Raw genomic sequence first — 245,242 nt, 5'->3', positions numbered from 1 at the left:
TATTATTATTTCAACATATAATCAATATAAAATGTTATTAATGAGATATTTTACATTCCTTTTTATATATCAAGTCATCAAAATCTGGGGTCTATTTTACACTTACGGCACATCTCAACCTGGACTAGCCACATGTCCAGTGCTCAGTAGCCGCGGAGAGCTCACAGCTACCGCAGCAGATAGTGCAGAGCTAGGCCACGGTAAGGGGAGGCTTGGGGCTAGCATCTCCGTGGATCCCACACAGGGGAGAGGAGTGGGTATCTAATGAGCACTTACTGTGTGCAGGTCTGGGTTTGCTTCTTCTGGAACCTCTCCAACCACAGAGAGCCCAACACCTCCAGGGGCAGCTCCTTGCTAGTCTGAAGGGCACTGTCCCTTAGAGAGGGCAAGCCCTGGGCTTGAGATGCAGCTCTGCCATTTTCACACTGTATGGCTTTGGGCAAGTCACTTAAGTCTTCTGAGTCTCAGTTTCCTCGTCTGTAAAAGGGGGGGATAAAAGAGCCAGTCTCATGAGGCTGGCTGAGGATTAAAGGGGAAGTCCATGGGGAGTACTTTGTCCTCGGTGGGATACGTATTACTTTCCACACATGACTTGATTATTATCATTAGGCTGGCATCTCCTTCCTCCATGTGACACCCACCTTTCAGTCCTTGGTGGACCCTCTGCAGCCTCTCAGATATTTGAAGACAGGGGCCAGGCCCCCGTGTATCCTTGTCTGTGTCCCCAGCCCCCTCCACACCAGAGTGCCTTTGCTCGTTTGCCCTCCTTTCCTGCCGAGCGTGTCTGGGTGCCCACTGCGGCTGCATACTGGAGCTAGGCCCCGGGCATCCCAAGGCAAGTGGCCCGATCCCTTCCTGGTGACTCCCTTTGCAGAGTGTGTCTCCTCACTTGGGCCAAGACCGTAGTGCTCACCACACCTCACAAGACCCAGGATGACCTGGGCCTGTCCCTGTCCCCTCTCTGCCCTCATACCCTGGCTCCAGCCACACTGGCCTCCTTGCTGCTCCTCACATGCTCCAGGACCATCTTATCTAGAATTGCAGCCCCGTCCCTCTGAAGCCCCTTACCCTTCTCTATCATTCTTAACACTCACTGTCATCTGCCATGTTGTAGGTTTATTTCTCAATTTTCTGTTTCCCTCGCTACCATTCAAACTCCCTGAGAACAAGGGCTACATCTGTCTCATTTTTCTAGCACAGGTGCTGGTGCAGAGCGAGTGTTCAAGAAAGAGTTACAGGATGAACGCACAAGTGTGACTTTTGACTTGTTTGTGCTGGTCTAACCCGGCAAGCTGACTGAGAGGCCCGTGAGGGAGGGGCTGAGTCGGGTTTGCTCATCACTGTGCTACTACTGCAGGGCTGGCACACAGTAGGCCCTCAGCAGCTTCCGACTGCGTGAAGCTGGCCGCTCCACGTCCTGGAACGGGTTATTACTTCTGTGTCACCCAGACCCGCAGGCATCGTTTGCTGAGGGCCCAGAATGCAGCAGGCCACATGCCAAGTACTTAACGTGTTTTTTCATTCAATCCTTGCAACACTGAAAGGTAGATATTTGAATCCCCATTTTTCAGGAAACTGAGGCCCAGAGAGCTACACAAGGTCTGACAGCTGACAAGTGGCAAATCCAGTATCTAGATCAGATCTTCTTGATTCCAAATTGTAAATACCACTTACTACATTGTCACATGCTGGTCACTGAGCTGAACACTTAATTTTTCTGCTTGAAGCCTCACTGTGACCCAGTGAGATTGCACCACTAACATCCCCATTTTACAGGAGAAGCCTGAGACTCAGAGCAGTGTAGAGGTGACACTGTTGGTGGCCACCAGGCAGCCTGTGTGTAAGGCTGGAGCCCTTAACCACAACGAGGAGGTCCCTTTACCTCCATGAGTGTCATTTGGGGCCAAGATCTCACCTGGTTGGAGGGGGGAGAGTCAGGCTGGCCAACTCCTTCTGATGTTAGGATTCAGTTCCTCCCATCTGGTGGCCCAGGAGCCAGGCAGCTGAGCCCTAATCTGTCTCCTCTTCCTCTAATCCCTGAGTCATGTCTGGCAACCATCCTCTCTGCACCACAACGTCCCCATCTGTGAAATGGGAGGGCATGCTTGATCGTTGCTAAGCAGACTTTCCAGCTCAGTGCTCTAAGGCAAAAGAAGGAGATGAAATACTGACTTGACCAAAGTACCCAAGGTTTCCCAACACAGGTCCTCAGAGACCCAGGCTAAGTCTCACCAATGCAAAGGCCCTTTAAAACCAGGGCTGGGGCATTAAACCAAAAGAATGACATTCTAGTGGTGAAATTTCAGGCAAGGGTGGGGTAGGGACAAGCCTTTACCCACTTGACCCAGGCTGCTGGGCCTGGGTGGGGACAGAACTATCTTCTGAGGGGTCCCTGCTGGAGTTGGGGACATCAAGTGTCCCAGGTCCCTTGTATTAATGATCTACTGGCAGAATCTGGACAGGCGTACCAGGTAATTATACTTAAATAGCTGGAACCTGCTCCAGTCTTTCATGGAACTGGCCAAGGCCTGTAAATCAAGACACAGCAGTTCAAAGAGGGGATAAATTCCCCTCTAATCTGGGAACATCTCCAGGTATGATCCCAAATACAGCCAGCATCAGGGGTTTTCTGAACCTCTCCATCCCGTGGGGGACAGCAGCCTTCCAGGAGCAGAAGTGGGCATGGAGACGGCAGCAGGCTGAGTGGAGCCCCTGCCCCTGGAGCTGCAGCCCTCCCAGCCCCCACGAGAGACCAGGCTGAGAACCCTCAGATAGTTTTGGAGGGAAGAGAGTCTCCAGCTGTGTGCTCATTTTCATTTTTCTGTCCCTTCCTCCCTCCAACCATCCATCCATCCAATACTGATCATCCATCATCCGATATCTGCTCTTTGCTGGTGTAGTATAGTGATGAGAGCTCACCCACTGGGTTCAAATCCTCAGTCTGTGCGGCCTTGGGCAAGTCTCTTCCCTCTAAGCCTCAGTTTCCACGTCTGAGAGATGTGCACCTCCCCTTGCCCCAGAGCTGTTGCAAAAAGCAGATGAGAGAGAATCTAAGTACCCATTTAACAAACAGGCACAGTGTCTATGACTTTAAGTATATTGTCTCATTTAAACTGCCCCGAGTTAGGGGCTATGATTACACCCATTTTACTGAGGGACAATCCGAGACTAAGGAGGTAAAGAAACTTGGCTGGAGGTGCACACTGGTCTGCTCTTGCTTACCTCCACCCACATGCATGCACTTTTCCTCCCACACTCCCACGCAGCCCTTTCCCCCAAACCCTACCCACTCAACACCTGCACACCGTGAGCTGCATGTGGCCTCATTTGAAGCCGGACACACACAGGCTTGAATCTGGTCTCACCCATCCCAGCTGCATAATCCTGAGGAAGATGCTCACGTTTCTGAGCCCCCGTTTCCTCATCACTAAAGTGGAGCTATGATATCTATCTTAGCACTTCATGAAAATGAAATGGGTGTGTGTGAGAAACACGTAGTCAGCACCTGGCACATAGTAGAGGTTCAATAAATGATTTGAGCTTTGCTCTATTGATTTGTTTGTCCTTGCTCTCTCTCTAGGACAATCTATAGCTGTCAGGGACTCTGGACATCATCTTATTGCACTATCTCATTGTACAGGTGAGGAAACTGAGGCCCAGGGAACGGCAGGGACTTCTGAGGCCACGCATCCCATGGACAGGCAGAGACAGGCCTGGATCCTGGGGCTCCACTCCCCTCTACTACAGCCCTCCATCCTGTGCTCCCACTGGCCTGTAGCAGACAAAGGAACTGGAAGCCTATGCACTGGCCAGGAAAGAGGCTAGAAGGCCAAAGGTCCAGTGTGTGTCCTGTGACCCCCAGTTTAGTCTTGGCCTCGGTTGGCATCTCCTGCATCCACCATCCAATTGCTGTACCGCTGGTCCTTGATGTGCTGGTCCTTGATGTACTGAAAGCAGGAACCAGCTGAGCAGTTTTTACGGGTCACTGTTCCTTCCTCCTGTGCTGTCCCCTTCAACTGGGCGGGGTGTGTGAGGCTCCACTGCCCCCATCCCCACCCCCACCCCAGTGAGGCCGAACAGGTCTAGCTGGTCACTCAAGAGGCAGCTGGTGTACGGCCCCGCGTGTCTGCTATGGTCTGGGTTTGGACCCCAGCTCTGCCTTTTCCGGGCTGTGTGACCTTGGGCCCTTTCCCTCTCTGAGCCTCTTTCTCTTCATCTGTAAAATGGGAATAGTACCAGTGCTTCCTGCAGAAGGTTGCTGTGCAAGTTAAACTTACATAGCGCCTGGCTCAGTAAATGGGAGCAGTGGTCACCCACAGCCATTTGCCACATGCCTCCCTAACCCCCTCTGCTAGCCAAGGCTGATCCAGGCCTGACTTCCTGTGTCACTGGTCTGACTCAGTGGACCATCTCCAGGTGGGCTGAGGCGTGAGGGCAGCCAAGAGTCAGGGTGGGCCTCCCGGCCCCCAGGAGGCTTCCAGCTCCAGACAACAGCAGGGATGAGGCCACCAGCCAGGACACGTGGCCTCTAGCAGCACTGCCAGGAGCACACGGCCCAGGACAAGGGAAGGGTGGTCTGTTCTGCTCTGTCTGCCCAGCCCCGGTCTCCCCACCCAGGACTCTTCTGCCCCTTCTGAGGGACATTGCCTCGCTGACAGGGAAGGGTGACAGGAGGGGAGGGGCCTGCAGACCAGCACATTCACCTGGGTGAGCTGGTCAGCCCTGCCCCATGCTCTACCCTGTCTACTGCACCTCTGCTCCTGAGCACACCCCAAGCCGCATTCCCGACCTTCGCCCCCCCCCAGTCAGGCCCTGCTCTGGGCCTCCCCATTTCAGGAGGGGCACCCCGATCTAATCCGTCCCCAAGCCCTGCCCACTGGTCCCCGAACTTCTCTCCCCTCCCCCCGCGTCTCCCCTGCCCGTTCCGCCCACGGCGGGCACCTCTGCCCCCTCTGCCCACGCCGGCACAGCCCGCACTCAGCTGTCGCACAGAGCCAGAGGGCCGCCCTCCTCAGCGCAAAGCTCGCCATCCGCCCCTGCTTAAGACTGCACGGCTCGCTCCCACTGCTTAGAATAAAATCCACACAGCTTCCCGGACACACCTGGGCTTCCTGCACCTCCCGTCAGCTCCCCCTCACTCTCCCTTCCAGCCAGTTGGCCTTCTGGCAGGTTCTAGAATGTACCATGCTCCCTCCCACCGCAGTGCCTTCCGCCTGGAACCCCCTCACACCAGAGCTTGGCTCCTGCTGCTTCTTGGAGGGGCCGTCTCTCCCTCCCACAGGTATCCCGGCCCCTCACCCCTCTCCTTTGTCTCCCCCTCCACAAAATCGGGCTGTGAGCACCGCAGGGGGTCGGCCTGGCGTACTCCGGGAGCCTATAGCTCACAGCCAGGCCTGGGTAAATCTTGCCGGAGTTAATGAGGGAGGGAAGTAATGGATGAAAGAATGCAGACTTGTGACTTCACCCTGGGGGGTAGATGATGTTGAGCTTGATGGGGCCTCATCCCTGCATGTCAGCCCTAGGGAAGTCCCGCCCCCAGAGTGACACTGGTTCACTGTGTCACTCTGGTGTTTTGCATCTCTCTCTGGGCCTCGGTTTCCCCAGGAGAATGAGGGAGTTGGTAGGATGACTGCTAAGCTTCCTCCTCACGATGCAGGTCTATGTTCTGGAGTGTGGAGGAGGGAGGCAAGTGGCTGGAGTTAGATCAGGTCCACGCAAGGACAATGCGCCCATGATCAGAGGTGTCCTGGCTCCTCGAGAGGAAGTGAGCTCACCATTGCTGGAGGTATGTAAGTGGGGTGCTGTAGAGAGGACTCCTGAGGTCGGGCCACGTGACCAGGTACACAGCCTGGAACTCAGAAGGTCACAGGCTCTGGAGATCCATCTCAGCTCTGTCCTTACCAGCTGTGTGACCTTGGTAAGTGGTTCAGCTCTCTGAATCTCCATTGCCTAATCTGGAAAATGGAGTTAATGGCGTCAACCTTGCAAGGTTTGGAGAAAACGCGGCACAGATATTTGATAAGCATCAGCGTCCACCCCAGCCCCACCTGCACATCCAGGATGAAAGCTCTGGCCATACACAGTGCAGAGAGGCTGCTTCGTCCTGAATCCAGCAGGGGCCTGGCCCCCAATGACAGGGTCCCCTGGAGGGCTCCACCTGAGACCTCGTGCTGGAGGGCATGACCCTGGATCCTAGGAGAGAGGCAGCCCTAGCCGGCCCTCGCCATGCTGGGCCCCCTGCAGGGACAACAGCCTGTGAATTCTCCTCCTTCTCTCCGGTCTCCTCAACGCAGGGAGCCCCCTCCTTTCCACGCCTCCCAATCACGGCAAACTGCCTCATCAATCATGTTCTCTCTAATTAACTTCTAATTTACCTCTTTAGTCAAATCTGTTTACAATCAGAGACAAGAAAACATGCAGCAGCCCAAGGTATGGACAAAGGCACCAGCTCTGGGGACCATGGAGAATCAATCAGCCTCTGACCAGGGTGGGAGCCTGGGGGCTCATCTCCCCCCCTGAGCAAGGGCCGAGGGCACTGAAGGGCAGGTGCGGTTCCACTTGGCCTAGAGCCCTTCCCCCTAGCAGCCCACCCCCCAGAAGCCTTTGCGTCTCAGCCACCCAGCTGTAATCGTCCAGCCCCCTGTCCACTCCAGCCCCAGTGTTTTCCCCTGCTACCTGGTTGTTCTACCTCTCAGGTGGGCATCCTGCCCCTTACTGGCTGTGTGGCCTCAGAAAATGGTGGCCCACTCTGAGCGTGTTTCCCTGTCTGCCAAGTGAGGGGTAAAATAACATTGACCACCTTGCAGGGGCCAGGGACACAGGGCGAATCCCCACCAGCAGCCCAGCCCAGTCCAGCCCTGGTCTGGCCTGGACACTGTACCCAGTGCGGACGCAGCACGGGGCCTGTCTGTTTTTCATTTTTGTATTTTAGATGTTTTAAGTTTTTTGAAATTTCCAACTAATTTTAAACTTATAAAAAGCCTCAGCTACAGTATGTGATCCATCCTCACTCCAAATATTTTAGTGCGTTTTTTTGTGTGTGTGACCGGTAAGGGGATCGTAACCCGTGCCTTGGTGTCGCCCACACCGTGCTCAGCCAGTGAGTGCACCGACCATCCCTATACAGGATCCGAACCCGCGGCCTCAGCGCTACCAGCACTGCACTCTCCTGAGTGAGCCACGGGGTCGGCCCTAGTGGATATTTTCTAAAACAGAGACTTATCCTGACCTAGCCAGATACAACCACCAGAATTAGGAAGTTCATCTCGAAACATCACTACTGCCTAATCTCAGCAAGGGCCTGAGATTTTTTAATCCCACCACACCACTTTCTGGCTGTGTGACCTTGACCAAGCCATATAGCCCCCCAGGCCCAGTTTTTGAGTCTGTCAAGGGGGTGGTCGAGGTAATAATCCCATCTTGCAAGACCACTGTGAGAAAGCAGCGAACAGGCGTGTGGGAAGCAACATGCCGTGGGGGGGACTATCACTACCTTATTTTAGAGGCAGAAATGGAGGCTTGGGGTCACTTGTCCTGGGTCACACACAGGAAGGCTGGAACCGGGCCCCCAGGGTCATGGTTGGGTCCCCTCTCCACTCAGAAATGGGGACCTGAGGCTCAAGAGCCCGGGGACCTTCTTCTTCGGTCCCTTGGCCTATGCCGAGGGAGAGACAAGCGGCGAAACGTGAAAGGCACAGAGGAGGGGGAGGGATCGTGACTATTAACCACACACCAATTTTACCAACAATGAGCAACGAGCCATGTCACCCTGGAGGAGGCTGCTCGTGGACGGGGTGGAGGGAGGACACCTCGACACTGGGGACAGTGCCAGTGGTCGGATCCTCCAAGGGGCCTGTGCCGTGTCAAGGACAAGGACCCCTGCAGAGGGAACAAGGGGACGCCCGCTCGGCCCGGCCCTAGGCCTGTCTTCTCACAGGACCCTCCTGCTCCTTTTTCCATTCGCCTGCTCACTAGCTTGTAGGTCCATTCTTTGATTCATTCCATTTGCACTCATTCTTCCCTCTTTCTGGAACATTCCAGCTCCTCACACGGCTGCTCCTGATCACCATTCAGGTCTCAGCTCAAACACCACCTCCTCAGAGAGGCCTTCCAGAACCATCTAATCTCAAGTAGGGACCTCTCCCCCATGCACACTCTAATTTGCTCTTTACCTCGTTACCTTGTTTATTTTCTTCCTGTCATTTGTTTCTGTCAGAAGTTACATCATTGTGCTCTCCTTCCAGTGGGTTGGTCAGTTTGTTCAGTGTCTGCCTCCCCCCTGCACAAATTCCTTGAAAGCAGGGGTCTTTGCTTTGTCCTCTCCTATCTCCCCAGAGCTGGCACTGTACCTGGCAGGTTCAGTCACATCTGCCCTGGTGCCGGGCCATGTGGAATCAGACAGGGACTCTGTCCTCGCCTGCTCCCAATCCTACCCGTGATGTTTCCTGGTGGGCAGGGACAGCAAAGTCCAGCTTCCTGCCCACGACACTACTGAGTGGGTCAAGACCTCGTGGGGACAGACATCGAGGCTGGCTGGCCAGAGACAGGCAGCCCCCACGGGAGGCACCCCAGACACAGCCCTGTCTGTGGGGTCAGGCAGATGAGGGCTCCAGCCCAGCTCTGCCCAATCTCACTGGGCCCTGACTGTCCTGCTGTCAACCCGAAATGATACCTGCTTTCTATGGGGTTCCTGGGATGGCTCCAAGAGGATGCCCTGTGCCAGCCAGATGCCCGCAGCCACTTCTTATCTCCCCATTTGTCTCTGGGAGCCCTGGCTGGTCGCTGCGGGGTGGAGGGGAGTTCGTGTGTGAGCCCCTGCCCAGGGAGCAGGGGTGTTACTTAACAACCGGGAGACATGTCTTGTCCAGAGGCCTCGGGAAATGACAGCTGTGGCGTCGGGGAGGGCGCCTTTGCTGCCTCGCTGCACTGTTTGCTCATATTTCTCTTTCCCTGCCTGTGTCTCTCGTTCCAGACTGTGTAATTAGGTGTCCGGGGCGCCTCCGATTCTGTTCCGATAGAATTTGCCTTGTTTAATCGGTAACAGGATGGCTGCCTCTGACAGCTGGTTTTTCCTGGGGAAAAAAAAAAGGCAGTTAGGGATGAAATGAGTTAGGAGCGGCTGGGAATCCATTTTTCTTGGTTGAATCTACCTTTGCTGCAGACTGGCGGGTGACCTGGGGCCTGTCACTTCCCCTCCTGGGGCCTCAGTTTGCCCATCTGTAAAACCAGGGGTGTTGGACTTCGTGGTCTCTGAGCTGTGACTTCGAGCACAGGGGTGGGCCGAGCCCTGCTGCGTGCGCAGTGCCATGACGGGGTGTGGGCCGAGCTCAGGGAAAATCACTCACTCCCATGCCGGAGGAGAAGTGGCATTCAAATCCATGGTGGCATTTTGCTCATTGTGTTCTTAATTGTAATTGCCATTTAATTAGATTAACGATAATTAATAATACTAATAATGTACTGTCCTTTGTCTGGGATGATGACATTGCAGACTCGCTGCCCTGAGTGGAGCTGGGCTGCGCTGAGCCCCCCCATCTCCCCCACTCCCTCCCTTTGTCCCTCCCCATGTTGTCTCCTTGATCACATGTGCTTGCCACACTGGGCTGTGAACTCCTCTTGTCATGGCAGTGTCCCCCATTAGACTATGAACCCACCAGAGAGCTATGGACCGACCAATCACTCCTGTACCCCCCAAAACAGTGAAGGACTATGCCAGAGAGGGGACTAGAATATGCTGGACAGAAGGAAGGGTCAGTGGACTGATGAATAGATGGCTGGCTGGACGGGTGGATGGCGGGAGAGATGAGTGACTGAATTAATGGCTTTAGTCTCTGGCCAGGGGAGGTGCCCAAGCAAACTGACCATCTAAAGTCCATCCTCTGCTTTTAGCCCCCTGGCCGCCTCCCATTCCCCTGGTCATTCACACGCACATCTGGCTTTCCTTGAATGCGTGAAGCACATTCCTGCCCGAGGGCCTCTGCGTTCACTATTTCCTCTGCCTGGAATCCCAACTTGCCCTGGCAGCTGCTCCATTCATCAATCCAGTCTCAACTCTGACCATCCAGACCAGAGCAGCCCCCTTCCAGTCACTCTCTTTCATCTCAAGCTGCCTTGCTGGACTATCCGCTTGCTTGTCTGCTCTCTGTCTCCTTGTCTTTGGGAGGCAGCGGGGCTGGGAGCATGTGTGCCTTGTTTGCTGCTGTACCCCCCAGGCCAGCACAGGGCCCGGCACATAGCAAGTGCTCAGAAAATATTTGCTGAAGACGTGCTGGAATAGCACCGACTGGGTGGCATGCCCTGTGCTGGGCACTGCAGGGCAGAAATGGAGGAAGTACAGGGCCGACAGGGGAGAAGCAGGCTCAGGGAAGCTGGCTGGGGCCTGGGGAAGGCAGAGACAGGGGAGCAAGGGGAACTGGGGGCTTGCAGCAGGTGTGGGTGTTCAGGACCTCCGCCCACCATGCTCTGGCTGATGGTTGTTTGTGTCTGCATCTGTCCTCCCAAGAGGACAGGACTTATGCTCCTGCTTCCAGAGAGGGCAGCGTCCGGCCCCCAGCTAGTCTTGCACAGTGAGCAGACTCATCCAGAGGCAAATGGAAGTAGGGCAGGTCAGAGAGAAGGAACAGAGGCGGGGCGAGCCCCGCGTGCCGGGCTCAGGAGAGGGAGCATCAGTAGGGGCTGGACAGTTGCTCAGGTCCACGGCACCTTGGCTCAAGTCCCTGACCCCTTAAAGAGCACTTGTACACAGGTACACTGCTCACTCTGCTCCTGAAGGATCTTGGCTTGGGTGGTGGTGCCCTTGTGGGCCTGTTCAGTCGTTCTGGTATAAATAAAGATGAATTGCCTCACAGTCTAGTGGGGGAAGGTGAACAAGAAAATACAATAAGACATCGGTCATGATGATGTGATCATTGATCAGCACTCCACAGTTGGTCCAGCGCCTTGTGTGCATCATCTTGTTGCAGGTGTAGACGGTGAGTAGATTGTGTAGCTCCATCCCCCTATTATAGATGAGGAAGCTGAGGCTCAGGGAGGTGAAGGGACTTGCCCAGGATCACACAGCTGGGGAGTTGCAGGGCTGGGATTTGAACCCAGGCAGCCGGGCTCTAGCATCCACATCCTGTGTTCACTACCTGTGCAGGTCCACAGGCCAGCCTGGTGAAGTTTGGTTTGTGCATCTTTTAGCCTTTTTTTTTTTTTTTTTTGGCAGCTGGCTGGTACTGGGATCTGAACCCTTGCCCTTGGTGTTATAACACCGTGCTCTAACCAACTGAGCTAACAGGCCAATCCCAGTTTGTGCATCTTTTCATCTTCTCCAGTGACTGGGAGACCTTTGCTTGCAGCTGCTAAAAGCAGGAGTCCGTCCTCAGGCCTTGTTCCCGATAGGGCTGGAGTGAGGTGGGAAGGGAAGACAGCTGGCCCAGGCCATGTCTTGTCATGGCCATTTAATGAGCTTAATTGATAACCATGGGCCCAGGCAGGTTGCCAGCTGGGCCTGTCCATTTGGCCAGGCTTCCTGGCCTTCCACCCACTGGCTGGGGAGGAGGGCAGCAGGGCCAAGGCAGGGGTGTGAGGATCCCAAATTCTCTGAGGGCTGGCAGCCACGGCCAGCATCAGGGGCACAGCTGTGCGACCTTGGGCAAATTCCTTGATTTCTCTGTGCTTCCTTTTTTTATTTGTAAAATGGAAGTGAGCAGGCAACCTTGAAGGTGCCACAAGGATGCAATGAAGTGCTGGGGACAGTGGCCCTCAGTTCAGAGACTGCCTGGCACATAGTAGGTACTCAGCGAATTTTCCATCTCAGTCCTTCAGTGATTCACACTTTGATGATTTATAGGCTCAAGAAAACATAATCCCAGCCCCAGCATGCTTTAAAAAAAAACAAACAGAAAAAGGCTGCTGCAGTAGAGACCTGAATGCTCATCTGGCTCTGCCAGTAACTGGCAGGGTGGCCTGGATCCTAGTTCTCTCTGGGCCTCAGAGTTCTCATCTGCAAAATGGGCTGGTCATGTCAAGACTTGAGGAAATGGTGCATGTCATGTGCTTAATACAGAACTGGGCATTTAGTTGGAGCTGAAGAATGTAGCTGTCACTATGGTAGTTTTTGAGGGCTGGATCTGCTAACCCTGTGCAATCTTAGGACAGTCACCAACTCTCTTGAGGCCTCTGTTTTCTCATTTGTAGAACTGAAAATCCCCGAGGCCTGATTTCCCCCAGCTCTGCTGTTCCAGGAGTCCCTCAGTGTTGAACACTGCTTCCCCTGAAACTCATCTCATCTGCCTCCAGTGGGGCAGGAACTGCCACATCCCTTCTCCAGCTGGGGAGAGGGAGGCCCCTGCTTTTTAGTGACAAGCCACACCTCCCTGCTCATGGCTGCCCTGTGCCTCCTCAAGTGTGGGGTGGGGCAGGGTAGGTCCAGACTCTCCTGCCCCAGGAAGGCCTGGGGAGAAGGGCCTGGGTCCAGACTCTCCGGGGAGTGGGGCAGACTCGGCTCAGAGTGGAGGCAGGGCTGAGGGTGGGCGGGCAGATTTATTGCAGCCATTCTTCTCCCCTGCAGCGCCTGCTTCTAATGAAATTTTACGGCAGGTGGAAATGATATGACTCCGCCAGCCCTAAAAGCACTTCTATTTATTCATTAAAGATATTTATATACTGAGCAGCTCTCTCGGCGGGTCCCACCCGACTCCTGCCAGCCCAGTGAGGTTGCTCCCAGCCCTCAATGACAGGGGAAGGCTCCCTAGGGCAGAGCCTATTCCTGCACAGTGACCAGTTGGCTCTGCCTCAACATACCCCAAATCCCCTGGTCTCTAAGCCACTACCCCTTCCTGGTCCAAAGCACCAGTATTTCCTGCTGGACCAGAGCACATCAGTCTCTTCTTAGATCTCCCTGCTTCCCAGCTGGTCTCCATGGTGTGTCCTCCATAAAGCAAAGGCATCTTTTCAAAATCAAATCACATCCCTTCCAAGCTCAAAACCCCTCTGTGGCCCTCAAGGCCTCATACAATCTGCCCCTCACCCACCTCTCTGGCCTTATTTCCCACTGGCCTTGGCTTCATTGTTGGGTCCAGCCACAATGGCCTCTTCTGCCTATTTTTTGGAAAACGACAGTGCTCCATCCCTCTGTCTCTGCCTCTAGACCTTTGCACCTGTGCCTCTGTTCCCCAACTCTTTAGCTGCCCACTCTTCGACATCATTCAGAGCTTAGTTCAAGCTCAGAGGCACCTCATCAAAGAGGACCTCCCAGACCACTCAACCTAAAGCCAGTCAGTCCCCCCATTACTTAGTCCCATCACTGCATACCTCATACACTCCTTATAACACTCAGTAATCATTCTATGCATTTGTTTACGTTTGTTGTCTTTTGGTCTGTCCCTCAAGGATGTGAGCTCCTCGAGGACAGGAATGATGTCTGTTTTGTTCCCCACACAGCTCATGGTGGATCAGTAAACGATGGAGGGATGGATGGCAGATGATCAACTGGATGCCATGAGCTGGCCGTAGCTGGCCCCTCAGAGACCCCTTCTTTCAGTCCTCAACTGAAGGAGAACCGAGGTTCAGAGAGTGTAAGGGACATGCTCGTGCTTCACAGAGACTGTCCTGGGCCAGGCTAGGCTGAGGGTACAGATCCCCCGCCCCTCTGCTCCTGGGGGTTTCCTGGATGGGGCTGGCTTGCCGAGGCCCCAAGAGCCGTAGCCAGGCTGGCGCCTTTCTCAGCGGTGGCCAGGCCCCCAGCCCTGGCTTCTGTAGAATCCGTCCCTGGTGGCTTTTCCCAGCTGCTTCCAGGGCCTTAGAGCAAAGCCTCCTCCCAGGGGTGTGGACAGACCAGGGCCTCACAGCAGCCTTCCTGCCGACTGGGCTTGGAGGCCTTTCTCCTTGCTCAGCTGTTGTCAGCATAGCTGGGGCCTGGGCACTTCCTGAACCATCCTGGGAGGGTGCATCTTGCCATGGGGGATCTGTTTCCTCCTCATTCGGGGACTGAAAGAGCTTGGGAGAAGGTGGGACAAGGACTTGCCCAGAACAAGCCCTGTGACTCTGGACAAACACGACCCCCAAGTTCTTGTAAAGCCCACAAAGCCCGTGGTCAGCGTCTGCCACAGCCAGGAGCTCGTTTAACCCCTGCTGTGCCGCCCTCAGGGTGGCTGGGCATCCACTGAGGTGACTGACAGCGCCACATCCCAGAAGGCCCTGCACTTTATCGTGCCCCCACTCCTTCAGCTTGCAGTCCCCTCTGCCTCGAGTGACTTTCTACCCCTTGTTTTCGAGGCTCATGGCCATGATAAGGCTCCAATGAATGTCACTCAAGATAGTTAGGTTACCGGGTCATGTCTCCCCGATCCCTCCTACCAGGTGAGGGGCCTTCCTGTCCCCCAGTCTTTTTTTTTTTTTTTTTTTGTCTTTTTCGTGACCGGCACTCAGCCAGTGAGTGCACCGGCCATTCCTATATAGGATCCGAACCCATGGCGGGAGCGTCGCCGCGCTCCCAGTGCCGCACTCTCCCGAGTGCGCCACGGGCTCGGCCCTGTCCCCCAGTCTTTGCCCACCTCTCTTGACGCCCATTATTGCTCTGTTGTGAGACCCTATTTAACTATGTAGCAAGTTCAAACTGGATTTCAGTGCAAGGTGGAGTGCAATGCCCCCCAGTACCCAGCATGGGTCTGGCACAGAGTAGGTGATCCACAAATGTCTCCTGGGAGACACATGGAAGGAGGCAGCGAAGTGACATGGAATAGGAGCACAGACAGAGGGAGGGTCTGGGTGAGAAAGAATGCGACTCAGTGCACAGGCAGTGGTGGGGAGCACGGGGGAGGCAGGCAACGGTCCTACCTGCAATCCTGCTTGACAGTGGTTCTCCTCACGGCTGCAGATGGAGAGCCTGACCTTCCAGATGTTTCTCAGACTTCCCCCTTTCCCATGGTAGAGCAGCCAGGGCCACATCCATGTGAGTGCCCATCCCCAGCCAGGAAACCTGGCCCCAGGACCCCCATGCAGGGGACCACCACGTCCAGCCTCCCAGACATGGCAGGGAGAGGCAGAAGGGGCAGGGCCCTGCAGAGCCACAAGGGCTGCAGTCACAAGGCCGGTCTGCACGACTCCGCTGAAGCCGTCTGTTCCCAGTGTGTTCTGTGCCACCTTCTCCACCCTCACCCAAGCCCCTTCTACCAGTTGGGAGACAGCACGGGTCCAAAACTAGGAGCGGGGGTTTGCTTAGGTCCCACTTCCAGTTCTGACCCTGTGTAAACCGCTGGCCCTCCCTCCCCACCTGGTTTCCTCATCTGTGAAATGGGGTCGATGAGACATCTACACTTCAGGAATGAGGGTTAAATGCACTAATTTGAGTGAAGTACTTAGCTCACAGAGAGAGCTCAGTGTTAGCTAATATGGCACACTCTATAAGTTCGTTCTCCTAAAACATGAAATGACCTCATCCCTAAGAGAAATGCAGATTAAAATGACCAACAGGATACACTGTTCACCTGTCGAGGCAGAGAGACAGGTCGGCTCACACTGAGCCACTGAGGGTGTGTGGGAAGGGGTAGGACACCGTAGTGGTGTGTGTCACAGTGAAAAAGGCACACTCTCTTTGACTTCGCAATCCTACTTGGGGACCTAAACTCACACGTGTGTGAAATGACGTTCTGTGCAAGGATGTTCACTGCACCATTGTAATAGCCAAAGATCAGAAACAACCCAAATGTCCATTAACATGATTTACTAAATTATGGGACGCTTTGCAATAGAGCTGAGCTAGTAAGGGAGTGGGGCAGCTGTGTGTGTGTTTGGTCGAGGTGGAGTGAAAAGCAACATGCAGAACGGAGAACATGATACGCCACCATATGTGTAATGAGTATTTTTATTCACTTAAAAACACGTAAGACTATCTCTGAAAGGATACTTCTGCTAATTAGCAGCACTTGCTTCTGGGGAGGGGTGCTGGGTGGCCAGGAGACACATCTAGCAGGGAGATTTGCACATCCTACACCCTTGTATACCTTCTGAAGTTTATACCAATGGCACGTGTTACCTAATGAAGGAAAAGGTGACTGGAGGAACGCTTGCCATTTTTCCAGCACAGATAATGAAGGCCCACCGCTGCGCTACCAACCACTTCCCATGTGCACCAAAGAACAAGACAGATTGAAAAATGTGGATCTGCTTTTACCTCTACTGTTGGGTAAGAAAATCTAATCAAGAAGTCTTGCCTTTAGGAAAGTGAGTCTCATCTCCCTGTTGACACGAAATTGACGCTCTCGGTAATGGCAGAAGATGCCACCTGGGCACTGGTGCGACTGTGGAGTGACTGAAGGCTGCCTTCAAGCTTCCCTGACAATGTGTTTCCCCCCAGATAAAGAAGGAACGCAGCCTGCATGCAAATCTCTCTAAATCAGGCACGGCCCATCTTGCCACCACTGAATTCAGGCGCGCCGGCCACCACAAACGGAGCAGCAAGCTGCGGAGGAAGAGGAAAATGAAACCCTCATTTCCCTCGTGAAGAAATTCTGGTAACATTGCTGAAAGGCTATTTTATTGCCATGTCTGGGTAGGAAGAGGAGTACTGCTCCTCTGGGGTGCTATGGTCTGGTACCACTCAGCTGTGGGCACAAGGACCGACGAAAAGGGGCTTTGTTTGAAGGGGAGAGGCTGTGGACCCCAAGAGGGAGCAGACACAGACGTCCAGTTCAGACCCACGGGGCAAGGGTGGCCTTTACTGGGAGCCCAAGACGGCCTCGCAGAGGGGTGGGGCTGCTGGGTGAGGCAGAGTTTCTCAGTTAGCCGGGAGCAGACTCAGGAGCTGGGACCACACCCCGAGAGCCTAGGGTTAGTAAGGTTAATGTACTTGAGTTCTTCTTAGCCTCCTCTAGCGGGTTGGTAAATTAGAGAGCAGAGGTTAGTTACTGCTTTCTCCTTATCCTGTCTTCTTGGTCCCTCAGCCCCTAGAACTGTACACGCCTTCTGAATCCTAAGGGATTACATACCTCATGTTTCCTGCCAGCCTCCTGCCACAAAACCGATGGAAAAGGGGACCACTTTCTCACTTGTAAAATGAAGGGGTAAGTTCAAACTTGTTTTACGCAGAGGGACATTCTGGCCGCACAGAATCTCAGGAGGCGCTGCAATATAGGAAGCACAGCTAAGTGGAGCGTCTGTTTGAAGGTGGGGAGAGGCCTGAAGCTTCCCCTCCCTCTCTTCCTATGTTGGCTTCTGATGTGCTTGTCAGGAAGCCTGGGCTTCGGTAGAACACAGTGGAAAACTGCTGGACAGAACTCTGAAAAGATGAGCAGGTGGCAGTGGCTGCCTCCGGGGACAGGGAGGCCTAGGGGATGGGGGATGGGCAGGGAGACTTCTCACTGGATATCTTTGTTACATTTCAAATTTCTGTACCATGTGTAAGCATTACTTGGTTAAAAACGAATAAAGTGTAAAAAGAACAAAGTTGAAAGACTAACCATCTCTAAAGTACCAGCCTTAGCTCAAAAAGCCTGTGATTCCATAGGTTACATCTGGACATGCCCTATTCTTTGTGAATTCATTAAAACACATATCAATAGAGGAACAGATCGAAATGTAATGTCCGTCAGTGATCCGTGATTGTCTTCTAGATATAGGCAGCTCGGTGGAAGGGGACAGTGAGACTGTGGAGTCAGACCGTGCTTTGAATGTAGGTTCTGCTGCTTATTGGCCAGAGAACCCTGCACAGTTACTTAGCCTGAGACTTCAGTCTCAGCTTCCATAAACTGGGGATAACAGAGCCAGCAGGGCTGCAGAGCAGGCTACAAAGGATGGATGTAAAGTAAGAAGCCATAGCAGGCTATCATGCATGGTAGCCGGTACAGTCACAGAAAATGAAGTAAAAAGTAACTAAATCCAAATGTGATGTTCAGCAATCTGACTCTGTAACGCCCTGTCAAGCATTCTTGTCCCCCTCTGCTGGGACGCTCATCTCAGTGTAACGAGGGGCACACTGTCTTCCCACCAGGTTGCACTGAACACCAGGAGGGCAGGGCCAGTTCCAGTCACTGTCTCATCACCAGCCCAACGCCAGGCACAAAGCAGGTGCCATGTTACTGAGAGACCTCTCGGGTGGCTGCCTAGGGTGGCAAATGGGTTTCCCTTGGCATGTCGACTCTGGCCAGATGGTAGTGGCTGCCTGGATTGGAGCCTGGTCCCTCGGGGTTCAGCGAGCAGCACCCTTTGCCCGGGCATAGCACATGGGTGTGAGGCATCCCTTGCAGTCTATTTGCTGACCTTGAGCTAAATGCTTCATTTTAATGAAATGCTGCTTTTCCAAATTTGGTGGCTCTTCCTCCTCCTCACCCATAAGGACTCTATTCTTTGAGGGCAGATTTAAGACATGCTAAAGAGCTGCTGACTTTGTAGAGAAGACCAGCTTTCCCATAACCTGAGTAAAGTGGGTGAAATCACAATTTTGAAGTCACAAATGTGCGGAGGAAGGACAAAAGGAAGCGCCATTCACAGTGCATCTACTGTGAATGCATCACTGTGCTGCGTGTGTGATAAGCACCAAATGGGCATTATTAGCTCCACTTCACAGATGAAGTGAGGTTGAGAAATAAAAGTCACTTGTCCAAAATGCCACAGCTGTACACGATGCAGGGGGATTTGGACCCCAGGCCTGTCTACTCTGAAATGGTAGCTCTCCTCTGCTGTGTGGTCATCTGGGAGCTTAAAACCACACAGCGCCAGAGCCGCACCAAGATTCTGCTGTCATTGTCCTGGGGCGGGGCCCAACACTGGTATATCTGTGATCCTCCATACCCTGCCTTGCGCCGGGTAAATCTGATGTGTGTCCGGAGCTCAGAATGCTGCTCCGAGGACTGCGTTCTGTAACAAGCCTCCGGGGAGCTAAGCAGGTGGCCATATGCCTCCTATGTGTCAGGAAGCCCCAGGGCGGACCAGAGCCCATGCCGTCCCCTCTCCCCAGTTAGACGGGCAGCCTCATAGCAGCAATAGCAGAGAAGCCACAGTGGTGATGCTAGCACTGCTATGCTCTCTGAGCCTCAGTTTCCCCACGGGCAGAGTGAGGTCAACCACCGACCCTCCTCAGATGTGCCTGAGACAGCTGCTATGAGCGCAGGGTAAAGAATAGCACGTGAAGCTTGGCTACAAAGAACACCAGTCCGGGAATACCAAAACTAGCTTTAATTTGTCCAAAAGTCACACAGAGCTATCTAAAAACTGTTTCTGGGAGGGATGCCGAGGGAGGACCCCTGATGCCCAGGGCCAACGGGCCTCTAGAAGTTCTCCAGCAAGCCCAGGATGCGCTTTTGCTCATTCTCCCGGAACTCCAGGCTCCGGCCATCCCCGATGTTCTCTGCGTACTCTAGAGAGACAAAGACAGGATTAGGCGTGAATCTGAGGATTGGGGTGCACCGGGGCTGGGTCACTTCACACCTCTCCTGGAACCCCAGCTCCCATCGAGGCGCATGCTGCTCCAGTGCCTCCAACAGCCCTCACGGTGGCAGCTGGGACCAAACTCCTTGGTCTTGCCTTTGAGGCCCTCCGTGGAAAGGGCCCAACTTATCTGTCCATGCCCATATTCCCCTCCTAGCCTCATCCTCTCTCACGCCCTCATTTATTTACTCCACACATATGGAGTGGATGCTGGTATGGTTTGAATGTTTGAGCCCCCTCCAAAATTCATGTTGAAACTTAACCCTCACTGCAGCAGCATTAAGTGCGGGGGCCTGTAGGAGGTGATTAGGCTCCACCCCCATGGATGTTATTAGACCCATAGAAAAGGGCTTGAGAGAACTAGGTAGGCCCATTAGCCCTTCTGCCTTCTGCCTTCTGCTAGGTGAGGATGTAGCAAAAAGGCCTTCACCAGACACCAAATGCTGGCACCTTGACCTTGGAATTTCCAGACTCCAGAACTGTAAGAAATACATTTCTGTTCTTTACAAATTACCCAGTCTCAGGTATTTTGTTATAGCAATACTAGTGGACTAAGACAGATGTCTACTGGGCAGGCATTGTTCTGGGCTAGTGGTTCTGAGTGTGGACCCCGATTAAAAGCATCAGCATGATGTGGGAACTTACTAGAAATGCAAATCCTTGGGCCCACCCCAGACCCACTTACAAGGAAACTGTGGGTGAGGTCCAGAGGTCTGAGTCTTACCAAGTCCTCAGGATGATGCAGATGCACGCTCAAGCCTGAGAACCACTGAGGCAATGGAAACAGAGCAAAGATCAAAATGGATGAAAATCTCTGCTCGTGTGGAGCCTACTTGCTAGTGAGGGTAACAAACCAAGAGTAAACAAAATATGCAGGTGGCTATCAGAAGGCCTCAAAGAGAAGGGGATATTTGTGTAAAGGCCAGAGGGACATGCGTGTGGAAACACCTGGAAGCAAGTTGTAGCAGGACAGCTGGTGCAGGGGCTCCAAGAAGGGAGCTTGCTTTGTCCATGGGGGGGGGTTGGCAAGGAGGTCAATGTGGCTGGAACGCAGAGCCATAGGAGGGGACAGGACCCAGATCATATGGGGCCTGTGGGACACTGAAAGGACTTTGGCCTTTTGTCTGAGATGGGAGTCTAGAAGAGGATTCTAAGCAGAGGAGCAGCATAATCACTCCAGCTGCTGTGTGGGAGATGCCAGGAGGGGGCAAGGGCAGAAGCAAGGAGATGGGACATGAGGGTGGGTTGGGCCAAGTAGGTAATGGTGGAGGTGAGAAGCTTCAGATTCTCAATGTATTCTGAGGGTGGATCCAACAGGATTCACTGATAGACTGGAAACAGGGTGTGAGGGAAAGAGATGTAGGTACTGAAATCACCAAGAAGTAGGACAGGAGTAATGGAGAAGGTGACAGTGAGCCCAGAATTCCTCCAAGGACCGAGGGGCACAGGTGCCTGCACAACCACAAGGAGGATCTGTGGGTGGCTCTGTCCACTGACATGAGGTTCAAGCAGCTGGGTGGTGTTTTCAGAGAGAAAGGAGGGAGAGAAAATAGTCTAGAGTTGCCCACGAGGAGCATGGAAGACCCCTCCCCTGTCTTCAGTGGTAGGAAGAGTGTGGGAGAAAGCCACCACTTGAGAGAAGCCACCTCAGGGAGGGCCAGGTTTCAAGTCAGAGAATGAAGATAGAGGAAACAGTCACAAGGGGATGAGGCTGATGACAGAAGACTGTCAGAGGACACAATCAAACAGAATTAAGGAGGCTAATTATATGTTCCAGTTTACCCTGTTGTCCCAGCACAATAATTATTAATACTCCATTTCATTCTCAAAAGTGTCCTGGTCCTCCCAAATAATGTGGTCACCTGAGTTTTAGTAGATGGGGAGGGATAAGCTGGTGGTCCTGAGCTTCGTGTGATGACTCCCATGAGCAGGTATAAAGAACATGGTGGCAGGGAAGGGGGAAGGATAGGTGACCCAACTCCTGACTGCCCTGTGACTGTTCCCTGTGTGCACCCACAGACAGGAGATGGCACAACATTGTGGGCTGTGTTTGAATCCTGCATCTGACTTGCAATCCTCAGTGACCTTGGGTGGTCTTCTCCTCTGAAAATGAATGTAAATACCAAGCAAATAACAGACGCTCGAGACATTAGTTCCTTTCCTCCCTGAGCCTCCTTTGCTCAGGCCAGCAATGTCACTAGGAGAAATCCCACACATCCTTCAAGGTCTGTCTCAAGAGACATCTCCATGAAACCTTGCCTGGTCCTCTCACCCTCCTCTCCTCAGGCCACTCGTCTCCACCACACGTAGGCCTGGCTTCTAGACCATCCCTTCCTAGAGTGAGAACGTCATGAAGGCAGGAGCTTGGGCCTTCCTCTCAGCTGAATAACAGCAGAGCCTGGCTGAGAGTCAACCCACAGTATGGCATGGTGAACAGCTCTCAGAGATGTTGACGAGGATGGCTGCTTGTATTTCTACCTGCTGGTCTCTTACTGGGGCCCAGCTTGAGAAAGTTGAGAGAACTCTCTGGTAGGACGCTTTTGCATGATAAAACATCTGCTAATCCAAATCAGACAAGGACTGGGGAGACAGAAGAAAGTGTGAACCTCTCACTCCCACATTAAGAAAATAATTTGGTTCCTGCCACTTTATTTTTCCTCCTCCTTCTTTATTACTTTGGACATGTGTTGGAAAATGGGATTTGGGATTCAGACATGTGCCAGCTGTGTCTCCCCCCAGAAATCATCCTCTTCTGTTAGGCCCAACCATCACCTCCAACAGCAAATGACTGTGATGTCTTCTATTAAGGCCCCTTAAAGAGAGGGCTGGGGTGATGGGGAGTAGGAACTGAGTTGCGGGAGAAGGCTCTGGGGCTGCATGCTGCATGTAAGTGGTATTCTCTTACTCACACATGAATGATATAGGTGCTGCCCCAGGAGAGAGAGAAATGACCATTATAGCATTTAATATCCCCGGCGGCATGGTCTGCAAGCTTGAGTCTTAATGGATTGAACTAACACTTCGCTCTCCTAATGTCTTCTCAGACTCAGGAGGGAGGGAAGTGGGAAAACAGTCTGGTCCTTTAGGGCAGTGATTTTCCAACAGTAAAGGCAGCTTCCCTAGAAGGTCCTAATCCCCTGTTAGGGATGCACAAGGCAGAGGGAACCAAAGTCGGTATCAACCCCCCGCTGAATCACCTCTGCCAAGGCCTTGGAACGATGCATGCCCCTACTGTATGCAGAACACCACCCATGGATGAGTCTTCTCTGCCACTCGGACTGTGGTGAGGAGCAAAGTCAGATCACCTGTTCCCTGGGAAAGGGACGTCAGACTCCTACACAGGCAGGACAGATTAGGGTAATGTGGAAGAGGGGTGGTCTCACACACACAGTGGAATGGAAATGAACATAGTGAGCACTGATGACGTGTCAGGCATGTTGTCTCATTTAATCTTTGCAGCAATCTTACAAGGTAAAGAACATCAGCCCTGTTTACGGATGAGGAAACTGAGGCTATCAGAGAACTGAAGCAACTTGCCCAAGCCTAGGATGGTGGAGGAGCTGAAACTCAAACCCCAGAACATGTGTGAATAATAAAAAATGGCACTAAAAAGCCACTGGGGGTAGGGCTGGTCCCCAAAATAGCTTCCTCTTACCTCAGCAATAAGCATCCCTGCTTGCCCCCCATCTTTTAGGAAAACACCCCCACTCTATGAGCATTCCAAAGTAGCCCACCTAGGCAGGGCATCTAACCATAAACTCTTCATAAAGGGTAAGCCTCTAGAGGGAATGTGTCCTGGCTACTGAGGTCCCTAAATCAGGGTGGGGTGGGTTGGCTGGGGTCATAGTTTCTTATGCCAAGTCACCAAATATCAGAGCTGGCAGGGTTCTCAGAAATTTAGTGCAACCCTGAGGTAGCAGAAGACTGTCCAGAGTCCCATAGTGAGCCAGCCATGGAGCCAGGCCCAGAAGCAGGTCTGATGGCCCGGACTAGTGCTCTCCCGCTGCCCCTGGGAGACCGTACCAACTGTACACCTCGCCCTTCTCCCTCCACACCTTACCTTTACTCATTCTTTGTTTCTAGAGGAGTTCCTTATTTGGAGCAAATCTTGGTAGTGCCAGCTACCTCTGGTTATGATAGCTGCTGCAGCCGTTTATAAATATTGAACAGATTCCTCCCAGAGGTCTTGGGAAAGAGTTCTCTTTGTGTGTGTGTGTGTGTGTGTGTGTGTGTGTGTGTGTGTGTGTGTGTGTGTGTGTGTGTGTGTGTGTGTGTGTGTGTGTGTGTGTGTGTGTGTGTGTGTGTGTGTGTGTGTGTGTGTGTGTGTGTGTGTGTGTGTGTGTGTGTGTGTGTGTGTGTGTGTGTGTGTGTGTGTGTGTGTGTGTGTGTGTGTGTGTGTGTGTGTGTAAGAGAAGAAAAGAGAGATGCAAGACAAAGAGAGATGCTAGATGAAGGCAGAACTTGGGGGTGGGGGAAGAGGGAGAGAGGGGAGAGGAGAAGTTGAGTGGGAGAACGAGAAAGATGGCATACACATCAACTCCCTTCTCTACTTCCCCAGCATTTTCAAATGCTCTTATAATAAAGGCTTTGATGGAGCTCAAAAACAGGCAGCAGTGCTGAACGCATAAATATTAAAGCAAACTTTAGACAGCAGGTTTACTATTCAGACATGGAGAACAAGCTGTTCTGTTTATGTTAAGAGGCAGAGGGAGGGGCACCGAGGCTGGCAGATGGGGAAGAACTGTATTCCAGGGCAGAGACCCGGACCAGAGCTCACAAGCCTGATTCAGATCTCCAGATCTTAAGCCTTACATGTTCATCCTTTAAAAAATGCAGGAGGAAGAGGAAGGGGAGAAAAGAGGAATGCCAATATTTTCACACTGAAAATCCTTGAAGACATACAAATAAACACAAAATAGAAACTTGGAAAGGAAAATCCTTCGGGTCTAACAGAAATTCCTTAATGAACAATGAACTTGGAAGGTTTAAAGGTTACACTTCTCCAGTAGGAGAACATTTTGCTGGGCTGTGGATATAATTTCATCAGGGATGTCATTCAAATGAAACCCACTTAAAGGAGAAGGAGCTCACCCTTTGCTCATGACGATAACGGCTATGTTTCCACAGTTCTGCCAACATCTTAGCTGGTTGGAAAAGCAACCACCATCCCACCCCTACCCCCCTCAAAGCCCCAAGGAGTCTGGCCTGGGTGCTGGTCCACAGCTTGTCTGCCTGCATCTGAACCCAGGCTGCGGCCAACTCCAGGTGAAAGGATTAGGTCGAGGAAGGAAGGAAGGAAGGAACCTCTATTTATTGAGTACATACTTGGTCCCAGGCACCCGACTGCATTTCAACCTTGGAGCCTTCCTGAGGGAGGCAGTATTTATTTTAGGTTTATTTTTTACAGAGGAGGAAACCAGCACTTAAAATGTTGTCTACTAACTGGCCCAAAGTTACACAGAGATCCAGAAGTTATGCTGGTCTATGCCCCTCTGTTCTTCTACTCATGACTAGGTTAGCTTAGACACTAATTCCAACAATAAAGACAGCTAACATTTATCAGGCACTTATTAGGTGCCCGCCAACAAGTAAGTACTTTGCATACATACATCTAACTCTCACAGGAGCCTTCTGAGGCAGGTTCTCCCCATCTTACAGATGATGCTCAGAGAGGTAGGTAGCTGCCGAAGGTCAGAACCTCAGCGGCCTCATGGCAAACCACGACCTCACCACAGATGGTTCTCAAAGGGTGGCTCTCTCCCTCCCTCCTTTGTGCAACACTATACTATCCAAGGCCACCGGTTTTTCCTGAGTGCTCTCATGGGTGAACTAGGTGTAAGGCTCCAGGGACAGCAATACTAAGGCAAATCTTACATCTTTGCCAAAAACATCCAGAGGTGTCCCGATGATGCCTCTGAGTCCCGTCAAGGCAGCTGGCTATAGGGCTAACACACAGGCCTCTCTCCAGGATCCTTTCTTGCCTCCAAATACCCCAGTGGCCACAGCAGCCATGACCAGAGAGGCAAGTCACACATAGCCCAACATGTCATCAAAAGATAAATCCTATCAGCTTCCGCAGCTTTAAAATCACAGAGGCAAACTTGGGTTACCAACAGCCCCAAATCAATATGGAAATATATGTTTATGAGCTTCTAAGAGGAGATTTTCAGCCATAAAGAACACAAGCAAATCAAAGGGCCATGGGCCAATTTCTGAAAGCATTTTAAGTTTTTGGCTCATTCTTTCACCCACCAGCAAAAGAATTTTGAGTCAGTAATCCTGTAAGCTTTCCTCTGCAAAACAGCCCACTACTGTGCAATAGCCTTGGCTGCTCTTGGCATCTAAGTGGTCTTCTGACAACTTTTACCAGTGGACTAAACTGGTGAAACTGGCCAGGGGACTCCACTGCAATCCTTGGCACAAATATTTATACTAAGAAGTACACCCAGGTTACAGTTCCTATGACACATCCAAGGAGATGACCACTCAATGACATACATCCATGTCTGCCTATGAAATCCTTCTCATGCTTCTAGAAGCCACCTCCTTACTTAGGGTCATCAAAGTCATAGAGACAAAGTAGAATGGTGGTTGCAAAGGAGTGAGAGGAGAGGAGAATGGGAAGTTAGTGCTTAAAGGGTCCAGTGTTTCAATTTTGCAAGATGAAAAGTTCTGTGGATAGATGGTGGTGATTGTTGCAATGTTTAAAATGGTAAATTTTATGTTATGTGTATTTTGCCACAATTGAAAATTAAATAAAAAAGCAACCACTTCTTCCACAGCCTCCCCGGATCTTTGAGCTCCTTTTAATCTCCAGCAGAATTAACTGTGCCTTCTTCATTCCCACTGCATCTCCTGTATCCCAGCACCAACTTTATTTTGCTTTGTGCTATGGTTGGTTATTTCACCTGTGAATGGACATACGCCCCTTGGGGAAAGGGCCTCCAAAGTGCCTCATTCACCTTAGGAGCTCACCTAGCACCCCGTGGTGCCAAGCGGATACTCTATAAATGGGGATGCCCTACATTTCCTTTTTTCTTAAAAACTGAGCCAATCAGCACAGTTGGAGATTTCTTTTCTGCAAGATGGAAGTAGCACTGAGGATAATTCTGAGTTCAGATCCAGTGTCCAATATTACTAGTGACTTGGGTAATGTTACTTAACCTCAGTGAGTCTCAGTTTCCTTACCTACAAAATGGAGATTATCCTGCTGTCTCAGATTGTCGTAAGGACCAAAGATAATATACATTAAAAGCCTGGGACAGAGGAAGTGCTCAGTAAGGACCATTTTATCTACTGTGGTCCTGGGTTTCTGGAACAGCACAAAGAAGCCTGAAGCCCCACCTCAGCACGCACCCCCAATTAGCAGTAACTGACCCCTTCTCTGTGCCAGTCATGGTGCCAGGCCCCAGAAAGGTAAAAGGAAGACTGTTGCTGTCTTTGCAGAGGACCTGGTCTGCTCTTCCCTGCACTATGCTAGTGTCTCAGTCCTCAGGCTCAGAGCTGCCACCAGTTCCAGGGAAGGCTGGACTTTTTTGGGAGCACCAAGTAAGCGGTCTGCAGAAAGAGGGACTTTAATGAGCCATCAGTTATTCCCAGCTCTCCTGGCACCCCCAATAGAAAAAGGAGGGAGGAAGATCTTGAGAAAGGGGATGAAAAATAATGGGAAAAGTCCCCTGCTGGGCTTGCCTCATCAGCGTTTCCCTGAGACCTCAAGGGATACATCAGCTGTCATCCTGCCAGCAAAACTTAGGAAATATGTAGGCTATAAAATCAAAGAAAAAAGCTTGCATCTAATTATGTTGGGGGGGGGGGGGAAGGAAGCAACCCAAACTGAAAAACAAAATTAAAATCAAAGAAGACAGACTAATGAGCTGGTTTTCTTTATGAGGCTTTGTTTTTTCGGGCTTTTTGATTGGGGGAGGGGGGTAGGGGAAGTGAGAGAGATGCAGATGGGTTTTTAAGTGGTAACCCTGAGCAGAGCCCAGCCTCCAGCCCCCACTGTAGCCCCAGCCTTTTCAACCTCCACACTGCCCACCCCCTCACAACCAAGTGGTGGACCCTGAGGGTTCCCACTGTCCCCGCTTTTCAGGGCCTGCTTGCAGAGACAGGCCACACTGCACGGGCTCCAGACCTCATCAACACTGAAGATGGGCTTCCCCTACCGTGGGTGTGAGTCAGAGCAGGGACATGCAGGCGGGAGGGAGCCATTATTATAATCTTCCATCTTTTCTTAAATGGTCAGTGTCATGTTGAGATCTTCAACCTGAGCAATGGCATCTAATTCCATGGCTTTAAATATCACCTCCACACTAATGACTCCAAATTCCCCAAACTAGCATCTCTCCTGAGCTTTAATAAGAATGTCCACTGTCTGCTGGCCAAAGGGGTACAATCACCACCTGTACCCCAAAATTCACTGTGTACCTAACAGAACTTGAAAGTGCTACCCAGCAACATCCCTGCCCCACCCAATGCTCCAGCCTCCTGCATCCCTGTCTGGCCTCTGCTGGCGGGGCTGCAGTCCTTACCAAGGCCACTGCCACTGAGTCCTGTTCTGCCAGTGGGCCTCTGCTGCCTCTGCCCAAGATGTGCCTTTCCCCCAGATGCCCCTCCTCTGGGACACCATCTTCAGTGCTGGGGATGAGGTAATGGGGAGGTAATGCCTCCATTACCGCTCCTTACCACCCCCTTAGCACACTGTTCACAACTCTCACTTAGCAGCACTTAGCACGTTATAATAAGTTTTGAGTATCTGTCCCCACTAGACTATGAATGCCTCAAGGAAAGGGGTCTCGTTTATTCTTCTTGTAGCTCTAATACTGGATACAGAACCTGGTACCCAGTAATGCCAGCTGAGTAGTTACTGGAGCATGCATTTCATTTAGCTCGAATTATGGTGGGTCAGTTTCACATCCATGTCCCCCAAAAGCTGTAAGCCCCATGATGGTAGGGACAGTGCGACACCTTCGTAGCACAGTACCTAGCACTGTGCCTAGCTAGCCCTAGTCTCAGCAAATGTTTGCCAAATTAAATTCATACAAGAGTAGGGTTTAATTCAACGATGTTTAAAATATTTATTGGGTTCTCATATGTGCCAGGCATTGCTCTAGGTGCTGATGAGACATGGTGAACAAGGCAGACGATGTCCCTACGTCATGGGGCTTACATTTCAGTGTATGAGACAGACAAAATGGGTAAACAAACACATAAATAAAAACAATTAGATTGTGATAAGGGCTCAGAAGGAAATAAACAGGGTGTTACGATGGGAGATAACAGATGGAGAGAAGTGGATGGATTCAAGATTGTGTTTGGAGGCAGAATTGGTGGGATTTACCGGTGGACAGGCTACTAAGCCTGATGGTGAGAGGACTGAAGGTGGGCCTCGGGCCTGGAAGGAGGGGGTAAAGGTCGCACAGAGGCAGGGGAAGGAAGCAGCGGGAGAGGAAGAGAGAGGTAGGAGCGGGACAGTGTTTGGGAAGCCGTCAGCCTGCTTGCTCCCAGGCTTGCCTGCCTGGACATCTACTCAGCATCTGCTTGTGCCCAGCTCTTCAATAGGCACTGGGGGCACAGAGCAGGATCTGAGGGACACAGAGGCTGGCTCACAACAACGGGAAATCTTGAACAACCTAGGTGCATGTGGTAGGGTTTGAAAAAGAAAAACATCCACCTACGTCGTGTCAACGCCCGTTAAAACACATTTCTTCTTTCTTGTAAGATTATTGTTTGATTACAGGGATGGAGGTGCAGGAAAAAGCCTAAATGCAAGACAGTAGAGCTGAGAGTAATAAACAGTTCTAATTGAACACGTGGGCGTTAAAAGTAAATGCCATTTAAAGGCTGGAGTTACAAATCACCACAGCTACACCTCAGGGAGGGGGCAGGATGACACCCTGAGCAGTTTTTCATGAGAACCTGACAATGAGGATGAGAAGGGAGCACCCAGGGTGCCACTTCAGAAGGCAAGACACAGGCCACGTCCATCAACGGGCCCCCTTTACTCTCCTCTTTCTCTGAGGAGAAAACAGCAGATCCCAATGCCTTGTATTCTCCATCTGCAAAACGGGCACAACGGATAGGCTATTCCCCCTGCCTGGGAAGGCTGTGCCGAATGCACCGTGACTTCCAGCCCCTATGCCTTCATCACACTGTTCCTTCTTTCTGGAATGTCCTTGTCCCAGCCTCTCAGACCAGCTCAATGCCACTCTCTCACAGGGCTTCCCAGAGGACGTTAGCCATGACTCACTCATATGATGATGATGATAATTATCACCAAAATATTTCCTAATACTCACTAACTAATATTCATTGAGAGCTTAGTAAGGGTCAGACATTTCCCATATATCATCTCATCTGATCGTCTCGCCTATTTCATGAGGTCACAGAGCAACTGGGTATGTTGCTCCAGATAACACAGTAAACAGCAGAGCCGGGACTCAGATCCAGGAGCCTGACCCCAGAGCCCTAACCTCTCTTCACTTTATTATATGTGTTATTCATCTGTATATTTCATCTCCTACCTGTAATGGGAGCAATAAGCAACTTAAAGGCAAACCTTTTGAGTAAACATAGCCCAACTCTTCATCTTAGAAATGGGCAGAACAGGGGCCAGAGATAGACACTGATTTGTCTGTGGTTACCCAGTCCATCTCGACTCTCTCTCAATCTGGCGTTATCAGCCTGTGAACTCCATTATAGGCCTCCACCCGCCGTGAGGGTGGGGCTGTGTCCCAGAGCTCAGTGCAAGGGCTCTGCCTTGTGACTGAGGCTTACTCACCAACTGGAGACCCTTCCAGAACCACACCAGCTGGGTCAGGTCCAGCCAAAGATCTGACAGCGTTTGGGGGACTCCACAGTGTGCATGAGGGAAGGAGGGAAACTCACAAGGACTGAGCATCGCTGTGTGCCAGGCACCAGACTGGACATAGCACCTCCCATAAACTTTGCACAATTTTTCCTAGGCAAATTAACAACTGTGCTCACGCTCACCCAGCTGAGGAGGCAGAGCTAGGACTGAAAGGCAGGCACGCTCTTTTTACTATACCATACTGCCTCCAATTCACTGCTTTCTGTCTTGCACAAATCCAGTTACTTCTTGTCATGTCCTTGTTTTTATTCCCCAAGAAAGCAATTTCTTTCTACTACATGCAGTTTGGAACTGGAGTTTTTTTTGTTTTCAAATACTTCCAAGGCTTAGTGCTTCTTATTTGTTATATGTTTTTTAGATTCTGGAATTGGAGAGTCAGCGACAGAGAATAACTAGGTTAGTCTTCAGTATTCTTATAAAGATGACCTGGACTTGACAACAAGCCTAGGCTTTTCGTGCAGAAAATGCTGTGCACCATACACCAGGGATACTGATTCAGGAAGCAGGCCCCATCTAATCCCCGGAGCCCCAGACACAAGCAGCATCAGCTTACCCTTGATGATGTGCCGAACAATTTTGACGGAGCTTCCTCGCATGTTTAGGATCTGGTGAACCCTCTGGCGAATCTAGTAAGGAAGGGAGAGAATGGGGAGAGAGAGAAAAAGGATCATTTGTCCTGGCAGACACCAGAATACATCAACTTGAAAGTATTCACCTCATGCCCATTCCTGAAAAAAGGCCCACAGAGAGTGAAAGAATTCAAGGAGAGCGTGATCCACCTCTTTCCTTGAGAGACTCTACCTAAGCGGGTGACAAGGAAGGAGGAAGATGGCAAAGAAGGAGGCCCATCCAGGGGAAGCACCTCCTACCTGGGGGACATTTGCATTGCAGATCTCAGCCATGACATAGCAGATGTTCTGGAGGACAAACAGCCCTGCATCCAAGCGCCGGAGGTAGAACTCATCCTCGATGTCATTGTCTATGATCTCTCCACGCCTAACCATGTCCTAGAAATGAATGAACATTTGGGAGTAAAAGCTGGACAGTGAGTGGAGAAGGGAAGAACAGGCTTTTAGTCTGGCCACAATACACAAAAGAACAGCAACTACAGCACAAACAAAAGAAAAGTACCTCATCTTGATTTGTCTAATTCTCCCATTATTCTAAAGTATTATTCTTATGTTCTTCATTCTCAATGGACTACAGAGGCCCCAGGAGTCAAGCTTAAAGCCCATTTTTTCCTATCTGATGAATTAGGACCAAAATAATTTCATCTACGTATTCAACCTAAAACAATAAGCTGAAGGGACAAGAATCTAAGCTACTTATCTGCTTCCACTCATTTTTCACTCTTTGGTTTGGGCCTCCATAAATAACTTCTCCATAAGATACACTTTCCCTTCCAAATCAAGTTAAATATAGGGAAGAAAGGTCCCCTTGCTCCATAACTCTGTCCTGGCGTCCTGGTGAAACTGACGGCACAGACACACAGCCTTTGGCTTACATTTTGTTGGCTGCAAAATGCTGCCACCTTTCCACTGCATTTCACAAGTCCAACATCCCTCTAGGCCAAAGCCCCAATAAGTAACAGTCTCCTTCCTAATCCTTTGTAACCCCAGACCTGTCAGACTTGCCCCCACATCTATTCCTCTCTAGAGGATTCTCTTCTAGTGGAACCTTTTTTTTTTTTTTTTTTGTCTTTTTCGTGACCGGCACTCAGCCAGTGAGTGCACCAGCCATTCCTATATAGGATCCGAACCCGCGGCGGGAGCATCGCTGCGCTCCCAGCGCCGCACTCTCCCAAGTGCGCCACGGGCTCGGCCCTGGACCCTTTCCTTAAAAAAAAAAAAAAAAAACAGCTTTATTGAGACATAATTCACATAACATACAATTCACCCATTTAAAGTGTACAATTTAACATCTTTTAGTATATTCAGAATTGTGCGATCATCATCGCAATCAATTTTAGAATATTTTCATCACTCCCCCCGCCCCCATCTAGTGGATTAATAACACCCTGCCAAGATAGCTCTTTCTCCCCAGTTCAGGGCCCTTACCTGCCTTATCTCCTAGGGATTTTGGGTGTCTCTCAAGCCCATACTATTTTTAAGCTACCTCTGCCACAAAGCCTTTCCTGATTATTTAAGGTTAACAACTGCTCCTTTCCAAAATTCCTGAGAGCACCTTAGACAAGCCACTCCATAGCACGATCTCTCCTTGTGCATGAAATTCACCAACCTAAGTCACTGTCAACTCCCTCCACCTACAGCCTTTATTTCATGAGGGTGGACTGGGGGCTCTGTGAAGGTGGGGCCTGAGTTGTGTCTGTCTTTATACCCCCAGCTCAGTAAACATCCATGCAGCGCATGAGAGAAAAAAGATACCTCTGTGTTGGAATGTGAGCTTTCAGGAGTGAGAAGTGGGTGGGGGACTCGTTCTGTACAACTAGCAGACGGCCTAAGAAGGCAAGTGCTTAATACATGCTTCCGATGACAACAATCCATTTCTTAATTCTATTGATAGTTTTATGGCCCTGGTTCCTTCTGACAACTCAGGCTCCTGTCACTGACAGAAGCCCTTGGGACCCTGTTTTCCACTCTCCCAAACTCAAAGGTCTCACTATTATGGTCATCAATCTCCAACAAGAATCCTTCGGAGGCCATTTAGACGCAGATAATGCACTTCTTTATTTGCCCAGGGGGCCAGCCTGCAGCAACACTAGGCTACTTTTCATCGGCTCCTAAAGGCCTCTGTCTGTAAGGAAAACAGGCTGCAGACTTCCAGGCCCTGTACCACCTGGAGGATCACCACCACTAATTCTTAGCTTCATTTAGTAGCAAATTCCTTGGTAATCTGTTAATAGTATGAACAGTTGCAAGGTAGTCACAGAGCACTGGACTGATGTCCAAGGAGGTTAAAACCAGAAGGCCCTCTTCAGTTTCCCATTTACTCATAATTATAACTTCTGGCTCCAGAACTCCTAAGTGTTCAGCAGCTGGGGCGCAGGAAGGAAAATTACTCCTAACTTTCACTCATACTAAAAGCACTTGGTGCTTATATTTTACCTTTCAATAATGCTGTAGAGTTTAAAATGTTATTACATATACAGTCCTTACTACCAAATTCAAAGAAGGCAGGAAAGGGTTATAAAATCCGATTGTACAAATTAGAAACCAAGACACAGAGGTTAAGTTATTCGTAATTACATAATTACCAGTTAGTAGAATGGACTCCCTTGGGGACAAGAATCCTCTCTATCTCATCTCTGATGAGTAGCATGGTGCAGTGTTCAGAACTGGCCCTCCTGAGGGCCTAGTGGCAAAAACACCATCCTAAGCATAGAGTTAAGGCAGAAAATGGAGGAAAATGGAGGAAAGGGAAAGCCCTGGTCTTAGGCACCCAAGAACTATCTGTCTGGGGAGGCCACAGAGACATAGGAAATGACCAGAAAGTAAAGGGATATAGCACACCCACAAGTTAGAATAATTACAGTAGTAGAGGCTGATCAGGGTTGGCTGAAAAGTTAGGGTGTCCTGGAAAAAGTGACATTTGGGTGAGGCTTCAAGGCTCACAATGGGTGGAGACAGCAGAATGAATGCCTAAAAGGTATGGTTCTTTGGGTTGTCTGAGGTCTTATGCCTTGTGCCGTCCAAACGTACTGCCCACTAGCCGTGCTCCCTTGCCCCTCAGCATGAACAGGCCTGCCCTCCCTGTTCTGGCTGACTGTCTCACCTTTGCTTGTAATGTTGGTGCTGCCTATCACTTACTCGCTGTCATAATATGTTGAAAGTGTAAAATGTGATGTTCCTCACAAAACGTTTCCTCAGATCCCCAAGCAGGTAAGATTTTTCAGTTCTTAAAACTCCCACACCCTGGATTTGTGCCTCTGTATGTCACCTCCCATGGCCTGTCTTGTACTAGTTATTCAGATGTGTGCCTCTCGTCTGTGCAGGTTCCTTGAAAGCAAGTGCTGTGTTTTACTCATGTTTGTACCCTAAAAAAAAGTAGGCTTAGTTGCTTAGTAGGCTCTTGGAAAGCATTTGCCAAGGACTGAAAAAAAAAAAACCACAGAGGTTCAAAGCTGTTTAACGAGCTGTGTGCGCTAAGACTCACGCATATGGGGTGTAAGGGGAAACATCAAGAAATGGTGAGGGACAGTGCCTTGGAGGGTTAGCTGATGTGAGCCTAGAATGCTGGCCAGAGAAGTTGGCTATGATCAGCCACAGACTGTGAGATAGCACTGTGCAGGAAAATGTCATGAACAAGAATATGCAAACAGGCACATGATGGACACATTGGCTTACAATGTTGAGAGGCAGGTAGAGTGCATAGCTAGGAGGCCACAGCACCAGCCTATTACGCAAAGTAGATCAGATGGAGAAGGAAAGGGGAAGGGAAAGGGACAGGGAGAGAGAGAGTTTTGGAGGTTGCGAACATGGGAACCTGGAGTGGAACTCATTCATTCACCCACCCGATTAAGATTTCTTGAACACCTAACTGTGCGAGGTGTGATATGCCAGACCATCAAAGATAAATTAAACAGTACACATAATCAAAGGAGTTTACAGTCTAATGAAGTTAACAAATATGAACAAATTATCTTTTTTTAAATGTAGTAACAGCTATTATAAAGGACATTTCAAACTGCACCGAGTACTGTGGGAACCCAGAAGCAAGACAGACTAAGTCGGTCTGGGGAAGTCAGGAGTGTTCAAAGGAAATGTAACATTTGAGCTGGACTTTGAAGGAGACTGACAGGCTGGAAAGGACATTCCAAGCAGAGGAAATAATAGTATGGATAAAGGCATAGAAAAGTCAACCTCACTAGCTTGGGAGAGAACAGTGGAATATCAGTACCACTAACAGAAACATGAGAAAGAACTAAGGGAACATTTTGTTGTTGTTGTTGCTTATTAAATCACAGCTATCAGCAGATCATATTATTTTTGATTGATTATTACATACTAGGCATTGTGTGAGGCAGTCTGAATAATAACCACTGCTTCCATCACCTACCCACTGAAGAGGAGCAGCTAGTTACTGAGGGCTTATTATGTGTCAGGCATAGTGCTAAGTGCTTCACATATATTAAATCCTTTACTTCTCATAAATATCAAGAGGCGGGAATTCTTACCCCCATTTCAAATGAGGAAACTGGCTCTAGCAGGGCAACCTCCCCAAGGCTAGTGGGTGGCAGAACTGGAATTCAAACCCAAGTCTGTGCCCTTTTCACACTACCATGTTTGTGTAGGTACAGATTTCAGAGCTGTCTGGAGAACAAATGAACATGTTAAATAAGAGTGATAGAAAGGTTCAAGAATGGAGCTTAGTGAAATTAAATTTCTCTGATTAGGTCAGAAGTGTCCCTGGTGATTTCTCCCTTTTCACGCTTTCTCCTGCAATCTGATCTTCTTTTAACTAGGCAGGTACACACTGTACCCTCTGGTTTCTCTATATTATCATCTAGAAACAACAGACACAAGAGAGCAATGCCAAACTCCATTTTTTCCTCTTTCCTCAGAACTTCAAGACTCTGACAATGTTTAATTCGACATTCTACTTTTAGACATACGACCACATGATTTGAAAGTGAAATTTTCAAATGTAGATCTGAGATAGGACTATAGCTCATCTCCAAGAAAGGCATCACCATTGCTGTGTTGAACATGCACAAAGATGAAACAGACACTGGCTTCTGAAGATGAAGTTTCTGTCCTGACAGTTTTAGAAGCACCATAGAAACCAGCATGCAGTGAAGTTGACTGCTGTCAGGACGGCACCTTATCTAGCCTGTTACAACTCTGTGGCATGGAATATTTACTGTTGAGTGGATTCAGGGAAGCTGAGCACAATGTGTACTGAGTGCTTAAAGGGAAATAAAAGAAGCAGGGTGATTATGTATCATTCTGATGGAAAATAAGGACGTGAGAAAGTTTGGGCAAAGTTCTTTTAGGTATATCTTCTCAAGTTTTGGTCTACTTTAGAAAGAAGTAAGATGACATGTCACTTTTATTCTCTATCCCTTTCTGTGTATGGATAGGGTCAACTTATTATAAATGGATTAATGAATTTCTGGCTCCTTTTTTGGGTTTCCAAGACACCAGATAAAAAATTGATCTTGAGATAAGGACTTAATATGGTTCCTTGGATATATGTATGGGATGAAGTAGAACTAGACATCTGAAAGAACTTTTAAGGGTGTCTGAAACTCAAATGGCTGTCAGTACAACACAACTCATTAGGATTCAGTCTTTGGAGAAGTAATATAAAAGTTCTAAGAATTAAAAAAAATTCATCACAAGCTTCTCCCCACCTTATTCCTTTCCTTGTAAAAGGTTCCAAAAGAAATGAAGTCTGATCTACAATACTCTGGTGGTTATGCTCTAGTAATACATGAGGATACTTCAAAAAGTTTTTGAAAAAAATAGAATTAAAATACAAATCTTTCCATGAACTTTTTGAAGAACCTTGTACAAGTGGACTTCCTTCTCTAGTAGTAGGAAGGAACCAAATTATGCCCAACTGACCAGTGAGACATGTTTTAAAAGTGACTACAAAAAGAGCAGAGTGAAGCCAGCTGGCCCATGGGGGGATAAGACCTGCAGCCCAACCTCCTTTGTACATAGATACTGAACTAACGGGTCCAAATATCTCATTCTAACGAAGGTGCTCAATCTCCCCTTGCCTTTAAGTTAGGTATCGGAACTTCTCTGAACTATGACAAACAAGTTCCTCTGCCAAGGTGGGACAGTACTAAGCAAATGTGATCATATCCCAGCTCTAAAACGAACTTATTAGTGTCCTTAGGCAAGTCATTGAACTGTTCTTGGCCTCAGCTTCTATGCTTAGAAATAAGAAGCCTGTACTAGATCAAGGAAGGTAAACAGGGTTCATCCCGAGTACCAACTCTAACACACTGTGGTGGCTGCAGAGTACTCTACGGAAAAGGGGTGCTAGGCTGAGCTGGAGCTCAGTGGGAAAGAGCACTGAAATCAGTTAGCAAGGCCTGCACCGACTGCCTCAATTTTGTCTTCCCTGATCCAGTGCTCATGAAGGCTCCCTTCAGCTCTGATAAACAGGTTATCAAATCTAGGCCTGAAGCACCTTTGTAACCAGATGTAATGGATTCCTGCCTGTATGTGGGTATGCGGATGAATTTAAGATGTTGGCCGAGGGTACTCCCAGACAGTCAGAAGAGCCAGTGTCAGAAATGCTTCAAGCTGGAGACACATACCACCAAATCAACAGGACATGATAGCCAACACTGACAATGAGCTCATTCTCTCATCAATATATTAAACTTCCCTGTGACAAAGACACAACCCCTAAAACGGCTGTTACATTAGATAGGCCATTTCAAAACAGGCTGGGCGTGCAAATCAAGTACTCTTCAAATGAGAATATGATTAATAGGGATTAGAGAGCAATTCCAAGAATCCAGTAACCTAGTTAAGTGTAGAAGTGTATCTCACTTTACAAAATTTCAGAGTGAAAAGCTATATACACGTTGGATTGTATTTGAAATAAGACAGGAGCATTAAGATTTAAAAGAAGTCTTCCACAAATTCATTCATTCAACTCCCACCTTTGAGAGAATGAAGGTGACCGCCTTCTTTGTGAAGCAATGACAACTCAGCATCCACACAGCATGTTTTACCTTTCAGCAGGGCACCTGCATTAACCTCACTTGTTGTACATGCCCAGTGTTGGGTCTGTAGAGCAAATATCACACTCAGATTTCACAGATGCAAAAATTGAGACAGATGTTGAATGACTGTCACTGAGTTTCAGTTGGAGAGTTGAGTGAAAATGATTCCCTAGTCCGAGGCCTTTCCTATTTAGTCTTTTCAGTCTGGCAAGAGAGATGAGCAGCAAAAATGGAATAGTAACGATAGCAAAATTTCCTGAGTCCTTACTGAATGCCAGGCACTGTGCTAAGCACTTTGATGGATTTCTCAGTTTTCCTCAGAAGAACACCAAGAGGTAAGAACTATTATTATTTCCCACTCTTCAAATGGGAAACTGAATCTCTCCTAAGGTCACAAAGCTTGTGATGGAGTAAATGGTAGAGATAGGACAGAAACCACAGAAATCTGGCTCCAAACCTGTGTTCACCTTCACAGCCCAAAGAAGGAAAAAAAATCTTTGTTTGATAGGTCTTTTCCAGTATTAGCATATAAGCAAAGAGATAGGATTTTTTTTCTTTATGCCATATCTGGGGACTAATGCAAACCAACAGCATTAAATGTAATGCTTCTTGGCCTATCTTTTAGGTATATCTTCTCAAGTTTTCTTTTCCCTATAAATTGAAGAAACTTAAAAAAAAAGGAAAAAAAATCTATAGCTAGACCAGCAAATTCTACATGCAATTTGAGAGTTAAAAAAAAAAAAAAAAAAAAAAAAAAAAGAACTCTGATAGGTCTTCTTTTGTACATTCCATAAGACAGGGCTAGAAATAAAAACTTAGATGGTAATTCAGTGAATGGTGCATTAAGTAGAACAGATTGCAATTCACAACAGCATTAGCCTATTTTGGGGCTGCTAAAACAAACAGATCCATCTCCAAAGATACACAAGGGGGTGGTACGTATAGCATCAAGGTGCCATTTCTACAGGGTTGTGTTTGTGTTTTTCCCCTCTCCCAGCCACATCCTCACCTTAAACGTTAATCTGTCTTCAGGAGCACTACCAAATCACCACCTTTCCACATGCCTCTATCTCTCAGCAGTCGAGTCGTAAACCTCCAAATGAGCACGCGGATGCCATTTCTAATCTGCCCCTGACAGGCCACGAGCTGCCCTTCGCTGATAGAAGGAGACAGTCATAAAAGAGGTTGCTATGAAGCCAATATGAATCCCTCTTGCCTTAATAAGAGCGGACATGACTCAGAGCCTACATGTGAAGCCACAGCAGACGACAGAGTTACTGTCTGTAGTCATGGGCAGGAACTGCCCCACCATTCAGAAAATGCCAGTTTCTATTTTTCTTCCAAAGCAAGGGGAGAAACTTAAACCATGGGAGAGAGACGTACACGGAGATGGGAGAGGCACAAACACCAGCAAAACAAAACTTTCCTCTGAAAGCTTCTAAAATAGGGCAGACTGTTAGAGAAGGATCCTAGAGACTGCAAGTCTTTTTCAGCTAGGGTAACCAAGGCTGGAGAATCAATAAAAGGAATTTTTTTAAGAACACATAGCTAACTGAAGGCAACTCTGATAAGAATCCAAGGATCTCAGGCTAGGGCTTTGCCCACAAAGAAGAGATGGACTACATGTTAGGCATGTACCAGGTTTTTACAAACAATCTCATTAATCTTCAAAAGGACCCTATAATAAAGCTATCATGAAAACTCACATGCACACAGGGCAAGGCATTTCCCAAGTGAACAGAGTTTGTTTGTGTCAGAGCTGGGATTTAACCTTGGGCTTGTATGACCCCATGGCTCATGTTCCTTCTGCATTATACCATGATGCCTCCATCATAGGTCTTAATTTCTAAATTTACTTAACACTTCCATCCACCCTCCCTTAAAAAAATCCTGGACTTCTCATTTGCATTTTGGCAACATATAAACCAGGCTTGAAAGAACCAGGCCTTCTGTGATAGCAGATACAATAATATAAGGCCAGAAAACAGTAACATGACTGGGGAAACAGAAAAAGTAAGATCAGCCCCTACTTGTGAAGACTCAGCATTCGTTTAGAAGGAGAGACAGCCAAGTATGCAGGGCAAAAATACTTGTAATAACTTAAGCTACCACTTATGGCATACTTCCTTGTGCCAGGAACCACTCTAAGTGATTTATATATATTAATTTATTTAATCCTCCTCACAACCCTACAAGATAGGTGCTATTATTCTCATCCTTTTAATGGTGAGGAAACTGAAGCAGAGAGTTTAAGTAACTTGCTTATGACCACCCAGGTGGTAGGAGGCAGAGCCAGGATTTGTGTCTATGTAGTCTGGCTCCAGAGTCCCTGATCTTCAGTCTGAGGCTGCAGTGCACAAGGTGCACTTGGGGCACACAGAGGGGCTCCAGGTACTCTCAGGGAAGCCTTTCTGCAGGAACTGATAGTGAGACACTAAGCAGCATGCTTGGGACTTGGTAGACACTCAATACATATTTATTGGCTAATCTGTTTGCCCAAACTCTGAAGGATAGAGAGGAATTAGCCAGCTGCAGGAAAGGGATGTAGAAAAGATGGCACACAGAGGTATCCTGGCTGGAGTAAACAGCAACGGGCAAAGGTGTAGAAGAAGGTGTGAGAAAGTGAGAGTGGCGCAGGATGGCTTTTGCACATCACAAAGGTGAGAGATGTAGCTTGAGTGGCAGGCAGGGGCCAATCTGGGAAAGGTACTGTGAGGTCAGTGAGGAAGAGTAGGCCATATCCTGAAGGTTATGCAGATCCAGTGCTTTCTGTGTTCAGGCAGAGAAGTGGCATATGTCAATTTTCACTTTAGAAAAATCTCTGGTTACCGTGTAGGAAATGAATGGAAGGGCAAAAACCAAGAGAGAGGGAGACTAGTTAGTTAGGAGGGTGCTGCAGTAATGCAAGAGAAAAAGATGATGGCAGCCCGAATGTAAGTATTTATTGGTGGTGAGGAGAGAGAAAAGTGGATAGGTCGCAGAGATGTCACAGGTAAAGTTCACCCAATGGACATGTGGTGGGAGGTGGGTGGAGAGACGAGTGAACTCATGATGCCCAGGTTTTTGACCTGGTCATATGTGAATGGCCCTGGTGTGGGAGGAGAAAGAAGAGATTGTATGGATCAGGGCCACAGCCTGGTTTTGGACTCGCTAAGTTAGAAAAGCCTATAGGTGATGTCCAGGTGGCAGCTGGCTAAATGAGTCTGCAGAGATTTGGGAGGCCCTGGCACAGAGCCCTGATCCCTGATCCCTGATCCCTGTTGAAGCAAGCCTGTGAGGTCAGTAGGAGGACAGCCTATTAGTACCAATGAATGGGGAGGAAAGAGAGGGTCAGAAAAGCAAAAGAGAGAGCTCCAGGCTACACTGCAAGGTCAGTGGCAGAGGTGTGGGACCAGAACTCAGGTCCTCTGACTTCTCCTTCAGAAGCAGAAAGGATGATGGTGATTGGGAAGGGAGTGGGTGGTGAGGCAGGGTAGAATGAAACTGTGAGTGTCTAAGAGAGAGGGAAGCAGGAGAGGGGGAAGAACACCATGACACCCTACCTGCACCACCAGCTTCTACTGGCTGTACCCTATGTTCCGGCAAATTCATGGACTGAGAAAGTTTGGGAATTACTGGTTTAAAGAAGAGCTGAGAAGAACTCTCAGCAGGATTCCTTTTTTTAAAGCTTGCCCCCAAGCTTCCAGCAGTTGGAAGAAGAATCAGTGGTTGCCTCAGGCTTCCACTGTCTACCTCCTCAGCCACTGCTCTAGGATCACATACCCCACACCATCATCCCCACATTTCGCCACTTTCACACAAATCTTTACATGAGTTTCAAATGCTACAGAAACAAAGTCCACTGGAGACATCAAGTCCTATGGATACTGTTTCATTACAAGAAGTCCATCCTTTTCTTTTCAGGATAAAGCTTCAAATAATTTAACTGTGGCAAAATTAGTATGCAATTTGTAAGTCATTACAGTGCAAAGTATGTGGTGAGCACAATTTACTGAATAAACCTGCTGAGATAATTTTCTCAGGAACTAAAAAAGGGAAAACCTCTCTCCAAGGCTCTCCTCCCTCTTTTGAAAACCCTTGCCGATATAATTACATCTTACTTCTGATGGTCGGAAGCAAGGCATGCTCTGCTCTGTACATTTAACCAACAGAAGCTGCAAGGAGCTAACAAGAAGTCAGGACATCTTCCCCAAAACAAGGATCTTAGTATTTTCTGGGCTTCGAGTTGTTTGGGGGAATCAGGTGAAATCTGCTGAGACAAGTGCCCTGGATATTTACAGATCACAAGAACTGCTGCTCACTAGAAGAGTCTTAAGAATTACATGCCCTTTAAAAGTTCAGGTCAAATCTTGTTAACCAGGAACCCCTAGGGTAAGTCCAAGTAGGCTGTGGCTTTGAAATCTCATGGATACTAAATACAACACAAAAGCAGTAGGCTTCTGCCTAAGATGTGGAAGTCTTTGCTACTTAAAAATTATTGCAATAATATGATTTGAACTCAATGTGTATAAAATTATCTATCAGTTAGTGCTAGACTCTTCTAAGTAGGAGTAGGTTTCCTTATTGAATATTGCTGCAGGTATGCCACAGAATCTACATAGTTGTACTTAAATATTTTCAATGATGGGACTAATAATAGAGAAAACAAAACTTAGGGTTAAAAATTAGAGTTAATGAAAGATGTGGAAAGCCCAGGGTGATCCTCTATCTTTTTTAATACCCAGAGACAAATATTAATTTTATCTAATGAACAGTGGTCCTTCATTTACTGAATGTCAGGCACAATATAAGTCTTGAGAATATGAAGACCAAGAGAGATTACAGTCCCAGAGACAGAGAATAAACAAATAAATAAAATAATTACAGGTTATGAAGTAGTGAGCAGTGGGGGGGTTCTTTGCATATGGTGATCACTGAAAACATCTCTGAGGAAGTGACATTTAAGCTGAGACCTGACAGTGGAAGGAGGTGCCAGCACGAGAAGATCCACGGCAGAAGGGAGAAATGAATGTAAAGGCTATAAGGCAGGAGGCCCATGCCCAGTGGCAGGAGAGGGGGCTGGAGAAGTAGGAAAGACTCAGATCATGCAAAATCTTGCAGTACTAGGGGAGGGAGGGAGGGAGGGAGGGAGGGAGAGTGCGAGTGAGCATGTGTGTGTGGTGGGGGGCATATAGTCCTTGTAGAAAAAAGAAAACTAAAGGTTCTCTAACCACTTCCTGTGTGCCAGGCCCTGTACAAGGAGCTTTCATGTATGGTATATTTATCATCAGCACATCTCTACCTATGTAATTTCTCAAAGTACATGAATTGGGACATATACCTTAAAAACAAAACACCACCAAGGAAGAAAATACAAGGGTACTTCAAAAAGTTCATGGAAAGATTCATATTATCTTTTATTTTTCCGCCAATTTTTTGTAGTGCCCTCATACAGCTGGATTAGTTAGGCTATTTGTCCAGTGTCAGAGAACCAGGAAAAGGCCTGGCTCTAAAGCTCAGGCTCTTCCTCTCACACCCTCCACTCCTTGAATGTAACTTACCACCTCCCCCCCCCCCCCCCCCCCCCCGCTTAACTGGGCTTCCCATGGTCCCTCTTTTGCTGTTCTCCCCAGAGATGCAAATGCCCTATCCATCTCTGTTTTTAAGGTTCAGCATGAATGCTGCTTCATCCACAAAACTGTTTGGAGTGACTCGCTGTTATACAACCTCTCCCTGCTCCCTGGATCCTCTAGCCCTGATCAGCAGCACTTCCCTCTCACCCCCAGCTGGTGCCTGGCCGTGCCTTGTACAGAGCAGGCGCCTATAAATATTTGCCAAACTGGATTCTCTCCAGTGAATCTTGGTCAGCTGCAAACCATGGACACTTGCACTGAGCCCAGAGAAGTTTGAAGTTTACAGGGAAGGTAGTGGGACTGAGACACTAAAAATGCCAATACCTGACCCTATTCTCTAAGGTTTTTTTGTTGTACACTTGACAAAGTGTGTGAGATATTTATTCATTACTGATCTGATAGTCAATGTCATTAACATCCCTGAGAAATAAGCATTCAGTTCAAGTCGACAAATATTTACTGAGTGTTCAATTCGTGTAGGACATTCAAATAGAATGGGGGTGAGGGACAAACTCTTTATGACTTGAGAGAAGACTGTGGGGGAGAGGTGAAAAGGAAGTCGTGTTGCTCTAAGTCACTTTACATCTGTGAGGTGGCTTCATCTGCCAGGAGGGAGCCTGAGTGCTGGCAGCCAACACTGCTAACAAATTCATCCCTTGCCCCTACCCACCATGGCTCTCTGAGCAATGCTGACGCTGCTGGGCACTAATGGCCTTGGAATGTTTGCCAGTGCCCAGCAAAACAGCCTTGGCATCAAGGAGACAGATGTTTGTCAGGGAATGGTAGGGGCCCAGGGGCCCAAGGCACACAGCAGCTCTGTGAATGCTGGAGAGAGTGGCTGCAGAGATTACTCTCCGTCAGTGCTAATCAATTTCATATCCTCTTCAATGCTGATAATAGATAATCTTGTGGGAAGCAGGCCAAGTTTCCTAACTGCTACGTGCAAGCCGCTCCCTAATGCCTAGCTGCTTACTTGGTCTCCCTCAAAAAAGCCTAAACTTCACCTCAAACGAGGCATCTGACAGTGCCAACACTCTATTCTGCTAGAGCGACTCCTTCTGGGTCAACTGGCAAGGAGGATGCTCTCAGGGAAAGAACTATGTGGCTTACTTAAAAGTTATGCAAGATTCCGAAGGAAGCTAGGAAAATCTAGTAGAAGCAGAAGATTCTACTTACTGAGCAAGGTACTTTATATGCTTTATGCTTAGTCTCCATAATAATCCTAAAAGGAAGGTGCTATTCCCACTCTACAGATGAGAAAACCACAGCTTAGAAAGATCAACTCAATTGTCCAAGATATCCAAACCAAGAAGTGGCACAGCTGGAACCTAAACCCAGGGCTATGTGACACCCAATTTTGTGCATACCTTACCTTTTACTAGGTTGCCGCTCCTCTATCTAGAAGACAACTCAGTCACTGGTCAGCCTCTCATTGTGCTTTTATCCATTCCATTGCCCCCAAAATGGCAGTTACCAAAGGATGTTCAACTGAAACTGAGGGAAAACATTAAGCTTGAGGGGATCTAAGAGATCACCTTGGCTAGCACAACTTTACAGTTAAGAAACTGAGGCTATATGAGGCACAGTGACAAGCCATGGCTGACAGTGATTTCGAGGTGGTGCTTGCACTAAAATCCTACGTTCCTGGACTCCCAGGTGCTCTTTCTACTACCCCTCAAAATCTCCTCCAGCAGATGCCATCAGGAATTCCATCAGGGCTAGAGTTCTAATCGTCCCATGGCTGTTTTCTTACAAAAGTCTAGGGGAATTTCAATTTGTTTCTAATCATCATTCAGACAGAGAAAAAGAATATATTACTTTGGTACTTTAATAATCACTAAGTGTCCATCATGTACAAGTTACTGTATAGGAAAGAAAAAAATGGAAGAAAAAATGGAAAAAAAAAAAAAAAGTTTAACCAAAGAATAAAACCAAGGGGGTGGGATGTGTGGAATGAAAGAACTGTGTGTGGAACATGCTAGTATCTCAAGTCCAGCCTCAGAATTTAGAGTAGCTGCCTTTTATCTTGCAGTAGTATCACCGGATAAAAGAAGAAAGTCCCAGTCAATAAATTCAATCAATCAATCAAACATCTGAGGACTTACTAGGTTCAGGGATCATAGGGAAATCACAAGAATGAAAAACACAGTTACCCATCTACTGGTATTCATAAATGAAAGTACATTTTGTGGAAGGGGTGGATAAGAAGTGGCGAAGAGCAACAGGACTCAGACACCAGGGTCACTGTCTTCCCCCAAGCTCTAGTCTCTCACCCTGGCCTGAGGATTAGCTGGAGGGAAAGTGCTAGTGTACTTCCCAATGCACACGGCTCTGCTGCACAGCTGGATGGCTCCAACGTAGATTCGGGTGGGGGGATGCAGAGATGAGGAGCAGTATTGAAACCAGTTCTCCTACAAGTGAGGTTCAAAAGCTTTAAGTGTATTTTTAAGGCAAGAAGAATGAAAAGAGAATAGAGTAATACAGTAAATCAAGATCACAAGGATAATGAGGTCTCCTATAGACTTTGCAAAAAGCAAGAAAGGGATCGTTTTATAATGTGACCAAAGACTGAGGAGTGTCTTGTAGAAGACAGAATACAAATCGGACATTAAATATCAGACATGAAACTTACCCTGATTAAGGAGTACAGATGAGAAAGCTATATAGGCCAGAGATGGCAGAAAACAAAATGGAAGCAGGTGAAAGACAGAAAGTAGGATAACACCACAGTAAGCACAGTCCCTCAAGAAGAAAAATCTAGCAGGTTTCACTTCTCTCAGCAACCAGAAGCATAAGAAAACAAGGGTCGTCATTTTGAACCTGCTGTTTGGCTTTGCGCAATGTCTCTGAGCTTCCCTTTCCTAGGTCTCTAGTTTTTCATCTATAAATGCGGGAACTGGATTCAAAGACCTCTTAGTTTCCTTCTTATACCCTTCCTCAGAATGCATCCCACAGATTTACAGAAGTCAGCAAGTGTGTGTACCAGGACACATACTGCCAACATGGTAACAAGTCATAGAAAATCTAGCTGAAGCACATTGCTAAGAGTAGCTCTTGTCAAGGGTATTTGTGATATGCACCCTCACTCCTAGGTCAGACCTGGATCAAAGCTACACATCCCTCCTCCTAAAAGACTGTCACTCCCTCCAGAAGAGCAGTTACAACCACTGGCAGACTGTCATGGGCTCTGCTCGTACAACACATTAGATGGCACATGGCAGTAGATGGCATTTCTGCCCTTACCCATCCTGTGGAGAGATATGAGGCACACAAGGACCCAAATGGAGTGCAAGACAACAGCTGGAAAAGACAGGCAGGGATACGTACATGTTTTTCCCCTTCAATCTTCTTGTCGGCCACCTGCATTGCATCCAGGTATTTAAAATGCAACTCCATTAGTCTGTCAACCTGAAAAAGAGATATCGCGCAGGACTGAGTGAGAAGGAAAGAGAACACCAAGGCAAGAAAACAGTGGCGCTCCTATTCATGTCACTGTCACCTCTTACACTTTCACTCATTACAAAGGGAGACCACTCCACCACGTTGGATATAAGTTTTGTTTAGGGACACATCAGGAATGGATCAACGAAGGGGGTGGAACAAAGCAAACACTTGGGATGGATGGAGTTTGCACACAGGCCCATTCCCAAAAGCAGACTATGCATTCCCAACCCTTCTAGGACTCCCAGGAATTCACATTGTTAAAAAAGCAAATAAATAAATAAAAATTCAAGTCCTTTTTTGCAAAGAGAAGGAGCTTGAAGTTACATACTTGACATTCACTTAGACCTTTACAGAAATTTCTTTTTTCAAACTGAAACCTTTCATGTTCAGATTCTGCCTCAGAGCTGATTTTTTTTTTAAAAAATGCCTGAGTAAAAATCTTTTTAGTTGCTCTTGAGTCAGAAGAGAGTACAAGAAAAACTCCTTCAGCAACTTTAAAAAAGGCCTCGACTTTTACTCGGCAGTAACTTAAAAATCAGTTTTAACCTTAGCAAAGTCATGCTTCAAACACTGGCCTAAGGAACATTCAGTGGGTTTGTAAAAGTTTCACTTTCCCCTAAGACTTCCAAAAGATTGAAGGAACACTGCGAAGCCAGCCCAGACTTCTGACCTATCTTTTTATCAGGTCGGCAACACCATGGCTCTTGGTAACTTTGTATTTATTTACCGAGGAGTTGATATCAATTAATACACATTGCTTCAAAACAGCATCAGACAGTTCAGGAAGACTGTGCCCAAACCCTCTTTAGCTAACAATAATGACTCTAAGCCCTTATATATTTTAGTATAAAAGTATTTTCATGTCCATTATTTCCTTAAAACCTTAAAAAAAAAAAATCTCACAAAGTAGGGAGGGAAGATAGACAGCAACCCCGATCTTAAAGATGAGGACACCGAAGCACAAATGTTAAATATCACCAGGGTGACCTACACAAGGATAAACCACATAGCGCTGCGGGAATATATGCAACAATGAAAGGTACCTGCACTACTACCAGTTCCACAGTAGTCACAATAAATGGTAGCTCTTATTACTGCTAAAATCTTATGATCTAGCATGCTAGATAACAATATAAAATATCCATCCAATCTCATTTACATGATCATTCCCAGCTTTCATAGCCAATCTTACAGGCTCTACCATCTCCTTATCATCATCTTATTTCATCACTACCACCTACTAAGACCTCACCTAATTAGTCTCCCATTGACTCTTCAAGATAGGTATTAATATCTCCACTTTAAAGCCAGGGAAAATGAGGCTCAGAATGGTACACATCTTGAAAGTAGCAAAAACAGGTTCAAATCCAGACATCTGAATCCAAAGCTTATGCTCTCAATCACTTTGCTATGCTGTGCAACCCCCCAACCAAAATCCTATTACAATCCACTATCACTGGGTCTGAAAATTCCCCTGAAGTGCAAGTTGTTGTCACTCTAAGGTGTTACTACCCCCAGGGGAACAGATTTTGAGATGAGAAGCAGAATAACCAGAGAAACCTTGGAGGTTCAAAGCAATGGAGCCCAGATGCTGGAGAAGATATTTTTGGGCAGGAATACTCAACCCAGTATCCCTCAGACTGCAGCAGGTAAAGAGCCCTTCTGTCCCCACCAGTCTTGGTCCCATCCTTACAGTCCAACAAATCACCCACCTTCTCACTGTCATTTTCAGTGAATTTATTCAGAAGCCGGGTTCGCTGCTGCCCTCTCAGGTTCCGCAGGAGGGAAGCCAGGATCGAACAGACATGCTCTGGGTTGGGAAGGAGAAAAGAGAACATGCTGAGATCACAGCAGTAATTATCACCTCTCTTCAAGCCTCGTCTGGTTCTATTGAAGGAGGAATAAGTAGGCCTTCTCTGACTGCTGCTATTGATTAATAAGACAAGAACCTAAATTATGTCATTGGAAAACTGAACTGATCTTCACATGCTGCACAAGAAACATATTCAAAAGGGATGATATCCTCAAGGACAACTTGAGTAAGTGAATCAAAACTAGGTTAGACTTTCTATTCTGCCTGGAATTAATTGATTTTTATTGTCCACAACAGAACCTCAAAGTAATCCTCTACTTATAGAAATAACCTGTGAATGGAATATAAACACCAGTCAGGATATGAGCAAATAATGAATAAGACATGTTCTATCAAATTCTCAAATTATCTTATAACTTTCCCAAGTAAATACCCTGGAATTAAATAAGAAATATGACAGGGTCCCAGTGCTATCAATTACATTCTGGTACAACTAAAACCCCCACCTTCAAGTTTAAAGGTAGCTGCACTACAAGCACTTGAAAACAGTAACAATGGTTTTTGAGTTCACATAATCCAGCAGCTTCTATTATGGAATACTATCCTTCTACCCTTGGAAGAAGAAGGGAATTGAAGGGTATATTATAGGCTTCGGTTGTAAAGACATTCTTTATTTTAAACAGAATTTTTAAAAAATCAAGAATAATGACCTTGAAAAGGAGGTGACAGAAGTCTACTCATGGAGAAATGGCAGAGCAAAGTTTATTTTGAAATAAAATGTTCAGTGTGGACAACAAATATCGTATTGAAAACTGAAGAGTATCTTCATATGCCATTTACTTGAGTTCTCAAAAGTCACTTGACTATTAAGTGAGGCCATAAGTAAGCATTCCTACTTCTCTGATTGTAGCACAGATATAATTTTGTACTTGTGGGGTTTTTTCTTCACTTATATCATAAGCATTCCCCACCTCCTCATTTCCCCAATCTCTTAATGCTAGAGTTACTCGTAAAGTCCTCAGACTTCTATTTTCTATCTATATTCACTTCCCCGGTGATCTTATTTTGTTCCATTGCTTTGAAAACCATTTACATGCTAGCGATGCAGAAACTTGAATCTTTAGGTCAGTCCTGTCCTATGAATGCCGGCTCATGCATTCATCTGTCTACTGCTCTCTCCACTTGGTCGTCTAACAGGTTCTTTAAACTTAATACATCCAAAACCAAGGTTCTGACCTTCCCCGCTAAACCTGTTCCCAGTCTTTTCCATCTAGTCAATGGTAACTAGGTTCTCCAGTTCTCAAGCCAAAAACAGTGATGTCCTTGACACTCTTCTTTCTCACACGTCCCATAGGAAACCTTGTCAGCTTTACTTCCAAATTATAACCAGAATCACATCTTCTTTTACTACGACCACCACTGCTGCTACTCTGGTCCACAGCACCATCATCTGGTGCCTGGAATGTCCAATAGCATACTAGTGAGTCTCTCTGCTTCCACCCTTGCCCCCTTTGACCTAATGTCTATAGAGCAGCCAGAATGTTCTTTAGGTTAAAACCTAAAGTCAGATCTGTTTAAAACCCTCCAATGGCTCCCCAACTCCCTCAGACTAAAAGCTGCTTCTAATGTTAGGCTGCTCTTGCCTCCAGGCCTCTGCACTGCTGTTTCCTCTGCCTGAAGTGCTCCTCACCAGATTATTTGCATGGCTTACTCTTCAAATCTAGTTTTACTCAACTGTCATCTTCTCAACAAGGCTTTCCTTTGACCACCCTCTTTAAACATGTAATGCCCTAAGACTGGCTATTCTCCAATCTCATCTGCTTCATTTTTCTCTTCATCATGTATTACCTTCTAAAATACTGCATAATTTACTTATTTATTTTGCTCACCATCCCATTTCAATTAGAATATAAGTTCCACAAAGGTAGAGATTTTAGTCTGCTTTTGTTCATTGCCATATCCCCAGTTCCAAAACAATGTCTAGCACCTAGTAGGTGTTTTGGAAATACCTGCTAAATGAATGGGAAGAAAGCAAGCTCTCAGTAAGAGTTTTCAGTGGGCATGGGGGGCACCAGACCACTCTTGAATTCTGGTATCTTTCAAATGCCTTCAAAAAGTTTTCCTACTTTTGTATGCAGTGCGTGCCTATCCTAAATTTAGAATAAATATTACCTTTTCATTGCTAATATGTTCCCAAACTGTTCAGGTACAAAATGGTCCTTAAAGAGTTTTTTCATTTGGAAGTAACAGATGATTTTTTTTCCTAAGGAGCCATCAGTTTCAATAAAATATCTCTAATTACTAGATGCAACTTTTAAGGATAAAACAAATAAAGTTTTTCTTAAAATATGCTATGGACAGAGGTATTATATACCTTGTCAAGACCCCAGGCTCACCCCCAATATCTTTCTTTCAACTCCTGTGTAACGCTGAGATCGAGGTGGTGTAATCTCCATCTGCTGTAATCACCTAGGGTAAAGTGGGATCAGGGTAGAAAGTGGAGAATGGAGAGAACAGGCCCTACCCCCACAGGAAGGCAAAAAACATCATGAAGGGACCAAGAGAGCTCAGCTCAGGGTGAGAAAGTAGGATAAGAAAGGGATGCCTTTGGAAGCACACATCAGAGAAAGTCCTCTGACCTCCGAGTATGTCTAGGAGAAGAGTGCTCTGCAGTCTTGGGCCATGCAAGTTGGATACGGCTGTGTCTCGTCAGCTAGTGGACATATGTGGGATAAGGTGCATAATAAATGCACTGAATTCTAACAAGCTCAGTTCTGAAACTTTGAAATTACTTAGCATGACAGCTGGTAACAATCTCCAGGTATATATATGACAATCTGACAACCACAGAGGAAGGGAAAAAAAAGAGCCAAGATTCTCATAGGTTATCTGAGCCAAATCTCTCATTGTGTAGATGGAAAAACCAAGACTCAGAGAAAAGTGACTTGCGCATACATCTAACTAGTGAAAGAGGTAGAACTCAAACTTCAGATTACTCATTCACTCACTCATTCATTCATTCACTGGCAAGTGCTGGGTGCTCAGGGCCCAAAACAAACACCACAGTATCCCTAACCTGCAAGAACTCCTCATCTAGTGGAGGAAACAAAACAATAATTACAGTGCTATGTTTGGCAAGTTCCATTACTGAGCTAGGCATAAGGAACTTGGGGAGCACAGAGGAGGGACATCTGACCTAGAAGTATTCCCACTGGAGATAGCAACAAACTGAAAATATTAAAATACAAACAGAAGAACCACAGCTAACAACTAGGGAACATAGAGAAGATGACAGAACATAGAGAAGACGAGGGAACATTCCAGGAAGAAGGAACAATATATGCAAAGACAAGTTTGGATGGATTGTCATGTACATGTAGGGGAGGGGAGGCCAATCAGGTAGGCAAAGGCTGAATCATGAAGAAAAGCTGGGGAGAGACACATCAGATCTGAGTTTAGACCAATCTCCTTGGCAGCTACATTGCTTTTACAGATCAAGATCAGAAAAATATTTTTCCTGATGAATATTTTGTACTTCCTTATCAAAGTTCCCTCTTTGCCTTGGCTATTAGGAAGCTCAAAAATGAATTTACACTCAACCACAGGAGGCAATGCCTTCTATCCCTTTATTACTGATTCTCTCCATCCCCCACCAATGGATTTTAAGATAAAAGCAATGGGCACACATGGTAAAAAATCAAACTGTACAAAAAGGTATAAAATGTACTCAACAAATATTTATTGAGCACCTATACTAAGTTTTTCCTTTTCCCATCCTCCCACTACCCTATTCCTCTATCCCAAGAAAAACTACAAAGTAACTTATGTACATTTTCTTATGTACATTTATGTATATTATGTATATATATTTCTTAATATATCTTTTCATATCAGCACACAAACTTATTTATCATAATTTTACTAGTATCCCATTCATGGGTATTTTAGGTGGTTTCTAGTTTCTGGTTTTTATATATTTTTATATATTTTCCATCAACAAAGCTAAAAAAGGAAGATAAAAGAGACTACAAACTAAACCTGAAAATATGCCTCATGTGGGCTCACTCTGTCCAAAAGACAAGCACTGTGTAAATGTGGATTTAAAAAAATTAACAGTTCTAGGGCCGGCCCGTGGCTCACTTGAGAGAGTGTGGGGCTGATAACACCAAGGCCAAGGGTTCAGGTCCCTATATAGGGGTGGCCGGTTAGCTCACTTGGGAGAGCGTGGTGCTGACAACACCAAGTCAAGGGTTAAGATCCCCTTACCGGTCATCTTAAAAAAAATAATAATAATAATAAAAAATAACAGCTCTAATGAGGGTAAAACGAAGTAAAAGGCCACATGGAATAAGACATGAATAACAACCCCTCTCCTCCATTTTACTGAATTAGTCTTTCCAGAAGCAATTTCTACCAAAGCCTAAATAAAGAAAAGACTTTGGGTTTCTGGCAGTTCCATAAATACTGAGCCAGAACTTCTCAATAATTTTCCCTTTTAATCTTGCTGATTAAGATAGATGAGAAAGAGTTGCAGGAGAATGTTCTTTATACCTTAACGAGATGGGAGCACTGGGTGGGTGCTGGTGGCACAGAGAAAGGGTATCAGGAGCTGTAATTTTCAAAGAGGAGAATGCAATATATGGAAGAATCATCTTTTTTTGTGCCAGATCATATTAGCATGCATTTCAACAACTCATCCCAGCCTGGAGCAGGAGATACCTTGATCAACTGTAAAGGTAGACTAAGAACAAATGACATTTACCTCTTTGTTTGGGATTTTAAGTAAAGGACAGGTTGTCAATTTCAGGAGACCTGAAGCTGGCTATGTTTCTTCCATCTCTCTATATGGGTGTTGTGGCCTGCCGTGGGTCACTGGTGCCTGCCAGGTAGGAAAACACTTCAGCTACCCCAAGTTTTATACGCACGCACGCACGCAGGCACACACGCACGCACACACACACACACACACGGTTTCATTAGCTACTAATAAATGTAGCTCCCCTGACACACACACACACACACACACACACACACACACACACACACACACACACACACACACACACACACACACACACACACACACACACACACACACACACACACGGTTTCATTAGCTACTAATAAATGTAGCTCCCCTGAGAACAGATTTCAGCCCAAGGTGGTGTCAATTCTTCATGCACCAAGGAGATGGGGAGAACTGCAGGCACACAGAGCAGGGAAGATAACAGGTTTATCTGCTGGCCAGCACTGCTCAGTTGCTCTGTCATTTCGACAATAAAATGGAGGTGAAGGATGGCTATGGAGCTGTCAAAGCAGATGGGGTGGATGTGGTAGCTCCCAGTGCAGAGGACAACGTCTAAGGCAGGGATCAGGAAGAGCAGCGTGCACATGCATACACACACACACGCAGACTCCTCAGAAAGAAGGCCAAGGAAACCTACATTTTCAAATTACCAGGAAGGGAGATAGGCATCTTGGCATCTAGGTGGAGTGTTAGAGAGCCAGTATTGAAATTGTGCCAGTATGAGTCCCTGCCTGCTGTGCGCCCTGCTCAACAGTCAGACAACGGACTGCCTCAGACACTAATTACTGAAACTGCCTGGAGGGGTGGTTCTGGCCCACCCTTCCCAAGTTTCTCCAGAGCTTCTCAAGAGTGATTAGCAATGGGTTAGACCCCTGTGTATAAGCAAGGGGCCTAAAAGTTAGATTTTCCATGGGCAGTTAGAGTTCTATAATTTTCAGAGTTGGAAGGAGAGTTAGAAACCCCTACTCCTGTGGGGTTCTGAATATAGAAACAATAGCCCTGAGAAGGGATGTGACTTGGCCTCAGGTCAAAATCACCTTTGTGGGTCACTAGCGTACACATTTGTAACTTTTTCCCCCCAAATCATGACAGACACTTTTTGAGAATCTGATGAACATTATGTATGCTATCCCTCCCCAAATACATACACAAATGTAACATTTTCCATGGAGTTTCAGAGTGTTCTCATCTCTTAGTGATGGCTCCTTAAGAACCCTAGACCTAGTATACCCAAATCAAAGGTCTTTCCAGGACTGTACAACTGGACTCTGGCAGTCACTGCAACCAGCCTTTTACAGTATGTGCCACTTTTGTAAAGGATGGATGGACTAGCATTTCTCATCCTTACTCTTAAAAAAATATGGTCCAAATTCCAGTAGACGTTTGGTTAACATTACCTCTTTCTGTGAGGAGAGCCATTTATCCATAGACAGGCCTGCTTGCAAGTAGGCCTATCAGGGTGCCAAAGCTGAGAAATTCACACAGTTACACTGAGAAGACCAACTCCTGGGATCTGCTCCAGACATGCCAACAAGTGGATTATGTAGGGTTTAGGATCAGACACACGTGGATTCAAATCTCATCTCTGGTACTCATTAGCTGGTTAAACCATGGGCATGGTGCTTAATTTCTGAGTCTACCTTTCTCACTTGTAAAATGGTGCTATCCCTCCCATCTATTAAAGCTGTTGTAACAAATGAAATATGTGCATAGGAGGCACTCAACAGACAGTAGTTTGAGATCTGCTTTATTGAAAAAGAGCATCACAAGAGATTCTGTTACCTAAGTACCTGTCACAGATCACCAGCCAACTCCTTCCATACTGCATCCTGATCACATGTCTGCCACTGATCATGTTCCAGTCTGCCTGGGTCATCCTAACTAGCTCCTGCTGAGAAAAACAGGAATCTAAATTGCTTGACTTTCTCAGCTGGTAGGGCTATTTTTTATAACTTGAGATTTGTTCTAACCCTAAAATGGAGCAAGGCCAACTTCACTCAGACTCTTTAATCCCACAATAAATTAAAAAAAAAAATGCTTGTGTGTGGCTGCCTATAAAGCCAAATAATACAAGATTCTGGGAGACCCGCAGACAGCCCTGAGGCGGGTAGTGGCTATTTACTAATAAGTTAAGGACACAGCACACCTAAGCAGAGATGTTCTTATCTTTTAATAAAAATAAAGTAGCTGGCCATGATAATCATTTGCCTTTTGATCTTGCTGCAAAAACTAAAATTACAACATGTGATCTATACAGGAAATGAAAAATAGCTTCTCCTTCTTGAGTTTTATAACCTCAGGACAATTACAGGGCACAAAGTAGTACATACACCAGCCATTCCTTTACTCAAAATTCTGACTACCTGCTGTGTACCGGGCAATGTAGCAAGTACTAGGACTGTAGAGATGACAGGTAGTATACTCTAGAGAAGCTCATTGTCTTATGAGCAAGGCTAAGAAATAAACAACTACAATAGATAAACAATTAACTGGCATGCATGGAATATGCATAGCACACATGTGAAGGGCTCCTAATTCAGTTGGGGTAGGAAAGAGGAGCAAATGAGAGGGATAGTTATACAGACTGGAGGTTAGGAAGTCAGAACTGAGATAAAAGGAAAACATTTTCCCCAGGGACTTCTGGGAGGGATATAGAACTGGATGTGTTACACTGTTGAGCTCACAGCTCCACATTTTCAATGACTAAGTTGTCAGATAGAAGCCAGAACTGTGGGTTCTATGGGCACATTTAATTCTTGAAGCACACACCTAGATCATATTCTTAAAAGTCAGGGATAAATGGAATACTATTTATATTAACAAGCTTCCCAAGGTGAGGAGAGGGGGTGGGAAGTGGAGAATAGAAGAAGGTGACAAGGTATACAGTAACAATTCCTAAATTTGACCTCTCATCTTTCTGTGCCAAGAGGGATGCCTCCAGATTTCTGAGGAGTGCTACTGGAATCTCTGTTATGTTTCAGTCTGGCAGGGCAGGGGAAGACTACTTCACCAGAAAGGAAGAGGAGGCACTAACGAGCACAGCCAGGCTACAGGGCAAGGTCTTTAGAAATCCTTGGCATAGGATTTATTCATCTCTTCATAAAATAGTCATATGGATCCTACAATGTATCAGATACAGCATTTGGAGACAGAGATAATCAGACATTGATCCTGCCTGCCTGGTGCTAATGGTCTATTACGTCTAAAATGTGTGATAGAAAATGGTACCTGAGTGAGGTGATGGATATGTTAATTAGCTTGATTGTGGTGATCATTTTACAGTGTATAGCATATCAGAACATCAAGTTGTATGCCTTTATATATATATATATATACACACACACACACACACACACACACACACACACAATTTTTATATTTCAATGATATCACAACAAAGCTGTTAAAAAATAAATAAAATGACATTACGGAAAGTGATAGTGAATGGGAAGAGGGCAGAAACTACTGATGGAGCAAGCACTCTCCCAGCCAGGGGTGCTGGGAAGATTGATAGGAAAGGTGACATTTGAACTGAGTGAGCATTGAAGGACAGGTACAGGAAGGAGGAGCAATGGGAGCAAGGGTATTCCAAGCAGATGGACCAACATGAAGCAAAGGAATCAAACTGAAAAGCACAGGGTATGGACAAAGAGCTGAGAAGAGATCAGTGTGTAGGAGGGAAGGGAGGATGAAAGGTAATGCAATTGGGAAGGTAGGGTGCAGAGCATAGATAAGTATGAATGCTGGTCTATGAAGAGTAGACCCTAACCACCAGCCCATTGGTCTGGCATTAAAACACTGGATCAGCCTGGCAGGCTGCTCTGTCCACCCAGCTTCAGAGCCTACACCTGCCTTCCAGCAGCCCAAATGGTTAAGAAAGACACACATGGGTCAGCCCAGAGTTGCTCTTAGGATGGAAATTAGTCACCGTACTTCAACCATCAGGCCCATATCTTGATAAGATCTTGCAGGACCACTTTAAAATTCAAGGCCATGCTGCAGAGCTGCTTTTGTTTCCATGAACATCTAAGGCCATTAGCTCTTTTGTTTTAAGAAAATCATAAGCAGTGCTCTTCTCTCACTTCTAAAATTACAAACATCTCTGTTTCACTGCTGAACCTTGCTGCCCACCTCCTCCCAGTTCCCCCAGATGGACAGACAGTCTGGTTTCTGGTAAGGCTCTAGATACAAACAGGATGTTTAAAATACCCTAATTAGATCGATCTTGACTTCAGCCCTGGTATGCTGGAATACAGATTAATCTGTTCCATGCCTGGCACTGGCAGCTGAAGTAGCAGGAGGCCCTGTCAAATCAAGCCACAACATTACACTCCTCTGCCTTTATTATTATTTTTTCTTTTTTTACATTTCATTATAATGGACATCTGCCTAGCAAGGGATGTGGCAACCTAAGAAGAGTCACGTGTGTGTGCTCAGCCACTCCAGTTGAATATTGATGCAAGTCAAATCAAACATTCTTCTCAAGACAGATGGATCTGTGTCAGCATCTAAATATAGCCCCTTTTAACACATACACGAAATACATCTAGTCCTATTCTTCACAAACATTTACTGAATATTGAATATGTGATAGGGAATGGGCTAGAGACTGGGGACTTAAAGAGGCAACATTTATTGCAATCCTACTATGTGCCTATGTGTGCTTTGCACACGTTACCTCATTTATCACAACAATCTTATGAAACACATTTAATGAGTTTTCCCATTTTACAGATGAAAAACTAGAGACTCAGGCAGGAAAAGAAATTTGCCTCCCAAGGTCTCAGTGAAGCAGTGACCTATTTAGTTCCCCTATTTAAAAATTTGATTATTTTCCTGAAGAGTTAGAAGGATGTGGGGAGGTGAGCTCTCATACTCTACTGCACATACAGGTGCTTATTATGCTATACTGGAAGTACACTGCTACAAGATCTCCCCAATAAATGGTAGTAAGCTCCTAAAAGGCTGGGCCCACATTTTAGTCATCTCTGTACCTTCAGTATGTAGTCCTGTGCCAGGAGTTCAACTAATGCTGAATATGACATCCCAACAAAATACCATGCAAGAGTTAGATTTCAGAGGTACATATGTATTAAAAAGTAATAACTGACTCCATGAGAACAGAGAAAAAAGGAATAGCTGATCCCCTAAGAAGGTCTGGATGAGCCAAATCCTGAAGAATGAGTAGGAATTTACCAGAGAGACAAAAGGGGAAGGGCATTCCAGGCAAACACAAGGGGTTTAAAGGCATGAAGATATGAAGGAACACAGCATAGGGTAGGCTGCAGGGGATGAGCAATGGGATGGAAGGTGAGGTAAGAGAAGCAAGCAAGAACTTTGCACACTTGACTAAAGAATCTGGACTTCATCTTACAGGACCTACAGCGTAGAGGATGGAGAATAAGCAGTATGAGCAGCTTTGTGCGCATCCTGGAAGAGGTTCAGGGATGCACACTGAAAGAAGCAAGGTCAGATCCTGATGTTACAGATACATGGGCAGCAAACACGATACATTGTATTTGGGTATATCTAATACTGAATTCTCCCCAAACAAAAATTGAAACAGTTGATGGTCTTTCAGAAAGAATCCCAGTTTCCATCCTCCTTTTTCAGGAGAAGGAAGAAAATGTGATATAAAGAACACTACAGTAGAGTTAGCAGACATGGATTTCTAGTCCACACTTTGAGAAAAATCTTCCATGCAACTGTGAATAGGTCTCTTCTCCACCTACTCTCTGGGTCTCAACACCTTTGTCTATAAAATGAGAGAGGTGGCCTAGATGATTTATAAGGTCCTCCCTAAATTCAATTATAAGATTTTAGTTATCAAACAAAGATATGAACAGCTACTGAGTGACCTAATAATTCTACTCCTACATATTTACCTAAGAGATCATGAAAACATATGGCCACAAAAAGATTCATATAAGAATGTTCATAGCAGCTCTATGCATAATGGCCAAAAACCTGAAATACCCTGTCAACAGGAAGAATGGAAAAATAGATCCATACAATGGAATACTACTCAGCAATAAAAAGGAACAAACTGCCAATGCATACAACAACCACAGATGCATCTCAAACACAGTATGCTAGGGCTGACCGATTTGCTCAGTTGGTTAGAGCACAGTACTGATAACACCAAGGTCCAGGGTTCAATCCCTATATTGGCCAGCCACTCCCCCCGCCAAAAAAGGTTAAATATTCCTCTAAAAAAGAGGCAGAAAAAAACAAAAACAGTATGCTGAGTGAAAGATTTACCCCCAAAGAGTAAATACTATATGAGTTCTTTGATACAAGGTTCTAGATGAGGCTAACATAACCTATGGTGAAAACTCAGAACAATGTTTACCCTTGTGAGGTAGGGGGAGGAATCTGACTAGGATGGGGCATAACGTAACTTTCCAGGGTGGTGGTAAGGTTCTGTATCTTGATAGAGTATGTATTTGTCAAAACTCATCAAATGGTGCATTCAAGATCTGTGTTGTTTTACTCTGCAATTTTATCTAAATATATATACAAGGGTACTTCAAAAAGCTCATGGAAAGATTCGCATTATCTTTCAACTTTATTTTCCATGAACTTTTTAAGTACTCTTGTGTATCTTTCTCACTCACATTCATTTTACTAGTTGATGCAGGAATTAAGTTGGGAACAGCAGTACAATCTACCCTTAAAAACTAAAGCATTCATAACATTAACCTAGAGTTTTATAAATATATATATACACACACATATCCATGAACTTTTTGAAGAACCCTCGTGTGGAACATACGTCTACACATACACACACACGGGTACTTCAAAAAGTTTGTGGATATATGTATGTATGTTTGTGTGTGTGTATATATATATTTTTTTATTTTTAATAAAACTCTAGGTTAATGATATGCATGCTTTAGTGTTTAAGGGTAGAATGTACTGCCATCTACAATTTGATTCCTGTATCAAAAAATAAAATGAATGAATAAGATGGATATATATGAGGGTACTTCAAAAAGTTCATGGAGAAATACAATTGAAAGATAATACGAATCTTTCCATGAATTTTTTGAAGTACCCTCATATGTAATGAAGCAAATATAGCAAAGTGTTAACTGTAGAATCAGGGAGGTGGGTGCATGAGTATTCGCTATACAGTTCTTTCGACTTGCTGTATGTTTGAAAATTTTTTTTTCAAGTAAATGTCGAGAAAAAGGAGGCAAGAAAAAAGTAAGAGATGTGAACTTGGAATATAAATGATGAGATTCCCAAAGGTTATTTTTCCAAAATATAGTTTTTATATGTCTGTTGTTTGAAATGTTGAATGCCTTTTCAATTGAAATAGGCCCACTGAAACCCATTTAACCTGAAATACAGCCAAAATTAACTCAGTATTCTCATTTTTGAGTTATGATGAGACTCCACCAACATTGTTTAAGCACCTACTAGGTGCAAAGCAATATGATAAGTGTTGCCTTTGGTTGAATCACTTATTTTCACCATTCTCATGGGATTCCTTTCTCTCCTTTCAGCAACACTATGGATTTAAAGAGTGTTTAAGTGCTATCTTAACTAATTTACAGCCCTGTATCTGTGGGAAAATGTGCCTTGCAGCAAGAAGTGGATATGTATGCTCAGAAAATGCTTCTTTGTGCTATACTACTTTTCTCTAAGAGCTCAGAGGGAAAAGATCGGAAAGATGTGGCATTTAACACTCCCTCTCAGGGCTTGAGCTGAAAGCACAAAGTTTCCTAAGTCAAGTAAGTGTTCATACATCAGGGAAGGCCCATATCTCAGATGGGTTGAAGGAGAGGTTCACAAAAGCTTTAAGTGCCTGCCACATGTGTATACAACCGTCTCCTGTAGAAAATTACTCCAATCTGTAGTTTTCTATCTTGTTTTCTATGGCCCTTACAATGTGCTTTGTCACTGAAACCAACCCCATCACTCCAGTGGCAGCAGTGTAGACTGGGGAATGATGCTGGTTCTGGGAGCACCATGAAGGATGAGCTGGGCACCAATGACTTCAGGAACTTGGAGAAGGCCTGGCAAAACTCTGCCCAAGAGAGATATTCTATATACCAAGTAGCAGCAACCTACTGAGACTGCCACTTGCCTACCCAATACCCATTACCCTCATATTTCCTAGTAATAGAATTTATTTTATTGGGAGAGGTAATGTGACTAGCTTAAAAAACAGCAACAACAGTAACAAAAAACTACAGCTTCCCTTATAGCTATTTACAACCATATGACTAACTTCAAACCAGAGGTTTAGGAAAAACTGGTATTTGGGACTTCCAGGAAGGGAATACATCCCCTTCTACCCTTCCCTTTTTTGTTTTCCTGCTATTTAGAATATAGATGTAATAAATGGAGCTCTAGTAGCCATCTGGGACCATGAGGCAATCTTGAAAATAGAAGCCAGGCACTTTTATAGGTGCTTGGGGCACATTAAAAAGCAAACAAACATCCCTGGCCCTGTGATAAGGATGGCAGAACAGAACGACAGAAGGAACCTGGGCTTCTGATGACACCATGAAAATGCCAGTCCAGTCCTGCTGACCTGTGGACTTGTTTTACCTGAGAGAGAAATAAACCTTTATGTGTTTTATTTTGTTTAAATCATTGTTATTTCTAGTCTCTCTTACTAGCAATCAACTGTAATTCCTAACGGATACACTAATTCAGTAAGTTATTTTCTGGGAAGTCCAAGGTAGGGTCAAAAGAAAGACAGTGAGTCCCGAGAGTTCAGGTGTTAACCACAAGCAAAGTTGAGTGCACAGCCTCACTTGTTTCTAGAAGCAGCCAAACATTCCAGTTGAGAAAGTCCTAGAACCAGAAGGAACTGCTGGTGAAAAGGCACACTCCCTTCTTTTCACTTGTCTCAAAGTGCCTCCTTAGGACAGGTTTCCATTATATACAGACTCTGGAGAACCTGGCTGGAAGGACAGATAGAGCTTTTTTAAAATTAAATTAACCTACATCCTTGTAATGGCAGTTTTAGCACCTTTGTTTTATCTTTGTATTCCCACAAGTACTCACCTTAGGAGCACCTACACCTAGCAGTATGATGAACTGGAACAAGACCAGTTTCTGACTCACCAGACTGAGCCCATTAGCAAGTCCTCTGATGAAGACAGCTGTATGTCAGTGTGGCTGGTTCAGTTTAGTTTCCTACAGCATATCACTTTTAGGAGTATTTCATCTAAATTAATTTAAACTGACTCTGTGGCTTAGAAGCTCTTTCAGGGTTTGAAAAGTACATTGCACAAAGAAAAAAAAGTACATCATACAGTTACTACTCCTCTCCTTACCCCCACCCAACAAAACACATAAAAAATTTTTAGATCTCAAAATGACACAATCAGCCTGAGTACTTGTACTGTGACTTTCTCTTTTGTAAAGAGTCCTTCTCAGTGGTTAGCGAGCTGTATTCTCAAATAGCACTGGAAGGCTGGGAAAGCAGAGCAGAACCCTGTCAGAGCACAACACACTCTGGCCTGGATTCATACACCCCACGTTAAGCCCGAATGCCACAATTATCCCACATTCTCCCCGCATCGGCGATGTCTTTGCTCTCCCAGTTTCCCACTTTCAAGCATCAACGAGGCTTGGTGCAGGAGAGCTGATCATCACAGTCCCAAAGTAAAGAAGGTGTTTTCACACTCCTCTGAAAGCCTTCGCTTTAGATAGAAACTCAGTGTGGGGGAAGAGAGGAGCCTGTTTCCACGGCCTTCCAAGAATGATCTAAACCTACCTCTTCACTACTTTCATCTTATTCAACAGTCCTGCCTTTGTGCTCTTCAAATAGCCACAATCTCCTCCTCCTATTCTTCCCACATTAAGCAGCAAAGTCCTCCTTCAAGCTGCTGCAGCCTCACCAACTGTTGAGCCCCACATACACTTCCTCCAGGCTCCAGGCCTTCAGCTGATTTCCACAGAAGCCAGCAAAGCCTGCTCGCTGTCCCAAGGCAGCCTTACGTTCATTTTCTTGACGTCTGACTTCTTGACCCTTCTTCCTTCAGCCAGTCATGTGGCAGAGTGAAAGGACAGGAGGAATTTCAGTGCTGCACTTATATAGTTTTTATTTCTAGTCTCAGACTAACAAACTAAACAATCCTATAATCTTTCACACACAAAATTTACCAGGAAAACATGCAGACATCCCTGTTGTGAAAATGCTTTGAGATCACATTCTAATGGGATTAAAGTACTCTTAGGGCAGAGATGAAAGAATCTAGTTAGTCCTACTGCATTTCTAAAGAACGTTTCTATGCTCTATTTTACTAACAGGATATAATCAGCAATATATATTGACAAATATACTAAGTACTTTGTCATCATCATTTTCTCACCAGTTAATCTTCCCATACACCCAGTGCAGCCATTTTACAGTTGTACTGACAAGCTAAGGGCCTATGAGATCTATGTGCCTTTCCCAGTGGGTCTTTCTTAAGAGAGAAAAATACTTATTAGTGTTATGTACCAGATTATCATGCTAGGTCCTTCACATACTCTTTCTCATTTAATACTCGACCACCTATGGAGTGAATTATTCTCCCCATTGTACAGATGAGAACAAATAAGGTCCAGAGAGATTATGGGCCTTACCCAAGCTCTCAGAGCTAGTAAGAGCCAGAGATTGATCGCTCTGACTCCAAAGGCTACCTTTCCTTCCACTGCCCCAAATCTGCCTTTCTAGTGGTGAACTAAATTTACTAGCACCCAACTTTCCAGGGCACTCCTTAGCAAAATGAGTTGTGAGAAATAAGCAGAGAGCCCATTTTAAATAAAGCTACAAACAAACTCTGATGTCCCTCTGCTTTATACAAAACAGATGGTTTCTGGCAAAAACTGACTTCAAAGTAATCTCTATGAAACAAATCCTACTTGTCTACCACTATGGAATTCAAGATGTATTCTCAAGGAAAGAGTTCCCCAGCCTGCTTCATAATAAATATTTGGTAAAGCGGAATGATGAGCTGCCTCAGCAGATGCTGGGTACGGCTACAAATCAGCAGCGGTGTGTCCTTGCTCGGGGTGGGGGTGGGGATATTCCATAACTCCCCTCAGCCTAGCCATGCAATCTTCCCTGTTCAGGGAGATACTCCCACCAGGACCACAAGAATTCTTCCTGCTCTTAGGAGGCCTCTGACATCACCCTAGTAGCTCCTGGAAACTACATGTGGTAGAGTGGGACACACACTGGCAGAGGGAGCAGAAAACACAGATTTTATTCTCCAACATGATACCAGTAAGTACAATAATAATCAGAAAGGCATTCTTCCTTTCTGGGACTCAGTTTTCCCAATTGTCTACTGACAGTCCTCCCAGACCTCAACAGGTATAAAATTCTTCTCTTTCTGTCAGTGCTTCTCAATGGGTGGTTGGGGGGAACAGGATTCCACTGATTGATACCTTTTGCAATTTTTATGAGTGTGTTTATGATGACAGTCTTGCTACAGGCATCTAGTGGGTTGAGACCAGGGATGTTGCTGAACACTGTACAATGCACAGGGCAGCCCCCCACAACAAAGAATTATCTGATTCAAAGTGTCAGTAGTGCCATGGATGAGAAACCCTGATATAAGCTATTTCTGACATCTAATGGTATGAGGCTAAACTATCAATAGATCCTAATGTTAGCATATGTATTCCAGCTAGAAAAATGCCTAACTCCAAGAGTTCATATCGGTTATTGATTTTGTAAATTAAAAAATTCCATATATGAGGTAAAATTACATGATATCTAGAGTTGCTTTAAAATATTCCGGGAAAAAAAGGAGGGGAGGAGATTAAACATGGGTGGCAAAATGTTAATCACTGAAGCTGGGTGATAGGTACCTAAAGGTTCAATACATAATTTTCTCTCCCATTGTATATTTTTGAAAACTTCCATAATAAAAAGTATTTTTTTCTTCTGATTGAGCCTACTTAAAGGGATATAAAAGATAAAAGAAATTCCTACCCAGCCCAAGCACAAGACATGGTCCATGCCTGGCAGAGCTCAGCTGAGTGGAAATAAGCAAGCCAACAACCACTGCACATGAGGGATACTGCTGGGAGCATAAGGAAGGGACAAGTCTAAGATCAGAAGTGGAAAATCAGGAAAGGTCTCAAGGAGGAAGCAGGATTAGGGGAAATTTAAAAGAGTAAGTTATCAGTCTCATAGAGAAGGAGGTAAAAAGAGTATCTCAGTCAAGGAAAGGATCAAATGACAAGACGTGGAAGTGAGAAAAGTAACACTGAGGAACTGCAAGAGTTCAGGCCAGCTGCAAACAGGGATGAGAGAAGGGGGTTACAAGAGAAGGCAAAATGGGCAGGTCTTCTATGTCATATAAGAGTCTAGATTTTATCCTAGACCTGACTAGGAAGACTTTAAAGGATTAAGCAGCAGGATCACATGAGCAGATTCATACTTTTGAGGCACCAGAAGCAGTTCATCTGTGTCTTGTAGGACTTTGGAACGAGAAAAGGATGGGCTGAAGAGAGGCAAGAATTCCAATAGGAAGCCAGTTATAGGAGAAGGCTGTAACGACCTGAGAAAGGAACTAAGGGGAACAAGGGTAGTGGGGGATAGGTAGTGATAGGAACTGCAAAGAGGTTAAATTCAAGAGGTATTTATGCTATCATGTTATTCATAACTGATGTCATCAAATGAACTCCAGGTCTTAAGGAGACCAAAACTGGAATTAACACAGAAGAACATACAAAATATCCTGAAAATAAAATTAATTTAGTAGACTTACAGATGACAGCCAAAGAAGACAGTATGTGGGCTGTGGCTCCTTCCTGACTCTCCATTTTTGAAGGTTTTAGGCACATACAAGAGCTATGATACTGTGCTAGGAGTGTCTGCTCAGGCTGGCTCAGGAGAAAGCTGGTCCAGGTCCTCTGCCTTCCTGGTCATCCCTACTAGTCTTGACAAAAACAGCCAGCAGTCTGGCTCAATGAGCTTAGCCTCAGACCACACGATCACAACACTGGAATACCTTCCTTTCCCGGAGTCCCATCACATTCTCAGTGACTTTGTATATGCTATTCCCCCTGTCTAAAAGCTTTTCCCATTTCTTGTCCACTTGGGAAATTCCTACTCACTTCCAGTCTTTCTACTCTCAGGGAAGATATCCAAGGCTCTTCCAAGTAGACTAGAAGACTATTTCCTCTTTCAGTGCTTCCAACTGCATCTTGTACTTAGCTCCTTGTATAGCTTCTAATGTACTATATCATAGTCATTATTTGCATGTTGTCTCTCCACAGAAAGGTGAGTACCTCCAGGGTGGAGGCTGAGGTGGTCCATCTGTGTCTCCCAGGGTCTAACACCTTGCCTGGCATCATTAAGTGCTCAACAAATATTGGCTGAAGAAGTAAAGAGTGAATGAACTCATGGAACAGGTCAGTTGAGGTTTCCTTTGAGCCATCTTACAAAGGTTGTCACACAGACTTCCTAAATGACTTCTACTTCTGGGTTAACTCCTTAAGATGACACCCTCCTAAGTTATGAGGCTTTGCTCACATGTGGACATCTTTCATCTCAAAGCTTAATCCTGAGCTCATTACTTTTGAAATGCATTCTTTCATTTGGGACTTTTAACAGAGATAAGGAATGCTGGAAATAGATATTTTCAGATCCACTTCTTAAATAAAAAGGCCATCCCCAAGAAAGTCCCAGGATTGTTAGAAGAAGAAGGGAAGAGGGCTAACATTTGTTAAGCACCTACTACATGCCACAAGTCTGTGAGGCAGATATCAATATCCCGTTTCATAGATCTCTGTTACTCAAAGTGTGGCCAGAGGATCAGCAGCACCAGCATCACGTGTGTGTGTGTGGTGGGGGTGAGGGGGGGTGTGTTCGAAATACATAATTTCAGGCCTCACCTCAGACCTACTGAAGCAGAATCTGCATTTAATGAGATCCCCAGGTAATTGGTCTGCAATACAAACTGTGAGAAGCACTGGTGTAGATGAGGAATCTGGGATCAATGAAGCTAATTAACATGCCCATGGTTATACAGCTGGTGAGAGTTGGGATTTGAACTCAAGTCTGCCTGTTCTAAAAGGCTGTGCTTTTCCCACTACTCTGCTACTGAGACCCACGCCAAGCCTACAGCATAGAAAAAATATCTAACTTAATATGAAATATACAGAAAAAAACCTTATTATAGCACAGTTCATTGTTTCAAAAATTAAGGATGAAGTTAAAAGTATTTCACATCCCACACTACCAAATACCAAAAACTTGGTAATAGAGCTTTCTTGCCCTGCCATGCCAATATTATAAGTTTTCCTATTTTATTTCTAGAAATAGCTAAATTTACTGCATTGTTGCTTTGGTGATTAAATGTCATTTACCTTTTTGGTTTTCAGATGTCTCCTTGAGAGACTGAAGCACAGTATCAAGAATATGGGCTTTAGGTTCTAGCAGACATGAATTTAAACTGTGTGTGCAATTTGAGAAAGTACTTAACTACTTTGGGGCTGTTTCTTCAGTAATAAAACAGGCTAAATGATACCCCACACAGAGCTGATGTTAGGGATAATGACATCACGTATATCCTGGAACACAGCAAATAGTAAGTGTGAGAAACCATCACCACCATCATCAACAGTAACCTCAGACTGGCTGACATATCATCAGGAAAATCAGCCTATCAACTCAGCTAGCAAATATTTTTACTCCAGAAGTTTGCTAGCCAGAAGGCATACTTAACATAGACATGATTTATTAGTAATCAATACATTTAAGAAAGGGGTAGACATATTTTTTTAGTGATTATCAAAATGATACACTTAATTTATTTTATGGTAACCCTGAAGCAAACAGGAAACAAATTAATATTTTCTTTATATTTTGGAGCCAGGGACAAGCAAGAAAAGTGTTACAAAGAAAAAGTGTAAGGAAAGTAGAAGAGATGGGGAAAAACACTGAATGTAATACACACCACTACCATATCATACATGTACATAATTTTATAGTATACAAAGCACTTTCTGCATACATTATCTTATTCACTTCTCACACACTGCGAAATACCATCTCTATCTCAAAGGTGAAGAAACTGAGGTTCAGAGAGAGCAAACGACATCTATAACACAGAGCCTAAGCACAAGAGCTATCCCAGAAATGAAAACACAAGTCCTCTGAATCCAGCCCCCAGGGCTCCTTTCTACTAGGCTACTGAAGGGTTTAAAAGTTACTACTCTCCCAAAGACAGATGATCAGCTGCAGAAAATCACCCCCATGACCAGTTCAAGCAAGGTTCTGCAACCCTAACCCCAGTGGTGACCTATCCTGCCTAACACATATATCCTTTAATAGACCACATCTAAAAGAGAAAAGGGCTGCTACTCTTGAACCTGATACCTGACAATAATTTCTGTTTGGGGATCCTTTGTTTGGCTACCTGGAAAGAATGTTCGACATCTTTCCAACCTCCTTCTTATGCTAATTACTGCTCATCAGCATCTGGACACCCACAAGCAAATTCAATCTGGCTACAAAAGCAAGCCAAAGACATTTTCTTACATTAAAAAAACCAAACAAACAAGTAAGACTGCAACATGATTAAATACATAGAGCATTTCCCCAGCAACCTGCAGGCTGCTGCATACAAAAATCACATCCAATATCACAAGAGTCCAGGAAGGTAGACACTAACAAACACCTCACACATGTAATTGTATTCTTCATGAGCAATGAAATGTATACAAGTTTATTTTCAATTTATTCCCTTCTACATTATATTTTCTGTTAGATGACAACATGTCTAACACATTCAAATACTCACACGTTAAAAAAATACCATTTGAAAGGCATCTTCACTTCCCCTTCTTATGCTATCACCAAATGAACTCGGAAACATTAGCCTTCAGTCCACAACTCATTTCCTCACCATCCTGAAGTCCCAGCACATTCAATACTTGGAAGAGCCATCACCACCATCAGCAGAACTTACCTCTCCAAACTGCTATCACCTCCATAACCTAATAGTTTAACCTGAAATTTATCTTGGCTTCTAAAAATATAAAGTTTAGCTTCCGAATGGTATTAGAAGGCCCATCTCTGTGAAAGATGCCCAAGACACAGTGAGTAAAAACAGTACCTACAAAATAGCTTACGTCATGATTCCATTTACACAAAATTGCATGCACACATATACAATCCCACCCCTAACACAGATGTTTGAATGGATGGTGTCCATGTTTTCAGTAATTAACTCTAGGTGGTAAGACTGGGGATAACTTTTACTTTCCTTCCATCTTTTTCCACAATTTTTGAATTTTCTACATTATTTTATTCATATTCAGAAAAAGCAATAAAGCTGTGTTTAACAAGTCTCCTTCCCTCCCACCAGAAAAAATGTTGAAAATCTTTTCTTTGCACAGAGAGAAACTAAAAAGGATGCTTTACTAAGACCTGTGCTATGAGCATTCTGGCCAGTAGTTCTCAAAACTAACTGAGCAACAGGATTTAGAGATTTTTAAAAATACAGTTGCTCAGAGCTCCAGTCTACAGAATTTCTGGAGGTGGGGCCCAGGCATGTGTATTTTGTCAAAGCTCTTTGAGTGATACTGATCAGTTGGGGTCAAAGACTACAGATTTATGTCTCATTCTCAAGAGTGCTGAGGGAAGTATTCACCTAAAAGTCAGGCAACTGCAAGGTAATCAGACAGGGGAACATTCAGGAACATAAACCTAAGGTTGAGCAGTGCTGAATATCAGGTATGGAAGGCCACGAGCAGAGAGAATAGAGTGAGTAGATACATCCTAAGGTTTGAGGCCAAGAAGAAGCAAACAAAGTGAGGCAGGACAAAATGTTCCAGATTGAGAGATGGAGGTTATTTAGGCTGTACTGGAGGCAGGACTACTGATTAACTTAAAAAACTTGAATGGAAAATACAACGAGCAGTTTAAATTAGGTCCACTACAGGTGAGCAACCTTGATTTAGGATTTAAAAAAAGAAAAAATAGAAAAGCACTGCCTGTGATTCAGTGTTTGGAAACCACAGGAAAATTCTAAGTTCAATTCCTAGTAAGACCACACACTAGCTGTGTGACCTTCAGAAAATAAGTTCTCTATGCCTCAGTGTTCTCACCTGTAAAGTGTGAGTAATAACACAAAGCTCAATGGGTTATTGTGAGCATTAGATAAAATGAGACAATAAATGTAAAAGCATATTAGAGTAGTAAGAACAAAAAAGGTCCCCAAATGGTAATATTAGGGCCCACAGTTAATTACTGCCTCATCCCTAAGTTATTTCCCCATTTTGGCACCACCTAAAAATGCTGGAGAAATAACCTTAAAAGGTCTGGCTATTTCTCTACTGTTGCTTCTACACGGCTGGTATTTGTTTTACTTCTATGAAGGAGATACATTGCATACTAAATTATTCCTATAAAATTGAATCAAGATTATAAATGAAAACTAATGGAGTCATATTGACAAAATAACAAATGTATCAGTGGAAAATTCTATTTCCAAAATAAGAATTCTGCTAGTGTTGCCACCAAAGAGCTAAGTTTCTACCTGACAAAATGCAAACACGAAAGGAGGGATAAATGATTTTCCTTTATCCTCCCCATTCAAGTCCTCAATATCAAAATTGAATTTGTGCCAAATTGGCTGAAACAGTCAAAGTAACTGAAATTAGTACTATACCTAAACCTGGAAAACTTGGGGGGAATCCTTTTTTACTATAACATAATAAAATAACTATTGTTAACAGCAATGACTACCAACGTCTAATGAATGCTTAGTAGGTGCCAATACCGTCTGAGAAGTACTTCACTTCTGAGGTGAAGCACTGTCCATAGATTAACTCAGTCAATCCTCACAACAGCTCTGCAGGGTGCTTCTGCTACAGCTTCTGCTTAACTATTCAAGCTTCCTCTCTCCACGCTCTACTCACCAAGGGTTGGTGCCAGACTGGTCTAAGAGGCTATTCCTGGGAAGTTTAGTAAAAAGACCCACCAATTTTATTCAGACTGGTGGAATCAGAAACTCAGAGAACATGTCCCAGAAGACTACATTTTCAACAAGATCCTAGATGATTCTGATAGGCAGCTAAATTTAATACTCACAGCAGTCTGTCCCTTGCAACTTTTATTTTATACATGGTGCTTTTTCCACTTGACATTCCTTCGCCTAGCTAAGTTCTACCAAAGGTTTGGCTTAGGAGGCCACATTTCTAAGGTGGAGCTATTTCTAATCTACACCCATTCTCTCACCATCCAGGTTAGATTAGGAGCCCCTCCTCTGCACTCCCACAGTGCCTCACACTTCCTTCTACCTCTTTACCTTATAATATAAATGCAGGTTTCCATATCTTATCTCCCTAGCTGGGCTGTGAGCTCATTTACCTTCCATTTTTACCTTGTAATATAAATGCAGGTTTCTATATATAGCTTGTTCACCTTCCATCTATAACACCAAGCCTGGCACAAAGCAGGGGCTAGTGGTCAGTTTAATAAAAGAATTAATGAGGTATCACTGACCTACTTTTAGGGCACCTATCATAGAAACAGACCTTCTTCAAGGGCAGCCTAGAATGGAAGCTTCAAACTGAAACAGAAGGGTCTGGTACCTCATTCAAGAAGTGATCAATTTTAACAGGGCTAGCACAGTCATTATCATAACTGAGGTCCAGGTTAACAGGCCTTAATGATAAACAGAGGCTGTCTCATCCCTCTGGTAGCTCTTGTTATGACCCAGCCTGTCCACATAGAGTCCTGGTTCACAGCTGGGTTTCGCACTCACAAAAGCCAAGGAATTTGCATCTTACATGTAAACGTGAAAACTGGGGAAGGTAGGGATGACTATTTTTGAAAGGAAGCTTTTATGAAGTAACTATACAGGTTGAATATCCCTTATCTGAAATACTCGGGACCAGGAACGTTTTGAATTTTTTTTGGATTTTGGAATATTTGCAGATACTTAACCAGCTGAGCATCCCTAATCCAAAACTCTGAAATCCAAATGCTCCAATGATCATTTCCTTTGAGCATCATCTCGGCACACAAAAAGTTTCGGATTTTGGAGCATTTCAGATTTCAGACTTTTGGATTAGAGATATTCAAATTTTATTACCATTTATTGAATGCCCACAGACTAGAGACTATGTAGGATACTCATGATCATTATTCTTTGCACAACATCTTGAGAAGGTTTCAACAGGCTTGTTTGACTGAACAGGAATTCAAGGTCCAAAGAGGAGAAATAACTTGCCCAACACTACCAACTAGTTTGTGGGTACAGCTTGGATTTAAAATCAGATCTGTTTGGCTACAAAAATGATTCTCCTTCCAAGACTCTGTGCTGCCTCTGGATTACCAACCAGAAGACCACTGGAGCCACCGTGGTGTTCAAAGAAGCTTTAGAAGCAGACCTAGGCTCAAAATCTGCTTCTCTCACTCACCTGCTATACGGTACTCGGTAATTGATAAACTCTCTGTGATTCGTCTGTAAGAAGAAGATAGAAATTCCTAACTCATAAAGTATGGACACCTGTAAAGTCCCTAAGTACATTAGTAGATGCCCAATATGGCCTGTTTACCTCCTTCCCCAAAAGAGAAGAGTTGCTTCCAGGATGATAAATACATTCTCTGTTCCACTGTCTTTCTCAATGGCAAATAATTATGTTGTGCTCTACTTGGGAAAGACCCGCGGGTAAATCTTTAATACGACTTGAACCAGTTAGCGAACCAGATGTGCAACTCTCAAAATCATCCCCTCAAGCTTGATGAAAGGAACCCCAAATCTAAATACATTGCTTATTTCAGCATCCCTACCATTTTGTCATCAGAGGTCAAGAATGAAACAAGCAGCTGGAGGGAGAGAAAAGGAATTGATCCAGAAATTGTTCAATTATAAGGTTTTCAAATAGCTACAAAAAACAACAGCAAGACATTTCATCCTTGTTTAACATAAAGTGCCTATTAGTATATGGTTTAATGCCATTCTTAAAATTAAATACAGTTCACTCTTCACTTGCGCATTGTTACGACCACTTTAACAACTCTTTGTGATTTTCAAGCTTGCAGAATACAAAAATTGGGGGGAGGATCTTTGAATTATTTGTTTACAGGTTATATTAGAGAAGTGGGGACCTAGGGCCCCTTGTATATCCTCTCTGGGAAGGTTTTCGTCTTATATTACACATAGAACTGGCACATTTACAGTCTGCTTCTAGGACTGGTAGAGTAAATTGGTTAACGCAGTAAGAATACTCTGAATTCCACAATGCTCTTAACTGTGGGCATGTGTCTGATCTTAACTTAGCTAGTACATGCTACATAGGTGTTCAATAAATTCATTTTATTCATTTACTCAATATTTACTGAGTACCTACCATGTACCAAGCACTATGATAGGCACTAGAAATGCCTAACAACAACTGATCAAGTCATTTTTCCATTTGCTTCTAATAACTTGTGTAATTTGAAAGGATAAGAGTCCCCACCACCAAGACAACTTGTCAAAGCACCAAGGTTAGAACCAAGGTCTTCTGATCAAGAACTGCTACCAGGCTACACCGGCAATCCAAAGAAGAACAAGCTAGTTTGGACCCATGAGAGCAAATACCAATGGCAATGACTTTGTGAAACAAGCATGAAATCTGTGGTCAGAAGCTGAGGGAGATTGAGAGTCCCAGTTTAGCCACCTAGCTACTGCATGACCTGAAGTCACGATTTCATTGAGTCTCACAATTTCCCCATCTTCAGAATGACAAATAACACCAACTTTGCAGGGCCACTGATGATTCAAATATGATCAGATGTGTAAAAACACTCCTAGAGTTGCTGAACATAGGTCCTAACAAATGAACTGGTTGGCTGAAATCCCAGCGCCCTGTTTTAGCCTGTATCATCATCTCCATTCCACCAGAAGTGTCTGCCTCTTTAAGCATTTCTGTTCTCCTGTTCTTTTTAACAACGAGGTCCTTTTGTCTGCTATGTCTTTGAAATTGCTAATATGGTTTTGTGGTAAAAATGTGTATAAATTGCTTTTCCCCCCCATGTTTGTTTTTCCCCTTCCTTAAACTGTAAATTTGTTGAGGGTTTGGAGTGTCTCTCTCACCTGGGTGGTGGCTTTGAGAGGACAGAAAAATTGGGAGACTAAAGCAGAGAGACTTAACAATGGCTGCAGTGAAGTTCAGGAGAAGTGATGAAGGCAGAGACAGTGGCAATGGAGAGAAGTGATTCAAGAAATTTTTATGAGGTGGAATTCACAGGACTTACCAATTACATGAGGGGAATGTTAGAGTTAAGCACGATGTGTTGATTTCTGCCATGGTGGTGGGGTGGATGGTGGCGCTGTTTACTAGGACAGGAAAAGTAGAGAAGGCTGGGGCAGTAACGGAATGGATATGGTTTTGAACAAGGTCAGTTTGAATATCTGGTGGAGTTGTCGGCTGGTTATTAGCTGTGCCAACTACAGCTTGCGAGAGAGAACTAGGTTGAAGATCTGGGAGTCACCAGCAGAGAGATGGAACTTAAAGCTGCAGAAAATAGATGAGATCACCCAAGAAGAGTGTGCGGAGAGGAAAAAAAAAAAAAAAAGAACTAAGGGAAGATACTGCCAATCCATACGAAAATGAATTACCTGAGGGACAGGCGGAGGAAAAGGGTCTGGCGATGGAATGGTAGGAAAGAGCAGCCTCCTCTAGGATGGGCACCCTATTTTGTTCTCTGTGTCCACGTACTAGGTCTCTGTTATATTTTGAACTTAGCAGGAGCCCCAATAAAAGTTGGCCCCAAACAATGCCAGGTCACTACCATAGCCCACCATGGAGACTTTAAAAATGTTTCTTTTTTGTACACGTTAACTAACCTCCCTGCTTTTCTGATTGCAGGAAGGGTTTTGCCATTTCCCTCTTCTAACCTTGGTAAGTGGTGTGGGAGCTCTGGCCTGTACCTCCTGGCTGTTAGGAGGAAGCACAAAGCAACTACACGCTTCCTGAGATGTGGAGTCCACCAGAATCACAATTCTTTGCAGATGACAGAAAAGTATTCTTTAAAGCACTGAGTTGTCATCAACTGCTGTCATTGTTGATAAGGTAAAAATGCGTGCATACGCCTAGCATGTACACCACACACCTACACACTGCTCAGTAGCTCCTCCCCTTAAAGCTCCTAACAGCCTCCAGGGGAACCATGTTAAAACAGCGCAATTAACTAGAACTGCTACAAACTCAATAATTCACCTACCTAATGAAGCAATACAAGGAAATTGGACCTATTTTAATAAGAATTTTAAAACGAGACAAGAAGTAAAGGTCAGATGCCATTTCTGGATCCCAGCTCTTTTCTTCTTCCCCTCTATTCTGAAGCAGTTAATACCAAGGAGACAATATATACTGTGCTATTCTTTATAAAACCAAGGAGGCAGCCAATCATGCTATTGCACCCAAGGGCAAATTAATTCTTAACAACCCATCCCCCAAACTAAGTGCCTCCCCTGTTCTATTTCTGAAGGTTTTATTATGCAAACCTGAATGGGTTTCAATTACAACAATTCTTTTCCATCTCCATCTGAACTCACAAAAGAGAAACTAAATTACCAGCAATGCTAAGTCTAGGTTTTTGATTTTTCCCTCCTCTCTAGACTTAATCTAGAAGTTCTCCTCTCTCAACCCCTTTTGTTGGCTTTAGGAACACAGCTGTTTTTATGCCACCCCACTATTCAGCACAGCATGACTCCTGACACTCCTCTCAAGAATGAGTTTGCACACTTTCACAGTTGTCATGGAGCATTTAGACCACAGGCTAGTAAAAACTAAATACCCTCTCCTGGCCCTCCCATAAGTCAAGGTGTGGGCAGTCTCTCTCTGCATCGCCTTTCCCCATGATCTCTTAGAAGACTAGGTATGTGTGACTAAGGCCAGGATGTGTAGAACTAAAGACAGGTTTGCTATAAAAGAGAACTAACACTTCTTAAGATGCCTATTCTATTCTGGGGTCTATGCTAAGCATATATATGTCATCTCATGTAACCCTCACAACCTCGCTGTGTGGTAGATTCTAGCCACACCATTTTACAGACTGGGCAACTGAGGCTCAAAGAGTTTAGGAATTTGCCCAAGATCACACAGTTAATAAGCAGCAGATCCATGTGTACCACACCTGGCTATACTGCTACTGTAGTAGTCTGAGGAAGGTCCTGAGAGGTGACACAGGGGCTAACACTGGACCAGGATGGACTTGAAGAGGCAAACCAGGATATGTGACAAACCCCTAAGGCTTCACAAGAAAGGAGAGAATGCAGAGTAGCCCTCCAGAGCTTCCGGACAAGCTGATTCACAGCCCACAGTGCTGAATTAGGAGTAGGATTATAACAAGAAGCTGGTCATAGGGTGGCCTCACCTACAGGAAGTTCTATGTACAACACAGGTCTTAAGGGTGTGGCTCTAAAGGGGTGTTTCTGCCATAATCTCAAGCCAATGTGACAAAGTAAAACTTAACGGCTAGCAACCCACTTGTTTTTGCTTCCAAACAAGGTGGGTGAAAAACCACTCACTCCAGGTATAGGACTGTATTGAGTTCAACCATGTAGGGTTCTGGAGAGAGCCCCAAACCCATGTTTGCCCTCAATAAGCAGTCTTTCAGGGAAGTGGTTGTTCATTTACACAGTCAAAAAATATTTACTGTGCATCTACCACCTGCCAAGCACCATGCTAGGCAGCGAGACCCAAAGGTGAAAGGCCACTGGTTCCTTAATTTCAAGGACTATGATGGCAAAGTCCTGGGACCAAGAATCCATTTAATAGGAGGCTCTATCTTAGTCTAGGGGTTCATAATATACTTCCCTGAGAAAGTGATATCAAAACTAAGAATTTGAAATATGACTAAAAGGCAGCCAGGCAGACAGGTCAGAGAAAATCTGCAGATGGAGGAGACAGTAGGGTAGAAGTCTGAGGGCAGGAATGAGCTGGACATGTTCTCAAAAACTCCTGATGGCCTGCGGTTACTGTGCTCTAGCTTAGCACACAAACCTGGTCCGCTTATATCAGAAGAGCCAGCACAAAGAGAGCAACCGAGAGCACAAGACTTGTGCAGAGGATGAGATGGGACAAAGAAACCTTGCATGATGCGCCCTGCTCTGCCTTCATTCTCACCCTACCATTCATGGCCCAAGGGCCAGTTTGCCAGAAGGACAGCAGCAGCTGGCAGGGATGGCAAGAAACACAGGGCTGTGCTTTCTCCTTGGGATTCACTTTGCTCTCTGGGTGTTGGAGTACTCAGGATGCAGAGCTCATCCTCACCAGCCATTACAGTCCAAACATGCCTTCTAGGAGCTTTCTTACCAAGCCATTGCCCTCACTAATATAATGTTATCAAATTCCTAAATGCGGGTACTCTAAAGCAAATATACTGTCACCAGCATGCCACCCGGCACATTTTTCAGGAGGAAAACAGCTGCTCACTGAATCTGTCACTTCTTCCTCCTCTCAGCACCATGTATACAGAGCAAGAGCCTGCTAAGGGCTGTTTTCTTCACATTCTCTTCAAGCATGCTCAAGATACAGCATCAAGTCTCTCAGAAGAACCCAGCAGGTCAGCCACAGAACAGCCCTTGAAGGAGTTTCCTGGACTATAGGGCAACCATGACAGCCAGGGCCTGTGCCTATGAACCTGAAGGTGTAGATATCAGAGCTTCTAGTTCATGAGTCTAGTTCCCTCATTTTACAGCTCAAGAAGGAAAATGCAGCCCGGGGAAGTTAAGCAAAAGGTCTAAAGTCATACAGCTAGTTAGTTATAAAACCACAGCCTGGTCCCTTTCTCAGCTGATTTCCTCATTTAAAAAACAAGGATACCACCCTCTCCTCCACTGGTTGTGAGTCCTCGTAAGATAGCATCATTTGATGCAGCAGAGCCAGGGACGTGGCAAGTTTTCAGTCAATGGTGACTGCGAAATTTTATCCCCTAGATCCTTAAGACCCCCCCAGTCGCTTTCCCATGGCTTCATTTTGCTGAATTTACACTGGGGAAAGAAAAAAGGCCAGCAGTGGGGTTAACATGTTTACAGCTAGTGTTTGGTCAATATCTGATCTGAGTTAAACTGAAGTCTCTACTTGTTCTCAGATCTCTTGTGCACAGTTTTTTTTGTTTTGTTTTGTTTTTTCTAAAAGATGACCAGTAAGGGGATCTTAACCCTTGACTTGGTGTTGTCAGCACCACGCTCACCTGATGAGCTAACCGGCCATCCTTATATGGGATCCGAACACCTGGCCTTGGTTTTATCAGCACCACACTCTCTTGAGTGAGCCACGGGCCGGCCCCTAGTGCACAGTTTTTAATGCCATTTCCTTCCTTGCCCCTGCCAGACTTTTGATGTCTCTAGAGAGCTGATTTGATTAAAGAAGATACCACTGGCGGTGACCACTGAAAACAGGTCACACCACCTTTCCTTTAGCCACTCCAAGTTGGGAGAGACTAAGCCAAGGCAATTTGAGAAGAGACAGACAGGGGCTCTCAAACTTTTATGTAGTCGGGTGAGAAGTGCAAAAGATCTTGCAAATACCTATGCCAATTCTACCAATCACTGATGGAAAATAAAACCGAAACCATGGGACAAATGTTGCTCCTGACAAGACAACCAAATTAGACAGCCAATCAGCTCAGGTTCTCCTCCTCTGTCACAAACACTACCTCTTCATCCCCTTCACTCCCTCCCCACACTTTAAAATAACCATCCAACCATGTAAATTCCCTGGTGTATCTGTCTGCTAGCCTCCAGCAGAACTGTCAATGCTCATAAATCCCTGGCCTTCCAGATTGCACTGCGGCTATTTATTGGGGGGAGGGACACAGCAGGCCACTAGACAATAGCAGGAAGAGACTGGCCTAGCAGTAACTATTCTGGTTACAGCATCGCAATTCATGGCAGCATTTTCCTGGGAGTGTGCACCATCAGGGAGGAGAAACATAAAAAGGGGAACCTGGGCTGTAAATAGTTTATTTCAGCAATTCCTGATGTTGGCTGAATCATACTTTAGTACAGAAATACATGAAAGCACCACTCTGGAGGTGACATGTGTTGCCACCTCATTACTCTTTTCAAAAGGGTCTTCCATCAGAGAGACACCTTGCTACAAATTATAGTGAAGAAAACAAAACCCTCACACAGACTTATTAACAGGCCAGAAAGAAATGGAGCTACCAGGATTCAAACAAGCAGAGAACCATTGCAATAAAGGCTGTCGGTGACCTGGGGTCTCTGGGTTGCTTTTTCATGCATTTTCCATCAGAAGACAGAAAAGAAAATGGTAGCACTCTTCTTCTCAAGAGTCTACTCCCCAAATGCATGTTTAGAGTTTTTCAAAGTAGCTCTCATTTCCCCATTTCTCCTAATGCACCTGAATTAGGCTGACTCCTCCAGTGAACCCTACCTTCATGTTCCTTCTCAGTAGTTCCCACTTTCTTGATCTTCCTGGGAGATTTCATAAAGAGGGGAAAGATGGTTCGTAAGCCCAGAATGTCAACAAACTTATGGCAATTGTCTGTGCCCTCGGGTCCAATCATGGCATGGTCCAGCACTTTCAGGGCACTGCTCCGAGAGATCTTCTTTTCCCTGTGAACAAAAGAAGTTTCATAGAAGGTATTTCAAAGGGAAGTTCTAGCATTTAAAAAAAAAGGGGGGGGTACTTATTGCAGTATTCATTATAATGGAAAAAAGGAAAGGAAAAAATAAATAAAAACAAAACAACCTAAATGCCTACCAATGAGAAGACGGTTACATTATGGTATAACTAAATGGAATATTACATACTTGTTAACAATTAGAAGAGTCTATAACAGGATAAATAAATTCTTATGGTCAGAATGACAAACACAAAAGGCAATATTCAAAATCTATATGAAGCACTACAACAATTACTTGGAAAATATGCATTTAAAAAGACTGGGAAAAATAGATCAAAATGCTGAGAGATAATTTCAGGGTGGTGGGATTTATAGATGATTTATTATTCTTTATTCTTTCTTTTTAACAGCTTTGATAGATAATTCACACCATACAACTCATCTATTTTAAATGTACAAATCAACAGATTTTAATATATTCAGATATGTGTAACCATCACCACAATCAATTATAGAACATTTCACTGCCCTGAGAAGAAATCACATCCCCTCCTACCCTCTCGATCTCACCTCAGCCCTAAGCAACTGCTGATCTACATTCTGTCTGTATAGATTTGCCTATTCTAGACATTTCAAGTAAATGGTATATAATACATGGTCTCTTGTGACCGGCTTCTTTCACATGGCATTAGTTCATCCATGCTGTAGTATGTATAAGTACGTCATTCCTTTTCACAGCTGAATTGAGTCCATTGTATGGATAAACCACAACTTGTCCATTTATCTGTTGATGGACATTTGGGTTGTTCCCATATTTTGGCTATTATGAATAATGCTGCTATAAACATTAATGTACAAGCTTTTGTGTAAACATATATTTTCATTTCTCTTGAGTATGTGTATACCTAAGAGTGGAATTGTAGGGCAAATGGTAACTGTATGTTTAACCTTTTGAGGAAATGCCAGACTGTTTTTCCAAAGTGGCTGCACCATTTTAAATTCCCATCAGCAGTGTATAAGGGTTCCAATTTCTCCACATCCCTGCCAAAACTTTTCATTTGACTTTTTCATTCTAGTCATCTAGTGGGTGTGAAGTGACATCTCATTGTGGCTTTGATCTGCATTTCTCTCTTTTTATGTGCTTATGAACCATCTGTATACCTTCTGGAGAAATATTTATTCAGACGCTTTGCCGATTTTTAAATTGGGTTAGTTACCTTTACTACTGAGTTGTAAGAATTCTTTATATATTCTGGATACAAGTCCTTTAACAGATAACAGATGATTGCAAATATTTTCTCCCATTTTGGGAGTTGTCTTTTCACTTTCTTGATAGTATCCTTTGAAGCACAAAAGTTTTTAATTTTGATGAAGTCCAATTTATCTATATTTTTTTGTTGTTGCTTATGCTTTTGGTGTCATGTCTAAAAAACCACTACCAAATCTAAAGTCATGTTTTCTTCTAATGTTCTCCCTATGTTTTCTTCTAAGAATTTAATAGTTTTAGTTCTTACATTTAGGTCTTTGATCCATTTTGAGTTAATTTTTGTATGTGATATGAGGTAAGAGTCCAACTGCATTCTTTTGTATGTGAATATCCAGTTGTCCCAGTATCATTTGTTGAAGAGACTATCCTTTCCCCATTCAGTGGTCTTGGCACTCTTTCTGAAAAATCAGTTGACAGCAAAAACTTGGCTTTATTTCCGGATTCTCAATTATATTCCACTGATTTATAAGTCTATCCTTACGCCAGTACTACACTGTCTTGATAACCATTGCTTTGTAGGAAGTTTTGAAATTGGGAGCCCTCCTACCTTGTTCTTTTTCGAAATTGTTTGGCTCTTCTGGGTCCCTTTCAATTCAATGTAAATTTTAGGATCAGCTTGTCAGTGTCTAAAATGAAGTCAGCTGAGATTCTGATAGGGATTATGTTGAATCTGTAGGTCACTTTGGGGAGTATTGCCATCTTAAGTCTACCAATCCATGAATACGGGATTTTTATTTATTTAGATCTCCTTTAGTTTATTCCAACAATGCTTTAGTTTTCAGAGTACAAAACTGCATTTCATTTGTTAAATTTATTCTTAGGTATTTTATTCTTGATACTATTGTAAATGGAATTATTTCCTTAGTTTCATTTTTGGATTATTCATCGCAAGTATACAGAAATACAACTGATTTTTATATATTGATCTTATATCCTGCAACCTTGCTAAACTTATTAGTTCTAATAATTTTATAGTAGATTCATTAGGATTTTCTATATATAAGATCATGTTATCTGCAAATAGAGATAGTTGTTACTTCTTCCTTTCCAATCTGGATGCCTTTTAATTCATTTTATTGCCTAATTGCCCTGGCTAGAAACTCCAGTACAATGCTGAACAGAAGTGGTGAGGGAAGACATCCTTGTCTTGCTCCTGATCTTAGGGGGAAAGCATCCAGTCTTTCACCATTAAGTAGAATGTTAGCAGTGGGTTTTTTATAGACACTCTTTATCAATAGTTGAAGAAGTTCCCTTCTATTCCTAGTTGGAGTATTTTTGTCATGAAAGGGTGTTGGATGTTGTCAAATGCTTTTTCTGCATCTTATAATTCCTTTCTCTACTTTTCAGTTTCTTTCATTTTTCCATAATGAACATGAGTACTTTTTAGAATTAGAAAAGATAAACAATTTTCAAGAAAAAATAAAGATTTTCCCTCTTGAAGCTGAAGGTCATAGAAGAATCCTGCCACTAGCTACTGCTCTTACAGATACTTCTCTAGGGAGTATAATTTTCTATAATCTTATATTATTTTCTTTGACACTCTGAGGTACACAGAAGCAAGTCAGTCATTTCCTGTCTTGGTACAGCTGGAAAATCAACCGACCAGGCCAATACGCAATATTTACTTGAGCACTTACTCAGCATTGTGGTAGGCACAAGAGAAAACAAAAAGTAAAACATGGCTTCTGGTTCCAAAAAAAATGTAAATCTATTTAGGGAGACCAAATTAATAAGAAAAAATCAGGGAAAAGTATAAGTCAGCATATAATTTTTTCTTCATGTATTATTCAATCTACAAATATTTGCTGGATACCTCTCATGTGAATAGGAAAGATCAGGTCCCAGTTCTCATGCAGCTTACTGTATAAGACAAAGGGAAATCAAGAAACTTGACAGTGGTAAGTGTCAAGGAAATAAAGCAAAGCAATGTGAAAGAATGACTGCCATGGGTATTTTGGATTAGGTTATTAAAGAAGGCCTCTCTAAGGCGTAACATTCGTGTTGAGATTTGAGTGGTAAGATATGAGTCAGTGAGATAAATTTTAGGGGCAAAACATTCAAGGCAGAAGAAACTGCAAACACAAAGGTCCCAGGGTGGAAATAAGCTGGCATGGTCAAAGAACAGATAGAAGACCAGCACACCTGAAGCATACCAAGGAGCAGAATGTTCCTAGCTTACATCAGAAGGGGAAACACGGGCTATATCAAGGCATGCCACCTAATCTTGTAGGTCACAATAAGACATCCAAGTAAAGAACTGATTCTAGGAGTAAAGAAGATGTAATTCAACATGTATGTTCTGAGACTATTATGTGTTAGTTACTTTAGAGTGAGAGGAAGAGATTATATGTATTTGGGGGAATGTGGGAAAAGAAAGATACATATGTAAATATTTAAAATAAATGTCTGAATGACTAGGTGACAAAAGAATAAATTAAGTATAGTGGGCACACAAGGAGGGAATAATTTATTCAGAGGAAGGAGAAGGTTTCTCAAGAGGTTCCAGTCTGTCAAGGAAGCAAAGAATAAAAAGAGGTCAAGCCTATCTATGACTATACCAGCCTGAACACACCCAATCTCATATGATCTCGTGAAAAAGAGGTCAGGCCTAAAGAAAAGGCCACCAGATTCCACTATCAGAAAGCAGTGGTAGGGCAGAAGTGGGCTGAAAAGTGAAAGGAGGTGAGGAAGTAAGAGGAATGAGTGTGGGCTACTTATTATAAAGCCCGGAGGAGAGAATCCATCAGCTTGAGAAGCCAGGTTAAGATTTTTAATTATTATTTTTAAGAATATGAACAATTTAATCATATCTTAGGATGTGAAGAAGACTAAAGATAAAACAAGGTAGAATTAAATAGCTAGAGCAAGGTGACTGGTCAGTGGTCAAGCAAGAGGAGGAAAGCCTGATCAAAAAAGTGGTAATAATCCAAAAACCTTCATCCAGTTTCTTATCTGAAAGCCACAGAAGAGAGACCAGAAACAATATCCTTTTTGGACAGTCTTTTGTAGAGGCAACACTTTAAAGCATTGTACTGTTAGTGCTGATGATCACAAAGAATGCTAACCTGGGTCAGACTAGCTAGCCAGGAATGGGTCACAATGAGTGAAGGAAAGGAGAGTAGGTAAGGAGCTTGCTGATAGTGCCCCTTGGTGCTAGACCATCCTGGTTTACCTGGGACTGTCCCACCTGTAGTATGGGAAGTGCCACATCCCAGGAAACCCCTCAGTTCTGGGCAAACCAAGATAGTTGGCCATCCTATATGGTGACAACCTCAAAAGATCAAAAGGGTATATTGTAAATAATCCTACCTTTATTCCCCTTGCTCTGGATCTATCAAAAGAATCCACAGATACTCACAAAGGACCTTCAATCCAGCCATTGAGTTTAAAAGAAAAAAAAGGCTACTACTGAGCATATGTCTTTATGCAGCAGGCACTATGATAGCCACTAGGAATTATAAGGTCCCCATCTTTAAACAATTGAAAAATAATCTCAAAAGCCTGAAGCAATGGAAATTAAGTCCAAGGAGGTGAGAGGTGGAAAAAATTAACTTTATCTGGGAGAAGTCTGTGAAGGTGTCAAATGGAAGGTGACATCCAAACTGAGTCTAAAGAATGAGTATTCACCAGGAGAGATGACACTGGTGGCACTGGTGGGTATACAGCAGGTGCAAAGGTACAGAAGCTTGTAAGAGTATGCAAGCTTGGGGAACTAGAGGTAGTGACGAACGACCAGAGGTGGAGATGACTGAGGAGAGGCGGGCAGGAACAAGGTCATAACAGGCCCTAGTTGTGCTGCCAGGGAACCTGGGCTCCATCTCATAGATGTTGAGAAGGTGAAAGAAGTTTCGGCAAGGGAGAACACTAGATGGATACATTTTAGAAGGCTTAATCTGGCAGCAGTGTGATAAAGGGATTGGAGTGACAGAGCTTGGAGGCAGGGAGGACAGTCAGGAGACTGGCGACTGTGTAAGTGAGAAATGACAAAAGGTTCTGACTATGGCAGTGATATAAAAAAAGCATACTTGAGAGAAATACGAAATCTTAAATAGCAGGAGCAGAGTAAACAAGGTTCCAAACTCCTAGAAAAATTTTTTGTATCAAGATGAAATTTTAACATAAAACTAGACAAATAATATATTTGTTTTCACTGCAGTTGGACTTTAGCATCCTACTTTACAAGTTTGAATTTACAAAGGTTATGACTAGGGCAGATAACAATACGAGCAAAACTTAGGAAACTGAGATACAATATCCTCGTTGTTTAGTCACTCAGGAAAAGGACCTTTGAAATGAATGATGGTCATATAACAGAGCACCTTGAGTTACCATTCAGCATACATTCAAATCACTTCACAACACGGAATTGTTTGAAATACTAAAGGTAAAGGACTCTGGTTTAGCCAAGTTTTCTTTTTTTTCCTGCCTAAGCAAATTCAACAAACAAAAGATTTTAAAAGTAAAACCCTTCTTCAGGTAGGCAGTGTAGGACATGTTTAAAGGGGGCAGTAATTGCATATTGATCACCATAAGCAAGCTGCATGGAGGTGAACTTTGGAATATTCATTGGGCTTAAATTCAGGCTTTTAGCAATCAATAGCTGTTTGGCCTGGCTTTCTTTGGTTGACTTTATTTGAAATATTTATTCTACTGGAGGACAAGTAGTTTATCTTAGTCTTGTCTGGGTTCATCAGGTTGTCGATCATGCCAGGACCAACGTGAATGCTAGCCTCTATAAAACTGGGTGGTTCTAGGGAATGGCCGAGAGTTATCTACTACTCCTTATTCTGTTAAAGTGAGCCTTCTGATGCAGGGCAAAAGGTTTTCTATTGTAATTTTAATCAGCTTATTCTTCTTTATTGTACAAAAACACTTCTTCAATAAGCATGGATTCTGAGTATGCTTTTCTTTGTTCATTTATTCTTTCATCAAATACTTATGAGGTACCTAACAGGTGCCGTATAGTAAGTGGAAGATGCAGAGACAAGGCACGGCTCATTGCTTCTGAGGAGTTGGTCCACAGGGGAGACAGACATGCAGACAATGAGCAGACTGAGAAGAGCTAAGCCCTACAGTGGAGATATATACAAAGTGGAGAGTGAACACAGGAAGGAGGGCTGACTGTGTCTGAGTAAGGGAGGCCTCACAAAGGAGATAATGTCTGAACCAAGCTTCAGTGGATGTCTTTCCAGGATAGGCAAAGAGGGAGAGGATATTTCAAGCAGAAGAAGACAAGAGCACATGCAAAGACTGAATAAGCCATGGGACATTCAGCAAGGAGGTACATGTTACTGCTAGAATATAAAGAGTCAGAGGGGTAGCAGCAAAACATGAGACAGGCTGACTGTGTGCATTAGAAAGATGGCACTTTGCCACAGTGTGTCAGACAGTAATAGGGTGAGGGAAGGAGAAGAAAGAGGGAAATATTAGAGGCAGATACTGGTAAGAAAGGCAAAGTAACAGTAGACTAGAGGTGAAAAGGGTTGAGTTCTGACTGAGCCTGAGACATGTGTGGGACATGGCATGATGTCCAGCTTGGACTTACGGGTCTAAAGTCCAGGAATGAGATTAGCAATAGGGGAAAATTCAGAAGAATTGTTAAATGTATGGGTAGTAATTAATCCATGGTGTGAATAAGACTACCCTAGGAGGGTGCAGAAAATATTCAGAAAAGACTAGAACCCTGGAGAAAACTTATTAGAGGGACAAGCAAAAGAGGTAAAGTCCTTTCCCTCACCAGCCAAAGGAGACTTAGGAATTTGGAAAAAAAAAAAAAAAAAAAAAAAAGTGGCAAAGCATTCTTTAAAAGATACTGTGAACCATAAACTAATCCTGGAAAGAAATCTGGATAATGCCCTGTTTGTTTGCTTTACAATGTGCTGACAAAGTTCATTTCCTTTAGAGCTCCCAAAATATAAAATCATTTTATAGGACATCAATATGACCATAGCCAATTACAAGTTATCAACATGATGTCACTAAACACAGTGATGGGAAGAGATGTGCTCAATCAGTTCTCATAAGCCTAAATGAGCCGGCCCCAAGACAGCACTGCTCACACTACCCCTCCTCCCACCACAGACCTCAAACTTGATCATGTGACTTTATACGGCCGATAAACTGTGTGTGTAAGTAATATATGCACTTTAGAGGGGAAATTTTAAGATTTATTGCATCATGTAGACTTTTCCCTCTGCCATGAGAGAGCCATGTCCCATTAAGCACTGCTCCTTCAGCCTAAGTCCCAAAATAAAGAAGGTATAGAGCAGAGCTTCTAACAGCCAGTGATGGATGTACCATGAGTGAAAATAAACATTTGTCATTGAAAGTCCTTGAGATTTGAGGGTTGTTATTACAACAAAACCTGACTGATGACTGATACATGATATAGCAAAGTCACTTAATATTAAAAGATGAATACACAAAAGTTAATTGCATTACTATCCACCAGCAATAAAGAGTAAGAAAGTGTAATTTAAAAAGTATAATATACTGCTGGACTTGCACTCTGGGCCAAAAGGAAGTGACAGTAACACACCCTAAACCCCTGACAGAAGTGGGGGGAAAAAAATGAACAAAATATACAAAAAAAATGATTATCAGACTCTTGATAGGCAGCATAGGACCGTGATCCTTGAGAGAAGCCAACACATGCAATGAGCCTGACTGGCTGACTGGAGCATTTCCAGGCCTTAGAGTGGCAGTGAGGAGACAGAGCTGGGAGTCTGGGGAGACCAGTGTGGCTAGAGTTCACAGGGCAGAATAGCAGAGCAGAGAGCTGCACAGAAATATGCACAGGGTCCCCTTCCAGTCTTCAGTGGTGATTAGTACATGCATGTGAGGAAACTAACCACACTTCCAGAAAGGAACCTCCTGAAAAAATTAGGGGAAACAATCCCTAGAGCTCACAGAGGGCCAGGGATAGTTTGTGTTCTCACCAACTACAGTAGAAAAGCCTTATTAATTCAAAGTGCACCAGGTAGAGTACTAAGAAGGGTATTGCTTCAGCAATGAGGCAAAATTAGCCACAGAGTAAAGACTGGTCTGGTCCTGCCTAACAGAGCTTTAAAAGGTAAGCCTCAAAGGAACAAACTATTTCCAAGTAACTTTATATCCTAGAACAAAGCTCGAGAATATTTATAGGAACACACATACACAAAATCCAGCATCCAACAAAGTAAAATTCACAATATTCGAATTTCAAAAAAAAAATTACCAGGCACTCAAAGAAGCAGGAAAATATGACCCATAAACAGGAGAAAAATCATTAGTAAAAATAACACAGATGAAAGAATTTGAAGACAAGAACATTAAAACAGATATTATAAATACATTTAATACGTAAAATAAGAAGATAGAGAAAAGGTTTGGCACGTTAACGAGAAACATGGAAGACAAAAAAAGAGCAAACTGAACACGTAAACAGGAAAAAATACAATGTCTGATAAAAATACAGTAGACAAGATTAACTGTAGATTGCACACTGCAGAAGAAAAGGAAGAGTGAGCTTTAAGACATAAGAATAGAAACTATCCAAAATAAAACACAGACAGAAAAAAGACTGAAAAAAATTAACAGACCATCAGTGAACTGTGATCAGACAATTTCAAACAGTCTAATGTACATGTAACTACATTCTATAATATATAATTTATTACATTTAATTATAAAATATAATTATATTATGTACATGTAATTATAGTGGCCAAAAGGCAGATGGAGGCAGAAAAAGTATTTGAAAAATATCATGACCCAAAATTTTCCACCTCTGATGAAAACTATAAACCCACAGACCTGAGAAATTCAACATACCTCAAACACAAGAGACATGAAAAAACTACACCAAGGCACAGCATAATCAAACTATTCAAAACCAATGATAAAAAGAAAATCCTAAAAATAGCCAGGAAAAAAAAGGACAAATTACACACAGAGGAACACATATATGAATTACAGTAGACTTTTTGTTGAAAACCAAGAAAGCCAGAAGGCAGTGAAGCAACAGATAGTGTTAAAAGGAAAAAAGACCCTATCAAGCTGGAATGCCATACCTGGTGAAAATATCTTTCAAAGATGACAGCAAATACTTTTCAGACATACACAACCCAACAAAGGCATCACCAATAGACCAGCACTATAAGAGATGTGAAAGGATGTTATTTGGGCAAAAGGAAATTTATACCAGATGGAAATCTGGATCTGCACAATGCACAAGAGCACTGGTAATGGCAAAAGTGTGAGTAAATATAAAAGACTTTTTTCTTTTCTTTTTTTTTTTTTTTTGTCTTTTTTGTGACCGGTACTCAGCCAGTGAGTGCACCAGCCATTCCTATATAGGATCTGAACCCGCGGCGGGAGTGTGGCCGCGCTTCCAGCGCCGCACTCTCCCGAGTGCGCCACGGGCTTGGCCCATAAAAGACTTTTTTCTTATTTTTAAAAATCTCTTTAAAAGATAACCAACCATTTAAACAAAAAGAACAATATATAATGGAATTTATAAAATATGTTGAAGTAAAATGTATGATGACAGAAGCATAAAAACCAGGAGGAAGAAACAGAAGTTTACACTTGTAAGATTCTACGCTATACCCTCGGTCCCCTGCCCTGGAACCTGGAGATAAGCCTGGCTGTGGACACTGTTTAAAAAAAAAAAAAAAAAAAAAAAAAAAGACAACCTATGTCATAGGTGAGTGTGTGCACCTCTGGTATCTCTTCACCTTCTAATAAGGATACCAATCCTGTTGTATTAGGGCCTCACCCTTACAACTTCATTGAACCTTAATTACCTCCTTAAAAGCCAAATACAGTCACCTTGGGGGTGAAGCCTTCAACATATGAATTTGGCAGGGGAGGCCCACAATTTAGTCCATAAGAGATGGTAAAAAATATACCACACTAACACTAATTAAAAGAAAGCTGTGGTGGCTATGTTAACATAAGTCAAAGTAGATTTCAGATAAAAGAACATTACCGGGGATAAAGAAAGTCATTTCATAATGACAAAAGTGTCAATTAAACAAGAGAACTTAAAATCCTAAATGTTTAAGTACCTAAAAGAATTTCAAAACATGAAGCAAAAGCTTATAAAATCAAAAGGAGAAACACACATATTCACAATTATAGTCTGAGGTTTCAACACCCCTCTCTCAATAAGTAACAGAATAAGTAGACATTAAATCTGTAAGGATACAGAAGACTTGAACAACATGTCAAAACAACATTTGACATGTATAAGACATTCCATCCAACAACAGCACAATACACATTCTTTTCAGGTACACAAGGAATGTTTAGCAACATAAGACTGTATTCTGGGCCAAAACCAAGTCTTAATAAATTTAACATGTTCAAATTAGACAAAGTATGTTCTCTGAATCAGTGACAGAAAGATTTTGGAGGGCCGGCGCCACGGCTCACTTGGAGAGTGCAGCGCTGGGAGCACCGAGGCCACGGGTTCAGATCCTATATAGGGATGGCCGGTGCGCTCACTGGCTGAGCGTGGTGCAGACCACACCTGTATCGAGGGTTGCGATCCCCTTACTGGTCCCAAAAAAAAAAAAAAAAAAAGATTTTGGAAAATCACCAAATATTTGGACACTAAACAATACACTTCTTAATAACTCATGGGTCAAAGATGAAATCAAAAGAGAAATTAGAAAGTATTTTGAATGGAATAAAAATGAAAATACAACATATCAAAATGCATGTGACATAGCTAAAGTAACAATTAGAGGGAAATTTACAGCAGGAAACATATTAGAAAATAAGATCTCAAATCAATGACTTTAAACTCCCCTCTTGAGAAATCAGAAAAAGAATAGCACATTAAACCCCAAGTAATCAGGAGAAAAGAAATAATGAAGACCACAGCAGAAATCACTGAAATAGAGAACTGAAAAACAGGAGAGAAAAAAGTCAATGAAAGCAAAAGCTGGGTTTTTTTGAGAAGAGGAGTAAACTTTATAAACATCTAGCCACACTGATCAGGAAAAAAAAAAAAAAAAAGAAAAAGTAAGACACCAATTACAGCAGAAATAAGGAAGAATGCATCACTACAGATTCTACAGATATTAAAAGGATAATAAGCTGTTGCTTAGTTGGTTAAAGTGCTGTCTAGTAAAAGAATAAGGGAATATTCATAGACGACATTTTGCCAATAAGTTTGACAACACACAAAATGAATAAATTCCTTGAATGACACAAACTGCTCAATTTACTCAAATAGAAAAAGATCATTGGAACAAATAAATAAATTACACTTCAAAAAAACTTAAATTTTTTCAAGACTATTATGAAAATGAAAAGGCAAGCCATGCGCCAGGAGAAAATATCTGTAAAACATGTATCTGACAGAAGGTTGTATCTATGATATACAAAGAACTGTCACAACTCAATAATAAGACAAATGACCTGCCACCCCACAACGGGCAAAAGATTTGAACAGACACCACAAAAAGATATTTGGATGGCAATACAGCACATGAAAAGACATCCAATATCATCAGTCATGAGGTGAAAGCAAATTAAAGCTACCATAAAATAGCCACCCCTAACCACTAGTATGGCTAAAACAAAAAAGACTGACCATACTAAGTGTGAACAAGGATGTGGAGCAACTGTAACTCTCATACACTGCTGTGGAATTTTAAAATGGTGCAACCATTTTGTAAACAGTTCAGCAGTGCCTTAAAAAATTAACTATATACTTATCATATGACCCAGCCAATTAACTCAAGTATTTACCTAGGAGCAACAAAAAATATATCTACCTGAAAATGGGTACATGAATGTTCACTGCAGCTTTACTCATAAGAGCAAAAAAATTAGAAACTCAGATGCCCATCGACAAGTGAATAAATGAATTGTGATATATCCATACAATGGAATACTACTCATCAAAGAAAAAGGAACAAACTATTGATACACAACATGGATGAATCTCAAAATAATTATAGTGAGTAAAACAGGACAGACAAAAAAACATACTGTATGATTCCACTTATATAAAAGTCTAGAAAACGCAAACTAATAATGAACAAAAGCAAATAAATGGTTGCCTGGAGATGCTGAGGAAGGGGAAGAGGAATTCTGGATTACAAAGGGGCACAAGGAAACATTTGGGTGTGATAAATATGTTCACTGTCATGCTTGCAGTGAGGGTATAATGGTCCGCATATATACACAGGAACAATGAATAGTTATCACATTTGATGGAAGGGCTCAGACAGGTCCTATACCATTTCTTGCCAGGGAATTTGATTCAGTTTATCTGCCTTCTCCGCCACAGCATTTTCCCATTTATGAAGAGGTAACACCAGCGTGGGGAGCTGTTAGAAGAATTACTTTGTGTTTTTGAGCATTTTCCTGGTTCCTAAAGAACAAGTGCAAACTATTCCTATCATCTAAGACAGAACAGTAATATTTGGCTTAGGGGAAAGGGAAGGCTGCTGTTGAACAAACAAGCAAGATCTGTGTGTACAGCTTGGAACACAAACTGTATATAGCCCCATCCAGAACTACAGCTGACTCGTAAAAGATTTTCATTATTATTTTCCTTTGATAATTGAATATTGGGAGACTGGAGGTTAGAATAAAAAACTAGTTTTTGAAAAACTATAAAGGACCACAAGAATAAAAATGCAATCTAGTTTGGACCTTCAGATGTTCATTAGGAACAAAATCAATGTAAAACAAGGTAAAAAAACAAACAAACAAACAAGAGAATAAAAATCCAAAGTTCCCCAGGCTGGCCTATCTACCTACAAGGTTTGCCACAAACTCACAGTCCAGAACTGGGCTTGCAAAGACTTACTCTGCAGATAGTATACTGTCTCCATTTTATTTGTTTTCTTGGTCAGAGACACTTTTCTTCAGATTAAGGAAAACCTTACTGAAAAACCTCAGCACACACAAAAAATTGGGGTTTCTGGAATGGATGTGACTGTGTATCCTTCTCTTTTTTTAAATGCCTTTATAGTTAATAACCAAGGTGGGTTCACTGCATTTCTGCTACACAACCCAAAGTTGCATTTGTACATATCCCTTGGGATCATGGTGGTGTCTTCCCTTTCTAACTGGAACAAGGTTTTACAACAGAAGTAATAACGCTCATGTCAACATTTTCAAGGAAACTGACAATGTAATTCTTCTGTCTCCCGCTGGCTCTGTTGTTTCTTAAAGAACACGGAAATATTTTGATACAGGACATACTGTTAAAAAGTGCGTTGTGGTATAAGAAGCAAATGATTTGAAGTACAGGCTATAATTAACCCTGATATACTGGAATTTTATATTTTTATATAATGGAATCTTTTACCAGAGAGAAACATCTATAACCAAGAACACGGAAACGGCGAACCAGTCTCCATCCAGGGGCAATGACAGCATTATTATAGCTCCATCCTCATTTCTTGCTAAATTCTAAAAGGGCCACCCCCAGTAAGTATAATTTAGTTTTATTTCTGTGGATTGGACCTTCAAATCTGATCGCTTTGTTAAACTGCACAAAAATTGTGACTTTCTTGAATTTTATTTTCCTCTCAACCATCCCTAACTATAAAAACACAGCTTGGTTCATGTTCATATCTTAACTGCTGCTCGCCAAAGACCATCCAAACATCCTCTGTGCATCTTAACTCTTGGCTATCAACCCAAAAGAATGAGGCTGAACTACTGAATAAGCAAAGGAGCGGTATTTTCCACATTGGGGACTCTGTTCTCTCTTGCTTTTGGTTTGTACAGTTCTACACTGCCCGAGAGGTGCTGCACCTTCCACCCTCACCTCATCTTTACCAAAAAGCTAATGTGACCAAATCAGAAACTATCTTTTTTTTTGGTTCCTATACTCTAGGATGGCCATCTACTGCTTTTTTTCACAGCATGAGTTCCAACTTAAACATCAACTCAACCATCTTTTCTTCTTTTCCAAGATGTCTTCATCTGTCCTTTGGTAGAGAGAGAGGAAAAAAAAAAAAAAGTGTTTTTTCTTATTGATTCTGCCAAGCACTGTGAAATCCAGACACTGAACACAGGAATGAAAAAAGTCACCTGACAACTAAACCAACACCTGGGTAACAGGATACACTAGAGGGGAAATGCCTCTGAGGTAAGGGCAAGGAGGTACTAGTGCTCTAAAGACAGTCCCCAGAAACAAAAGTTGAAAGACTACAAATCTGCATGAAGGACTTCTTTGATCTTTGAGTAGAAAGGTAGAAATGAACACCTAAGCCCTAACCCTGAAATGCCTAGGACGAGATAGGAGAGCTGAGAGGTTCAAGTGTCCTGAAGGAGAATAAACCAAAGTGTGGACACCTGCATTGGCTTCTGCTCTGGAGCCCGGCATGTGTGCAGGGCAAACAGGGCAGTGAGCCCAGGAGTAGAACTGACTCCTATCCTAGCCTCCCCTGAGCCTTGACAGTCAGGATCGTAACCACTCTACAGTCCATTTTGTGCTCTTTATGCACTAAAAAATTTGACAGGGAAAAAAAGGACTGAATATGTTCAGGCAAGAGAGTGGGTTCTCAGCTACACGGTTTTCTTAAGTCACTCCTCTCTCTTTGGGTCTATCTACGGAATACCGGAAATTCTATGAGCCAACGATTCTAAACAGCAAAAATACTTCTCAGATTTTTCTCATTCATTTAGAAAATATTTGCTCAAAGCCAAATGTGTATCTGTCACTAGGCACTGTAGATAAAAAGAGGAAGAAGACCTGGTCTCCGCTCTCAAGAGTATTAGGTACAGTCAGAGGCACAGACAAACAGATATTTGCCATACTGGGTAGTAAGTGCTCTGACAGAGGCAGGCACAGGATTCTAGAACCCACCTCTCAAGATTTCGGGTGAGTGGGTGAGGACATGGTGGGGGAAGTGACATAAGGGCAGAAGGTTGCTTAGAGAAGTTTAAGCCTAAACATCAAGGGTAAGTCATCCAGAAAAAATAATAAAATGTGTTATGAGACCTAAAATAGTTTCGTTTAGAGAGTAGAAGGTAAATGTGTGGGAAGGGGAAAATGAGAAGCAATAGCATAAGAGAATTAGGTAGAGGCCAGATCCTGAAGGGACTTGATGCCATTTCAAATATTCAGAGTGCATTTTTTTTAAAAAGTAAAGGTAATCACTAATAGAAAAGAAACAATAATTTCCAAATCTCCACAGAAGAAGAAAAATAACAAAAAAGACAAAAAAGACAAAGAAAAGCAAAATAAAACCATTAAGGAAAGAATAAAACAGACAGGGAAAGGGTTAAACATAAATCATTACAATTTTTTAAAAATGGCAAATTCATCTACTTAAAGACACACTCTCACATCAGACTAAAACAAAACAAAACACGGTTACATGTTTTTAACAACAGTCACACGTAACACTAAATGACATAAAAAGCTAAAGATAAAATGACAGAAAGGGATAAAACAGATATATACAAAATTACAAAAGAATTCAAGACAAGTTCATTATATGCAATGATGAGGGCTATTTAACTTTGATAAAATATACAAGCCAAGATTAAGATAAAATTACACTTACTTGTTGAATGAGCCAATTAGAATATAACAAGCACAAAATTCAAGAAGAAATGGGGGGAAAAATCCACAATTATAGTGAGAGACTAAACAAATTAGTCAACAACTACAAAAAAGGACAGAGAAGAGCTGAATACATTTACAGAATTCATTTAGGAGATAATTATAGCACTTTATGCCCTAGAAACACAAGTACAAAAGTACATAGAATATTTATAAAAACTAGCCATGTACAAGGCCACAAATAAAATCTCAAATTCAGAAAAGTAAATATTTTACAGCCATTATTTTCTGTTAATGTAATAAGAAAACGAGACTTAACCACCTAGAAATACGTGATAAAGCTAAGCAATATTACGAGAAAATTTTTAATCTTAAGTGTTTTTACTTTAAAATAAGAGAACTATTTTTAAAAGCATTAAGCATTTAACTTAGAAATTTGGACAAAGGGCAACACAAGAAATAAAGTAGAAAAAAGAAATTAAAAACAGGAAAAAAAAATGCCTGAGAAGGCAAAAGTACACAAATATAGAAAATGTTAAGCCAAAATATAAGTGTAGTAGACCATGAATATATGTAATTTTTATTTGTCAACTATACTTTATAGGATCAAGTGCTGGTTCTCTACAAAAAGATGCCCTCCCCACCCCACCCCCCAAATTCCAATATTTCTAACAAGTCTGCCTGAGAAAAAAGCAGAGAAATTTAAACACAAAACATTTGAAATTATAAAAGGGACATAAAGTACAGAAAACAAAAAGGAGGTAATGGAAAAGAATTATAAGAATACAAGGACAATTTTTATTAATAAAACTTGGAAGTGTATGAAATAGAAAAATATCTAGGAAAATATAAAATATAAAATTGTCCTTAAAAAAATAAGAACACTGATGAAAGAAGTCAAAGACCTAAATAAATGGAGAGATATACCATGTTCATGGATTAGAAGATGCACTATTACAAAGATGTCCATTCTCCCTAAAAGGATCTATAGGTTCAATGCAATCCCAATCAAAGTCCCAGGAAGATTTTTGTAGATATCAACAGGCTGATTTTAAATTTTACATGGAAAGACAAACGAACTAAAAAACTAGAATAGATCAATAGAACAAAACAAAAAGCACAAAAATAAAGCCACAAACATATAATAAATTGATTTATGACAACAGTTTAAAGGCAATTTCATGAAACATGGATAGTCTTTCCAATAAATTGTGTCATAATTAGACATCTATTTGCAAAAATAAGTAAATAAATAAAAACAAGAACCTTATTTCATAATTTGCACCATACAAAAACTTAACTTGATATAGACCCCAAGCCTATAAATATAAAACCTAATACTGAAAACTTCTTAAAAAAAAACATAAAAGAAACTCTTTAAGACCTCGGGTTAGGCAAACATAGTTTATATATAATGCCAAAGCACAGTTCATAAAAGAAAAACTTTAAAAATTGGACTTCATTAAAGTAAAACTTTTGTTCTTTAAAAGACACTGCTAAAAAATGAAAAGGCAAACCTAAGACTAGGAAGAAAATATTTCCAAAATATATATCTGACAAAGACCTGGATCTAGAATAAAGAACACTTAAACTCAATAAGCAGATAACCCAAATAAAAAATAGATAAAAAGAGTTGAACAAAGACTGTAATAAAAGATGTAAGAAAGGCCATTATGCATGTGAAAAAATGCTTAACATCATTAGTCACCAGGCAAATGCAAATTAAAAACACAATACACACCCACTTGAACAGCTAAAATTAAATTCTGACAATACGAAGTGTTGACAAGGATGTGGGCCAAGTGGAGTTCTCATACCTTGCTGGTGGGAATATAAAATGATACAATCACTTTGGAAAACAGCTTGGTAGCCACTAACAGTAAGTATACATTTACAATATGACCCAGTCATTCTACTCCTAGGTATTTATCAAAGAGAAGTGAAAATATATGTTTATCCAAAGACTTTCAGCAGCTTTATTCACATGGCAAAAAACTGGAAACAACCCTAAAGTTCATACGAGGTGAATACACAAACTTATATACTAGAATGTAGAGACAGAATACTACTAAGTATGAAAAAGAAATATTCATTTGATATATGCAAAATGAATGAATTTCAAAAGCAGTCTGCTGACTGAAATAAGCTAGAGAAAAAACATACTATTTGATTCCATTTATATAGAATTCTAGAATGACAGTGGTTGCCTGGGGCTATGGATGAATAGGAACTGACTGCAAAAAGATGAAAGGAACTTTTGGGGGTGGTAAAATTGATTTGTATAAGGGTACTTCAAACAGTTCATGAAAAAGTTCATGAATTAAAATATAATATGAATCCTTACAGGCCGGCCCATGGCTAACTTGGAAGAGTATGGTGCTGATAACACCAAGGCCATGGGTTCGGATCCCTATATAGGGATGGCCGGTTAGCTCACTTGCAATAGCGTCATGCTGACAACACCAAGTCAAGGGTTAAGATCCCCTTACTGATCATCTTTAAAAGAAAAAAAAAATATGAATCCTTCCATGAACTTTTTGAAGACCCCCTCATATACACATAATCCAATACAGTAGCCACCAGCCATGTGAAGCTACTGAGCATCTGAAATGTGGCTAATGCAACTGGGGAATTAAGCTTAAATTAAATAAATTTAAATTTAAGTTTAAACTCATACTTGATTCACTTATTGGAAAAGAGTTTAAATATGTTTAGAGAAACTAGGGCATGAGAAACTATTTTTTCAACTGTAAATTTTGAGGAATTTAAACACAAATCAACTTTGATGAAAATTTAGCATTCAAATTGGGATGTAAATTTAAAATACACACTAGATTTTGAAGACTTAGTGTGGAAAAAAGAACAAAATAATAATTTTTAAAAATTGATTACATGTTGAAATGATAATTTTCAAAATACTAGATTAAATAAAATACATGTGGTAGTGGAAACAAGGGTGCATACATCTGCCAAAATTAAAACTATACACTTAAAATGGGTGCATTTTATTGTATATAAATTATGCCTCAATAAAGTTGATAAAAATATTCAATTGATAATGTATATATGTATGTGTACATGCACGTGTGTGTGTGTGTGTGTGTGTGTGTGCGTGTGTATGAGAGAGAGAGAGAGAAAGTAACAGAGACTGTGTGTATGCATAAATGACTATCTTGTGACCTTTCCTTAATCAGAAATCAAAAAATTCACTGGGTATATATATACAAAATTAACTGTTCCTCTTAATAGTTACTACATTAAGTTATATTACAGTTATTTAATGCCTGCCTCCTTCATTAGCCTTTGAGCTTCTTGAAGGTGGGAATCCTGCCTTCATCTCTGTACAAATCTAGCACTTAACATGGAAAGTTAACATAGTACCTTATCAATGTTTCAATAGCTACTGAATTGTCCCAGTTTATGTAGTTTAATTCCCTCAAAATCCCTGCAAATTTGGCATTATCCCCATTTTTCAGATGAAAAAATGGAGGGTCAGAAGGTCAGAAAGGTTAAAGTAATTCACCAAATATCCAGAGCCAGTAAGTGAAAGAGCTATGTTCCTAACCCACATTGACCTCGACTCCAAAGCCCATTTTCCCACCTTCATCTTACTACTACCTCTTCAAGTGGGCATTTCATAACTGTTTGATAAATGATTGAATCAAAGTAAGATTAGCATTTAGGGCAATGGAACCATAGAAATTTTTCTGAACTTCTAGTGTTATAGCTTCCTAGTTTTAAATGAGCCCTCTAGACACAGGGCAACTTGACAGCTCTTCCTAGAAGATCAGAAAGCGTGAATATAGTAGGAAAAAAATATTCCCTCCCAATTAAACTTTCCATTTGGAAGTCTGAAAAAGAAAAATAACACAGAACAGAGAAGATGGGAAAGGGAAAAAAGGAAATGCTGAATCTGCTAATACAGCTAATTAATGCAAAAGAATGAATCGAACAGCAACTTCAGCATTCAAAAATGAAAAGTTAGGAGATGCTAGAGAGGTACAGTTTCTAAGTCCTTTGGAACTCTTTTTTAATTAGCCTCCCAGAATTCAGCAGTCCTGTTTGAATAATCTGTATTTCTGGTTATTTATACAGCTCCCTACTGCTACACACTGCAAAGCCATAACTACAGGAATACATAACTTCATATTTGCACTCAACCATCCAAAGATACTGGCATTTCAGACCTTTAAGAAGCTTAGGGAAGAGTCCCTGCAGAGTGTAGTTTTAAGGTTAGAAGGCCCAAGAAGCCAAATGCATCTTCTTTATATGCTATTTACTTGAGAGAAGATGGGCCATATCAACAAAAGGACAGGCAATTAGAAGGGTAAAGGAAAAATACAAACAAAATACTGAGGAGAGTAAAGCTAGCAAAAATCAGCTAAACACTGAAGTTCTCTGAGTAATTTCCCATACCTCTCTCTGCATTTAAAAAAATAATTTGTTTCTAAAAGCAATTCCTCAAGGAGGACTTTCAATCAACCCAAGGTTTGATATGTGCTGGAAAAACAGAGGCCTACTATGCCCCCAGCCCTCCACAGCCTTTTAAAGAGAAGATATTTTAGAAAAATATACCTTGATAATCCTAAAATCATTTAAAACACAAAAATGGTCATTGTAGAATTTGTTATAATAAAAAAACACTGGAAATAACCTCAATATGAACAATAAAAGAATACAAAGTAAGTTAAGAGTCCCTTAGAGTCCATTATGCAGTTATTAAAAACTCTTAATGAAGATTATGTCACAGCATAGGAAACAGCATGGTAAGTTTAAAAAGAAACCGTATGGAAAATTATATGTGTGAGCAGGCCTAAAAAGTTGTTAAAAACAAGAAAACAATTATAGGAAAAAAGACTAGAAGAAAATATGCACCCAAAGACAGGCTGCGTTTGGCTAACACAGCTGTTTTTGTAGCTTCTGGAAGCAAGCATCTTTTCTTATTTATTTCTGCATATGCCTAGCACTTAACATAGTATCTTATCAATTTTTAACAGCAGCTCCATATAATGATATTCTAAATGATATTTAATAAATATATATCAAATTTATGAAAAAAGTTTTCAAAGAAATATCTTAGCTTAACAGGGCTTTCAGTGTACATGAACAGAAGTTTCAAGAGAGCAGACTCTGGCTCAATTTCATAAAGAATAATTCCATAATGATTAGAGTCTACCAACCATGCAAACCTGCTACAGTGTCTCTCAATTTAAAAAACCATCCCCTAACCCTACACCACATTCTGGTCACCACCCTACCCCCCCAAAAAACCCCACCACTTCTCTAAACAGATTTCTTTAAAAAATTATGAATACAAGTTTTTTGCTCCTTTTGCTTCCAACTTTAGAATTTTGTGCAATAACTGTGAAATTCACATGATACCCACTTTAAGAAATTAGAGCATAAATAATAAGATATTTAAGGAAGGTACTATAAACAAAAGTTCTATACCTGTCTTGAACATTTTCATATTTCCTATGCGAGGCATATAGCACATGCACAACTTATTATTGAATGTATAAATGAAAATTATTAATGATATTCTGCTGTCAACAAAAATATAGACAAACATATGGCATAGATAAGTCTACATGATACATATAGAAAGTTGGGCTGTTTAGAAATTAACATAGGATAAGTTTAGAAGTTAATGGCTAGATTTCCCTAAAACCAACACAGTAAGGGAAGGAGCAAAAAGAAATTGCCCTTCAATGGAGTGGTTATATTAGCAAATGACATAACAACAGGACATGAACAGACCAAATATATTTTTTATTCATCCACTCTAACTTTAGAAAAGACCATATACACACACAAACACATACTCACACCTGAAGACTTCACTGCTCTATATATCTAGGAAACTCAATGAAATAAAACGCCATAGCTACACATTCGTGAATCCGGGCTAACAGTGAAGAGTCAGGCAAAAAGGATAGGAGAGCAAGGAGACTAGGGACATACCTGAGCATGAGATTCATCAGCTGAAGACCCTCGCCCTTCAAAAAGCGCTCACGATTGGAACTCAGCATTAGGCAGGAACACAGTGAATCAAACAGATTCTCCATCATTTCTTGCTCCTCGGCAGTGCTGGGATTGTGTCTTTTAAACACCTGTCAAGCAAAGACACCAGAAAGCATAGAACCATTAAGAGAACGTCCTTTCATGAGTCACCATGTGACAATTTCCAAAGCCTATCTGTTACAATAACCCTACAACTGAGGAAAAAGAAGTTTTCCAAACAAAATTCTCATCACTTTCTGTTTTAGAGAAACTGGGCTTTCCAATTCACAGGTATTAAATAAATGGTTATCAGTCCACACAAAATATCAAAACACTCAAGTGACCACGGGATCCACGAGTGATTGATAGTTCTAGGCAAGCAGATTTTTTAAAAAGCGAAAATAAAACAAAAAGACACAACTGTTTACTGTGAAATATAACAGATACAGAAAACTCCATAAAGAACATATATAGTTAAATGAATAAATTGAGCACCCCCAAAATCATTTTCAAGGTCAAACAACTTTTCCAGCTACCCCCAAAGCCCTCCACTTGCCCAACCCAACCACATTCCTCCCCTTCTAAAAGTAGCCACAATCCAGAGGGTCACATCTTGGCTCAACATAAGGAGGAGTTTCCTAACAATCAGGACCACTGAACTGCCCCACACAGCAGTTGGGGTTCTGAGTCATGGGAAGGGTTTAAAGCAGAAGTTTTGTCTTTGCCAGAGATGCATGGCATGTTAAGAGGAAAGCCACTTAACAGTATATGCATACCCATACAGTCTACTATGAGATGATCAATAATCTCACAGGAAAAGGACTAAGCACCTTCCCAGAATTGGAAATAGCTTCACATTTCAAAGCTCTATTTTTGGGATGGAGGCCAAGCCACTCAGGCTGCTGGCACCAAGAAGGAAGCTGTAGGCAAACTGACATCTTAGACACTCCCAACACTCTTAAGATTTTATCCAAATGATCTATTTTCAGTCCTGTTTTTGGAATAACACAGATGAGATTTGTTAGAAGAAATCTTAACGGTATTTTCAGAATGCCAGCAGAATAACATTTCAACTGGATTAACACATCTTACAGTGAGCAAACAGCAGTTCCCACTTTCTCATTCCAGCCTTTTCAGTGCCACATCCTTCCCTATCCTCCTCTGTGACCTCTAGCCCACTGCATTGAAAATTGTTCTCCTTGAGCTTATCTGGATCCTAAGTTTTAGTGTCAGATTGAAAGGAAAGGAGATGAATAATCTTGGCAGTGGGTCAAATGAAAATAATTTGGTAGTCTTCGTCCAAGAACATACACTTAAGCAAGTGGCACATCTCTTTCGGATGGACAATATCACATCAGAAGTCGGAGAAAGTCCGCACCAGATACGGCGATATCTGGTCATAAAGAGCAAATGACTAAGAAAAAGAGGCAAACTATGTACCTCCAATGTAACCTCAAATCTGCCAGCATGCTCCATATGGCTTGCATCACATGGCTTATTCCCTCCCACATTTCCAGCTCCACCTCCCATTCAAGGCAGGCCATGTATCTTCATGGCACACAGGAAGCACAAGAATTACTCACGGATAACTGCTGAAGAAGCACATCGATTCCATCCAGTTCCCCAAGCAATTCCCTGTTTTCTAAAAGGAGAAAAAAAAATAGAGGAAGAAAAAAATGAAGCTAACTGTCAGATTTTACAGCCGTCTAACACTGATACATCAGCAAACAAAATCAATACAGCTTGACAGAGTACAAAAGCTGCACAGAGAGCGAGAGGGAGAGCAAGGGGATGCCAAAGGCAAGAGAGGTTGCTGTCATGATCTGAAACAAGCCTAGCTCCTATCCTTACAGAATATCAATACTGAGAGGGAGCCTCACCATCATTGTCCTGGAGCAATATGGCCAGCACTTCACTGCAATACAGTTTGTTGGCATCGAAAGGCATCTTTGCCTGTGGGGAAATACGTGAAATGAGAAAAATGTCAAGGGGTCTTGCTTCCTTCCTCAGGACAAATTTTTCACCAGTACTAAGATCTGAGTTAAAGAGAAATAATAGTTAGAAAGGGAAAAGGCAGGTTAAGATTAAAAAAATCTGCCTCTTTTCTCAAGAGACCAGACCCAAGCATTATATAGTAAATGCATAAATGGCAGATGGACACAATGGCTCTCACACATCTAATGTACAGGTATGAATGTCACCTCCTCAATGAAGCCTTCCCAGATTCACCATTTTGAGTCCAAAGAGCGCGTGTGTCTAGCCCATAGCACGTATTGAAATGTGAACTAGAAGAAAGACAGGACGTTTTAAACTTTTAAGACTAAAACTCATGTGAAGCTTTATTCACAACTTAAAATCATAAAATTAGGCTGTAAATTAGCTGATATTGATCACAGAAGTTGAAAAGAAAGGAATTCCCTGTTTAGATTAGCTGAATGTATTTATAACAAAGTACTGTAGTTCCTTTTAGATTTTTTTATGCTTACAATTTAATTTGAAATCATAAACCTATCTGCTTATATGCCATAATCTGCCTACTATTTAAAAAGGAAACCACATTAAATATGCAAAAATGTGTTAATATTTTAACACCCAAATTACTGCTCACAATTCTTTCCCTGCTACATGCTCTGCTACTTGGAGTTTCAAAGGGGACACATCTATTGCACAGACTATCTTTCATGGCCATCCACATCATTGCTTCAGCAGTGAGACAGATATCTCACCATTAACATTGCCCCTTGGATAAAGGTACACAGAGAGCAGCAAGCCTCACTGATGTTTTTACAGCACCTATGATTCTTAAAATGTAGGCATATAGGCAATGACTGTTAATCAGCAGCAGCCTTTGCTACCTATCCAGGTTTCTGAAATGACAAATAATTTCTGTACCTGGAAAGGACAGTGGAAATGTTTATCGTGGAGCTAACACTTCCATCACCTTAGCGCCATTCACAGTTCTGTCTGGACATTGATTTTGTACTTAAGAAGGAAGAGTGGTGGCTAATCAAGCAACATCAAGCATTACTTCAGTTTTCTGTGAAAGTCTTTCTCGTCAAGCCTAACCGCACCCCACAGGGTTTTAGGAGGCCAACCAGGTATGACCCATCTTAGGTTAAAAGATCTGTAAATGCCAGGTCTTACATGTGCTGACTGAAAGGTATGCTCCCCAGGCAAGCTTACGGCCTTGTTTCAAGAAATCTGGTATAAAAGCCAGGGCTTAAATGCAATATGTGGTACGTTTCACTTTAAGAAAAATGTTTTTATAATAATCAAAACACAAAGGTGAAAAACCAAGGGGTGAGTATCTCTATCAGAATCAAGGATTTGCTAATAAAATTACTAACTCAAATTATTTAAATTCCAAGTATTGCTATTACATTTTAAGTGATTTAAGCCACACCAATTTGTATGCAGCTTTTCGAGGGCTAGGGTTATTGTTTGAAACAATACTGAAACTTAACTGAAAGAAGCCAAAAAGACACCAGGCCACTAGAGCAATAGCCTTTCTGTGGGTCTATCGCCTCTTATCCTTTATTTGATTTTGTTAACTCCTGTCTCCAAGTTAGGAGAGAGTTTGTCTCTTCCTTTCAACAAATATTTATTGGGCACCTGCTACATGCAAGATACAGAATTAGGCACATTGGTCCTCTCTCTAAAAAAAAACAAAAAAAGGATTAAGTACATCAGCAAACAGAAGTTAATTACACCTAAACCTTGCCCACTGTTACAGCATTTAAAAATATTACACTGAAAAGCAATAAATGAGGGTAGGAAAAGAAGAAAAAATATATATTACACTAAAGTTAATTTTATTAAGTAGTACAAATTCAAATAAAAAGGAAAAAAAGGACATGGATCTAGACTCAGACACACCTAACTTTGACTCATAAGCATGCCACTCCCTAAGTGACAGAGTCTGCAGTTCCCAAACTGTGTGCTGAGGTAACTGGGGGTGCCATATTGAATTCGCTGAAGGATATTTTAAATTTTCAAGGAAGACATAGTGACATTTGACATCTGTTGAACACTGCATTAACTACTAGCTTGAGGACATTTCTTTGATGACATCACATCTTCATGGACTGGGTTTTGGTAGTTGCTGTGATAAAAAGAACTGTGTGAAAATCAATGCAGAATAGGAATGAGGGGGGCAGTCCTCAATCGGATTCTAAGTTTTGAGAAGTTGTGTAGTACCTGAAAGGCGCAAGCATCTGTTAGTAAGTAACTGAGGTAATTCCAAATGAAATAAAAATGAAAATATTTTTTCTTTCAACTTACATGTATTATTTCTTCAAATAGCTACTAAATTGTTAGGACATAAAGACATATTAAATTGTTTGGACCTAACTACTTAATAAATGGGACTGTTAGGTACTTTTTGGCATACGGGCACTGACAAAATTATTAAGACACTAAGAGCAGCATGAATCAATAATGAGAATCTATGACCCAAGTAACATTTGTCTGGTCTCAGTTTCCTCATCTGTAAAATGGAAATAAAAAAAAATAATAACACCACTTTGGAGAGTTGCTAACACATAGTAAATACTACAAGTTTTGGGCCGGCCCCGTGGCGCACTCGGGAGAGTGCAGTGCTTGGGAGCGCAGTGGTGCTCCCACTGCGGGTTCGGATCCTATATAGGAATGGCCGGTGCGCTCACTGGCTGAGCGCGGTGTGGGCGACACCACACCAAGGGTTGCGATCCCCTTACTGGTCACAAAAAGACAAAAAACAAACAAACAAACAAAAAATACTACAAGTTTTTCTGATGATCAGAATAAAAAATATCCAAGTTAAACCTCAGCTCCAAAGGTTACCAGCTATGTGTACTGGCCAAATTATTCTGCCTCTCTAACCCAATTTCTCTTACGTTAAATGAGAATAAATACTACCTTCCTCATGAGGTGTCTGTATTAAATGAATTGGTATGTACAGAACGGGCACCCAACAGCTGAATTGCCCTCTACTGAGAATTCCTGGCTCCCCTAGGAAATCTCCAGCTTTTGCTGTATGATACTACACGGAGTTTCCAATTTACCCAAAGTAAATTTTTAAAAATCAAAATCATAATTTCATCACTTTTTCCTTAAAACATAAGCCCTTTGATTGAAAAAATGGCAAGAAGGAGAAATCTAATCAGGAAATCAAAATAATTAGGCCCATAACTCCCTAATCAGTGAGCCCTGCAAATCTTCAGACCCAAGAGGAGTGCCAGCTGGGAAGCAGCTTGGCAAAAGGAGAAGGCCCAGCTCTCATAGGCTTTCCCACGTACTTCCCATGTGGTTTGGGCAAGGCACTTCCCCTCTCTGTGATTCTTTCTTCATTTATAAACAGGATTGGCTGCACCCTCTTGGCAGGGTTGTTTGTGAGGATTAGAAATAATGTACATAAGGTATCTATGAAAACACTTTGCACATAGTGGGCAATCAATACATGAAACTCATGTCAGACAGGGAAAACTTAGTGATAATGATGATGACAACCAAACAGTTTAATCTGATGGAAAAGAAATAAAAGAAACTAGGCCAAGTGGGAAGGAAGAAGACTCATCTTTTAGGTCAAAAATAAGTCAAAGACAAAACTTACAAGAAAATTTTATTTCAGTTTAAATCTTAGCCAGAGACTGCACATACCAAACTGCCAAATTACAAAGACATTTCATCAAAATCGGGAGAAAGGAGAATTCATTCAGTAGGTATAGTTTCTCGGATTTTGCCAAAGTTAACCAGTGGGACTTGGAACTTGTAGGGCTCTCTTCTATCCAGGAGCCTGGCGATACTAAATCTTTCATCTGTCAGAGTAATTACTGAGTCAAGCATAGGTTTGTACTCAGCATGCACTAGCCTTGAATAAAATTAAACTTCACCTTTTGGGGAGCTGCTGCTTTTTTGGAAAGTACAAAACAATTATGATACCACCCACGGCCAGAAGTTGCAGATTATATCTGTAGCTCTCCTATGGTACCTGGAACACATGGGGCAGGTTCAGACACATCTACAGCCCTGTACAATTGTCAAAGCAGATTGTGCCCTGCAAAATCCCAACCTCTGGTCACAAAAGGCTAAGGACTTTAGCATCAACCAGTTGTATAGTTAGTATAACTGAGCCAATTCTCAATTCATTAACTCATATGCTGAATGTTGCAACTAAAGCATTCATTTAACTGGGAAACAAAAGAGAATCTTAATTTTGTTTCTTTAGAAATGAAAAATAAAACTTTCAGTTTTGGTATTATTTTCAATAGCATATAATATCCTAATAAGTTTGTATTCCCTATTTAAAAAATGAACGGTGATACAGTGTTTCTCACACTACGGTTATCTGCTTACCTACTAATCCATTTAATACAATCATCTGCAATGAGTTTTACCCTAATTAGAAAAAATTAATGAGCTTTCATTTAGTGGATGAAGAAACCCATGAATATTTCTATATACTGCTAGGTTACCAGCACAAAAAGGAAAAATCCAAGACTAAAATGCCTGTCACTAATATGCCACCCACTCAAGGATTACTGAATAAATATGGGATGATCAAATACTAAGGTTTTATCAAGCAACCTAGACATAAGCACTCCAGGACCTTGGTTCTCAGACTTTAGTTTACATCAGAATCACCTGGAGAGTTTGTTAAAACACAGATTGCCAGGCTCCACCCCCAGCTTTACCATGGGTCTGGGAGGACCCAAGAGTTTGCATTTCTAACAAGTTGACAGCTGATGCTGCTACTCCTGGCTGGGAACCACATTTTGAGAATAACCGGGAGGAAATGCAAATATGACAGAGACTCAGTCCTTGTTCTTATGGAACTTAAGGATATTTGGAGGAAGAAAATAAGCACACATAATAATATAAAAGCCTGCCAGGTGATGGAATTATTTCCACTTCACAGATGAAAAAAAGTGTCACAGAGTTATGAGTATACATTGGAACCCAGATCAGCTAACTCCCACAAGAGAATTTTTAGGAAAAAAACAACAGGGCTGATTTTCAGAAAAGAGGGCAGTACAGGCTGGGGTCAAAGCAGTACTATGGAAAGGGTGTATGAGGAAAATTCTGGAATCTTGGGTTTTAACCCTAGCTCTATAGCTCTAACTAGCTGTACCAGTTTGGGTAAGGCACTTAACATCTACAGGTCTTAATTTTTAATACTTTCATCTTCAACACAACTTATAAATTTCCTTTCAGTTCTAACAATGATGGAGGCTACATGGGAAGAGTAGGGATTTAAACTGCCTCATGTGAAGATTGTGTGTAATTTAGAAATACAGACAGAAGAAAGGAGTCATTCCTGGTGGAGGCAGAAGCATGAGCAAAGCCAGACACAGAGGTCAAAATAATTTTGACCTTTGCAGAGTACGGGACAGGTAAAGGAGATATCTAGAAGATGATAAAGGCCAATGTTTCAAAACTGAGAAGTGGTCAAGCCGTGCCAAGTTAAAGGACCTTAAAAAGTAGGCAGAGAAGGTGGGATCTCGTGTACAGGGCATTAGCATCACCTTAGGCAGGTTCTTGAACAGGGAACAGCACACTGAAAATGGAGTTTTAAATCAATCTGCAGAATAAAAATGGGTAACAAGAAGGTTTAAATTTCTAGATACCAGTGGATCTTAGGGTTGAACATCAGAATTACAGTGGGACTTTAATAAAATACACCAAAGAAAGAGACTAAGATAGTAAGTCTAGAGTAGAGTCTGGGATCTGTATTTTTAAAATTTCACTGGTGAACTTAATACAAACCCAGAGCTGAAACGCATTGCTATATAGACTTCACAATGTAAAAGCATTATCACATTTGATCTTCACAGTAACACTGTGAAACTGGAAGGGCAGGAAATATGATCCTCATTTGCCAGACAAATTAAGGGACCATTGCCCACAGTTACACAGCTACTATGGAAAATCAGGATCAGAATCCAGCATTCACTATGATTCACCATGATGTTGATGATGGTGAAGATTACAAGAAGTATTTTCCAAGATTATGAGAAATAAGAACAAGGCATTGCTTCTGAAGACACGCCTTCTTGCTGGAAACACCCTTAAGCAGGACTTTCTTTCATTGATGTTCTGGGCAGCACAGGATTTTCCTAAGGGTACTTGCTTACTAGTAAAATGACCAAATGGCATTTAATATGTTTAAATACCCTGAAATCTTGAACAATTGTTTTAGACACAGCAACAAGGCTATTTATGTCCCGAGGATTACACAAATGCTGTGCCTATAAGGCAAGAGTCAATAGCTTTTCTAGACTATCAAATAGGTCTCTTTATTACTATCATAAGGGTAACGGAATCTAAGCCAAACACCCAGAAGTCTCAATTTTCCTTCTTATGTTACCAATTCCAAGAGGAAAAAAATTTAAAAAGACTCTGGCAAGTTTCAATGCCTTTCAAAAGGCAGAGGAGGTCTTACATTCTGGTTTAATGAAAAATCTTTGAATCAGTATTAAGGCTTGAGTAACTGACATAAATTTGTCCTGACTTCACAGAGACAAAAATATTTTGTATATTTTAAAGTTGGGGACTCCCCACCAACAGCTCAGGTCCCTGCCATTTATCCCAACCCTTTAACTGGTGTTCTACTTTGCTCTCCCCCACTCCTCACTCCCAAAATGTCTAAAGGCTTTGGAGAATAAAAATGCTTTGAATATTCAGAAAACAAGAAATCGAGTTTAGGGAGATGTGAAGGGAATTACATGGGGAAACAAATCTAGTTCTAAAACCAAAGGACATCTAGACTCATGAGAGGAGGTAGCTGCAAACACAGCGATGTGTGAATTAACTACCTGCTGAGTGCAGGATGGAAGGTGGGAGGATTCTGCCAGGCAAGTGTGCTCATACCCTGATGGTAATAGTTGGGCTAGCTGAGTATCTGGCAAATCCCCCCTGATGGAGAAGTCACCTTTTCTTAGAAAACTGAGTATCCTTGAGTCAATATGTTGCATAAGCCTATGTTATAGATTTAATAGGAACAGGTGGTTAAATAAACAGAGAAGTTAAACTAGAAGAGATCAGCAGAGGGAAACTATTTGTTTTAAACCTTCTGTTAGTATTTGCAATATGTATTATTTTCAGAAGTAATGAAGGCTATTTTTCAAACTTTCCTTTTTGTTGTTTGTTTTGGGGGCAGCCGGCCAGTAAGGGAATCCAAACCCTTGACCTTGGAGTTACAGGGCAGCACCCTAACCAACTGAGCCAAGTGGCCAACCAAGGTTATTTTTAAAGCCTCTTCTTTAAAAACAAACAAAAAAGGAAAAGCAAAGAAAGAGGCAAGAAATACCAGATGCTTCCCAAACTAGAGCATATGGTTTGGGGATAACAATCTATACCAATAACTCAGCATCAACCATGCCCAGATCAAAGAGAGATTTGAGCTGCAGACCCACAAAGCCAAACCTACCTTCAGCCTCTTCAACAGCCATTGCAGAAGACCCTGCTGGGCACCCTCTGTACACATCTCGGGCCGGAACTCAGCCATGTTTTCCACAATAGCTGGAGGGAGACAGACACCAGTCACTCGGGAGGGCAACTTTGTTTTCATCTGCAACAAGTTTACTTCCCATGACAGGCATTCAATTCTTCTTCCCACTCCCCTATATTCCTCCCAGCCAGATGCTGTGTTGTCATTTCTACATTAACTAGGGAGTTGATGTGGTTTTTTTTCTTCAAGTTATATTACAAGTAAAACTCGTAACCGAAAATGATGGAATTCATAAAAGGGATAAGTGATAGATTTTTCTGGGCTAATAGAGAACAACACTATAGCAGAACACAAAAAAGGGTGGACACCTGCCTAAGAAGGCCTATTTAATCCCTACTGTATCGGAGTCCCAGAGACATGTAACTGAAGAGACAGAGAGCTAGGCCCACGCCTTAGGAAACAATCAGGTTGGTGAATTCAAGTCACTTCCTTTCCTGGTTCACCCATTTTCAGTACTTTCTCTGCATCATGTGGAAAAAAGGATATTACAAGGGAGGTAAGCAAGATCTTCTTAATTGAACAAAATAATGTGCAGAGGGAAAAGGCCATGCTGGCAGAGGTAACTGCTAGGTTCAAGAAAGCAAATATAATTGGTCCTGCCATCTCCTACAACAGCCAAAGTGTTGCTTAACAGAAAAATTAAAAATTAGGAGGCAAAAAAAAAAAAAAAAAAAGTTATTGTATGACTATGATACTAAAAAGGTTAACATTTTAAAAAAATCACCTGTAGGGCCGGCCCATGGCTCACTTGGGAGCGTGTGGTGCTGATAACACCAAGGCCACGGGTTCAGATCCCTATATAGGGATGGCCGGTTAGCTCACTTGGGAGAGTGTGGTGCTGACAACACCAAGTCAAGGGTTGAGATCCCCTTACAGGTCATCTTTAATAAAAAAAAAAAAAAAATCACTTGTAGTCCTTAATACATCAAATGCTTTCATTTCCTTCAGGACCCCTTCCACTCCGTATCCTAGAATATGTTGCTATCATGAAGCAGATATAGTTCTGTATTCCCTAAGCACAATGCCCAGAACACACTGGGTGTGAATGTTGAGCGACAAAGCGCTGGAGAAATCACCACACCTCCCATCTTCTTCCTCATTCCTTCAACCATGTCAGCCTCACCAATGGCAAGTTAAAGAATGACTAGGCAGTGGAAATACAAAGCTGTGGGGCAGAGGTACAATGAGACCCCTGAGAGATGAAGATCATTACAATACCCTAAATTACTTTCTCACATTTCCTAAGAAAATCGACTCATTCATTTTACTCTCCTATGCCTTTATCTCATTCTGCTGCTTAAACGTTAGACGGCTTCCTATTGCCCACTAGAAAAAAATACAAACTTCTTGTCATGGTTTACAAGGTCTTCCATAATCTGGACAAACTTACTCCTCCAGTCCCATTCCCACCGCTCTCAATGCCCACTGTCACAGGAGATTTCTAATCATTCCTCAAAGCCAACTCCTATTCATGACTTTGCAAATGATATTCCCCTTGCCTGAAGGCCCTTTTCCCACTCCTCCATCTGTTGAAATGCACCTATCTTCATATTCAGTCCCAATCGCTCCTATCCAGCAATTTGCAGACCCTTCCTCTTCACTTCCACAGTGCTTTCACTGACTCCTACGATACCATTTGTCACCCTGCATTCTCTTTTCTTTCTGTTCAAGATTTTACCATCAGTCTGCCCCTTAACGAGTAGAACCCTGCCTAATTCATCATAATCTACCCCAGTGCCTAGCACAAACATCAGGCACTCAATAGGCAGAAAAAGATGAACCTCCTGAGCTGCTGGTAGGTGACCAGGTTGAGACTAGACAAATCTCTGTAGATTGCCAGGCTGGTGCTTCTCCCATTACACCAGGTCTTTTTCATTAACAGTCAGATGAGACTTTGGATAACCATTTGATTCTGCAAAGTCCAGCGTTAGGCTAACAGATGGCAATGCCAAATTCTAGCTCTAGACTAGAGCCAACTCCCAAATTACATATTGTTGTGTTCTCTCTTTTCTTACTCCCTAGGTGCCTGTCTTCCCCCTTCCTTATGATAACCCTCACTGAGAGTCTAGAACTACAAGAGAAATCTGTGGTAAACAAAAAGGAGCTGGGAGAAAATCTAATCTCATCAAAATTTCTGCTTCTGCTGGGCCTTATTCATTTCTCAACCTCTGCTTACAGATATGTCACCTCTAGTATTATAAGACAGAAACCAGTGATAAAGAATACTAGCCAAAAGCACAATTTTAAATAGGCTCTTGGTTTGGCAACTTTCCAAAGGGAAAGACTGGGGAGATTCAACCAAGAGAAGGAAGAAGAGAAATACTGCAGAGGAATCCACTTAAATAAACATATGATGATATAGGGGCAGCAAAGTTAGTATCAATATTTCAACTCAGAGTTTACGTGCCAATCTATACATAGGGAGAGAAAAAAACAAACTGTTTTTCATATAAAATGTCCTATAAAGAAAGGTGCACAGTTGTCCAAAGGCTTGTAGTTCCACTGGAGGAAAGTAAGAAGAAAAACAAACATACAATGATTTAAAAATTTTTAATATACACTCCCCACACCCGCCGCCCCCAAAAAAAAATCACCTGCATAGACTTTATCCTAACTCTTGGAGGCAAAGGCTGCTAAAAGGAACAAGGGTTTTTTGTCTAGGAAGGTTACCTACTTGGTGGATTTCTGCTTTTATTACCTGTACGCCAAACTAATGCTGCAGTTACATGAAATTTACACAAGGGTCTTCATTTCTGAAAAGGCAGTTTGGGAGCAGAAGGAAAGAAAAAATTCCCGTTGTTGACTATTATGGAGGAGGAATGGAAATGAGCACCAAGCCTCCAAACAAACACAAAGGAACTCAAAGAATAGCAGGTGCCCTTCCTCTCACCCAGCGTGTTGTGGACACCATCCGCCTCCTCTTTCACAGACTCATCCAGGCGCTCCAGATTCTGTACCAGAAGTGCTACCACCTGCCCATCCACCTGCAGGAACAGGGAAGCAAAAGGAGAGAGGAACACATGTCACAAAATGGTCCCCAAAATGTTCCCACTCCCATACTCACTTCTCCACTACTTGAATGAACAAATTATGTGAATAATCAGGAATCTGTGGTTTACAATGTACTCTCCCATCCCATTACCTCTTCTGAGTTTTAAAGTGACCCTGATCAAGTAAAGGGTAGACACCATTATCCCTAACTTAAGATGAGTAAATTGAAGCTTAAGGAGACAAACCAAAATTCAAAGTTAGTGAGTGACAGCACCAGCATTTGAACCTAGACCATCAGAAACCAAGTCAGGTGCTCTTTTTCCTTCTCTGTGGTACTTAAACACCTTACAAGAAGGCCTGGATCTTAAGCCAGGTCAATAGTTCACTCAAGCCAAAACATGTTTCTAGACCACAGCACCAAGAGGTGTTTAGGTGGAATATCTACTAGCTGACCATAAAATTTAGGGTTAAACTCAAAACATTTCTAACTTCCCATGCTAAGCTTTTATTAAAAAATTTCTTAGGAAGAATTTCTAGTTCCCTCTTAAAAAGAATAACATAATAAAATGCCTTATATTTGTACTACATTTAATGCATAAAAAAAGCTATCGTATTTCTCTTATTTGATTCACACTTTTTTTTTGTTTTTTTTTAAGATGACCCGTAAGGGGATCTTAACCCTTGACTTGGTGTTGTCAGCACCATGCTCACCTAGTGAGCTAGCCAGCCATCCCTATATGGGATCCGAACCCATGGCCTTGGTGTTATCAGCACCACACTCTCCTGAGCCACGGGCCAGCCCTGATTCACACATTTTTCAAAAGACAGAAAATTTTCATTAGCCACATCATACAGCTGATATTCAAGAGGTTAGTGACTTAGCCAAGACCACAGAGCTGCTGAGCAGTGGCAGCAAAAGAAAACACCAGACTTTCTTCTTCCTAGGTGAAAAAATGCTTTTACTACTTCACACTACCTTCTGTGTGCAATCTGTGTTCTAGGGAGACTGGCCTTGGGTAACCCTGAGGCACATCAAGGAGGATAACTAAGGAAACACCTAATTTTCTATCACCAAGAAATGATTATCCATCTGGTAACAGATTTCTAAAAAGGCAGCCAATAAGTAAACCTGTATCTGAAGATAAGATCTACTGTGTACTTGTGGTGTATCCTGCCTCTCAGTGCCTCAGTTTCCTCAATTAGGAAATAGTGACAAGTTGTAAAGGTTAAACAAAAATATGTGACATGCTTTTACCCTGGGTCTGGTTCACGGCTGCTGCTCAAAAAAAATCAAGTGGAGAGTTTAAATTTAGCCCTTTATCCCTTTTGATACCTGATTATTCACTGTTCTTACCTCTCACTGGCTAAGAAAAAACCAAGTTCTTCGAAGGCAGGCACCTCTCCCTAATTCATCTTGGTATACCCTTCAAAGTCTAGTATATTGCTATTCGTAGCAAATATTCAGTAAATTTTGCTAAATTTAAATAAACTGAACGGTTACTTTGTGCACTGGAATCAGTTCATTATATATGTATGGCTCCATTTACCCTCACGCTCACAGCTTTTACAGATGAGAAAATGAAGGCTCAGAGAGGTTGATTAGCCTGACCAAAGTCACAAAGCTAGTGGCAGAAGTGACCAACTACAAAACCCTATTTTTTCCCATTATCCTAGTATTTTGCTGAGGTGAGAGGAATGGAAGAGAGACAAAAGGAGAGAGAAGGAAATGATGTCATCCAACCAACTCTTCCTGAGCACTTGTGTGTAAGGCACTCTACAGACACAATTCAAACTGAGCCTGAGGATGGAAGCAGAGGCAAGAGGGGGAGATCCTGAAATAAGGCCTGTTTATCCTTTCTGTGTGAGACTTAGGGGAAACATCTGGCCATGCTGAAAAGCTGAAATTATTGACTAATTCGTGATACCTGAATCACAAATGAACTAGATTTTTCTAGGCTCTCCTTCATGGTCTGGTGTGAGGAACAATGAGGGGATAGTATTTAGGGAATATTATGCTGATGCCAGAATTGAAAACGCCTGTAAATACAAGAAAGAGCTGTTTTCTCCTTATACAAGATATAAATCTTGCTCCCAAATCTCACAACCAGCAAAGGCTTCACCAAAGAAATCCACTACAGTGTTTTCTTTAATTAATTGGACAATTTGGGGATGTGAGAGAAAACAGAAAAACATCTGGGGGAAAAGTATGAACCATGTCACAGTTTGTTTTTCCCTAAATCACCCTGATTGACTTATAATCTCCCTGAATCCTAAAGCAGCAGACACCGCAATTCTGCTGGGCATCACACTGTTTGTCAGTTCTGCAAACTGCTTCACCAGTTTCAATTTCTTATTGCTGCTCTATCTGCAGTATTTTTTTTTCCCTTTGTCTTGGTTCTTAATTATGTTTACCATCTCTGCTGTCTGGAAAGTGGTGGGGACAGAGGCAGTGAGCAACACATTTAAATCCTAGACCTGCATGGTTATGGATAATGGATGTCTGGCTGGAGGAAAATCTTTTTTTCTCACTATGGAAGTCTAACTTCTAACAGGCAGCCTTTTTAAGCTTGCAAAGTGAGAAACTTTATGTTTAGCTGGGTTAAATGCAATTTTATCTGATTGCAGTAGGGCCAAAAGCAGTCAAAATACATTTAGCTCAGAAAACCCTTGGAAAAATATTTATATTATGCATAGCTCTGGATATGGCCTAGTAAGAAGTACAAATTAGCATTCTGTCCTACTCCCTCTAACCCCTTGGGTCTACCTTCAATTTTTTGGACCTCTGACAAAGTCTGAAACTAAAGACAAATCCTACTTAGGGATTAAAGCATCAACCCTGGCTTGGAAATCAGGACTATCTTATGCCTGACATTTTCCAATAAGTCATCAGTTATTTCTGTTTGTAAGCAGGCCTCCCAAACAGTATTCCAACAGGTCCTACTGAAACAAAGTTCAAGGGCATGATCAGACCTCTTTTCCACTTGTCCAAAGAGAATGGATATAGGAGAAGAGGAAATAAAAGAGAGGGTTTGAAGGAGGATTCTTTTTTTATCTGGTAAAATCTGCCAATAAGCTTTCCAGAGAATTAGTTATATTGAAGTTTTTCTACCTACTAAGAGTTACAGAAATTTCATATTTAAAACAAAACAATAAGGGCCGGCCCGTGGCTCACTTGGGAGAGTGTGGTGCTGATAACACCAAGGCCACGGGTTCGGATCCCCATATAGGGATGGCCGGTTAGTTCACTTGGGAGAGCGTGGTGCTGACAACACCAAGTCAAGGGTTAAGATCCCCTTACGAGTCATCTTTAAAAAAAAATTATAATAAATAAATAAAAATAAAACCCCACACTCACTGAATCTTGATCAAACACGTTTTGAGGATACATATGGTAATATGGTCATAATGCAAAACTACGGCCTGCTGCAACTTATCTAGTAATATTTTAGCTTTTATTCTTGCCCTTGCAAGCTGCCACAGTGGTCTTTATAAAATGTTCGGTCAGACCACATTACCACTCCCTTGCTTACAATCCTCCAATTACTTCCCTTCACACTGGCAATTCCACCCGAACTTCTAATCAAGACCTACAAAGCCCAATGTGGTCTGGCCCTGACTCTGCTCTTTCTCCTCTCCGCAGTTGCACTCTAACAGGACTAGCCTTTTATCTGATCCTTGAATATGTCAAGCTTATTCTTATCTCAGGTGTTCTGCCCTTGTCTCCTCTTGCTCTTGACCATCCTGAATGGCTGGTTTATTGTCATCCAGAACTCAGGCCTTCCCTGACTAGTTAATCTAACCTGATATCCCAACCACTCTACATCACATCACTCTATTTTAATTCTCTGTGAAACAAAGAATCACTATCTGATAGTTTTCTTGTTTACTTATTTACTGTTTCCCCTACACTAGAACAGGAGCTCCAGAAATGCAGAGCTATTTTCAGTCCTACTCACAGATGTATACCCAGTTTCTAGAATCAGGAACATACCAACCACTCAACAAATACAGATGAAGATGAGAACATTAGTGGAAATGGGAAGGCAAAGGATCCAGATATTTACATAGTAAGTACCCTTACAGCAACATAAAACCCACCAACCTCAGTCTCACCTGAGCAGCACAAATACATTGCTAAGCCCAAACCAAATCAACACAGGGCTTCAAAGTTTTAACACTTAAGTAGAGTTAATTGAGGACAATAATGGGTATGGAGGGTAGTCGCCTGGCTCTCAACATCAAAGCCACTTTTGCGAAACTCTTTATAGCAAATGGTGGCTTGTAAAGTAAGTCAAATCATAACTAAAGCCAAAATGTTTCATTATTTTAGTTATTATTTTAGTTATACTAACTTTCCATTTATATTGTCAGAGCTAGGGCTCAGACCCTCCAAACCCATTGTACAGACTGGGTCCCCAGACCCCTCACACACAGGTCCATGCTAAGTAATTGGGAAAGATTCCAGGAACTCTTGGCAGATAACATGAGCTCAGTCCTCAGCTTCCTCAGAGGCAGCAGCTTACAGGTCCGGTAGCTTACATGTGTGGCAGTGGCCTTGCAGAGGGTCCTGGGGGCATTAGCAGCAGCAGCCTCCAGCAGCAGTAGTGACCTCCCCATGCCGTCACCCCACGGGGATGGGGAGGGCATCCTGGGGATGGGAGGTGCCGTGGATCAGAGACACTCATCCTTAAGTCCATAACCCAGGACACCTGGGTGCATATGCACAATTACACTAGACGATAACCAAGGAACACCTGAGCGCATATGCCTATTTACATCAAGTGCTAGGCAAGATTCTGAACATCTGAGGGGCCCTGACCATTTTTCCTATATTTCCCAACATGGTTCCTAGCCGCTCTGACCAGTTTCATGACCCAGCCGCACTTTCTCCTCCTCTGGCTGTGACACCTCCACATACTCTCATATTAAAGCCTCACTTCAGAGGCCATCACCAACACCTGCATCTCTGCAGTCCTTCCTGATTATCCTCCAGAACTGATCGCTCCCTCTTTTCCACAGAAGCTTGCATTTCTCACAGCTGTTCTCAATATTCTGCCTTGTACTATCATTACTTCTTTCTTTTTTTAAAAACTAAACCTCTATCTTTGCATGTCTTATTTAGGCCCATGCCATCCAAACGTGGGGGGTGGGGGGGGGTGGGTGAGTATTTGTTCAAAATAATTTGTGAAACTTTTTTGAACTGAAAAAAAAAAAACGACTCAACAAACATTCACAAACATCTGTGTGGAAGATGACACATACAACTTTAACTTGACATTTACTAAGTGCTGCATATCTGCCAATCATAATACCTTTACAACAATAATGACCAACATTTATTGGGTGTTTACTCTGTGCCAGACTGTACTGAAGAATTATTAAATATTTCACTTATTCCTCATGTTGGTACTGCCCGATAAACACTACTGTTATCTCCACCTTACGGAAGAAACAGAGTATGGAGAGGTTAGGTAACTTTGCCAAGGGCACAGAGCTGGTAAGTGACAGAACCACCCCTCTGACCATCTCCGTAGGGGGATCACAACTCAAGAACAAACTTATAAACAGATCTCTATAATCCAATGTGACCAGCGCCAGGATGTACAAAGTGCTAGGGGAACACAAATTCTGCTGAGATGCTAAGTCTGGAAAAAGAGAAGAAATGAGGTTTAAGTTAGGCTTTACAGGATGAGAAGGAGTATTCCAGGTATCTGAAAGAAGCAAGGCATGCCAACCTGAAGGCAAAGTTTGAGGAACGGCATTGGCCTACCAAGCACATGGCAAGTTCTAGGACTAGTAAGTAAAAAATGACTGCAATCTAATTGCTACTCTCAAGGAGTCCAGAGTCATCTTTGGAGAGGTAAGCCAAAGAATCGTCATCAAAACAATATACCCTCATGCTTACTACTCTTAAGGAAATAGTACATTGTCCAGGCTACCAAATCAACTTGTTACAAAGCATAAATATTCACCTTTTACACAAGTAGTAGTAGTGGATGTGAACCAAATTTTAAAACCCCAAAGATCCCCGAGAATGCCAGGACAGCACTCCTTCCCCACAAATGTGTTATTCTATTGCTTAGGACTTCCAACTGGGAAAAAAACCAAAGCAATAACTGCAAACTGCACAACACAATAAATTCTGCCACATGCCCTCTAGCCTCTGCTCATGCAATTCCAGGCCTGTGATACTGGCCCCAAATTAAAACTACGAAGACAACTCAACCCTTGTAATATGAGAATATTTATCAAACTTCTTCCTGAATGCAGCACAAGGGTAGGAAAAAAATAAACGGAACACCACCCGCTGGTTCTGCTCTGATATTTACTGATGGCTTCTGACTGGTCGCCGACAAGCAAATAATACATTGGAGTCCAGGAATGTTTAATGTTTGTGATTCACACTAGCCCCACCACGATAAAGCTATAAGCGTCAAAATCTTAAAACAGTATAATAATAATAAAAACGAAACAAAACAAACAGGAAACCCTGTAGAGCAGCTACCTAATGGCTCCCCAGCCTGAGGATGAACTGGTTTTTTTTCCAAACAAACAATAAATTCTGCAAGATCCAGCTTTTGTTGGTGGGCTTGGCAACATGGAAAGCACAAAAGGGGCTTTTGTGTGAATTGCTGTTGCTGTGTACATTTTATACACAGCAGCCAGGCTAGCTGTTCCTCTCTCATTTTCTCTATTCACACAGGCAAAGGATGGTAATTAAAATCAGCCCAGGGACCAGGCAGGAAGGCTCATTCAGGGCCACTGTAATTAACCTCTGTAAGGTAAGACTGCACAAATGACACTGTGGAGACACAATGCAGAAACAAGTGCCACATCCTTCCTTCGGATGCTTCTCAAAACAAAAGGACATTCCAACATCATCCTTTTCTTTCTGCATGGTGACTCAAAGGAAATATAAAAGTCCGGAATTCTATAAAAGTGGCAGTTTGCTCTAGGAAGGAGCTTGAAAGAAAAATGGCCAAAGAAATTTTCATCATACTTGATCACAAATGGCCTTGCTGGACTCCAGCCTCACTCTCTGTAAGAGACAGTTCTTCATATCCAGTGGGTCCACAACCCCTTCATTCACACCAAATGCCAGCAGTGAGCATGGCACAAGGGAAATTTCTAGTGTTGAGAACCTTAAGGGAAAGGGTGAGGAGGGTGGGCAGTGTAGCACTGGTTCTCAGGATCACTTGGGGCTCCAGTCCCAGCCATTCTGATTCAGTAGGTCTTGGGTGGGGCCAGAAAGCAGCCTAACAAGCACCCCAAGTGCTTCTAATACAAGTGGCTACAGGATCTTTGATAAACTCTGCAAACTGCATCAAAATCAATCCTTACTAATATCCTCACCAGAGTGAAAAAGAGAAGGAAAATCAACAGAGCCTTGAAGAGGGAGAGAGCTCGGTGAGTGAACATGGCTCCACAAGCAGTACCAAGGCCAGAGGCCGAACTAACCCACTTCTGCCACTGGCCAGCTGTGCCTTTTCAGCCTCGAAGCCCTATCTGATCACCCGCAAGTGAAGGAATTTGGTGTGCTGGGGATCAGATTTTGCAGGCTCTTCTCTCAGCTGTCATAGGATTGGCTGGGTGGTCCAGTGGAAGGCTTCACTTCTGCATCTGGGTTTTCTCACTTGTAAGGCAATTAGACTAGATAGGACCTGGCTGACAGCCTTCATCTCACATACCAACTCCTTTGGATTGGCTGCTGCCTGGAACAATAGCTGAGGACAATTCAGAGGCCTTGCCTAGGCTCCACAAAAAGGAATGCAGAAATCAAGTGGCTCTGTCTTCCACAGGCAGGGGACGCAACTCTGACCTAGCTCCTAGCTGAGCTATAAGGTTTGTTCTTGTCTTTAGCATTCTCCAATTCCTCTCTGAAGACCTATCTGTAAAATAAGTACTAACAATACCTGTCCTCACTGGCACTTGGGATTACAAAGCCCAGAAGAGAAAACAAACATCCGTGAAAGCTCTTTGTAAAAAGGTTAGTACAATAAGGTTGGCTGGGGCGGGGGGGGTATGAAATCTAAGAGAACAGAGGTTCAAATGTCAGCTGTGTGACCATGAGCTGTTTTCTCTGAGCCTCAGCATCATAGCTATAAATGGGAATAACCACCATAATACTCATCTAAGCAGATGTGGTGAGGCTTAAACAGAGTGAAAAGGATGAGAAGCATCCTGCCTGCAGCACATATTTAATCAATATTAGCCCTATACATCCCCTAACATAACATGGTTCCAAAGAATGAAGTACCCCACAAGTTGCATTTGACTTTCTTACTCTCCTCATTCAGTCCAGCCTTGCCATAGAGTCCTACCAACGCCCACTGATGCCAACTCACAGAGACAATGGTGGTGGTGATGCCAACACCTTACACAAGCCTGCAAAACCCCAGAGGGATATGCTACTTACCAGAGCATCAATGAGTACTTCTGCTCCCTCTTCACTCTCATGGAGGGTGTCTATATCTGTCAGCTCCTGAAGCAAATCAACCACAGCTATGGACACATGTGAAAAACGTTAAGGGTATCACGTGCATACTGAAACCCTACCGACGTCTTATTAAAATCTTTGGTTCCCTTCCATTTCCTCATCACTTGCTTCATCACCATTTACCTTTAATGTACTCTGGTTTTATTAACATCTCTTCAACTCACAGTGAGTGTTCAATAAATATTGTTAACTGACTCGGTCTCTTTCCTTATGCTGCCTTCCTGGCAACTTAATCCATAGGTTCACTGCATTTTCATAAATTTCACAACTTTAAATAGATCACTTGGGAGGTTGCTTTTTACAGTGAGAAACAGGCCAACACCCTTAACCTTATCTCATAATTTACATTCTTGAAACTCAGTTTAATCTTAACTACCTTGTACCGTTCACCTTTGAAGTCTGCAATGATTTCTGAGGCAAAGTGGCTAGTTTTCACCAAGGAGTCTTCAGAGATCAGAGCACAACAAAACTGGTTGAAAATGCACAGGGAAGAATTTATATGGAATTGCGCCAGGCCCCACCAACCTTCCTCCCCTCAAATGCCACAATGCTTTGGACATAAAAGGAAGGCAAACAATGAGAATTAAACGCTGGGCAAAAATGGGAGAAAGAGAGGGAAGTATAAGGAAAGGAAACATGAAGGAGAGAAGAAAGGAGTTACATTTGGAAACTAAAAGGCAAAACTAAATTTATCACTAAATTTCCCTTCTCTCACCTAGAAACTCACTCTCTCTCCCTCCCTCTAGATATCTTGTTCCATCGACCTGCATTTACTGAATGCACATGATGAATAAAGCACTGTAACGGTGATAAAGGCAAATCTATTCTTCATTCCAGGCCTCAGTTTTCTCATCTGTTAAATGAGGAAGTTAGATAATCAAAGATATTTTAAAAAATTATACACCACAGGCAATAACCAACATGCAACAAATGAGGAATATAGACAAATATAAACTGCAGACATCCTGAAAAAAAGAGCAATCAAGTTGAGCTGGGAAATTAGGAATGACTTATTAGATAAAAAGACTGGTCAGAAAGCAGGTAACCAAACAGATGATGGCTGGTAGGCTAGAAACAAAACCACAGGAATAAAAGCAGAGAGACTGAAATGTACAAGGGCATATGAAGAGAGGAAAGAGAATTGGGGGAAGAGGAGAAGGAAAGGGAGAGAGAGAGAAAATTATAACTCCAATCATGTGTCTCTTAACAATGGGGATATATTCTAAGAAATGCATTGTTAGGTGAGTTCAGTGTTGTGGGAACATCACAGAGTGCGCTTACACAAACCTAGATGGTACAGCCTACCACACACCCAGGCTATGTAGTATATTCCTTGCTCCTACCACCGTCACATATAAGGTCCACTGTTGACTGAAACGTCATTATGTAGTGCATGACTGTGTATGAACAAAATAATATTCTGAAAGAATAACCTAACAGCTGTGTGCAGGATGCACTAAAGCACTATAAGTGGTGGGCGTAGGCAGAGAGAAAGCAGCATGTGCCGGTAGCTGGGGCATACGAGGTGGGAGCCAGGCCTGAAGGACGAAGACCTGTTCCAAAGCCACCACATACAACAGAAACCAAAAGTGAGACAACAAGGGTGAGAATCACTAGAACTAGAAAGAAAAAAGAAAAAATGCAGGACACATTAACAAGAATGATAGGGCTTGCTAACTGCTAACTGGTGCTGGGGGTATTTTATGAACAACTTCTGCTGAAGAAAAATTTCTTGAAGGTTCACTGTAGTCATCTTTAACTAACCAGCCAACCATCATAAATAAGTAATTAAGCTTTCTGTGTCGTACTCTTTCACTCTTAAGGGTGATATTTACCCAAAACATGGGAATGCTACAAAATTTAATGTGTATAAAGAGCCTAAAGGTCTTTGGATAAAAATCCTTCATGCTTATAGTCTTTATTACCAAATAACCAGAAAGCTGTTGACACAAAAGACCATGTGTCATACATGACATACAGTAAACCAAAACACACAAATTGTTTGAATCAATTAAGAAAAAAACAACAAAACCAACCAGGCTACCGAACTAACCCCTAGAAACCCCTGAGCTGCCCCTGACTAGTAAAAATAAATAGTTCTCCCTCTCTAAAGATTGAAATAGTCACCATAATAATCATCATTTTTAAAAGTCATCCTCACACCAGGTGCTATGCTACTGAATTCTCACAACAGTATTATAAGGTTAAGCATGACCCCCACTTAACAGATAAGAAAGCTAGAGCTCAGAGTGGTTAAATACATAAAGGTCGCTGCAGTAGTAAGGGAAAATGTTAGGTCTATCTGATTCCAATAACAGTGTTTTTGCCACTACACTCCATATTAATGCACAGGGAGATATATACCAGGTTTAAACAGGCTAGATTCAGGCAAGTTCTAGCTATGGACCCTGTTGTAATCACAGAGAAAAAAACTGTCATTTATTCCACCATAAATTATTAAAAGTCCCAGGAAAAAGAACAAAATGTTAACACCTCCCCCTCATCATCTTCAACTAAGAAACTCCCATATTTATTCTCTTTAAAAGTTCTCACATGAGATTTAAAAAAACACATAATCCACTCACATGTTTATCTAATATGCATGGCATCATTTTATCTATCATCCATCCATCCACTGCAGAGTCAGATGTCTGCAGGACAAGGATCTGAATCAGGCACGCAATAAGCATTATCCCTTGAAGAGCACCATGCAGGGCTGGCCAGTTAGCTCCACTGGTTAGAGTGCAGCCTTATAACTCCAAGGTCACAAGTTTGGATCCCTGTACTGGCCAGCCTCCCTGCCCCCCCCAAAAAGAGCACCATGCATGGTGAAATAGTTCTTAACTAATATGTGATGATTATTAATTAAATAATAGTCTCAGGAGACAGTGGGATATATCTGAAAGGGCAACAGATGAAAAGTTTGAGCAAACTTGAGGGGAGGGGTCATATCATATTCATCTTCGCTTCGCATCTTTAGTGAGCCGAACGATCCCATAATGATCACTATCCATGTAATCTTGTACAAGCCCCTTTGTTTCCTTACAGTTTCATTTCCTCATCATAAAATAGGGGTAATAGTCTTTGCCCAGCCTATCTCACTGAGGTACAAGGAATAAATAAGGTCAGGTATGTCAAAGGCCAAGTAAGCTAAAATACTCAGAAAATATGAAAGCACTATAATACAGATTGTTAGTCAAGTCTTCCCACAGAATGCCCAAAGCCCTCACTATTACCTTCACTTTTCCAAAAGCCTCTAAATCTAAAATTTAAGCTAACAACAGCATGGCCCTCCCTTTCTGGGTCACAATGGGTTGGAAGATCTAATTTTATACTTCAGTTATGCTACAGACATTCAGATTGATCAAGTCCTTTTTTAGCCTCTAAGGTCTTGTGGGCCAAATATCACATTTTTGTTTGATTAGTTTTACACCACACTCACAGATGCGTCACATTAAACCTAGAAGCTTTTAAAAAAAGGAAAAAAAATTTTTATAATGGTTGTAGATTTTATATAGAAACAGGATAAATGTCTAACTTTTACCAAGAAAAGTTGTTTCTTATTCCAGTGGATATTCCTTGCCTACTTTCCTGCCTCAGTTGAGAAGTCAAACAAGAAAACAGCTACCTACTAACCAGGTCTTACCTACTTAACCAGCTTACCAAGTCTGGTAAACATTTCATCAATCCTAGTACCAACTGATTTTACATAAATTCCCAACTTTCACAAAATAGCATTTCAGCAAGGCAGTAATGAGTCCATAATTGTAATCATCAACTCCAGAGTTATGTAATATGACCCAGAAGACAGAAGGTCATTTGAAGACCAGAAAAAGGAATAAAAACTGAAACTAAAGATAGATAAATGAACACTCAATCTTGATGACAAAATTCCGCATGGTATGCCATCCATCCAGCATTTCTTCACAAGCAGAATCCAGGCATGGGTGATAGGTTTTTCTACTGTAGTTACAATTTCATTTCACAAGGTAAAAGTCTCTCCCATGTAGGTATAATAGGAAAACAGGGAGCCTGTCTCTCTGCGAATTACTAAAACACAGTTTTTGATAGCCTATTTTGTCATGTCAAGTAGAAAAGGCACCCCACTCCCTCCCTCTGTGCCTGTCCACTACAGGGGCAATAAGCTAGTATAATAATAGGTGAAGCAGAAAAGATCAGCTGGAAACAAAATGGTCCATAACACAACAGCTCTTGGAGAAAAAGTGGTCTTTACTCCTATTTTTTGGCTCTAGATGTTTGTTTTGTGCCCTGATCCCACTTAGTGTCTTGGTACAGAAACTGAGCATTAATCACATTAATCTCTAATGAGATGTGTCCACAAGGAACAAAGTTTACTGAAAAAACAAACAAACAAACAAACAAACAAAAAAACCCAGCACAGAAAGAAAACACATTAAGCAGATGGCTTTTTTAAAAAGTCATTTCAAAAATGCCTTCTTAAGAAAAATGAACCAGTATAGATTCAGAAGATAAAACTGATTTAATGCAACCAATGTGGGGTTTTTAAAAATTTTTTCTTTTATTCCTAGACTAGGAGAGTGATTAGATATAGTTCAATATAGCTGCATTTCAAAACAGACAAAATGGTCTTTTTCCTCCTTTTACAACAGCTGGCGTAAAGCTACCTAGAATAAACCTATGCTCTTAATTTTATCCCATCCTAGATCAAACTAATATGGAGAAGAAACTGTACTCATTCAACATTTATTAAATACCTACTAAATGCTAGTAGGCATTATTTTGCCACAGGGGAAATATCCAAAGCAGGCTACAACCACCTTAATCTTCCAGGAACATGGATTTCACCTAAAACCCATAAACAAGATCAAAAGTTATATTATGATGTCCTTTTCCTAAATTGCCAATTTGGCACTTTTTGCCTTATCTGCCTTTCTTCAGAGCATAATTAACTGGCTCCAAAAAATGGGTGGCTTATCAACACATATTATAAAGAAAGCCAAACAACAGATGAGAAAAAGAATTGTTTTATTTATTTCTTTTGGCAGCTGAGCAAAAAAAGATCCAGGGATCAAACCCTGGATCTTGGTGTTACCAGCACCACGCTCTAACCAACTGAGCTAACTAGCCAGCCCTAAATTCTTTTAAATGTAATTTCGATTCTGGAAATACCGAGATGAGAACAGCTCCTAGTAAAACAATAGCTCAAGATACATTAAGTCTTCTTAGACAGTGTTTGCAGGAAAGCAATGGAGCAATAACCAACTCCTTCCCAGTCCAATTACAAGAAAGCCCCTTAGGAGGCTCAAACCCTTCCCCACCCTACTCTTGCTCATTAACATTGGGTCTGTAACACAAGGCACCCTCAACTATTGCACACACCCTCAGTCAGTTTGTTCCTCTTTAACATTCTCAGACCCAAACTGCTCAAGTTCAATTGCTTTTTGTTGGCCTAAAAAGAAAATGGTCGTCCCTTATTTTCCAAATTCCCACAGTAATTCTTCACAAAATCCAACTGGACAACTCTGAAAGTCCTCCTGGCTTTCTAGAGTCTGAGAAAACTAAACAGTGATTTGGAAAAGAATAGTGCTAATGACCACTGTCTAAAATTATTCCACACAAAAAAGAGCTGTCCCATCAGCACCAATGATCTACTCTGTAAATAATTTATAAATTTTTCCCTTGTGCACATTAGTATGCAAACTGTATTGATGCCTTAAGTTAACAATGAGATCTCATTTTGCTGAATCACAAAGTGGTGGAGAGAAAGCAGATTTTGAATAAATTGGGTTTAGATTACTTGTTATTTATTAAAGAATAGGGCATTTAGCTGGGAAGCAGTAGTTGTGATTTTTTTTTAAAAATAAAGCCATAGACTGATATCCTGATAAGTTTGTAGTGACTACATGAGCAGCCAGCAAAATCACATCAGCTTCCATCCAGTATATAATAAATGGCAATTTCCATCGCAAAGGTAGAGACCATGAAAATAAACCCAAAATGCACTCTAATCTCTACATCTTTCAAAAGCTCTACATCTATCCATCTCCAATCCCCAATTCCCTGATCACCCTCAAGCCAGAGATGACCCACACCTTCTCAGAGCTCCAATGGCATTTCCTGAGCATAACACTCCAAAGACACTCACCACAGACGCCATGGGTGTAGTAATTTAAATGATTTTCTTCTCAGCTGGAGTTATTTCTTGTTTCCCCAATAGTACCCAACAGGCTTATCATACAAGGAGGAACGTAGTAAATGCTAGTGATCTACCAAAAATAGTTTAGAAAGAACTCTACTGACTTGTCACTCAAATTGAGAGCACGGCAAATGACATACGAAAACAGGATACTTTCGAATTTAGTACAATGGTGATTTTTTTGAGCGGGCGGGGGCTAGCAGGGGTGGGGGCTAGCAGGAGCGGTGATCAGCTACCATCTGGGGTTTTATCTTCCTTTTGTTTTATTCCTTCCTGTTCTTTTAGGCAAATTGAGTAAATCTGGCTTAAACCAGGACACAAAAATGGTTTTTATACACAATACCTTAAAAAAAAAAAAAAAAAAACCTTTAAATGTACCTTTGGTTTTATTTTTCTGTAGAAACACTCCAAAAGGTTCACAGAAAAGGGGCTCTAAACACATTTAAATGATTTACTCTAAGGGAAAAATTGTTTTAAAAAGCAATATTTTGAAAAGGCAGCAGCTGTTGGATTCCACCTTATGCTCCCTCCTAATGCATTTAGAGTAACTCTTCAATACTGTGTGAGGTGTCTCCCCCTGCCCCCGCCGCCACCCCCACCGCAGAGGTACTCTTCACAGACCAGAAATCCACTCTGCAGCCAACCCATGGCTGGGCTCCAGCTTCTCAAGGGGGCAGAGGAGGCACAAAAGCGCTGACAAGCCCTCACCAGTGGCAATGATGCAGAGAGCCAGAATAAACTCTGAAGCAGCTTCTCACGGTTGAAATGATGAGGCACAAGCTGTTTCCTCACATCCTCTGCCTCTTAAGGTTACAGTTACAATAAACCAGCCTCTGATCCAATTAAAATCCCTATAGTTCATGTTTTCTAAGAGAAAGACAAAGCAAAGATGACCTGTACTTACTGGGAACATAACCAGCCATGTATGGGTTTGGTTGATAAATGAAGAGTTAAAAAAAAGATTAAAAATTTAAGACATGACTGCCATGAAATTGTTTATTCATGGTAAGGTGTTTCGGGCAGTTACAGCTGTACAACAGTAAATTGTTAACAACTGTTCCCTGAAGAAAAATTTCCATTATAGATCACAGATAAGACAGAAAGCAGAGTGCAGTGTTGCAGGGAGATCAACGCTCCAGCCAATACAGGATATACTGGATACAAGTCAAGAGGACCTACCCTTTCCTGAAGTCACTTTCCAGAAAAATTGTACTTTGAGGAGGATGACATTTACCCTACTTGCTGCATCTAATTAAAATTAAGATAATCAAAATAATTTCAAATGCACCTTGAATTTGATGTAAGGCATAATTAAAAATCAGATTAAAAAAAATATCATTAGGGCAGTTGGGTGAAGGCTGGCATACAAGAGAGGGGGAAAAAGTTTAGCTCTCAGAAAACAGGAGGGAAATGGAAGTCTGTCAAAGTTATTATAGGGAGAGGTGTTTTTTTCTTTCTTAAAGAGCAGAACTTAACGACTTGGAACATCTGTGCCCTTGCCTTTTCCAAGTATGTCAATGTTGAACAGCACTTCTTGTATCAGTCTTCTCCCCAGCAGGAACCAGGCTGGTGAATCAGCAAAATGTCAGTGTCCTCAGAAAGCTGCTACTATTATTTTGAGTTAGCAGGAACAGAAAAAAGAATGAGCAGTGCTTCCAGAAACAAAATAGGTCATTTCTGTATGAAACACAGGGTAACAGGTGACTGTGCAACTCTGTCAGCCATGTAGCGAATCCCATAGGAAAGACTCAAGATGCACTAAAAGGAATACTGGACAGAAAACCAGTGCCTACTACATATCAGAGTGTCAGCCTCAGCCTAACACTTAGCATTCCAATGTTTGGACCTCAGACTTGTCACTAGATAAATAAGCAAATAAGACACCAGGCTAAGTCATCTCTAAGGTCTGATGGGATTCTGTAGGTAAAATGAAATGTGGAGTCACAATTAGAACTCTAAAAGTCACTAAATCTGTGAGAACTATTTAGTACCTTGAATAGGGCTAGTCATATAGCAGATACCTACTAAAAACTGAATGGTTTACATCTCCCTCAAAATTCATATGTTGAAACATAATCCCCAATATGACAGTGCTAGGAGTTGGGGCCTTGGCAGAGCTCTCATGAAAGGGATTAGTGCCCTTATAAAAAGAGACCCAGTGGGCCGAGCCCGTGGCGCACTCGGTAGCGTGCTGCGCTAGCAGCGCGGCGACGCTCCCGCCACGGGTTCGGATCCTATATAGGTAATGGCCGGTGCACTCACTGGCTGAGTGCCGGTCACGAAAAAGACAAAAAAAAAAAAAAAAAAAAAAAAGAGACCCAGTGAGCTCCCTCCCTCCTTCCACCATGTGAGAACACAGTGAGAAAATGGCCATCTAAGAACCGGGAAGCAGGCCCTACCAGACACTGAAACTGATGGTACCTTGATCTTAGACTTCCCAAACTCCAAAAGTGCAAGAAATAAATTTCTTTTAAGGTATTTTGTTACAGCAGCCTAAACAGACTAAGACAACACCCAATATATGTTTACTGACTGATGCTGCTTGAGCATCCAGTACAGCTTATGGTTCCTTAGGGCCTAGCACAGTGCCTGGTATATAATAAGCACTCAAAGCATGTCTACTGAATGAATTCATGAAACCTTATACTGGGCTCACCCAGAAACAAGCTAAATGACTAGGGTTCTCATACAACCCAGAACCCCACAGTGAACCCTGGCAAACACAGTCATCAGTGTGGGGACTGGCATATTGATTTTTAATACTGTCTAACACTACATGAAGCATCAGAAATGTCTTAAAATTATACTTCAAGAAGCTTGCATTAAAATTATTCACTGATTTATTTCTATGAGAATTATCAGGCAGGAAAGAACCTACTCAGCCATGCTCTCAGGAGAGAGATTACCAGAAAGATGAAAATAACATGAAGCAATGGCAAATTCCCCATGAATATCATGCAAGCAGACTAACTACATTTGTCCCTTACCTTTGGAAATCTGGATTCAAACAGAACAACTATTGAAAGAGAATTTGGTTTAATGAATATAACCCCATCTACAGGCACATCAAAAACCTTTTGCAATAAAACCACTGCACATCTGACAGCAAAGACAAAATATAAAATGGTTTTCAAAGTCATGATTCAGATTCAGTTACAAGTTACATTTACTAAGTTCCTACTATATATCAGGAACTGAGCTCAACACTTATATGACTCCTTTGATCCTCTGCATAACACTGAAAGGCAAAAGGTATTAACTATGTTTTGCAGGTGAGAATACCAAGGCATGGAAGGGCACCATATTTCACACAAGAAATGAAGTTAGGAGTCAAACCTAGATTGTTTATGTCTAATGCTCATTCAACAAATATTAAATGCTATTTATTGTGTTCCCAGCCTTTTCTAAGGAATTGGGAAAATAGCAGTGGACAAAACAAATTCCCCTGTCCTCCTAGTCATCCCAATGTGCTTTCTACCACGGTTCACTCTCTCCTCCAGTCTCAACTCCGCTGGGCCATCTGTTAGCAGAATGATGTCTAAATCAACAGATCCAAACCTGTCCTTGCCTCCAAATCCAGATCCTGAAAATTAATGCTGTTAACGTATAAACAGATATATCACAATGAATTCTAGTACTAATAAGAGCAAACAGGACATTAAGTATTGCCCAAAATTTGTTAATAGATAACAAAACAGATTTCCAAATGAGTAAAGAGCAGCATGTGTTTCAAGATGGGAGATAATTAGAATGGAAATAGAACACCAGACGTGATAGCACACATCAGCAGAGACAGACAGGAGAAGAAAGTAAATCGCATTTCCCTGCTACGTCAGCTTTCCTACTGAGGACAGATCTGAAAGGATATCTGTATTATCATGTCCAAGCAACCCGAGAAGTGACTGCACAGCATTCAGCTCCACCAGAAGGTGGTACAGATCTGGCATGGTGGCCACCACGTGCATCTCCTGAATGATGTCATTTAGGTCCAGCTCAGATTCCATGAACCTAGGAGGGGAAAACAAGACAGCATCACTGAAAGGAAAGGGGCACTACCAGCACTAAGGAGCAAACAGCAACACAATCCAGACAAAGAGACAATCTGTCAAAGTGTCTACAACAGACCTTCCAAGAAGTACACTCATCCAAACATCATACTTTCACACAATTTCCTTGGGGAAATCAATTTCCTCATTATAAAAATCAATCTTGGATTCAGATCTCATTATAGGGCTCCCCTTACTCTTGCAGTCACAAGCTGCCTTTTAGAGGCTCCCAAAGCATTTTGCAGCATTAAATGATTTGCCTACCAGTCCTGTGGATTAGCTACCATTGCCCCTTGGTGTGGCAATTAACTCTGTTGTCCTGAACATAGTTATCCTACTAATCCAAAAAGGGTTTCTCTTACTTCTCACTTCAGTTCAAGGGCCAATTATTCCTCTCAACCAAAGGAAGATAGTGAGATTCTGCTGCTATCCAAAAATGCCCTCCACCTCCCCATGCCCCCTTCAGTGAGCTGATTAAGAGGCAGGTCCCAAAGTAAAACAGACCTAGTTTCTGGCATCCCGTAATAACCACCATAACTTACACGGCACGATACTTGACTCACATTTCCACACCTGAACCTTTCAACAAACCTACGCCCAGACACTAAGAACAGTACTATTCTGCTTTCACTCTGCATTTCCTCCTCCAGGAACATATAAGAAATGCCCACTAAGCCTCAGATGAATGAGTAGGAAGGTATGTTCTGAGAAGGAAATGAGCTAATCCATGTAAAATAATTGAACAATATCCAGTTGAGAGGGATTGAGAGGAAGCAGTGGTTAAACAGACACTGGAACCAGGATGCCTGGGTTTGAACCCAGCTTAGCCACTTAGCCTCTCTATGCTTCAGTTTCTTCACCTGTAAATGAGGACAATATTGCTACCTGTCTCATAGGGCTACTGTAAAGAGTAAATGAGTAAAAACATACAAAGCACTTAGAAAAATGTATAGAATATGAAAAGCACTATATAAATATTTGTTCTCTTTACTACCACTACAGTTGTTGTTATATGTCTATCTTCTCTTCTAGAATGTAAGCTTCTTAAAGACAGTAACTATATCTTTTGCCTCCTATATCCACAGATGCCTACTTAATTGGATTGAAGCCACACAGAAAAGAACATAAGCAGGGGCTCTTGAAGTTACATAGGACTCATCAATTTCCAGATGTGAGGGGATGGGTAGATATCACTTCTCCAGAAATCTGGATTCCATAAGGAACAAAATCTAGAGACTACAATTCTTTAAAACACGACCATATTTTAGACAATATTCCTTACCACTATTATTTTTAATCATAACATTTATATATTTTTTTTCTGACTACAAAATTTTACTTTTTGTGCAAAACTGGGAAAAGAAACATAAGCCTTCAATATAGTAGACAGAAATTATCCATAATCCTATTAACCAGAAATAACCATTGATAATACTCTGCTATGTTTATATCATTTCGATCAACTTACAGACTTTTTGCCCCCAAAAGTAAACCTATATAATATATATTTCTATATTCAATTTTTGCTGTTAACATAGGATGAACAATTTCCCTTATCATTAAACATTCTTCTACAGTAGGAAAAGCTAATACCCAACAAACTGCTGTTAGTCCTCCTCCTCCCCTGGCAGAATCCCTCACTGACCACAGCATTCTTTCCTGCTGAGCCCAGACTTGGCTTCAGAATCCTCCTCAACATAGTGTTCCAAGAAGAGACTACCAATCAATCAGAGCAGGCATGGGAGATGAAGCTAATCTGCAATTCCTGTCCTAAATCATAAATTTTAAATAGCTACATAGTATTCTCTTGTGTAGATGTACCATAATTTATTTAACCAATCCCCTTTTGTAAAACATTTTGATGGTTTCTAATTTTTTCCCCTATAATAAATAACACTTAGATACATGCATTCATTTTTTTAAAAAAAATCTATACAATAGTGCTTTATTGATAAAAGGTTAAATGGATAAAAAAATGCTGTGTAAAATAAGTGTTTTCAAAGTACATTTTTATAGCTAGAGATTATCTATTAGCAAAAACATACTGTAGTTAGAGTTGGGTAGCAAAACAAAGGGGATTTAGAAGTGTAACAGTGTAGGCCTCCCACCTTGCATACCCATTATTAGGTGGCAGCTTGCCCTAAGTAGTACTTTTTCTATACATGCATTCATAATCACTGCTTTAGGATAAATTCTCAAGAAGAAAAGTGCCCGGTACTGCTCAAAGGAAGTGCCACTGGAACACAGAGCATGGGGTACCAACCAGGTCAAAGACAACAGAGAATATTAATTAACTTATCTCTCAGCCTCGGTTTCCTTATCTTCCTAGGTGATTTATAGTGAGGATTAAAAGAGATAATATATATAAAGTGCCTAATAATAAATGGCACATAGTAGATGCTCGGTAAATCTACATATCCTCAAACTTGCTATGCTATAACAAAGACAATTTTCTTCTGTTTTTTTGCAGACAAACTACAGCCTACTCATTTAAAGCATACACTACTATTTGCAGAGGGCTGTCTTTAGGGATTAGGCATACCTTCAGCCAACAGATGACTCATAGCTGGTGGAAAGGATCAAGTGAGAGGCGATGGGAAAGCAATAGAGCAACATATTGAAATATTAACCAAGGCTGAGATGGTGGGATCACAGATTCGATCTGATATGGCAGAGAATATTCTCCTAGCCTGCCCATGTATATTTCTTTCAGACCAGCAGGATGTTCTCCTTCAACCACAAGACTGAATATTAGCAAGTAACCAGCAAAGTTCAAACATACCAGAAAAGCAACAGAAACCAATAAGTCCTAAATACAACCACAAAACCAGAAATCACTGCTGAGGGAACATGATGTTCCCTCCACCCAACTAAATCAGCAGTTCTCAAGGTGTGGCCCTTGGATGCCAGAACGTGGTGGGGGCAGGGGGGGGGATCCTTTCAGGGGTCCATAAGATCAAAATTATGTTATAATAATTCTAAGACATGATTTGCCTTTTTCACTCTCATTATCTCAGGAGTGTACAGTGGAGTTTTCCAGAGGGCTACACAACATGTGGTGATATCATTGCTTTGATGGCTAATGGAATGTGTGTCTGCATATTCTTGTGTTTTCTAGAATTTTCTAAGAAAGCACTTTGGGATACTCAATAATTTCAGAGTGCATAGGGGTCCTGTGATCAAAAAGCTAGAGAATCACTAAACTAATAATTCTGTCCCTGCAAAAATGAACAGAAGAAATATTAAAGGACTTGCACACTCTACTCAACGTGATTATGGGAGAAAGATCACACAGTGCAAAGTGAAGGCTGCATAAGGAAAATTGTCAATTGAATCTGAAACGCAGACAAATGAAGAGAGGCATTTTCGGGTAGGCGATCAAAATGACTATTGCATATATGGGAAAACAAATTTGAATGTTTCTGATCTCAACCGTAAAGTTTCATTCAAATATACTCTAGCAATTTTCATCTTAATTGCACCTTCCTGGTGTAAAGAATCATGAAAGACACTGCACCAGCAAGAATTCAAGAACTCAAGGTTAAAACACAATGTAGTTTCCTAACTGCTTCATGACATGAAAAAAAAAAAGTTCTTCATGCATAATTTCAATTTTCACATGCTCAAATTTAAAAACTAAAATAGTATATACATTTTGTCTGAATGGAAAACATCGCTGATTTTTTAAAAAATAAAAAACATTTTCTTAAAACCAGTTTATGAATTATAACACTAGAGCACTTGTGGTACCTGAGATGTAGATGGTGAACATAACCAGAAGAAGCTCTAAATTGACAGAAGTATACTTTCCAAGTGGGCAAAGGCAGTACTGCTATACCAAGAAGTAAATTGGATTTCTTAAATTTCCAGAGTTAACCTACAGCATATTCTTCAATCTGGGAATTCAACATTTAGGTATCTATCCTATTGAAATACATATACACAAAGACACATGTAGAAGTAGGTTCATTGCAGCATTGTTCGTAAAAGCCGATATTTAAAATAACCAAATGTCTTTTTATTTTGGTACAAAAATAATTAAATAAATCACAGCATTTCCAAACCATGAAATACTATGCACCAGTTAAAAAAAGGTAGATATACATGTAGAGCTGTCCCTTGGTATCCACAGGGGTTCAGTTCCAGGACCCCCCAGGATACCAAATCCATAGATGCTCAAGTGCCTTATATAAAATGGCATAGTATTTGCATATAACCTATGTATATCCTCCCACATACTCTAAATCATCTCTGGGTTACTTATAATACCAAATGCAATATTAATGCTATGTAAATGATTGTTATACTGTATTTTTTCAATTTGTATTTTTTTTTCCCAAATATTTCAATGCCCAGTTGGTTGAAGCTATGGATGTGGAACCCACGGATATTGACGGCTGACTGTACTAACAGGGAAAGATCTCCTGTTATGTGACCCAAAAAATCAAGGTACAGAATGTGTACAGTATGATTTAAGTAGAAAAAAATATATTTGCACATTTACATATATATGTAAATAAGTATGCAGAAAAAATCTAAAAGGATATTCACAGAACTGTTTATAGGGTTACCTCTATGTAGGAGAATGAAAGGGGGTCACTGCAGTGAAGGAGAACTTTCATTTTTTATTCTATTTATGCACTGCTGGTATTTTTTACAATGACAATCTATTCATGTATTACTTAAGCAATTGAACGCACACACACAAAGTGTGGTATGACAAATGTCACTGTATGGTGGAGGTCAGCACAAAACCTGATAGGACTCCAGTGTTGCGCAAGCTGAACAGCGATCTAGCTACTTCTACTGTCAAAGAGGGCTGTGGCCCTAGGTCCAGTAACTAGGTTCTCCCCCTCCCCCTCCTCATCCCCAATACAGGGAGAATATGGTGGACTTCACTAGGTGGCCATGAAGACTCTGCGCCCTTTGACACCTCTGTGCCCTTGTTCATGCCCTTCACATTGCCTGGCATACCTTTCTGTGTTGTTTTCTGCCTAATAAAATCAAAATCATTCTTCAAGACCCAGCTCAAATACCACCTTTTCTCTGACGCTCTCAATAGCCCCCAACTTTTCATTTTTGGTTTCTTCACCTATGCTCCCACAGCACTCTGCTTATATCTCTTCTAAAGTATATATTTCCTTCTACCTTGCATTTATAGTCAGTCTCCCTAGTAACCTATAAATTTGAACACAAAGACTGTACTTTTCAACACTTAATTGCCTAGGGGCCTTGAGCACATTTTCATTAAAAGCATATGTCTTCGTAGGGGGAAAGACAGGGAGAGAAAGAGAGATTTGAACGTTAAAAATCTGTATAAATATGAAAAGCCCTTTAGTTAGGATTCAAGATTGACTAGAAGATACCAGAGCCCTCATTATAGCATTTCACAGTGCACTGGGACCAGTGTAGTAGCAATCATATTAACTACCATTTTAGAGCACCTACTGAGAGCTAAAAACACTTGCCATTATTCTCATTTAATCTTCACGACGTTTTATTTCCTTATGCAGATGAGACAAAAAAGGCTAAGAAAGGGGAAGTGACTTATTCAAGGTCATGTGGAAGTCACACGCAATTTGTCTCACCCCAAAGTTTTTGACATTTTCTCAGCAGTAAAGCTATCACTAATGACAGCCATGCTCAGCTTTCTTTGGGCACTGACAAGAATAAAACAGAAGAGTTAACACAGCAGACGTGATCTTTAGAAGGGCCTGCTTGCAAAGCTGGCCCTAGGCTGGCAGCTGGGAACTTAGCTTTTGAAAAGTTCCTTAAGTGATAGGGTTGCTTTTCCAGCCCGGGGCACTGAACAGCTGCTTTCCTTCTATGAGCCTAGAATTTTGGTAGTTGCTACCGGCAAAGAATGGCTATATGACCAGTCCCCAATAAAAACCATGGATTTAGAGTCTCAAACGGGCTTCCCTGGACAGAAACTCTTCACACGTTTTGATGCGTTTCACTGCTAGAAAAGAAGCATGTCTTTCTACCTCCCAGTAGAATGGAGAAAACATAGGAAGCCTGTACATTAATTTCTCCAGACTCCACCTGATGTGTCTTTTTCCCTTGCTGATTTTGCTGTGTACCCTTTCTCTGAAATAAGCCATAGCCCCGAGTACCACTGACTGAGTCCTGTGAATCCTTCTAGTAATTTCTCAAACATGAAGATTGTCCTAGGACTCCTGACCCAAATCACAAAAGCCAAAGGAAACAAAATAAACAAAACAAAATTAGCAAACAGAACACCACAGAAGAGAAAGGGTATCCACAAAACAGAGCCTTACTTCTCTGGATTGTCTGGAAACTTGATCCGCAATTCCTGGTTTTTGTATGATCTCTTTTCAAATGTGAGGATCATTTTCTTCACTGAGCTTTCGTCCAGTGGTTCTTCCTGGTACAAAGGGACGAATGCAAAAAGTTCAGTCCACAGGGATTTTGCATTCACTGTCACCACTTTTTCCTGTGGCTCTTATGCTCCACCTCACTCTGCCATTGACTTTCCTGGGTTAAATGTCAGTACACACGTTTTCTCCCCCACCACAATGAGGGGTATGCTTCTGTTTCACTCTGGGTGTCTCACATAATGCCCAATATCTATAACACAGGAAATTCAGTTTCAGGCATTAAAGACTCACTCATTCATCAAATATATTTCTTGACCACACTATATGGCAAGGAGTAAGCAACAATATTAGATAACATTATATTTATCTTGTCCTTTTTCTTTGTTGTACAGGTCAAGATAAGAGTCAGAGGTTTAAAAGAACTTGTTCAAGATCAAACCCCGAGTCAGTGACAGCGGAACCTTAATCTTTTCTTCATACCAGGGATTGGCAAACTACAGCCCACAGGCCAAATCCAACCCACCGCCTATTTCTGCACAGCGCATAAGCTAAGAAAGGTTGTTAATGAGCTATAGTCATTGCCTTGCATTTCTTACACATTATCGTGTCGGTCTTCACTAGATGCAGAGAACGGATTCAGACAGGTACTTGGAATCCTTACGTAGCATCAAAAATTTAGTAATCTTATGCAAAGGAAGCACTAAAAAAACTAGTAGACCATACAGAATTTTCCTATTTCATACACTGGAATAATACCTACAAAGGTACATAAAATGAATATCTTAAAATTAAATCATTTTTCCAAAAAAATCTATGCTAAAATTTAAGAAATGTTTTATCTTCAGTTTACTTTCCAGTTTAAATTAATGTGCTGCAATGCACCTTGCCTCTCTAACGCTCTCCCAACTCCCAGCTTCATAGCTTTGTAGTCATTGACCATAACTCACACCTAAATGCAATAAAGAAACTGCTATTAAGAGAACCTGAAAGATATCCTTTTGGAAAGCACTGAATCATCCTATAATTTTGTAAGTAGTCAAAAATGTTAGCTATTATTTTATTTTTAAATTTCTATTTTCATACGTAGGGTTTTATGTGCGAGAAACCTATAAATTTGTTTTGGGCATGACACATTTCTTAGACTATATCAATAACTCCTGGATCCTGAGGTACTCTATGGGCTCCCACCTCCTCCCCAGGGTCCACAGCTTAAAGATTCCCCCAATATGGTAAAAACTGAAGTCAGTGTCCTGGCTTAGTCAGGACTCAGAGCCTAGCCTCACTACTTACTAGCCATGTGGCAACGTTACGTTGCTGAATATATTCCTCAAACCCTCAACAAGACCAGCTGATTCCACCTCTTAAGTCTTTCTTAAATTCACCCACTTGTCACTTAGAATAAAATCCCAAATCTTTCACACGATCTATATAAGGAAACTCTGGAAGCACCTGGCCCAAATAATCTCTCCAACCCCAAACTGTGGCAAATGCCCCTGTTGCTGGCCCATGTCTACTTGTTCACTGAAACTCTTCCAGTGCCTGGCACACAACAGGTACCTAGTGAGGATCTGCTGGAGGGAGGAAGGAAGGGAGGAGTGAATGAAAATGCTACCTATATTTTTCAAGGTTATAGAGGTGACGTAAAGAAATGATGTCCATAAGGGCCAAGCCCGTGGCGCACTCGGGAGAGTACGGCGCTGGGAGCGCAACAACGCTCCTGCCGCGGGTTCGGATCCTATATGGGAATGGCCGGTGCACTCACTGGCTGAGTACCGGTCACGAAAAAGACAAAAAAAAAAAAAAAAAAGAAATGATGTCCATAAAACTGTTTTGTAAGCTATATCAATGTAAGCTGTTACCATTATTATTAGCAGTAGGCACAATGTACCCAACATACCACTAGGATTTAACTAAAATAATCGAAATTTCTAGGAAAGGGTTAAATCACTTTCAAGCAATCTCAATATCCACTGCTTTTCTTTCCCTTGGCTAACATCTTGCCCACCCTGTAGAAAAACATTAGTGTTAATACAGTTCTCATAGGATTTCCAGAGTCCTAGCCTCTCCAGAGTTTGTCCTTCCTTCCTTTAATTTCTCTCTAACACGGAGGGAAAACTGAATTATCAGTCTTAGTCATCGGCCACAGCAGTATCTCCAATAGCTCAACGTCAGAAACCAGAGGGAGATTTCAGGAAGATGAATGTTGGTGATGTAGCACAAAAAGGACAATAATATTTTACAAGTTCACGTGACTTTACAGGGGCAAACATCACTTGTTTTTCATCAAATGGGACTTTGGTGGCAGTGAGAAAATAACTCCTGGACTTGTAGCCTTCCATGTGTCATTTTTACAAAGTGATCTCTTCTTCCCCTGTCCCTTAACAGAAGGACTGGTCCCACATCACATTTCTGTCTCCCAGGCTAGAAAACCACTTACCCATGACAGGTACTATCCTAATCCTCCAGTACCAGCCTTGCCCTACCTGGGAATTACACCTGCCAATTAACTGCTGTTGCAGGGCTAACAGATCGAGCAGAAGCTGATAGGGAGAGAAGGAGGGAGGCTGTACTACACACACTGTTTGTCTAAGCCCTGGCAAGGCTGCTGCCCTCAGAAAGGAAATTCAGAAATGCAGGACTGTCTCCCATTAGATTTTCAAAGTGTCGTCATCTTTTAGGGGCAGGCCTCCAAATTAGCACTAGTACAATTCCTAATGAGGAGAGAGCTATTGTCATAACACAGTTAAGACCTTTTTAGAATATGAATCAATTTTTTTTTTCTTCTCAGATTCACACTCCAGCCTCATTTTTTAAATCCAAACTTAGCATCGTGTCTTTGAAGGAACCAAAAAACAGCTGGCTCTTAAGAATCTATTTCCATAATTCATATTGAACAAACTGCCAAAGTAAAATACCACACAAGTTAACACTTAAGGATTTAAAAATACACAAAGGCAAGGTCATTTTGTTTTTAATCACTGATATTTAACCTCTGCTCTTTTCAGCTTCATTCATTTATTCATTCAATAAATATTTATTAAGGGCCTACCAAGAGCTCGGTATTGCTCTGAGTGCCAGAGATATAGCTGTGAACAAAACAGAGCCAGTCCCTGTTTTCATGGGAAGTTGGGGAAGAGGACAACAAATGAGTAAAAGAAGCAAACAGGAATTTCAAATCATGATACGTGCTGTGAAGACAATATACAGAATAAAGTAATAAGAGAACAAGAGAATGGCTTGCAGGGCTACCTCCAAGATAGGAAAAGACTTCTTGAGGGAGGAAACATCCGAACTGAGATCAGAATGAGAAGAAACCAGCCATGCAAAGCATTAAGGGAAGAAGAGCATTCCAAGCGAGGGCACAGAAGTAAAAAGCTCCATGGCAGGAATGACTGCAAAGTCCCTAAAGCATCTTAAAGAACACCAAATAGAAAGCCCTCTCCTTCTTTAAACTATATTTTAAGTCACACTTAAATCCTAATCCCATAGCACCCCCTTGAACTTCTCGACTTTTTTGTTGCTTTGCTAATTCCATTTCCTCTGCCCCCAAATCCCTTCTTCCTCTTGTTTACTAAATTCAACTACAAAATGCAAGTGCCTTCTGTGTGTCCTCAGTACGGTCTAGGAAGCCTTCCCCGACCCTCCCCAATCAACAACAATAGTGCCTTCCTCTCTGTTCCCACAGTTCAGTGCTTGGGTCTCAATTATAGCACATAATCTAGAATAATTTAAAAACTCTATCTGTAATGTTTTTTACACTTTGCAAAATGCTCTCCTGACTCTATTATCCCTCTTAACCTTCATATCAACACTATAAGGATTCTCAACCCCATTTTATAGATGAAGATGGGAATCTCAGAGAAGTATCTGGTCCAAAATTACACTCTACAGACACCATGTCCAGGCCACACCTCGGCTCCCATCCCTCCCCGCTGCATTACCTCTTCCTCTTCCTCCTCACCCTCTCGGTCAATAATCTGAAGCAGCCTTTTTTTGTCATCATCTGCTTCCTCCACCACAGTCATTTCCTCTTCCCGATGGCGGCCACGTTCTCGACCTCCAACTTGTTTCCGGCGCATTTTCAGCTCCTCCTCTTCGTCATCCCGGGGACGTTTTGTGCCCCTGTTGGGCTGAGAAAGAGAGAAAGGAAATATAGGATTTTAGAACTGGAAAAGATGTAGAAAGGCATAGACAGCAAATATGCTAAAAGCATTCAAGAATTCTCTGACCAAAAAGCACCACAGCACACAATCTCACACACGACATGGAGTAAAGTTCTCTGTGGTCATTTTTCAGACCTTTAGCAATTCTATAAATACACTACCAAAGTCTGCTTTTCTTTTTCAATAGAATTTTTTCTTAGTATGGAGTTTTACCACTTCACAAAAGTTCCTAGGTATACAAAAACTGCAAGGAACAAAGCCACCTTGAGATGGGGACACTGGGTTAGGCTCACTTACTAGAGATAAAACCCCCACTATTAACCCCCTTAGCACATGGTTTTAATCAAGTCTAAGAAAGATTACAAAGCCTTTTTTACTGCCACTCAAGTAGTTCAAACAGAGAATATATTACTTCCAAAAGTCTACTGCACTCCAAATTCAATTTTATTTTTTTATATATTTTATTTTATTTTACTTATCAATATACATTGTAGTTGATTTTCATGCCCCTTTACCCGTTTCTCTCCCACTTTCCCTCCCCCCGACATTATATCTGTTCACTTGACTTAAACTGTTCAAGGAATTTTTGTGGTTATTTTGTCTTCTCCCCACTCCCTGATTTGTTTGTGTGTTTATTTATTTTTAGCTCCCACAAATAAGTGAGAACATGTGGTACGTCTCTTTCTGTGCCTGACTTGTTTCACTTAATATAAATTTCTCTAGGTCCATCCATGTTGTTGTGAATGGTAGTATTTCATTCTTTTTTATAGCAGAGTACTATTCCAATGTGTAGAGGTATCACAGTTTCCTTATCCACTCATCAGATGATGGACATTTGGGCTGGTTCCAATTCTTGGCTATTGTAAATAGAGCTGCGATAAACACTGAAGTACAGGCATCCCTTCAGCATGATGATTTCCATTCCTCTGGGTACATGCCCAACAGTGGAATAGCTGGGTCATATGGTAGATCTATCTGTAATTGTTTGAGGAAACTCCATACCATTTTCCATAAGGCTGCACCATTTTGCAGCCCCATCAACAGTGTATGAGAGTTCCTTTTTCTCCGCAACCTCTCCAGCACTTATCATTCTCCGTCTTTTGGATGTTAACCATCCTAACTGGAGTGAGACGGTATCTCAAAGTGGTCTTGATTTGCATTTCCCAGATGCTGAGTGAGGTTGAGCATTTTTTCATGTGTCTATTGGCCATACATATATCTTCCTTTGAGAAACGCCTATTCAGCTCCTTTGCCCATTTTTTAAGTAGGTTATTTGTTTTTTTGTGGTAAACTTGTTTGAGTTCCTTGTATAGTCTGGATATTAATCCTTTATCAGATGTATATTTTGCAAATGTTTTCTCCCACTCTGTTGGTTGTCTTTTTACTGTTGATTGTTTCTTTTGCTGTGCAGAAGCTTTTTAGTTTGATATAATCCCGTTTGTTTATTTTTCCTATAGTTGCCTGTGCTTTTTGGGTCCTGTTTATAAAGTCTGTACCCACTCCTACTTCCTAGAGTATTCCCCCTATGTTTTCTTTAAGAAGTTTTATTGTTTCAGGATGTATATTTAATTCTTTAATCCATTTTGAGTTGATTTTGGTATATGGTGAAAGGTAGGGGTCTAGTTTCATTCTCCTACATATGAGTATCCAATTTTCCCAGCACCACTTGTTGAAAAGGGAGTCTCTTCCCAATTTGTAGATTTGCTGCCTTTGTCAAAGATCAGATGGCTGTAGGTGTATGGATTGATTTCTGGGTTCTCTATTCTATTCCACTGATCCCTGTGTCTATTTTTATGCCACTATCATGCTGCTTTGGTTATTATAGCTTTGTAATATAGTTTAAAGTCAGGTAGTGTTATGCCTCCACCTTTATTTTTTTTGCCCAGGATTTCTTTGGCTATGCATGGTCTTCTGTTGTTCCATATAAAAGTCTGGATAGCTTTTTCCATCTCAGAGAAAAATGTCATTGGAATTTTGATGGGAATTGCACTGAATTTGTAGATCACTTTGGGTAATACAGACATTTTCACACTGTTAATTCTTCTAACCCAAGAGCAAGGGATATCTTTCCATCTTCTTGTGTCCTCTTTTATTTCTCTCAACAGTGGTTTGTAATTCTCTTCATAGAGATTTTTCACATCCTTGATCAGCTTTATTCCTAAGTATTTTATGTTTTTGTGGCTATTGTAAATGGGCTAGCTTTCTTGATTTCTTTTTCTGCATGTTCACTGTTGGAGTACAGAAATGCTACTGATTTTTGTGGGTTGATTTTGTATCTTGTAACGTTGCTGAAATCATTTATCAACTCTAGGAGTTTTTTATAGAGGCTTTAGGCTGTTCAATATACAGGATCATATCATCCGCAAACAGGGAAAGCTTGACTTCATCCTTTCCAATCTGTATGCCCTTTATTTCCTTCTCTTCTCTGATTGCTCTGGCTAGTACTTCCAACACTATGTTGAATAGGAGTGGTGAGAGTGGGCCTCCTTGTCTAGCTCTTGTTTTTAAGGATGATATTGTCAGTGGGCTTATCATATATGGCTTTAATTATGTTGAGATACTTTCCATCTATGCCTAACTTGTAGAGAATCTTTATCATGAAAGAATGTTGAACCTTGTCGAATGCTTTTTCAGCATCTATAGAGATGACCATATGGTTTTTGTTTTTGCTTTTATTGATGTGGTGTATCACATTTATTGATTTGCATATGTTGAACCAACCTTGCATCCCTGGGATGAATCCCACTTTATCACGGTGTATAATTTTGTGTATGTATTGCTGTATTCTGTTAGCTAGTATTTTATCGAGGATTTTTGCATCTATATTCATCAAAGATACTGGCCTGTAGTTTTCTACTTTTGATGCATCTTTGTCTGGTTTTGGTATCAGGGTGATGTTTGCCTCATAGAATGAGTTTGGGAGAATGGCCTCTGGATCAATCTTTTGGAATAGTTTGTAGAGAATTGGTATCAGTTCCTCTTTGAAGGTTTGGTAGAACTGTGCAGTGAACCCATCCAGTCCTGAGCTTTTCTTTGTTGGGAGCCTTCTGATAACAGCTTCAATCTCTTTTATTGTTATTGGTCTGTTCAGACTTTCTATATCTCCTGGCTCAGTTTTGGTAGTTTGTATGCATCCAGAAATTTATCCATTTCCTCCGGATTTTCGAATTTGTTGGCATATAGTTGTTTATAGTACTCTCTAATGATTCCTTGTATTTCTGAGGTGTCAGCTGTAATATCACCTTTTTCATTTCTAATTTTTGTTATTTGGGTCTTCTCTCTTCATCTTGCTAAAGGTTTGTTGATTTTATTTATCTTTTCAAAAAACCAACTTTTTGTTTCATTCATCTTTTGTATTGGTTTTCAGGTTTCTATCTCATTTAATTCTGCTCTGATCTTGATTATTTCTTTCCATCTACTAACGTTAGGTTTGGATTGTTCTTGTTTTTCTAGAACTTTATGGTGAAGTATTAGGTTCTTTATTTGCCATCTTTCCATTCTTCTGAAGTAAGCATTTAATGTGATATATTTCACCCTTAATACTGCTTTTGCAGTATCCCACAGGTTTTGGTATGATGTGTCATCATTGTCATTAGTTTCAAGAAATTTTTTGATTTCCTGCTTGATTTCTTCTTGGACCCATATGTCAATAAGTAGAATGTTGTTTAATTTCCATGTGTTTGTATAGTTTCCAGAGTTTCGTTTATTATTGATTTCCAATTTTAATCCATTGTGATTGGAAAAAAATACATGGAATAATTCCAATTTTTTTGAATTTGTTGAGACTTGCTTTGTGACCTAACGTGTGGTCTATCCTGGAGATTGTTCCATGTGCTGATGAGAAGAATGAATATTCTGAGGTTGTTGGATGGAATGTTCTATAGATATCTGCCAAGTCCAATTGGTCTAAAGTACTATTTAGATCTTGTGTTTCTCTATTGATTTTTTGCCTAGATGATCTGTCCAATGATGAGAGTGGGGTGTTCAGGTCCCCTGCTATTATGGTGTTAGTGTCTATCTCTTTCTTTAGATCTACTAGTGTTTACTGTGTAAATATAGCTGCTCCAACATTGGGTGTGTATATATTTATGACTGTTATGTCTTCTTGATGGATAGATCCTTTTATCATTATATAGTGACCTTCTTTATCTCTTTTTATGGTTTTTGCTTTAAAGTCTGTTTTACCTGATATAAGAATAGCTACTCCAGATTGTTTTTCATTTCTATTTGCATGATATATCTTTTTCCATCCTTTCACTCTTAGTCTATGTGTGTCTTTACAGGTCAAGTGAGTCTCTTAAAGACAGTATACTATTGGGTACATCTTTTTAATCCAGTCAGTCAATCTGTGTCTTTTGAATGGGGAATTTAACCCCTTTACATTTAGAGTTATTATTGAAAGGTGTTGACTTACACCTAGAATTTTACTGATTTTTGTTTAGATGTCTTAAGTATCTTTTGTTCCTTCTTGTCTAATTTTGTTTGTCTTCTGTATTTGTTGGTTTCTTGGGGTGATAGATAAACTATTCTTTTTCTCTTTTCTTAGTATTTTTGTTTTGCTGGTAGGTATTGTTCTTTCTTGAGTATTCATGGCAGTGATAGTTGTTTTTGTGGTATCAAACCCAGCACTTCCTTGAGAATTTCTTGTAGGGCTGGTCGTGTGGTAGTGAACTCCCAGTTTTTGTTTGTCTGAGAAATATACTATTTGTCCTTCATTTCAGAAGGATAGCCTTGCTGGGTAAAGTATTCTTGGCTGGCAATTTTTGTCCCTTAGTGTTTTGAATATATCATCCCATTCTATTTCTGGCTTTTAAGGTTTCTGATGAAAAGTCTGATGTTATCCTGATTGGGGCTCCCTTATAAGTGACTTGCTTCTTCTCTCTTGCAGATTTTAAGATTCTCTCTTTGTCTTTGAGTTTCTCCAGTTTGATTATCACATGTCTTGGAGAGGATCTTTTTGGGTTGAATATGTTTGGGGATCTTTGGGCTTCCTGTATCTGGAGATCTATAACTTTCCCTATACCTAGGAAGTTTTCTGCTTTTATTTCATTGACTATGTTTTCAATGCCATTTCCTTTTTCCTCCCCTTCTGGAATACCCATGATTCAGATATTTGAGCGCTTAAGGTTGTCTGTAGTCTCTCTTAGATTGTCTTCAATTTTTTTGATTTTTTTTTTTTCTTTTTTCTGGTCTGCCTGTGTTAATTCAAACAGCCTGTTTCAAACAGCCTGTCTTCAAAGTCAGAAATTCTCTCTTCTGCTTCTTCAAGTCTGCTGGTTAAACTCTCTGTTGTGTTTTTTATTTCGTTGAATGAATCCTTCAGCTTCACAAGCTCAGCTACATTCTTTTTCAAGGCACTGATTTCTTCGTACATTTCTTCTTTCAGATTCATTATATTTTTTCTCATTTCATTGTGTTGTCTGAGTTTTCTTGTATCTCATTTAGTTTCCTTAGAATTGTTACTCTAAATTCCTTGTCTGTCATTTCAAAGACTTCCTGTTCTATAGGATCTAGTGCTTGAGAGTTATTATTTTCCTTTGGTGGCAATATACTTTCTTGGTTTTTCATATTTCTGATGTCTTTCTTTTGGTGTTTTGTCATGGTATCCGGGGGAATCACAGTCCAATTGTTTCACCCTGATGTCTGGCTTGGATCCTGAAGGGATTGCTGCTTCTGGTCAACAGGAACTAGCCTGGGCTGGGGTCCCCAGTGTGCCTGCCTGTGCTGGGACAGCTGGCTCAGGGTGTGGGGGCCCCAAGGCTCTTAAGTCTCTTCCAGGGGCAGGGATCAGCCTGGGCTAGAGGTCCCACCCAGACTGCCTTCTCCATCATAGCTGGCTTGGGGTGAGAGGGCCCTGAGCCTCTTAAGTCTCTCTTAGCAGTGGGGACTGGCCTTGGCTGGAAGTCCCGCCCTGCCTGCCTTCTCCAGCCTGGCAGGCTCAGGGTGTATGGTACTAGAAGCTCTAAAGTCTCTTTACGCAGAGGGGAAAAACCTGAACTAGGGTCCTGCGGCATGTGGTTCCTGCCTATTCCAGCACAGATCTCGGGTCTTCTGTCGTTGCTCCTTAACAGTTGCAAATTGGTTGTTCTGTGGGAGAGAGTAACACCAGGAACCAACTACTCCGCCATCTTCACCGGAACCCTTCCAAATTCAATTTTATAAAAGAGTAGAATAAGGCCCAGAGGCCAAGCAAAGAACCTAAATAGACACTTCTCAAAAGAAAATATACAAATGGCCAACAGATACATGAAAAATTACTCATCATCCCTAATCATCAGGGAAATGCAAATGAAAACTACAATGAGATATCACCTTACACCTGTTAGAATAGCTACTATAAAAAGACGAAAGATAAGTATTGGCAAGGATGTAAAGAAAGGGAATCCTAGTATGCTGTTGGTGAGAATGTAAATCAGTACAACCACTATAGAAAACACAATGGAGGTTCCTCAGAAAACTAAAACAGAACTACCATATGATCCAGTAATCCCACTTCTGGGTACACATCCAAAGGAATTGAAATTAATACGCCAAAGAGATGTCTGCACTTCCATTTCATTGCAGCATTATTCACAATAGCTAAGATATGGAAGCAACCTAGGTGTCCACCATTAGATGAATGAATGAAGAAAATGTGATATATAATGTAATACTATTCAGCCTTAAAATCAGGGGAAATCCTGTCATTTGTGACAACATGGACGAACCTGGAAGACATTATAAGAAATAAGCCAGCACAGAAAGATGAATAAATACTACATGACCTCACTCATATGTAGAATCTAAAAAACTCGAACTCATAGGAGTAGACAGCAGAATAATGAAAGGGGAGATGTTGATCAAATAGTATAAAGTTTTGGTTAGACAAGAGGAATAAGCTTTAGTGATCTACTGCACAAAATGATGACTACAATAAATAATAATGCATTGTGTATTTCAGAATTGCTGAAAGGGATTTTAAATGTTTCACCACATAAAATAAGTATGTCAGTTATGGATTAGCCTGATTTAATCATCCTACATGATAAACATATCAAAACATCACATTAGCCCATAAATACATACAATTATTTGTCAATTAAAAATATAATCTTTAAATTAAAAAAAAAAAAATTAATGCCCAGAAGCCAAGTATTACCCCAGGTCATAAAACCATTAGCATCACTGAAAACAGAACAGAGACTTCCTAACTTCTAGTCTAAGGCTCTTTCCACCATACTCTGTCAGGTCATTGTTTTGCCTTTTACAATGCAACTCATGAAGGAGTTCTTACTGCTGCTTTCCATTATGTTAGAATGAAATGGGGCACTACTGAAATGAGCTTTAGAGCTGAGAAGAAACAGCACTGCATCAGACATCAAACGGCCCTAATGTCTCCATTCACTCAACTTATTACTGGTACAACTTTGGGCATATCACCTACATCTCTAAGCCTTAGTTTCCTCATCTGCAAATGGAGATTATAACCCTTTCCTTGTGAACTTCAAAAGGTTGCTTTTCAAGTGAAGAACTCTAAACTTTAATAGTACTAAACAAATAAATAAAATTTTCACTATGAGGTAATCCACATGATTCTGTTCTCCCCAACAAAACATTTGTGTTAGGTTCCTCAATGAGCTTTTCTTTATCTGATATAATAACTGCACCCACCAACAGAGTGCTAGGTGCGATGTAGTATGTTACCACCAAACAGAAGAAAATGCCATGCTCACTGCCAGCCTGCTAAGTTGTTTGGCAATAAAAGATGTATTTCTATTATACCCATTACAGATCTCACCTTGTAACTGTTACTGAACTGCATGCACTATGCCAGAGGTAGAAAGTCATTCTCCTCTATAATTCGTGTATCCTGCTGGTTCTATATACCAGGTACTTCAGTAAGTCTGAGCATATGACATTGCTTTAAAAAAAACTCACATTAGATAATTTAGTTTGTCGGATACCAACTTCTATTTTTCACTCTCTTCCTATTCTCCCTGGGATGGATTATAATTTCATATGCACAAAAATTACAAAATTCTATCATCATTACTGCTCTACCCTAGCAAAAGAAAAAGAAAAAAAAAATCACCATGCCAGTAACAGACGAGAAAAAGGAGGGAGTGGTTTTTCATGTGAGAAGGGGAAGGGAAGGTAGCTTCATCTTAAAGGAGGGCAGACTTCTGTAGCTCCCCAGCAGGTAAGGAACTTCAGCCCCCTGGGAACACTAATTCTTTCAGGCTCATAAAACAAGCCCTGCTGTGATTCTGATTAGCGTGAGCCTGCCACAGCAGCCGTCAAGGCATAGTTCTCCACGGAGAGGAGATTTCTGGATTGTTTATCTCTGAGGGCAGAGAGAAAAGGCAGTGGACCACAATTAAACAGAGAAAGCTAAATTATGCCAAAGTTAAGAAATGCAAAATAGAAATAACACTGGCAATCCACTTCTTTAAAAAAACATTTCAGAGGTCAGGGGAGGAGTTTCATCTTTACCTCTAATAATTTCCACTGAAATAGCACTTTCCTTCTGCAGAACTTCAATCTTCACCACTCTCTGGGGAGAAGTAGTTAACCCATTCTATTTTGTAAGCCGGGATACAGGATGCCTGAGCTCTTTTAATCAACTCTTGCAAAGACAACCTGGTCCCTTCTATAAGTCGAACCTGATCTATGGAAAGTTTGCTAATCTACCATGATTCCAGGACCCTAACTGAGACAGATCTGAGGGACTTTCAGGCAAGAACATATACCCACAAATATGTCATACAAGACCTTGGTTAAGTTAAAATAATATCTGTTAAATCATTAATTCAACAAATAACTTATGAAAGAATTCTAAGGCTTGAAGGGTCCCCAAGTAATCAGCCTGGCCCACAGAAGTCCCAGGCTTCCAGTAGGGTCATTTCTAAATGGGGACACAGAGATTGACAGGGCCAGCATGGATTCCTGAGACAAGAACAGCTTTATTAACCTTCATGAATTATCTAAGCACAACATCCCTAACAGGGCAACCTTTAGGTTCGCCAACTGTTTCTCCAACCCTCTTCCCATCACACATGGTATTCGGCTTCAGCGCTTCTCTTGATAACTCTGTAGCAGGGCACAGCAGAACCCTCTCAGACACTCTAACATGGCTCCGTATCAACACCACAGCTCCCCACTTCCTCTCCAAACAGACGGTAAGCCGTGCAAAGGCCTGATATATTTTATTTCATCATTTTTCTCTCACAAGGCAAAATTTCTAAGAACTTCTGCTCTTCTCTTTTCAACCTTCAATTGTCTCCTTTTCAAACACTAACACTACAAATAGAGAAGTTTCTACTTATTCCTGAGATTCAACCACTCTGAATAATAAAGGTTAGAATTAACTTCAACAAACACTTAGTAAGTGCCACCTATGTATAAGGAACTGTTCTGGGTACTGAGCACATAAGTGCGAACAATATGAACACTATCTTGCTATCAGAGCTTAACAGTCTAGGATAGAGTGTCCAATTAAAATATAATTCATACCATAGATGTAATTTCAAATTTTTTAGTAGCCACATTTTTAAAAGAAACAGGTAAAATTAATTTTAGTAATATATTTTATTTAATCCAATATATTCAAAATATTATTATTTCAATGTGTAATCAGTATGAAAATTACTAATTTGATATTTCACGTTTTTTTTTCACATTAAGCCCTTGGAATCTCCTATGTATTTTACATTTATGGTGTACCAAAATAAAGACTAGCCCCATTTCATGTGCTCAACACCCATATGGGGCTAGTGGCTGTCATATTGAACAGCACAGGTACAAGAGATTTCCATCTGAGGAGTTCCTGTTCCCTGATAAAGCCAAAATGGAATTGTCTTTCCAGCAATATTGGATGAAATATGGACTCTTATAAAGCTGAAGTCTTAACTGTGAAAGGTCCACACTAAAAATTACAGAGCTAATTCAACATCCTGACCCGGGAATAAACTTCTTGATTATACTTACCCAATAGGCTCTACTGAGAGAGCAATCGGTTATACAAGACAAAATAAGAATTCTAAGTGGGAAAGAAGCTCAGAGCTGTCAAACTGATTTCACTACAGGGGAACCAAGGGCTCTTGATCCAGAAAGAGAATATAACACTCACAGCCTGTCAGAGAGGTCAACAGCTCACGCCGAGCTCTCCTTGTGTCTTAACAGCCAATCCCCAGAGGCTTAAGCCATTCTTACCAGTCACCTTTGGAGATTAATTTGTTTTGGTATCTGAAAGGTATTTGGAATCCCTCAAGATGAAGGAATGACAAAAGCAACTGTTCTTAATAAAGTCATTTCTCTGATTCTGCTGCCCACAGATCAAGAGAAAAAAATGATTAACTCTTAACTTCTGATGTACCAAAACATCAGCCTTTAAGGTTTTTATAATCTTCTACATTCCCTGCCTTACACCCAATAGGTGGTGAGTGGTATAAAAGCTAACTAGGCATTTGCCACCATCCAACCACACAGCTAGTAGCCTTTTGAGGATACATAAAGGATTCCCACTTGGTCAAAGCTTATAGTAGGCTTTGAAATAATATATATGATGCCTTTACTTTCCAATAATCTTGAAGCCTACTGTGTGTATGTATGTGTATATGTGTTTCCATCCATCCCCCTGGAAGCAGAAATCAAGACATCTCCATGAAAGCTTTGAAAGAGTTAAAAAAAAAAAAAAAAAAAAAAAAAAAACTAAATAAGCAATCTGCCTAGGATGCTCTCTGCGTACCCAGACAATATCCAACCTAAGCTTTAAATTTCATTTTTCCCTCTGTCTATTTTTTTTTTTTTTTAATTAAAAAGCAGTGAGAAGCTGTAGCTATAATGAGGGGCTGTGGGAACATGCAGTTATATTGGGCTCAAAGTAATGTACCATAGGAAGAGGCAACATCACCAGAACAAATCTTCAATTAAAACTCCACTATGAAACCAACTCCATTTCCTCTGAGCATACAATCTATATTATCACATTTACGGTCTGTCTCGACCTCAATTAGACTTAGGGGTGTGGGGTGGGGAGGGAGAAAGGGAACTTTTATAATAAGCAATAATGGTATCATTATGATAAATTATGAAACAGTGCAATTATTAATGTGAAAAGCACATTTGTATCAGAATATAACAGGGTAAGAGTGTGTGTGTGTGTTTGTCTCTAAATATAGCTCAACATTCCAAGTTACCTGGCTAAGAAAGGGGATAATTCATAAAAGTTACTTTCACATTAATAGATGAAAAAAGATGTTCAATTCTATTAAGAAAATGGAAAAAGTCAAAGGAAACCTTCTATAAGCCTTCTAATAAACTAGGAATTCTTCACCTAGCACTAAGAAACTTAAATAACTTCCGAAAAGTCTTCCAAGAGAGGCATGAAGTGCTGTTTCCTAAATATCAAACAATAGAAGAGACTCAGAAATTTGAGCTGGAAGAGATAACCTAGTTTATCTCTCTTTATAGAATACGGAAATCTGAGTTCAGTGGATTGAAGCAACTTCCCTGTGGTGAACAAGAGTACAAGACTTCTAATTCCCAATACAGTGCTTTTCCTTCTTCTCCATACTAACTCAAGACTGGTTGGAAAGAAAATAAGAGATGCTGAAGAAATCACCAACTACTAAATAAGGCTATTATTAAAATATAAGATCACAGATTTGTCCCTGTTTCAGACAGGATAATTACAACTAGAAACCACTAACAGGAAAAGGCTTCTAGTCCATTATCGCTAGACCTAGTGATTCCTAACCTGTTTGCAACGGTGATATCCTGTATGGAGAATGAGTTTTGAAGTAAGATTTTCCTAAATTCGAATCTTGACCTCCCTACTTAGCAGCCCTGGAAGGTAACTTATCCTCTGTAAACTGGAGTTTTCCGTCTCTAAACTGGGAACAACCACCTCTTTCACAGAGACATTTATTACATATGTATGCATATACATGCAGGCCAATGCTTCTGAAGCACAGAGCAGTTTGGCCCATAAAAGACAACACATGGAGCTACCTATCTCTCTTTTACACACTTGATTCAAATCAAAGAGGCTCAAGGTTGGAAAGGGCTTTGACCATTAATGATTAAGTTTTAAAATGTAGATCCCTTAGCAATGTCAAAAAATTTGACAAACCCCCCCCCCCACCACCAGTTACACTTGAGAGAGAGAGAGAATTATGTATTTGTTCTGTAGAAAATACTTGTGTACATCTGGATTCACAATCTCTTGCAATAATTGAGGCACTAGAGACAGTCCAGACTTCAGGCACTCTTGATCTAACACTATCATCTATCTGAGGTTTGAATCTCCTTTAAAATATTTCTGGCCAGGCACCTGCTGGGGCTTTCCTAACATCTCCGGTGACCAGATATTCACCTCCTGCCTAAACTATACCTCCTTCCCTCTTTGGATCACTCAGTGAGAGAGTGCACTAAATTAATTGAGGAGAAACCCTTCAACTTACAATTCTTTCTCTGGTCCCTAATCATTCTCCTTAAAGCAATATAAAAAAGGTTTAGTCATTCTCACATTAAAAAATAATAACATTATTTCAAGACATCAGTCCTACTTATTTCTTCCATTCTCATTGCCTTTTCTTTCTCAGAATAAACACTTTCGATGGGAAAGAGGAAGGGGAGTGCAATACGGGGGAGAAAGGGAGGTATACGTCATTAAATTCCTTCCTACCATTATTTTGGGATTTCATCATTTTAAAGGTTTCCAATGCTTTTGAGATAATTAGACATAGGGAATGTCACAAACCCAGGCTTGTGGATGGATTGATCTAACCATTCTGAAATGCCCAGAAATCATCTGCTGTTAACCTCTCCTGATTACTTTTTGTCAGAATAAAAGGGAGTTTTCAAACATTCATTTCTACCAGATGGTGGTGAGTGGCCTGACCCAGAAGTTACAGATGAGCTGCAGTAATGAGTTTTCCCTTGCCTTTACTGGCTGCACATTCACTGGTGACATTTCACAACTAGAACTTCTGCCTCAATCAATATTTGCAGGCATGAAACCTGCCAAAGTTAACATCAGGGCTCCCTTGCAAATTTGCTTAAGGCACCACAACTGAAAAAGCTCACAATTTCTAATGCTATAACCACCATCAGCCAAAGTTCATAATTAGAGATCAAAGTAATCAGAGACAAAAAATACCACCCACGTCAAAGGGTTGTTGTGATAATTAAACAAAACACATTACAGAGGGGCCCTATGTAAACTATAAAGCACTACACCAATGTAAGAGATTATCATCATCATATTTTTAGGAAATATCTGAGTGAAAAATCCAAATATTCATACATAATTGCATATTATGCCTTTGCAAATTTGCAAGACTTAAAATTAAAAAAAAAAAATCAACAAATCATGGCAATCTACCACCTTCTTTTCTGGAGGAAAAAACAGGTACCAAGAACTCTTCAAAATTCCAAGGCAAAGTCATTGCAAAATATAAAACAGAACTCCCATTTATTCTCCCACCCCCCTCCAAAAAAAATTACAGGTACTGAGACCACAGTAATTACTGAAGAATGTGGTTTTTATTAATGTCCACAATGAAAAGAAAAAATTTCAATGTATCAAAAATCAAATTATCAAGTCTCACTTATGATCTGTAATGTGACTGGCTGACAAATAAAATAGATGTGATTTCTGACTTAAATCACTAGTCATGAAGATTCTACTTAATCAATTTTTCCTACCAAAAATTCTTATTCTTGTTAAAGCTTGAATACATATTCATTTCACCTCTAAAGGTTGTATAGATTTCTTTTTAGAAGTACAAACTGTACTTTAATGTCCATGATTTACTATGACATCTTCTCTGATTAATTCTGCAGCTACATCAGAAAGTCGCATGTTGATTTGGTTTCTTTATTTATCAAAGTTAACATAGGCAGACACTTGTAAAATCACTAGAAGGTAAACTATCACCACTTTAGTAGACTTATTATGAATATGTTTTGTCAGCTGCAAAAGAACCATCATTATTCATTCCTTCATTCCGGAAGTATTTACTGAGCTAATAGAAGCTGAACATCACTCTATAAGGTGCTAGAGAGAATATCAGACATCAATCCAACAAGAATAACAACAGAATAACACTGATTTAAAAGAAGTAACATGGTACAATGCAAAGAGCACTAGACCAATAATCAGAAAAATCTGGGTGAATCACTTAAGAGTCGCATGACCTTAGATAAGTCATTTGACCTATCAGTGCTGCATTTCTTTTTTTTTTTCCTAATTTATTTATTTATTTAATTTTTTTTAATTTTATTTTGTCGATATACATTTTGGCTGATTATTGCTCCCCATCACCAAAACCTCCCTCCCTTCTCCCTCCCCCCTCCCCCCCAACAATGTCCTTTCTGTTTGCTTGTTGTATCAACTTCAAGTAATTGTGGTTGTTATATCTTCTTCCACCCCCCGGTTTTGTGTGTGTGTGTGTGTGTGTGTGTGTGTGTGTGTGTGTGTGTGTGTGTGTGTGTGTGTGTGTGTGTGTGTGTGTGTGTGTGTGTGTGTGTGTGTGTGAATTTATATATTAATTTTTAGCTCCCACCAATAAGTGAGAACATGTGGTATTTCTCTTTCTGTGCCTGACTTGTTTCACTTAATATAATTCCCTCGAGGTCCATCCATGTTGTTGCAAATGGAAGCATTTCATTCGTTTTTATAGCTGAGTAGTATTCCATTGTGTAGATGTACCACATTTTCCGTGTCCACTCATCTGATGATGGGCATTTGGGCTGGTTCCAACTCTTGGCTATTGTAAAGAGTGCTGCGATGAACATTGGGGAACAGGTATACCTTCGACTTGATGATTTCCATTCCTCTGGGTATATTCCCAACAGTGGGATAGCTGGGTCATATGGTAGATCTATCTGCAATTGTTTGAGGAACCTCCATACCATTTTCCATAGAGGCTGCACCATTTTGCAGTCCCACCAACAATGTATGAGAGTTCCTTTTTCTCCGCAACCTCGCCAGCATTTATCGTTCATAGTCTTTTGGATTTTAGCCATCCTAACTGGGGTTAGATGGTATCTCAGTGTGGTTTTGATTTGCATTTCCCGGATGCTGAGTGATGTTGAGCATTTTTTCATATGTCTGTTGGCCATTTGTATATCTTCCTTAGAGAAATGCCTACTTAGCTCTTTTGCCCATTTTTTAATTGGGTTGCTTGTTTTCTTCTTGTAAAGTTGTTTGCGTTCCTTATATATTCTGGATATTAATCCTTTGTCAGATGTATATTTTGCAAATATTTTCTCCCACTCTGTTGGTTGTCTTTGAACTCTGTTAATTGTTTCTTTTGCTGTGCAGAAGCTTTTTAGTTTGATATAGTCCCATTTGTTTATTTTTCCTTTGGTTGCCCGTGCTTTTGGGGTCGTATTCATGAAGTCTGTGCCCAGTCCTATTTCCTGAAGTGTTTCTCCTATGTTTTCTTTAAGAAGTTTTATTGTTTCAGATTGTATATTTAAATCCTTAACCCATTTTGAGTTGATTTTAGTATACGGTGAGAGGTATGGATCTAGTTTCATTCTCCTGCATATGGATATCCAGTTATCCCAGCACCATTTGCTGAAGAGGCAGTCCCTTCCCCAGTGAATAGGCTTGGTGCCTTTGTCAAAGATCAGATGGAAGTAAGTGTGTGGGTTGATTTCTGGATTCTCTATTCTATTCCATTGGTCAGTGTGTCTGTTTTTATGCCAGTACCATACTGTTTTGGTTATTATAGCTTTGTAGTATAGGTTAAAGTCAGGTAGTGTTATGCCTCCAGCTTTATTTTTTTTGCTCAGCATTGCTTGGGCTATGCGTGGTCTTTTATTGTTCCATATAAATGACTGGATAGTTTTTCCATTTCTGAGAAAAATGTCTTTGGAATTTTGATGGGGATTGCATTGAATTTGTATATCACTTTGGGTAGTATGGACATTTTCACTATGTTGATTCTTCCAATCCAAGAGCATGGGATATCTTTCCATCTTCTTGTATCCTCTCTAATTTCTCTCAGCAGTGGTTTGTAGTTCTCATTATAGAGATTTTTCACCTCCTTGGTTAACTCAATTCCTAAGTATTTTATTTTTTTGGTGGCTATTGTAAATGGGCAGGCTTTCTTGATTTCTGGTTCTGCATGTTCACTATCGGAGAAAAGAAATGCTACTGATTTTTGTGTGTTGATTTTGTATCCTGCTACTGTGCTGAAATCATTTATCAATTCCAAGAGTTTTTTTGTAGAGGTTTTAGGCTGTTCGATATATAGGATCATGTCATCTGCAAGCAGGGACAGTTTGACTTCATCTTTTCCAATCTGGATGCCCTTTATTTCCTTCTCTTCTCTGATTGCTCTGGCTAGTACTTCCAACACTATGTTGAATAGGAGTGGTGAGAGTGGGCATCCTTGTCTAGTTCCTGTTCTTAAAGGAAAAGCTTTCAGCTTTTCCCCATTCAGGATGATATTGGCAGTGGGTTTGGCATATATGGCTTTAATTATGTTGAGATACTTTCCCTCTATACCTAACTTATAGAGGGTCTTTGTCATGAATGAGTGCTGAACTTTATCAAATGCTTTTTCAGCATCTATAGAGATGATCATATGGTCCTTTTGTTTGAGTTTATTAATATGGTGTATCACATTTATTGATTTGCGTATGTTGAACCAACCTTGCATCCCTGGGATGAATCCCACTTGATCGTGATGAATAATTTTACGTATGTGTTGCTGTATTCTGTTTGCTAGTATTTTAGTGAGGATTTTTGCATCTATATTCATCAAGGATATCGGCCTGTAGTTTTCTTTTTTGGTTATATCTTTGCCTGGTTTGGTATCAGGATGATGTTTGCTTCGTAGAATGAGTTTTGGAGATTTGCGTCCGTTTCAATCTTTTGGAATAGTTTGTAAAGAATCGGTGTCAATTCCTGTTTGAATGTTTGGTAAAATTCTGCTGTGAATCCATCTGGTCCTGGGCTTTTCTTTGTTGGGAGCCTTCTGATAACAGCTTCAATCTCCTTTATTGTTATTGGTCTGTTCAGATTTTGTACATCTTCATGGCTCAGTTTTGGGAGTTTGTGTGTGTCCATAAACTTATCCATTTCCTCCAGATTTTCAAATTTGTTGGCGTATAGTTGTTTATAGTAGTCTCGAATGATTCCTTGTATTTCAGATGAATCAGTTGTAATATCGCCTTTTTCGTTTCTAATTTTTGTTATTTGAGTCTTCTCTCTTCTTTTTTTGTTAGCCATGCTAATGGTTTGTCAATTTTATTTATCTTTTCAAAGAACCAACTTTTTGATTCGTTGATCTTTTGAAATGTTTTTTGGTTTTCAATTTCATTCAGTTCTGCTCTGATCTTAATGATTTCTTTCCGTCTGCTAACTTTAGGTTTGGATTGTTCTTGTTTTTCTAGTTCTTTAAGGTGAAGTGTTAGGTTGTTCACTTGCCATCTTTCCATTCTTCTGAAGTGAGCGTTTAATGCAATAAATTTCCCCCTCAATACTGCTTTTGCAGTATCCCACAGGTTTTGGTATGATGTATCATTGTTTTCATTAGTTTCAATAAATTTTTTGATTTCCTGCTTGATTTCTTCTTGGACCCATATGTCATTAAGTAGAATGCTGTTTAATTTCCATGTGTTTGTATAGTTTCCAGAGTTTCGTTTGTTATTAATTTCTAGTTTTAATCTATTGTGGTCTGAGAAGATACATGGGATAATTCCAATTTTTTTTAATTTATTGAGACTTGATTTGTGACCTAATATGTGATCTATCCTGGAGAATGATCCATGTGCTGATGAGAAAAATGAATATTCTGAGGTTGTTGGGTGGAATGTTCTGTAGATATCTGCCCATTCCAATTGGTCTAGAGTCTTGTTTAGATCTTTCAGTGCTGCATTTATAAAAATGCTCTGCTCTTGCTCTACCTCATAGGATTGCCTTCAGTAAGATAAAGAATAGTAAGATTAAATAAGATAAAGACACAGCACTTTGAAACAGCCTAAAAGTCAATTTCTCTTAATGACTGCAAACTGCAAAGTCCTGTATATACAACAGACTTTTAAAATTACTTCAAACCAGCTTTTGGCAAAGAATATAAGCAGATGATCACAAAAGAAAAAATACTGAGTAGCCTATAAGTATATAAAAAGTGGCCAACCTCATTAGAAATCAGGGAAATACACATTAAAACCCTGAAATATCATCATATTGACAAAAATGAAAAAATAAATATCTGGCCATACTAAGTATTAGTGAGGATGTGGAGAAACAGGAACTGTTAAAAAATTTGCTGATAGAATTACAAACGAGTACAGAGCTAATTAGTGGTGCCTAATAACAATGAAGATGCACATATCCTAGGACTACCTCACTAGTTCTACTTCTAGGTATATATACCTAAGAGAAATCCTCATACATAAGCACAAGGAGATATGTAAAGAATGTTCACTGGAGCATATTTGTAATAAGAAACAAATGATCAATGGATGCATGTGTTAGTAGTAATAGTAAAGAAAAAATGCCTGAGAATAGTAAACACCAAATTCAGGATAGCAATTTCTTCTGAGGGTTAAGAGAGAAATTGGATTAGGGAGGGGGGTATACAACAAAATGGAATTAGAAAAGGGTACATAGGAGACTTCAGCTGTATTTATAATATTTTATTTCTTAAAAAAATATCTGAAGTAAATTTGGCAAAATGGTGTGGTTATGCACACACTTAAGTGGGGGTAAGGGGGATCCACTAGAAGCTAGCAGGGAATAATGGAGAACAAGTCGTGCCCAACTGGTTGTGGTCCTCTGATATCATTACTATTGATTAAGGTTAAGGGTTTACAGTATACATAGGTTACAGTAAGATCAGCAAGGTCTTTCACAAAGTTATTCAAGTGGACAGATGGAGAGATGTGAGTGAATGGTAGTATAGATAGGCAGATCCATAACTGGTTGAACAAAGAATAGGAGTGGCATAAAGTCGTCTGTTTAAATTCAAAATAACAAATATATAACATACCTTCCAAGGGACATGGGATTCAAAAACAGTTCATTGAGAATAGAGCAGAGGGTTTTAGTGAATCTCAAATTCAAGGAGTCAACAGGGTAACCAGCTTTAACTTTTTAAAAAACTAATCCATATTAGGGGGCACTGTTAGAAGCATAAACGTCAACTCAGCAACAGTCCCACAGCCCTTAGCCACCACACTTTAAGAGAGGCATTACAAACTAAAGAATGTATGACGAAGATAGGACAGGGTCTGGAAACCTTGCTATAGGAAAAACCAATAAGGAAATTAGAGAATATTGGGGCAGGATCCAGGACTCACTTTCAGTTATCTAAGCAGATGCCTTGGAATGGGGTAGATTCATACAGTGCTACGATGAATGGCAGATCACCTTCTTTGCCCCTTCATTACAGCTAGAGAAATCTACTCAGTCTTGAGCCCCAGCTCAAATGTCACCTCCTCTGAGAGTCCTCCAAGTACTCTAGTAAGACTTCTGAGCTTCCCTAGCAGTGTATCAGATCTCTCTCAGCACACAACACATGCATTAATAAAGCTCCATCTCCTCTGCTAAATCATGAGCTAGGTCCTCAAGGGTAGAAACTTTTGCTCCTAACACATACCTCAGCACCTAACAGGGCCTTGCTCATAGTAGGCACTTAATCCATGCTGCCAAATCAACCAAGAAAAAGATTTTTACTCCATACATATTATCACATGTATATCCCCTAAGTGAACAGGAACAAAAAAAAGCTCCCTACTGACTGAAAATGTCCCATGAGAGCCTGAATTATATGAGGGTACTTCCAAAAGTTCATGGAAAAATAAAATTAAAAGGTAATACAAATCTTTTCACAAACTTTCTGACGTACCCTCATATATCATGCTGCTGTCAATAGGCCCCTCCAGCTGGACTCTCCAGACTTCTAAGATTCTCGCATTCAGTACCCAAGCCTTAACCCAACTTAAATGGAAACTATCTTTTCAATGGCTGTTCTTCAAAATGATAATTTACCACCATCTTTTTAAATTTAAAAAACAACTTATCTTACCACCCTGTTGATAAGGTCTTAAAGTTGTATAAGTACCAGCCATGAACAAACTCAGTATGAAAACAAAATAAAATCTTTCTGTCTACAGATTAAATCTTATTTTGAATAGAACAAAATATTTTTTTAACATTTTCTAAGGTTATTACATTAAAAAGTTAAGACAAATCCCACTTGATAAGTAACTCATGAGTGTTCAGTACACGGGCCCCTGTGAACATGATAGGGAGACAAGAGAGAAAGGAACTGCCCTCATCAAGCTTACAGAGCACCTTACTAAATACCTACATGGCTCTGTGCTAGGAGTACAAGGTTTGAAAAACAAAGAAACAAAAAAAAAGGCATATTCTTGCCTTCAAGGTGCTTTCAATCTTGTGAGAAAGACAACATAAACAAGCAAATGGAGGATTACTGAACCTTCTGGTTAATGCTGTGGCTGAAGTATGCATAGGGAACAATGGGACCATGGGATGGGCATCTATATCAGACTGGAGATCAAAGGCCACAGCATAAGTGAATGGGATGGGAAAGAGCAGCTAAACCAATGAACTAACCAGGAATAACAGCTTACTATTAGCAAATGTATGCAAATTCTCAGAGTTCCTTGGGCCATCAGGGTGACATGTTTAATCACTTTATCCCACCATGGGCTATATTTTACATATTGCTTAGTAAACTTTCTAATGGTGGCACCAAGTGATATTCAAAGGGTAAGCATGGTAAAACTCAGCTTCCGATAAAGAATATTAGTCTAAAACCTGTAATTTACAGATACATTAACTGAGACTCAAAGTGAATGACTTGAGACTGAAGCCATAGAGATGGGCCTGAAATCTAACTCTAACCTCTGCAGGAGCAGTATCCACAACCACCAGACCCCTTCCTGAGGTACAGCCTCAGAAACTATCATCTTCAAGGCATACTTTGCATCATCTCTCTCTACTGTCATCATCTTTCAGCCAACATTAAAATCCCTTCTGCTGTTTTTCTGCCCATGCCTTTCTGCATGAGCTCTTTCTGCAGTTGTTCTTTGCCTGTTTGGAATTTTACTACCCACAAGGTTTAGTGTCATCTGTCTATATGAAGAATTCAGTAAGACTCCTTCCTCCCCACCAGATTGTTTGGAGGAACCCACACTGAGCCCCAGGAAACTTACCATTAACACCAGTCCACTCTGAACCTTTAAACATTAAATAACAAATTAATATGGGAAAGCTATTTAAAATTACTTACAGTTTCTCTTATTTAACCTTTTTTATTCCTTTTAATTGACACCCTGTAATTATACATACTTATGGGGTACGATCTGATGTTTTGATATATACACATGTTGTATAATAATCACATCAGAGTACTTAGTGTATCCATCACTTCATGCATTTATCATATCTTTGTGACAAGAATATTCAAAAGCCTTTCCTATGCCTATTATGTAATATACAAAACTTAATTGTAAACCATAGTCACCCTACTGTGCAATAGAACACCAGAACTTATTCTTCCTATCTGACTGTAATTCTGTACCCATTGGCCAAACTCTCCCTGTTTTCCCTTTGCCCCTCCCCTCCTCAGTCCCAGGTAAACACTATTCTACTCTCTGCCTCCATAATATCAACTTTTTTCTAACCAAGGCTCAGACACAATAAATTCACTTTACTATTTAGGATGACACAAAGGCTAGTTACTTTATAAGTACCTAAGAAAGGGGGTAGAATATGCATTCAGCAACCAGCAGACCAACAGAGTGATCTGCAAGTTAGATGGCACTCCTGTTACATGTAATTATGCTGACAAAGAAGTCTCTAGCCAGTGGATTATTGCCTCTAGCAAAGGACAGTTTCATTTAGACTAAAGTCGGAAAAGGAAATCTTTAACTTTTTCTATAAGTTGCCTCTGATGTCACTGTTAAAACTCAAAACTGCATTCCTTTTTCAAACAGAAGGAATGGTTGGGGGGAAATGGTGTATGAAACCTGGAGAACAGAGAGAAAAAATTTTTAAAAAGTGAAGATGTTTTGAGAAAATGGAAAAGAGAGAATGAATGCTCCAGGACTTAATGAATGAGAACCAGATCATGAGTGAGAAACTAACCATTTTATTCATTTACAAACACTTGCTCATTCACTCCATAAGGGTTTGGACGTGGTTTGGTCTCAGAAGCATAGGACCTTAGCTATTGCCATTATTTCTTTCAAAGCTTAAAACTTATCCACATGTCTGTTACACAATAGCTGCCACATTTATTTCAAGGAAGATAGAACTCACTTGGAACTTCACCCTGAATATCTTCTTAAAAAGAATATTTTTCAACATTATGGGTAATACTTTAGAGTTTGAAAATGTAGCATGATTATATAACATACTTCCCAGCACTCGAGTGCTGATTTACGTATCTCTCTCAGCTTGAAGGAAGTATCTGGTATTATGGCTTCAATACATGTCTGTTGATGAGTCCATCAAAGACAACGAAAAGAGATAGCTTCATGTCTGCTTTTGTCTAAGATGCACTTTATTTTCCTCAACTCAAAGGTTTTACCATTTCTACAAGCTTTACAAACCACTAAAGTTAGCAAAATACCTTCACTCCCAATAAATACAAGGACAGTGAATGAATTATTCTCAGATGAGACAATTTAGTGTCAGAAATACTTCCTCCACTTAGCAAACAACAGAGAGAATCCTGGCCACCTGGCTATGAGGAATATGCTCAGAAGGAATTCTCTGGTAGCCTGGGTAAATGCCTCGTGGCCACCTACAAATTCCCCCTACTGCTCTATCCCTAGCACCTCAACTCTCTCTCAGGGAGGCTACAAATTGATTTCAAAGGGATTTTAAACTAATACTTGCTCACTTCAAGAACATTTTAAGATACTCAATTTCCTAGCAAGAGCATCTAGTGGACCAAATAGGCAAAATGCATACCTTACTGGGCAGTAAGAAACTCTACCAAGGGTAAGATAAATATGTGAATAAGTGTCTTATACACAAAAATGAATAAATAATAGAATAAAATAATTGTTTTCAACCATCTCCCCTCTACTTAAAGTTTTCTTTGAAGCTTGGCAGGATTGGGGTATAAAAAACTTAAGAACTGGCTACTTTTTAAAAAGTTATCTAAAAACAGCGCAAAGGCAACTGTTTTCTGCGCAATGCAGAGACAGTATTACATATTACTATAGTTTTACTTCCTGATAAAAAAAAGTAAAGTGAATTTTCATAAGCAAGTTTCCTCTGTCGGTGAATCTCTAGTCAGTTACAACCAACTCAGAGTCAGCCATCAAGGCAAACTACCCACTAGCTGTCAATTTAAAATGACTTCAGAAAGTTAGTCCCAGAGCTTCACTGATATCTTTTCAACAACCTCTTAATCTTGTTTATATCACCTTTGTTAAAGCAGCCTGACAGCAATTCTACTCACTTGTCGCAAACTAACATCACTTAAAAACTTGAGAATTCTCATAAACATACCAAAAACCACAGAGATACACTGCCTGAAAAACCCTATACACAAGGGAATTCAGCTACTTCTCTTAAACAAAGCTGCACAAGTGAGCCAGGATGGGCCTCGAAAGGCAAAGTCAGATACAAATCTCACAAAGGATGAAACTAAGGCTGAAACAGTGGTGATTTGTCCACAGGTACACACCTTAGTTTCATCCTGGGAAAAAGTCCTTCTAGTGTTGTGGGATAATAAGTGGAAGTCCCTAACCCAGAAAAAGTACTCAATAAATGTTAATTTAAAAAAGAAAAAAATATCAAATAGAAATGGATATGCCAGATCCAACCAACACAAAATAAAAACTAATCTTCTTCTGTATGCTTTCGTCTATAAGGCTATGTAAAGAAAAAACCACAATTACGGCCCACAGTAGACTCACAGTGAATCTTTGGCAAATAAACGCATCAATCAATCTCTTGCTTTAGAGTCAGAGACAATCCTGGTCTTAAAAAGAAATGCCAATCAAGTCTTAGTCTACTACAGTAATAGAAAATTGGGCTTTTATGAAGATATGTACCCTTATTTAAGGCAAGTTTCACCCAACCCAGAATTTCCTATGAACAGGGCCACTATCGTTCACAAACACACCTTAACCTACACCCCCATCAAGAAAGAAGAGGCAAGAAAAAGAAGGCAACTGAGAAGGGGCTAAGCCTCAATATACAAAGACACCTTGAAGAGACACATATTCAGTCATTTAATCATTGATACACTGTTTCATCCATTTATCCCTCATTCTTTCCTTTCTTTGGTCAAGAGACATCTGCTGAGCATTTACTCTGTGGCAGGCACTGATCCAATCACTGTCCTTGAGGAACTCACAGTCCAATGAGAAGAAAGGCATGACTGCATAATCAAGTAATTCCAATAAAGAATGGTATATGTGGTAGACTGGAGGTGAGTACAAGATACAGTGATGGTAGCATTCTGCAGCATTCTACTTTGAGGTCTCTTTCTTTCTTTTAAGCTATCTTCACAGCTCTATCTAGGAAGAATACTCCACCATTTACTTCCTGGGCATCTTTGGGTAAATTACTAAACGTCTATGAGCTTCCTTTCTTTATCTGTAAAATGGGAATAAGAATACTGACTTCCCAGGGTTGCCTTTAGGACAAAATGGGATGATATGCATAAATATCAAATAGCACAAAACCTGGCTGTCATTAGACTTCAATACCTGGTAGTCCCCAGCCATTTGTTTTGTCCTTTTGGCTGAGTGGCATGGGAAGGAGAAATCACACATTCCTTTATTTCATTTAAACGTATGAAAATTTCTGTGCTCCTCTCTGAGCTGCTTTTTATTCACTTCAATTCAGGAACACACCATCCCTACAAGTGACCCCTTTCTCCCATAAACACAAATATAATCTGTAAACTGAAGGGCAAATCTGCCATTAATGCAGAGGCAATCCATCAAGCCCAGCTGCACACCCACTTCACGATATTTTCCTGTTAGGCTCAGTGTCATGCTCTTGAGAAAAGCAATACTCACTACATCACTACATTCCACAGTCAGAAAGTTTACATGGTCAGAAGTGCCTCTGCCTCACACAAGGTGAAGCATGGCTAAAAACTGCTTTTTTAATTAAAATACGATTTCCTCGACCTCCTGCTGACAATCCCAACTAGAACATGGAGCCCAATATCAGACAGTTAACCACTCTCCATCCTGCTCTAATGGTGGTTTTAAACACACAGAGGAGGGAGGGGAAAAATTACTAATTTAAACAAAATGTTTAATCTTCTAATTATGGGACAGGCTCCAAGAGAATGGGAAGTGATCTGCAATCCTCATTATGGAATCCCCATGCCATCACTAGCACAAGCCATGTCAGCCAGAGGCAAATGCCATCTCTTTTTCTCCCACTGAGTCTTCTGTGTCCTTGCAAGTTCTGTGGGGATGGAAGAAGAAAGCTTTGGCAAAAAAAAACAAAAATAAGGTAGAAGAATCCAGATTTCTGTCTCCCCAAGGTCATTACATTGAGTGAGATGTAAGGATCCTCAGTGAGAAGCCAGGGAGATAATATTCAGTGACTTTACACTAGCAGGCTAAGCAGCCTGAGGACCTTTGAAACTCTGAACTCCTGTAAAAATTGCCCAGCTCAGGTGTTACTTAAGCAATTCTTTTTATTTGCTGAAAAGTCCCATCATCAGCAATAAGAAATGCATCAAAAATTAGGGTGGTGCCCACAAATGGCACCTCTGGTCAGAAGGAAATCTGTTCCTCTGTAGATATGCTTATATCATTGCTAATTTGTGTTATCTCTGCCCATTCAGATCTCTATGTGCTAACTCAGGAAAAAAGTTCCTGCCAAGAAACTCTGACAAGTCTGATGGCAGAACTCCCACTTGAGAACCAGCAGAGATGGGAAAGGCAGGCAATTATTCCCTTTCATTAGGGACAGTTCTTTTTAAATTTGGGGTTTTTTTTTATTTTGAAAACAAAAAGTAGCTATTCACAGCTACTGCTCATGGCAGTCACTTACACAACTGGCAGAAACTGAAATTTCCCCCTAAGCCAACTGAAAAAGATGTCCTGAAAGTAACCAGAAATGGCTGTGCCCTCTTAATTACCCACTGTAATGTAAAACCAGATATGGAGAGGATGGTCACAGCAGATCTGGGCAAAACAGCAGTGATATTTAATCATCAGTTCAGACCATCTGCAACTGTTTTGCCGAAGCACATAAAGTTTATGGATTCCAAAGCTTCCTACAAGTTACCAGGTGCTGAGGGTCAGTTGCATTGTCCTCGGGTCCACCAGGAGCTATTTTCTTCATTCTCTTCAGGCCAGGGTGCTCAACAAAAGGCACCATGCCCATATTTTCTGGCCAAGCCTGGCACTAGGAGAGTTCTGCTTCTTGATTAAGCCAGAACACAGATTAAATGTTTAGAACTGGGAGACTCTGAAAACAACCTACATGGGAAAGCAATTATCCCAGGGAGAGCACAGCTTCAGCAGCAGCCCTCTGCAGCTCAAAGGTGAATTCTCCACCCCTTCAAAGACTAAGCTGGCCAGATTGCTTCCCTACAATCTATTCTCCATTCTGCAGATGCAGTGATCTTTTAAAACATAAACCAAATTGTGTCACTCCGCAGCTTAAAACCCCTAATGACTTCCCAATGCACTGAGAATAAAGTCCAAAATTTTAGGGTTCTCCCTCTTCCCCACAGCTAACCTGTCTGTCCTTATTCCAGCTGTCCCCTCTTCACTCGGCAAGTGCTAATCATACAGAAAGAAGACAAGATTGTTCCCACCTCAGGGCCCTTGTGTTGGTTTTTCCCTTGGCCTGCAATGCCCACAGCTCTTCATATGGTTGGATCTTTCTCATCATTTAGTTCTCAGCTCAAATGTCACCTCCTCAGAGAGGTCCTATAGAACCTTCTGAAGTAAATAACTACTACTTCTCCATCACTCTATTGCATCAGCCCATTTTTTTCTTTCATATCCCTATTTGAAATTATGTTTTTGTTTACCTAGTATTTGTTTAGGTGTTCTTACTTATTTGTGTTTGTTTTTCTTGTTTATTGTCTTTCTTGCCTCCCTGAATATAAAGACCAGGACTGTGACTGTCTTGTGCATCACTCTATTCCCAGTATAACACAGTACATTTAGTAGGCATTTAATAAATAAATACATGTTGAATAGTTAAAGAATAAATGGTTCAATGTGGATCACTAATCCAAATGAAATTTACTAAACTCCTGAAAATCTGGATTGGCTCATAGCCTAACTATGCGCATATGTCACAATGCCCTAGAAACAATGGTAAACAACATCTTATTTCTTTGCCAACCCCTGGTGAATGACTAGGAAACAATGGCAAAGGGAGACAAGACCAAGATGAAGAACTTGCAGACTGTCAAAGTTGCAGAACTGGAAAATCTGCAAGCCTCTTGCCCAAACAGTACTTTCAAAGGAGGATCAGATAAGCCAGACATGATGATCACCAATGGACCAGGGCCAAAGGCTGGGTCTTCAAGGTCAAGCTAGGGCAGGGTACACCATATGAGGTATATACTACATGACGCAGCTCCAGTCCCAGCTAGCCAGAGTCCTAAATAAAGTGAGTCAGCAGCTGGAAGCCAGAGAGCACACATACATACCAAGTCTAAAAGAAACTGGTGTGTGTGTGTTAGGAGGGGAGGACAAAAGGAGAGATAGAATATGAGAGATAGAGCCAAGAGTCAAGAACAAGACAGGAACTGGTCAGAGGCATAAACAGGCCAAGAACAAGCACACAGGGTCTCAGGTGATTGCTACAAGCTAGATTTCATGGGCTGGTGGGCAAATGAACTTGAATATAAGGCTGGCTAAAAGATACAGAGTCAAGGCAATCAGAAGGTAAATGGCTCCCATTAAAGAAAGGGGCACTCTACAGAAGACCAGGTTAAGCCCCCATCTATGAGTCTTAGTGTCTCTTAGATTCATGATTAGGGGGCAACAGTAATCACTCAGATGTTCTCCAGTCCCCAAGATGGCAGTGGTGGGCAAAGAGATGCTATAAGAAATGTTACACAGAGAATAAAGACAAGCCATTCTAATACGATTTCTAGTGTCTTACAGACATTATTATCTAGTAGAAGAGCTCTAAAGTTTTTACAGTTCATCCAAAGATGACCAAGAACACTAATGCCTCATTCATCCACCAACCTCAACTTTTCATGACACCATTAAGAGAAAGCAAAAAAAGGCTTCAGAGGTTAGATATAATTCTATCAAACAAACAATAACAGTAAGGAATGACAGCTGACACCAAGGCAAAAATAAAAACTATAAAAAGTAGTCACAAGAATTCAAAATCCTTAACATTCTACAGTGCAGGAGTAAAAGCTTTCCATGCTTCAGAAGGTCATGGGAAAATCTGGGCACAAGTAACATAATGACAATCCTGAGACCACAGTATGACCTATTAAGAAAGCCAAGAATGTATATGTTTTACAAAGATCTCCACACAAAAATGATGAAAAATACAAGTTCTGAATATGTAAAAGAAGAGAAGCATGATCATGAACAAAAGCACTGCTCTGAACCCCATTTTTTCACCAAGTAGTTCAGATTCTGATGCTAGTTACTTTCCCTCTCTGGGCCCTGGTTCCCCCACCTATAAAAAGAGGAGGCTGGAACAGATCATCCCTAGGTTCCTTCTTGTTCTCACCCCACTTATAGGCTTTGGTTACCTAGAAAATCTGTTTATGAGGAATACCACATTTTCCAAAGACATCAGATAAATGAGGAATTAGTACAATTCAATACAAACTATACCATCCAATTCAAACTGTACCATCTTTTTAAAAAAGGAATCTCATTATGGGTTTCTTTCAGCTACAACTCCTAATTAATCAATGGTAATATCAACGATAATATCTTTTTCTTGTCCTCCTTTATGCTGAGTTTCAGCATTCTGTTCATTCTTTGGCACCTCCATCTTCCCCTGCCCAACAGAGTTTCCTGGCCAGAACCCCTACTCTGTGTTTCAGCTTCTCTGTATATAATTACATAACCTTGAAATGCTCAAAAGTTATTCTCAACATTAATCTGAGAAGCTATTAGTTGTTTCAATGGAAGCATTAATGTTAAGAAAGGCTGGTAAAAGATAACATGACAAACTGTAGCTACAATTCTTTTCTTTTTACCCAAAGCTGCAAAGAAAATAGCATTCCAACATTATATACCAGCAGAGGACAGATGTACTGCTAATATTTAAGTCTATCAAAGATCTCAAAAGAAATTTTAAACTCAGATGCTTGTAACTGGGAAGACAGGATTCAAATAAAAAATATAATCTACCTTTAATTTTATGTATTAACAGAATGAGCACATGAATAATGCCAAACCAACTGTTCAATAACCAATCATACCCGCTTTTGGAATGAATTCAGATATGTTCAGAGAGAAGCACCATGTAACTCTGCGGGTGTCAAATCCTTCTCACTTCAGTCAGTGACTTTGGATATTGCTGGAAAGTCAGCTGAAGAGAAGTCCAAGGAGCCAACTAGATAATCTGCCTACAAGCAACTCATAATGTAAAATGAATTAAGAGATGGAAATACACTGTGGTGGTCTCACTAGATTTTTCACTGAACTCCAGGATGAAGATAATCCAGTTTCTATTTTCCAACCCACAAGAGAGCTGGGGTCCTAAAGTTCAGGCCAACATACTTCCACATCAGTCACTCCAGAAACTCTATGAAAAAGAATATGGTTTTGAACTATTCAGTTGAAATACTAAAGAGCCAAATGGCTGACCTTGGAGAAGGTAAAAGCAGTATCAGAATTCCTGCTACACCTTCTCCTAATTCCAATTTCTGTACAGCTATATAAAACTCAAACCAAAACTAACCACTTCCTTCAAGATGCTTAGGGGGAAAAAAAAAAGATGAAGGAGTAATTTGTAAATGAGATTCCTGGCACTAGAAGAGAGGAAAACTGACATGTCTTGGTAATACTAAAGAGACCTGGGGAAAAGAATTACCGTGTTGATGACATAATTCTTAGTTTCACTGACTGTTAACTGTGGAGGAATAGGATTGTGCTTTAACCTACTGAGAACATTTCTATACTGTGGCATGTGTGGGTGATAAACTGTCCTCATGTCATTTTATAGCATTCTAAACCTTAATCTCCAATCTACAAATGACCTTGGGAATACTGAGGTAGCATTGTAGAATTCAAGAAAAACTTTTTTTTTTCCTGCTGTAGCATGTGTGTTATTTGTAATGATATTAACAATAAAAATTAACAGCTAGCATTTACTGGGCACCTGCTATTTGTCACGCAATATACTACTTAACACTACCCACACTGTCTCATTTAATCCTTTATTTTTAAAAAAGATGGTAGAGATTTTTTAAAAGATGGTGGGTTAGAGATAGGCACTATTACACAATCTCCATTTTAAAGATGAAGAACTGAGGCTTAAAGAGGTTAAGTAATTGACCCAAGGTCACAAAATTAGCAAGCAGCAGAGCTGGGACTCAAATGTAGGCAGTTCATGTTCATCCACTACACTGAACATTAAAAGACACCTAACAGGCACACTCAGAAGGGCATATACTTTGAATTATTTTCTCAACAGTGCTGGCAAGCTATTTTGAACCATTCACATTCTCCAATGAAATCATTTTTATATAGGAAAAGTTTTCTATCGGGTTAAATCTCATAAATTCAATCCCTCAATTTAAACAATGACACCTAATGAGAGATTGCTGAAAGGTATGGCTGTTTTCCTCAAGTTCACTTCCAAAATTAGGGAGGCAACTCACCATCTCCAAGGAAGATGAAATAGGTAGGACTGAAGGTTATGACTGGAGGAGAGTGTTCTCTGTTAGCCTATAGAGGAAATAAATTCACATTCATCATGCCAATATGAAGTCCACCATAATAAAAAGACCACTTACTGACAAAGGCTACTTACTGACAAAGTCTTATGAGTCTAAACTAAAGTGGTAGTGGCTGGAACAGAAAGAAAGGGATGGAGAGAAGACTCCTGAAGAAGCAGCACCTCCTCTGTGAAGCGTTTCACAACTTCCTGCTGGCAGAGTTGCTCCTGACTTTGTGCCGCCACATCTTGTTCATGCCTCCACAACAGCATTGACACACTGTATTTGAATTTCAAATCTATGGGATGCCCCCATTAAACTGCATGCTCCAAGAGAGCATGAACTGTGATGTAATCCTCCTCGAATCCAGACTGTGAGTTAATCATTTTCATATCCTAACACCTTCTTGACTCCTGAGAAAAGGAGCTGGCTCTCTCCTCATAAGCTTCTGCGATCATGAAGAAAAAAACCTTGTCTTTCATCTTAGCCTTTTCATCTTTGAGAAATAGCTCCAAGGCTTCTTATAAGACTGCTGAACAGTGACACCCTTTTTTTTTTTAAATTTTATTTTGTAGATATACAATGTGGTTGATGAATGTGGCCCATTACCAAAACCTCCCTCGCTCCTCCCTCTCCCCCCTCCCACCCAACCACCCAACAATGTCCTTTCTGTATGCTTGTCATGTCAACTTCAAGGAATTGTAATTGTTGTGTCTTCACCCCCCCCCCGGTTTTTTTTTTCTCTGTGTGTGTGTGTGTGTGTGTGTGTGTGTGTGAGAATTTATTTATTTATTTTTAGCTCCCACCAATAAGTGAGAACATGTGGTATTTCTCTTTCTGTGCCTGACTTGTTTCACTTAATATAATTCTCTCAAGGTCCATCCATGTCATTGCAAATGGCAATATTTCATTCTTTTTTATAGCTGAGTAGTATTCCATTGTGTAGATATACCACATTTTCCGTATCCACTCATCTGATGATGAACATTTGGGCTGGTTCCAACTCTTGGCTATCGCAAAGAGTGCTGCGATGAACACTGGGGAACAGGTATACCTTCGACTCGATGATTTCCATTCCTCTGGGTATATTCTCAACAGTGGGATAGCTGGGACATATGGCAGATCTATCTGCAATTGTTTGAGGAACCTCCATACGATCTTCCATAGAGTCTGCACCATTTTGCAGTCCCGCCAATAATGTATGAGAGTTCCTTTTTCTCCGTAACTTCGCCAGCATTTATCATTCATAGTCTTTTGGATTTTAGCCATCCTAACTGGGGTTAGATGGTATCTCAGTGTAGTTTTGATTTGCATTTCCCGAATGCTGAGTGATGTTGAGCATTTTTTCATGTCTCTGTTGGCCATTTGTATATCTTCATTAGAGAAATGCCTATTTAGCTCTTTTGCCCATTTTTTAATTGGGTTGCTTGTTTTTTTCTTGTAAAGTTGTTTGAGTTCCTCATATATTCTGCATATTAATCCTTTGTCAGATGTATATTTTGCAAATATTTTCTCCCACTCTGTTGGTTGTCTTTTAACTCTGTTAATTGTTTCTTTTGCTGTGCAGAAGCTCTTTAGTTTGATATAATCCCATTTGTTTATTTTTCCTTTGGTTGCCCATGCTTTGGAGGTCGTATTCATGAAGACTGTGTCAAGTCCTACTTCCTGAAGTGTTTCTCCTATGTTTTCTTTAAGAAGTTTTATTATTTCAGGGTGTATATTTAATTCTTTAATCCATTCTGAGTTGACTTTAGTGTATGGTGAAAGGTATGGGTCTAGTTTCATTTCTCCTGCATATTGATATCCAGTTCTCCCAGCACCATTTGCTAAAGAGGCAGTCTCTTCTCCAGTGTATAGACTTGGTGCCTTTGTCAAAGATCAGATGGCTGTAGGTGTGTGGGTTGATTTCTGGATTCTCTATTCCATTGATCAGTGTGTCTGTTTTTATGCCAGTATCATGCTGTTTTGGTTATTATAGCTTTGTGGTATAGTTTAAAATCAGGTAGTGTTATGCCTCCAGCTTTATTTTTTTTTTTGCTCAGCATTGCTTTGGCTATGCATGGTCTTTTGTTATTCTATATAAACATCTGGATAGTTCTTACCATTTCTGAGAAAAATGTCATTGGAATGTTGATGGGGATTGCATTGACTTTGTATATCACTTTGGGTAGTATGGACATTTTCACTATGTTGATTCTTCCAATCCAAGAGCATGCGATATCTTTCCATTTTCTTGTATCCTCTCTTATTTCTCTCAGCAGTGGTTTGTGGATCTCATTATAAAAATTTTTCACATCCTTGGTTAACTCAATTCCTAAGTATTTTATTTTTTGGTGGCTATTGTAAATGGGCAAGCTTTCTTGATTTCCCTTTCTGCATGTTTCTCCCCATTCCATATGCACTTGATGTTATGTTTTTATAGTTGTAATTGGTTGATTTGTGGGAGAGAGTGACGCTAGGGACCATCTATTCCGCCATCTTGACCGGAAGTCAGTTTCAGAAACTGGAAAGTCCAAAGTCTAGGGAATACATCTGGTGAGCATAGTCTCTGGTGGTGATGCAGGGTATCACATTTCAAGAAAGGCAAAAGCAGGGAGAGCGTGACACCCGTGATTAAAATGCAAAGTTGGGAGGTTTTGAAGATGGCAGTGGCGGCGGCGGTTGGCGCAGAGTAGCTGAGGTGGAAAAGGCGGCCACTGGGCCTCAGGCAGCCGAGAAACTTGTGGTCCTTCCTCTTGCCATCTCTTAAGGGAGGACCGCAGCTGCTGGCCAGTCGTGGGGGCTGACCGCCACTTTGCCCCCGGCAGGAGAGGCTGCCTCATTTACAAGCAACAGCTTTGAAGTGTGGAGCAGGAAAAGAACTGTTTCTTAGCTGCAAAAGTGAGTCTCGAAGCAGGGAACACGGTGCCAGGGCTGCTGTGGATGCAGACAGGATCCCGGAGGCCGGAACCGCGCTGAAGGCGGCCAGCTGCCCTATTCAGGATTCGAGGTTTCAGGCCGGCATTAAAGAAGATTCCTGGGAGCGCCCGAGCCGTGCCGCGACTGAACAGCCCAAGGCGGCAGCAGCCGAGAAGGGGGAATGCGACAAACCAGAGGCAGAGAGTGAGCACCCGACCTGGCACAGCCCTGTGAGTGACCCCTGGCCAAGCCCTGTTCGGGGGGCTGACGCCCACCCGGCTCCCGCCTGCATCACCGGTTCACTCACCACCCCGGGGCTGCCTCCATTTTCCCAGGTGCTGGCAGCTACGCCCGGCTCGGCCGTCACTGAGCCTTCCCATTTGCTTGGCCCGGCACGGGGCTTTCCGGAGCCTGCGGGCCGGCCTCCCCTCCCACTCCCTCCGTGGTTCTCTGGCGCGGCTGCTGGCGTGGGGCATCCCCAGCCAGTGTCGGTAGGGCAAGGAAGTACGGGCGGGCCGACTGTCACTCCACCACACCCTGGACTCCGGCCCCCGGTAAACCTCCTGTTACTGGGAGGCAGATACCATCTCTGTGGCCACCAGTTCGGAAAAAAGCCTAACCAATTTCTGGTTGGGAATAGTGTGGTAGGAGAGTTCCCAGGTCCGCTTGAACCTGCCGGAGAGCTGGCTGCAGGTGGGCGCTAGATTCGGGATATGCCGGGGGGATACAAAGGTGAACAAGTCCCGAGAAAGATCTACACAGTGCTACAAAGGCACCCAAAGCAACCGGTCGTCTGTGCCTACCAGAAACCAGGTAGACCTCCTGGGCGAGGCGGTGCCAAGCAGGGTCTTGAAGGCCCAGCTGATAGACGAGGGTTGCAGAAGACACGCCCCAGCCCAGCACAGTGCGCACAGAGTGGGGAGACGTGCGGCCAGGGAGGCGGAGACTCGACAGAAAACACACACCCTGTGGGGTCGCCACTGCACGATCCAACAGCCTGGGCCAGAGCACACGGAACAGGGAGAAGTCCTGCACAGGAAGTGAAAGCTCAACAGAGATCACACACCCTGTGGTACGTGATCCACCAGCCCAGCAGAGTCCAAGCTGACCAGAAAGGTGGCTCCCCGGAGAGGCCCAAGACCCGAGGCAACCACACACACAAGACACTAGAGGCCAACTGAGCAGTCACGGAGGTAGCCATACGAAATTGGCAACCACGGCAACATCTTAGTTAGTCATTAGTCTCAAACCGGTGGACTGTGAAACCCCCTGCCACAATGAATAAACATCAAGAAAAGATACCAGAAATACAAAAAATCAAGAAAGTACACCACCAAAAGTTAATAAATCTCAAACTCTATATCCTATAGAACAAGAAGCCCTTGAAATGACTGACAAGGAATTTCAAGTGATAATTCTAAGGAAACTGAATGAGATACAAGAAAACTCAGCTAGACATCATGATGAAATGAGGAAAAGTATACAGGATCTGAAAGAGGAAATGTACAAGGAAATCAATGTCCTGAAAAAAAATGTAGCAGAACTTGCTGAACTGAAGCAGTTATTCAGCGAAATAAAAAACACAATAGAGAGTTTAACCAGTAGGCTTGTCGAAGTTGAAGAGAGAACCTCTGAACTTGAAGCTGGGCTGTTTCAAATAACACAAGCAGACAAAAAGAAAGAAAAAAGAATCAAGGACATTGAAGAAAATCTCAGAAGGATATCAGACAACCTTAAGCGCTCAAATATCCGAGTCATGGGTATTCCAGAAGGGGAGGAAAATGGAGATTCCATTGAAAACATATTCAACAAAATAGTGGCAGAAAACTTCCCAGGTATAGGAAAAATCACAGATCTTCAGATCCAGGAAGCTCAACGATCTCCAAACGTATTCAACCCAAAAAGGCCTTCTCCAAGACATGTTATAGTCAAATTGGCAAAACTCAGAGACAAAGAGAGAATCTTAAAAGCTGCAAGAGAGAAGCGTCAAATCACCTATAAGGGAGCCCCAATCAGGCTAACATCAGACCTTTCATCACAAACCCTAAAAGCTAGAAAGGAATGGGATGATATATTCAAAATACTAAAAGAAAAAGATTGCCAGCCAAGAATACTCTACCCTGCAAGGCTATCCTTCCGAAATGAAGGCCAAATAGTATATTTCTCAGACAAACAAAAACTGCGGGAATTCACCACCACACGACCACCCTTACAAGAAATTCTCAAGGGTGTACTGGGTTTGGTACCTGAAAAATAACTACCACTGCCATAAAAACCAAAGGAAAATCAAAACCCACTAGTATAATAAAAATGGCATTCATGAAGAGAAAACAAGCAAACAAAAACGCTATCTACAACCTAAGGAACCAACAAACACAGAAACCAAACAGTAAATCAGAAAGCAAGGAACAAAAGACACCTAAGATAACCAAACAACCAATAAAATGCTAGGAATAAATCAACACCTTTCAATAACAACTCTTAATGTAAAAGGCTTAAATTCCCCAATCAAAAGACACAGACTGGCTGACTGGATCAAAAAGGAGGACCCAATTATATGCTGCCTACAAGAGACCCACCTCACCCATAAAGATTCACACAGACTAAGAGTGAAAGGATGGGAAAAGATTTACCATGCAAACAGAAAAGAAAAACGAGCTGGAGTAGCTATTCTTATATCTGACAAAATAGACTTTAAACTAAAAACCATAAAAAGAGACAATGAGGGACACTACTTAATGATAAAAGGACTGATCCATCAAGAAGACATAACAATCATAAATATGTACGCACCGAATGTTGGAGCAGCCAGATTTATAAAACAAACTCTATTAGACCTAAAGAAGGAAATAGACACTAATACCATAATAGCAGGGTACCTGAACACCCCACTGTCAATATTAGATCATCCAGGCAAAGAATCAGTAGAGAAACACAAGATCTAAACAAGACTCTACACCAATTGGAATTGGCAGATATCTACAGAACATTCCATCCAACAACCTCAGAATATTCATTCTTCTCATCAGCACATGGATCATTCTCCAGGATAGATCACATATTAGGTCACAAATCAAGTCTCAATAAATTTTAAAAAATTGGAATTATCCCATGTATCTTCTTAGACCACAATGGATTAAAACTAGAAATTAATAACAAACGAAACTCTGGAAACTATACAAACACATGGAAATTAAACAGCATTCTACTTAATGACATATGGGTCCAAGAAGAAACCAAGCAGGAAATCAAAAAATTTATTGAAACTAATGAAAACAATGATACATCATACCAAAACTTGTGGGATACTGCAAAAGCAGTATTGAGGGGGAAATTTATTGCATTAAACGCTCACTTCAGAAGAATGGAAAGATGGCAAGTGAACAACCTAACACTTCACCTTAAAGAACTAGAAAAACAAGAACAATCCAAACCTAAAGTTAGCAGACGGAAAGAAATCATTAAGATCAGAGCAGAACTGAATGAAATTGAAAACCAAAAAACAATTCAAAAGATCAATGAATCAAAAAGTCGGTTCTTTGAAAAGATAAATAAAATTGACAAACCATTAGCATGGCTAACAAAAAAAGAAGAAAGAAGACTCAAATAACAAAAATTAGAAACGAAAAAGGCGATATTACAACTGATTCATCTGAAATACAAGGAATCATTCGAGACTACTATAAACAACTATACGCCAACAAATTTGAAAATCTGGAGGAAATGGATAAATTTCTGGACACACACAAACTCCCAAAACTGAGCCATGAAGATGTACAAAATCTGAACAGACCAATAACAATAAAGGAGATTGAAGCTGTTATCAGAAGGCTCCCAACAAAGAAAAGCCCAGGACCAGATGGATTCACAGCAGAATTTTACCAAACATTCAAACAGGAATTGACACTGATTCTTTACAAACTATTCCAAAAGATTGAAACAGATTCAAATCTCCCAAACTCATTCTATGAAGCAAACATCATCCTGATACCAAAACCAGGTAAAGATATAACCAAAAAAGAAAACTACAGGCCGATATCCTTGATGAATATAGATGCAAAAATCCTCACTAAAATACTAGCAAACAGAATACAGCAACACATACGTAAAATTATTCATCACGATCAAGTGGGATTCATCCCAGGGATGCAAGGTTGGTTCAACATACGCAAATCAATAAATGTGATACACCATATTAATAAACTCAAACAAAAGGACCATATGATCATCTCTATAGATGCTGAAAAAGCATTTGATAAAGTTCAGCACTCATTCATGACAAAGACCCTCTATAAGTTAGGTATAGAGGGAAAGTATCTCAACATAATTAAAGCCATATATGCCAAACCCACTGCCAATATCATCCTGAATGGGGAAAAGCTGAAAGCTTTTCCTTTAAGAACAGGAACTAGACAAGGATGCCCACTCTCACCACTCCTATTCAACATAGTGTTGGAAGTACTAGCCAGAGCAATCAGAGAAGAGAAGGAAATAAAGGGCATCCAGATTGGAAAAGATGAAGTCAAACTGTCCCTGCTTGCAGATGACATGATCCTATATATCGAACAGCCTAAAACCTCTACAAAAAAACTCTTGGAATTGATAAATGATTTCAGCACAGTAGCAGGATACAAAATCAACACACAAAAATCAGTAGCATTTCTTTTCTCCAATCGTGAACATGCAGAACCAGAAATCAAGAAAGCCTGCCCATTTACAATAGCCACCAAAAAATTAAAATACTTAGGAATTGAGTTAACTAACGAGGTGAAAAATCTCTATAATGAGAACTACAAACCACTGCTGAGAGAAATTAGAGAGGATACAAGAAGATGGAAAGATATCCCATGCTCTTGGATTGGAAGAATCAACATAGTGAAAATGTCCATACTACCCAAAGTGATATACAAATTCAATGCAATCCCCATCAAAATTCCAAAGACATTTTTCTCAGAAATGGAAAAAACTATCCAGACATTTATATGGAACAATAAAAGACCACGCATAGCCAAAGCAATGCTGAGCAAAAAAAAATAAAGCTGGAGGCATAACACTACCTGACTTTAACCTATACTACAAAGCTATAATAACCAAAACAGTATGGTACTGGCATAAAAACAGACACACTGACCAATGGAATAGAATAGAGAATCCAGAAATCAACCCACACACTTACTTCCATCTGATCTTTGACAAAGGCACCAAGCCTATTCACTGGGGAAGGGACTGCCTCTTCAGCAAATGGTGCTGGGATAACTGGATATCCATATGCAGGAGAATGAAACTAGATCCATACCTCTCACCGTATACTAAAATCAACTCAAAATGGGTTAAGGATTTAAATATACACCCTGAAACAATAAAACTTCTTAAAGAAAACATAGGAGAAACACTTCAGGAAATAGGACTGGGCACAGACTTCATGAATACGACCCCAAAAGCACGGGCAACCAAAGGAAAAATAAACAAATGGGACTATATCAAACTAAAAAGCTTCTGCACAGCAAAAGAAACAATTAACAGAGTTCAAAGACAACCAACAGAGTGGGAGAAAATATTTGCAAAATATACATCTGACAAAGGATTAATATCCAGAATATATAAGGAACTCAAACAACTTTACAAGAAGAAAACAAGCAACCCAATTAAAAAATGGGCAAAAGAGCTAAGTAGGCATTTCTCTAAGGAAGATATACAAATGGCCAACAGACATATGAAAAAATGCTCAACATCACTCAGCATCCAGGAAATGCAAATCAAAACCACACTGAGATACCATCTAACCCCAGTTAGGATGGCTAAAATCCAAAAGACTATGAACGATAAATGCTGGCGAGGTTGCGGAGAAAAAGGAACTCTCATACATTGTTGGTGGGACTGCAAAATGGTGCAGCCTCTATGGAAAATGGTATGGAGGTTCCTCAAACAATTGCAGATAGATCTACCATATGACCCAGCTATCCCACTGTTGGGAATATACCCAGAGGAATGGAAATCATCAAGTCGAAGGTATACCTGTTCCCCAATGTTCATCGCAGCACTCTTTACAATAGCCAAGAGTTGGAACCAGCCCAAATGCCCATCATCAGATGAGTGGACACGGAAAATGTGGTATATCTACACAATGGAATACTACTCAGCTATAAAAACGAATGAAATACTGCCATTTGCAACAACATGGATGGACCTCGAGAGAATTATATTAAGTGAAACAAGTCAGGCACAGAAGGAGAAATACCACATGTTCTCACTTATTGGTGGGAGCTAAAAATTAATATATAAATTCACACACACACACACAAAACCGGGGCGGGGGAAGATATAACAACCACAATTACTTGAAGTTGATATGACAAGCAAACAGAAAGGACGTTGTTGGGGGGAGGGGGGAGGGAGAAGGGAGGGAGGTTTTGGTGATGGGGAGCAATAATCAGCCAAAATGTATATCGACAAAATAAAATTTAAAAAAAAATAAATAAATAAAAGACAACCAACAGAGTGGGAGAAAATATTTGCAAAATATACATCTGACAAAGGATTAATATCCAGAATATATAAGGAACTCAAACAACTTTACAAGAAGAAAACAAGCAACCCAATTAAAAAATGGGCAAAAGAGCTAAGTAGGCATTTCTCTAAGGAAGATATACAAATGGCCAACAGACATATGAAAAAATGCTCAACATCACTCAGCATCCGGGAAATGCAAATCAAAACCACATTGAGATACCATCTAACCCCAGTTAGGATGGCTAAAATCCAAAAGACTATGAACGATAAATGCTGGCGAGGCTGCGGAGAAAAAGGAACTCTCATACATTGTTGGTGGGACTGCAAAATGGTGCAGCCTCTATGGAAAATGGTATGGAGGTTCCTTAAACAATTGCAAATAGATCTACCATACGACCCAGCCATCCCACTGTTGGGAATATACCCAGAGGAATGGAAATCATCAAGTCGAAGGTATACCTGTTCCCCAATGTTCATCGCAGCACTCTTTACAATAGCCAAGAGTTGGAACCAGCCCAAATGTCCATCATCACACGAGTGGATATGGAAAATGTGGTACATCTACACAATGGAATACTACTCAGCTATAAAAACGAATGAAATACTGCCATTTGCAACAACATGGATGGACCTTGAGAGAATTATATTAAGTGAAACAAGTCAGGCACAGAAAGAGAAAATACCACATGTTCTCACTGATTGGTGGGAGCTAAAAATTAACATATAAATTCACACACACACACACACACACACACAAAACCAGGGGGTGGAAGAAGATATAACAACCACAATTACTTGAAGTTGATACGACAAGCAAACAGAAAGGACATTGTTGGGGGTAGCGGCGGAGGGAGAAGGGAGGGAGGTTTTGGTGATGGGGAGCAATAATCAGCCACAATGTATATCGCCAAAATAAAATTTAAAAAAATAAAAATAAAAATAAAAAAATAAAAACATCAAACTCACACAAAAAAATAAATAAAATAAAATAAAATAAATTTTATCACCAGTAAAAAATAAAATAAAATAAAAATAAAATAAAATGCAAAGTTGGCCATGGGGTATGGTGGGGTGGATTAGATGATACCAAAACATCTAGACAGAATGTTTAGTAGACACATAAAATGAAAATCAGGGCTAGTGAAAGGCTGGCCTGTGGCTCACTCGGGAGAGTGCAGTGCTGATAACACCAAGGCCATGGGTTCAGATCCTATATAAGGATGGCCAGTTCGCTCACTGGCTGAGCGTGGTACTGACAATACCAAGCCAAGGGTTAAGATACCCTTACCGGTCATCTTTTAAAAAAAAAGAAAAGAAAATCAGGGCTAGTGAGCTAAGAATCATCTATAAAAAGGTCCTCAAAGGAGAAGAATGGATGAGTTCTTCCACCCAAAAAAGGGGGAGCAGGGTTGTAGAATCAAATTCTGGGGAAAGTCAAGAATAATGAGGCCCAAGAAAATCTTTGGCAAAGAGAGAACTGGCAAATTTCAGGAATGTAGGTTTTGTACATTCTACAAAATAACTGACATATTCTTCAAAAATGAAATACAAGTGAAGACTTAGGAAAAAATGTAGGTTTTGTAGCAAGAGTAGCAAAATATGATGAAAAGAGGAAAACAATTCAGAAACTGAAGTAAAAGGTGTGAATCAAATCTTCTTGCAGTCTGACATGAAAGTAAATAGGTACAAAGGCCAGCAAGCAAACATAACAAGGTAGGAGAGCAAAAGCTTTCCAAAAGGGGAAACAACCAGTGCATATTTGAAGGCATGTACTTGTTCATTCACTCAACCATTAAATAGCCACTTATTAGACATCAACTATGTTTCAGAATGCTGTAAAATGACATCATAATTAAAATAATATTCTTAGGGTTACAGGTAAGATGAGGCAACCACAGGATGAAAGATACATTTGAGCACAAGTGTTCAGGCTTTCAATGTTTCTTATGCACACAACAACAACAACAACAACACACAAAAGAAAATCTTAATTACAAACTACAACTCTTAAGAGAAAGAGGCAGATAACAAAAAATACAAATGATAAACACACACGAGAAAAAAAATTCTTATTAAAACAAACTTGAACTAACATTTTCTATACCTACTAGATTAATAGGAAAAAATAAATTATGACAACTAGTACTACTAAGATTACAATAAAATTGGAACACACACTACTGGTAGCACTATAAACTGAAAAAGGAGCAATTCCACATGAGCAGTCTGTACGGGTATTGCTTAACATATCTGCAGCTGAGATGACCCCATTATCTCCTGCCACTCCCCTCCATTTATCCTACGCTCTGAACATTTCACTCTTATACTCTTAATAATCTCAGTCAAGAATGACTCTTCCTAGCCTCCTTTTTCATCCACAGAACTCTTATTCATTCATCAAGGCTGGGTTTCCAAGGTCACCTCCCTCTTCTTCAATGACCAAACCAAATCCATCCCCATCAATATAACTCCTCTCCAGGCATATCTAATCATTTCTTCCATAGTGCTCCCATAACACTTTTAGTTGTTTAAATGCCTGTCTTGTTCCTTAAATTATGAATTCTTTAAGGTCCAGGATCATGTCTTATTAATTTTAGTACATGCAATACTTAGCACAGGAGATGGCACATCATAATTACGAGTGACAGGTGGGAGAGAAAAAATATGGCACATGAACAAAGAAATTCACTACAATATTATCTCCAAGAAAAAAAACCTGGATACCACCTAAATATCCAATTATAGAGGAATAATTTAGGGAAAAATGGCCTATGATTCAGCAAAAAGTATGCAAATATTAAAAATAACATGAAGGCTACGTAGAAACACAGAAAATATCTCTGGCAATGTTAAATTAAAAACATAGACTGCAAAACAGTATATATACAATGGTTAGAGCCATGCAAAATACACAAGGGCTATGGGAACATAAAAATATTTGTTGGATTAGGGTAATAGTATTCCTCTTCTCAAATATTTTCTTTAATACTGTTCTTGTCAGTTTATTATCATTAAATTTTTTTTATTTCAGAAGAAAGAAATAAGAGGGAGAAAGGAGTAAGATTACATATTCCTATACACTCCTGCAATCCAAAGAAATGCTATGATATTACTTATAGGTGACAAAGGAGTAGATGTCTGCAATATCACCAAAACCAAGGGTCCCTGACCCCAATCTGCCTCATACAGAATACCTCTCATGTCACAAGGCAAGTCATTCCAACTGAACGAAGCTGCACTAAATGTGAATTCTTTATTGCAAAACTTCACAGATAAGAATTTTTTCCAGACATCTGTGGAATTAGTATTAATGAGAGTGCCCTGGAGTTCACATACACGCCTATGCAGCAGAAACTTCTCAGCCAAGGAACTGCTGGGCATGATACTTGATGAGATGTCTAAGCCTGAAGGCATCAAAAAAGTACATTTCCATATTGGGAACATATAACTGGTTCCCTCTTTAAGACTTTTCCACCACCTCCTGTCCACATTGTAATTCTCCTGTCTTCTCAAATGAATAGTTAACCTATGTCAAGGATATAAGGCATATACTGAGGCTCTTGGTGCCTAACTCTATTACCCGTAGAAGAACCAATCTCAGCAGAAAATTGAAATCTTCCCACCAAGTTGCCCCAAAAATGAAATTCAGTGAGCACCCAAAAAATGTTAAATACTTTTAATAAACATTTCTTGACACTGCATAATATTTTTCCTCTGGATTTTAGGAATGGAAAGAACCAGAAGTCATATTGCCCAATCTTCTCATATTATGTGATTTTTAAAAAAATTATATTCAGAGAGAGGAAGTGTCTTGTCCTAAGTCACCCAGATAAGTAATGATAAAAGTGGGATTAAAACCCAAATCTCCCAGATTTTCAGCCCCAATTCATTCTACTGCTTCAAGCTTTTTTATCCCTTGAAATCTCTAGAGCCCTTGGCCTAAATAATCAGTACCACCAAATTTTAAAACTAAAAGGGACCTCAAAGAGTCTTACTTAATCCCCTTATTAGGCATATGAGGAAACTGAGGCCCAGAAAGATTAAGTGATTTGCTCTCAATAACTTGAATGGCAGGGAAAAAGTGTAATTTAAAAGCTCAAAAATCTGCAAACCAAAGCCCAAGAAGGCAGAAGAATGTCTCTGATGGGGAAATTTTTAAAAGAAATGTAGATCGTTCTGGACCAGGAGATCTCAAAGTATAGTCCCTAGACCAGCAGGTTCAGCATTACCTGGGATCTGGTAATGAAAAGCAAAATCAAAGATCCCACAGGAGACTTACTCTGGGGGAATCAAACTCTGGGGTTGGGGGCATTCAATCAGACAACTTCACTCCCTACGTCCCTAAACAGTGAACTTCAGTGGTCTTATTGAGTCTACTTTGTAAATGATAACTATAATCAGTGGATCTAAAGATTACGCATTCTTCTATATGTGTACTCTTCTTCAATTTTAAAAGTTTTTTACAATCTGAAAACAAAATGGAAAACTACATTTGGGCATTCAGTTGGTTTCAACTCTGGTTCTGCTCCTTACTGGTTGTTTGACTTTGGGCAGGTAATTTGACCTCTCTAGCTTGAGTTTCCTTTTCTATAAAACAGGCATGCCACCTCAGAAGGCATGTTGAGAAGTAAAAGTGACAATTTATCTGAAAGCACTTTAGCTCAGCACCTGGCACACAGTATGAAGGCAGTACAGCATAAGTGGTTAGGAGCTCCAGCTATAGAATAAGACTGCCTGAGTACCCTGACTTTGCCACTATCTGGCTAGGTGCCTTAAGGTAGGCTCTTTTTTGTATCTCAGTTTCCTCATCTGTACAACAGGGATGAAAAACAGTACCTTCCTCATAGGATTGTTATGAGGATTTAGAGAGATGATACAGGTAAGGAATGCATCTTTCATGACTATAAAATGTTACTGTCTTCAGAAACCTTTTGCATCCATAAACTCATGTGATTTTCATGACTTTGCACAGAGGTTGGGTCCATTTGACTGATTATGGATTAGATTCCAGACACCATCCTTTAGAAACAGGAGGAGTGGACGCAGATCTTACAGAAAGGATATTGCATGAATAGGGTATGTGGGGAATAAACAGAGCTGGAAATAAGGAGACCAGGATTCTGGTTTCAACTCTGCCCCTACCTGGCCCTACAACCTCAGGCAAGTTGCTTTATCACACTGGGGTTCACTTTTCATCTGTAAACAGGTGGGTTGAATAAAGTTATCTATAACATCTCTCAAAATAAAATTCAAACTCTTTATCATGGCCCACAAGGAAGGCCTATATAGTCTGTCATCTGCCTACATTTCCAAATTCACCAACTACTATTCCCCTGCTCTCTCACCACATTCCACCTGCGTAGATTCCCTCTCTGGTCCTCCAACAGGCATTGCCAGCTTCTACCCATAGCCTATGTGTGAATTTGCTGTTCCCTCTGCCTCCATGATTTTGCCCCTTTCACGTAATTGGCTCCTTCTCAACCTTCAGTCTGTTAGTGGCCATTCCTCAGAGTCCTTCCCTGACCACATAATCTAAAGTAACAGGCCCCATCCTCTACTCCCAGGGGTTATTTTCTACAGCAGCACTGTACAGTAAAAATATAATGAAAGTCACAAATTACATTTGTAACTTTCAATTTTCTAGTAGCCACATTAAAAAACTTTTTTAAAAGGTGACATTAATTTTAATAATATATTTTCTTTAACCCAATATATCCTAAGTGTTATCACTTCAACATATAAACAGTATAAAAATTAAGATATTTTACATTCATTTTTTTCATACTAAGTCTTTGATATCCAGTGTGTATTTTACACATAGAGAAGATCTCAATTCAAACTAGCCACACATCAAGCGTTCAATAGTCACATGCGTCTAGAGGGTATCATACCAAACAGTGCAGTTTTATAGCATACTTGGCTATGTTACCCTCACAGCACTTATTACAATCTAAATTTCCTCTTTGCTTACTTATCATCTTGTGCCTTCTCCACCAGATTATAAGCTACACAAAAGTAAGAACCTTGCCCATTTTATTCAAGGGTGTATACCCCGTGGACACAATGCCTTGCACACGTAGTTGTTCAATAAATATGTGTTCAGCAAATGAATGAACCTCTTCTAGCTTTAATATTCTATGTATGAGTCAATGAGCTAGCCATCCCACAACTCCCAAACAGACATACAATCACTCACTCAACAACCGTACTATTATCTTTCTTTCACTATCAATTCAACTGTCTTTAAAACAAAAACCTCTTGGCTCTATACCTCCCTGTTGCTTACAGGTTCTTTCCCATGATGTCTAGTTTCCAGGGTCAGTTTCTTGTATATCGGCTGACAGAGTGGCACGAAAATTAATTGCCAATGAACATTCACTCTTTGACAAGCATTGGTCTAAGCACTTTACATTTCTCAATAGCTTCCCAATAGCCCTGGGAGGTAGGTACCATCATTGCCCCCATTTACAGAGAAGGAAACCATGGCATGGAGAGGTTAAACATTTTCTTCAAGGTTACATCAGTTAGTTAGTAGAACAGAGATTCCAAGCAACCTGGGGCTCCACACTCATTGCACTTACTTAATCACCTACTCTTGACTGCAGAGCTGTCCAACAGAAATACAGGCCAACTATAAGTGTAATTTTAAGTTTTCCAGCAGCCACATTAAAAAGTCAACAGAAATAGATAAATGTAATATACACATTTAATATGTAATATATACATTTAAAATGTAATATATAAGTGTAATATAGAAATGAAATATATTTCATTTCACTTCTTATCCAAAAATATGATCATTTAATCAGTATGATCAATAACCAATGTGAGCTGATATGATCAATATGATCATGTAATCAATATTTTAAAAATTTACTTTTTTCATACTAGGTGTTCAAAATCCAGTGTGATTTTACATTTACGGTGCTTCTCAATTCAGACTAGTCACATTTCATGTGTTCAACAGCCATATGTAGCTAGTGGCTACCATACTGGACAGTGAAGCTCTGCCGCCTCTCACAAAGAGCCTCTCCTTAAAAAGTCAAAAGTGGGGGATAAACTGGGTTGGAAACCAGGACACCTGAGCTCTAATCCCAGCTCTTACTTGTTGAGTCACTTTGGCCAAATGCTTTCTGCTCTCTGAGCCGCCGTTTCCCCACAAGTACCCTGAGCAAGGGGGATAAGAAGATTCCTAGAGACACATCCCATGCTAGAATTCCAAATATTTGCAAGTCGAGAACAATGCAAGTTAACGTGGGCACAGATTTCTACACTTTAAAGTCAGCTTTTACATTCATTAGTTGGTATGGTTCTCAAACAACCCCACTAGGTAGTTATTACTGTCTCCACTTTATAGATACAAAAACTGAGGCTAAAAGAGGGGGAAATGACTTGACTAAAAGCCACACAACCTGTCAGTGGAGAAGCTGGGGCTCAAATCTAAGACAGACCAGTGCTCTCCTACCACCATCACCACAAATTCAATGACTGGGGGGACAAGGGAACTGAGAGAGGATGGCTGTGGAGACAGAGTAGTGTGGGGCTTCAGAGGAGTTGAGGCGACCCAGGGCTGGGGTGAGAGGAGGTGAAGGGGCTCAGGCCTAGAGAAGCAATGAACTGAAAGGGCCCAGGAGGGCCTCAGGGAGTGCGGTGAAATGAGAGGCTGGGATCCCGGGTGGCGCGAGAAGTGAGGTGAGAGGAGGTAAGATGAAGGGACTCTGATCCTACAACCCCTGCCCGAGTGCAGGGCGGCCCCCCGGCTCTGAACGCCTCCCCTACCTGATAGCTCAGAAGCTCGCCCACGTCCATGGTTCCAGGGCCAGCCAACACCGGGAACGCTGGTTCCCTCCACTCACGCCCAAACCGCGGGCCCTTCAGCAGGGGCTTTTTGGCCGTAAAGCGCCCCGAGCGGGGCCGCAGAGCCAATGGGCTAAAAGTGCGCGCGACGAGCGAGCCGGCCACACTGCGGTAAAAGGCAGCGCCACCGTAAAGCGCGCTGCATTTGTGACAGTACTGCTTCCGCCTAGAGCCTGAAGGGGCGGGAGAAGGGGGCGGAGGCTTGCAGGAGGGAGGTGAGGTGGGGAAAGAACCCAAGAACGAAGACTTACTGCGTTCCCACTATGTGCAGGGCGGAATGCTCGGTGTCTCACATGTGCTCTCGCAAGCCTTCCAGTGACAATTAAAAATCTAGGCAATTTTATCTTCATTTCATCCTCATTTCACAGATAAGGAAACCGAGGCCCAAACTGCACTGTCCAGTATGATACCCACTAACCACATGTGGCTACTGAGCTTGAACTATGGCCAGTCTGAATTGAGAGAGATGTGCCATAAGTAAATTACACACCGATTTCTTATAAATCAGTATAAGATTACATGTTGAAATGATATTTTGCATGTATGGGTCAAAAGAGAATATATTATAAAATTAATTTCACTCGAATTTTTTTTTTTAACTTTTTAAATGTGATTAGTAGAAAAACTTTAATTACATATGTGGCTCTCATTTGTGGTTCCCATTATATTTCTATTAGACAATGCTGGCTCAGAAAATGACTTGTCCAAAGCCATACAAATATTACTGGCTGAGAAGCTATTGGTGATTACGTTTCCCCCTCTCTTTTTTTTTTTTTTAAACAAGCTGCCACCAAAGATTTATTCATTTTTTGTTGCTTTCGGAAATGCATAAGCACTCTGGAGGAATAACTGGGAGAGAAGGCGAATGGAGTGGATTAAGGAGAGAGAATTGGTGTGGTTTGGTCCTAGATTATCCTTTCCAACACACTCTACACATGAGCTGAAAAAGATGTACACACACACAGAAAAAGCCTCCCTGTGGGAGAATAGTCTTTTATGTCTCAAGAAGAGCAAGAAAGACACATCTACAAGTACATTAATTGATACACATTAAACACAATTTATTTGGGGGCTAATGAAAACATACATTACTCATTGATTTAACAAGAATTACACATTTCCCTCTCTGAGATTTTCTGTCCATCCATCTATGCAAGGCCTGGTGGGAACTGGATGATCTCGTTTCTACCCAAGTGGTATAAAAGGTTTCCCGGAGGAGAAAGTTGCCCATGATTCAAAGAAAATCAGAGAGTGCCTCTGATCTGCTGGGACTTAAATAAGCCTCCATCTTCAAGGAGAGTTAACCTCCCCCTATAAGCTCCCTGCTCTTCACATTTATATTTATAATCACCAACCCCACCCCATCTCACCTGCCTCCAATTATAAAAAAATTATTTTTATTCCTCAAAGTGCCAAATCCTCTTCTCTTTTGACTGGCCAATAGCCACGCACCTCATCCAACTCTGTCATCCTTCAGTTCTCAAATGACACTTTCTTAGAATGGTTTCCTCAATTTACTCTCAGTACAAGTATGAGGGGCCTTCAAAGAGTTCATAGAAAGATTTGTTACCTTTTTTTTTTTTGACCGGTAAGGGGATCGCAACCCTGGGCTTGGTGTGGTCCACACCACGCTCAGCCAGTGAGTGCACCGGCCATCCCTATATAGGATCCGAACCCGTGGCCTCGGCGCTACCAGCGCCGCACTCTCCCGAGTGAGCCACGGGGCCGGCCCTGTATTATCTTTTAATTCTATTTTTCCATGAACTTTTTGAAGTGCCCTCATAAGTAACCCCTATTCTCATTATTCTCTTTCCTAGCACCTACTCCTCTGCAAATATATCTCAATCTGTAATTTTGTACCTAGTAGGTGCCTGCTTGTTTATTGACCGCTTCATTTACTGAACTGCAGGCTTCATGAGAGCAGGAATTGTGTATGTCATGTTTGCCACTGTATCCTTAAAGCCTGGTACAGTGCCTGAGAGGGGACCTGGTTTCACAATGGCCTTGTACGCCGTGGTAAGAGGACTGGATTTTATGTTAACAGCATTGAGAAGCTGTTAAAACGTTTTAAGCAAGAAAGTTTTGTGACTGGGTTTATGCTTTTTAAAAATCACCTATGCAATCTGCTTTGAACCGAGTTTATTTGGGTGTCTTTTCCCCTCCTACAGGGAGGCAGGACAGTAATGGTGAGAGTTTTCCCTTTGGACACAAACACACCTGTTTTCTAGTTCATGGTGTCCTGAAGCCAACTTGTATAGACAGGCTCACAAAAAGCCATGGTTAAATTTGTGGGAAATTTGCAAGCTGATTGACATTAGGTTGATAGCTTGAAATCAGCCATGGTGGGCATATTTATACCATGTAAATCAGCAAATGCCACAAATCAGTTTTGTTACTGTTGTTATTGTTTTTCCAGACAGCCAGTTATTAAACACCAGCCAGCATACACCTGAATCTGGTTCAAGTCAAAGTTCCACCACATCTAGCTGTGTGCCCTTGGGCAAGTTACTTTCTCTCTCTTTAATGTGCAGTTTCCTCATCTGTAAAGTGACTCACTCATTCATTCAACAAGGATTTAATGAGCACCTACTATAAGCGAGACACAATTCTGAGCTCTGAGAATACAGCACTTTCTGTCTTCTTGGAACCTACATTCCAGTTGGGAAGAAAACTTCATGGTGAAAATATCGTTATGAGTCATTTTTACAGGCATGCAAACAGTGGCAAATGATTTTACCTCTACATGCCTAACTATCTCACCTGCAGAGTGAAAATTCAACTGAATCTATCTCATAAGGTCATGGAGGGTTTACATGAGATGCTCCATGCAAAGCACTCAGCACAGTGTCTGACACAGAAAAGTGCTCAATTAATATTTGATGTTAATATTATAAGGAGTTGAGTGGGATGGGGGCAAGAGAGTGGGCGGAAGGGATAAGAACATCCCTTAAAACCTTTCCTTTACAGGCATTCAATCTTGCCTACGTATTTTTAGAGACCAGGCCTTAACGCATTGACTCATAAGGCAAAATCCTATAAGAACCAGGTTTGGTGAACACTCTGGAATGGGGATAATATGCTCTGCCAGGGAAGATCTCCCAGAGGAGGTGCCATTTGGACTGGGGTTTAAAGGATGAGAAGAGTTTGCCAAGAGGACACGGTGGGAGAATGGTGACCCAGGCAGAAGGAACGGCATGAGCAAAGACATGAAGTTGGACCATTTCTTGCAGGCTTGACATAGGATGTGTGGAGGAAATGGCAGGAGATGGTGCCTGGGGAAGATCATGGATAGGGTTAACAGATTCAGCAAATAAATATCCAGGACATCCAGTTAAATCTGAATTTCAGATAAACAGTGAATTTTTTAGTATAAACGTGTCACATGCAATATTTAATAACATACTAAAAACTTTTTGTTGCTTATCTGAAATTCATATTTAACTGAGCATACTGTATTTTATCTGGCAATCCTAATCTTGGAGGATATTGAATCCCATACTAAGATATTTCAATTTTACCTTGGTAAGAGGGTCCATTATAATTTGGGAGGAAACTTCCCAGGGATAATGCATGGGACACACCCTTCAGATCTTAGCTTAATGCTGCACATCAGAAGAGCCTTGCCTGACCACAAGATCTAAGACAGTCCCTCCTCTCCCATCAAGATTCTCTATCAGATTCCTGACCATTATCATGAGAACACTTATGATCTGTGTTTCTATATTTATTTGCTTTTAAATCATTTGGGGTCTGCTTTTCCTTTCAGATGCTAATTTCCAAAAGGCCAGAGATTCTGTATTGTTCACCACGATAACCTCAGAACCTAACACAATACTTGGCACTTAAGTGGCACTCACTCAATAGTTGTTGATTTAATAAAGAAGCCAATCAATCTGCTGATTGATTCATTTATTCCTGGCCATAATACTATCAAGTAGCTTCAAATTCCCACCCCAAATCCTAACAATACAACTATTCCAGTTTTAAACATGAGGAAATGGAAGTTCAGAAGAGCTGTGTGCTATCCACCAAGCAGTCCCAAAACATGTGACAATGATGGTTTCCAAGTGACACCCACAAAGGCAGCTGGGAAAAGGGCACCACCCAGGAGACCAACTGCTGGGATGTAATCTTTTACATAAATATGATGTGGAAGATTTCTTCCTTTTGGAAAGTTTTTACATAGCTTTGGACTGCCTAGGTTCCTTAAACTTCAAGCTTTAGATGCTCCAAGTTGTAACTGGAGCTGCCTCCTTCATTTTTCATTGCCCCAATAAATTATTTATTGGAACAGTCCTTAAGGAAATATCCTCAAGAAAACACTTATAAAGTATATTTATCACCAATATTGAGCTCCTATCCTGCCATGTTGGGCTGATTTGAAATATACCACACTACCAAAGAAATTCTGACTCCTCCATTTAGGCACTGAATGGGGCGGGAGAGCTACAGAGTGGGCAATGGAAAGGGGCATATGTTTTCTGGGGAACAGAATGCTATCTCTGGGGCTCAGGAGGAGTCTGTTCCCCCTGCCTCTCATTCCCAAAATCCAGGTCCATGGATCCTCTGTACTCTAATATTTTTAAATAGTTGTAAAACCTTAGTTACTTGCCCACAGTCATAGTTAAAAACTGGCAAGACTCCAATCTAAGTCTGTTTGACTATGCATTTCACAGTAGGGCTTTGGGCTCCGTTAACTTTTCAAACAGAACTGACACTTAGGATCTAGGCACAGGAGATTATTGAATGCTAAGAGTAATTTTCTCTCCCAGCAGGCACTGGTCTCGATTAGACACAAGGAGAATTTATGTTCTTAGATACACTGTGAGCCAAGTAAGAACTCAATATTCATGGATATGCAATCATAAGGAATTATTGGGGGAGGGGGCAGCTGAGGTGTGATTATGGAATTGTGATTATGTTGTTAAGAGTTCTCATCTTTTAAAGATATATATTGAGATTTACATGTGAAATAATATGATGACTAGAATTTGCTTCAAAATACTGAGAGAGGGAGGTAGATATGGATGTGGATGGACGTATAGATGAAAGAGGATTATTGGTGAATTGATCATTGTTGAAGGTGGGGGACAGATATATCGGAGCTCATTTGACTATTCCTCTGGCAATGGGATGGCAGCAGCAGTTCTAGGTACAACAACATAAGAAGGATAAGAGAAATAATCTTTTCCTGAGGCTGTCTCTTAGGAAGAAGGGAGAAGGAAGAAAGGATGCTGATAGGAACCAATCGTGTCCATTGCACAAAGAAAGGATTCTGTGGTCAAGTATGTGGGGCTAGAAAAGCCATGAAACCATCACTCACAATGGCTAATAAGAATGTAACAAATTTCATAAACCCCTATGTCTGAGGAGTTCCCCTAATTAATGCCCCACACCAATGACCCTCATGAGTCAGGTCTCCCGGAGAGGCTATAATAATAAGGAATGCAAAGAATTATTTGTGCTACCACCATTTGGGGACAGTAAAAGGATATTGGTCAAGGCCACTTTTGGCTTGGGAAGTAAGCAGGTCCCTTAGCCAGGGGAGCTGAAACAGCTGTTTATTCCCCAGCCTTAGCCCTAAGGATGTGTATTAGTTATCTATTACTGTGTAATGAGTTTCCCCAAAACTTAGCAGCTTAAAGTAACAATAAACATTTACTATCCCACACAATTTCTGTGAATCAGGAATTTTGAAGCAGCTTAGCAGGATAGTTCTACTCAGGATAGTTCTCATGAGTTTGTACCCAAGATGGTGGTCACTTCCAGGATGACTCACTCACATGACCAGCAAGTTGATGCTGGCTGTTGGCTGGAGACCTCAGTTCTACACCACATGGATCTCTTTATCAGTCTGGCTGAGTGTCCTCACAACGTGGTGGCTGACTTCTCCCAGACCAAGTGATTCAAGAGAGAGCAGAGGGGGAAGCCATAATGTCTTTTGTGACCTAGTCTTAGAATTCACAGTCCAACATTTCAGCAATGTCCTGTAGATTGCATAGGTCAAGCCTGTTCATTGTGGGAACGGACTCCACAGGGCATGAATACCAGGAAGTGAGATTCACTGCGACTATGTTGGAAGTAGAGTCTCCAACACCAGTCAAGCCTTCAGAGGACATAGGGACCGAGGCAGAGAGATCAGAATTATCCATCGAAACCATCCCTAAATTACCAACCACAGAAACGGTGAGATAATAAATGCTTTTTGTTGCTTTACCCTCCCAGGTTTTTAGGTAATTTGCTGTGCAGCAACAAGTCCTAGCAGTTTAGTCGCCAAAGAGTGACATTCCCATCACTGGCAGCCACTGTGACCTGTTGATAAATTGATCATTTGATTAATACTCATTAGATTCTCTGAATCATTTCCAACCGACATCAATGAAATTAACACCAGCAGCAGTGATGGCAGAGAATGTCCTATACCCCAGATCAGCTAGAGGGAAAGGTGCTAAATTTATACCTTGTCATTGAGGATCATAATGCACCTTAGTATATTAAAAGCTCTGAGCAGTCTGATAAGAGAACCATTTAACTTTGTTTCACTCAATGTTTTCCAAGCCCATTTGACCACGGAAGGCATTTTTCATGTAACACTTATTAATAGCCTGTGGAACTAGAATTATGAGAACTACACCTTAAGAAAAAATTATCTACTTCTACCTTCTCAGAAGTTTTAGAAAATCCTCTACTCGTAGTGAAATTGCAAATTTTTGCCCAGGAAAATGTATATGCATAGCCAGGTATATATTTTAAAAACCTAAATTTTAACACGTAAGTGATGCTACGTTGATAGTAATTATCTGACTCAGAGCTTCCACCTGCACCAGTGCAAGAACCTCAGCCCAGCTCTCACGAACACACAGTTACTTCTGGGTGTGCATATATGCTCATGTATACTCTGGGATGATCCTCTCAAGGGATCCTCTCTTCTGGCTCTTCCTTGGCACTAGCTACCCCCATGTCACTTAAAAGGTGACCCTCACCCCTGCCACTGATGCCTTGCCCAAGGCGCTGTTCCTGGGTGCTCCAGAAGCTGCAGGGCCCTGGAGGGGCTGTGGTCTTCTGCTTGGGTAGAAGCACAGCCACACTGCACCCTGCAGAAACGTGTGGTACAGGCAGCCATCCTCAGTGCTGGGTTACACTTGTCTGGGACCCAAGGTCCTTCTGCCTGTACCCTGCATCTCACCTCTCTTGTCCACAGTATCTCATCCTATGAGAGTCAGATTTCATCCCTGAGTCAAACCAGGCAGCAGACACTCTCTTGTCCTCCCAATTCCCCATCATTTCAAATGCCCACACAAAAAACTTTAAAGATTCTTTCCTTTCCGATCATTCCCTTCCCCCTCCACTTCCTCCTCTTCCTCCTCCTCCTCTTCATGATCATCCCCATTACCTGACGCCAAGCCCTATTTTAGGATCTGCTGGTACGTCCTCTCAAAATCTTACATGAAGAAGATGCAAAGCCTGTGCAACTGCATGCCAGTGGTGAGATTCTCCAAGTAGTGAGATTTGGGTGGCTTTAATTTTTTTCTTTTTGCTTATTTGTAGTTCCTCAATTTCTATCCTGAACAAGTATTAGGTAAGTAAATAATAAATATAAAATAAAATATAAAATGTAGGGCCGGCCCCGTGGCACGCTCGGGAGAGTGCAGCGCTTGCGCTCCGGCCACGGGTTCGGATCCTATATAGGAATGGCCGGTGCGCTCACTGGCTGAGCGCGGTGCGGGCGACACCGAGCCAAGGGTTGCGATCCCCTTACCGGTCACAAAAAGACAAAATAATAATAATAATAATAAATAAATAAATTTTAAAAAATAAAATGTATAAATATTTATAAAAGTAAATAGTAAAAGTTATTTTTTTTTTATTTTCATGATATTTCTTAAAATTATTTGTAATGCCCACATCTTGGGCTTTGTAAAATTACACACATCAGTTCCCTTTGGATGTCCCAACACACCTCTGATCATTCTATTTCTCTTTGTGATAAACAGCCACTGTTGGTATTTTAGGAATAGGTTTTTATAGAGCTTGTTACATTTTATATTTATATTTATGTTATATGTTTTTATTTATACCAACACCTTTTCCGGAAAGAATTTAAGGTGACTTAAAAAGACACATGAAGCACAGCAAGATAGCATAAATTAGAAGAAGGTATGAGGAAAATAAAAGCATAAGGAGCATAAAACAGAGATAGAAATAAAGCCAATACAAAAACGCTTACACAGAGTCATGTTGGCTTCCTCTGGGGAGGCCACAAGCTGGTTTTAAGATGCTAAATAGAAAACAGAAACTTGTCATTAATTAACTGGTTCCTTCTACCCCAACCAGCTCATCTAGTGGCTTTCAAATTAATGCATCTGTGGAATATTTCCATGAACTGGATCCAGCTGTTCTTCCACTAAAATTCAGTTATGTAGAACTGGTGGTCTTGGGCCGATTCATGAGAGGGAAGGATTCATAGGTAGAATTGCCTTTATTAACAATTATTCCCCAGTGCATTTCCCCAACTTTGACATCTGTTTCCGTGTTTTATGGTGGAGCCTAGTACAAGATGGTATTTGATTTCACACAAAATTATATATTTACTCATTTTAAAATTAATCTGTCACTATTTCATGGTATTCTGCAATAAGGACAATGATTTCGAGGTTCTTCTTTACCACCATCTGAAAAAGTTGGGGAACCCCCAGTCCACGCTTATCTGTAAAAATTCAATTGAGCAGCCATGTCTAAACACCCACAATATACCAAACTCTGTGCTAGGAGTAGTGAAAGATTTTAAAATGAGTACAATAGTATATGCCTTGAGAAACTTAAAATCTAGCGAAAATACCAATACATCTTGATATACATATTTTGTTTGTTTGTTTTAGTCACTCTGTGACTTATTTTTTTAGCTATTTTGACCCACAGTCCCTAACATAAAGGCTAGGGAATCAAGACTGTTAACGGCATTCATTCAACAAACGTTTATTGAAGGCCTACTAAGTGGAAAGCAGGATCAATTATATTTTGTTTGTGTTCTGGAGTCAGAATCCCATCTCTACCACATCCTGGCTGTGCAATCTTGGACAAGTTACTTCACCTCCCTGAGCCCCTTTTTCATCATGTGTAAAATGTGGATAAAAATACTTTAGTAATCATAGTATTCTTACTACAGATGAGGAAACCAAGACTCAGAGAGGGTATGTGTCTTGCCCAAACCCGCACAGCTAGAAAGAACTGAGCCAAGATTCGAACCCTGGTTAGTGTGACTCAAAGCCTGTGACCTTTTTGCAAAATCATAAGAGTGGAACACACAGAATACACAGGTATGGACCACAGGAGGTGAGCTGCCTTGGGTCAGTCTTCATAAAAGGTTGCATGGGAAAGGAACACATACACACAAAAAACCCCAAATAAACCTTGAAATGTTTGTGTCAAAACAGCAAAGGGGCACTATTGAGTTACAATTATAAAAATCTCCTAACAATCTGCTTCACCAGTCTATAGCCCCGTTGTCTAGTCTACACACAACCAGCCCAAATCTCTCTTCTTTCATCCATCCCTGTCAAATTTCAGTCCGCTTCTCCCTCTAACTTGTGTCCTTTCTGTATGAAACAATCAAGGCTTTTAGTCTCTTTTGAATTCATCTCTATACCCAGTGGCCTAACTGGCACAAGAAAGGCCTCCACAGAATCCTTATTCATTCATTCAACAAAATATTTATTAAATTCTTACTATGTACCAGTCAGTGGGCTGGGCCCTGGGATTGAGTCTTGTTGGGAATACAGACATCAATCACATAATCACACAAACAAAGACTCAGAAGGGAAGGAACCCAGATCTTTGAGAGGAGAACAGAGGGACCTAAGAGATGGGATTGAGCTTCCCGGAGATCTAAAGGATGTGTAGGAACTATCTAGGCAAAATGGAAGGACCAGGCAGCATGTACAAAGGCATGTTTGTGAAGCAGAGAGAAAGCCAGGATGGCTGGGGTCCGGGGAGTGAGGAAGAGAGGGGGGTGAGATGAGGAAGCAGAGGTGGCAGGAGCTGGCCCACTGAGGCCTGGTAGAATATGAAAAAGGACTGGGGTCTTTACCCCAAAGGGCAGAGGGAAGACATCAGAGGGCTTCAAGTCAAAGAAGGTGTCTGATGGAAGATGTGCTGTCAGTGCCCCCCTTATCGTTACATTTCAGTGTACATCGGGAAGACTTGCAACTGCCTGCACCTGTGTTTCTTCACCTGAGGACTTTCTGTAACAACTGGAACAAGCTTTTCCTGCCTATGGAGCAGAGATGTCAGAGATTCATACTGCCCCCTCCCCTATAACAGCGCTCAGCCTGATAGGACTTAATAAATCAGTTGCAGCTCCCTCACTTCTCAGGTGGAAGGACCCTGAGGTGCATGTTGTTCGCTGGCTTCCGTAGGCCTCTGGTAGAATCTAGCCCCCATTGCCTACAGTGTAACCTCCTTGACAACCCCTTTACTGTCTGCCTTTCCTTCCCTGTCTTACTTTCCCACTCCCCTACTTGCAGGTGTTCCCTGGGCTCACCCCCCAGATAAACTCTGTGCACTCAAATCCTTATCTCAGGCCTTTAGGGATCCCAAATAAGACAGTCTCTGTTAAGGGCAACAAGTTTGAGAACAGCAGGGGTAGACCAGTTGTCAAGGCAGATGCCCGGGGCTTGGACTGAATAGCACTGGGCACAGAGAAAACTGAAGGTAAATCAGCAGGACCAAGAGATGCAGTAGATGTGCAGAGAGAGGGAGAGGGCAATGTGAAGGCTGCCTCCTGGGCTTTTGTCCTCCCTTGAAGGGAAGGCAAGGGGAAAGGTCGAGAATACATATGTTAATAATTTTGTGCATGTCACAGAACAGCTTGTAACCACCAGATTTTCTGGAACTCTCTGCTGTCTTCTCGCCCTGCCTTGACTCAGCAGACTCTAGAACAACCTAGCTGCCATCGTCCAGGGAAGCCTGCATTTCCTCCTGCAGGGCAAGATCCAGTAACAGCATTCTCATCCAATAAAGGAGGCTGGTGCACAGGGACAAAATATTGAATTAAAAACAATACCAGAACTGCTGAGCTCGCGCCACCTCTGAACTGCCTGTGCGTGCCTTTGCTCTGCAAATTGGTAACAGGAGCCCCAGGGAAACACTGTCCAGAAGAGGAGGAAGGAAGGAAGGTAGGGGAAGGAGGGAAGCAAAGTCAACTCTTAGCCACAGCTGGCTGAGCCAGCTCCAGGGAGCACAGCAAGGATTCAGCTTCCAGAAAACCAGCCTGAGCTCTGGGCCCTGGCCCTGATCCTGGCTCCATGAATCTGCCTTCCAGAGGCAGGAAAAAGCAGTGATTATGCATGGAGCTCTGAGGCCAGGCATTCCTGAGTTGCAGCCTGCCTCCACCCAATTGGTTGACTCTGTGACCTTGGGTAAGTCTTTAGACACTGTGAACCTCGATTGTTGTTGTTGTTCCAAGGCCTAACATTTGCCAGCCCTATGCTTAACATTTACTTAGCCCTAACAACTACTCTATTTTCATCTTATAGATAATGGAGCCAAGGCTCAGAATAGTCACAAGAGTAACTTGCCTAGAGTCACACAGCCAGGTGTAGCCAGATTTCAAACCAAGGCAGTGTGATCCCTGCACATGCCTTCTGTTATAGTCTGAATGTTTGTGTCCCCTTCAAAATTCATATGTTGAAACTGAATCCCCAGTGTGATGGTATGAAGAGCTGGGCCTTTGGAAGGTTTGGCACCCTCTTTACCTCTTCTACCAGTCAGAATGCTTTGAGCTACAAAGGTGAAAGCAGCACACTTGCTGGTTAAAAATGAGAAAAATGTATCCACTCAAAGATTAAGTTCGAAGGTATGATAGCTGCAGGATCCATTCATTCAGCAGTGTGATGATGTCCTCCCCGTCTTCGCACTGTGTCATCACCATTAGTGCTTTAGTTCTATCCACATGGTCACAAGATGGCTGCCATACCTTCAGCCATCATGTACAAATGTGACCATGTCCTGCAAAAAAGGAGGAGTTTTTCTTTCTGGAAAAGAAAAAAATCTTTTCCAGAAGTCTTTGATTAAACATTCCCCATATTTCACAGGGCAGAATTGTTCCCATTCCTGTTTCCAAGCCAATCACTCACGAGGGAAATGTGAACTTCATGAGTGGCTTGGGAAAGCCCATGGCCATTTGTAGGAAGATGAATTACTCCCTGCCCCCCGCCTTGAGGTTCTGTTAGAAAGAAGAAAGGGGGCAGTGACTGGTTTTAAATAAGCAAATAAAAAGGTTTGCAAATCCTCTCTTTTCTCTCCTCACCCCCCAGTATCTTCTTTTTCTAATAGTTACTTTCTTTCTCTACCAGTTACCATTTTATTCACAGTGTAAGGACCAACTCAAATGTCATCTCTTCCCAGCAGTCTTCCCTGACTTTCTCCTGTCAGATTCATTGCTCTTTTCACTGTGCTTCTAAGGAAGTTGGCACCTGCTTCTCCTGTGGCCTTTATCACATGGTTATGGGAAAAGATCAGGCTTTGGACTAAATGGAACCAGTTCAAGTAACAAGGCCTTCCACTTCCTCCGTGGGGAACTTTGAGCATGTTATTTCCCCTCTTCAAGCCTCAGTTTCCTCATCTGTAAAAGTATACATTCTTTTTAAGGCAGTTTTGAGAATCTAAGTAGACAATTAGTCTGGGATTATCATTAATGATCTCCTTGGAGAGAAGAAAGAGAGGGAGGAAGAAAAGAAACTATCAGCCTGGACTAAGCAAAACTCAACTCTCACCAAGAAAAAAGCAAAAGTCATTCTAAGGTGCCAACCACACAGCCCCTTCACCCTGAACTTCCCCTCCCTCTGGTTCTCCCAAGACAGCCATTTTTCATCCCCAAAGTCATTTGGCTTAGAGAGAGGGGAGAGATGCAGTGGCAGGGTCTGTATTGTGCCTGCCCTGCCACCATCCATCACCTGGCCGACAGGAACTCACCTCCCACAAATAAAGTTATGACAAGCATCCCCAACCCATTCTTTCAGCCGTCGCCTCCCTGTTTCCATCATCTCTGACATTATAAGCCATCAGCCAGGCTGTTTGTCACGCCTCTGACAGGGCCCTGGTGATGCAAGCAGGAGAGCTATGCTAAGGTATGGCTAGACTCAAGGTGGGGTGCCCCACTCCTACCTGCCATTGGTGATCTTGAGCTATTTCACATGTGCACCCAGTAAGGGTCTCTCCTCCATGGGGCAGGGGTCCAGAGGTAGAGCAGATCTGGAAGGTAACATTAGTTCATTTATTCATTCAACAAACATTACTGAATGTCTCTGCTGTGCTTCAACCTGTATTAGGCACAGCTGCAGCCACAAAGAGGAGTTGAGCACAGTCCCTGCCCAGTCTGGTGGGGTGTAGAGGACAAGCCATGTCAGCAGACAGTGCCAGCACAACTGTGGCATAGGCAGTCCAGGGGACAGTGGGAGCCAGAGAACGGTAGGAACACAGGGAAGCCTTCTTGGAGGAGGTAGCATTTGAGCTGAGACCTGCAGGGCAAGGAGGAAAGACATGTGAGGGGGCAGTGAGAGCAATTTCTTGGAAGGTCTCTTTTCTTCTCTGTAGGTTCATCTGCTTATAGGCACCAAAGGGCAGAATTGAGCAGAGTTTAGGGGAAGGGAAGAGATCATGTTCCTGGCAAACAAATAGCAGGTGCAAGGGCTCTGGATTAGTTTCTTAGGTGTCATAACAAACTACTACAAACTTGGTGGCCTAAAACAACAGAAATGTATTCTCTCACAGTTCTAGAGGCCAGAAGTCCAAAATCAAGGGATCAGCAGGATTGGTTCTTGCTGGGGGCTCAGTGAGAGAATCCATTTCATGCTCTTTCCTAACTCCTGCTGGTTGTGGGCAAGCCTGGGTGTTCCTTGGCTTGTAGACACATCACTCCAATTGCTGCCTCTGCTCTCTGTATTTACATGGCTTTTCCCTCTGGTCTCTGTCTCAAATCTCTTTCTCCTTTTTCTTATAAGAACACCCGTCATTGGGCTGGTCAGTTAGCTCAGTTGGTTAGAGAACGGTGTTACGACAACAAGGTCAAGGGTTTGGATCCCCTTACTGGCCAGCTGCCCCACCCCCCAAGAAGAATACCTGTCATTGGATTTAGAGCCCACTCTAAATCCAAGATGATCTCATCTCAAGATTCTTGACTTAATTACATCTTCAAAGACCCTATTTCCAAACAAGATCACATTCATAAGTACCCAGGACTAGGACTTTAACATATCTTTTTTTTGGAGGGTGGGGAACACTATTCAACCCACTGCAGACATAAACACAAGAGAGTATGGCATATTTAGGGGAGAGAAAGTGGCTAGAACATTGAGACTGGGCCATCTTCAAATCCCATTCTACCACTAATGAGCCAGATAACCTAGACTAAGTCCCTTAATATCTCTGAGCCTCAGTTTGCTTGCCTGTAATGTGGAATTGCCCTCCCAAACTCTCAGGACTCCGGTGAGGGTGAAATGTAGTCATTCCATTCAATGGGAATATATGAGTCAGGGAGCTTTTGGTTACAAGAGACAGACACCAACCCAAATTGGCCCAAGCCAAAAGAGAATTTACTAGCTCATGTAGATAAAAAGGCCCAGGAATAGAACTGCTGCAGGCTTTGCTGGGTTCAGGGGCCCAGATGATGTATTCAGGATCCAGTTTCTTTCCACCAAGCCTCTCTGTTTTGTGCAGTGCTAGCTTCATTGTCAGGTTGCATGGGGGTGGCCCTGGGTGCTAGTATCTTCCTTCAACCCTGAAGTTCTGTTATCTGCCCTCATCCGCCCTGCTCTGTGGCTTGGAGTCTGACCTGCATGGACTGCAACAGCAAGCAGTTGCCAGTGGGGGTCAGCTGATGGGATGCAATGGCAGGCAACCAGAGCAGGATGAGAAGAGTGAAAGTACTGTTTCTCCCTTTCAGGTCTCTCCCTGTCAGGTCCCTCTCCAAAGTTCCCCAGCTCCTGTCAAGATGCTCTTTCCTGGAGCCACAGCTACTCTCTCAGGGTTCTGGTAACCACTCCCTTCAGGCCTTTGTCCTACAGACCTAGGAGTGCCAAAGGCTCCTCACTATTTCTAGCCCAGAGAAACTGCAGCAGCCTTTGTTGGATTCCCTAAATTCCATTGACACCTTTGTAAATAGCCCCTTTATTATACTCTTTTGAAATTACCAATTTGAATGGATCTGATTCCTTTAAGGACCTTGCCTGATACATCTGGCAGCACATGGCTCTGCTTGGCTCTTCCCTCCTGGAGGTAAGTAACCACCATCTGGTGCACTCTTACATTGGTGGCCCTCAATGAACCACACCTCCTATTATTAGTGCCCATGTGAGTCCCCTTCTACACTCAAGCTGGGCTTGGCCACGGACTTGCTTTGGCTAAGGGGACATTTGCATGTGTGAGGCAAAAGGGGGCTTCATAAGCACTTGTGCATCTGTGCCTGATGTCTTGGAGTGCTCCCCCTGAGAATCCTGCTACCATCCCATAAGAAAGTCTAGGCTATCATGCAGAAGAGAGAGGCCTTGTAGAGAGGGCCTGGAAGATAAGATGCCACGTAGAAAAAAAGGCTACATAGAGGAGAACTGAGATAACCCAGCTAACAGTCACCGCAAAGGCTGTAGGCCCTGAAAGAGGCCTTTGTAATAAGGGGGGATGAAAGTCTGCCCTGGCGGGTGGGGCATTTTATCACTAACATAGTTTAGAATTGCCAGCACCCAGTGATGATAAAAAGTAGATTGGCTTTTAGTCAGTGTTATCATTTTTAAGCTCTCTGCAAAATACGCACCTCCTATTGCCTGCACCTGAGGTGGACCACTCCCACTGCCCGCCCCCAACCACACACACACACACACACACACACACACACACACACACACACACACACACACACACACACACACACACACACACACACACACACACACACTATTGCTTCTCAGCCATTCCAGCCCAGCCACAGCTGAATGTAGCCACATGAATGACCCCAGCCAACACCTCAAGGAGCAGAAGCCCCACCCTGTCAACCTACAGAATCATGAGAAATAATAAACCATTGTTGTTATAAGCCACTAAGTTTTGGGGTGGTTTGTTATGCAGCAGTGAATAACTGAAGCATAACAGGAGCTTCAGTTCTAATTGCTGTGGGTTCAAGTACAGCTAGAAAAGACTCTTTTTTGGCAGTTTTTGCAAGTGTCCTGGAATTCACTCTGATTCATTCCTCTTGGGTCATGTGCCAGCTATAAACCAATTGCAGGGCTAGGGGAACGTGATACACTGATTGGTTTAGCCTGGGTCACATGCTTTATCCTGGAGCAGGAGGTGGAGCCTCACTTGGACTAAATGGATGGGGGGGTAGATTCCTAAAAGAAAATGGGGGGCAAAGAGACTACATGCTTATGACACTTTGTGGGGGTGAAGCTCAGGGAAAATTATCCTTGATGTTCCCCATCCAGCTGCCATTTGCTCCTAGTAGAAATGGACAAAAATGGATCCCCAGGGCAAAGGACCCCTATGGTATGGTGAGGAGACCATAAAACTTTGGCCACAGACAGACCTGGGTTCGGGTTCTGGCTCTAACTCTAACTTCCTTGTGGGAGGCTGCTATAGACAACCTGCTTAACCTCTGTGTACTCATCTGTAAGTGGGTTAATTCCTATGGCTGTGGTCAGATCATGGCTGTTGTGGTAGAGAGGCTGCCCAGACACCCCTTCAAGGAAGGGCTTGCTGCCTGGTGTGGGGAGTACAATCAGGTCTAACCAACGTCACACCCTTCCCAGGGCAGTCTGCATCTTGTGACAAAGAAAACAGGGGTTTAAAGATTCAGCCATTTCAGACCGATGCAGAACACCTCTGCCAGGCAATACCCATTCCCAAGCTCTCTGCGGGTTGGCTGAGACTTTGTAGTGCCTGTATCACCGTTGACTTCTCCCTCTCTTCAATCCTGCTTTCCCCCTTCCTTTCACAGGTGTTGATCCCTAATAAATATCTTCCACTCCAAACTCAGCTTATGAGATACAATCTGTGATACACATCAAATGCATAACCCAGCACTTGGCACTTTGTAAAAGTTTGCTGCATGAAAATTGGCTCCTTGCTCAAGAGAGTGAGGAAAGGGAAACAGAGGGTGGGCAAGGGAGGCTGTGTGGGGACTGCCAGGCATTAGACAGCCATTGTTATGGAAGGGACCTAGAGGCTGGCAGAAGCATCTCCTTCCTCAGAGGAGAGAGAAGGGTCTCTCCAGGGGCGTCCTCTTTGCCCACATGCACCTGCAGCCCCCTGCTTGCCAAGCTACTGGATCAATTATGAATGAAGCCTCATACATGCAGCAGACCTGAAGACAGGGCAATCAGGCCTTTCTTCCAAGCTTGTCCCAGCCCCAGGTGGCCTGTCTGGGGTCCTGAAGCCAGGTGACCCCTAGAGAGGCAGCAGAGACCACTCAAGTCTTAAAGCAGAAGGCTTCTCCCCTATTTGTAGAACCTCAGAGTTATAGGATATTGGAAGGAGAGAATCAGCATTCCAGGGCCAGCCATTATCACAAAATTGCAAACAACTCTAGAGTCTTGGAAAAGGGAGTCTCTTGTTTAAAGGATCCTGGTGTTTTCAGGCCAGAAGGGGCCAGACTGCCTCCTCATTTGAGCTTTTCTTTCTCCCTGAATTCCAAGTGAGGGCCCTAACCATGTGGCCTGAATGCGATGACCACCTTCTACTAGACAAGGCAGGCAGAACGCCAGGCTACCAGGTCCTGAAGTCAAGAGCACACAGAAGGAACCCAGGAGGACTTAGGAGGGAGGGTATCCCAGGAGAGAGGAATGGCAGGAGCACATGTGTCACAGAGGGAAAGGGCAGTGTGGGGGGGGGGACAGCATAAGGAGCGGTAGTTATTGTGGGAGGGACTGTCTTTATTAAAGGAAGGGCTTCAAATGAAATAACACTCCCGAAGCACCTGACATGCGCACTGCAGATACCCAGTAAACCTGACTTCACTTCCCTTTCTCTTCTATGCACAAATCTCTGTTCCCCATATTTCTGCATTATCCACATTTACACTGAGGAGTACTGGGACAATGAAAAGGCTATCTGGAAAGGAGAAACAGGACTGATTCCCCCCATCCAGAAGGAACCACCCATCGTATGTATGGAGATGTGTGTTCAACACAGGCCAAGACTCTATGCTATAGGATCACAGAGGAGAGAGGGCTGAGTACACAGAGAAGCCCAGGAAGGGGATATCTGAACTGAGTAGAAGAGGAGTTTTAGCTGGGAGAGAAGGTGGCGGTGGGAGGAAGGGAATTCTATGAGCTTTCTGTGCCTGTTAAATGAATTGCTAATGTCTCCCTGGACTTTCTAGTCCATATGCTAGAGATGAATTCAAGCAGCTGCCCACTCTGACTCTACAAATAGGAAAACTGAGGGACATGGGCGTACCCGTGCAATCTCCATATTTGTGTCCTGTTACCAAAATCCCCAAGCCAAGAAGACGAAGGGAACAACAATGTGGCCAGAGTTCGAGTTAGACCTTGAGATGGAGAGAAGTTTTCAGGAGTCAGGGGCCAAATTGGAAAAAAAAAAAAAAAAAAAAGGGAGCTTTTGATAAAACTAAATTTATTTCTCCTAAATAACTGTCTTTTATTCTGAGATCATGTTCTTCCTACTTTGAGGATGTTTAAAATGTCCTTTCATTTATGAAATCATGGTAATAGAAAACTGCCATTGTTGGATGGATTTTTTAAAATGTTTCTACTTGGCGGAATAAACAGTTTTATATTTGGCAGAAAAAAAACTTGTATTATATACCAGTCCCTAAAACCTCAAATTTTCAGAACCACTGAGTCAGAAGCCATGGGTGGTAGGAAGCATGTACACCCATTCCTTCTCATCATTTGGGCTGTGCTCAGGGTCACCTACCCAGAGTGACCTGCTCTGGCAGCTCTGCTTAAAGTAGGCTCTCTCCTCTTCCCACATTTTCTTTCTAGTCCATCTCCCTGTTTCTTTCTTTTGGAGTATTTATCACTCTGAAAGCATCTTGATTACTTGCATGTACACTTATTTATTGTGTGCCTTCTAAATTTGAATGTAAGCAGCATGAGGTCAGGGCCATGTCTGTCTTCTTCACACACTCTCCCCATCTCCAGCACAGCTCTTGGCACATACTAGGTGCTCACGAAGTGTTTGCTGAGTGAATGAAGGAAGGAAAGAATGGCCATGGAGCTTGGGAATCAGGTTGGGGAGCATCAGGGGCAGTATAGTGTGGCAGATGCTGTGGGTGCCTGGTGCCACAGCCCTTCATCCCACCTGTAACCTCAGTTGCAGCTGGGGTGCACTGTTCTTGTGCACACAGGCAGTGTTCCATGTCGTGTGCACCTAGTCTCTTTGCTTTTCCACCTCAAGCCTGTCGTGGAAGCCCTGGTCCTGACTCGGCTAACCCATAGGCCCAGCCCAGAGTGCAAGAGAGTTAATGCCCCACCCAGGGCAATGCCCAACCCCCAGGGGAATGAGAGTTGGTAGATAAGTGTCCCAGCATCCTATCCTCTGGGTGAACGATTCTGAGATGCATTCTGCACCATACTCAGAGGCTCTTCCCAGAATGGAGCCCCAATTACCCACAGCAGCAACTGGTTCCTTCTCTGTCTTGCTCTCCTGGTTCCCTTCTCCTTCCTGGGAGCACCACTCAAATAAATTAATTGTACCCAAGTCCTTGTTTCAGGCTCTGCTTTTGGGGGAACCCAGCCTAAGACAGACTGGATCAACCCCTTGCCTCTCTGAAATTCCCTTTCACTCATTCTCTCTGCATCCCAAGTTCCACCTGCCCTGCTCTTCCCAGTTGACTTCTAGGGAAATGTCCCCTGCCATAGCCCTCTCACCTTGTCTGGCAGACAAGCTGGCAGGCCTTGACTATCTCCCAACCCAGCCCTAGGTCTGAGAAATTTTAATAAAGGGACTTGGCTGGGTTCTTGAGAGTCCAGGTGCTTTGGAGGCAAGAAGGGAGGGAAGGGCCCTCTCTAAATGAGTCTGTAATGATTAAATCATCAGCTGTCCCCTGTGCTCCTCCCCACCTTTTGTTCTTGGGCTGAGATGTTGCCTCCAATCCATTATCTTCTTCCTTCTCTCAGCTTCCCCACCCTGCAGCCACTTCAGCAAAACACTGAGCTGGGCTGAAACAGCAAGTGGGTACAGAACTTTACAGTTTACAAAGAACTTTACAGGGAGCTATTTATAAAGCCCTTTCCTGTTTATAAATCACTCCTTTAGTATCACTATTGCTGATGTTTTAATACAAACATTTATTAACCTCAGGGACAAATTCTTTCCCCTCATGCCTCCTCTCTTTTGCTAAGCAATAGCAGAGCCTGGCTAGAAAAGTCATGTAATCAAAATTTCTTCATTTATTCACCTTCAGGTAGCTTCTTTATGTTCAAGCCCTGGGGATATGAGATAGAGCCCTTCCCACCAGGAGCTCACAGCCTGGTAGGGAAGTGTATCAGTCAGTGTCTAACCAGGAAACAGCTGAGTAATGTGGGAATCAAAGGTGATGGAAGAGCCGAGAAGCCAACTGGCTTGCTTAGTGCTTGCTCTTTCCTGTCACCGAGCGCTCCTGGCAGAGGGAGCTGTGTTTCTCTCACCTCTGCTCCCTCTCAGAGCCTAGCACCAGGCTGGGTACCTGGTAGGGGCTAATGAATACATGCATTATTCATTAGCATTAAGGCATTAATGAATGCATAAATGCATTAATGAATGCATAAATTAATAAATGAGTTAATAGATAAATACATTTATGCCATTCCTCTGCCTGGACTATTACCCACCATATCTGCCATAACAGCAGCCCTTTTTATTAAGTTTGTATATCAGTTTCCACACTAAATTACATAAGGGACTTCACTGAATCTTCCCTAATGATCCAATCGATGTCCTCCATTATTATTCCCATTTTACAGAGGAGGAAACTGAGGCTCAGAAAAGTTAAACAACTTGTCGATGTCATCCAACTTTCAAGAGGCAAAGCCAGGATTGAGGTTTGACCCTAGTAGCTCTATGAATTTGGGAAAGTCATTTCAAGACTCTGAGTAGAGCTGCCTCTAAGACTGGGTGTCTCTGGGTCTTCCTAGGCCCACCACAGTTAACCTTCTATGCTCCACCACAATCAGAAATACAAATAGCAATAACGGCATCTTACATTAACTGAGTGTTTATTAAGTGTCAGATACTAGGCTTGATGTTTGGCACTCTTTATATCGAAATCCTCCGAATCCTCTTTACACTGAATCTTCACAGTAACCCTGCGAAGTGGATATTCTTATCTTCATTTTGCAGATAAGAAGATGGAGGTTTGAGAATCAGTAAGTCAGTTAAGAAGTCAATAAATATTTGTTGAATATCTCCCCTGTGCTGGGCATTGCTAGATGCTAGGAACACATGATGACCAGGACAGCCATGGAATCGGCTCTCATGGAGCTAGCAGTCTACTGGGAGAAACAGACCCTTAAAAATGAATTAGAAATGATTATAGACCACCTGCAGGGGGCAAGGTGCCCACTGTGACCCAGCCCATCCTGGTCATAATAGGAGGTCTGTAATAAGAGAACCTAACTTAGTCTTGGTAACCAGGAAAGGCTTCCTGGAGGAGGTGACAGTTAAGCTGAGGGTCAAGGATTAGCAGGCATTATTTAGATCCCATGTCACAAACTCTTACCTCACGGGGACCTGTGATCAAGTGTCTGGCCACACTGCACGTCCAGGTTGGGCCAATCCCCCAGCATCTCCCAAAGGCCCCACCCTGGCAGGCCACATTCTTGGTGCACCCGGCCCACCACTGGGCCCGGCACTGCCTCCTAGGCCACCGTTGATGAGAGCTTCCTGCCAGGGTCAGAGCACCTGGAACACACTCAAACCCCGCACAAGCCAGTTCCTCCAGGAACTGCCCGACCTGCACTGAGGCTGGTCCTCCAGGCCCTGCTGGCCACTTGGAGCACTGGCTGCCAGTCAGGAGCAAGTGGCTGGGCGAAGAGGACAAAGAGAATTCTTTTTCTATTTTGCTCTTGGTTCCCTGTTTCCAGTCCAGATGCCTCCAGATCTAATTCTGAATAAATAATTGTACTGAGTAACCCGGGTCCCTTGGTGATTAAGTAAACACGCTGAGGCGTGTGGAAATTGAATTAGTGCCGTGTGCTCAGCCATTATTACCCGCCCCTTCTTATGAATATTAATGAGGGGTTATTAAGAAATGTAAATGCTGCCTCGGGGGTGGGCAGGTGGGGAGGGGGTCAGGATGAGAGGACAAACCGTTCAGAAGGCAGCGTGATTGAAGGCATTTTAAAAATTATGTCAGATCTTTCTCTTCTGCACCATGGCAATGTTTCCGGATGCTTCGTTTTTATTAAAACGAGGGTAAGAGAACAAATTTTAATTTGAGGATAAAATTAGCATTTTCCAAGCAGCCTTGGCAGCAGCAAGGACATATTTTGCCAGCAAATGGACATTCAGGGCGGGGCAGTGCAAGGTTGGGGGAGCCGTAGCTGATGGACGATTAGTTCTCTCCGTTCATCTCCAGGCAAGGGAGTAAACAAATTAATCTCTGAGCAGGGAGCAGCCTGGAAGATGATGGAAGCCTGGAGGATCCAGCAGTGTCTTTGCTGGGAAGCCAGGAGGTGTCACCGAGGCCTAGGATCACCTAACTGCATGCTCAGAGAGGGTAGACACTTGTCTGAGGTCACACAGTGAGATGGGGTGCTTTGGCTGGGTGTTGTGGGCAAGGCAAAAGTTGAGAATGGAGCTGCTTCTCCCAGACGAGGTTTGGGCAGAGATGCAGCCCATTTCCCTACGCTTCTCACTTGACCCCCAGGGCCTCCTGGGTGTCTCACCTCTCTGGTGCCAGCTTCTGCCCTCTCTTCCCCTTCCCAGTCTCTGCCCACAGGTTCATTTCCCTCCTTTCACCACACTTTGTTTCTCCCTGCAACCATCAATGACTCACTGTTGCCCGAAGGCTGAAGATCAGACTCTTTCCCCTGACATTGAAGTCCCTCCAGGATGTGACTGCAATCCACCTTTCCAGTGTAAGCTTCTACTGCTCCTTGCAGCTGTAATCAGATGCATCTAGGAAGGTAGGAAGGTGAGAAGAAGAAGAATAAAGGAAGGTCAGAAGACAGGAAAGAGAGGAGGAAGGAAGAGAGGGAGGAAGAGAGGAAAGGAAGAAGGAAGAAGAAATAAATGTTAAGTACCAAAATATTCCAGATTTGCTAAATATTTTATGTGACTATAATGATGATGGTGGTGATGATGTGACAATGATAATGATAATTGCCATCATCTATTGAGTATTCACACGATGCCAGACACTGGCTCAATACTACTTCATCCTCCTGTGTTGTCCCTATGAAGTAGGTATTGTTATCTCTACTTTACAGAGGAGGAAAGCAAGACTCATTGAGGTAAAATGATTTGCTCCAGGTCACACACATAGTAAATGACAAAACCAGACTGTTGGACAAACATGAATTCTTAACTACTGCACCCCCACCTCTTGTGAGCAGCTACTGTTACCCTCATCTCACGGATGAACACAAGGATGCTCAGTGAAGGTAAGTGGCGTGTTCTACAAGTACCTGAAAGAAACAAACAGGAATCGAAATTGTCTAAACCAGCCTTATTCCATCTGCTTAAGCATCTTTTTTGGAGAATACAGGTGAAATTCACTGAACAGCGTAGTTTCTGCTTCCCACAGTCAATGACCTGAAGCTCCCCGGAGGAAACTCACAGGCTCTCAGAGACCCAGCCAAGCTGCACCCCCAATGATGTCCACCAGATGAAACCTGCGGGTTGACCCTCGCCCAGGGCCACCAGCCCAAGGACTTAGCCCCCTATGCTCTGGACAGGAAAGAGTGAATACGATCAGACTCATGCATTTTAATGACTTCTTCAGCACGCCTCACTCCACCCGCTCGCAGGAATAAAGGTTGACAGGTGCAGCTGAGTTAATCAGAGTGGATAATAGAGGGAAAGACAGGAATCACTGGCCAAATTGCAGCAGAGAAAAATGGGACAGAATCATGAGATGCAAGTCAAAAGTGTCCAATTAAAGTGTGACGGTGTTTAAAGGGCAAGAACACATTCTCAGCTCCTAGGAAGTTCTAACACAACTCTTACCACAGAGGGATGCATGGAGCAGCGATACGTGAGATCATTTCAGGTGGTATGAAATGTTGAATGTTATTGAATATGAATATGAATGTTTATTTGATTTGAATGGATATTTTTAATTTGTTCGAAAAAGGTAACTAGCAATAAAACCTGTGATCTGATGTATATTATGGCCTAGAATGAGTCTAAATTTTACCCAAAGAAGAGATGTAATTTCTAGTCAATTAAAAGAAAATGTATTTTTAAAAATTGTATAGATGGAAGAAGAGTATGGCAAAAAAATATGAAGTTGGCTCTTATATGACCAAATCTTGGAAAACAATATTCTAGTCTCTTGTTACTCAAAGTGGGTTCCATGAACTGGCAGCATCGGCATCATCTAAGAGCTTGTGAGAAATGCAGACTCTTGGGACACTCCATAGACCTACTGAATCAGTATTTATATTTTAACAAGATTCCCTAGTGATTCATATACATGATTATTACACATTGTTTTAAAAGCACTATTTATTTATCAGTTTATTGATTTATTTATCAGTTGGGTAATGAAAATCCTTTCTGACTTAGTCCCAGGGAAAGAGCTCTGGACTAGGAGTCCATTCCAGCCATGAGACTCTGTGACTTGGAAGAGTTTACAATCTCATAATTACAGAAGAGTAAACTGTGGTCCAGAGAATACAAGTTTAAGATTGTACAGTGTGATTTTGTCGATATTGGTTCAGGTTCAGTCCGGGTCTCCTAACATCTTGGCTGATGCAGGAGGGAATTTCAGACAACAAACAAAGTTGCTATTAACAGTGTGATGTAGCTTTTTAAAAAATGATTGTTAAAAACATTGCAAAGAAAGAAAACTATAGACCTATTTCTTTCATGAATACAGATGGAAAAACCCTCAACAAAATATTAGCAAAGCAAATCTAGCAACGTACAAAAAGGATTATACACTATAACCAAGTGGGATTTATACCAGGAATGCAAGGTTGATTTAATAAAGAAAAATCAATTAAGGGCCAACCCCGTGGCTCACTCGGGAGAGTGTGGTGCTGGGAGCGCAGCAGTGCTCCCGCCGTGGGTTCGGATCCTATATAGGGATGGCCGGTGCACTCACTGGCTGAGCGCGGGAGGGTTGCGATCCCCTTACCGGTCACACACACACACAAAAAGAACAAAAAAAAAAAAAAGAAAGAAAGAAAAATCAATTAAGGTAATATACCATATCAATAAAATAAAGAACAAAACCCACATGATCATCTCAATAGATGCGGGAAAAGCATTTGATAAAATCCAATACCCTTTCATGACAAAAACACTCAATAAATTAGGAATAGAAGTGAACTTTCTCAATCCGATAAAGGCCATCTACAAAAACCCACACCTAACGTATTAAATGTGACTACATGCACTTTCCTCCTAAGCTCAGGAACAAGAGAAGGATATCAGCTCCCATCACTTCTATTCAAGATTGTACTGGAGGTCCTAGTCATAGCAATTAGTCAATAAAAAGAAATAAAAGGCATATGCATTGGAAAGGAAGAAGTAAAACTATCTATATGCAGATGACATGATCTTATATATAGAAAATCCTAAGGAATCTTTTTAAAAAAATACTATTAGAATTAACATATAAGTTCAGTAAGGTTGCAGGATACATGCAAAAATCAATTATATTTTCTATGCTATACTAATGAACAATACACAAATAAATTAAGAAAACAATTCCATTTACAATAGCATCAAAAAGAATAAAACTCTTAGGAATAACTTTAACAAAAGAATTGCAAAACTTGTAGTCTGGAAACTACAAAATATTGTCAAAAGAAATTAAAGACCTAAACAAATGGAAATACATTCCATGTTTATGGATCAAAATGCTTAATATTGTTAAGATGGCAATACTTCCCAAATTGATCTACAGATTCAATGCAATTCCTATCAAAATTTCAGCTGGAATTTTTTCTGCAGAAAATGACAAAGCTGATCCTAAAATTGATATGAATTGCAAAGTGTCCCAAATAGCCAAGACAATCTTGGAAAAAAAGAGCAAAACTGAAGAAGTAACACTTCCTAATTTCAAAACCTACTACAAAGCTAAAGTAATCAAGACAGTGAGGTACTGGATAAATATACAGATCAATGGAACAGAATCAAGAATCTAGAAATAAACTCCTACATTAATGGTTACATATCACAATTATGCTGATTTTTGACAAAAGTACCAATGGAAAAAGAATCGTCTTTTTTACAGATTGTGCTGAAATAACAGGATATGTACATCCAAAAGAATGAAATCGAACCCCTACTTCACAACATATGCAAAATTAACTCAAAATGAATCATAGCCCTAAGTATAAAATCTAAAACTATAAAACTCTTAGAAGAAATCATAGGAGCAAATCTTTAACACCTTGTGTTAGGCAATGGTCTCATAGATACAACACGAAAAGCACAACTGACAAAAGAAAAAAACAGATAAATTTAACTTCATCAAAACTGAAAACATTTGTGCTCCAAACAACGCCATCAAATAAATAAGTAAATAAATAAATAAAAAGTAAAAAAGAAAAAAGACAACCCATGGAATGGGAGAAAATATTTGCAAATCATACACCTAATGAGGGATTTGTATTCCAAATATATAAAGAACTCCAACAACTCAAAAAAATAACTAATTCAATTTTCTAAATGAGCAAAGGATCTAAGAAGACATTTCTCCAAAGAAGATATACAAATGTCTAAAAGTACATGAAAAGATGCTCAACTTCATTAGCTATGAAGGAAATGCAAATCAAAACCATGAGATACCACTTCACTGCACCCACTAGGATGATTGTAATAAAAAAAATCCCAGGTACTAACAAATGTTGACAAGGATATGGAAAAACTGGAACCCTCATACACTGCTGGTGGGAATGTAAAATGGTACAGCCACTTTGGAAAACACTGTGGCGGTTCCTCAAAATGTTAAACATACAGTTACCATATGACCCAGGAATTTCAGTCCTAGGTATATACATAAGAGAAACGAAAATATATGTTCACTCAAAAATTTGTACACAAATGTTCATAGGAGTATAAACAGTGGTCAAAAGTAGGACCAACCCATATGTCCGCCAGTTGATGAATGAATAAATAAAATGAGGCATGTGCATATAGTGGAATATTATTTTGCAATAAAAAGGAATAAAGTATTGATACATGCTACAACATTATGCAAACTGAAAGAAGCTAGACACAAAGAATATGCATATTGAATGATTCCATTCATGTGAAATGTTCAGACTGGGCAAATATATAGAGCCAGAAAGTAGACCAGTGGTTGCCTAGGACTGAGGGAGTGGAGAGGTTATGGAAAGATTGGGAGGAAATGGGAATGACTTCTAGTGGGTACAGGGTTTTGGGGAGGGTGATAAAAATGTTCTAAAACTGAATGTGATGATGGTTTCCAACAACCCTGTGTGTATACTAAAAAACCATTGATTGTACACCTTAAATGGGTGAACTATGTGGTGGCATAGGCAAAATAATGACCCCTCAAATATGTCTATGTCCTAATCCCTAGAACCTGTGAATATGTTAGGTTACATGGCAAAGAAGAATTAAGTTTGCAGATGGAATTATGTTTGCTAATCAGCTGACTTTAAAACAGGGAGGTTTTCCTGGGTTATCCAGATGGGCCCAATGTAATCACAAGGGGCCTTAAAAGTGGAAGACAGAATCTGAGGAGAACCAAAGAGATGGCATCATGAGAAGAACTCAGCCCGATGTTTCTAGCTTTGAAGATGGAGGAAGGAAGCCATGAGCCAAAGAGTGCAGGCACCCTCCACACGATGGAAAAGGCAAAGAAACAGATTATTCCTTAGGGCCTCCAGAAAGGAACACAGACAGTCCTGCCAACACCTTGATCCTAGTCCAATGAGATCCATGTCACACTTCTGATCTATAGAACTAGAAGATAATAAATTTGTGTTGTTTTAAGCCACTACGTTTGTGATAATTTGGTGCAGCAACAGCAGAAAATTAATACATACAAGTATGTGAGTTATATGTAAATAAAACTGTTTTAAAAATGATTGTTGCCTTAGGCTGCATAAATAGTTGTATGAGGTCTAGAAGGGGGGAGGTGATAGTCTCCTTGCAGTCTAAGTGAGGCAGACTCCATCTGGAGCTCAGCTCTCAATGCCATACGTTAGGGAACGTGGAAAAACTAGGGTGGCTCCAAAGAAAGGTCACTATAATTTTTTTAAAAGATTTGAAATGATGTTGGTGAGGAACCATCAAGGGACTTGGGAATGGTCAGCCTGGAGAAAGGAAGGCCTGACGATCACCATCTACCTGTTTCTAATGGCTATTGTGGGGTACAAGGGACAAATCTAGGGGCAATGGGGAGGTGTTACTTACAGACAAGTTTCAGCTTGGAATGAAGAGGAAGTTTCTTCGTTTTAAAAAGTATTTTATTTTGCCAAAAGTACATGTTTACTTACAAAAATTAGGAAATACAGATAAGCAAGAAGAAGGAAAAACAAATAATCACAACATTTTGTTACAAGTTGTCAATGTTTCTAGGGGCCCTGCTCGGGAATGTAAAAACCATGTCTGTCTTTTTCAGTGTTATGTTCTCAGAGTCTGGTTCAAGGTAGAAGATCACGGAATGCTTGTTGAATGAATACATAATGCACACACACATACGGACATTTTTAACTTACAAAAAATCAGATCCTGCTGCACATATTGCTTTGTAACCTGCTTTCCCCCCATTACTAATATATTATGAGCTTCCTTACAGTTCAATAAATATACATTTATATCAGGGATGTAATAGGTAACTCCAGACAGCAAATAGAATTCAGGGGGTCTGTGAACTCGAAGGGAAAAAATTATATCCTTATTTTCACTAACCTCTAACTGAAATTTCTTATTTCCTTCAACGTGCATGTAGGTAACAAGCTATAGCACTAGCAGTATCTGCATATCTGTGACTTCACTACTGTAGTGATCATAGATATCTGCATATCAAATTGCCATTGTTGCAGATATCTCAAAATATGGGTTATGCTCTCTCTCCACTTCTTTGAAATCACAGTGGTTATTACACCTCCTGCTAGATCTGTCTGTGAATATGATAATTAAGAAGCATGTATATATTTTACTGTGTCAGAAATGTTTTAATAATTTGATAACTGTATTTTAAAATAATTGGTTTTCTTGGAAATCTTCAAAAAACTTATTTTATGTGTTTTAAAACCATTATTCTGAGAAAGAGTCCATGATCCTCACCCAAAAGGTTCAAGGCACAGCAAAGCTTAAGAAGTCTTGATCTTTAACATCATCTTTTTATTACGAAAAAAATCGTAAATTTACAGAAAAGCTGCAAAAAATGAGTTCCCAAATATTCCTCACCCAGCTTTTCTTAATGGCAACATTGTTACACAACCATAGACTAATTATTGAAGCCAGGAAATTAACATTGGTACAATGACATTAAGTAATCTTCAGATCTAATTTGAATTTTGCTTGTTTTTCTACTAATGTCCTTTTTCTGTTCCAGGAGTCAATCCAGGATCCTACATCAAAGCTAACTGTAGTCTCTCCTTTGTCTCCTCTAATCTGTGATAGTTCCTCAGACTTCCCTTGACTTTCATGACCTTAACACTTTTGAAAAGTACTGGTCAGTTAATTTGTAGACTGTCCATCAATTTGAGTTTGTCTGATATTTCCTCACATTTAGATTGAGTTATGCATCTTTGGCAAGGATAACACAGGAGTGAGGTTGTAACTGTCACAAGGTGTCTCATCAGGGGTACATGACATTACTATGTCGTATTCCTGTGCATAACGGCTGCAGTGTATCGGTTATATATTTAATAAGGTGTGACATAATTTACTTAATCAGTCCCCTTCTGATGGACTTTTAGCTTAGTTTCTATTTAGGACTGTTACAAACAGTTTCACGATGAATGAAGAAGTACTGCGTGATGGGCAGAGCTGCCTGGAGAAGAAAGTAGCAGCCAGGAGTGGTGCTGAGTTTCCTGTCCCTGGAGGCATGCAACAGCAGAGTGGCAGCAGATGCTGCTCCCATTTCTCCACCAGAGTCTCTGGCGACCCAGACGACTAACAAAATGCACAGGGGCAATAGTAAAGGATGCTGCCTTTCCCCGAACCTTCACTCAAATGCCCCACTTGCAAGGCGGGGCCTCAGCCCAGGTGGAGAGCGAAAAGTGCTCCCCAGAATAGGCCAGAGCTGGTTAGTATTCCGAGTTCCCTGCTCCACTGATGGCTAATTGCCCCTAAGAGCTGAGATCACTGGAGGGAAAAATGCAAGGCAGCCTAACCTTTGCTGGGCTCCGCCCGCCAGCCAGCCTCCCAGCAGAAAGATCTGCACTGCTGCTCACTTGACCCCTTTTTCCTGCTGTGATTGCTAATGGAGCAGGGTGGCTCAGGGTCTCAGCGCGTGACTGAAGAGTGGCCATGGTGACTTATCCAGTCTCAGCAAAGCTGGGGGCTGCAGGGGAGTCAGCGCTGAACCTAAAATGCATGAGATACAGTCATTTTGGAAAACTATTTGACTGTACCTAGGAAAGCTAACCACATGCCCACTCAGTGACCCAACCATTCCAGTCCTGGGTATACAAACAATAGAAATAAGTGCACATATACACCAAAAGAATTTTCACAGAAGCTTTATTCATAATCGCCAAAACCTGGAAATAACTGAAATGCCCATCAACAGAATGGATATAAACAATTGTGATGTATTCGCACACTGGACTATACTATGTGGCATTAAAAAATAAATAAATAAAAAGAACAAGCTACTGCTACATGCAACAACACGATGACTCTCCAGATTTTGTGTTGAGTGACAGAAGTCAGACCCAAGAGGTCATACTGAACGAGTCCATTTATATGAAGTTCAACGGGCAATTTTAAACTACGGTGATAGAAATGCGAACAACGGTTACTCGTGGGAGGAGGATGGTATTGACTGGCAGGGGTCCGTCATGAGGGAGCTTCTAAGATGCTGAAAATGTTCTCCATCTTGATCTAGGTGGGGACTCTGTGAGTGCATTCCTAAGTAAAAATTCATAAAACTATACTCTTAAGATTTTACAGTACATAAGTTATACTTTAACAATCGCAACAGAAAGATGGGTGAGAGCCAGAGGCAGGCTCCGCTGGCTTTGGGAAGTAGGAAAGAGGGAAAGAAGGGCGTAGCAGATCTCAGCTCAGCCAGGATTGTTACGTGACCCTGACAACCAGATTGACTTCTCCAAGTTCTTCACCTGGGGAGGGGACTGATGACACCTGCCGCCCTTACTGAGTTATTGTGAGGAGTAAATGAGAAGATGTGTGAGAAGCCAACTTCTATATTAGAAGGTGAAGTTCATGTATTGATTCAGCCAACATGTGTTAAGCACATGCATGTGCCCAGGACTGGACTGGGCACCTAGGACATGCAGATAGGTTAGACCCAATTCTTGACCTTGCAGGAATATCAGACTAAGCAGGGAGAAAGATGATCAATCCACAATCAAACAAGCAATGACAATCCGTGGTGAGCGTCATAGAGGAGCCAACAGGCACAGAGATGGCAAATAGCCAAAGGGTGGAAGTGGAGAATCCTTTAGGGTGGGGTTTGGGGAAGGCCTCTCAGAAGTAATGACTTAGAAGCAGAGACCGGAGGACAGGGAGAAGCCAGGTCCGCAGAAGGACCCCGCAGGCAGAGGCATCAGTGAGGGCAAAGACCTTGCAGCTGGAAAAAGCTGGGTGTGCTCAAAGAACTGAAGGGAGGCCTGTGTGGCTGGAGAGGGACAGCCAGGGCGGGGTCCGCGGTGGGGCTGACCATGCAGCCTGGTGGACAGGGAAAGAGTTTGGGATTCTACTTGAAGCTTATTGGAAAGACATTGGAGGGCTTTTATTCAAGAAATGACACAATCTGATTTGTGTTTTTAAAAGATGACTTCAATAACTAACTAACAGCCAAACACACAAAAAATTATGACTCTATATGAGATCCAAAATCTCACAAACTAGCCTGTGGTGAGAGATGTCAAAATTGTGGTTAACCTTGAAGGTTGTGGTCTTGGATGGGGAAAAGGGAATTAGAGGGTCTGGAAATGTCCCATACGTTGATCTGCGTGGGATATATATAAAATGTAAAAAGTCATCAAGAGGAACCCAAAAGATTGGGGCTCGTTATGGTGTAGTGTATTATTTGTACACCATGCCTCAATAAAAAAGCAAAATAAAATTTTAAATTAGCTAACATTTTTATTGGATAACATTATTTTTTAAAGTAAGATTTATTGGGGTATAATTTCTGTACAACAGAGTTCACCCTTTAAAAGTGTGCAGCTGGATGTTTTGAAAGACATGTACACCAGTATATCCACTACCACAGTCAAGATATAGAACATTTCCATCACCCCAAAAAGTTGCCTTGTGCCCCTTTGCAGTTGATCCCCTTCCCAATCCTAATTCCTGGAAACCACTGATTTGATTTCTGTGCCTATAGTTTGGCCTTTTCCGTCTGTCATTAGGTAGGATCACCTAGCCTTTAGCTGTTCAGGTCTGCTTCTTTCACTTAGCACAATGCTTTCAAGATTCATCCATGCTGATGTGAATATCAGTTGTTTCTTTTCACTGTCAAGTAGTACTCCCATGTATGGATGTACCACAGCTTACCTATTCATTCACAGTTGATGGACCTTTGGGTTGTTTTCAGTTTGGGGAGATTATGAATAAAGCTGCTGTAAACATTTGCATACAGGTCTCTGGTGGACATATGTTTTCATTTCTCTTGAATAAATATGTTAGTATTGGGATTGTTGGGATTTATGATATTGCATGCTTAATGCTGTGGGGAAACTGCCGCTGTATTTTTCAAAGTGGTTGCCAGGCATTAAATACATCATCTCATTTCACTCTCAGAACAGATGAGCAAGGTGAGACTAAGAGAGCCTAAGCAAGGGCCAGGAACCCTCAGTTAGTGGGTGATGTACTGGGACCCCAGAGCCTTGCAGATAAACCCCTGCTCCCAAGCTCCTCTGGAAGCCGCTCTCGTGAGCAAGCCAGTGCATGAACGGCTGTTTTACCCAGAGCCAGGTGCAAACAAGTCCCAGACTGAAAATTAAGGCTGTGATGGAGGAGACATTGGTGAATTGTGTTACCCCTCCAAGTAAGAAAATAATGAAAGAAGAAAAAAGAGCCAGGTGACATGAAAGTGGAGAAAATTGCCCGCTACAAGTGAAGTATTAATTCATTCGAAGCAAGCCATTCCCCTCTGCTCCCAACATCTCTCGGTCCCCTGGCAAGTTTTCAAATTAAAGTGCTGAAGGGTCTTCTCTCCTCTGACCCCCAGGTAGCCAGGGCTGGCAGGGCTGGGGGGTGTTGCCAGAATATTGTCTGGAACCATCACACGAGTAACCCCTCCTACCCCCAGCCCCAGAATGACCTGGATCCCATCCTGCTGGGAGGTGGCACCCCCAGCCTGAGACAGGCCTGACCCCTGCAGGGCCACTGGGAGAATGGAGGTTAATGAGATTTTGATGAACCTGCAGTTTCCATTTTGCGAAGGAAAAGGCTCAGAGCCCTGCTAATTAAAGGGAACTGACCTGAAAAATGAGTCTGGGGATGGGTGGCGCAGCAGGAAGGCCGGCCAAGGGAGGAAGGGAGGAGAGGCTGGACCCCAGCAGCCTTGTTGATGCATTCTAGTTGGATGGGGAGAGCAAGCCCAGAGACCAGAAGGGATTTTCCCAAGGACACACAGCAAATCAGACTAGAACTGGGTCCTGAAAGGGGTAGGGGAAAGGGAGGGAAAAACCTGAGAAACGGAGATGGATAAAGAGACAGATGAGAGAGACAGAGAGAGAATTCCACTGACTGTATATTCAATAATAATGTCGGACATTCCCTGACTGCCTACTCCATGCCAGGCATTGAGCTTCGTACCTGTCATCCATTGTCTTGTTTAATCCTCACTACTCCAGGAGTTAGGTATTATTACCCCCATATGGGTAAACTGAGGTTCAGAGAAGTTAATCGGCTGCCCAAGGACACTAAGCCAGCCATGTCTTCCTAACTCCATGCTCTTGGTCACCTTTCCCTATGTTTGGGGTGACCCTAGGTCCCAGTTTACACGTGCTGTCCTGGTATAAATATTAATTTGCCCCTTTCTCTATTCAAAGTAACTCATTTTAGGCAAAACACTATATGACTGCCCTACCTAGGCTGTATCTTATAAATTGCTTCCTGTGTGACATGACTAGCCTAGGAGCCAACACACAGTGTGTACTCAGCAAATAAACCTAGACACAGATGCCATTCTGTCACGTTTCAGAATCAAGGTAATAAAGTACAGCGGTAAGGAATTTGGGGTCTGGAGTTAACCTGGGCTCAGCCCCAGCTGTGTGACCTTACATTAATCACTTGATCTCTGGGTTTCAGTCTGCTCATCTGTAAAGTGGGGATAACCATGCTACTTCCCCAGGTTGTGGGGATTACATATATAGAGTGGGTATAAAGTGGCAGCACAGGTTTGCTGTGATTACCTGGCAGACACAGGATTTTAGACTACACGCTTTCTGCTGCCTGCCATGGATTTCCACAGCATGTACCCACTTTGTATTTGCCCTGGGATAAAGCTTGTTCACAGACCTTTCTTTCATGACTCACTTTGCAGGTCCCTGCCCTAGGACCTTTGCTCACACTGGGGCTTTTTGTTTGCTTGTTTAGTTAAACATTGTGTGCCAGGCACCATTCTAAACATATTACCCATGTCAACCCACTCAATCCCCACAATAATCCTGTTTACAAATGAGGAAACTGAAGCACAGAGAGGTTAGTTAACTCATCCAAGATCACACAGGTGGCTAGTGGCAGAGCTGGGACTTGAACCTAGCCTAAGGCTCTAGCCTCTACAGTGTTCCCCTCTGTGCTGAGGATGCTGTCCCACTCCCCCACTGACCCTGCCTCTGCCTTTGCCTGGATAACTGCTACCTGCCCTTCATGGCTTTCCTGAAATATCGCTTCCTCCAGGAGACCCTCCCTGACTGCACAGCCTAAATCACATTTCCCACCCCTGCCTATAGAATAATCACTCATCCCACTCTTCATGTTCCTTCAGAGCTGGCTTCAGCTTGTTCATCTCTATTTGATAATTCATCTTCCCTACCAGACAGTGGATTCCAGGAGGACAAGGGCCATTTTTATATCCCCAGCATCTGGAACAGTACCAGACACATGGTAGATGTTCAATAAATATTTGCTGAAGGAAGGAAGGAATGAAAGGAGGAGGAAGGGAAGAACTAGATGTACCTTAAGGACAGGAGCTGCATCTGACAGTGTTTGTCATCCCAGGAGCCTGGCCCAGCATCTGCCTGGTGCATAGTAGGGCTCTCAGTGCTTGTTGCCTGACTGCACCAACAGCCTGGTAGACCCGCTCCCTCAGGGCCGTGGGGCTGGGGGTGGCCAGATGGGGTAGGGCTGGGGCCCAGCCAGTGCCAGGCTCAGGGCAGGTAGGGACCCAGCCCTCTGTAGCCACCACCTTTCCTCTCTGGCTACATCTTCTCCCTCCCCTCTACCCGACCCCTCCCCCCATCCCTGACTTCCCCCTTTTTTTCCTTTCTGAGATGAAGCAATGAAATGATTTTTCTACTTGAGCAGTTTTCAATTTAGATTAAGAAAAATGTGGTCTGCAGTCACTTGGCAAGAGGCTCCAGCAGCTCCGTCCCTTCAGGGACTGAGGTTTTCTCAGCCGTTGACAGAGCAGAGCTGGTTGTGGAGTGAGGGGAGTTTGAAAGGAACTTCCCACCCCCTCTGCCTGCCTCCTGCCACCATCCTCTTGACTTAGCCTCCTCCTGTCTTCCTGGGTAAAGGCCCAGGATCTGGAATCAGAGGGGGTACAGGCTCTAAACCATACAGTGTGACCTTATGCATGTCCCGTATCTCTCTGAGCCTTCTTGCTTCAGCTATAAAGTGGGTCAATGGTAAACCCTCTGAATTGGTCCCTGCTTCCCACCCAGATCAAAGGGCCCTCTCCTAGGCTCCTGGGCTGTGGAAGAATAAATAGCAGGGACAGCACAAGGATGGCTAGCTGGGGTACGACAAGGTGGGCAGAGTCTCAGAAACCCCAGGACCAGGGCAGGAACGGGGAGAGAGAAGCTCAGGGTGAGGAAGGCTTGACTAGCAGAAGAATAGATGGAAGTTTCCAGGGCAACCCTCAAGGAGCCACAGGTCAACTAGGGCCAAAGACAAGGGCCTCTGTGTGTGTCAGGGTACAGGGAAGGAAGAAGGCAGAACTCTAGGGCCACTTAATTCCTTTCTAATTCTGAAATCTTTATGCCTGGGATAGATTTTGTGCTGTTTGATAGTGTTGCTTTTCAAAGTGGAAGTCACTTTTGTTTATGTGGTAAATAAAGGGCACGTATTAATCATAGTTGACAGAACCAGTTCTGGAGTCAGGCACACCTGGTTCTCATTTCCTGCTCCTCTCCTCAGTGGCTTTGTGACCTTGGGCAAATGACTCAACGTCTCTGAGCCTCTCCAAAGTAAATACATAGTTTTCGTACTGCTCTGTTTTTATTTTATTTTCGTAAATTGACTTTATTGAGGTGTAATTTACATATGATAAAATGCACCCATTTTAACATTTTGGTGAGTTTACAGATTTATAAGCCCATGTAACCACCACCATGATCAAGAAAATGAACATTTCTGTCATCCTAAAAAGTTCTCTTGCGCCCTTTCCCAGTCCTTCCATTGTTCTAAAATAAAAATAATATGTTCTCCAACTCCCATGACAAGTCTCGGCACCAAATAAGCATTCCAGGAAGGTGTGCATTGTTGACCCTGTGACTCTGCCTATCTGCTCCACCCCCATACCCACACACAGACACTGTCCTGTAGTCCCAGGGACACATGTGTTCCTTGTTAGAAAACCCAGAAGCACGGGATGCAAGGAAGTGGTTTACCCCACACTGACTGCCCAGCATGAGCCACTGGACAGCCTGTCTGTCCCTGCACAGACAACTCCTGCTGGCAGCTGGGGTCTCTGGGCCACTTGTCATGTGTCTTTCTATTCTCACACCCCCATGAGTCTATGTACTGCTTGAGGGAGGGCCTGTGTCCACCCAGTGTCATTCATCACTGCATCCTCAGTGACCTGCTGGGGCCTGGCACACTGTAGGTGCTTAACAACTACGTGCAGATGAATGAATGAGAAGGGGGCTGCCAGCCAGAAGACCCCTGATGAAGTGTGAAGAACAACATGCACCTGATCTAAAGGCTTCCCAAACACCTATCCTTGAAGTTCTGCTTTCCCAAATGTCCTACCTGGCTACTATTGTTTAATAGTATTTAAATTAGCTCACCTGGTTTTTATTCTCTCTACATTTGCCTCACCTTAAGCAATCGGATCCATGGCATCATGGTTAGATATGACATATACATGGAACCTTTTTTTTTTAAGATGACACATAAGGGGATCTTAACCCTTGACTTGGTGTTGTCAGCACCATGCTCTCCCCAGGGAGCTAACCAGCCATCCCTATATAGGGATCCGAACCTGTGGCCTTGGTGTTATCAGCACTGCACTCTCCCAAGTGAGCCACGGGCCAGCCCCACATGGAACTTTTTATTTCAACATAATTTTGAACTTTACAGAAAAGGTGCAAAGAACATCTATACATTCCTTTTCCCAAACCCACCAATTGTACACATTTTGCCCTATTTGTTTTACTGTTCTCTTTCTACATATGTATATTTATATATGCATAGTTATGTATTTTTCTAATACCTGTTGAAAATCAATACTGCACTAGATTGTATGACTATTCAAAAATACTTGCTGCCCCTCCTTTCCAGGTGCCTCCCTGCAAGGGACTATGCTTCCCTCCCCATTGCCATGGGGTTTGGCCATGTGAATTCCTTTGGCCAATGAAATGTGAGCAGAACTCTCATGTGCCACTTCTGAATGGAAGCTGTAAGAGCCCTCATGTGGTTCTGCCATCATTCTTCCTGCTGCCAGGTAACCAGGGAGGTCCAGGCAGGGTCTGCCTCTATAGCTTCATTTTTAGAATGAAGACATGGAGCCGAACCAAAGCAAAGCTATGATTAGCATGTGGCACAAGCGAAAAATAGACCTTTATTGTTGAAAGCCATTGAGATTTGAGAGACAGTCATTTGTTACCACAGCATAATTTTATTTAAGCTGAATGGATACAAATGCATCACTACTAAAATGAAAAATGTTTATGAAGCACCTACAAATACACAGCAAATGTAAGAAACATGGAATTAGCCATGGTGACCCCAAAAGGTATGGTGGAATAGCTCCATTTAATAGAGGAGGAAATGGAGCCTCATAATAGTGAAGCAGTTTGCCCAGGGCCTCTCAGCTAGGGAAGGTGGCAGAGATGATTCAGAGTACTGCTCTCTGGGGGACTCAGTCTAGCAGAGAGGCAATGGAATTTTCCTTTGGCAAAACAGCTCTGTCAGAGATGTCTCTCCTGGACAATCTTCTCCCCCTCATTCTCCAAGACTATCAGGAGCCCCTCCTGGACCCATTTCTGATGGTTCTTTTCTCATTTGAGTGCCAGATGATTCCCATTAAGGAGTTAGCTGCTAACTAAAGGTGTTAACTGCTAATGAAAGTGCCAGCACTAACTAAGGTATTAGCTAATAAGGATTAACATCTCTCAGGGTGTTGGCATATTAATAAAGGACCTCAGGAAGACCAAAATGACTTCAAGAGCCAGCGGAACAGAGCTCAAAAGGTGGCAGAAAAATTTAGTTCTACAATTCTTTCTGCCCCTTTTGTGAGCTGGACCCTGAGCTAAGACGTGCAGCTCATGCGTTACGTATACATAGGGCTTTACAGTATACACAGCACTCAACAATTTACAAAGCACTTAACAGTTTACAAAGCATTTCTTCATCCATTATCTCCCTTGCTCTTCACATCAGCCCAGTGAAGTAAGCTTTGCTCCCCCCAATTTGCCCATGAGGGAGCTGAGGCTCGAGAGGCGGAGTGAGTTACTCAAGGTCACATGCTAGTAGAGAGGGAGGAATTGGGCTTGCTGCCAGGGCTGTCTGACTCCCAGTCCAGTGCTCCTCCCTTGGTTCCCAAACCTCCAACACAAGTGTAAAAGTAACCACTGGGAGCCAGAGCATTTCAGTTCACAGCTTCCCTCTTCTTGGCCCTAAGATTAACTCTGACCCCAAGGAGTCAGGGCCAAGGCGAAGCTAGTTCCTGGAATACCCATTCCTCTAGAGCTCCATTTCCTGGCTAACTTTTATTCACCTTTTCAGACTCAACTCAGGTGTCACCTCTTCCTGGAAGCCTTCCCAGATGGTCATAGGCAGGCTTGCTTTGGGCTGCCACAATACACAGGGCATATCTTGATCCTACATGTTGTATTAGAGTGATCTCTTTACAGGCCAGAGAAATCTGTGTCCCCAGTGCCTAATATGCAGTGCAGAATGGAGAAAGCTGCCATAAATGCTTGTTGAGCCAATAAATTAATGACTTCCATAGTTTGTAGAGAAAATCTGGTAAAGTGAATTCCATTGCCCACCCTCCCACAATAAGAATTACACAAATGTGGTCATTTTAGAATGAAACAGGAGGTGAACTAGTCTCATTTCCTAAAAACCCTATTAATATTTCAGCACCTATCAGAAGTAGTTAATATTTGCATCTTTGCATGTCTCTGCGTATGAGTGTTTGTACAGACTATATCCATCAATCTATCATTTCTAAGGTATCTTCTATGGACTAGTGAGTGCTGCAGCATGTGAATAGGGTACTATGAGGGGAAAAAAGAGGGAGATTTTATGGCCAAATATGTTTGAAAAGCCCTGGGTTTAAGAGGTGTCTATTACAGGACTTCCCAGAGCCTTTAAGGGTAACATTTATTAAGCATTTACTATATGCCAGACACTATGCTAAGCACTTTACCTTCATTATCTCATTAGTTTATATTCCAATAAACCCATTAGCTTATGTTCCACTAGAATATAAGCATTTTAAAGACAGGCACTATGTCTGTCTTTTTTACCCAGAGCCTGACACACTGTATATACTCAATAGCTGAATAAATTAGTGAATAAATAAATGATCCTGTAAAGTATGTCTTGTTACTATTCCCATTTGATTGATGAGAAAACTGAGTCTGACTACAGAGCCTGGGCTTTCAACCACTATGTTGCTGCTGGTCTTCAATGTGGTAACAGTCCTGGCAGATCTGCAGGAGAGATTTCTTACATGCAGCATTTCCAAACTTGATTTGCCTAAGAACCTTTTATTTAGGAAGTATCTTGTAGGACAGTATCGTGAGGAACATACTCTATGAAATGATGCTCTGGTTTCTGCCCATCCTTAACTTGTCCTCCCAGAGCATAGCACATACAGACTGGAGAGCAGGCAGGAGGAAGAAGCCAGGGTATTTTTCCTGCTCTCTCTACTTAGTGAGCAACTCCAGCAGCTGCATCTCCTCCATGGTTCCTAGTCCTGCAAAGACAGCCCTTCTCTCTGTGGTGCTTGCTCTCTCTAGGCAGCCCCAGCTCCAGGGCTCTCATAACATCACTTCCTCTCTGTCCCTCCAGTCTTGGGGTCCTTTCCCCCATAGCGTCCTATTCACTTGCTGCAGTACTCGCTAGTCCATAGATGATACCTTGGAAATGTTAGATTGGTGGATACAGTCTGTAGTATCTACCTGCTGTTACTAATCTCTGTCGCCTCACTTTCAACTCTTCGAAAGTGTCTGTCCCCTTTCGACTCTTTCAAACCACTATGACTATTTCCCTGTATTAACACGCTCCACTGAGCTGCCTGATGTGGCACCAACTGAGACAATCTCCTGAAATAGTAATAGGAAGCATTTAGTAGACACTTACTAAACATCATGGATGTATTAGCCCATTTAATCCTTGTAACAATCCTATAAGAGGTACTCTAATTGCCATCCCCATCCTATGGATGACTAAACTGAGTCTCAGGGAGGAGAAGCAATCTGTTCCAGGCCATACAGTTAATAAATGGGAAGTTGAGATTTGAGCCAGATATACTGGATCCAGAGCACTACCTGCCCCCTCACCCCCACCCCAGATAACAGTAGTAGATAATCCTTGGGAGTCAGGAGGAGTGGACAGAGCCTTTTGTGCATTTAAGCTCCTGGAGCACAGTGGAGTTCTAGAGGCCTTTTTCCTTGTCTCGTCGTGAGCTTCTCAGCCCTGGAGGTGTGCCAGTAGGGGCTGCACCAATGCTTCACATAGTATTTGAAAGAAACCTCCTCGCACTGGTCACCCAGTTGGACTAGATGGTATTTAAGGCCCCTCAAACTTCTCCTTCTCCAAGTCCTCTGAAACATGAAGCCACTTGTGATGTCATCAAAACAGGGTCTTTTGTGATCCTGATCAAATACCTGTTTCTCTATGAAGCTGCCCCAGAAGCCCCAGCGGAAAGGAGAATCCTCTTTCTGTCACTCTGCATGGCTTTTTTCCTCTGCTGAATACAGCCAGTCTTGTGTTGGCTGGTTTGTGTTTGTGTTTTCTTTGGCCTGCAGGATGAAAAGCTCAGGGAAGGTAGACACCAAAACCAATTTATATACCCCTTTTTATAGTCCAACCCAGTACCTTGTATGTAATAGATGCTAAATAAGTGTTGGGTGAATGGATAGATAGATAAATGGATGGATGACAAATAAAAGGAAGGAAGGAAGGAGAAAAAGAGAGAAAGAATAGGTGGATGGGAGGGAAGAGGGATGGGAAAATATAGATGGATGGATCAATGGGTGGATGAGAAGATAGATAGACAGAATGGGGGGTGGATGGATGGGAAAATGCATATAGATGGATAGACAGTGGGTTGATTGATGGATGAGAGGATGGATGGATGGACAGTTGGATAAACAGATATATAGAGAGTGGGAGGTGGTGTTCAGTGGATGCTCGAGAATTTCTATGCAGTTCCAATGACAATCTGGTGGGAAGGTGAGCTTGACACTATATTTGCAGAACACTTTTCATAAGACTGAGAAAGTATCAATTGTTCCTGTGAAAGAAATGGGGAAGAGGGGATGCAGATTATGGAGCATTAAAGCCCCACTAAGCCACCCCACAGCACTTCCACTGCGGGCGCCACTGTAATAGTCCAAAATAGCAAGATTCTGAAAATCTGTGGCCCTAAGAAGATTCAATGTTTTTAAGGTTTTGTGTCTCTAAGACTTAGAATGGCCAACAGGTACATGAAAAAATGCTCAACATCACTAGTCATCAGGGAAATGCAAATACCACATTGAGATACCACCTCACCCCAGTTAGACTGGCTATAATAAAAAAGAATGAAAATAACAAACACTGGTGAGGGTGTGGAGAGAAGGGAACACTCCTGCACTGTTGGCGGGACTGTAAATTAGTACAACCACTATGGAAAACAGTATGGAGGTTTCTCAGACAACTACAGATAGATCTTCCATACGATCCAGCAATCCCACTTCTGGGTATATACCCAGAGGAATGGAAATCATCACGTCAAAGGGATACCTGCACTCCCATGTTCATCACAGCTCTGTTTACAATAGCCAGACATGGAACCAACCTAAATGTCCATCGATGGATGATTGAATAAGGAAACTGTGATATATATACACCGTGGAATGCTACTGTGCCATAAAAAAGAACGAAATTCTCCCATTTCCAACAACATGGATGAGCCTGGAGAAACTTACGTTGAGTGAAATAAGCAAAGCACAGAGGGATAAATACCACATGTGCTCACTCACATGTGGGAGCTAAGAGAGAAAGAAGGAAGGAAAGAAAGACCATAGTGGTGCTTTGGCCTTGCAGAGGGAGAGAATATACCCAGGGATACAAAGTGGAGTGGGGGAAAGGGAGAGGGGGAGGGAGGATGGGGATATCGGGGTGGGAGACATGGAGTTTAATCACAATTTGTGGTAATGGACATGCTGCCAGTATGAATCTGGCTGTCACATCTTAGGCAAGAGTGGTGATAATTTGCTTTGTACCCCATGAATATTCATAACCAATAAAACAAAACAAAACTTTTTTTAAAAAAGACTGAGTGTTTTAAAGACTCTGTGTCTTTAAGAACTCTTTATCTCTACTAATATGAGCAACACACTATGTGCCAGACATTGTTCTAAGCATTTTCCAAAGTTTAGCTCCTTCAATCCCTGCAACCACCCATGTGCAAACACTATTACCATCCTCATAATGAGGCACAGAGATGTTAAGTCGTTTGCCTTAGATCACACAGCTAATGAGTGGCAGAGCTGGGATTTGAAACCAAGCAGGGTAGGTGGGATCCAGAGTCATGCTTTTAACCACTGCCCAATTCTATATCAAGGAACTGAGGATTCTGTACATGTGAGTTTTGAAGAGTTAGTGCTTAGGACTTGAAGAGTCTGCAGTTCTGTGGCTCTCAGTGTCTCCATACCTAGGAGGCTGGGCCTTACTCCTGGGGAAGGCTGGCAGGAGTCTTCAGAGGCTGAGGGAGAAAGGGAGGGAGGGCCTGGCTGGCTCCTGCAAGCACCAGCTCTGCTGATGTCAGGCGCCTGGCCGTCACTTTTCCTGTTAACCTTGGGGGAAAAACACATTTGTGGCAGATAACAGGCACGAGGGTGTGCCAGCCCTCCACCCACTCCCAGGCCTGATGGATGGGCTACATGGGGCCCCCCTGACCTGTATGTGTACTGTTATCTGCTCGGCCGAGGGAAGCTGTTCATCACGCCGACAGCTTGGCTAGGCACACCTGCTGGGCCTGCGTCAGCCAGAGCCACCAGCATCCTGGGAAGAAAGGGGGAGGTTTAGGGAGGGGTAGAGCAGGGGAGACTCAGAGAGAAGGGACAAGGACTGGTAGCAGCAGCATCTCTGGGCCCAGGATTGGCACAAAAGGTGGCACTAAATTCTGGACATGAGGCTTGGTTTCTGTTTCTGGTGGTACCACAGATGTGCTGTGTGTAGTCACTCAACCTCTGAGCTGTAAAATGAGGTTAAGCTTAGCCCAAAACCTGGGGTTTATTTTTTTCATCTCCTCAAGCTCCACATCCAGTCACTAGATTCTGTCATTTTTACCTTCCAGTCTGTCATGATCCTACCCATTTCTCATCATCATCTCCACTGCAACCACCCTGGTTCGGGCCACCATCGTCTCTGCCTGAATAATGCTACAGCCTCCATTCTAGGCTCCTTGCTTTCTTTCCTGTCCCCCCGCCACTCCCGCCATATGCCATTCTCCACATTTCACAGCTCAGAGAGGTTAAGTGACTAGCCCATTTTCACACAGTACATCCATGGTACCACCAGGAACAAAAGCCTGCCATCATGCCTAAAATTCAGTGCCATAGCAGCCAGAAGGATCTTTATTACAAAATCAGATCACATCACTTCCCAGCTTAAAACTCTCCAAAGGCTTCCTGTCACACTTAGGAATAAATCCATATTCCTTGCCAGGTCTCTGCAGCATCTGTTCTCTTCCTCCCTGTCCATCATCCTGTCATACCCACTTGCCCACTTGCTTGCCAATTTCCAACCACACTTCCAAGGCCTTTCCCACCTCTTGGTCTTCGCACATGCTGTTCCCTCTGATGGGACCACTCTTCCCCAGTCCTTTGCATGACTCACCAGCTCCTTCTCATCACAGCTCTCAGCTCGACTGCCACCTCCTCAGATACTCCAGTCCCCAGTCTCACTCTGCTAAAGCACCCAGTCCCTTCCCAGAACTTATTACAACCTGAAATTGTGTTGCTCATATATTTGTATATTTGTTTGTCTCTCCTGCTAGAATGTAAGCTCCAAATGTCATGGACTTTTGTCTTATTTACCTCTGTGTCCCTGAGTGCTTCCTCAGCACCAAGCCAGATATTCTTTTCCACCCCAGGGCCTTTGCACTGTTCGTCCATCTGCCTGACACCCTCTTCCCTCTCTCTCGCCCTGTTTAACTCCTACGCAGATCTATGGCAGAGTGTGTTTTCCAAAAACGGTCACTACGATATCTCTCATCCTACATGTTCTTCACAAAATATGACCTTGACGCTCCTCCCAGGGAGAGGTGGGGCCTATGTCTCTTCCCCTTGATTTGGGGCAGACTATGCCATGCTTGTGACCATAGAATGCAGTGGAAGTGACACTGGGACATTTCTGAGGTAAGGCCAAGGACACTGGCTCTGGAGACCTCAGCTACCCTGTAAGAAACATAACTGTCCTAGGACGCTATGCTATGAGGAAGCTGAAGCTAGCCTCTGCAGAGAGACCACATGGGGAAGCCCCGAGATTGCATGCAGAGAGGGAAAGAGATGCCTGGTGGCCCCCAGCTGCTCCAGCCCCAGCCACCATCTAACTGAAACCTCGTAAGAGACCCCAAATCAGAACCACTCAGCAGAGCCCTGATCCACAGAAACCATGGGCAACAACAAAATCATTGTTGTCATTTCAACCACTAGGTTCATTTGTTATGAGCAATAGATAACCACGGCAAGATCTCAGCTCATGCACTTCTTCCCCCAGGAAGCCCTCCCTAACTAGGAGCACTAGGTCAGATCTCTGTACTTCCATTTTATTCTTCACAGCATATATCACAGTTGATAATTATACAGTTATGACTGTGACAGCTGAGTTTTGTCTCCCTCTCCCACTAAAATAAGGAGCTCTGCAAAGGGGGAGAGGGATCATTGTCTTGTTCACCGTTATATCCCCAGCAGCATATAGTGCCTGGCACATAATCGATGTTCAGTAAATACTACTGATTTAATCATTTCACTAAATTAATAAACTCACCTGTAAAGTGGCCTTTATTATCCGTATTTTGCAGACAAAGAAACTGAGACTCAAAGTCCTCACCCAAAGCCACACAGCAGAGCAGGGATGAGGTATTGGCCTGGGATCCTGGAAGTGGGTTTAACCTTTTGTTTTACCCTCAGAGGAAGACAGACCCAGAGAGGGAGAAAGACTTGCCCAAGGTCACGCAGCTCATCAATGTTCGAACTGGGACAACACCCAGAGCCCCACATTCGAGGGAGGCAGGTCTGGTGACCTAGGAGCTCTTCTAACTACATCCTCAGACCTGCCTTGAACTCCTGTGGTGCACAGAGCCTAATACTAGACTCCAGGAGGAACGGAAACAGAAAAATCAATTGTCCCTTTGGGGAAAAGAGAACCCAAATTTCTATGTACACAGCAGACGGAACGAGAAGATCAATTATTGCTGGAAATCAACCAAATTCTGGACAAGCCTAGAAGATAGTTCTCATGACAGCCTTGTAAGACACTACTGTCCCCGCCTTTCACCAGAGGAAACTGAGGTTCAGAGAGGTTAGAAGACTTATCGAAGTTCACTAGGCTTGTAACTGCCAGGTCAGGATTTGAACTCATTTGACAGACAGATCTGTCTGTCACCAGGACGCCCTCCAGTGTGCCTAGCTGCCTGGCCAGAGCTAAGGGAGCCTCGGGGTCACAAAAGCATGGGGGAAAAGGAAGGCAGCAGGGAGAAAGGAGCACCTGAGCTGGGTCTTGAGAGAAGTCATGTGGTTTCTAATGACCGAGCTGGGGACAGCGTTCCAGGTAGAGAGGATGGGACATGCTAAAAGTCTGGAGGTGGGACAGGGCAGGTAGGTGTGATGATCTGAGGGGAAGGCGTGCAAGCTGAGGGTTGGAGGGCTGGACTGGGGTGCACCTTGGCAGCCAGAACAAGGAGTAGATCCTGCTGTTCCTGTCCCCCATGGCCCCTGTCACCCCCCAGTCACCTTGCCGGCAACCTCCATCCCCCACCCCACCTGAGCCAGAGCAAGGACTGGAAAATAAATGAGTCTGTTTATGAAGCCCATAATGTTGCCAGCAAAACAAGGCACTCAGCAGAGCAGCTCCGTGCCTCTAATGGGATATTATTTATGTCATTTTCCTCCCGGCACTGGAGCCATTACCACCCGGGATGGCGCTCCGTCACTCTCCACTCCCCCAGTGATGTTCCAATGTCATGCTGAAGGATACACGCTGCAGTCATCATGGGTAGCTCCTGGCTGCCAGCCCCAGGACCTAGGGAGGGAGAAGCAAGGGGGCAACAGGGCAGCCTCCCACTCCCTACATTGAGAGCCCTCCCATGGCTCCCCATTGCCCTGCAGAAAAAGCCCCACATCTCCAGTCAATAAAGCCTCTGGCCTTTGGCCCCTGCCCACCTACCCAGCCTCAGCTCTGGCCACTGGTGCATAAGTTCTAGAATCAGACAGACTTGGTGCTCCAGATCCAGCTTATGCGTCTTCCCAGTCTGACTCAATCTCACTAGTCCCCTCTTGCTCACTGGGGAGCTCGGCCTCCGCCTTTGCCCCATCTTCTAACATGGCTGTCTCAGTTTCCCCAGGTAAGGGCCATCCTTCAACACAGCCTCCATCAAGTCTACCAAGCAGTAGACACCGGGGTCCAACCCAATCTGAGGGATGTGCTGGCTCTGTCCACCCCTTTGCATTCGGATAAAGCATCATGCTTAGGGCAGGGGATCTGGCTTTCCCAGTGGCTTCCTGGAGGGGCCAAGTAACAGCACCCCTGGAGCAAATGGAGAACATTGGCAGTCATGAGATAAGAAGGAGCCACATAAATGGACTGTTCCAAAAAATGGGTGGCTTGTGTACGTGCCATCCCTTGTGACCCAGAACCAAGCTGCATTAACTCAAAAAGCTGTGACCAGCTCAGGAATCATGTCATCACGTGTTTGCTTTCTCTCCTCCCCCACCTCACTTCCCCTTTCCCTCATTCTCGCTTCCCCAGGATTGCACTGCCCCATAAAGAATGTACACTTTGCTCCAGGCTTTGAGTTTTAGGAAACCGAGGCTAAGACACCTGGTTCAATCCCAACTTCATAATTTAGTTGCTTTGGGATCTGGGGCACATTAATGAACCTCTCTGAGCCTCAATTTCCCAAGCTGTCAAATGGAAATAATGATAGTCCCTACTTTACTGGGTTGTTGGAAGTACTCAGTAAATACCAGGAACGCTTGCCTTGCCTCCACATTGGCACAGCTTTTCTCTTGCAACAGACACTGGCATGTACTATTGTCGTGGCCAGGAACACTCTTACAGCAACCCAGTTCATCCTTCATGTGTACCTTAGATATCAGCTCCCAGGGGACAGTCCCTGCTCTCCAGAAAGTGTCAGTGCCCCTCCTCTGGACTCCCACAGCACCCTCTGCTTCCTCCCTAATTTGCCTGTTTATCTGCCTCTCTCACTGGACATGAGGGCAGAGCTGTATGTTTTGCTCACCTTTATACTCCTAGGACTTAGCTCAGTGCCTGGAATATAGTATGTGCAATACGCTTTTCTTAAGCAGGTGAATGAATGAATGATCTTATTTCATTCTTGTCACAACTCTGTGTTATGGGGATTATCTCCATCTCATTTTGATTCATCAATTTCTGCTTTTATCTTTTTAAACTTTTTCCTTCTATTTTCTTTGGATTTATTTTGTTTTATTTCTAGTATCTTGAAATTTTAATGAATTTATTTTTAATCAATCTTGCTTTCTAATAAATGCATTTAAGGCTATACATTTCCCTCTGAATACTGTTTTATCTCTATGCACTAGTTTGGATACAACATACTCTCATTGCCTTTTGGCTCTAAATGGCTTATATTTTATCTCCATTTTACAAATAAGGAAACTGAGAGTCAAAGGGGGGAAGTGATGTACCCAAGGTCACAAAGTCAGAAAGGGGCAGAGCTGGGATTTGAGATCCAGTGTAACCTTTACCCAGTTTCCCTGAATGGTAATATCTTGCAAAACTATAGTACAGTATCACAACCAGGATATTGACTGTCTTACTTTGGGCTGCTATAACAAAGTACCGTAGACTGGGTGGCTTAAACAATAACATTTATCTCTCCTGGTTCTGGAGGTGGAAATCTAAGGTCAGGGTGCCAGCATGGTTGGGTTCTGGTGAGAGCCCTCTTCCAGATTGCAGGCTGCCAACTTCTCTTCATATCCTCGCATGACGGAAGAAGAGCTAGGTAGCCCTCTGGCCTCTTCTTATAAGGGCACTAATCCTGTTCATAAGAGCTCTAGCTTCACGACCTCATCATGTCCCAAAGGCCGTACCTCCTAATACCATCACATTGGGATTAGAGCTTCAACATATGAATTTGGGAGGAGACAACACAAGTATTCAGTTCATTGCAGTGACATACTATCCATTGATCTTATTCAGATTGTCCCAGTTTTACATATGTGTGTGTGTGTGTCTGTGTGTGCGTATGAATGTGTGTGGTTCTTTTCAATTCTATCAGATGTACTGATGCTCTTTGCATTGTAACACGGCACCTGATAGTATCTCAGGATCCTGAGCATCATTTCTGCCAAGCTAGGGCTCCCACATTCTGTTCCTGGGACAAGCCAAACTCTGTTAACTGTGTCCTTTCCTTTCCCCCGGGCCTGTGCTCCAGCTGGGCTTCTTTACAGGGACCCACGCCATCTACAGTTAATTGTACTCAGAGCCCAGCCCTATGCCTGAGACCCTGGTAGCTAACAGTCAGCATCTCCAAAACTTCCTCCTGGCTTACCTTCCCACCTCTTGTCGGACCCCTCCTGCAGATTCCCCTGAGCTGACCCCTTACTTGGCAGGTTTCAGGGCCGTGGAGGGGTGAAGCTGAGAGCCTGCCCTGTGTGGCTTCAGGACACCTGAACCACCCACCAACCTCAGCAGCTCTCATGGGAGCTGAGGGTTGGACTTTATCCTCCACCAAGAGATCTTCTGGTGTCGCCCTGGTTTTACAGATGGGGAAACAGTAGCTGGGGCCTCTTTACTGTGCACCTCCTATGTGCTGGGCACTTTCACACTCATTACTGTTTGAATACTCATTATTTTGCAATAATGCACAACTTATGTGTGAGGAAACTGAGGCTCAGAGAAGGGAAATGACTTGCCCTGGACCACAAAACTAATAAATTATAAAGCTGAGATGAAAACACAGGTTGGTCCAACCCCACAGCCATAAGGTTTCCACTATACTTAGTTTTAAGATAGGAGATAAGAGCATCTCAGACCCTGGAACCAAACTGTCTGGTTCCATCACTTCAATTCTCCTCCGAGCCTCAGTTTCCCAATCTGTAAAATGGGCTTAATACTATCTTAGCAAGGATTAGACCCATGTAACAGCTGGGTAGGAAATGAGGACTCAGAGAAGTAAACTGGATTTTCCAGAGGCCCCCAGGAAGTGGGTGGTGAGGGCGGGATTTGAACTCCAGTCTGCCCAAACCAGGAGCTGAGCATTTCCTGCCCTACCTTCCTGCCCCCTTGGCCTTGCAAGGAATCAGTGGGGCCAACTCAGTAGCACAAAGAGGTTTGGGTCAGGACTGAGAGGAACTGACTAGATCTGTGGCTGCTGGACATGGCCTGGCTCCTCATGGGACTTTGTCCTTAAGCTCCACTCCAGGTTCCTGGGAAGGGTCTCAAGGTGGGACAGCGGGCAACTGTTGGCTGCCCAGAGGGCCCTCCTGTGCTTGGAGAAGTCAAAGGAAGGCTGATGAGGAAGCCTGGTGGGGAGAGGGCTCCAAGGACAGACAGTTGAAACCAGTTGAGCCATGACCCAAGGACACTGGGCTAGGTCAGGTCCTGACCCCAGTCAGAGACCTAATCCAGGCAAGACCTGTGTGCACAGCCTGTCCCTGACCTGTGTTTCCTCCCTGACTGACCGTGGCATCCCAGTTAGCTCGACCACCAGTGTCCCATGGAGGAAGAGCTTGGCCAGTGGGTTCGGGCAGCTGTGTGCTTGCCTCTGAGCTCTGCCCCTCTGGAGCTGGCATGTCTCTGAGCCTTGGTTTCTGCATCTATGAAATGGAGGTAATGAATCCCAGCTCACAGAGTTTGTCATAAGACTAGAGAGAAGGGATGTGAGGAATGTGGCCCATGGTAGGAATTGAGGAATCCTAGGTGGATCCTGGAGGCACCTTCTGCCTCTTCACACACATGCTTGGGGGAAATGAGCCTGCCTTCAGGAAATTCACATGCTTGGGGAGGTGGCAACGCTGAAAGGGAAGCACTTTGGGCTTGGACTCATACAGTCCTGGGTTCGAATCCTGTGTGACCTTAAGAGAATTGCTTAACTTCTCTGGACCTAGTTTTCTCATCCATACAGTAAAGCTCATAACTCCTCTCCTATAGAGCATCCGTGAGATAATGGGGTTGAAGGTGCTGTGTAAACTGTAAAGTCCTGTCCATACAATAGTTCTCTCATTGGCCAGATATTCCAGAGCAGTGTGTTGAAAACTGAGCAGAACTCCTTGGAGTGCCAAGGGCAGCAGGTGGAGAAGAGGCAGAGAGGATATCGACTGAGCCCCTGCTGCTGTCCAGGACCCTCTGGAGGTTTCATATGGAATTGTCACGACTACCCAGGAGAAGAGGCACTTCCCCCTGCGAGTGGCAGGGCCTGATACAGAGTATGGACTCATGGTTTATTTTCTTCTCAGCCTTCCCCAGTGTCAGATAAAGGAGCACACCCACAAAGGTGAAGTGACTTGCCCAAGGTCACATCGCAGGTAGGTGGAGGAGCTGGGATTTCTACCCACAAGGCTGGGGTGGATGCTTGGGGGATTTGAGGGTCAGAGATATCTCAGGAAGGGCAGGGGACATAGGCTCCAAGTTTTCTTTCCATATCTCCTCCCTGGAATCCACTTGGGGCCAGGGGTGATCATCGAGGTGGGCAACCCAGGTGGTCTCTGCCTATCTGCAGGGAGTCTGAGTCTGGGTGCCACTGCTAGTCCCCAACTGCCCCCCTGACATTCTGTCTAAGCTTCAGCATTTCCCACCTGGAATATCGATTCTCTTTTGGCAGCCCTCTCTGCCTCCTGTCCCCCAGTACAAGGCAGCTCAGACACTTTAAATCTCAAAGTTGGCCATGCCCCATCCCTGCTCAGACACTTTCAGTGGATCCCACACCCTTGGGACAGGGTCCAGACTCCTCCCTTCAACATTCAAGGATCCCCCGATTAACCCCCTCATTAACCCTCTCTACTTCCTCTTCCATCTTCCTCTTCCTCCTCATCTCCACCCTGAACACACACACACACACACACACACACACACACACACACGCACACACACACACACCAGGAGCCTGCAGTTCCTCCCACGCCTCTGTGCCTTTGCCCCTGCTGTTTTCTCCACCAAGAATGCTGGGCTCCTGGTGCTCACAGGCTGCTTCCTCTGTGACTACGTCCTTGACTTTCCAGGTCTGATCACTTTCTCCTTCCCTGCAGACCCTCAGCACATGGTTTTTCCCTCATTAGAGCACTTGCTTTCATTCTGGGCTGTGCTCTCCTTAACCCCCTACAACCCCTCTAACCATCCCATTTTACAGATTAAGAAACGAAGGCTCACAGATATAGGAAACTCTCCCAAGGTAACACACCAAGTAGGCCCAGGCATTCTGACTCCAGAGTCAGTAATCCTAACTCCTCTGTTACGCCACTTCACTGTAGATCCCCCCACTTCAAAGAGGGAGGGAGGCTATGTGATTCATTAGACGCCACCAGCACTTAACTGGTAGGTTCATTTATTAGCATCAATGGGTTTTGAATGAAGTATGAGATAACAAAGAGTGGTCGAGTGGATAAATGCATTTTGCACTTTACTAACCACCTACTATGTGCCGGACTGTTCTAGGTGCTGGGAATAGAGCAGAAAACAGAACACACAAAAATCTCTGCCCTCTGGGGTTCTAGTGAGAGGAGACAGTCTGCTGGGGAAAAACAGATGACAAAAAACAGTAGGTAAGTAAAGTATCAAATGTGTCAGCAGGCAAAAAGGACTGTGGAGAGGAACAGAGTGGGAGGGGGACGAGCGCAGGAACGTGAGCCTCAGGTGGGTGCGGGTCCTCAGTACAGGTCGAAGGTCCCTCTTCTGGGGTCCACTGGGGGAAGTTGACCCAAGAGAAGACAGATGTCTCTTTGGGGGGTGAAGGGTGGCCGTCAAGTTGAGTCTCAGAGCAGCTGGGGCAGATGGTAGGTGAGGCTGGGGTGAGATCCTACTCCCTCCTGCCGACTTGCCCTTGCTTTCACTCCTCTCGCCTGCTTGCCTGGCATCTAACAGGCTCAGAAAAAACGGCCTGGGCCTGCGGGAGGAGCCATCCAACCTCCCCTGCCTCCGCTGGCCATGACGGTGGTGGCACTAAAAGTAGCAGCGTGACGGGAAATGGCCGGCGCCGCACAGGCTGGAATGATTGCTTCCTCGTTGGCCTTATTTATGGTCTTCACTGTCTTCGTGCCTGCCCTCCAGCCCAGGGCTGGGGGGAAGAGAGAGATGGGCTGCTC

General features: G+C 42.3%; 1 protein-coding gene across 1 annotated transcript; it reads right to left on the bottom strand.

Annotated features, from left to right (window-relative positions):
- Positions 1-19,138: 19,138 nt before the first annotated feature.
- On the bottom strand, positions 19,139-191,814 carry CTNNBL1 (catenin beta like 1). The gene is made up of 16 exons (XM_063100663.1): positions 191,706-191,814; positions 143,446-143,634; positions 139,445-139,551; positions 132,986-133,125; positions 122,859-122,956; positions 114,342-114,435; positions 111,371-111,462; positions 103,845-103,917; positions 103,548-103,606; positions 101,926-102,074; positions 79,975-80,156; positions 48,694-48,791; positions 46,865-46,945; positions 31,147-31,284; positions 30,831-30,903; positions 19,139-19,336 (listed from the first exon to the last, which is right to left on the bottom strand). The coding sequence occupies exons 1-16, from the start codon at positions 191,733-191,735 to the stop codon at positions 19,248-19,250; spliced, it is 1,692 nt and encodes a 563-aa protein (XP_062956733.1). The 5' UTR covers positions 191,736-191,814; the 3' UTR covers positions 19,139-19,247.
- Between the last annotated feature and the right edge of the window lie 53,428 nt (positions 191,815-245,242).

Source organism: Cynocephalus volans, chromosome 1 (genome assembly GCF_027409185.1).
Source record: "Cynocephalus volans isolate mCynVol1 chromosome 1, mCynVol1.pri, whole genome shotgun sequence".
Classification (NCBI taxonomy): Eukaryota; Metazoa; Chordata; class Mammalia; order Dermoptera; family Cynocephalidae; genus Cynocephalus; species Cynocephalus volans.
This window is presented reverse-complemented; position numbering and strand designations above follow the sequence as displayed.

Coding starts and splice junctions, on each gene's coding strand:
- CTNNBL1 (XM_063100663.1), bottom strand. CDS start 191,735: ATGGACGTGGGCGAGCTTCTGAGCTATCAG. Junction 143,635..191,705: donor GCGAGCTTCTGAGCTATCAG/GTAGGGGAGGCG, acceptor TCTCTTTCTCAG/CCCAACAGGGGCACAAAACG. Junction 46,946..48,693: donor CTGAAAATGACAGTGAGAAG/GTGGGTGATTTG, acceptor TCTCTTTTTCAG/GTTGACAGACTAATGGAGTT.